Source organism: Leptosomus discolor, chromosome 3, assembly GCF_034619465.1.
Source record: "Leptosomus discolor isolate bLepDis1 chromosome 3, bLepDis1.hap2, whole genome shotgun sequence".
Classification (NCBI taxonomy): Eukaryota; Metazoa; Chordata; class Aves; order Leptosomiformes; family Leptosomidae; genus Leptosomus; species Leptosomus discolor.
Window position 1 is genome coordinate 13,922,476 of NC_141393.1, and position 245,348 is coordinate 14,167,823.

A 245,348-nucleotide genomic window follows, 5' to 3' on the forward strand; every position below is an offset into this window, starting at 1 on the left:
CTAGTTGCTCAGTACACACAGGTGCGATGTTTGTTACTGTGGAGTTAATCAGGTGTACAGGGGAGTCCTACTCCCTGGAAGGAGAAAGTGTCATCTGGCATTTTCTCTCAGTAAGACCTGAGCAACTCATGCACCAGTTGTTTATATAATCCCTGCTCTTTCTAGCTACATCTCTATACTTAGCCACTACACCTCCAAATTATGACTTCACTGCAGTAATGCAGTTCATGACAACAGAAGAAATTCCAGTTTCGATGCTAAAAAGCAAGAACTCTCTCTGACAGACCTGCACATAGAGCAGAGGATTTCTGGAAATGGCATTTTCCACATCCTGAGAACTTCATGATCAATCCAAAACCAAGGAACCAGGATATACACTTCAGCAGGGACATAAATAGTTTTAAGTCATTTCACATTTCTTCTGCCATGTATAATATACTGATGGCATCTCATTCATCACTGGAGAGCAGCATGGGAGAACAGAGTGTATAAAACACAGGTAAATTTCCTTCCTTCCTGTTTTTGACCATAAAGGTTGAAATTCAGATAAGAACAGGAGAGCAGATCTCAAAGAGCTGCTTCAACACAAAGCCATGGAGAAGCGACATGCATTCCATGCGTTTGCACCTAGGGACAGACATCAGGCTGGAAAGTAGAAAATGTGAATCCTTCACAAGGACACACTTTTCAGTGACTTTTCAAAAGCAACATACTGTTTTCCAGAAATGTTCTTATGTCAACATTTTGTTCACTTCAGTACTTCCAGACTGAAGTCAACACAGTGGTCAAGCAGAGGAAGGCTGCAGAAGAGGCTGCTCTTTTAAATCCCCACAGGGCTGCTGTTTGCCTCCAAACCAGACTGCAAGGAAGGTCCATGTGCATTATTGAGCGCTTAGGTTTTTTTCCTAAGAACACATCTATATTGGTAATAGTTTTCTGTTAACAACTTGATTCTATCAGAAATCTGCTGGCCTGCAAAACTCCTCAATAACGTTGACAGAAGCCAACAGTTCTGACAGCCAGTCTCCCTCCCTCAGTTCTCCCACACACCTGTGTACATCTGTATATACACACAGAGCAGGAGGGAGAGAAAATAAAATATGTCCTAGAGTTTCTTGTCCAGATCTTTTTGCCACTGGACAAATAGCTTTTTCCCACAAAATCTTTTACATATTCCTCCTTCTCATCAAACTTACAGAGCAATTCTGGAGAAAAATGAAATATTGAAGGGCTAATCCTTTATTTAAAAAGCCACCAGATATGAATGGTTGGCTCTGACAATTTATTAACGATTCTGGGAAGATCAGGAAAATAAATGTTTCATATCTGTTTGCAAGAGACAGATGAAAAAAAATACTCATCAGCTCTGGAGAGCTGCAACTTTTCACTTTCTCAAAGAAAATTCAAAAAATATCAGAAATTCAGGCATTTCCTTGCTTAAAGATCACTGCTGATACCTTTCCAGGAGAACTTTTGTCTATTCTTTCTGTGTTACACCCACAACAGAGCATTAAGATCTTAGATCAGCTGTTAAGTGAAAAGGTCAACATAATTACGGGTTTGTAGTTTTGGGTCTTCCGAGGTACCTAACCCCTCATTTTCTTCTATGCTTGCTGAAGTTCTTGAAAGTCTTTCTAGGCCTTGAACTACACCTTAGCCTGCTTTCCAGAATAGCTGGCTAAGTGGTGGCACCTTTTATATATATATATATATATATATATATATATTTCTAACAATTTTTCAGATATTATCCCTCATTACAGCCGCTCTTCCCCTCTCTCCTCTCTCCCTTTTTTTTCAAACAAAACTACTAGTCATGCTTAGAGAAACAAATAATATAATACTGTCCTTTGCATTTGGAGAACAATGTTCTAGCTGAACCCATGAAAAAGCATAAAAGACCCCCAAAGGAGTAAATTACACTCCTGAAAGACAGTATGATGAACTGCCTCTGCGGTATCCAAGACCAGACCTGTAGCTATACTCTTCGCATTAGAATCAGGCTAAGAGAAATAATTACCTGGTAGGGGGTATTTGGAGAAATTATTGCTGAGTGCCTGTTCTGTTAAGCTGTTCCATACTTCCTCGCTGCAGAAGGGCATCTGAAAAACGGTTGAGAAAAACCATAATTTCAGTGTCAATCAATTGCCCTGCTTGCATGGCTCTGAGTGCCTCAGCATGGAATAAACAAGGCAGAAGGTCCCCTCACAACAGCTACACATCATGTCTGAATACAAATAATATGTTGCTTCACATATGAACTCCTTCGTTGCCATTTCTATGGAACACCTGATATAAGACTTTGCTTTGTCAGAGACAAGTAATTAACTGTGACCCCACAAGTGGCATTTTGCAAAAATTATTTGGATATCATATTCATGGTTAAGGTGTGTGACTGCTACCATTTCCTCTGCCTACCTGCCTAAATGCACACATAAAGACAACGGTTTCTTAAAATCTATTATCCCTCTAGCAAGGGGTTTTAATTTGAAGACCACTGTTGGCTTTTATGCCATCATTGGTATGCAGCAGTTTGAACAGAACCAACTGTCATGATCCTGCCTTGAGGCTTATGGTACCTCTTTACAGTAAAGAGAAACAACACCCTTGTTCTATTTTTACACTTCTTACTTGTTCTGAGCCTCCTCCAGTGTTCAAATGCACATTCAAACCTGCTCAGATCTCAATGTCATTCTTTGGCAGTTGTACTGATTTTCATAGACGGGCAAGCAATTGTGTATAGATCCATACATATCCCTTTTCTGCTTCTGCTTTCCTTGTGTTATCCCAGAAGTAAAGCGATCTGAATTTGAAAGTCAAGAAAAAAAGCACAGTTCTGTTTAGAAGAGCCTATACACTGGGTGCTGCATCCTTGAGAACGGGAACCCTGAGCAGATTGACATAATGATGTCAGTGAAGTCCCACAGGAGATTGTCAACCTCTTCCCCAAACCCCAGGGGCTTTACAAGAAATGAGGTAGGCTTTTGTACTTCATTATGATTACTAAGCTAATTTCAAGGCTAGGAAGACTAGCCAGCCTTCACAGGTAGACTATTCTCAGCAATGCTCTTTTCACCATCCTCTTAGCAGCCTGAAAACCTCATTGGTAGTTTATATTTTAGACAGAAATCAGTAGGTGTTTGTGAAAGTGAATGAGCAATAAGGTGCCCAGGTCCTCAGTAAAGATGATGCAAAACAGTACTAGATCTCCTCTTGCAAAGGTATGACCCCCTTCACTCCCTGAAGCCAGAGAAGGCTTTTCCCTCAGTAACTCTGCTAGACTCATGTTTATGAAGCTTGAAGATGGAAGCCATTGTACTTCACATGGAGGTTGTTACGTTAGGCAGACTGACCTGCACTGGATGAGTTATATGACAGCTAGTCCCTAGACTTCCTATAAACAAAGCTGTCATCTACATAAACTACATCCCCGTATCGAGGAAAACACACTGTTTTTACAATGGCCCCTGCAGAGCTGGCAGGTGCTGCAGTGTGGGGACTTCATGGCTGCTCAGGTTTCCTCCTTTCCTCTTGCAGTTCTAAAGGCTGTGAGAGTCTGACATGGAGGTTTGCTGAACACACTGACTTAATTAAATGGAACTTATTCCTGTAGAGCAATGATAGATTATTTAATTCTTTCTAGTTATAGCTGAAAGGAGGTACAACAGCCAAGAGAAAATATGGGACATAGAGCTCTTTTCAGGTGAAGTTTTTAAATCATGAGTATTTGTGCACTCAATATAGGAAACAGTAAAAAACCCCATGGTTCTAGTCAAGTTACATCTAAATTGAATTCTCATTGTAACTGCACTAAGGTGAAGCGTGTTGGACTGACAATTCTGGAGTAAGAAGATGAAAGCTGGCAGCATCGTCTTTGTATACACATGTGCATTACAATTCCAGCATAGATTTCTTGCTGTTCTGATCAAGTCCAAAAATTGTTGCTTTAAAAAAGATTTACAGTGTTGCTATGCTCTGAATCCATCACAAATTGCTCTGCTCGATCTGCTGGATGCTTCTTTCAGTTCTCAGCATCAGTATCTGGAGTCAGTCTATTCACCACTGAATAATACTAGCAGGATTTTAATTCCAAAATTCATTTCCAGTCAGCACTTGCTGGGATTTTTTTTTGTGGCTTACCAACAGTCAAACCCAGGGGCTCAAACTGTGATAGAAAAATGAATACAGAAAGTGTCACGAAAGCTGCCAAAAGAAAATTCAGTCTCAAGTGACTATTGGCAGAAATATAGACTTTGTCATTATAAAGAGGTACTGTGAAAGCTGGTTTTGCCATAAAAGTTTTGTAATGTAACAAAAATAAAACTCAGAGCAAAGGCCCTTTGGTTCATCCAGCCAATGATATACATGTGACACAGATAGGAACCAAAGGCAAAAAACCCCAACATATTTCCAAGTACATTTTAAAGTCCTTATTTTATTCAAAACAGAGAGAAGAGTCAGATAATCCAGGTAGAAATGCTGCTCTGAACTACTGAAATTATGTGGAAGGAATTAATATTCTTTGGAGATAAGCAAAGGTAATATTTAGTAATTTCTGCAAATATTAATTTTATAGAGCCCTATTGGTATCATTGCTGTTAAGAAACAGAAATAGGCTTATTGGAAAGCACTTATTAAAAATATGAAAAAGGTGCAAAAAGATCTTTGTTTTTCTGCACAAACCCGGGGTGTATTATGTATAGTTTGTGCCATCAACCTGCTCAGAGTAGATAGCAAAGGTTAAATTTCTGGAAGACATTGGCAGCCTCCCCTCACCATTTTCAGCGTCAGCAATGGAAAGACAACTGGAAAGGAAATTCAAGCATACAGGAGACCTCATAGATCTGGGATACTCCTTCTGTTTTCTTCTTCAACACCATGTGCCATACCAAATCAAATGTTTATTTTGAGGAAATGGACATTGGTTTGCATCGCTTCCTCTGTTTGCCAATATGAACCTGTGGCTCTTCTGTTTTGAAGAGGGAGAGCAAACCAGCATAAATATCTAAGCACTATTCTGTTAAATCCTGTGCATTTACAGCTAAGACATGAAGACAACAAATACAAAATAAAGGTGGGGAGGGAGAAAAAAGAGAGGATGATACCTGTATTCTGTATTAAAAATCCCATTAATTGTTTTGAATTACAGATAACCCTGATTTCTAGAAACTTGAGTATGCATAAATTGCTACCCAATCAAATCAGTTAACAGGGTAAACTAGTCCTTAAGCCCATTTTTATGTACCTAGAAAGAAATTAAATTGTATTAGCAAGAACTTTGACTATGGAAGTAGACACAGGAGGCACTCTGCCACCAAACAATAAAATATTGTTCAAGTCTGTAGGGCAGCCTATAATTTCTTAACTTGAGTAATTTCACTTCATAAGATAACTCTTGATATATTAATCATTGAACTGATGTTGAAGGATACATTGGAAGCAATGTTGATAACTCTTTGGTGTAGGTTAATCTCAAAATGGTTTGTTGCACACACAAACACAGTTCATCAAGAAGGGTAATTTTGCCAAGGCTCAAGAAAGTTAATGAAAATTAGTGGGAGAAATATGTTGTGGTTTAACCTGGCAGGCACCACACAACCATTCACTCCCTCCACCCGCAGTGGGATGGGGGAGAGAATTGTAAAAAATAATAAAACTCCTGGGTTGAGATAAAGACAACCTGATAGGACAGAAAAGGAAGGGAAAATAATGATAAAAGAATATACAGAATAAGTGACGCACAATGCAACAGCTCACCACCCACTGACAGATGCCCAGCCAGTCCCCAAGCACTGGGCCACCACCCCCTGACCAACTGCCCCCAGTTTTATTGTTCAGCATGATGTTACATGGTATGGAATACCCCTTTGGCCAGTTTGGGTCAGCTGTCCTGGCTTATGCCTCTGCTGGCAGGGCAGCCTGAGAAGCTGAAAAGTGCTTGACTTACTGTAAGCGCTGCTCAGCCACAACTAAAACAATGTGTTATCAACATTATGCTCATCCTAAATCCAAAAGACAGCGCTATACCAGCTACTAGGAAGAAAATTAACTCTGTCTCAGCCAAAACCAGGACAGAATATTAAAAGAAATTGGGAATTTTTAACGAATGAATTTTATTAGAGATTGTTGAAATGCTACAACTCAGTGGATGAATGAAGGCAGCAAATTCCATTGATGGAAAATAACAGAAGGAAACGGGAAAAATAGATGCAAGTGTAAATTAGAATTTATAAAATATAGAAAACTGATGAGAAAATCTAAGGACACGAGGGAAAAATCAACACCTGGCAAGAAAAATAATGTTATGAATATTTATGGAAACATAGCTTCCAAATTTTTATATACATGTATATGATGCATTACATGATAGACATGAAAAAAATTTAAGTGTTAGTGAAAAGGCAACACAATTTGAAGATATTTATAGTCTATACTTTGGAAAAAGCAGATGTTCTACATATCCAGAGAGAACACTTTGTAGTACACTAGTAGATAAAGGGGCTGTTAAATACCCTACATCAGTGCTTAACTTTTTTTTAAAGCAAGTAGTTCTGGAGAATTTGCACCCAAGAATCCTACAAATTCTACATGGTAAGCCCTGGACACTAACTTTCCATCTTAGAAAAAAATTGTGGAGTAAGTAGGAAATACATCATACAAGAAGAATATCCATACTTGTGAGTACTTCACAAGGATAAGCAAGATGACTTATGCAACTATAGGCTAGTGAGTCTAATGTCAATCATGGCCAAAATAATGGAACATTTATTTAGCTGATAAAGGACAGCTGTACTAGACAAGTACTTAAAAACTTGTCCCAAATCAGACAGTACTGGCAAGCTCCTAAGCTAAGCTCAGCTAATTTACAAGCATCTCAAATCCAGTGAGACTTCTGATGTCTAAACAAATGGAAACAAATCTCTATATGCTTTGCTGTGAATATTTCGTCTGAAAGGAACCCGCATGTTTGCAGACCAAAATTGTCTTCTTTGTCCCCTATAACATTACTTCTTAGCTAAATAAGTGTGCTGCCATGTTGAAGAAACAGAGAACCTGTGCACATATACTGCACATGTAAATAATGATCAAGAGACCATGGGAACACACATACCTTGGAATTAATGAGAACTGAAATAGGGAGTATGAGATCAAGCTTCTTATCTAGATGCAGAGTGACCAAAAGAATTCCGTCAATATGAATCCAAGCTATACTCTCTTGAGGTTAAATATTAGGTGTATAAAAAATGGCAGCTGAGCTGGTAAGTCTGAACAGTTACCTTACTGATCCCAAACAGAAACCGTCATGGATCCACAGCACTGCCTCAGCTGCGGAGCCTATTTCACAACAGAGATCTGATCATGTACAGTGCTGGAATTTCCACAGGCAAACGCCATCTTTCCTACAGCAAACTGAAACATGATTGGAATGTGGCAGATATCTATCTCCCAGACACACAAGAAAAGCAATGGCAAGGCACAGGCAGGTTTTCTGTACAGTTATTGAATGAACTGGAAAATGAACTATGCATTAATTTCATTTTTTCATAGCTACAGTAAGCGTAGTTACACCAGGCCCTCTCTTTTTCATTTCAACACATCAGTCTTCATTTAGCTTCACAACCTTTTTCACCCGTTTAGAAAATAACTTTTATGCTTATTCTTTCATTACAGTTGGAGACAGCTTCCCAGGCACCACTATGCTCTTTAATGTAAGAGTCATATCCTGGAAGCATCAGTCAATACCGGCCTTTTCGAGAGCACCCAAATTCACTGCTGTCAAACATGTGGGATGCTCACAGTCAGCTCTTCTGTCCTTATCACCCACTCGTTCCAGTCCAGTGACCTTTCCGGCACAATAAAATCTGCCAACATACTGCAGACTGGGTAGAAGTATGCAAATGCCAAGTGCTATTAAATGTGCCCATTGTCTGTTGAAAGACGAGTTATTGCTTTCTCTCCATCACAAGAAATCTCTTAGATCCTTGTGCAAATAAAGACAACTTGAGGTTATATTGATTTACATTCCTCAAATTCAAACAAGCCTTAGGAATACGTTTAAAGGCAGTATGACTTCTTTAGAAGCTTGCAGAAGATATTTGAAGTGAGTACATGCTTTGTAGATCACATGGATATCATAGCCATTTCAAAATATTAAGGCAAGGGCTTCCTAAGGGAACTAGCTGTCCTACTCACTGTGACTTCTGATGACAGCTGGAAACCTACTCCCCTTGAGGTCTCAGAAAATCATAAAGTCCTAACAAAGAGGCAATCAAAGTCTTTTAATGAGAATTTATAGTTTATTGCCTTCTTACCATACAGCTGACATGAAAGAGTTTTAGAAAGAGAACAATGTCAGCCTTTCATGCAGCTGAAACTTGATCTCAGTTGTATCAGAGTGCTGGATAGCGTTTTAACAAGAGGAGAGGTGGAATTAAACAAGTGATTAATGCCTGCTAGTTTCACAGACAGTCTGGAGCAACATATTTTGCTAGCAGGTCGGTCAAAAAGTAAGATTAGTTTTAGCTCAGAGTTCTCTGTCTCTCCTTTTATGATAAGATTTATGAATTATTAGGATAAATGAAAATGTAGAGAAATAGGTATTTCTAGTGTAAATTTTTAATAAATGTCTGCAAATATTGCCAACTGATTCTGAAGCCAATGTCAGAGGTTCCTCCTTTCCCACATACCTCCAAAATCTGAAGAGAATTTTCCAGAGTTGAATGACAAGCCACCAAGAACAAACACAATGATAAATTAAAAAATTAAAATAAATACAAAACACTGTCTCCCACAGAAAACTTTAAGAGTATTGTGAGAAGCTGGGTCTTGAACCCAAAGATTAATGCATAAAATCCAACTTCTAGAGCATGTAAATACTTCTGTCAGTGTCACACAGCAAGAAAGATGAAACAAATCTTGGCTAAAGTGTGATGATATAATAAGTGTAGAAATTGTCCTTTTACTTACAAATCAGGCTAACTCATTTATAATTACCACATTTGGCCTGATAAATATATAGTCACAACTCAGTGCTGCAATCTATACAGACGACAGTTTTTGTGGTAATTTAACTCCACAGATCTCCAACCAGACCCATTCTGAGTGAAGAGAACTGTGTGAAGGTCCACAGGTGTAAATTATACAGTCATGGAACGGTTTGGGTCAGAAGGGACCTTAAAGATCATCCAGTTCCAACCCCCCTGCCATGGGCAGGGCCACCTTCCACTAGACCAGGTTGCTCAAAGCCTCATCCAACCTGGCCTTGAACACTGCCAGGGAGGGAGCAGCCATATCTTCTCTGGGCAACCTGTGCCAGTGTCTCACCACCCTCACAGTGAAGGATTTCATCTTAATATGTAATCTAAATCTACTCTCTTTCAGTGTGAAACCACTACCCCTTGTCCTATCACTACACTCCGTGATAAAGAGTCCTTTCCTGTAGGCCCCCTTTAAGTACTGGAAGGCCACTGTAAGGTCTTCCCAGAGCCTTCTGTTCTCCAGGCTGAACAATCCCAACTCTCTCAGCCTGCCCTCACAGGGGAGGTGCTCCAGCCTCCTGAGCATCTTTGTGTCCTCCTCTGGACCCGTTTGAGCAGGTCCGTGTCTTTCCTGTGATGGGGACACCAGAGCTGGACACAGCACTCCAGGTGGGGTCTCACCAGCACGGAGTAGAGGGAAAGAATCACCTCCCTCGACCTTCTGGCCATGCTTCTTTTGATGCAGCCCAGGATGCAGTTGGCTTTCTGGGCTGCGATCGCACACTGCTGACTCATATTCAGTTTTTCATCCACGAGCACCCCCAAGTCCTTCTCTGCAGGGCTGCTCTCGATCCACTTGATGCCCAGCCTATATCTATGCTTGGGATTGCCCTGACCCAGGTGCAGGACCTTGCACTTGGCCTTGTTGAAATTCATGAGGTTTGCACAGGCCCACCTCTCCAGCCTGTCAAGGTGCCTCTGAATGGCATCTCTTCCCTCCAGTGTGTCGACCTCACACAGCTTGATGTCATAGGCAAACGTGCTGAGGGTGCACTTGATGCCACTGTCCATGTCACCGAGAAAGACATTAAATAACACCAGTCCCAATACCAACCCTTGAGGAACGCCACGTCACTCGTCTGCACTCGGACATATAGCTGTTTACTGTGACTCTCTGAGTGCGACCATCCAGCCAATTCTTGAGTGATCCATCTATCAAATCCATGTCTCTCCAGTTTAGAGACAAGGATATCATGTGGGACAGTGTCGAATGCCTTACACAAGTCCAGGTAGATGATGTTGGTTGCTTTTCCCTTATCCATCATTGCTGTAACCACATCATAGAAGGCCACCAAATTTGTCAGGCATGATTTGCCCTTGGTAAAGAGTTTTATTTTCTTTACACCTCCTTTACTTTAGGCAGTGTTAATGGAGTCTAAAGGGGTTGTGAGTTTTTCTGAGGGAGTCAAAGTCTCCACAAGGAATCATTTAGAGAATGGAAGCTAGAACTGGTTAATTAACACCCTTTACGAGAGGACAGGAGATAGCCTTAGATAGATATCTTCTTGTAAAAATCTATTTACATTATAGAAGAGAGTAGCAACATTAAGTTATAAAACAAATATGTGTTTTCTGCTTTTTGCAATCATAATTTCTATTGGTATTCATCTTAAGGGTATTTTCTAGCCTAAATGATTCTATGATTGTCCAGGCTGAATGCATTTCCTCCATGGCCCACTAAGCTTAATTTAGGACCCCAACACACACCCACACCCCCAAAAAAAAAAATAAAAAGGGAAAAAAAAGCACAAAATTGTACAACTTTGTCCTTTGTCTTCTGTTCTAGACAGAAGGTAGTTGGGCACTTAAGCACACAAGTATGGCTTTAGCAGGATTTTCAAAAGCCATATGAATTCAATGGGAAGCACGATTGAAAATTTGGCTAGAAATCACTAAGAAAAAAAATTCTCATTGAGTTTAGTGTAGTCTGGTTCACGTACTCTGAGAAGGGCAAGTTTCTTTTCTGTGACAGGGAAAAGAAGATATACCAAAGGCTGAACTCTCTAGTGAAACTACCTCTGGAATTATTACTGCATTAATTAAAAAATCAAGCTTTAAATATTCCCTTTTAACCAGTGCTGCATATTTCATTTTCATTTAACTTTTGTAAGAGCTATATAAGAGCAGAAATATCTTCTCATCTTACCTTTTCTGACACAGGAAGTGATTTCATTTCTAAACAATCTTTTATTCTTTGGGTTTCATAAAGTAACACAGCTGTGCACACAAATTTACAAATAATAATAATATTAATAATAATGACAACAATAATAATAAACTCAAGCAGCCTTCTTTCCTGTTCATTGCACTTCACAGTTAGGCCCCAAAAGTTGTATCTCAAGCTAATGGGAATCAAAACTGCTCAAATTTTTCCTGATTGTAAAAATAATGTCATACCTTAATTATGGTTGTATATTTTAATGACATTGTCATTTTCTGATTTTGCCCAATAAAAAAGGATAAGGTAACAATGCCTTGCCAACAACCAACAGTATCTTTGCTCAGTTAAGCATAATTGTAGCAAATTTAGACAAATGTAATAAAATAACCTATGGTGCTTTGGGTATTATAGTTGAAAATCAAACAGTACCTGCCTGTATTTGTTTCAGAATTTATTTACTCCAATAAGCTTTAGATATAATCAAATTATTGAGCTAAATGAAACAGTTTGTCTAATAAAAAGATTGTAACTGTAAATCCTAAGCAGAACATTCATAGGAAATACAGAAGGCAATTAATATTAGAATTGTATCAGTCTCTTGAAAAAGCGTAGAGGACAAAAGGCAGCAGAAGAAACCTTCAGTTTTATGCTAGTGCACACTGTGTGTTTTTCTTATTAGAATTTAAATTCATTCTCCTTTTTGTAGTAAGCAAGACTATTTAAACATTGTACTTAGAAAAAAATGTTAGAAATAACTCCTGCCAAAAGGACATTTAGCAATGAAAATCCAAATCCAAACTCTGAAATAAATTGCTGGACCCCTCACAGAGCTTCATGGCAGTAGAAATAAAAATCAAAGGTCTTTGGTACAGGTGGAGCTAATCCTGAACCCAAATATTTTCTCGTATTAAGGATTTTTCTGAAATTTTCTTTGACAGTTTCTTGTACTGCTACTATTTGCCATAGTCTGGTATTTAGCAGAAGGATTAACATCTGAATCAGAAGTGTCTTTTCTTTGTCCCCTGAATTCTATTCAGATTTGGCAGACATATAAAGTTAAAAACTGTTACTTCCTAAAGAGGAAAAGGCATAAGGACATAATGAAAACAGTTTGCAGATAAATTCCTTCGCAGAAATTTTTACTTGGAAGTACAAAACATTTGAAGTTCTGTGGCAAATTTCATAGCTGAGTATGCAACACATATAATATATACTTTCATTCACATTTTAAAGTGAATTATCTATGGCAGCATTTAAATTTCATCTGAATTCACTTTTAAAAATATTTTTAGTGATGGGAATATTCAGCAAAACAGTGAATGCTGCAGAATATTTAATTGATAGAAAACTTATTTGAAATATTGCATAAGAAAGTTAATTTTGAAAGTAGTAGTTCTCTCTTCAGGGACGAAAAAAATATTCTTTTTTGTTCATCACTGAAAACCACAGTCATGAAGTCTTCAAATAATCCTCTACTCTCTTTGCCATCTGTCCTGGGTTACAGTGTAAAATGTGCCAAAAGAAAAAAAAAATATATTCTATTACCATCTTCAGGAGCTGTTGAGACCAGGTGGGGCGGTGCTCCCTGCCTCCCCCCTCTGGACTATCTCCTGTTACTGGGCACAACAATGCCTTATCGCCTGACCCATCGGTAACTCGCTCCTGGGCTATCTCCTGTTAATGGCCCATCAAGGAACTGCCTCACGACTCCCCATCCCATTGTGAGATGCTCCGCCCGGGGAGGGGGGGGAAGGAGCCAAGCAGTCCATGCCAAATAAAAACGGAGATTTTGAACACCCTAGCAGCCTTTCTTCCACTGGATTCCCAGAGGAGCTTTTCCCCCCACCTGAGTTCCAGAGGACGAGAGCTACCTGCCGACCACTGGACCTTCGGAGGAAGACCACACTCTTTTACCTGATTGCTGCTTCCACAGAACTACACCCATCACTTCAGGAGGACTGCAGCCAGCATCTTATCGGACTGCTACTGCCACCCTAACAGGGTGTCAGGTTGTATTCCTGACTCTGTCAGTGTAAACCAGTGGGTTGTTTGTTTTTTCCCTGCCTTGTGTTATATATATATATATATTAGTAAAGAACTGTTATTCCTATTCCCCATATCTTTGCCTGAAGGCCCGTTAATTTCAAAATTATAATAGTTTGGAGGGAAGGGGGTTGCACTCTCCATTTCAAGGGAGGCTCCTGCCTTCCTCCACAGACACCTGTCTTTTTCAAACCAAGACAGATTTTGGCGCCCAACGTGGGGCCCGAGGGTATCGAGAGATAAAAGGAATAACGGTTCTTGTGCGTTGGATATAGATTCCTTGTTAAGTGGCATTATGTGGGCTAGCTTATCCCGGTTCGTGTGGCATGTGGTGGTGGCTGTATTTCTCCCATTTGCAGGCCCTTATCTAAACATGGGTCCTATAACTAAGGCTACCGTGACTGTTATCCAGTTTGTTTTATGGATTAATAAGGTGAGGAATTCATGGCTTATTAACTTCCTCTGGAAGGCGGGCACATGGATTCGGAGCTATCAAACACTAAATGTATGCTTTTGGGGTTACTTTAATAATGGTACCTACTGTGAGGAAATGACACCGGGAGAAACTTTCTCCCAACCCCTAACCCAGCTCTTTGGGTCTACTCCACCAGTTTTCGAAGGATTCAGAGCTTTCCTAAGTGCTAATGATATCATACAGTGGCTGGTGTTGCTGATAATCCTGTTTTATTCAGTATTCAGAGATCAGGGGAGATTGGCTTGGATAACTACCCTGACTAGGAATGCTGCTCCAGAATCTGACCCTGCCTCACAGCTCACACCAGAAATGAACCACTCGGATTGGGTGAAGGAGATACGTGAGATGGGCCAGATGCTGAAGGAGTGCATTCTCTCAGCTGCTGGGAATCCCTCCTCCTGCCTTGAAGAGGGAGAGTCTAATGGTGCAGCAGTAGAACCCACAGACGTTACAACCGTCCAGGTTCCAGCTGAAATGCAAGGGCAGTCAGAGCCAGCAGCAGTCGCCCCTGTGGAAACGAGGAAATCTAAGATGAAATCAGACCACTCAGTTAAGAAAGGAGGGCCCTCAGAACCTGCAGGCGAGCCAGTGGTTGAGATAATCACCGAGTCCCTGACGTATGACAGTCTTCGTAATCTGCACAAAGACATCGTACGGCGGGGGCGTGAGGCTTTTACAACCTGGTTACTTCAGGTCTGGGATCTTATGGGTACGGGTGTGCAACTGGATGGCAGTGAGGCAAGGAATTTGGGACCCTTGACTCAGGACTCAGGTGTCAATCTGGTATTTGTAAGGGAGCCGGGGACCCTTTCCCTCTGGGAGCGGCTTTTAATGAGTGTGAGAGAGAGGTTTGTCCACAGAGAGAGAATGCAGGAGCACCATCACAGAATGCGCTGGAAGACCCTTGAGGAAGGGATCCAGCAGCTGAGAGAAGTGGCAGTATTGGAGGTACTCTTTGGGAGGGATGGACAGCATGGTAATGACCCTGACAAAGTCAGGTGCACAGGGCAAATGTTGTGGAATCTGGCAAATCTAGGGCCATCCGAATACTCCACCTTCATTGCAATGATTAATGCAGATAACGACCGAGAGACAGTGGGTTCTGTCACGAGCAAGCTTAGAAATTTTGAAAGCATGATCAATGGCCCAATGCAGGCTAACGTTTCTGCTGTGATTAAGAGCCTACAAGAGGAGATGAGGGAAATAAAGCAGGAGGTGAGGAGGAGCAGTTCCCATTTGGCACCGGTACAAGTCACAGGCCCCAAAGTCGGAGCCCAACGTCCCCCAGCTAGAGGGAGAGGGTACACCCCACGAGCTGAGCTATGGTACTTCCTGCGCGACCATGGGGAAGACATGGGAAGGTGGGATGGGAAACCCACTTCTGTCCTGGCAGCACGGGTGCGTCAACTCAAGGAGGGAAACACTAACCGGGGGAGTAACACTAAAGTGAAGGTAGCCTCAACCTCCCAGGACCGAGCTGCCAGATATTACAGAAGGGAGGATGATCTGACAGATCCCCTTGAAGGAACCTCTAGTATGTATGTCCAGGAAGGAAATGGTAACCAGTGCTAGAGGGGCCCTGCCTCTAGCCAGGGAGAGGCACGGGAAAACCGGATATTTTGGACGGTGTGGATCCGATGGCCTGGCACGTCAGAGCCACAAAAATACAAAGCGTTAGTTGATACTGGTGCGCAGTGTACCCTAATGCCATCGGGACATGTGGGGGCAGAACCTGTTTCCATTGCCGGGGTAACGGGGGGATCGCAGCAATTGACTCTGTTGGAAGCCGAGGTGAGCCTTACTGGGAAGGAGTGGCAGAAACATCCGATTGTGACTGGCCCGGAGGCCCCGTGTATTCTGGGCATAGACTTCCTCCGGAACGGCTATTACAAGGACCCAAAAGGTCTCAGGTGGGCATTTGGGATAGCTGCTGTGGAGGCAGAGAGCATTAGGCAATTGAACACCTTGCCCGGACTATCAGAAAACCCATCTGCAGTAGGACTCTTGAAGGTGGAAGAGCAACAAGTACCAATTGCCACCTCGACAGTGCACCGCCGGCAGTATCGGACGAATCGAGATGCCGTGATCCCCATCCACAAAATGATCCGCGAGCTGGAGAGTCAAGGGGTGGTCAGCAAGACCCACTCACCCTTCAACAGCCCCATTTGGCCTGTGCGCAAGTCTGACGGAGAATGGAGATTGACTGTGGACTATCGTGGCTTGAATGAAGTGACTCCACCGTTGAGCGCTGCCGTGCCGGACATGCTGGAACTCCAGTACGAGCTGGAGTCCAAGGCAGCAAAGTGGTATGCCACTATTGACATTGCCAATGCTTTTTTCTCCATTCCTCTGGCAGCAGAATGTAGGCCTCAGTTTGCCTTCACCTGGAGAGGCGTACAGTACACCTGGAACCGACTGCCCCAGGGGTGGAAGCACAGTCCCACCATCTGCCATGGACTGATCCAGGCTGCACTGGAAAAGGGTGAAGCTCCGGAACATCTGCAGTACATCGATGACATCATTGTGTGGGGGAACACAGCAAAGGAAGTATTTGGGAAAGGAGAGAAGATCATCCAGATTCTCCTGGAAGCTGGTTTTGCCATCAAGAAGAGCAAAGTCAAGGGACCTGCCCGAGAGATCCAGTTCCTGGGGGTAAAGTGGCAAGACGGACGGCGTCAGATCCCCACCGAGGTCATCAATAAGATCACTGCGATGTCTCCACCAACCAGCAAGAAGGAAACACAGGCTTTCCTAGGCGCCATAGGCTTTTGGAGAATGCACATTCCTGAGTACAGCCAGATTGTGAGCCCTCTGTACCTGGTTACCCGCAAGAAGAACGATTTCCACTGGGGCCCTGAACAGCAACAAGCTTTTGCCCAAATCAAGCGGGAGATCGCTCATGCGCTAGCCCTTGGCCCAGTCAGGACGGGACCAGAGGTGAGGAACGTGCTCTACTCTGCGGCCGGGAACAATGGTTTGTCCTGGAGCCTTTGGCAGAAGGTGCCTGGAGAGACTCGTGGCCGACCACTGGGATTCTGGAGTCGAAGTTATAGAGGGTCTGAGGCCAACTACACTCCCACAGAGAAGGAAATCCTAGCAGCCTATGAAGGAGTCCAAGCTGCCTCGGAAGTGATTGGCACCGAAGCACAACTCCTCCTGGCACCCCGACTACCGGTGCTGGGGTGGATGTTTAAAGGAAAGGTTCCCTCCACCCACCACGCCACTGACGCCACATGGAGCAAATGGATTGCCCTCATCACACAGCGCGCCCGTATTGGAAACCCAAATCGCCCTGGGATTTTGGAGATAATTACGAACTGGCCGGAAGGTGAAGACTTTGGCCTCACTGACGAAGAGGAGCAGGAACAAGTGACGCGGGCTGAAGAAGCTCCACCGTACAACCAACTACCAGCAGAGGAAACACGATATGCTCTTTTCACTGACGGTTCCTGTCGCATCGTAGGGATGAACCGGAATTGGAAAGCAGCCGTATGGAGCCCCACACGACAGGTCGCACAAGCTACTGAAGGAGAAGGTGGATCAAGTCAACTTGCTGAACTCAAAGCCGTTCAACTAGCCCTGGACATTGCTGAAAGAGAGAAGTGGCCAAAGCTCTACCTTTATACTGATTCGTGGATGGTAGCCAATGCTCTGTGGGGCTGGCTGGAAAGGTGGAAAAAGGCCAACTGGCAGCGTAGGGGAAAACCAGTCTGGGCTGCTGATGAGTGGAAAGATATTGCCACTCGGGTAAAGAAGCTACCTGTGAGGGTCCGTCATGTAGATGCTCATGTCCCCAGGAGTCGGGCTAACGAAGAACATCGTAACAATGAACAGGTAGATCAGGCTGCAAAAATAGAGGTGTCCCAGATAGACTTAGATTGGCAACATAAAGGAGAGTTGTTCTTAGCTCGATGGGCCCATGATGCCTCAGGCCATCAAGGCAGAGAGGCCACTTATAAATGGGCACGGGACCGAGGGGTGGATCTAACCATGAACAGTATCTCCCAGGTTATCCAAGACTGTGAGACCTGCGCTGCAATCAAGCAGGCCAAGCGGGTGAAGCCTCTGTGGTACGGTGGACGATGGTCGAAGTACAGGTATGGGGAAGCCTGGCAAATTGACTACATCACTCTTCCCCAAACCCGTCAAGGCAAGCGCTACGTGCTGACCATGGTGGAAGCAACCACTGGGTGGCTGGAGACCTACCCTGTGCCTCATGCTACTGCCCGGAACACCATCTTGGGCCTGGAAAAGCAAGTTCTTTGGAGACATGGCACCCCTGAGAGAATCGAGTCAGACAACGGGACACATTTCAAGAACAGCCTCATAAGCACTTGGGCCAGAGAACACGGAATCGAATGGATATATCATATCCCTTATCATGCACCAGCTGCCGGGAAAGTTGAACGGTGCAATGGGCTACTTAAGACTACCCTAAAAGCACTTGGAGGGGGGACTTTCAAAAATTGGGAACTGAACTTAGCAAAGGCCACCTGGATGGTCAATACCCGAGGGTCCATCAATCGAGCTGGTCCCGCCCAGTCTGGACCCTTGCACACAGTGGACGGAGATAAAGTCCCTGTGGTACACACGAGAGGTATGTTAGGAAAGACTGTCTGGATTAATCCCACATCAGGCAAAGGCACACCCCTCCGTGGGGTTGTTTTTGCTCAAGGACCTGGTTACACTTGGTGGGTAATGCAGAAAAATGGGGAAACCCGTTGTGTACCACAAGGAGACCTAATTTTAAGTGAGAACTCTGTGTAAGGTTTCATTGTGTATATATGTATATATGTATCTGTAAGGGGGCATTGGGTTGGGTATGGTGTAGATGGTAATAGAATAAGGGGTGGATTATGTCCTGGGTTACAGTGTAAAATGTGCCAAAAGAAAAAAAAATATATTCTATTACCATCTTCAGGAGCTGTTGAGACCAGGTGGGGCGGTGCTCCCTGCCTCCCCCCTCTGGACTATCTCCTGTTACTGGGCACAACAATGCCTTATCGCCTGACCCATCGGTAACTCGCTCCTGGGCTATCTCCTGTTAATGGCCCATCAAGGAACTGCCTCACGACTCCCCATCCCATTGTGAGATGCTCCGCCCGGGGAGGGGGGGGAAGGAGCCAAGCAGTCCATGCCAAATAAAAACGGAGATTTTGAACACCCTAGCAGCCTTTCTTCCACTGGATTCCCAGAGGAGCTTTTCCCCCCACCTGAGTTCCAGAGGACGAGAGCTACCTGCCGACCACTGGACCTTCGGAGGAAGACCACACTCTTTTACCTGATTGCTGCTTCCACAGAACTACACCCATCACTTCAGGAGGACTGCAGCCAGCATCTTATCGGACTGCTACTGCCACCCTAACAGGGTGTCAGGTTGTATTCCTGACTCTGTCAGTGTAAACCAGTGGGTTGTTTGTTTTTTCCCTGCCTTGTGTTATATATATATATATATTAGTAAAGAACTGTTATTCCTATTCCCCATATCTTTGCCTGAAGGCCCGTTAATTTCAAAATTATAATAGTTTGGAGGGAAGGGGGTTGCACTCTCCATTTCAAGGGAGGCTCCTGCCTTCCTCCACAGACACCTGTCTTTTTCAAACCAAGACACCATCAAAATGATAAGTTTCTGAACAGGAAGCCAGTAACCATTGTCTAACTGCAAAACTGGGTAGCAGAGAGAAAATGTCTTAAACAAGGTCACAAATTAGTATCTGTACTGGGAATAGAATTCAGATCAACTGGTCAGGTGTTCTCTCACGTCTCTGATCATGACTCCATAACAATTTGCTAATTAGCAGAACAGAAAGCAAGAGCAGCACCTGTGTCAGTTCATACGGTAAATACTGCTCTTGAAGTACTGCTGCAAAGAAGGTGCCATACTCATTGGCTAAATACTCTCTGAAAATGTCCAAACACTTCTGCTTCCTAGCACAATTTTTGTGACAATACAGCTTAATAAAGGATATGAAAAATCAGCCCACTTGGGAATTCTAAACTAGGCTTTAAATAGTGAATGAACAAAAAGTTTAGTACAAATGTGTCTTAAACTGTGATGGAATCAATTAAGAAAATCTAAGTCTACAAGTGTCCTTTATGTTCACAGACTATTTTGGATAGAATGAATGTTCGTATTTATTTATTTTTTGAACTAGAAAGGGTTGGTCTGCAGAACAGCCAGATCCTAATCAGAGGGCTAGAGGAGAAACTGCATACCCATATGTTCAAGTGATGTTTCCATGGATACAACTGACTTGATTTGCAGCTTGCAAATTTACCTTCAGTAAGTGGCAAAACACTTTCCACCTTTCCAAAGATCTGGGTGTCAGGATATAGGCATCGCTTGCCCATGCAAGGAATGTGAAGTCAAGGACTGGAACACAGAACCAGGGAGAAATGCACTTAAGTTGCATTGTTAATCTGACATACTGCTGCAGCGTGTGCTTGGGGAATCTTAATCAGGGTGGGTCATTTTCTGGTGTAGGAAACATTTAGGCAGGAATAGTCAACTGCACAAATAGAGACCAGGAAACAATTGGTTGCAACGAAGTCCTGGAAAAAGGTATCACGAGGATGCTGTTGGCCATCCACTGAACAGGAGTCAACAGTGCCATGCTGTTTCAATGAAAAGCGAATGCTTCATTAGGCTCTATTAATAGCAGCAGCTCACCAGACATGTGATACAATCCTCCCATCCAAGCACTGGCTGGGATACCGACTTCTATTCAGAGTCCCACACAGAGATGTCTACAGCCATTTCAGATGTCCATGATGGGAAGAACAAGAAGCAATGGGCATGTATTCCTGCAAGGAATATTTAAGTGTGCTATTAGGAGAACTTTTTAGGAGTAAGTATAGTCCAAGCATGTAATATGCTGCCAGGGGAAACTCTGAAATCTCCACAACCATGAGTCATCAAGAGTAAGAGGAACAAGTCTGTATCAGGAATGACAGAAGCATAGACCAACAAGACCTGGAGCTGGGACAAAGTCGAACTGGCCTCTTGAGAACCCTCAGCTTTTGGTTCTATATTTCGTTAAAATAAATTGCATTAACCACTAGGAATCACTAAATACTATAGCCAGTCTGGATTTTCATCAGACTAACAGACTATTTCACCACACCAAGTCCCAGAGTAAATCAAAATTAGCCGTCTAAACAAAGAGATAGTCTAAAGGTGACCCTTTTCCTAAATACTTTTAAAATTCATGATAGATCTACTTCAGTCTTTTTGACACATTGTTGTCAATTTTGACAAAGCCCTCAGAAACCCAGAAAATTGTTCAGGAAGTTAATTTTTTGACTTGAAGGATATGCAGAGATGTAGACTAAATGATTCATTCTGCCCTCACTTCATTCTACACAATCTATCCAATGTCAGCCAGGAAGTTCATTCAGATATGCAATGGTAAGGATGAGAAGCAAAGCCCAAGGAAGGCCCGATGATGAAGGCTTTAACAATAGAGACAGTTTTACCTGTAAAGTTTCTGTAAACAGTCAGATATTAAAAAAAAAACTTCATGCAAATTCAACAATTCCATTCATTACTCAGGTTTTTTTGGAGAAGACAGGCATAAAATGATTTACACCGCAAGCTACATCAGGGGGAACAAGAACATATGATCTTTTCTTATAATTAGAAGGAGAACCTCAAGCAGAGCATCAATTATCTGAAATTGTATCTACACTATAGAAGGGAAGTGTGGACTTCATTTAAATTAAGTCTTATTACAAAACAGGGGCATGTCACTGGGACATTACCTGATGGGACTAGGCAGCAATGTGGGGCAGAAGCCAGGGAGAAGCTTAGGATTCTCAGGTTCTCTCAGTCTTCCCCATTCTGTGCACCAAATGTCGGAAACTCAAATTAAAAAAGCTTGTGAGCTCCTAACCCATGGCAGAGGAGCAGACCTCGGAAACTAGTGGTAGGGTTTGTATTCTTTCAATTTTTTCCCCAGTAAATCTGCATCTGAGAGGGCTTCATCTGACATCTTCACTGTAAATCTAGTAAACTTCCTTGCATTCACTAAAGTCACCTCTTTCCACCAAAAGAGATTTCAAATAGAAGTAGCTACTCTACTGGTAACAATAGCAAGTTTCTGACAGTGTTATAAAGAGCTTATTTGCTGAGACAAGATTTTATTGGTTGATATGGTAGTTAGTATTTACCAGGTCATTTGAATAAAAGCAATGGTTTCTCATTATGTTAGCAGGAGCTATTGTACATGTTAGACTGAATGATGAATTTCCTTCTGAAGATTTAGAGATAATTTCTTTACTGTAATTGTCTACTGCGCTGACAATCTGAATGTCATTATCATAGTAATAACGGAAATTAAAAAGTGGAATAGTGTCATTAGCCCCCTACACCAGTACAGGTTCTGGGTTGACCCGCTTGGAGTAGCTCTACAGAGAGGGACCTGGGAGTTTTGGTGGATAACAGGATGACCATGAGCCAGCATTGTGCCCTTGTGGCCAAGAAGGCCAATGGCATCCTGGGGTGCACGGAGAAGAGTGTGGTCAGCAGGTCAAGGGAGGTCATCCTCCCACTCTACTCTGCTCTGGTAAGGCCACACCTGAAGTACTTTGTCCAGTTCTGGCCCCCCCCAGTTCAAGAAGGACAGGGAGCTACTGGAGAGAGTCCAGCAGAGGGCTACTAAGATGATTAGGGGGCTGGAGCATCTCTCATATAAAGAAAGGCTTGAGACCTGGGGCTCTTTAGCCTGGAGAAGGGAAGACTGAGAGGGAACCTTATCAACACTTATAAATATCTAAAGGGCAGGTGTCAAGAGGATGGGACCAGGCTCTTCTCAGTGGTGCCCAGTGATAGGACAAGGGGCAATGGGCACAAGCTAAAACACAAGAAGTTCTGCTTGAACATGACGAAAAACTTCTTCACACTGAGGGTGGCAGAGCACTGGAACATGCTGCCCAGGGAGGTTGCAGAGTCTCTTTCTCTGAAGATATTCAAAACCCATCTGGAGAAGTTCCTGTGTGACCTGCTCTAGGCTAACCTGCTTTGGTGGGGGAGTTGGACTAGATGATCTTTCGAGGTCCCTTCCAACTCCTACTATTCTGTGATTCTGTGATTCATTTGAAGACGAATACAAGGAACGTAGAAAGACTTGCACATTGACTCACTTGAGCTATTATTCCCTCTATCTGTTGTTCTGCATATTCATATTATTATAGTGGAATTTATTCCAATAAGAGCAGTATTTCTTCATTTAAACATTTCCTAGTGGATTTTATATCTCTAGACCAAACTAATCTCTGATATAACATTCAAGCAATTAATGGACTCTGTTACAACACATCTGGCTTGGACAGCAAACCTGAATAGTTTAAAGGAAAAAGATATCATTAACATAGGATGCAAAGACATCCCAAACTGAACCAATAATTGGAAGTGGGAACATCTGAGACATGGGCTTTAAAACCACACAAGTGCTCCAAATCAAAATGCTACTATGGACTCTGAAATTAACAGAAATCATTATATTCCTCTCTACTCAGGAGGGTGCTCAAGCCCTTAGGAATGGGTACCTGAATTAACAGACTATTGTCCCTCAATTGGAGCATCTTAGAAGCAGTTCAGGTCACCTAAATATTTAAACATTTGAATATTTAAAGGTGTTTAATGGGAGTTGAGAGCATTTTTTTAAATTCCACTTTAATGCTGAGAGTAGACCAAGCTAATTCAGGCACTTGAATGTGCCGCTTGTGACTTAGCCAAGGCAACTTAGTGTCTGGATGCTATGCACTGTGACAGGCCTATCAGTCTCCTGCAGCTCCAGGCCTGGCCGTGTGCTTCTGACTCCTTCCTGGGACTTGTCTAATCACATGCCAAGTTAGTTTATGGTGTTTGACCAGTAGAGAACCAAGCCTAAAGGAAAACAAAAAGGTAGAAGTTATTACCTTTCTTCTGGTTTAGCTTTCTTAACATAATTCTTCAGGGATTAGATGATCAGCAATGCCACCAGATAGTACAGTATTGATAACCCAATTGGAAAGAGATGGGCAAGGGCAACTGTTGATGGTAGCAACTAGCTATTAGATCATAGAATCATAGAATGCATTGGGCTGGAAGGGACACCCAAAGGTCATCTAGTCCAACCCCCCTGCAGTGAGCAGGAACATCTTTAGCTAGGTCAGGTTGCCCAGAGATGGCTTTAGTTGTACTGTAAGGCCATGCACAAAGGTAGATGATATGATGCAGTTACTTCCCACAGTGTACAAAAATGAAAGGGTAAGGGAGCTCAGAAGCAGTCACAAGTGCCGTCACTGGAGAAGGATTGTTACGAAAATTCTGGCCATCTTTCTCCCAGTGAAAGGCAATTGTCCCAGTAAAAGGTTTTACTAATATGGATGGGAAGCAGGAAAGAGGAAAGAGGGGAAGCAAATTTATCAGGGTTGCTGTCTGCATCTCTGGCCAGGCGTGTGTGTTCGAAGTGATGGGTACAAGATAATTACAACTGCACTCAAGATCAGAAATGACAACGGGAAATAAAAAATTAATTTACAAATATATTTTACAGTTCACGCACAGTTAGGTGCAACTTATTTTTTTTAAATTCCCTTCTCTATTCAGGATTCACTTTACTTGATGTAATATGTGGATTTTTGTACTTATGGGAGTTAACTTATGAATAATACAATTAGAGAGTTTGGGCTTTCAGGAAAGGTCTACACTTACTGGAATTTATTCAATTTAAGCAAGAGGTACTTTGCACTTTGCATACTCTGCAGGGTAACCATGATGTAGGCATAACTCTGTTGAAATAATTGTTTGCTTCTCCTTACCCTAAGACTGAATTAGACTCACCTCATTTAAATTCATGTTAGCGTCTGAGTATAACAGAGCAGTAGCATAAGAATCCTAGCCTGGGTTTCCTATAGCTCAGGCAAAAAACACAGAGTTCTGCTTTATCAATCAGGTATCTGAGAGAGTTAATTTTACTGTGGAGTTAAAGGACTCCTGAGTCATTATGACAACTTATCACCAACATAAGCTGCCAATGCAGGAGCCTAAATCTCTCCTTGCAAAGAAAAGGCCGCAGCAAACATAACCAATTTGCTAATACTTATGCTTGTATGCTACCAGCTGCAACAATCCCGAAGAGAAGGCAGCTTCAAACAAAGGCTAAGAACACTATCCATGTGCATGTGGGTGGTTTGGTTCTGAGGCTCTGGAACTGAAGGTCAGAATGGTTTCAATGAAACGCTGAAGATCTGCTCACAAAAAGACAGTTATGTTAGAGCCATCAATCTCAAGCTGGTCATCAAGGCTACAGGTCTTCAATGATGTTAGTCATTTCAGGTAATTAAGGAAAGACAGCATAAAGTTTTGTTTAAACTATTTTGTTTGAGGGGTTTCTTCCAGATTTTATCATAGGCATCCAAATATATTAGTCATTATTTCTGAAGATCTAGAGACAAAACAGGACAACAAACTTTTTAGGAGGGGCAGCTTGTGGCTTCAGGAGCAGTATCGCAGTCTGAACATCATAGAAGGAAAGAGTTAAAAATAGTCTTCATTCTTTGACCTGCCCCTGCATTTTGTGCACACATGAGCAGATGTGTTCATTTGTCAAGTGGTGGTTGTTGACAATGCTGTTGCACTGGCACAGGGGGATAACTTGCCCTAGAAAAGATGTCAGTTCAAAGTAGAGTTCATCGGTTAGCCTCAGTGAGTAGTCAGAAACATCTCCCCATATGTCAGCAGACATTATACACCTCTGGTCTGAGACTGAATAGGGCAGAACGAGCTGGTCCCCAAATCAGCTCAGCAAAGCCTTCTGCCCTTGGCATTGCTTCCAGCTCTGCTCTCAGGGCTTTCTTAGCAGCAAGCTACAGACTGACCTCTGGAAACAAACAAAAAGCACAAGCTCTCGCATCCTCCCCACAATTTTCCTTGGTAAAAGAGAGGGGAAAACTGCATAACATAGCAGAAAATCACAATGAAAGTGATGGTTGAATGTTGTTACCTGTCAGATCTGCTGCCTGAGCAAATCCATTGCACCTAAGCATCCTTTTAGTTTTAATAGAGCAGCAGAAGGGGATATTGTAACAGAGGAAAATCTGCAGTGCTATCTAGGCCATATATGCCTTTAAACTTCCTAACTTAAAAATGATACAAAACTGATTTAATTAATCACTTTACTTGTATGTCAGTAGAACCCCTTGATCACATAAAATCTGATACCTGTCCAAATTCAGAAGGTTTCAAGAACTCACTAAAAAAATAAAATAAAACAAAATAGCCTGCCAATTTTTTTTCTTATGTTTTTTTCCCGTTGGTTTAGGCTTCCTAAAGTATTTACATTGCTTTAAACTGGTTTGCAATGCTTTCAGCAAGTCATCTGTTTAGTATCTCTGCATTGCATGCATGACATCTCTTACTGCAGCCACACTCTTGCTTGGCTTTTCACTATATTTATTGTACTACTGGCTAATTATATTAAAACCTGCACAATTTATGCATTTATACATCTCATTTCTATGATTCTAGTAAATAATTCTAGGCAATACTTTGTCTGTCATATCACTCTTCGGGATAGACCAGGTCAGTATTTTGATTTTATGCTATTTTATCCATGGGACTCAGACACCCAAAATCTAAAGAAATTTAAAGGAACCATATGGCAAACCTCTGCCATAATTGAAATGCCATCCAATAAATATTTTAATTAGAAGGTACCTTAGCTGAAAAGTCATTCCTTCAACTGTGGTGCCAGAATACAGATTTGCAGACAATTCTAAAAAGAAATTGGTAATTAAATGTTCTCTGTATGCTCTGGGCTAACAAATTTTCCTCTCCTTTTCTCCATGAAGATTTTAAGGGCTATAGAAGGTAGAAGGCTTAAAATACGGATTTCCATTTTCAATTAAAAACAAAAAAAAAGAGAGAGAGCAAAAGATTATGAAACTTCCCAGTTGCTTTATGGGAAACACATGAGCATCCTTATGCAGAGAACTGTCTGAAACCCACACTGTTTATCTCATGCCTGAAGGGCAGACATCAGAGAATTCACAGCAGGCACAGAGAATGAAAATCTTTGGCAAAATGCACCTCATAGGTCCCTCGATACATCATTAAGATGATGGGCCAAATCTAACCACACCAACGGATTACATCTCCCTCAGGACAAAAAAAAAATAAAATACAGCCTTTGCAAAAATCAAAAGTTCATATTTTTGGTTTTAAACAATTCATTTCTGATTATAAAAACAATGTAAACTTCACAATCACTTTACAGTGGTATAACTTGGAGTGAAAAAGGGGAAAAGTCTGTTATCTCTGATTAATTTTGCTGGTTTGTGGAACCAGTATGGGTGTGGTTTAAGCTGCTGTGTAGAACAGTTTTCAAAAACTCATGTGATCTCTCTGTGTCCCAATCAAGTATTCTTACTCTCTTCATGGTCAAAAAGCAGGCAAACATCTTGCTTCTCCATTACCATTAAATACCGTTTCTGTCTTTTTTTCTCTCCAACATTTTTAGAGCAGTGAACTAGGTACTGTCTGGAAAAAGTCACCAGGAAGAGGCAAATGAGGATCCAGACTTAGATGAAATATGATGGTGGGTGCTAGTGAATGTCCCTGCAAACTTTAAAGGATCAGGCCTCCAAATCTATTCCTTAGCTGCAATCTGACCTTTTTATTATTATTATTGGTACCATATCATGAAGCAAAGACTGGATCTGTCAAGCTTTCTTCATTGATCTATATTCCTGTTTTCCTAGAACTTCAATCTTGCCTTTTTGAAAACTTGGATATCTTAACTTCCACTTAAAAAAAAAAAAAAAATCCACACTTTGTTCTCATAGTTGCAATAAAAAAACCAACACCAACCCCCCCCCCCCCCCCGCCCCCCCGTCCAAAAAAAAACCCAAACCCAAGCCTTTCAGCAAAATTGGGACAAAGGGCGGAATCTGCTCCCTGCCCTCAAAATTGTTGCCTGGGTCTAACATACTTATTACAAGGAAATAAATAAAATAAAGGTTGAGGAAATAAACAGGAAAAAAGGCTGTGGAAATAAACAAATCATGTGTTCTCCCTTCTGTGCACTCTTTCTCCATGCTCCTTCTACTCATAAACAAGCTAGAATTTCCCCAGAACCAATTAGGGCTTTTATTGGCAGAACTAGAGAGCAGAACCCTTGGTAGACCTTTCCATTTAAAATCTCTAATCTGCATGTTATCTGATTCCGAGCAACCTTTTTCTAAGTAGAATTTGTGCACTCTCCCTTTGAATGCCCTTTGGGACCAGAGACTATGTATAGCACTAATTCACTTCAATTTCTCATTTATTAAAGAAAAAAAAAAAAAGCTCATAAATTCTTTTAAGTTGGTTTCTTTGTAATGATTTCAATTGACTGCTTCAGAGCAGCATAGGAATACAGTGATAAAAAGTGGCAAAAGAGCAACATGCTCATACATGACATATTAGAAAAAGATATTATATTTTCTTGTTTGAACAAGCAATAAAATTACCAGAGTGGGAAAAAGCCCCCAAGAAATCACAATTGTACAATGTTCAAAATGAAAATCAATCAACTCATCAATCAAGTGGAAAAGAAAGACTCACTTTTTCTGCACAACAGAAGCTTCTCACCATGTTTTTCTGCAATGTAGAGAACCAGTATTTGCCTGCTTGGGTCATTTTCAGATCATCTGGCTGGCAAACACATTTTTAGATCTCTTTGTAAAAAACCCTGTGTTATAAGGATATAGTCACTATTGTAAGAAAAGAAATAAATGAATAAATGAAAAAGCTTTTGAGAAATGCAGCCATGAGTGTTGCAGGTGGAAGCCAGGGTGTGCTGAGTGTATTACATCTGGCCACAGCTTTGAGTGCCAAGCACTGGAAATCTGAACCTGTGCCATTTTGGAGCACTGGCTGTACTGGAATGGAGCCTAGAACCTTGCCTGGGAATAGTCTGCATTGGATGACCTTCATAGCTCATCTTTCCTTCCCTCTTATCCACATCTGAAGCATCTGGCAGAAAGTGGAAAGATGGGGAAAGCTGTTTGAATGGGTAGGCAGGGAATTTGTGACCGGTCAGCTTTGACAGCTGCATACAGATTTTATCATGCTAAGGGAACCTACAGTTATTGAAGAAGAACCTTTTATATGCTGAACATCCAGTCATCTCTTTGGCTTTCTATCACCTTTTCAATAAATCCAAATGCAATCCATAATATAGGCTGACTACTGAAACCAACTTACTGCACATGGTGCCTCCACCCCATAGTTTTCAGCACTGAGCACTATCAAAAATATTAACTGAATGTTTGATCAGATCCCTGGTATTTTTTGGAAAAAAAAAAAAAAAAAAAGAAACTCCACTCTGCTTTTGAGAAAAAAAAGTTGATGTGAAGTGATGTATTTCCACAAGGTCCTAGAATCTGTCAAAACCCTGAATTTCTCAAATTCTTTTGTGGAACAGTTCTTGTGCAAAACATTTACTTAGAAAACAACAATTCAGGGATTAAAAATAAGGTCTCTTTAAATTTAGTAAGAGCCATCACAAAGACAGACTACGGGAAAAGAATTTGTCAGCTGCAGCTTCAACCTTGCAGACTGAATTTAGGTCTTCTGAAGTTGGCTTGCACTCAGATCTCGTGTAAGGCTGAATTTCTGCATATGCACCTTCTGCTGGAGTTGGAAATCACACCATTTACTAATGCCAGTGCCAAACTACCATTAGCCAGAGTGAGCCAGCACTATTTGACCATTTTGTCCATTCCTTTCAGAATAAGAACGTAAGTGAGAAGTTTTGAATATCTGTTGAAAGGATTCTTCACCCTGGAAAACAGGGGTTTATGTGTGAACATGAGTACAAAAACCTGAAGATTGTGACTGAAAACATGGACTGAAAAGTTTAAAATTCTTTAAAATACATTCATAAATGCTTGTGGTTGATCTAGCAAGGAACCCGTCACTCATGCTGATGTTAGAGCAAGCGTTTTCAAACACAACATGATCATATTGTTTTGGCACTGCTCAGGCATCCAACATGGCCATCACCTGCTAGTTACGATTAAGCCCAAAGCAGTTCCCCTAATAAGCTGTCCCATGGGATAAGGAATCACCTTTCTACAGGTGAGAGAGAAAGGGTTTAAAGGAAGGCTCATGAAGAAAAAGAGACTCTGACTAGTCATGACCACATTTAGGTTAGTGATAACTTGACCTACTGCAACACCCAGCAGGATCTCCAAGCCTGACAGGAGACTTATTGTCTCTCTGAATAATGTACATCTTTGCCGATGATTTGACTCCATCATACTGACTATAACAGTCCTAAATTGGGACTAAAGTAGCAAGACCTTCAGCTGACCACTGTCATTTCATCTTCATGCTGCCTCATTCCCTCCTTTCACAACACACAGTAGCTGCCAGTACTGCTGAGAAACTGCAGAACGGGTGTCCATGTCTCCTTACAGATGGGCTACAAAGGATGCTTATTTAGCACGTTCACATAACTGCTTTTGACCTCATGTCATACGAACTGTGCTTTCATGGGTTTTGATTCTATAGATCCCTGATTATCTTCAGGGGGAAAAAGGATTTAAATGCTTTTCTTTGGTTCACAGCCAAATGCTTTTCATACAATCTAAAAAACATCTTTCAGCTTCCTTCACAGCCCTGCCCCTTCCTCCTCCCCTCTTACATCTGCTGCTATAAAACCTAGCCTGTTCCATATTTCTAAAAATTGAAAACTAGATCTCTGAATCACTTCACCTTTGGTTGCCACTTAGATTATTAAACTTTATATCATAAATAGAGGCTCAGTTGGCTCTAAGCAACTGTTATTTTAGTGTGTGACAGGCACAGGCTTCCTTCTCAGTCTGGGGACTTATTTACATTTCTGTATCCTGGCCCTCTATTGAAGCTTTCCCCAGCTCTCATTCAGACAAAATTCCCACTGAGATTTTAAAGGCTCCTCTCCAATGAATCCTTAGCATCTCTCTCATGTGTGGTACTCAGGATAATGGAACCTGAATCCAAGCTGTTTGTGCTGGTCCTTTGCTCGTGGCATTCTGCTACTGCTCCAATCAAGTGAAAATTTACCCTGATTTCTCTAAGAAGGACAGGATGTGCCAAAGTGTTCTCAACACACTGTGGGTTTTTTTGCAATGCTCTGCATTCCCTCAGTCCAAAATAACCCAGATTTGCCTCCTGGCATTCTCCAAACCAGAGGCTTTCCAGATGTCACTGTGACAAGAACTCAGTTTGACTTGAGTGGTTGGACACTCCTGCCCCTAATCAATGTCCTTCTTTATCTAACGAGATGAAAATTACAGCAGTGGCCAGCAAATGAGTCATAGAGGGTGCCTAGCTCCTTAGCGTCCAAGGCCAGTGCCTCTCTGATGGCACCGAGAAAAGATGGCAGAACTGGCCTCGCTGAGCCACAATCTGTGACCCTCAGTACCCCACACTGCTTACCTTGGCAAAGCTGCTCTGGCACACAGCACAGACAAAGTCAAAGCCTGGCAGCCACAAGAGCTTCTCTGACAGCAACTGATCTTCTGGGCAGGTGCCACCAGAGTAGTGCAAATCAACAATGAACGGTACAACAAGAAGATAGATTGCTCCTGTCAAGCAGTACCTGAGGAAAAGGCTGTGCACAGACACCATCACACAAAGGACAATGTTCTCCTTCTGAAGCACTTCTCCCTGCACTTTGTGGCACTGGGTTACAGGTCCATCCCAATGGCAGGAACAGGCTTGCTTTGTCTCTCTGAGAGATACAAGCCATCATTTCCCACCAGCAAGGCACTTACTCTGGCAACCCCTTGCCAGGATGATTTTGCTGACTGGTTTTCCACGCAGAGGGCCAATGTGTCTAACAGAAAATGTCCACATGCATCTTCAGGGAGAGAGCAATAGAGATACCTTTTATTCCTCCACAACCAAAACCGAGTCAGAGTCTCTCACATCTTGCCTTGGAGCACTAGCGTGAAAGTCCTTAACTATCCCACAGATATAAACCTTTGAATGTCATTTTGCACTAGGCACTGGAGCTAATTTTCCTATTCAGTGATTCTGTCATTTTGTAAAATGTATACAATACGCAACATCATTTATTATAAAAAACAGAGAGTGCAGGAAGATTAAAATTCTGACAGAGGCGTATTAGCTTTGCTTGGCAAAAGAAAAAACTTCATATGTTTGTGAATCATTCCTGAGATAATCATACTCCTTTAAATATCATAAAGAAAATAATTTTCATGTTTGTTCTGGAAAGCATCATGAATATTAATACAAGAGAAATGCAATTTGTCCATTTTGGGCAGTAATAAGCCTTTTTCCTTCAAAAGATTTTGTAGTGACAGCATATAGATTTTGAAAGGCTAAAGCCAGTACTAATCTGAGACAGATTTGTGTGTGAATATTTGTATCATATATCTGCTAGTTATCACACTCAGTTTTAAAAATAAAGCCCAACTGGTAGCTGTTTGAGTCAGTTTGTACTCACCCCTCCTATGTAAGAAAGGTGTGCAGTTTTGGAGACATTTAAGCTCATAGCAGCATACTGCCAATAAATACTTCGAGGAACTCTAAAGGTTTAGAATCTTATTTTGAGGGAGGACGGAAGGAAGAGCAGAAGGAGCACCTTAATTTGTATTTAAAGTTTCTTTTTTAACAGTAAGTGAGAGTCTGAGTCACATATATTCAATGGATACTGTTTGAACAAAGACAGAACCTTTCAGCTTATGGCATTCTCTGTCAGCTACCTATGACACAGTTGAAGCTTAACGTAAAACCCCAGTGCCTTTCCCACTTCACTTTTCCTGATCCCTCTTACTTGTAGCTAATGCACAGAATTGTGGAAACCAATGCTCAATTCTCATCTCCTCAACAAATTCTTATGTGTCATGGAATTTGTGATGCATTTTTCTGACATCAACAGCAAGGATGATGATATATTTACCAGCTTGACAAATGTACTGAGAGATAAAGTATTTTTTAAGGATGGACAGGGAGTGTTTCTCTGTATTCACAGCTACCTTTAACAGTATAGTTGCTGAAGAGACCTATATGACAGGACAAAAGAATGCAAAGGTAATTTGGAGATCAGGAATTGTTCCTGTCACTCACCAGAGCAGATTTTTCAGAAAACTGTAGGGAAGGGTTGCAGGGAAATGGTCAGAGGTAGTAAAGGCAAGAGCATCACAGTTATACATGACAAAACCAGACTGATGCTTAAGACATGGTTTATACACCTAACACCTTTAAAAATGTCAAACTTGATCTGTGAGGAATTAGAAACAAAGTTATGGATGCTTCCCTAGTGACACCGGAATATAGGTTTCTTCTCATGTCAGCCAGTTTTGATACAAAAATAAGTGATGTATCTTGCTGGCGGGAATTGCTGCTCCTGTTGTTAGTGTAGAAAAAGGCAAAATGAAAGTCACAAGTACTATGGTTAGTTTATTGAGATAGTTGGCAAAAAAACCCACCCAAAATAAGAAATCAAAAAATCCAAACTCTTGTTTCCCTCTTACCTTATATCATACACAACAATTTCTGAGAAAAAAAAAATATGAAAAGGAAAAATATCATTCTGGATATGGAAAGATTTCTAAACATCCTACTCTGGTGCCTACACAGAAAAGGAGGAAAGAGGGAACATGGCTGATTTTCTGACAACAGGAATTTAATACCACAACAAAAAGCTAGGGTATTTGTTGATAAACTCTGGTAAAGCAAAATCCAGATTATGGACTAGCATTAATTAAAAAGCCAAAAATGCAAAAGAAGAGGTTGAAATAAAAACCACTCTTTTTTTCTTTCTTTTTTTTTTTTTTTAATAGTGCATTGCCAAAACCACATTGAGCAAGTCTGAACCGTTTTGAACTCGTTCAGCATAGGGTATATTGATCAGCAGAGCCCAGAATAGAGAAACAAAGCTCAGACACAAATAAGTGAATTTAATCAATTGAAGTTGCCCAACAGCTAGCAAAAAAGAACACAGATAATTTGGACCATAGTATAGTTTTATGAAAGTCATGTGCATTGTTTCAGGGGGCCAGCGTAACAGAAGGAGAAGAACTAACATAAAACCAACCATTTTCTCCACTGCACTAATTGTAATGTTTAACTTGCTCACTGGGATTTTACAAATCCAAATGATAATGCTGGAGAAAATATTGGGCAAAGAATCAGGATTTCCTTTAATTATAGGAGTTTCAAAATGATAAGAGAAAGCTTGGAAAAAAGCTGCAGGTTAAAAAAATCAGTTTAATGTGACCCAGAAGTGTCAATGAGAAATCTGAGATACTGAGAAAGAAATAACTAATGTTGCAAAGGATAAACGTGGTAAAGCCTTTAGTGATTATTAGCTTCTGGAACTATGATGTTGTACTGTTCTTAGGGAAAAATAAAAATCTTATCTGTAAGAGTTTAGATAAAAAAAAGTTATTGCAAACCAAGTGGTTCAAGTGTCCTTTGGAAATGATAAAGATTGAAGTTACAGACACGGAGAACTGCAACACAGGAGTAATAAGCTGATGTTTTTATCTCGGATCAAATAATGAAAAACTATTCAAGGAGTTATGCTGCTAGAACAGGAGGTTGTGACAATATAATCCATTTAGCTTCACAGGACCCCGGCTTTGTTTTGATTTAAGCTCAAGGACTTCAGTAAGCCTGTTTCAAAAATAGAAGCACTAGCATCAAGGCTTGATTAAAGAAAGTCTCTTATCTCCTCCTCCATGCCTGTGAGAGGCTGTCAGGTTTGCCTCACCTTTGCTCAGATGGAGGGAAAATGATTCCCTTCTTGCTGGGGAGATGAGCTCTCTCATCCTGTGACTTCTGTTCATGCTAGGAGGCAATTGTGTATTTAAAGGAAGAGCCTGGCCCTTTATGTAGATATTACTGTAGAGGAGAGGCAGGCTTCCCCAGAGGCAGCTTGTGACACGAGACCCAGAATTTACCTCTTTGGCTATGTATTGTGGATATAGTCCTTTCCTAGACATTTATCAGGAAGCACAGTGGTGCTTATGCTGTAGTGGAGATTATAAGATGGCCAAGTAAATAGGTGAGGTTAATTCAAGCACAGCTCAGGAGCAATCACCATTATAAAAAAAATATTTTCGCAGTGCAGCTGTATTAGAAGGCAGATTAACTTAACCACTCTGGTTGTTAAAGGGTTCTATTGCAAGAAATAAACATACTTGTATGTGCCTACATGAACATCAAAACCACAAAGACCAGTAGAAAGTATCAGAAATTGCCTGTGCTGGCAGAACTATGTTCCTTGGTATAAATACATGTGATCATGTCATAGACTCATAGAATCATAGAACAGTTTCGGTTGGAAGAGACCTTCAAGTCCAACTTTGTCCTAGCTCTATCAACAACACCAAATCATGTCCCTAAGTACAACATCTAACTGTCTTTTAAATACCTCTGAGGATGGTGACTCCAGCACCTCCCTGGGCAGGCTGTTCCAATGCCTGACAACCCTTTCAGTAAAGAAATTCTTCCTAATATCCAGCAGCCTGAACCTCCCCTGGTGCAGCTTAAGACAATTTCCTGTTGTTCTATCGCTTGTAACTATCTACTTTCATGTAGTTGTAGAGAGCGATAAGGTCTCCCCTCAGCCTTCTCTTCTCCAGGCTAAACAGCCCCAGATCCCTCACCGTTCCTCATATGAGACATGCTCCAAATCCTTTACTAGCTTTGTAGCCCGCCTCTGTACCCTCTCCAGCGCCTCAATGTCCTTCTTGTAGAGAGGAGCCCAAAACTGGACACAGTACTCAAGGTGCAGCCTCACCAAAGCTGAGTACAGGGGAATGATCACCTCTCTACTCCTGTTGACAACACTATTAAAACCTTGTCATAGTGCAGTTGTTTCGTAGGACCTCTGTCACAGTACATGTCTCACTTTCTGAGTACCCAGCTGGACACTGCAGGGTTGGATTTACAGGTGTATTTTGAGTGCTTGCAGATGTGGCTGAAATCAATGAAAGCTAAACCTAGAGGACTTTCTAATTCTATTCTGGTATCTCAGATGGGACATAGTAGAACAAGCAGGCACGTTTTACTTTAATCTACCTTTGTCTCCTATTTACACTTGTAAAATACTCAATATTCTTTCTTCAAGATTCTCTTCCCTACATCAGCCTTCTTTTTCAAGCAGCTATGCGACCCCCCACCAGCTCCACGTGTAAACTACATTTCTTCATCTAACGTTAGCTATGTCTGTTTAAGATATCCTTAGCTATCCTTAATTCTTTATCTCTATGCAATCACTCCCTATCTGCTCCTTCATTTTTAGTTAATTTCTTCCCCACTTCAATTAATTCCCATTTCTTTTAATTTCTTCATCATCCCACTTTAAACAGGTTCCTTGTCCCCATCTTTCCATTTTGCAGTGCAGTTTTTGTTCTGTCTGCTTTTCTTCTCTTTGCTTTTGCATTAGGTATTCTTCCTCCTCCCCTTTCACCAGATGCAGGCACAGGTGTCACAGAAGATGAGAAACAGACAGACAGCTTCCCTGCTCCGAGCTTTAATGTCCGTGCTTATCCTGGTCCAGAACAGCTATTACAGATCAAGTTCACATTATTTCTGTAGCCTGAGACTGACTGTGTTCAATTGTGATGGAATATTTGGACATATCAGCCAGTAAAACTGAAGTGTCTCTTGAGATGTGCAAACTTCAATTACTTTAAGACTTGCACCTTGGCTAAATTTCTGCACTGAAACAGTATTTCAGGCACTGAAAAACACACATTCTGACACAAAAGCACTGCTACCAAATTTAAATTCACAGTTCAAGGGCTTAGAGGCACTATCGATATTTTGCAGTTTTACCAGGATTATTTTTTAATTTAAGTTTGTTCTTATGAATGTTTTCTTTCCCAGGTTTGACTCTAATAACTAGTATTTAACATTTAGCCAAACTTTTATCTCATCTTCTTATTACAAACAGTTGAAAGCTTGATTAACTTTCAGAAGAGCCAGTGAACCAGCTCTGCCCATGAAGATTTCCAGTCAAAGATTTCTAGTTTTTAAGAAGATATTATTCAGGCTACAGTACATCAGATTAAAAGCTATTGGGCTGCCACCATTTTTCTACCTTAAAATTACATATAAATAACCAGAACGTTTCTTCAAAATAAATGCCTATATGAAACACCTTCTGTTTTTCATAATGCCTCTACTAGAGTGCTGCAATCACAGTCAATTCAGATCAAAGATTCCAGACTACTAGGACTGAGGAAAGTACATGGCGCAATTTATTCTCCGATGATATTATGTAAAGGCAAACCTATCACTTGCTGCTAATGTTGAGATACATGGCCTTAAATTAATAAGGAAACACAAGTTAAACACTAGAGTGTCAAGGTTTTAATTACCCCCTCTACTGGGGAGCAGCAAATAACCGAAACCTTTAAGTAGCTGATTAGAACAACACTCATATACCAGTGATACTGTTTTAACTTTGCAGCTGGAGAAATGTTGTAAACATAAGAATTCAGAGCAATGGCTCTTTTACCTTGCTAGCCAGCAAACAATACATTGCACATACAAGTTTTATAATTGATTGTGTATAAATTCATATTTGCAGAAACTTCCACAGTTCCAGTCAGGTTACAGCATCAGCTGCCTCCTACCAGTTCTGAGCCAAGGGAAAGCAGTGGAGGACTAGCCAGCATGGAGCCCTCCAGCTGCAAACAGTGAAATGCAGACTCTCCATCCACTCTGTAAGAAAGGCTGGCAGCTCTTCTCCTCACCCAGTTAAAATGGCTGCACATCCAAGAATCCCTGACTAGAATAGTTAGCTCATCCTGATTACCTTCAAGACATCTTCTTCTTGTCTGACCCACATGCTGCATCTCCAGCTTCCATTCTGTCAGCCCTCTTTACTAAGGATGGGCTAAAGAACAGGCATTCTTCTCCTTCCAGCATCCAATTCACTGGTACAGCTTCCTCATTGCCTAGATGAACAAACGAGACTCTTCATGTCAAACATGCACTCTTGAGGAAGAGTTGATAGCACTAGGAATAGCACTATTTTCAGTCTGAGGCACTTAATGTATTCATTTATGGAAAACAGCATACTCAAGAAACAATGCAGATACCCTGGAAATATTCCAATTCAGTTTAAATTAGACACATCATCAGTTCCACTAGGAGGGCCAGCATCCCTGGAGGAAGTAACAACAACTTTCCCGATCCTCTGCAGCTCAGGTGGGGGCATGGGACACAGTCCCCTTTGGTGATATGGGGAGACAAGCCCACATCTCCTAACTACCAGCTTTCTCTAAGTAAGATGAAAATCAGCAGTTATTTGCAATCTGAAATTCTTCTTTTTGGTCTTTTTCCACTTCTAAAAAACGTTTATTTGCTTTTGTAATCAGCAACAGAAACCAAAATCTTTTGTTCCCTGGTGAAAGTCCAAACCACTAGGCTAGAGACTCATTCTTATTTTCTTAAGAAAACCTCAGCACAACACTTTGCAACCGTAAAGCCATAGATCCACAGCAGAACTGTGATACTAATAAGCATCAGCCTACATACCTCAGAAGCTGGGATTCATCGTCAACCTAGAGGACACAAGAAGAAGAGCATTAAGAGAAAAGATCAAGGACAAGTGAATTCTAAAACTCTGCTAGTACGGTTGTTAGAACACTTCTCTGAGAGAAGCCTGGACACCTCAGGTAAGAAGAAAGACTTGCCTCAAGCTCCCTCAAGTCTAAAAAGCCTAATTGCTAGAGCACTTTTTAGGGAAAAGGATTGATAGAGCACTTCCTCTTTAAGCATTCTTATAAATCTGTTTCTCCCTTTCTATTCCTATGTGCCTGTAACTAAACATTTCAGTAAAACACCTCTGTTAAATAAAATAATGTTATTTTAATTTTCTTTTTGTAAGTCTTTTCAACCAGCCTCAGAGGCTGCAGTGTTTTTAATTGGTAGTATACCAAGCTACCAGCAAGCTGCAGTGCCACTACTGTCTGACTGGGAAAAACACGGACAAGCTGTAACTCTTCAGACAAGCAGCAATAAGAGCCAGGTTCAGATTTAAAGGGCTGCAATAAAGCTTGTCCCAAGCCTCTCAATCATTCTAAGAAAGTTAAACCTGGAGTTTAATGAGTTAATTTTCATAATTTGCAAACATGAATCAATTGCCTTCACAATATCTTATTAAAGGAAGACAAGAAAGACCCAACACAGCAGATAACTAGGGGAGTGCTGCCTAGTTCTGCAACGTAACCAATGCTATATTACAATCTCTATCTCTGCCAATGCCAGCTTGTTGCTTTTAATCTCGGGCAATGTCTACTTCACAGTTGAGGGCTGTCAGTTTTTGCCTGTCAACAATGCTTGACTGAGGCTGCCACTGAGCTTGTGGTGAACTACCTTCATGCTGCTGACTGACTAGTCCCTTCTTGAGTGCTTCTCCCTTCTACACTGCCTGCTCCCGGGAGATGATCCTCATCACTTTAGCTAATAGCTGCCTCTCACTTCTTTTGCTCTGAGCCATGCACAGAAAATGGATGCCTAACGCAGTCTCCCAGCACAGAGATCTGAATAGATATCTCTTTGCAAGCCTCCTGTGTTCTGGAAACCTCTCCTATCCTTCGTTCCCTATTGCAGGACGAAATGTTTACATTTCAATAGCTCCTAATCTTTTGCGTTTCAATAGCTCCTAATCTTTTGCGTAACTTTAAGTTGACCATTCAGCACAGGCACAATAAGGCATTCATTAGTTACCCTAGACTTTCAACGTTATTAGAATTACGATTTTTCCTCACTTGAAATGTTTTCTTTCCTCTTTAAACAGGATGGCTTTCCAAAAAGAATTAAAAAAGAAAAAAAAATCGAATTCAGGCCTATGCATTGATCCTTTTTATCTATATCTTCTTTCTCCCCTGTAATTTTTGAAGCAAGAGGTTTGGGGGAGGGGGAAGGGGAAGGGGAAGAGTCTGCTTTTGCAGTAGGCTATAGCCACTGGCTTTATCCATGCAGTGCCTTTCCCATGAAAATTAGAGCTTGAAGCTGTCTGTAGCCTCAGTTATATCACTGCATAAAACATTCTCAGATGTTATTTTTGAAATTTTATTAGTAAGAATGAGGGATTAAAACTTACCTCTACAATGCAATTTTAGCTTCTTTTACAATTGCATACTAAAGAACTAGAGACCAATGTCACAAACCTACACTACCTTTGTCCAGTATAACTAAGGACCAATTAAGTCAAAGAAATGTCTTTAGGAGAACATTAAATATAGATCACTCACAGCAGTGACACAAAGCCCAACACAGAAAGTCTGTATCATCAGCGCACTTTTGTTATTTCTGTAAGCGTGTTTTTCCAGTGCCAGGATAGGTTTTAATGGAAAAATTCCTTCCTGAAAGCTACCTTTCAGCTTCTAGTAGTTATTATAGCAAAAAGTACTACAAATGCCATTCTGTGTTAATCTATGCAAAGCAGAAATAGTTCCACCCTCATGTGTACAGACTCAGGTTTTATGTTCAGGACAGAGCACAGCTTCCTTGTTATCTCTGAGTCAACAATGTGTTGCCCACAAGACAGAACTGCAAATATCTTAGTTTCAACATCAAATTCGATGTCTGAGCAGCCAGATCTACACTTATTCTGTGTAAGGTACTACTTGTATCTTGTGGTCTTACGGGTTATGTCAAAACTCAGATTACCACTCATCTATATATTACATAAAAGTAAAGCATGATGATTTGTAGATGCAAGTGGAGAGCATATTGGGCTGCTTACAGCAAAATCTTATAAAGAACTAGCAAAACCAGTCCCTGTCTAAATAATCTATTACATTAGCTCTTCCCTTGTTATCACTTAATATATATAATCCAAATACAACATTTCAGTTTAGGTTACTCTGATGTTTAAAATTAAGACCATAGCAAACAAACCCTACTCTCAAATGCCTTCTGTACTAGTAAACAAGAAAATCCCATGAGGTGTAGGGACAAAAGATACAGAAAATTATCTTTTCTTTCCATATTCATAGTTATTTCCCATACTTTACTCCTGCTAGTCATCTCAAGAAGGAAGACTTCCAGTAAAAAGACAAGCAGTCTTGCCATGCATGCATATAACATGTATGTGGAAATGTTTTCTCTGCTTTTTGATTGCTCAAGCTCCGATCCAGGCAAGTAAGATTTTTAAATGCTGCCCTAATTCCAATGAATTCCAGTTCAGAAGTCAACTTCACTATACACGGTCTCTTATCTCCTGCTGTCATTGTGTAGACATCAGCACCATGTCAGATTCTCTATCAGTGTTTGTACAAGCAGCTCAGTGGGTGAAAGAATTATCCATGTTTGAAACTAGGTGTCAGTCATCTGTTTTTCAGTATATAGCCAGTCTTACTCATCAGTGAATAATCATATTCCCAAACACACTGAAAATGTCTGCTGAGTAAATAGTGGGAGAAAGATAAGTTGTGTATTTGACAGTGATTTTAATCATGGCAGGCTCCTTTTTTTTCTTCCAAAGCCACAAAACAAAGGAGTTTTACTATACTGCTAGTATTTCATTGTCATACAAGAAGCTGTATGTAGGCCTTTCATTCTGCACCTTTATTCTGCATTGCATTTCAGAGAAAAATGACAGGATCATGCAATTCATAGGATACTCAAACTGTCTTACAGCAGCTTGCTTAGAGATCTGACATTGGTAATTGTGTTTGTTGCTGAGTATTTTGGAGCAACAGATTACAAGGCATTCGATAAAGATGAGCCAGGGACTGTGCGTTGTCTGTAAAACAGAATTAATAATGATCACATGGACAGAAAGCTGACAGGCGAAGCTTACTGGCTTAGCTTAATATGAATGAACAATCAAAATATCTCACATCTTAGAAGGAAAAAATCTTTGAGATCCAAGTAGGAAACTTCAGCCAAAATCTATGCCTTCGCAATGAATCACAACATTCAATAAAATGCACGAGTGTGTAATAATGCATTAGTGACTGAGTGTACATCTCCAAACAGTGATTAAACTATTCATTATATTCAGTCAACATGTTTGAGAGTCACTGGAAGACACCAGCTGATTGACAGAGGTGCTTTGGGGAATGAAGCCTGGGCATGTTTTAGTAATTATGTAGTCAAGTTTTTTCTGCTGCAGTTTGTTCTGAGAATACATTTGCACTCTTTCCACAGAATATATTATTGTCAGATACCATACTGCCCAGGTACATGGATGAATAAATGGCCAACTGTTCAAAACAGTGCATTTTCTTCAAATTCTCTGGAATGTTTCTTTCCAATATGCCCTCTTTAAGAAAGAAATTAAAACCCAGAAAACCTGAAAATTGGCTTTCAGATGATGGTTCAGCATTTTTAGCTCCTGATATTCCTGTTTTCTAATTTTTAAAAGAGAATCTGTTTGGGTGCATCATACCAACAAATTTGTGCAATGCACTGGTGTATAAAATGCAGCAGAGCATATACATGTGTCTGGGTTTCATTTCTCTCATACTGAACAACATCTCCCAGCATCTTCCTGGTTGTTGGCTCTCAGTGTGCCATAACTCTTCCACCTCATACCCCATGGGGTCTTACAACTCCTCTGTAGTTCTTGGACATTCCACTATCTGGCATGCTTTCATCCTTGTGAGGTAGTTACACATTTGGAAATGGATAACCAAGGTACCAAAGACTGACTGGCTCTCCCAAGCTCACACAGTAAGTAGTGGAAGGTGCATACCCCTGCTAAAGGCTACCTTATCTACCAGGCCACCTTTAATTTACAGTTGCATCCTTTATTTCCGTCTCACCATATCTTATCTCTTCCTTCTTCATTCTGCCTTCTAAGCCTTGGAAGCACATCTTACTTAACCACATCAGAAATGCCTTTTCCCTCTTTCAAATCCCTTCAATGCTTATTTTGTTGTCAAAAGCACCTCCAAATCCGTGAGCTTGCATTAGGCCAGTAATGAGCCTCAATTTTTCCCAGAATGAGGAAAGATTTTCTGCAAGAACAACATGGAAAGTAAAGTAAGTAACCACGAAGAGAGATGCTATTTTGAGACGTGCCTCCAGTGGCAACAACAAAATGAGGGCTTTTGATCAGCTGCAATGCTTTTATTCACAGATCAGTTTGGTTTCATGTCAGCAATAAAGGAAGTGATATTATTTTCTGTTTTCCAATAACACCTTTATAGCACTGTTATTTTTCATTTTCAGATGATACTCGCAATGATAAGACATAAATCAAGCCAAAGCGGGGAGAGGACTTGATTGAAAGACACTTTCCCTTGCAGTGAGTGAGTGACCTTTCTAAAAGTTCAGAAGCTGTGCTGTAAAACCATTCATTTATTTTATCAAATGACAAATTAATACCTTTGACACTGACTTGTTACCAGTTTACTCATTCAATTCCAGTATAAGGCATGAACTAACTATATTAATTGATTAGAACTGTCCTCTAAAAGTGGTCCAAAATCAAACTCCACACTTTGATGATGTCAGGATCTGGATATGAAGAAATTCATTTTGAGATACTGTGTTCTTTATCTGAATCTTGTCAGCTTTCCTCTGCACCCTGGTTTCTTGGTCACTAGCAGTGAAAGATACTGAAAAAAATCAGGAGTTTCCACAGTAAGTGAAACTGCTCTTCCACATGTCAATATATTAGATGCATGTAAACTCTACAGTTTCCCCTCCTCCACCAACTTCTTGACACCCATATGGATAAACCCCAGGATTTTGATCTTTAAGGAAGGAAGGGAAAACAGATGTCTTGGTTTGGCTGGGTTAGATTCATAGCCCAGCCAGCTGTGACAGGCAGGCTCAAGTCAGCCAGGGCAGCTGACCTGAGTTAGCTACAGGTATAGCCCATACCGTAAGGTCATGGTCATTATAAAAGGGGAAGGTTAGTGATGCCATTTAGGGAAGCCTTGACAGGCTGGAGAAATGGGGTGAGGGGAACAAAGGTCAAAAAAAAAAAAAAAAAAAAAAAAAAAAAAAAGCAAGCAAAGGAATTCCTGCACATGTAGACAAATAACCCATGCTCTTGTACGGGCAGGGTGCCAACAAGCTGGAGAAAGAAGATTTTCAGGTTCCTGGTAAACATGAATTTGAACATGAGCCAGCAATGTCTTCTGTGACAAGGAAGGCCAACAACATCTTCAGCTGCATTAGGATGAGTATTGCCAGCAGATTGATAGAAGTGGTTCTTTTGCTCTGTTCAGCCCTGGTGAAACATACCTGGGTTGCTGGGTCCAGTTCCGGGCTCCCCAGTAGAAGGAAAACTTACTGGAGTGAGTTCTGTGAAGGGTAATGAGTATGATGAAAGGTTTGGACCATCTGTCATATGACGAGAGTCTGGGTCACCTGGGATTGTTTAGCCTGGAGAACAGGCTTAGGGTGGGGATCTTACCCATGTGTATAAAAATCTGATGGAGAGGAGTAAAGAAGATAGAGCTAGAATCTTCTCAGTGATACAGTGACAGGATGGGAAGCAATGGGCACAGCCTGAAATAAAGGAAATTCCTTTTAAACATAAGGACACATCTTCTTATTGTAAGAGTGGCTGAACGCTGGAAAAACTTGTCCCTGATAAGATGTCAGGACATGGCCTGAGCTTCACACAGGCTTTGTACCATTTTAACTATTTCAGAATTTTTAAAGAAATGTGAGGCTTCCCCTTAGCATACCTAATTCATTGATGTCAATGTTTCATCTTGCTGTGTCTAATGCACCCAGCTAAATTAGAGTATTTTCTACTGGCTTGATTGTATTTTAGCTTATACCCATTGGTGCAATGGAATTTTTTTTGTTGTTAGTTTGCAAGCTTTAAACAGGTTATTTCTTTTCTGACAGTATATCCTAAGACCCACAAAATTTTACTTCTTGTAATGAATAAAAGTTCATTTCCCCCTTAAAAAAATCTGAAAAAAATGAACCCAAATGGTTTTTGGTAGGTTGGTGTCTGGCAGGTTTTGGTAGCAGGGGAGGGGGCTACAGAGGTGGCTCCTGTAAGAGGATTCTAGAAGTTCCCGCAGCTCAAATTCAGCCCACCACTGGCTGAGGGCAGGCCATTCAGCACCTCTGCAAATAACCCTATATAAGAGGGTGAAAATGCTGTTGGGCAGGTTCTTTGTTTGTGAGTGGAGGAGAGGAGGGGGATGCCGGAGAAACAGCCCTGTGGACACCCCAGTCAGTGAGGAAGGAGAGGAGGAGCTGTGCTGGTGCAAAGGTTGCCCTGCAGCCCATGATGGGGTGGCGGCTGAGTCCCTGTAGCCCCTGGAGATCAGCAGTGGCCCAGAGGTTGGCCTGCAGCCTATGGAGCACCCCAGGCCGGAGCAGGGGCCTGGCACCAACGTAGGCTGTGACTCCAAGGCAGCCCGCCCTGGGGCGGTTTGTGGGGAGCTGTGGCCCGCGGGAAGGACTCAGGTTGGAGCAGTTGGTGGAGGGCTGTCTGCCCTGAGGGGCACCATGCAGTGGGGCAGGGGAGGGCTGCGAGGGCACCTCCCCCTGAGGAGGAAGGAGTGACAGAGACACCTTGTAAGGAACTGGCTGTACATATAGAACACCAAATGTGGTTCCTGATCTTCATAAGTCTATGCAATAAAAGGTATTATTTATGGGCTATTCACTTCATTATGTAAGGTTACTATCATGGAGTACAGTGTAGCTCACAGCATACATCCTAGATCTCCTTAACTCTTAAACTACATTGTGTATAAAATAATACATTTTCAAGAGAAAATGTCAGTCAAGAAAGCATTCCTGAAATTTCAATTAAAAATAGCTTGATAAACATTATGGCAAACTTTCTTTGGAAAAATAATTATTCAGACTAAGTCTTGTGGGATTTACTTACCACCAGCAATGACAAACTTATGAATCCCAGTGCTAGCCTATTCCTAGGCATGGATTATATTTATATGTGGTGACACAATATTCAAGCTTAGGTATCTAAAGTTAGAATTCCTAACCCATAAACTAAGGAATAAAAGAAGAGCATGCTGATTTTAGACTGTACATGTTCTAAGCAATGAGCAGAACAGAGAAGTGTAAAAATACAGGTGGGGAGGTGGGGAAGAGAGGAATAGAAATCACAAAAAATGAAATTAGTGCTATTTCTGGGAAATCAGCGTCATAGAACTGATGAATTCTGGTTAGGTAAGAGAAGCAGCTACCCAGAAGGACTTTTGGCATGGAACTCAGGAAAACACTGAGTTGCACCATTATCTTGTATTGAAGTTAAGTGAAACTAGCTAGCTAGGTAAAAATAAAACCAGCCCCAAACCACAATTTGACTGTGACTCTTGAGTAGACGAAGAGCTCACTGCATTACTCAAGACCCAGATGTAATGAAAATAGGCGCAACAGCATGGTTCTGTGAAATAAAACAGCAGTAATACCAAGGCTGTTATTTTAGCTGAGTTTAGACAGCTGAAAATTGGAGAAGAAATAGAAATGTGACAGAATGGACCTCCAGTGGCTTTTTGATAAACAGTTACAAGAAATGTAACTGTTCTGGTACACCAGACCTATGTTAGTGAACAGTATAAAGAAACACTCCTTGGCAATGAAACACAACTGTCTATGCCATTATAACGGCACAGCTTTGACTCAAGATAATTAGCCTTTTCCTAAATAATTCCTGAGCACAGTCTAAGAATTAGTATGGACAAAGGAACATTCCGAGAAGGAAATCTGCAAATAACTTTCCTGGTTTGGAGGCTGAGAGAGATCAACAGTATGGACAAAGTTATTTTGTTCCAGTTAGCCCCAATTGCTAGAGATGTTAATTTACTAATTTATATACACAGCCAGTCCTACTTGCAAAAGTAGAGGCTGCAGACCCAATCCCAGGAGTAGTTTTCCTCATCACCTTTTGGACCCAAAAATTGTTGAGCTGCAGTTGTCCATAAAAAAATTTCAAAACTATTTTCTTTGGTTATGTATGAAGAATATAAGTTATTTTATGCTAAGACTAATGTATAATGCACTTTTATTTTGTGTTGGAAGAAAAGACTCAGTGATTAGTTAAATGAATTAAGTATTTCAAAATAGAGGTATCAATAGAAAAAATGTAGTGATTAAACCACATTTAACATGCGAGAGAAAAAGCTGGGCCTCAAATTGCTCCCTGAGGAACAGAACACTTTGCCTTATAAAGAGGCGTGACGAGCACAGAAGTGGGGTCTACATCGCACCATAACTGTCAGCAAAAGTTTTGTCTGAGAAGCTACTGAGTAACTCATTTTGAGCAGAGGAGTGGAACAGGCATAAATGGCAAAAGGCAGGATGCATGGCCGGTTGCTAACTCAAGTAAACATTCTCCTTTCTTTGAAACAAGGTGTATATTTGCACCATGCTAAGCACAGTTATGGCATTTAAGTAATTAATGAGTATTCATGCCATTTTATAAACTGAAATACACCTCTTCTTTTACACAGATATCATTGCATCCATCGCTGGCTGTAGACACCTCAGGGATGTCTGTGGGAACTGCTATATAGCACAATAGCACAATGCTACATAAGCAGCTCTAGCTAAGCAGCAGACAAAAGTAATCTCCTTAAACTGAAATTAAAGAGAAAGCCTTATGAAGGGAAAATTGAATTTCCCTGGATGCAGTTTGACAGTAGGTCTAGTCTAAACAATTCTTGGTCAGAGTAAAACAGGAATCTGTCTTCTTGATATCATATATTAAATATAGTATATCACTCTGATAAATAGTACTTTAGCATTTATCACTAGTCTATTTCTGTCAAAATCTAATGAGGGCTTTTCACCTACATAAAAATGCGTTAACTAAATATTCTCTACTTTTGACAAGTTCTGACTCTGCTGGTTCTGCATTTACTTATCCTGCATTAGACAGGTAACTGTAAATATACATTATTACAACAATCCAATCATAGAAAAATATTACGCAGCATTTGGGTAAACACTTCATCTCCTCGTTTGCAGCAGTTGACTTGACAAAGTACCTTATAAGTAGCCCTTATACTTTATGGTAAGGTTATTAGCATGACTGGTTACCAGGATAGAGGTTCTGAATATCTGCAACAGGAGGAAATATGCTACAGGAAGAAAGGTGCTTCGCCTTCCTCCAAAACAGCCTAATTTGATGTGGCACAAGGTTTCATGTGAGATATATAATTCCATTCATGCGGGATATATAATTTTTCCAAAGGTTTCCTGTGGGGCCTGTGTCTTTGAATAGCTCTTCATGGACTCACTAGAGTTCACTGTCTGTCATGCAGAGTCTTATGGAGCATAACGCAGATCTGCCAGACTTCAGGCATTCAGGAAATGTTCTCTCTCTTCTCCTCTCTGAACACGTATCAAAACAGCAGTATTGTTCACACGTGGAAAAGATGGTAATAGATTTTACCAGAAAACTACTGGCCAAATTAGATATGCAAGCAAAGGAATGAGATGAAGGGATCTGGGGTGATCGCAGTGTCCCAGGAGCTGTCTGACAAGCAACCCCTCATTGAAGACTGAGGTCAAGCCCAAAGACATCGCTAATGCAAGGAGATCTACTGTGGCCTAAGAAAACTGTTGATGCCTCAGGACAGCAAACATAACAAGGACGTAACAGTTATCTTGTTTTGTGTATTAGTGGGTCTCAAAAATAATCCAGTGCTGGATGCCTGGGTACTACCCCATTCAAATATCAGGGATTTGACTGAATTTTCAATTACAATAGCATTGAGCACTTTTGAAAATTATCATCCTCTAATGTCATATAACTGTCTGAAATACTTAAGTTTGCATTCAGATCAGCAAAGCAACCTTATCCAAATTGTCCTGAAAACATCAGGCTTTCTATATGGTAAGTATGGTAGATTGGGTAAGAATTTATCCATTCTTTTAATTAACCAGCTTCATGAATCCACCCTTCCTGCTTTCCTTCTTTAATACATAATTATATTCCACTTAGGTTAATCTCTCAAAGCAATTCCTCCTACCTGCTGGATTGCCTCTCTTAGCCTGTGGTCTACTATATTACTTAAGGCAAGTTTTGCAATTTTGAAGGTAGTTCATTTACAACAGACAGCCATTTCTGTTCATTCTAGGATTTGATACAGTGCTAGACCAGGTATCTACTGTGTGTTACAAGGACTGCTATATCTCAAATAACGTGCTTAGACATTCCTGGGAGCCCTGAAATGGCTGCTCTGAACTTTGTGCTTCTGTTCCTCAGCTTCCTCCCTATCTCTCTTTTTTAAACTCAAGAATCACAAAATATTCTGCAGGAATGAAAGGCCTCAAAGGTGCATATCCCACAAATTCTAAAATATTGCTTTATCCAACCTAGTAACAATAATGATAGAAGATTCATTTTACTTTTCCTAGGAGGAATGCAGGTAGAAGTTATTAGCCCTCAAAATCCTGGAGCAACATACTGCATGAAAGTGCAAATTCAACTTCCCCCATAAGCAAACTTTCTCTTCTCAGAAAGAGTTTGATTCACAATTCTATTGAGCAAAATACACAAGAATACTGAAATACAAGCCTTATGATTCACAAGAGGGAAGGTAAAAGAAAACATCCCATACAGCAAAAAAATACAGATAATGCAATAATGACAGTCGCTGTTTTGTTTGTCCACTATCTATCGCTACAACCCATCATCAGTATCTGAATACTTTTGCCAGACTGATTGTGAATTTTTATTCTGTATCTTTTAATGCAGCCTACCTCATTATAATCCTCTTGACAGCACAGAAGTAAGAGAGAGTCTTATTAGCTGCCAGAAATAAAAGGTATTTTAGCAGAAGAAAGCCTCTTTAAACAATATATTTCTTCAGGGAAATTCATTGAGGATGAGAACAGTAACAGAGTAATTCTTCAGGAGTTAAGACATGAAATACAGAGTACTGTATAAAGCACAGCTTTGCTAAAAACCATGTGGAAGACTGAAACACCACACTATGTGGCAGGCTTCTGATAAGTTGTCAGGGCTATCTGGCAGTGTTCTTATGTAACAGTCCTAAATGGGATATCTGTCAGTTCAATCACAAGTTCAGGCTAAATTTCTGAAGCTCCTTCAATTTTTGGGAAGATCAAAAATTCAAAATTAATCCAAACATTACCATGTGGATGATGAAATTTTGAGCCTCTTCATTGCCACAAACTTATTAAAAGTTTCTTAAAAGTGTCTCTAGTATGTATGCACCTACAGGGGATCACCTAGAACTTCCATTTTGGAGTTTAATCATTACTGCAGCAGACAATATTATTTTTCCTCAGTAGAATCAAATATATTCAAGAGTGATTTCGTTTAGTCTAGATCAGCACTTTCCAACACATTAAGTCTATTTGGAGCTGGGTCATGCTTTTTGAGGAGTCACGCTGTTTACATGGTGTCCTCAAACATCTTTAAACTGTAAATTGCAATGTGACCAAACCGTTATTTCCAGCCAATCAAAACTGTAGTTTTATGAGTCAGGCATGATACAAATTAATTACAGTTTAAAATAAACATTGGATCTTTGTTTTGGGGTTGTTCACTTCTGTATCTTTGCAGATGCAACATTTTGCAGGTATTCCTGCTAATGCGCAGCTTCCTCTTTTTATAAATGAAATGCAAGAATCGCAGAATTCTGTGATCTGAAATGTAAACAACTTGTGGGGCATTTAAACTACATTACATTTTATAAGACTGAGAAATGAAGAAAATGGGCTGTTTTATGTGATAGGTTGTATAAAGAGGTGAAAAATTCTTTTCCCCATTAAGAATTGCCTTAAGAATGCTGATCCTGTGTTGTTGCCATTTAGCTGCTGAGTATGGTATTCTTTGTTGACAGAAACCATCTATCAGTCCCAGAAAGAGAGACACTACATTTCAGCAAAGAAAATAGCCCACATTATTACCACCTTGTAACTGTCATACTACCTGGTAGAATGGGCTGTTGTGTCCCATTAGCTGTATGTTAATGACACCTGCCTTGAAACAGAATTTTCCATTTTCAGAGCTGATGGATATGCTTGGGTTCTGGACAAGATTAGGGTTACATGGGGATCTTCGTGAGTTACAGCACCTACAAATATCTTTGTTCTTCATAGAAGGGAAAACCAGGTTGTTCAAAGTAAGGCTCTAAAGCAATAGCCATATTATGTCCTGCACTGAAGTACGCACCCTAAAGCAATCAATACTTCCTTGGTCATTCAAGCAAGAAAACATTATTTTGGAACTTGTTGCTGATCAGCTTCTGCATACCAGGAAGTGAGATTATGTCTAAATCACAAGTAATCTTTCCTATCTGTAATGCATTATAATACTCTATACTATTTCATTTTTCTAAAGATTAGGAAAGACCAATTAGAAAAATGGTAAAAAGCCAGTTCTAAGAAGCAGCTTATATTCTCTGTCTTTAGAAACAAGACAGATGTTTATGGTTTGGAAGGCCTATTTTCTCACATTAGCTAGCATGATACAAGGCTGTAAATGTCCCTTTTCTACCTTGAAGGGTATGAAAAAGAGACTCATTTTCAAGTGAGCCAAATTTAACAACACACAACAAATATACTTAGCAAAAAGCTGGCTAAATAGAGCTTAACAGGCATATGCATTTCTGCAAATCAGTTTGGCATCTGGAGTCTGAATTTTCTATTTTCCATTCCCAACATCTTCTTGAAGCAATTTTAGGAGAAATAACCAGAGAAGCAGCATTGGTTACATATTGGAAAAATGCTGGTTACAGATGGAATAAAGAACACTGTCTTGTTGAAAATCTATAAAGACTCAAAGAAACAGAAAAAAAGAAAGGGATGCAAAAATAGTTCATAACTTTTAAAAGCGTTCTAGCTTAGTAGCTTTATTTCCATAGTTAACCAAATACACTTGAAATTTAAAGGTAGAGATTGCTAACAGGTCATGTTCTTAGCAGTGCTGACCCAAGGTTAAGTATTTTTATCTCCAAGCTATATTGGAGTCACTAGCTTCAACGGGGTGGTATTATATCCCCTACTCTTAATAATGTTCTCACTTGACCATCAAATTCCAATGTGTTTCTTTTGACAAAAGTAAAGTTTATATTCCTCAAAAGTCATTGCATATGACACTTACATGGTTGTTTTTTTTTTTAAATAAAAGAGACAAGGTTTACTGCAACACAAAATCTAACCTACCAGTGTCCAGAATGACCACCTCCCAGCAAAAGAGACGTCTCCTCACAAACACGCTCATTAACAACATCCATTTTCTGTGTATGCTACAGTTTCTGTAGAGGTGTTTAGATGCTGATACAAATGTGAAATGAATGAAGACTGTGGGAATCTGTGTGTAGGTGTGCAATAGCCAGGCTCCTGAAAGTCGAGCGTGACTGATGTGCAGATAGCAGGCTATGTGTGGAGAATGATAAACATGGTGGGAGAAAAGATTAGTGCACACGTGAAAGGGAACTTGCTATATATTGCCTGAATTTGCAGCACACCCCCTCTCTCAAGGTTATCCCCCCTCTCCTCTCCTCATAATTGATTACACTTGACAGTGGGATGAGTACTGCAGCCAGATGAGACACATTTATTTTGCTGAACAATCCCAGAGGACTTAGAAAGACAGACTAATCCCCCAGCCGAGGTACAATTTGGATCTTCAGCATACAAGCTGGGCATTTTTATTTTTTGTTTAGAAATGCAGGTTCAGAGCAGCTGAGGTTATTTCCAGACCGAGGTCAAATTCAGCAACTAGCTTTAGCCAGGTCTTCAATTTTTAAGGGATGACTTTATGTTTGTCCAAAAGTCCTGCTGCACCAGTGTAAATCATTTGCAGGGCTAATCCTTCCTAAGACTTCTGCTCCTAATGAGCCACTCCAATCATGAAGAGTTTATGACTTTCCCCAAGGCTGTCCAAGAGATGTACACAGGTACTACTGGTAAAACACAAGCCCCTGGCTGGTGAGGCCCCTGCCCTGCCGGCCCCGGAGAAGCCCTTGTGGTTCCTCGCCTCTGGGAGGGAGTCCCCAGCCCTGGCTTCACCCTGACAGTGTTCCTCTGTAAGTTTTGAGTTCTCAAAGGAATGGCAATGCCCCCTTTCTTTCTCTCTCCCTGTTAAAGACTGGGGGTTGTGAAGTATTGCACAACTGCCATTGGACTGTCACGGAAGGGTTTTGTAGGCCATCATCAAGCCCCTTCTGTTATATCATGCCTCAGCAATAGAAAATATTTCCCATACACAAGGACTGAGTAAGCTTCCTTCTCTAAACTCCCTGCTGACATCACTCCATGAAGAGAGGGTGAGCAAGACCAAATGAAGACATGAAATTCACCATAATTGTTGGTTACTTTAATGAAAAAATATCTGTATTAAAACACAAGTGGCCATTCCATTTTATTGTTTTCAGGACCTTTTTCCCATGGCATAGCAAAGAAAGATTTTTAAAAGACATATTTCCAAGCTCCGAATATAATGGGAAGCAAATAAAGTGCCTGAACACCACTGAAGCTATAAGATACCTGAAACCGTAAGATACCATTCAGATATGCTATCAGTACTCTTACTGTGACCTTGATGTGAGCAATAACTTGGTCTGAAGAAAGGAAATGAAAAAAAGGAGTTCTTAATTTTTTCCTATGGAAGCATAATTACTCAACGAAACAAAGTATGTGCATATGCATGTACATTTATATATGTACACTTACAAATTTATTAAAATTTCCAAATGCTCAAGAATTTATCACACTCTGTAGTGGTTTGTTTGAGAGAAAACTACTGTCTTTGTTTAAGAGTAATGCTTTATTTTGCATTGGATAGTTTTCTAGCTTCTAACATTTGGTTATTTTACACCTAGATTTGAGGTGATGAAAGTATTTATGACAACAGAGAGTTAAAACATGATGCTGAAAGAAGGTGACACTGAAAGAAGGTGGCACTAATAGGCATTAAACTTTCCAAAGCTTCTATTATCTTTCAAGTATTGTAATTGTTTTCACATGAATCACCTGGGATCACTTGGAGATGCAGTCCTTCTTCATAGACAAATAACACGTGAAGTTACTCAACAGTATTTCTGTGGCAATCCCTGTTATTCATTCAAGTTAAACTGGAATGAACTGGAGGAGTTAATTTTTATTCTCTTTGGTGCAATAAAAATTGCATGATGTCCTCATAAAATTACCAACAAATTAAGTTACACAACCAATGACCAACTGAACAATGGTATCAGTCTTGCCTTAGACTTTTGTTTTCACCTTTTGGAGCCCTAACTTTTAGAAATAACTTTCTGCATTGCATTTATTCCCTCAGCCGTCTAAGACCTGCTTACCTCACACTGAATGAGTATTAAAATATCCAGTTCAAATCCCATAAAAGGGCAAGATCGAAGATTCCAGTCACATTACTGCTGAAATTCAAAGTTGAGCCATGACTGTAGTTTCTTTTCCTACTGCTGCTGAGGTTATTGTTAGCAGTTATTTTACTAAGAGAAGAGGGAGGTGGAGAAAAAAAAAATGAGAAAGAATGAGTGGTTAGATAGCAGTGTTCTGCAAGATATACTTAGAATCAATCATATTACTGTTTTCTCAGCCAGGCTGGTGATCATAAATTCTGTATCTTTCCCCAAGATCAGTGGCTGTGCCAGCCATTCATTCTGAAATGCTTCATGTTTCCTGTACAGAAATTCACAACAGGATTATGGATTCAGGAGAAAGCTCTGCTCAAGGAGGGATAGGGAATGAAAGGAGATTTGTTTCGTACAGCACTGCATGGTGTGTGAAAGGAAAAGCAAGCCAAGAAGGTGGAGAAATGGAAAAGAAGGTAGAGAGTTTATTTGTAGCTCATGACAGAAGTTTTGTTCAATGAGGATTTTCTCTGCTTTGCCTCATTTTCATTTGGAAACTGGAACTGGAATTTCACTGGGCCAATTTGTAATTGACCACTAACATCTGAAAAAAACATTTTTACACCTGGAAGAGCCAAAGGAAAAAGGTGCAAACACACACCGCTGGGCAGTATTTTGTCTCTCTAACCTCCCAACTCTAAGTATGGCAGTTGCAAAATCTTCAACAGAAGTCACGTTTCCTCTCCTCCCACATCAGCTCACTGGAAAAAAAAGTGCCATTTCTTATAAGAAAAGCAATGTTCTTCCTCCTTTCCTCATACATGTCTTGGAGGTCCTGGCATATAATGACTGCTTGTTTGTATTTGGCTTGAACTTATCAGTCTGCTCCTAAGATATAATGGGGCCTGAGGGGAAGAATTTGTTAGTCAGAAAATCTTATCATGGAAAAACTAGTTACTGAGCTACACATTGGCCTTGCTGGTCTGAAAAAAACAAACATAACCAAAAAAACCCCAACAAAACAAAACAACAAAAGAACAAAGAGCAGTCCATGCCACCAGTGGTTAAAGCAAATGGGGATGAAGTTACAAGGCCATAAGGTTACAGGAACGTTCTACTACTGAAGCCACAAGGAGTCATGAGCTAGAAACCTCTGCTCTATGTCTATATCTTGTAGCTGTTAGAAGAAATGAGTGCTGGATTTCAGAACCTTCTGACGAGTTTTGAATTCCCTTTCAGTCCACAGGCATTAATCACTGCCTTTTAAGAGGCAACGTCTGTTTTTTTTCTGGTGAAAGGAAGGTGCTGCTGTCAGTTTTCCCTTGGGATGCTGGGAAGATCTGTCTCCTCAACACCCAGGTCTTCCCCATTGCTCAATGTTCAAAACTCAGTGGGAGCAATAAACTCAAATCTCCTGACACCTGATGAGGAGCAACTGTAAGGGGAAGCTCCTGAGCATGCCTGCACTGTCCAGGATACATGTAGGAACGCAACAGCAGCAATGCAATAACTTGAAGTAACCAGTTGTCCTTCCCTTTCCCCAACACCTTTTTTTTTTTTTTTTTTTCAAGTCAAGGCATGGAGGCGTGGCTAACCAGTGGCCATCTCCCCACCTCAGGGTGGCAAGTTCATTAAGCAAAGCATGGGTGATATCACAGTTCACCTCTGTCTTCACATTAGAGATGAAAGGTCCACTCTTTTGGACAAGCCAAATCAGGAAAAGCCAAAACCAGGATAACTCAGGGTAATTTCCAATTGAAAAAATACATCAGAGATCTCTCCCTATCCAAAAGCATTCTTGGGCAAAAGACAATTTAAAGTAGAATGTTTCAAAATGCAGGGCTTAATTTAAAGAAAAGTTCATTCTCTCCAGTGTAATACTGCTGATACAATTGACTACTGAATCATGACATACATATTTGTGTTGGGTTTTACACGAGCAGAATTCTAACAAAAACGTTTAGATACTTTAAATGGTGACATCACTAAAACTCCAAAAGAGTGTATGGTGTTATATATTAAATATATAGATACACGTGGAGGATTTTTATAATCGTAATTACAGGCCTTTATAATTGCAGTAGTTTGTGTACACTCAAAAATGTGATGCTTAAAATTTTTCTCCCAAAATATCAAGGGAAAACAAAATACATATTTTTTCACATTTCTGTGATCCCTTTGCAGCAGTTCCTACACTCCTTTCTCAGGGCTGGAACACTAGCAGTAGCATACAACCATCAGTGAAGGAGAGTAGCAGGTACTGACTGCATTTTGTAATCAGAGCCTCATCCCCTCTTAAGGGAATTCAGTGTTTCAGTTGAAAGATTTTTGGCTCTACCCAGTTTTCTTATATTCACAAACAGTACTGACTCAATCACTTTCAATCTCAAGTGTACATGACTAGTAATTTCCTGCATTTGTGACACACCATGATCCTTCTTGACCTGTTAAAATTTGTGACTACACAGAAAAGCACTGTCAAGTTGATAGTGAACAACCCTTGGTAAGTTGTTCTGCAATTGCTTGACTTTGCTCTTCAAGTTTATGCTCTCATAGCAACATGGACAGCATATCATTCTATGCTGGCTTCATTAAAAGAAAACGATCCTCTCTTTCAGTTAAAAAAAAAAAAGAAAAGCTTTAACTGTTGAAGCAGCATGCACCTAATAAGCTACTTCTAAATCTGGCTCCATCATTTCAGTCTGTGGACTAGCAGAACAGAGCTTGCAGAATCCTTCTCAAGTAAGTATTACTTTCTCTTAACAGCATGTTTGTTTTTTCATTTAAAATGTATAACAGGTAGTAAAGAAGTCTTCAGCATTGGATTATCGGTGCTGCAATATGACAACTGAATGCCTGCGTTAAACATGAATTAACATGCTCTGTTGTTTCATTTGGCAGACATTACTGTCTTAAAAAGGAAATATTTAATGCATTAAGGTACAAGACAGCAAATTATATGGATGAAGCTTCCCAAAGCTGCAGTGCTAGAAAGCTAATGGAATGATTTATACTTGACTGTCATGACAGGGTTTTTTTTTAAATGAGATATGTATATTTTATTTGCATAATACACATCATGGAACATGTCTATTTGATCTCATCAGAACTGGAATATGTATTCTGAATATGCTACTGGTCATTAAGTATGAAATTAACAAAATCATTGCTACCTTCAAGAAAGGAAAAAGTCAGATAGTGGCATTAATATTATTAATAAAGCTAATATGTACACATTTAATCTACCTCAGGTTTTTATTAAATGCTGAAGGAAAATTTTTGTAACGCATGACTGTATAATTATACAAAGTCTTAGTCAATCATTGTTAAACACAAAGGACTATAGATGAAATAATTGTTTGTATGAGAAACAACAAAATACCATTTGCCAAAACAAACAGCACGTACTGTAGCATGCTTTTTGCAAGAGTATTTAAACAGCTCTGATGAACATGTCTCTTTAATATAACGAAATGGGGTGGGACTATGAGAGTTGAAGGAAAAAAAATAGCAATATTGTGCTTCATGTTTAAATTGCAACTATTGTTTCAGAAAGGAGTTGGAAACAGGAGCCCACAGGGCTACTTTACATTTGGTGTGCACACACACACATACCCACATACAAACAAACAATTTTTTCTTATTTAGTCCTAGATGCTTAGCACCAACTCCCATGACATGCAACTCTGAGTGCAAACACACAGGTTTGCAGCACTCACCAAAATTATATTGTAGCTACATCTGAGATATTACAGCTTTGGTACTAATATCCTGGAAACTTTTAACACAAACATGTCCTATACCTCCAAATAATATTATTTATCATCATTTTTTACGTAGGGAAAAATATGCTGAAAAAAAATCAAATTATTTACTTAACCTCCACAGAAAACTACATAAATATACTCCTCCTGCTCAAGTTATCCTTCTCCCAACATCCCATGACAACAGAAGTCAAAAAATTATCATTTTTTTCTCCCAGTTATTTTCAAATTATTCATAACAGCAAATTTAAAAGCATACCACCAAGCCAACTCATTTATATGCAGGCAAGATTTTTTAAGAAAAATTTCCAGGACATATTGAAACATGGAACTGGAACAACCATTTCCTTATTTACTGTGTAATAGAAATAGAAAGTCTTTGGCAGATTATGCACACGGAGAGATAAAGAATGAAAGCAGAGATAATAAAATTACTCTGTTACAGTTACGGTGAACAAGAATATATACTTCCTTTTGCAAGCAACACTAAGCTTGCTAGGGCCAGCTCTGAACAGCCTGATAATTTAGAAGCCAATAACAGGCAGGTTTAACCTGACATCCCACAGCCCTTTCCAAAATCTCTGGAAAACACAGTACAGTTGTAACAGGGCCAGTAAGTAGTAAAACCTACGGTACCATCCCCACAAGTCTAAAGGAGTCATCAGTGAGTAGTAACACCACTACAAGTTTTGATCATTTCCACAGCTATTACTTTTCAACAAGAGGAAGTAATCATTGGTAACCACTTCTGAGACAGACTAGGAGGATGAGAAGGAGGAAGAGGGCTGCATTTGTGAGGCCTCCAAGGGGAAACAGTGATTTCATGATCAAGGAGACAGCACGGCCTAGATGAAAAGGCTCATTCCTTCCTTATCGTTTGTGATTTCCTAATCCTCCAAAAGACTGATCCTAATGAAGTCCCACAAACCCAGTACAGGTCAATTGTTCTTATGAAAGTCAAAACCCCCAGAGATTTGACCCTCTGTAAAGAACTATGAGTTTTTGTAATATGCTGTTGAACAACTCAGTCTAACAGAGAATTTACTAATTTGAATAAGCTCACTGGGCAGGGGGAAAAAAGTGAATATCATAGCAACATCCTATTCCTTTGTGGTTTACGCATTTGACAAAGACTTCCCTCCCAGGTTTAAACTTTCCTGTATGTTAAACATTTAATTAGTAGAATTACATATTCCTGCAGATGTAAAAATGATGACAAGAAAAATGCTGCTATACCTAAAGATCTCTTCAATACTCCTGGAAGCATCACTGGGATGGACTTTGGGTAGCCTTAATTCACCAGTAAGGTCGTATCGTATCAAAAAGGGATGTTAAATGGCTTCAGAGACAGAAAGGCCTTGCAGACTGTGGTATCCAGCATCAAACTAGGAATGGATTTAATTAAAATAAATTAAGGTGGTATAGAAAATATAATTAATTTTAAAATAAAGCAGAATTCAGTAGGTGGAAAATACTTTCTTTCCACCTGAAGAACAAGAAATTGTATTTTTATTCCAAGTCTTATTTTGCATGAGAAACTAATTCCTTTCTTCTACTCACTTTTCCTCTCTATTGTCTTAAATTTTCTTACGCCTTTTACTCCTCTTTTGCAAAATAATAATAATAATAGGATACAGAGGCTGGGAAATAGGAAGAAGGCAAAGAGAGAGTAAAATGAGGAAAATGGTACACCTAATTTGGATCACCACGTAACACTGCCATCTTACCTCAAAGAAGGACAGGTTTAAGAATAGACTCAAAGAATTTGACACTTTCCTAAAGCCACATATGTTCAAGGAGCAGTGGAAGACACTAAGACTCCTCATCCGTGTATTCTCAGAGGCATCAGTTATTTTACTGTCTTTTCACCAAGCAACTGCAGAGTGAACTGGAGACACAGAATCAAATGCTAGTGTAATGTAGATGACCTACAGCTCTACCCATCCTACAGCACGGCTACAAAGAAGGTACAGCGTGTGAAGAAGAGCTCATGGAGCAGCTGGCTAAAGCAGAAGCTGAGCAAGAAAAAGGTGATGGTGGCAGAGGACAGAAAGCATTTTGAGGACTCATTCACAGCCAAGGTACACAGCCGCGGTTGGTTACTATACACTAATTTGGCAAAGAAACTGTTGTTCACAGATGCTATTATCTTCCTCTAGCTAGGAAACTCTGCCTCTCTTGGATGAGGACAACAATCTCTCAGGCAGGTGATATCACGGACTATTAGTGCTAAGAAGTTCCAACATGGAGAAAATGCTATAGTGTATATGCTCTGAAGCTCACCCTAACTAGACCACAAATCTTTTCCCTATACTGTAGATCAGCCTCCGTATCATTTTGTATTCCTCTCTTCAAAGCAGTCCATTGTCTGAACAGTGGATAAATAAAAGATCACTTAAAACCCTTGAAAAAAGATCACAGTCTGCAGCTTCATTTCTCTGGCTTTTCTCAGCAAAGGTAAAACTTCTCTTTGTAAGAGAATGAAAGAGAAAAAGACCCTTGGGAATTAAGGGTAACCAAATGCCATTACCTAATGTCACAAGTGCCTGCTACATTTCTTTAAGCAGCTTTAAAAGTATACACAGCAACATGTGTCCACAGTGCAATTTTCTAATGCCAAGGAGCAGATGACAGAACAGTAACACCTTACAACTCATACTAATTTGGCCGCTTGCACAGTAATGGAAGGTGCTCTGACAGTATGATACTGAATGCAGTAAGGACCTGTATCTAATCAAAACACTCTTTTCTTCTGTTGTACTGACATAAAAATAATTTTAAAACTGCTATATTAAAACATTTTGTGCTTACATTTTTCTCTTCCTTAATTTTTAATTCACTTTTAAAGCTGTAAATATAGCTTGCATTTTAAATGAGTGGCTGGCTCTAGTTTTACTGCAGCTGTGGCATTTTCCAGAGAACAGTGACTCTGTTTTCAGGGTGGTGCAGGATTTATGCTAAAAAAAAAATATCTCCTCACTTCTTACACATATGCTCAACACTTCTTACAGGTTTAGCACTGCTCTGTCTAGTATACAACTATAAATTAAATGAATCGGACTTGCAACTGTTGGCAAGAAAGATGGCACTGCAATTTTTTGCATTGTGTTTGGTCACTGTGTTGCTGTAAGACAGATAAATGTTTTCCTCATCACGGTGGAGAGCTAGATTAATGAGAATTTAGAGGAATTTAGATCCTTTAGAGCTTTAGAATTAGATTCAAGTTTGGATGCATACACTGTCCACCATGCAGATTCCTGCATAGGAGCATGAGTTTCTTAAATGTCTGTGGTCTGTAAGACACTACAGAACCTTTTCACATCATTTGCATGCCAATAAAACTTACCATTTGTTAAGAATCCAGACTGATTTAATGGTGGCAGCACTGGTCCAATTTTCTTTTTGTTATTATGCAATAGAGAGCTACCAACAATTGATAGAGAAAAGAAAAGCTCTTTTTAAGATTTTTGACATGTTCCCATTGACAGTCACTCATCAAAATAAAGGAAGTGAACTTTCATTCTAATGGTCCTGAAGACAGCTGCATCTTACAGAGTTAGAGCAAAAGTCTGCTGGAATTTTCCTTAGAACTGCAAGATTTTTAGGCAGAACCTAGTGAGATAAGATGACTAAAGGCAATGCTGGCTGCATCTCCTGTCCATTAAAAATGATCTGTTTTAAAAAGAAAAAAAAAAAAAAAAGAAAAAAAAAGATTATGAAGGTAATATTTACTGAAATGGAATTTTTGCTATGTGATGCCTAGTGTCCTAGAAATAGACATTATTCCCATTAATTTGGAAATGTGATACACTTTCTGGAGAATAACCAAATAAAACAATGCTGGGAAGACTTTAAGCCAACACTGTCTTGCTGAAGAAACTGGGCTAGACAAACTTATATTAAAAGAACATTAGTATTTGGCAACCACTAGAGAAAAAAAAAAAAAAAAAGATAAAAGAAACCATCTGCTAAAAGAAACTCAGAGAGGAACGTTTGTATTATTTAAAGGGATAAACTTAATGGTAAAACAGAAAGGTCCCATAAAACACTCCAAAATGAACTGCATTAAGTGCAAAGAGTAGTGGATAAAATGTGATAAAATTTTCATTAAAGGCAGGAGGGAAGAGTATATCTGAACATGAATGGGCACTGGAAGAATTGGGGTAGTTATTTTGAGAATGGATTGTATGCTGAAGGACTTGCACATCTGTACCGCAAACTGAGAACTTTGAAATGTTCTACCCCACCAACTCTGATGGGTTTGGCTCTGGTGTTTAGGCAGTATTTCTGAACAGTTGAAAGGCTGACCAAGAACTAGGAACAAAATAACTTACAGGAAATACAACCAATTATAATGGAAAAACTTACCTATTGCTGCAACAAGAACAGCACAGAGAACAGTGTAATTATCGATCCAAAATCTTGGGAGTCTTCTCACTGACTACAAAATGCTCTGGAACAAACCTTAACTAGAATCAAAATAAACTCCAATATTGTTTCAAAGCAGATTTACACACCCTTTTTGTTAATAACTTAAAATTTTCTTATGAATCTCAAAATGTGGAAAACCTTTAGACTTGTTTGGTTTTTTTAATGTAGATAATCTGCTGAATATATTATTGTTAAGGTATCAAAAGGCATAATTTTAGATATCAAAAAACTTTGCACACTTGTTTAGTACCAGAACTGTTGAATGTTGTCTGCTTTGACCCAAAAATGATTATATATTCCAGAGCTCTACATGAAGAAACTTCCTGTTGTCATAACAACTACTGCAGGAAATACAAGATAGCTTGTATTTTCTTTTTATACTATTAGCAAAAATTAAAATCTCCTGAAGTTCCTGAAGAAGAAAAAACAGGGATACCATTTAAAAGGGAGGGGGTAATTAATATAATTTTTTTTTAATTCTCACAAAACTCAGGTTTCAATTTTAAGTCTTCAGACAGTGGTCTGTGTAGACATTACATTGCATCAATTCATGTTTGCAGGTAGATCTGTTATGTTTCAATTTTATACAAAATATGCAGGTTCCTTATAATGTCTGTGTAAAAATGACACTCAGACTATAAATAAGCCTGAATTAACATTTAGAAAAATCTTCATGTGTTTTCCTAAGTAACAAGTCTACTAGACAAGTCCCTGAATGCTTCAGTCTTGTCAAGTGAAATACTGAATCATTATGAAAGTCCCATTTAAGCTGTTATCTTAGCTATCATTCTGTTACAAATGTTTCAGATTCAGCAGCCAACTTAGCAGGAAAGGATTAGTATTGCTCTGTTTATATTCTTATATTAATACTAAAATAGAATAAAACATCTTAACCATTGCACTACACAAAATTGCAAACTGGATCTACTTCAGTCCCTAGAAATGGTTCACTTATAAACTATCACTATGCAAGTCTTGATAGTACCTAGAGATGTCACCTTGATCAGGGATTCATTATGCAAGATTGTGTACCAATGCATAGAAAAAGACAGTCCTTTCCTAATTTTTAGGGAAAGTTAATGGTGGCTACAGAAGAAAGTGCAGGTGTTCACCAAAGGTCAACTAACAAAGTAATGGCAGACCTGCTAACAAAGGACATCTTATTTACAGTGAAGTCTGTCACTTAATTCAGGCAGTTTTCAATTGAGTTGCTCAGGCATACTGTATTATTCCAAGAATTGTGCCCACAGTTTCTAAAATAGGGCAAAATTAATGCATAAGTTTTTCTCTTAAGATTATTTGAGAGTTAATATGATAGTTTTGGAAGAACTTGGAAATCAGGCAAATGTCCACATAGAAGCATGTTGGAGCAAGAAATAGCAGAAGAATTTGAGCTCTCTAAAGGTATTTGTTCCAAGAGTACAGCCCAGACTACTGCAGCAATGCATTGCTATTCATAGACATACCTGCTTGCACTGGAACGAGAAGTTCTCTTTATCAGCAGTGTCTTCAAAGAGGTTTAGCCACATAAGGCAAAATAATTTTAACACTTTAAAAAGTAAGTCACTTAACACGTAAAATAAATCATGAACATCAAATCATTATAAAAGGGTTCAAAGTCTGGAACATTCAGATTGTTAAGCATAGTTTGGTTTAATATTCATCTTTTCTATTTGTACATGTGACTAGTGGAAATACTTTCTGTGATTCAGGTAGTCTCTAGGGAATATTTCAGTGAATTTATTTAAGACAGACCACTGAATAGTATGTTGTTACTATGAACTTTGATAACAACTATTCCTGTCAAGTTTTAGAGTGACTGATGTGAAAATATCTATATCATTCAGGTAAGGAGACTTATTTGTCATTTTGCAGCTGTGGCTTAATTATTTTCTTAATAATTTGATGTGTTTATGTCCTATGTCTAAAGTCATTAGGCAGAAATCATCTGAAGAAAGAGAAGCAGCAGTATAAGCAGCATAAAAAACCCAAAAGTGTTATATACCTTACCTAGGTTACCTATAGCCTACCACCCGATATTTTTCCTATATTTTAAAAAAATTATATTCAACTGCTATACAGATGACATATTTCAGAACAAATGGGCTCATTCCCGACAATAGAAGGGAACTATATGAGCCATCTTTGTTGGCTGTACCACAGACTTCTGTCAGATTCACACCTTAAAATTTGCACATATGCAATCGATAGCTGAGTTTGTGCTTGTAGTTAACATAGCTTTATTCATGCACAAATGAGCCCAATCCCTCATGAATAAAAAAAGCTCTTCTCCAAATATGTACAAGCCATTACAGATTCTGGCTCAACAATGAGGCTTGCCCTGTTTCTGAAACACACATTAATAATGTCCATTAAAATTACAGAACTCTCACTTTGCCAAGCTCTAATGGATCCTGGAAGGCAAAAGACTGGAGATGCATCAGTATAGACCCTACCTCTTTGGGGATTCCTGTTTGCTTCAATGTGTAACCATAAGTTTTCAGAAGTCTGTGTTAGGACATTCGGAAAAAGCCCTATATTCTGGCTTTACAAGAAGACAGTAGCACTGTATTGTTCCCTGACTGCATTGAAAAGGTCATAAAAATCTTTGTGTTGGCAACAGAAAACATTCACCAGACCTTTAAACTGTCACCATTCACATTCAAGTGAGAGAGGAATAAATTAATCTAACACAAGACAGTGTGAACAGGATTTATGCATTTTAAGCCACATTGTCCTGTGATCAGGATGTTTGTAACATGCAACGGAATGGCACAGTCCCATAGAAAATATGGAAGCTTTTCAGAAAGTAATTCCAGTAAAAGCAATTGATTCCTGATGCGTTAAAAGGATCTTCTTGTCCCCATGTTATTTGCAAAATTAATGCACTTACTATGTTAATTTGAGAGATTTGCAACACTTCAGCAGTTTTTATGAACTATGGCTTAAATGAGTCCTGGAATTACCAACGAGACAATAAATTCTGTGCAGTGGGCAAAGTGACTTGTAATGAGGGGTCTAAATACAATGTCTGCTTCAAAAGCACATGGAACTACTTTGCAGCCCAAGCTGCCTCTGATCTCTTAGCTATGTATGATACTTTTAAACATGCTCTTCACTGACTTTTTTTCCCCTTCCTTGACACCTGCTCCTACTCCTCAATCCCTTCCAGGTATCCTCCTCATGTCACCCTGCCCCAGTGTTTAAGGGAGGTCAAGCGGGTTTCTGCTTGTGATTCGCTTTTCTTTCTCCACCTGTTGCATTTCATCAGTCAGAAAGCCATGGTGGTGGCAATGACCATGATGTAAGCAGAGTCTGATTCCCACCAGACAAGAAGGGTTACATGACTTTCTTTCACCCTTATGCTAAATAAAGAGATGCAGAAACCCCTTTTTATCAGTCAGTTCATTCTCTGGTCAGTTCCTGTGGCAGCACATCATTGGGACAGTCCAAACCTTCATGCTGATTATAAAGTCAGACTATAGCCCTTAACCTCATCTAAATTAGCCTTCAGATTCTCACATATACAAAGCAAAAACACAAATTCTGAACTTCACAGTTCAGACTTGCCTGTCTAGAAAGACAGTAAAGAATGAGAAGATCTTCACATACTGCAAGAACCTATCATTACTACTCCAGACTCATTTACAATGCTGAAATATTGCACCTTGCTTTGGATTTAATCTTTTAAAATTATTTTAGAATTAAAACTATGGCAAGAACAAGCAGACAGAAAGTAAGAATCATATTCTCTTTTTGTCTTTCTGGGTCTAGTAGATCTGTCACTGAGCTTTCTAATAGAATAGCAAACACTAGTAGCATTAGGAAAATCTAGCATGACCTTCTCTACTATCGGATTTTAAAAAGCCCTGAAACAGAACCACCCCAGACTTTACTTAGTGAGAATTGATCTACATCATGGTAGTTCAGTTTCCAGTTCAACAGACAGGAATATATCATATGCTGCTTTGGATCAATGAAAGCCCATGCTCATCCACTAAGCGCTCAATACCCTGGAAAATTTGCATGTCCTATAGATTCTGTTCATTAGCATGTCTAATTAAAATGATGAGAATGTACTATTGATCTAATTATGAAACATATGCATAATTTGGGATGCATATGGGATAAAATGTCGTGGCTGCACTGCTATGCCTTTCAAAGTCATGCCTGTTGTCTTAAAAGATAGAGAAGGATCTATGGGAATGAAACTTTCATTGATGCCAGCTGACATACAGACACAAAAATAGATGGAGTCACTGTCAAAGGACTCCATTACCCTTGTTAAGCCAGAGGGTGCTGTGCCTGGAAGACTGGCCAAGCAAGAGGGTGTTGGCAGGGTGACTGAAGAAAGAGCATGCAGTTCATCCACCACCACATGTGTACCAGAAGTAGGAACTGATGCGGAAAGGAAACTCTCTGGAGATTTGACAATGAACAGTTACTCAAAACGCTGCAGCTCCAGTGAGGACAGCTTTGAGTTACAGGGCAGTGCAAGGTCAGAAGCTAAAAGCTTTGTTAAAAGCAAAAATAAGGATGAAGGTTATCGACCCCATCGATCAAAGCACAGTCAGAAAGGGGGTGAAAAAATCCACAGACTGGAACACTCTTCTCTATATCCAGCAGAAGGGGGAAATGCAAGCCAAAAGCTCCAGAGGCAGAAGAAGACTCACAAGAAAAGCAGTTCCTCTGCATCCGATTTGAGCTTGGTGAGTCAAGGATCGTCAAGTTCATTGTCTGTTGTGGAAGAAAAAATAGAAGCTAAACTCAAATTCTCTCAATTTATTAATGAAGTTACTTTCAGAGTGCTTGATCCCATGAGCCTGAGGGCATACCGAGCTGCTAAACTGAAAAATACCCTTCCATCCAGTGTGAGAAGCCTAGATGATTTGCACATTAAGAGAAAGTCTCCTGAATGCTGGAAGGAGAACATTCTAGATGGGAAAACCCATGAAGAAGTAGACTTAGAAAGTCTGAGAAGTGACAACATTGCGGCTGGAGCACGAGCACGCAAATTAGAGAAATCCTTGTCCCTGGATACAAGTCCATCTCTCAGGTCATTTGATAATGGTGCGTCATGCAGAACAAGATCTGGCTTGCCTGTAGAAATTATGATTTCTCAAAGCAAAGAAATGCCAGCCACGAAATCTGCGTCTCTGCCTAGAAGTACAAGCATGGTGAGCTCTCTCTCAAATCACTTCTTTGGGTGGTATATGACAAGTACTTGTGCATTAATGTGACTGTTTGAGAAGTGTTTCTATCTTTCTGGGTGCACTCTTACTGTGTACAAAAACTTTCTCCAGAGTTGAACAAACATGGAGAGTTTATTTTTAGTAGCTAAAAAAACCTGCTGTAGGAGATGTGGGAGGAAGGAAAGGGTACAACTCTAGTCCTTTTAGTTTGGTGTCTTAAAGGAAGACATTATGAGATGAAATAAAAAAGGTATCCCTGCACTGCAACAAAGCATATCTATAACCAGGTCAACTTGATATGAACAGTCAAGGCACCCTCAGAAAAGAGTGAAGAGAGTACTGTGACAGACTACTCAGCTAGTCAAGCTCACTAGCTTAGAACATGCTCAGGTATCTCTACACTAAACAGGCATGCTTAGTGTGTTTAAGTATTAGCTAGAGCTCTGACATCCTGAAAACATTGTTAAGATTTGTGTGTCTGGAGTTAGCACATCTAGATTGATAATTTCTTTCCTGATTTTTCTGGAAAAAAAACAAACCAAAAGCCTTAAGAATTGAAAAAGAAAGAAAAAAAGGCTGAAGCTTTCTTCTATGGCCTGGTCAAAAATATTTATGTTTTTGATTTTTTCTTATGAGAGTCTTTGTTTTGTTGAGGAAGAGGTATTTATGCTTATGGATGAGGGCAAAATGTAACTGTTCCTTGCTTGCATGGTATCATCAGAAATCCTCAGCTGCCAAACCTTTAACTGATATATTATGCTATTATATCTCTAAAGCAGTAGTTGTAATCCTGCTAAAACAGTAAAGGTCCAGGAACTGTTGCTTAAGACTGTATATATATGTACACAGATATTGCTAAAATGGGAGCTGCTACAGCTGCACTTTACAAAGTCCATCCAAATCTAAAAGCAAAGAATCAAAAGGTTGTCGTTGTCTGTTTTCTCAGAGGACTGTAGCAACTGGGAGAACATCCCAATCTTAAGAATTTCATGCAACCTTCAGCAACCCAAGCTTACGATTTTATAGCATGCCCTTGGATGTTTTAGTTATCACCTATCAAAGATGACCAGAGGGAGAAGAGAAGAGGTGAAAGATAATGAAACACAGAGAGAATTTGCACACTGTGTCGTGTCACAGCTCCACAAAGGGAGCTGTCCTGCAAAGGGGTCAGGAGGCTCCAGCCTGAGCCCATGGCAGGATATGCTTTTTTCACATTTCAATTAGCCATCTGTCAGAGCATCTTTTCCAGTGGACTTGCTCATACTGTACAGATTGGAACGTCCAACCGATTGAGTACTAAAGGGCTAAACACTCCCGAGTGCTTTGTAATTCCACTCAGTTAATGCAGGCATCAGTCTACTCTAATTTAAGTGTCAGCCTGCTCTAAACCTAGTCATTTAACTTAAACACAGTAGTTACACCAAGCATTTTACCTCAACAAACAATGCCTCGGACCACAGCGCTCAAAATGAGAAAAGAAAGGAAGGGGCAGGGCAGGGCAAAAAATAAAGCAAAACATGTTCAGCCACATCTACAGATTCATGTTTCCTTCATGCAAAAACTGACTTCAAAGCAATTTATTTAGTACAAGTCCTCACCTGAAGCATGCCTAGTATAGAAGCAAAAGCATAACTGTACAGGCCATCTTGGGTGCCATTACTGTAAAGATATTTTTAAAATGTATGTTATGTAACGTTCATTTAAATACGCATATAGAACATTGCCTAAAACTGTTTCATGTTTTAGTTGCCAAGTTATTATTCATATGTAGAAGATAATCTTCGAGAGGAAGAAATGGATCCGGTTAGATTGACTTAAATATAAAAAGGGGATAGTAGATATATATCAACACATATACTGAAGAGCACGAAAGATCATGCTTGAGTTTGAGGTTAAGTAAGCTGGACCTAATAAAAAAAAAAAGTGACTTAGAAGAGGTATGCTGTGACATTACCTCCTGTCTGTTATGTTTTCTGAAGAGCCCCGAGGTGTCCACAACTGTGTCTGCACTACGTTTGATGTGTCTATATTGGATCCAGACCCACTAAAGCGATTTTCAACTTTCAGACTTGTGAGAACTGGTCAAAATGTTCAGGCACATTTCTGCAGCAAGTATTTATCGGTCTGCAAACAGCTGCCATTGAAATGAAATCTCACAAAGAAACCACCGTCACTGTAGATCTATGCTGAGGAATTTCCAGACAGCTAACAGAATCAAAAAGAATGCTCCATTTAGTGAGTGTCGTTAAAGGGAATTCTGATAGATAGAAAGCAAATACAAAATACAATGGACATGACATTATTATGGTCTAAGTATTTTAGTAACCTGGCCAGCAGTATGAAATGATTTCTCATTTCTGTGTGTTGATTTAAATTTGGAGTCACTGGATAAATAATCAGGAAAGCAAAATGATTTAAGTAGATGAAGGCAGCCCCTGAATCCAAAATAGAGGAGGGTGCACAACCCAAGACTATGTCATACTTCCAGGCTGAAATGAAGTGACCAGTTTAGTAGACTGAAAAATGCAAGAAAAGTCAGAAGAGGGTTGTACTGAAGGCAAAGTTTTTCAGAATTGGGAAAACATGTTTGTTAGAGTCTGTCAAAGAACAGATCAACACATAGAACAACGTGAATGGGTCCAAACGATTTTCTTCAGATTCAGGGTATGTCTCAAAGAAAGCCAGGCATGAGAAGACAAAAGTAACTCATGCCTTCAGGAAAGCTTTGGATAGCACTGCTATTTTCCAGGAGGAGATTATGGAGGTAAAAATTTAGCTCTTAAATAATCATACAGAAGACTGACTTCAGACCTGAGTAAGTCTGCAGTATCTTGAGATTTGAATAAACCTGAATATTACATCTCAGTTAACTTTAGTCATACATGAATGAGGATCCACTTTCCAACTAGATCTCATCTTCACATAGCTACTTTTGCCTGTACGTGGGACTGTATAACACAATATTAGACATTGATTTTTCTCAATCACAGGAAAGCAGTCCTGTTTCTTTCTTAGAAGATCTGTCTTTCCATCTTATGAGAAACTATCAGTAGTACACATTCTGTGTGCAAGAGGTCTTACAAGCACTTAATTTTTGACCTCATAATTGCAACTATATGCGTATATATCCTAAGGAATTGTGCACTTGTCAACTAAGGCCGTGACATTATCTCATCACAAAATATGCAAGGTCAAACCTGATCAATACAAATGGCTTATTACGCTGCAGTATCCCCTGTGAGTTGCTAGGAATACAATGATCCAGTTTGGTGCAGAGGATATCTCAAAAAACAAGCTTGGGCTGGGATAATGGCACTTCTACAAAACATTTCGGAATTTAAGACTTCAGATGCTATAAAATATGCCTGAACCAGGCAGGTGGTGAGAGGGCAGAAACAAGGCCTTGCTCCGTAGGAACTAACCATGTTATGGAGCCATGTCAGAGAATGATTTAGCTGCATCCATGTAAAGCTGCACCAATGAAGGTAGAGCCAACAACAATTGTTCATTGTCTAGACAGCATCATGCATGAACACAGACTCTTTCTGAACCCAGAGTGATGTATCTGCATGGCAACACATCAGGTGGGCTTTTCAGCTTGGTTGGGCACCAGCTTCAGGCTTCTTGACATACTGCAGCAACCAAACTAACTACATCCCTGCTTGTCTCGCATCTCCATCTGTCTTTCATCTCTCAAATGAATTGCACTAGCCTCATCAGACTCAGGTTGATGCTACAGCCACCTGTCAGGACAACATACCTAGAGAGTCACTGACACAGTCGTGCTACCTCCTGTGTGATTTAGTGTAACAGGCCAAACTTTGGCTCCATGTAAGCAATTCATTTCCCTCCTATAGCCTTAGCAAAACTATCTGAAAACAAAGCATTCATTCTCACTCTGATTTCAATCAATGTATGCCGTAGAGTATTCAATTTCTATAGCCCTTGAGACAGAAGGGGACAAATGCCTGTTACAAATGTTTACATCCTTATAACTGAAATTAAGCACAAGCTAGAATAACACCTCTTTTCATTCCTCTCACAGTAAATTAAAACTACAATAATTATTGTAAAGAAGGAATATGACTGGTGTAGATATTTATATAGGATATCAAGAAGTTTCAAATCCTGATGATTTATATATCTAATCCAGGCAGGCTGTTTAATTCTTACGGAACCCTATCAGTAGCCTGCTGAAGTGCCATATACATTAACTCAAACAAGGAAAGTGATACTAAGATGATTAGGGGGCTGGAGCATCTCATATGAAGAAAGGCTGAGAGACCTGGGGCTCTTTAGCCTGGAGAAGGGAAGACTGAGAGGCGACCTTATCAACACTTACAAATATCTAAAGGGCAGGTGTCAAGAGGATGGGGTCAGGCTCTTCTCAGTGGTGCCCAGTGACAGGACAAGGGGCAACAGGCACAAGCTAGAACACAAGAAGTTCCCCTTGAACATGAGGAAAAACTTCTTCACTCCAAGGGTGGCAGAGCACAGGCTGCCCAGGGAGGTTGTGGAGTCTCCTTCTCTGGAGATATTCAAGAACCTGTCTGGACACATTCCCTTGTGACCTGCTCTAGGCTAACCTGCTTTGTCAGGGGAGTTGGACTAGATGATCTTTCGAGGTCCCTTCCAACTCCTACCATTCTGTGATTCTGTGAATATCCTGAAAGAGAAATAGTAACAGATGGTGCCAGAAGCACAGAGAGACGAAGTGATTTGCCCAGGTCAGTGATCAGGCCAGCAGCAGAATACAGGCCTGAAAAACTGTCCAGTGTCCTATTTTCTGGTCTGTTCCTGCTCTTTCACGCAGGCAGAACAATGTAAAACTACCCTCAATAACAGAAATAACTCAAGATTACCAGAGGAAAGCAAGAAAAAGAACTATATCAGATAGTTCAGCTCTTTAGCACATGACAGGTCATATCATTAAGGCTTCATGAGTCTCATACAGCAATGGAAAATGCCACATGGCCACCTTTCCTGGCATCCTGGTCTCTCTTCTGCCATGCTACCCTGCTTAGAAGTTTGCACCACTCTGCCTTGCCAATTGGAGGTGAGCATCAGGCTGACAGTGGTTTAAGAATGTTTTGTCAAAATAGATATTAGCTATTAGATACCAGTTCCTTTGATTGAGAGATGTCAGTCACTTTTCTTCACCGTTCAGAGACATCAGACCAATACAGCAATTTTCAGACTTACTAGCTTTAAACTTGTTATCATACAAAGCAAGCATATCCACCAAGCTGCTAACAATATAAACCATAACAACTTTTCTCTGTTATTTTTTATTCATCTGCAGATCCCTGAAAACAGTCTTTGTGTCTGGCAAAACTGTGTAAGATTCACAAGTCAAAACAATTGAATTTGGTTGTGGAAAGCAGAGTATCACATCTTTAGTCTATTGAGGCTGCAGTTCCTTGGTACTTCCAAAGATTCCTATTGCATCACTAAAACCTCTCTCCTTCTGATACCAACACTGACTGTTTTTCTAATTCAATACATCACTGTTATGAAATTGTCATTCTGTGCACAGTAGTAATGAAGAGTATTGCAAATGTACGCAGAAGTGTACACTTGGATCTTCCAGGATAGGGAAATTAGCTTTATAACACCTCATAGGTGTTAGGCAGCCAAATACTCTAAGCTATAAAATCTGATGGCCAAAAGAAATGGTAGTGCTTTCTGACCTCACTCCATCTGAAATCAAAGAGAAACCTCATTTCCCAAAGATCAACCTATCTTAAATATCTCTTCAATCTGAGAGGATTTAGCCGTGTTAGGTTTGAAGCATGTAGTACTATTAGTCGTACCAGCAGCAGCCAAGCTGGGGCAAGACAGAGCTCAGCAAAGACTGACAGTTCAAGTATTTACCCAGCTTCATCAGTTAAATATAGTGATGAAACCTCTCTGTCATTTTGTTTGCGACATTTATGGTACAGCCACAAGATATGGGAAGCCGAGAAGGCCATGTGCAATTTCATCTATAGTTAACACCTCTTGTCCCAATAACGTGGCATTGACTCCTTTTTCCACTGCTGAGAGAAGTGCAGCAGCCACGTACTGTAGGAGAGATCAGCATAATGTTTTTAGAGCAGCAGATGTGACATCATTTTACAAGCAACAGTATGAGCAGATGGTGCTTAGAGAGTTCTCCTTGCCTGCTCTAAAACACCTCCGTTGGGTCACTAATGGATCCTTCATCTAGTCGAACGCAGTGCATAAAGCTACAACGTTCCTAAGATGATGCATATGGACATTTAAAGCTTCTCAGCTCATCAAATACAAATTAGATCAAAATCTTCTTTACAGAACATAGACAACTATAACCCAGTACTTAAAAAGAGTAAGCTATTTATTGAAGACAGGATAAAATAGAGATAGTCTGAGCTTCTTGACAATAAAAGAATTTGTTTTCAATGAAACTAGTTATCCCGCTACAAAATCTACAGTTTTTGAAGTTAGGGTTTGTACTTGGGCTGTCCTCCCTCTCTGTGCCCCTACCTTTTTTATAGAGAAGGGGTGCAACAAGTGAGTCAGGAGGGAGATGTTCAGATAAAGGAACAGACTCAGTTGTGGGCTCCCCAGTTCAAGGGACAGGGGTCTGCCAGAGGGAGTCCAGCAGAGGGCTACTAAGATGATTAGGGGACTGGAGCACCTCTCCTATGAGGAAAGGCTGAGAGACCTGGGGCTCTTTAGCGTGGAGAAGACTGAGAAGGGACCTTATCAACACCTACGAATATCTAAAGTGGGGGTGTCAAGAGGATGGGGCCAGGCTCTTTTCAATGGTGCCCAGTGACAGAACAAGGGACAACAGGCACAAACTGGAAGCACAGGAAGTTCTACCTCAACATGAGGAAAAACTTCTTCACTCTGAGGGTGACAGAGCACTAGAACAGGCTGCCCAGGGAGGTTGTGGAGTCTCCTGGCCTGGAGATATTCAAAACCCACCTGGATGCAGGACCAGCATGGGGGTTGGACTAGATGATCTCCAGAGGTCCCTTCCAACCCCTACCATTCTGTGATCCTGTGATTTTTATAACAGTGAATTTCTGCACAGGATTCAGGGCTCCAACAAGAACACAAAACCATTATCCAGCCAAATCTACTATTTGTCTTCAGAGGGGCAGCTACTCAGCCAGAGAAAAACGCTGAGCGCATGCAGTTCACATTGACTTTGATATCTCTTGGCACCAGGCACAGGAAAGCAACATTGGCAATAAAAAAGTTTAGTGTTCCTTTTCCAGTGATTTTTGTTAACATGGCTTTTCCCTTCCTTCGAATTTGAAAATCACTTCTCAATTGCACTCTCTATCTTTAGGTGCCTTTAGAAAGAAATGGTAATTTCAGAGTAATGGAAGCTACAATGGGCTTATAACAATTACCATCAGCAGAGATGCCTGAAAACTACAGAGCCAGACAAAGGAAGGCAAGAGTGCAAAGGTAGAAAGACCAATAAATCTTTGTTCTCTGGCCCAGGTTTGGGCTAAAAGCCTTTCTGCGTAATTTATGACAAAGGATTTTAAAGGTGTTTCAACCCATTTTTCATTTCTTCCTTCAGCCAGCAGCTTGTGTTTGTCATGTTTATGAAATGTTTCTTTTCACCCTCCCATAGCATGGCTTTGGTATATCACAGAAGCAGAAGACCTCAGCATGCAGTGATACTCTCCCACAGCTATATGCAATAATTACCACAACCATTATGTCCGTTCAGCATAGTGAAAAATCTCTGAATGCTACCAAGAGAAGATTCAAGTGCAGGGCACTGCCCAGATCCAGAGGTTACTCTGATTTATTTTTCACTTGTGACTGACAGATATTTTTGTCCCACTCATTCCAAGTTTTTTGGCTCTATAAAAATTCTACCCACTAACATACTGCATGCAATTAATAGAAACGTAGACATAACCTTGCTCCCCTTGCCACCGTGCTCTAACATCTAACCTGAGCAAAATAAATGTTAACTTCTTAATATGAACCTAGTACAGCATGCATTTTGGGAACAGAAGAGAGGGAATCGGTATTATATTACTCTGCCAAAGCTGCATTTGAAATACTCTGTTTTCTCTGTAGGCTTGGTGCTCCACAGGTTTTAGTGTTACATCAGAAACTGTAGCATTAAGACCAACAAGTTTCAAGAGCAGAAACTTTTATGAGTTACAGGATTGATTGTAGGGTTTTATACTAAATAAGGGCATCAGAAATGAAGCCTGCCTGCCCCAACACCATGACTCATGTCTGAGAATATCAGGAACTGCCAGCTTGGACCTCAGGTCTGATAAGGAAAACAGGACACCGTTTGTGAAGCTGTTTTATATTTATAAAATACATGTTTTTTCATAAAGATCTAAAAAATGGTATTTTCAGACATTTGTTTCAATTACTTCCTCTTTGTGAAGGGCTTAAATTTGACCTTCTCAGATGAAACTCTTCAGTGCCAGGAGTTTTAGATGACAGGAAAACACACCTTGTGGATAAGACAGAAGCAGCAGATGCCATAAATCTTGGCTTTAAAACAGTCTCCCATGATATTCTCATAAGAAAGCCAGGAAAATATGGGGAAAAAAAATAAAGGGTAGATGCAAAACTGATTGAAAAAAAATCTCATTGAGGACATAGTTCATAATATTCAGTTGTGACTGGGGTCTCAGGGGGACCAAAACTATTGGGTAGTAGCAAGCAGACGCACTTGCTTTGAGATACCACTGCTATCTACAGAGATTAAATAAACCATGCAATTCTGCTTCTTTGTCTGCTCTGGAAACTACAGTAGCACGTTTATAAGCCCGTGTAATACTCTTCAGAGGATGCTTGTGAAATTTCCATAATGCTGACTTCCCAAGAATAAGCAGGCACTTACTGAGTTTAAACAAAGCTTTCCCAATCCTGAAAATATGTCTTGATGGAAAAGCCTTCAAAAGTCTTTTTTTATTTTGTGTCTTGGAAAACTTATTCAGTATCTAGAATGGACAGAAGTTGTTTAAAAATCCTACTATGTCTCTCATCCCTTAAATCACCACTGTATCTACAACCAAATTTGTTTCCTTTTTCACTCCCAAAAGGATATTACAGAACCTGTTCAGAACTTAATGTTGAAAAAGCTCAAGCAAGCTGGATACAACAGCATTGGAGTACCTATTGGTGAACAGCTAGCTCATAGACTGTAGTCTGCAAAGCCTTCTGTTATGACGCTATTGGCCAACAGCTCTCAATTTCTGACAGTAAATTCAATACCTGCAAAGATAAACTAAAATTATTCAAATGCACATCTGTATCTGTTGAGCTTATGAGTGTTTGCATTAATATTTGATGCTAGTTGGGCAAGAATGATCAGTGATATGGCAGGCTCTGCCTCCTGCTCTCTGCTTGGATAGCGAGAGCATTTTAAACAAAAGAGAATGAAGAATAAATACTAGGCCTGTTCATATAGCAACATTTGTTATCTTGAAAATAAAGACATTTCCCTCAAAGAACAGCTATTCCCTAGATAACTGTAGTAACAAAAACCTGCTGTGTGAACATGGTTAAAATGAGCAGCTATTGAGGATTCAAAAACTGGTTCACAAGCACTTATTTCTACAGCAGCCAGCCAGACCTTCGCACCGCTTGCTACGCTGCGAGCTCACAGAAAGTACCAGACATGTCCTATTTCTGGAGACTCAGAGCTGAATCACAGTCTTACAACAAGAAAACCAGCACTGCCTGTAAGCCAACAGGATGAAACAAAACAGTAACAGCCACTGGTGAACAGTCAGGGGCCTGAGGGCACCTACTGGCTTTAATGGTTCTGACTACCTGAGGTGTCCCCCACCCTGTCCACAGCCCTGACCCCATGTCAGTCCCCTGGGGTCATCAGTCCCTTCCCCAGTGATGCTGCAGCAGGGCCCGTCTCAGCTTCCCACAGCCCTGGCCATGGGCCCTATCAAGCCAGGCCCACCCGCAGGCCTACAGCCCAGCCCAGCCCTGTCCCCAGGGAGGCACACAGTGCCCGGGGCCGCCCGCAGTGCCCCCCCACCCGGCTGCCCTGCTGCTGCCTGGGGCAGTGGGACAGGTCCTGGCTGCCAAGCCTTACCCTGACAGGCCCCAGGGGAACCCCGTGGCTGCTAGGCCCCAGGGAGTCCCTGGCCCTGCAATGGGGCCCAAAAACACAGGGTGGATGGCGGCAGTGCCACACCAGACACTCGCCTCTTGCCACTCCAGCAGGGTGGATTCCCAAACATTAGTAGAAGATAAAATATTGCCCAGTACATGAGAGGTTATTGCAGAAGAAAACAGAAACATCATATTTTAAACCGTAGAAAGCCAGAGTTACCCACTCATTGTATGGAATTTACATGGAATAACAAATCAGTAACAAAAAACTTCTAAAGTCCTCTTCATGGGTGCCCAGATTAAGCAGTAAAATGCAGGAAAGACCCTCCATTTGCCTTGGATATGCCTGTCTTCTCCACTTTTTGAAGTTTCCTCTTGCCTTCTTATTTTTTGATGTGATAGTAAACCGAAATGGATGCGAAACCAGTCAGCAAAGTTACATGAGGGAAGTGTACAGTCCATTACAATCAATACAGTTAATTAAAAATACAATTAAAACAGAAACAGTAATGAGAATTGGAACACAATAAATAATTAAAACAAAATTAGTTTGGCTCTTTTGTTGAGCCATTCAGTCCCCAGTTAAAAGTAAATGGCTTTCTACTTCATTGATAGCTACAACAGCAGACCTTATGCAGCTTTACTTCTTCCAGTGCTAGGGTGTAAGTGCAAGTCCCCCTTTCCCCCGCCCTACCCACCTTCGGCAAACAGTCTGCTGTTCAGCTCCCAGTTCTGCAGCACTGGGAGCTGGGCTGAGGACTTGCAAATACAGAGCAGGAAACAAGCATATGGTGGTAGAACATAACAAAAAAGCCTGTTAATTACTCCAACAAAATATGAAACATACCCCTACAGCAGGAGGGAAGCTGTTGGCAAATTATTATTTATCTGTTTATTTATGTTGGAAATACAGGAAAGGTCAGAAAGAAGTAAGACTGTTCCCGTCACAAGCTACTGGCAGCTTTTTTGTACCTTCCTCGTAACCATTTTGGAATGTAGGAGCTAACATTTCAGGAAGCAACCTGGGAAAGGAAGAGGCTTTGTTATTCAAACACCAGGCCTTCAGAAGAAATGCTGGGTACTAACAGCTAACTGCTAAATTTCTGAGCTCAGGTCTGCAGGAATCATTTTTACAGGTTATTCTGTCTGTCTGATATTACCACAGCAGTGTTACAGCTCTATAAATTGTACATTGATAGCCATTGTGAATTTCCTGCTTTTCTGTTATTCATTCACATCTTAAGTGGTCCTTCCTTCCTTAAAGGAAATACGTCTCTCCCCCGTGTTAGGAAATGTTAGCAATAAAGAGCAGGGTGATGAGAAGAAAGTTGCAGCTTTCACTTTCTCGTTGCATAACCTCTCCAGCTCTTTGAAAAAGAAGAAACAAATGAACCCTTATGGCTGAGTCACTATTTGATAACAATAATCAGCTAAACATCATGACAACTAGGGATTAAGTATTTTCCACTCTTATTGGACTTCTATCATCAGAAGAAAAACAGCAGCTAGCTCTTCTAGTAACCCAGTTTCTTTAGTACTACAGATTGATAACTTGATTCTTGCATTTCTCAAAACTATGAAGCCTACTATCTATAATAAATATTAGCATGGGTCCTCTAAGCTGGTAATGAAAGAAAGGGCATAATACTGGCTTTTCATACAATTGCCTTCACTGGTTTATTGTGTAACGTTGGGTAAAGGCCCATCTTGGCTCTGCCTAGGTTTCCTCAGATGTAAAATAAAAATAACCCTTGAAGTAACCAGTATTCTGTAGTGTTTCGAGATCCTGTCATAAAATGGAGGTGTTGCAACAAATAATACCTTAGAAAATTGAAGGAACTCACTCATAGAATGATGAATCAATTCCTTTACTTGCATCATTTAAGGAGTCCTTATACTAATGTATACCAGCAATTTTTCCTGTACCCCTCTATTGCTTACCAAATATAAAACAGAAGTACTTATTCTGTACTGCTTAGGAACATTTCTGTTCTTCCTATTCTTTAGTGTTTACGCCTTGCTTTGGTTTTTGTTAAAAACTTTTAAGATGTAGCCTGTTACTATGGTATCTTTTCCTGAACTACAGATTAGAAAGTTAAATTATGCTAAGTACTAAAATATCAGATAATCTTTATATCTGAGAAGAAATAACTGTAAGAATACTATGCATTCTTGTCAGCAAGGTAAAGGTATAGTGCTGCAAGATGCTTATAGGTGAAGGCATTATTTTAGTTTGGTGGGAGCACTGGATAAGTGTTCTTAAGGCACTGAGGGATAACTGAAGCTTGTGCTTAGTGTCATAATACCTCAAGACATAAGCGACTGTTTATTTCATTCCTCAGTTTCCTAAAATTATTTAAAGTGAGCAGCCCTCTTCCAGGGGGCAGCTCTGCATGACTGTCACTCTCAGGTCCTTCTTTCAGCAACTAAGTTACACAAACATTCACCAAATGAATTGTTTCCACAAACCTCTGTACACCTGTCACTTTTTTACCAGAGCAGACAGGTTGACACTGAATCATGACACTAATACCTTTTTGTTATTTTACACTTAATATAGCTTATGAGCCTCCTAGTCATAACAGACTTTTACAAAAGCATGGATATGTCCAAAGAAAAAAACCTAAGGAATGATTAGCTTCTAGATTACTTCAGTTTGTTGAAAGGAAAATTTCTTTATGGCAGTAAATTGTTATTAGCTTCAGACCAGTAAGTCCAGTTCTTTCCAAACTTACCTATACCCTACTGTCACATGAACTCATTCTTTTTCTTCCAGATCAGGGCATCATCTCTATAAGCCTTAGTAATGGCAGAAATGTTACAGTTTTTAGGAAGATTTCTTGGGTATCAAATATAACAGCAGTTTCCAATAAAGGTGTTAGATGTGCACAAGTGTATCTGCAATGCTGTCTTCATCGGTCTTTTAAGGTGTCATAGGATAGCGAGGAGAGTCAAAAAAAGAAAAAAACTTGAGGGTTGAGATAAGAACAGTTTCTAAACTAAACTAAAATATAATAATATTAATAAAAATAAGACATATAATGAAAACAAATATAACAATGTCAACACTTAGCCTGTACAGAGGGGTAAATGATAGCAGTTGCTCTATCACTTGACAAGCCCTCACGAGCCAGGGACAACAATTGGGAAGAAGGAGAGGAAACCCATGGGTAGAAGTGAAACAGATTTAGCGAAACACCACCAATACCAGCAGAAATATACAGAGTTATGCTCAGACAAATTAATACCCAGCCATCACAATTAACCAAAGAGCAGTCCTCAGAAGCCAGAAGAGCAGAAGGAACCTCAGGAGGAATCCCACAGGAGCTCTCCTCTCATTAGCAAACCTTCCCCCTTTATAATGACCAGGACATTATGGTATGGGCTACACCTGTAGTTAACTCAGGGCAGCTGCCCTGGCTGACTGGAAACTGCTACTGGCCTGCCTGGCCTAATGATTTTGTCCCAGCCAAACCAGGACAAACTAAAAGAGGGAAAAATAAAGCCCAAGAAAAGACAAGCGATGCACAATGTAATTCCTCACCACCCACTGACTGATGCCTGAGCAGAGGTTTGCCCCTTGTGGCCAACTCCCCTCAGTTCATACACTGAGAGTGATGTTCTATGGTACGGAATATCCCTTTGGCTAGTTTGGGTCAGCTGTCCCGGTGCTGCTCCCTCTCAGCTTCTTGTGCACCTGCTCGCTGGCAGATCATGGGAAACTGAAAAATCCTTAAGATAAGCGCTACTTAGCAACAACTAAAACATCAATGTGTTATCAGCATGTAAATCCAAACCACAGCATTGTACCAGCTACTAGGAAGAAAATTAACTCTATCCCAGCCAAAGCCAGGACATCTAAATCTATAACAAACCCTGTATGTGCCACCTAGATTTCTTTCCCTGAAAAAATTATTCCTTTGTACTTATGTAATTCCAGCTGGGCTGTATGTAACCAAAAATAGTAAATCAAGTCCATCTATAATGTCAGTGCACTGTCAACCCCCGAAAACTTTGATCTATACAGAATGATTGTATGGTGTGCCAAATTTAACAGTCTTGTCTAAGGTTTGTCCGGAGTCTTCCAGCAGTCGGTGTCAGTTTTGCCAGCCACAGCCCAGGGCTCACAGCCTCTCTGAAGTGCAAGGCTGATGCAGTTCAGACTTAGTTCAGTCACAGACTTTCTATATTTGCACTTTCCTTTTATAGCTCAAGTTAAAAATATCTTACATTTCTGTGTCACATGCAGTACTCAAAACCCTGTAATGCAGTTTTGCAGTTAAATTACTGTGTCTGGATTAACTGGAAACTATTAACTTCAGTAAAAGTTCAGCAGAACTTGTTACTGTCAGACATAAATCTACCTTTTTATTATCTTGCTTTCCGTTGTCATTCGTTACTTTCACGGATGATAAGTGCACCATTAAAAACTTTTCCAGTTGTCTTCTGTATTTCCAAAAATACCTGATCTAGCAGACCTTTACCAGCTCTGCTTCTCTTTATACTTTCTGTATTTTTTATTTACAACTGGTGCAATGGGGTACTGCATGTTCGCTTTGGGCCTACAGTACTTCAAATAAATTCTCTGTATTCAATGATTCATTTCCACCTGTCTCCACTTAACAGAACACATTAAAACTTAAGTGACAGCCATGTTACTACTTTATATTAACACTTTGCCTCTCAAAATATCAAAAGCATGAAACAAAAAAGAGAACTTATGGAAAAAAAGAAACAAGTGGTAAAAGAGCTATAGCTTTTCATGCACTTCTGACATAAAAGCCTGGAATTACCTATCACTCGGTTTTATTTGTTTGTGGAAAAATACTATTTGAGGATTATGACAAATACTGTAAGTGGGAAAGTCTAATGATACTTGTGCTGTGACTATCACTGTATAATACTGTGGAACTGCTCATTATTGAGATGTGAAGTCAAAGGCAAAGCAGTGGGGTTGGAAGCCTAGTCTTGCAATCACTCACTGAGTGGCATTGAGCTTTCTGATGTGTTAGGCAATGAAACAAATACAGGCAGACAAATACTTGTGTATGCTTGAAGTCACCACTCTTCCTTATTCTTTGGGCTGTACACCAAAACTGGATCAGATGCATGTGACTGATACTGCTTGGAAGTAAGAGGGGAGTAGCTTTGGGGCTGATTACCAGGAGGTAAATGCTGGTGGTTTCCCTGGGGTCTCATGACATATGAGTCGGTCAGCCTGGCAGCCTGGTAAGCTTGCAACGACCCCCACAAGGTTGTCCCTCCCATGGAGACAGATTCAGATCATCCCAAATCCCTGTTGCCAGACACCCTCCTGCTCATTTCATCAGCACAGGTGTTGCACTTGAGTTGCTTAGTCCTGAAATGCCTTGAAAACTGTCCAGTTAAAGCTCTTCTTGCGAACATGGAGAAAGTTTATATAAGAATCAGGGAGCAGGGCACATGCTGTGGAGGCCACATTTATCTGAGCCTTAATTTCTCAATGGAAAATGGTGATGTAGCTTTTCTATTCTGGAGCCATAGGAGAAAACCCGGCACTGCTAAAAACCTTTGTAGACAACATGATTTGCATAATTTCACCAAGAATTAGATGTTTTAATTTCTGAAAATAAAGAATGTTAAGAATTCCCTTTGGTTAAAAATAGCTTGCTCCTACGACTTTGGTTATTAATAGTTTACCCAGAGTTTATTTGAAACATTTTAATAAATGTTCAGAACTTTACAGCCTCATGCTTGATAATTTATTTAACTAAACTACTCAGTATAGAGGTAAGAATGTCTTCAAAGCAACAGCTTGTATAAATCTACATAAGTTATTAATGAGAAGTGACTTGTAATCTTTTGGTATAGCTGGTTTAAAAAATGCTCCCAAAGAACTCTTGCTGCATCTTTTCATTTTTTCTTTTTTTTTTTTAAAAAAAAGTCATGCTTCCATTCCTTTTCGTTCCTTTGCAAAAAGGTCTCTTTCTTTTGTAAACAGACCTTTCTTTATCTTGTTATACTTTTTAAATACTTTTTTATTTTAAGTTGGCATAACTTTCTCAAGATTTCTAAATAGGAATTTCAGTAGTTCTTTAATGGCGCTTTGCCTTCAGGCTTTTTATCTGATAACACATTTCCATTATTTATTTTTGCATTTCCTCACCAAACCCGCTTCTCTTTCTGCATTAGCCACAAACTGATGAATTTATGTCTTTTTTTTTGCCTGATGTTAATTTCAGGCAACTTTCCATGCTTCTATGCTCACATACAAGTCCCCAGGGTCCTGATTCTATGTTATGTGAGACTTCGGATTGCACTCTTTCCCCGGGGAAACCCAGCTGCCCATTCCAGAAGGAAGCAACCATGTGCTTCGGTCAGGTCCCCTATCTGAACAGAGAGAGGCCAGGACCAAAGGACATACCCAAAAGGAGTGGTTGCATAGTCCTCACAGAGCTTGAGTCTCAGTTTAAGCTGCTAAACAATTGTAAAAACTGATTTCTCAGTCTAAGTCTTGCATAATCACCACAGGTTGGAAGGAATTAAACTGGGCATTTTGAAAGTTCTGTAAAACGTCATCACTCTGACAAGTACTGTGGTATTTGTATCCCTATAGACAATGTCAGCTTCACACTCTGGCCAACATTCCCTAAAGGACTCATGAGTTTAAAAGAGCGGTTGTAACAGTCTTTAAAGATATTTGGTTTAGTATGATATTATGCTTTCCTTTAAAATATATATGGAGCTATACAATAGCAATAAAACCCTTTCTCAGTGAATACAGAAGTGACTAACAGCTCTCTAAAGTGTTATTTCAAAGGAAATCACCTTACAGGATCTCAAAAATCAAGCCTAATGATGTTAAGCCTTTTTCTTGGTGATTGCAAAGAAAACTTGAATTATGATTAACTCACGGGTAACACAAACATTCACAATGTGGTAAATAATGATGAGATCGGAGCAAGTAAGTGATCCCACTTTTAATTTTTTGTAAGAACAATAATATAGGCAATGATAAAATTATACATCTAGGTGAAAGAAGGAAAGGTCATACTTTTAGACTAGGAGACTGTAAAACAGACTCTGTTGAGAGTCAAGGAGTTATGATTACGTAGCTGAAAAGAAGCTAACAACCTTGGATTTAAAACTAGAGAGACAGGAGTGTTAAAAAGGTATTTTCATCTCTGTATCCAGAGTAGACAAGATCAGTGTTAGAAAGAATGACAAAAATTTCAAGGGTGGCGTTGAAGAGAGACCCGAGAATTATCCCGCTGCAGAATAAATTCACATGCGTAGAAATGGATTTAAAGAAGGTATGCTCCATGGTCATTCCAGGCACAGAGGCAAGGTTGACTGGTGTGTAATTCCCCAACACTTCCTTCTCAAAGGTTTCTTAGTTAGTGTTCTCCAGGTCATTCCAGAAAATTGCATATGCTACATTTGCTAGGGAGCTCTGTAGAGAAGATGGGATTCTATTAGCTGAATCAAGAAGTCAGGAAGGAGTGAGAGAGAAGTAAAGTTTTGCTGTCGCTCAAAACTAGCTAAGAAAAAGAAATTGTAAGACTAAATGGTCCAAAAGGTTACTAAAAGTTAAAGGTTAATAATAGGTTAGCAGAGTGACTAGTGAGTCATATTTTAGCAATAATGTAGGAAAAGCAGGCGGAGTGAAGGAAAAAAAACATTAAATATAGCAAAAAATTATTCAGGAAAATCAAGAGATGATAGATTTCAAGGAGAACTAACAGGACTAGATGAAGATATAGCACAAGGGAAGGCAAAATTCAATACTGACAAATCCAAGTGTGCTTGGCGGCAAGAAGTCTAAATTTATTGTGGGAGAAAAGACAGGAACAGAAAAAAATCTCTTATGGAAAACACAGTAGGAAGATTCGCTGAACAGTGCTGTAGTCAAAAAAGTAGGTAGAAAAAAATGTAAATTTTGTGACCATATAACTCCAGTCTAGAGTAGTGAAAAAATTTCTGATCTTTATCTTGCCAACACCAGGCAGAAAGATAAAGTTTTTAGGAAAGAGGAACTAAAAGTGGTTAAAAGATTCATTGGGAAGAGACAGCAAAAAGAATGGATTAAGTTCAGGAAAAACATATACAAAACCATGGGTAGAAAAATGACTGTCAGGTGCTCCAGTTTCTACCTTCATAATGCAAGAATGAAAGACTCAAATGACACAGAAAGGCAATAAATTCAAAACTGATCAAAAGAAGTGATTTTTAAACAGGGCAAGTTGCATATGGAGCTCATTGTCACAAAACAATCTGAAGGTGTAAAAGATCAATAGGAATCAGAGTGAAGTTAGACATTTGTCTGAAGGTATATAAACCCTCAGTCAGCAAGGTATAATCTAAATTCTACCTGACAGAAGTTAGAAAGTTAGTTCCTACTTATGAGTTATTCCATAATCACTCGCTATGGCACTTTTCTTGTGAAACATTAAGGATAAGACCGTTTAGATGCTATGATACCAGGAGCTATAAATTTCGAAATGCACATCTGGAGACCATTGATGTGGAAGGTTAGGAATGAGAGGAGTGTTTGGGTCATCACCAAGCTGAAGACAGCTGTATACAGTGGTAGCCAAATATAGAAGGACACACAACATTCATTCCATACATTTTTGCAGGGCTATTCTAGCTTTCAAAACATAAGGATATAAGCAGACAACACTGCAGGGCAAGGGAACGTCTGTTGGGCCAGGTGATACAGCTGGGGAAAGAAAACAACAACGCCTCTTTATGTGTTTAAATCTTTGTTTCTTCCAAATAAAGTTTCAGGAACATCATGGCTTTCCTGTTTGCTTCTCAGAATGTACCAGCTGGTGTAATAAAACTTATTAATTCTCCCTATAAAACTCGACTAGCTCATTTCATATGTGCCAGTTATTGGTCTAAAGAGAAAAAAAACTTTTTGAAAGAATGACCTGACAGCATGAAATATTTCTTTCCAAATATTCGTTTGGCTCTGTAGTCATAGCCAGGCTGCTAGACTGACCTCACTGCAGCCTAAAGAGGAGATGATCCTGACAGCACTTTCTAGTGATGTCTGAAGTATAGGCTTACAGGCAAATCCTTGCTATACCCTTTGGTTTAGGAGAGAAAAGAACGATGACATTCTCTCCCTGATAAATAGTACTATCAAACTGGAAGTTAAAGTGAATTCTCTGCCCCAGCGTAATTGCCTGTTGGATGAAACTCTGGAAACAGTCAAATCCAATAGCAAAAATCACATGGAGATCAATAGAGCCAGAATTTCAGTCTATAAATTTAGATCCTTTCCCAGCTGAAAAAGAACATCAGAGGATGGTCTTTCTCTAAATGGCTCTGGCATTTTCCTACAGTGCATGTGAAAAAAGGCTCCTGGCATGTTGATTGTAATTATGTCATTATATCAATATTATATAATAAAATTTATATTTTGACTGCTGAGCCTTTTATTTTTCACTTAGTCCTAGATTTTATAGCTATGTCCTTTTTAACCCTTTCCCTGTTTTAGTTAGTTATTTCACTCCCTTTTATTTTATGCTTCATATGAATTTTTTCGTTCAATGAATTCTTTATTTTGCCACACTGATGACAACGCTTCTTTCTCTGGTTCTCTTCCCTCAGTTCCTCATGTTTACTGTTCAAAGAAGAAATGTACAACTATATGAGATTGTAATACTCTACCTTGAGGTTCAGATTCTCACTGTGACCCTTTCTTTTTTGGACATCCAGAAAGCTGTTTTAAGAAAATACTTTTACATACTTTGTAGTTGCTTGTATGCTTTGTCGTTTATTGGTCTGCCTGTCCCCAGTTTATCAGGCTGATTAATTTCTCAAGCAGGTTTTCAGCACTAAAATCCCACCTACTTTGCTACAAAGCATTTGGCAAATGCATAGCCTCCGTTTATGTCTGCACAAAAGCATTTTACGTCTTGATATTCACAACTGTATTGTCACACCAAAGACCACTACCATTATAAATGTGCTTTCAGTTTAATTTATACCTAATTTAATGCCCCATTTCCTTACCATAGTCAGGCATAAGTGTTTTACAGATATGACACTGCCTGTGATTTTTTCACTGAGTCTGGCTCCTTTTGTCTCTGAAGATTTCACAGTCCTTGGTTCTTTTCTTCTTTCTGCATATTTGTGATCTTGGGAAGCACTGTTTACAACCTTTGTTTTACAGGTATCAATACAGAGATAGAGACACTAAGGCCCAAATCTATCTTCTGAGTAGTCCCATTGTCACACAAAAATGAGTTGAAAAGCAAGATTTGGGATGCTAGATGGGATCCTGAACCACAACATCATCTTTGCTCTTAGATACAAAAGTTCAATTTAACACATTTAACAGATACTAAATATATTCCATGTAAAGCTTAACAAGTTGAATGTTTATTAGTTGTATTTTCCTTGCCACCTTCATCAATCAGTGCGGTAATAATACAGCTCTCCTAACTGAAATAGAACTGGGATTGCAATTGTCATTGTGTGAATTGCTAAATAAATATACAGGAAGAAATATTGACATTTGCTGTGCATGTACACTGTAAGTTATAGGATAGGTGGAGGTTTAGACCCTAAACCTCCACACGTAAGTACAATTAATTAGTTTTGCAATAGAGAGTTCAAGAGGCTCACTGAAAAGGAAATGCAAAGTAGATGACAGAATTGAACCAAGATTGCTAACATCGCTCTTTGCTGTTTGAAACACTAGCTCCCTTTTCAGCTGACTTGAAAGTCGCTATGTCTTCATTTAACCTTGACTGGAAAGCATGTGGTGATGCTATTTATAAAGCACTGCTCATTAATTTATTAGGGTCCCACACAGATGTTCCTTGTTTCTCCAAACTTGTGCACTATCTTTGAGTCTCTGAAAGTGACTGTCCTTGTTCATCTCTATTCATTTGTCTTCTTGATGCCCAAACCTGCCACTGTCCTAGTAGTGATGGACATAACACAGTTCAAAAGCTGCCCAGCCCCTTTGAAATAATGACTAAAAAAACTCACCCTCAAACCTGCAGTTCTGGTGTCAGTGGAGGAAATTCCCCTTGACTCTCACTCTCTTTCCGTGTGTATCTCCCCAGAAGCTCTTTTGGGGTAATTAACAGGGACACTCTGGATGAAGTCACTTTTATGTGGCCTGCTCAGTCTCTTTCATTGCCACATGGCAAGGGAGAACCTTCCAAGGCCCATACCAAAAGCATTTCTTCTACAAGCACTCAGAGTCCAGTAACTTTCTGTTGACCTCTGGTGAAAGTGTGCGGTTCTGTAATGTCTCTGCAGCTCAGGAAAAGCCAGAACTTTTCTGTTCGTCACCTGTCTTTGCCAGGCATTCACCAGAAAACCATTAGCCTAGCAAAGCACTGGAAGGCACGTTATTAAGGCAATAATACTTCTCTTACAAATTTCATCAGTGCAACACGACATGTTTGCAGGCATAGGCTGTAAATATTTGATACCTCCCCATTCTTCTCCTCTCTATAGACTTTTGGTAGGCTCTCCTTATGTTTCAGTCCCTTTTTCTTGTCTCAGTAGCAGCCATCTGGGATGTGAACAGAAGACTGACTGACCTGGGTCAATAGCACTGCTTCACATATGGTCTGTGTCTCAGAAATCATTTGGGGTCACAAATTAGGACAGTCTGTATAAAGCCATATAACAAACAATCAAAAAACTTCCCTGACGTGGAGACAAGTTTTACTGTTATGTTAAATAATGACGCAAGCGTTGCAAAATAAATAACCTTGTTGAATAGAGAAAAAGATATTTCTTTACAGTCATGAAATTCCATCATCTTTTTTTTCCTAGTTAAACAGTAGGATAAAAATAGAGAAACATTTTAAGCCTGTTTATGGTCTTGGTTTTTCACTTATAATCTCACTTATAAATAAATAAAGTTTGTAAAAAGCTTTCATTTTGGACCATTGCACTAATCTGACTGGCTGTATCTACAGACAGCACACACTAGAGAACTCACAGAAGGAAATTTCCTTGCCTTTGCAATAACTTCTGAAAAGATGCTGGATGTCAGAGCTCCATACAAGCACACAATCATACATCTGCAATATTTCTTAGCAGTTTCAGAAATCTAGAAGATCTAGAAATACCTGTTTATTATTACTCCAAATAGACCATAGTCCTCAATTACAGAGGACTTCATTACCTGGAGGATCTCCCTCCACTTTAGTGTAGCTTTTCTTACTGATTACATGCATAGAAATTAGTGGCAGCTCTTTTCAATATGCTTCAAATAGAAGTGCTTTAAATAGAAGGAAAGTTCCCTTCCTTCTTGCACTCAAGAGCTCACGCAGCGCTGCTCTGGAGGAGACAGACATGACACTGCATCTCATACACTTCATTTCTGTTCTATCATATCTTGTTTCACTCTGAAATAAGCCAATCAGATATTCTAACACCAAAGGGTCAGTTGTCCTTTGCCTATAAAAGCAATATGAGGAAGCCTTTTTCTTCTTGATGAAGACTCTATAATAAACATAATAAAGACCAAACTAACGAGATTCCATGGCACTTAAACAATAATCAGTAGAAATGGATGAGAAATGCTACCTTTGTGTAATTATCACAACTGCCCTACAGAAACATAGCATACATGTGTTCTTTATAACACAGCTCCATATGGGAAGATCAATTTTTGCTAATTCCAAGATTCCTGAGGACTTATTTCGTACAGTTCGTTCTTTGAATTCTTTTGTCTCTTCAGAAAGGCATGGTTGAGGTGGAAAATCCTTTTTAAAAAACATTTGTGAACTCTCCTTATTTTTCAGAAATCCGGAATTTCAGTCCCTTCCAATAAGTTCTGCCTGGCACTAGGTCCTTCCTTCTTCATTCATTAAAAATAGCAGTGCAGCAGCATGAATGTATCCTCTGGGATTCTACATTAGATGCAGAGTCTTGCATCCTGGGCTGGCTTACATCTGTGCAGTCCTTTTGATGTCTCTTGGCACACCACTACAGCTGTACCTCATAGTAGGCATCTGAATTGATTAACACGCTTGCTCCTTTTTTATTTCCCTCCTGCTCTCAGGGCTGCACCCTGAAAGATTTACTGCACTTTGGAGGGGTGAGGCACTCTGTGGATGCTCTGAGGACAATATAATTGCTGAATCAAAATATCCCATGAGAATATGAGCTTTGAACTTTGCTTTCAAGATTTAAATTCTCTATTTCTCAGCATATGTATAACAGATTGTCAGAGAATAATCTCCTAATAAGATGCATGTAGATAGCCAGGGGAAGAGAGAGGAACAGTCCTTTAAAATAGTCTGCTAAAATTCAAACAGTAAATCTTTAGTCCAGCAAGTAATTAAACACATAAATAGTCACGTGAGGTTCACTGGGACTACTCATGCAAACAGTTATAAGTATTTCCACTATTGGGATTCAGTAATGAGAATCTAATTAAACAAAACAAAAATGGTTAGCAACCCAAACTGGGTTGAGTCACTGTTGGAACTGTACTACAGTTACAGAGTAGTGCATTGTTATTCTGGACTGAAGATACAAATCAAAATTCCTTATTTCATTAGTTATGGGTCCTAGTGTTTTATTTTGCAATATCTAGTGGCATTAACATATTTTAGGGACTATCAAAGAGAAGATTCTTAGAGGATCTGTGGTTGCTAGGAGACTGGTACTTCAGTCCTGCAAGTCTTCCACACTGCAAAGAGCAAACTGGCGATAATCAGGTTTTCCTGCCAGACAGCACTCAAACAACTGAAGTTTAAGGCTTATTGTTTAAAAATTGTGGTTTAAACTTAAATTTGTAGAACAGGAAAATTTAAGAGTTCTTTGATTTCTCCAAGTAGGTATTTTATCTTGTATCTATAATATGCCACCCTTAAATCCTTTTTTAATCAATAATACCTTGCGTGTCTGATATCTAGGAACCTGGTTTCAGTGCATTGGCAGGTTTCAGCCGGCGTAGAAACTGCTGAGCTCATTTAAGACAGTTCAGTGAGAGTGCTTTGCCATCCCCAGGCCTGCCATTTCCATTCCCTCACATGCACACAATCTGCACACTGAGCAGCCTCAAAGCAGCACCTTAACCACCTGCGCTTCCCTTCACCTTTGGGGCCTCCCAGCTTACAGCTACAGCAACAGCAAATTGTGTCCATGGCACCTAAACATCTCAGGATGCATACACTCAGTAACAGGGGTGCAATTGTGGAGTTGTGCCACTCTGACTGCATATCCTAATTTTAACTTAATTAAAGGAAATATTCCATATCTTCTAAATCAGGGTGGTTTTGCACAGTGTCTGAGAGGGCACAGTAAGAATCTCAGAAATCACTGAGGGCTATAATTTGGTGATCTTTAAAATTCTGTGTTCTTTATGGCCCAGGAGGTACGCTAAGCACAAGAGCACACTATTTTCAGTGAAATAACACTTGTGATCAGAACAGCATATGAGTTTTGTGTTTTTCTGGATCATTGCCTTTAGTACTGTTTAAATAGGTATATATTACAAAGGTATTGACCTATGACGAACTATGTCTGTTTTCTCATTCATGGCTTTTCAGTTGCTTTGTGTATTGTCACAATATTAAAGCCCAATCTGTAGCCCACTGGAGCCAGCCTTTTCATGGGTTTTGAGTCTGATTCTGTTTAACTGCAAATGCCCTAATTTCTTATTATGCACCAGTAGGATAGTGTTCTGATCTGATCCTTCACTGTCCTCATCTAACACCACAGGCAAACTCTTTTCTCCTTCATGTAACAGTAAAGGTATATGAAAGAAAGTGCCAATGGGAACATAAGGGGCAGGGGAGAGGGAAAAAAGGCAAAATCCTAGCTGAAGGCAAAGTGTGGGGGACCATTATTTCTTTCAGGAAAACTACAGCTTCCCCTAGAGTCTTCTGATAACCTTCTGTTTATTCTGTAATGACTCAAACCTGGTTTGCAATTGTATTTAAGCACTTTATAATTTCAATCTAAAACCTGATACTTCCATGTTGTTATGTGTCCTGAATGTGGTATTTGTCCCCCACTATGTTGAGATTATATAGTAATAGTAACAACGAACATGGCTGAATCATTGACAAATGCAACCTTAACTATCTTCTCTTGCTTGCCTTGACAACTAGACTATTGAATTCCAACAGGATAAAAATCTAAAAATAGCACTGCGTGAAGAAAGACTGCAAGCAAAGCCATCAGATAATACAGGCTCAATGCTCCTGTGAAATGTGACACGTGCAAACGCCAGATGTAATTTTAACAATACAGCTTCCTTTTCCACAAAGGAATCTCCAGAGTCTGATTTGATGTCTCCACAGTAAAGACTAACAATTCCACGTTTTGTGTAGGAGTAAGAACAGACTTCTTTAAACTCGCAGAAAAAAAAACCCTGAGAAGAATGTTAATGCACAGCATGGTGAATATAAAAAGAAAAGACCTCTTACGACCCTGTAGCAATTAAATTGCCATCGAAGTCCAGTGTAGAAGTCACCTTATACTTAAAATTATTACAATGACACAACTGGACTCACCAATGCTGTAACATCGTGGCTTTGCAGAAACCAAAATCATTGCAGCTTAGGAAATATTGCACTTTATTTACTAGACAATATTGGAGTGAGAATCTGGCTGGCTCTTATGCAGGAGAAGCAGGCTAAAGGAGCTTTTCTTGCTTTCATACCCTGCCTAAAACGAGGTGAAGAAAGAGGCAGATTAAGCAGTTAACAAATTAGCTGAAGATTTGGGAGAGTAAGGTTCAAGTCTCTTCTACCTTTTAGCATCACTGTCTGACCTGGGGACTCACTTAAGGAACTCAAGCTCTCTGTGAAACAGCTACCTCTCTAAGCCCTATCTTATTTTACAGATTAATTTGATGGTAATTAATATTCACTATCTTGAGGCTTTCATGAGTTATCCATATAAATATATCTACACGTTATACAGATAAATATTATGAATATATAATGGTCCCTCATCAACTCTTGACCTCCAGGTAGAAAGCAGAAGACACTTTATAGGTTCAACACTTTATAAATTTAACAGTGAAGGACTGAGGCATGCAAATTTTTAAACCTGTTTAACAGATGGGTATTTTGCATGTATCCTAACACCACTGAGGGCTCGAATGTACAGAGCAGGTTTTGCACTGGCGTCTTGTGGTAAAAAGAAAACCAGCATCAACCAGCACTTCTAGGAATATGATCTCTTCTTTTCTTCCCCATACTTAGATTTTCTTGACACATAAGCCAAAGTAGTGACTAGAACCAGTTTGTTTGATTCGAGTAACTTCCTAATTCCCTTCTAGTCTGCTGCTAGAGACTAGGGTTTGGAGATTTTTTTTTTTTAATCTCATCCATAATATTATTAGGAACATCCTATTCCTTTGGTGGAGAGACTGGTTTTGAAGGAGGAAGATCAAAGATGTCCTTAATATTATTCTCCGGCCTCATTCATTTATTGCTTAAGTAAAGTTCTCTTGAACAATTACAGGCACAAATCCAAATGATCTATCATAGGCCATGGCTTTTTATTCACTGGAATAACCATTGTTCCAGAAATAGATATAGCCCCACTGGTATGGCTTTGAAGCACCACACACGTTGGTCGGAAATGGGATAAAAAAATAAGGTGAGTCAATAAACAGATACTGTTTTCCACCGGTACTGTGTGACAGGAGAAGTGAAAGCTTTGAAGTTTGGCTTTCTTTTCAAGGAAATGTCTGTGACATTGTCTGGGTATATCGCTGCACCTTGTTTATTTTACTCTTCCCTGTCCACAGAGAAGTTCATAAGTGACAAAAGGCATGAACACAGAGGTCCTATTTTTAGGCAACTCACTCAGCTCCCCAGCACATTGGTCCCAGGGAAGCAATGGTGCCTTAGGAACTAACTCATGTTGAAGGCAGTAAAGCAGAGAGCAAATCCCATTTGTTGGAATAAATGTTTACGCTGGTTTGTGTTGTCCTTTCTTTGTGGGGGAGCAGTCATAGTCAGAAGAGTCAGAAAGGACCATGGATTGTGTCTAGCCTGTTCCCCCACCCCGAGACAGGAAAGTTGTGTGTAAATCCTTCCAAACTTTATGGGACATCCCACAGCTGTTATGGGAAATCTCCTTGGTACTTAGCTATCTTTGTGATTAAGATAATCCCCTTAACACTTTCTCTAAATCTTTTGGTTTCACTTTGAGCTCATTATTTCCTATTTGATCCACATTGAAGCGATGTGGATGGGCAATCCACAAAGCTAGTGACCAAGATAAGAAAAATAAAAGATGAAGCTCTAAAAGGACCACAGGTGATTACTCCTGTCACCTAGACAGGTGTAGATGTAGTTAGAGCAGAAAATGCATGTTTTTTAACAAACAGAGTTCTGCAAGTGTAGGATGTAGGAATTTTGCAGTTCTACTCCCTCTCTCACTTCTTTCTCCCACTTCCCATTGCCAAAATTCACAAACAAAACATCTCCAGTATGTGGAGACACGTGTAGAGATATAAAGATGCAAAACCAGAAATGCATAGGATCAGCTATGTTAGAATTTGTATACCATTCTGGGTCAGGACGACCCAAGCTTTGGTCCCACTCAGTAAACAGCCATCCTTTTCAACTCAGGAGTCAGCACACCAAGGTATTGCAGTTAGTCCTGGCTGTCTCAGATATCACTTTATATTATCTATTGACAAACAGGAGTTTTTTAAATGCCAACTGCTGCGGCTAAATACTTTAATGTGACGTCTGTAATTACAGTTACCAACGTCTGTAGTATAGACACCCACATAAATATGCTGGCAATATGCAGTCAGTAGTGCCCTGTGTTAGTTTAACAGTCACAGACTCCAGTTAGTCAATTAAACTGCATTTTCCTCTGGCTCCACAGTCTCCACTCACTTACAATATTTACAGTTACACTGTAGCTGGTGGGGTCACACTGGAGTGAAGCTAGCTGGAAGTGAAGTGTACAGAGGGTCAGTTGGACAAGTAGTGTGGCTTCATCTCTATTTTAACCTCTTGAAATTCCTGTGGTATCATATGATATCAAACAACTGTAAAGGAAATAGTTCGTCAATCCATTCTCACAAGACGAAAGTGCTGCTATATCTCTGCATCACAAAGGACACAAAAATACTGCACGTATCTGTCTCTATTTTAGCTGGTCAGACTATCCGGGAAAGGCTTTCCTCTGAATGTGAGAAGTTTGTACAGCTCCTAGCACCACAGATCCTCATTTCTGCTTATGGCTACAAGGATTATTTTAATACAAATAAACACTTTAATCACATTAATTACATGCACAGGTTTAAATCATCTGGTTGAGAAAGAGTACTGAACAATTCAAGTCTGAACTGTCATTTTAAAGCAGGAACCTCTTGTTTTCGATAGTCTTTGTTCAGGTTTCATTGGATGGTTTGATAAGAGACATAGAGAAGAGGTGCAGGTCCTTTTGGGACTGTTTCTTGAGACACACTGTGTCATTTCATGGTAGTTGAGAGTACTGGCTATGATAGAAATCAGCTTGACTCACTGAAACAGACATTTAAGAGCAAACCCTCTAGTGGTATAAACCAGCAAGGCTTGACTTCACTGGAGCTCTGCTAATTTACCCCTGTTGGGAATCTGGCTCTGAGACTTTACAGAGTGAAAATTAAACTAAGGAAGCAAAACAAAGATCCTAAAATATTAGGACATAAAACAGCTTGAGAATGTTATGTTATCCCAAGCATGTGAAAGAGAAGCCTGTAGGTTATAGTTTAAATTTAATTTGTGTTTATTTGATATATGTTCACACACGCCGTATGTGCTGCAGAGGACTTAAAGGTCTATCGTGAGAAAGAGCCCAAGATTTCTTTTTATCTCATTTCTATCGTGGTTATTCCCTAGTCTCTTTAAGCCAAGATTTCAGGGAGGCTGGACCTGGCTAAGGATTTTTAAAAGATTAGTGCTGGAAAGATCTTCAACCATACAGACAGAAAAAGAAAAAAAGATCTAGTATACGCTGAAGGTCAGACAGAAGTTCAGATAACTTAGATGTGGTCCAGTTATTAAAGGGATACTTTGCCGTATTTTTCAGTAAGAAAGATAGTGAACATGGGAATATTTGTAGGATATCTGATTAAGAATGAGGAAGGTTTAACAGAAAATACCATAATTAAGGCTGGATCAAACTGAACCTATTCACCCTGGTGATATCAGGAATCCTGTGGTAATCTCCAGCCCCAAATCCTGATCGATTGTCACATGAAGCGGCAAGCTCAGAAGCAAAGCTTTTCGCTGTGTGCATTGGTTCAAAAGTTCCATTCTAACTGGTAAAGTGAAAATGTAACATGAGGCTTCATGGTCAAGCAAGCTGAGCAATCAAGGATGCAGAGAAGTGGCATAGAACAGAACAGTTTTAGCAAAAGTAACTTTTTGTTAAGAGAACTGATTTCATGCTCAAGGAACGTGTCCTGATCTATCTAGATTTGCATGAGGTAGTTCATAGAGTGCTCAGCTGAGAATTACTGTCTAAAACTGATATAATGGAGAGTAATTCAAGGTTATTAACCTGAATGAAAATTATATATTTTTTTAAATTAGCATATTAATAAGGAAATCTGTCAGGTTGGGAAGAGGTTATCGGAACTTTAGAAGGTTTTGGACATATCTTGTTACAAATACTCGTGAGTCACTGAGTCAATAAAGAGGTTTACCAAAAAGATAAAGAGGTTTGGAGGTATTGACAACAGTTAGGAATCTCATATAAGGACTGTTTTATTTGTAAGCAGAATAATGGAAACAGGATGAAATTTAGCACAATGCCGTCCACGTAAGTACTTCATGTGTGTAGCTTGTCATTTGGAGGCAGCAGCAAAAATGAGATCTAGGTGTACTGTTAGACTATAAAACAGCTATGAGCCTCCAGTGTGATAGAACCACAGGAAATCTAACTCTAAAATGCACTGCAGATATATTTTCTTTAGAGTCACTGAAGCATTTTATTATTATACAAGGTACTGCCAAGGTGTTTTATACACAATTTACGGCTCTGGTCAACCACTTTCAAATCAGATTTAAGTTAATTTGGACTAGATCCAGAGAAGGGATACCAAAATGACTGAGGCAAAGGAGTATAATCTTCTGAGAGCAGTCAAAGAATCATGTCTTGTTTCCCCTCTCAAATAAGACATGTCTTCATAAATGCATATGGAGATTTAAAAACAGGGTGGAAGTAGTAAGCTTTAAACATAAAATTGGTATGAAATCAAGCAGAGATAAACTGGTCATACAAAATTTAAGATGGTTAGAATCACCCTCTGATTCCTATCAGTTTAGTAGTGTTCGGGAGCACACAGGGGAAAAGAAAAAATCTAACTCTTGCACAGTGGAGCCCAGCAGCCTCTGCATGACAGAGTACTGGTATTCTGGAGATATATATATTCAGGTGTGGTGTGAAAATTTTGGGTGTTGAACTTAGTCATCTGCTCTAAGAATTAAAAAGACAATTTATGTACTTCTTTACTGAGTTGGGTGCATTTATGCCTTATCTTTGTTGTATGCAGTTAATCCCAAACATCTGAGCTATTTATTGCCTAATTTTACTGTGGAAGATACTTTCTTTCAACCTAAGAAGTGTCAGAAGTTGGTCCCAGATAGGGAGGGAATGCTGGGAAGATGCAATGATACTCTTCGTGGCATTGGGAGATTTTGTACATCTTAATCAAAGTTACTTGTATCTAAACTGGTTGATGTTTTTCCTCAGGTCAGACAAGCAAAAACCCCACAGCTTAGTGAAACCCTCCCATTCTTTCTAGCATGTGTGTGATGTTCCTCTTTCCAGGGGAAAATGTCCAATGGTCCCAACAGGTTCCTTAGTATTGTAGGGATGTAAGGTGTTAGTCTTTACCTCTTCTGTCTTATTCCCTCAGTGTTAAGCCTCTTCACCTTTTATATATTAACTGGCTTCATATGGTCTGAGAATAGCAGAGGTGTTTTATGGCCCATTGTGTGGAGGTATGCTTGGAGGAGGTGCTTTCCGAACAAAATATTTACTACAGTGGCAACCATGGAGAACTGGACTTAATTTTCTTTGTATCTCCATGACAATTTCCAGCAAGTTTTTTTACAGAAAGATAATTCTTTCATAAACATCTATTAGATACATTCAATACATGAAGCCAAATCAAATGCAGTCAGACATTTCCTCCAGCTCTATTAAAGTTTCTGTATATTAAATTTTAGTCTTTCTTCAGGCATCGCTTCAGCGGTACTTTAAAGCCTATACAAAGAAATCTCTAAAATTTTATTCAGGGTCTAATTAAAGATTGATCCTATCAAGTGATGTAGTCTGTATATTTTAGTAAATCAAATCTTCTACTCTTGTACCCTATAGAAAAAAAAAATAAAATGGCCATAGTGTTTCCTATCAATAAAAATTTAGTACAATCGTGAGCACAAAAGAAATGCTGAAGTGAAATAGTTGTGATTGAAAACATGTGGCAGTTCACAAATAGGTCCTGCACCTGGGTTGGAACAATTCCAAACACAAATACAGGCTGGGTGATGAGTGGATTGAGAGCAGCCCTGCAGAGAAGGACCTGGTGGATGAAAAAACAAACATGAGCCGGCAATGTGCACTCACAGCCCAGAAAGTCAATTGCATCCTGGGCTGCATCAAAAGCAGTGTAGCCAGCAGGTCGAGGGAGCTGATTCTCCCCCTCTGCTCCACTCTGGTGAGACCCCACCTGCAGTGGGGTCCCCACCTGCAGCTTTGGCATCCCCAGTGTAAGAAAGACACAGACCTGCTCAAGTGGGTCCAGAGAAGGGCCATGAAGATGATCAGGGGGCTGGAGCACCTCCCCTGTGAGGACAGGCTGAGAGAGTTGGGGTTGTTCAGCCTGGAGAAGAGAAGGCTCTGGGGAGATCTTATAGCGACCTTCCAGTACTTAAAGGGGGCCTGCAGGAAAGATGGGGAGGGACTCTTGGTCAGGGAGCGTAGTGATAGGATGAGGCGTAACGTTTTCAAACTGAAAGAGGGGAGATTTAGCTTAGACATTAGGAAGAAATTCTTCACTGTGAGGGTGGTGAGATGCTGGAAGAGGTTGCCCAGAAAAGCTGTGGCTGCCCCCTCCCTGGCAGTGTTCAAGGCCAGGTTGGATGGGGCTTTGAGCAACCTGGTCTAGTGGAAGGTGTCCCTGCCCATGGCGGGGGGGTTGGAGCTAGATGATCTTCAAGGTTCCTTCCAACCCAAACGATTCTGTGACTCTATGATGAAATGTGCCAGAAGTCCAGATGACTTTGTTTGTGAGTGAACTCTCATTTACAGCTTTCCTCACCATAGAAATAACAGTAACTCCCACAATACTAAACACGTCAGAGTAATAACAGACTGAATGAGTGGTAGTAAATTCCTGCTACTTTTTCTTTCCTCATACATTTGGCAGCAGCTAACCAGCATGGCAATCCAAAGTCCACTGAACTCAATGGGAAGACTGGTGAGCACTGAGCCAGGCTCTGGGTCCTGGCTGTCCGTCTAAAATGAAACATCCCTTTCCAAGAAAACAAAAAATACTAAGGAAAAAAAAAATTCACCTCCAGGGTATTCCTCCTTTTTCACACATACATTGGGAAAATGAAGAAGGATGAAAATTGACCTCAAGATCTTAGGGGAAGGAAATTTCATTAGACATCTGGAAGATCTGAAATGTCATGATTACTTTTCCTTCAGAAAGTGATAATACAATAAAGGAAATAAATCATAAACACAGTATTTTATCAATGCAGTCACCATGTGAATTGAATAGAATGACAGATAGACCATCAGCATGACTTTTTATTTTATTTTAAAAGGTATTTGTTCAATAATCACCACTACAGACACCGAGCATGTAACAAAAAATCGAAGGTTTGGATCACTATATTAAGTTTTATGTATGTCAATGACTAAAAATGTTCTGCCATTGTCTTGAGGTTGTTTGACTCATTAATCAAACATAGGGAGATGAAAAATCAGAGAATCACAGTATTTTTTATTCGCTCTGCTGACTTGAAACAACTCAGACGTTGTCATGCTCTCTGCAAAACAGTAACCATAATCCAAAGGGAAAAAAAGCCACAGGAAAATTTCCTGGGGTTTCCATTAACAGCATCCCTGATTTCATTCAAGCCAGCAAATGACTTTGTTCTCAAAGAATATCAAAGAATATCAACTTGTGATCTAGAATAAGTGGAAGGGGTGGGGGGTGATGATTTAAAAAAAAAGACAACTGATTTGCCTTTTGAATACCTGCTCCAAAATGGACTTCTAAATGCTCAGAATGCAGAAAAGGAGTCTTGACAGTTGTTCTGTCTATTACACTTGTTTTCTTCAAATACTTGGAAACAAGTCAAGTTTCTACCAGTCCTCTTAGACATTGTCTGAAAGTGCTTCCAAGCAAAGTTGCCACACCAACTACCTCTGTAAAAAGGAAAATCTTCAAACCAGTCTCAGTATTTTAAGTAGGAGAGTGTATATGGAAATGTAGGATATTGAAATACCAAAGCCAACCTTTTTCTTAAAAGCAAAAATTGTTATTTTTAGGATTATTTAATTAATTCTTTAGTCACACTGCATCAATATTGTTTTAAAAACCACAGGTATTCAAATCACATATGATATTTCCGCAATTACTGATCTTAATTAGAAGTATTTTATTTAAAGAAAAGAATGACACAGCATCAATCAGTTCAGGCATCAAGAAGAGCCTGAAATGAATCAACCCACTAGCAAGCAGCAACTTATAAATGACATACCATAAAGGACATTCTTATATCAACCTTTACTTCAGTCTTTCTGCTCAAAATAGGTCCCACAAGACTTTCAGGACAAAATTGGCCCTAAAAGTGGCCAATTCAAAGCTGTTAAGAATATATTTTAAAATCAGTTCAGTAGGATATTTCAGATGAGAGCCTTCATAGAGAGCAGTGGGAGGATGATGTAACCTCTAAACTTCCAGAGGCTTTATCAATGGCAGAGATCTGGCTAGGAAATAGTAATTTTGCCTTAGCAAAAATGTCATGTTGTAAAAACAGAGCTGTTTCAGAAAAACACAGACATTTAAAACAGTTTTGAGTTGCTAAGGCTTTTATGGGGGAGAAAATAAATTAAGAAGAAAATCAAAAAAGGAAGAAGAAGAAAATCAAAAAAGGAAGAAGAAGAAAAAGAAAAGGGAAAAAAGGATGAAAATGGGAACTTCCTAAGGAATACAATTATCTGAAAAAAATAAATAGTTTGGAATAAAGCTACATTTCTACAGATGCTCCTATCTTGATTTGCATCATCTCAAGTTCTTATATGTTCATTTGACTCTCTAGCCTGAAAGCTAAGGCATTCCCCTGAAGAACAAGCAGACTCTAGTCCTTTCATGTGCTCCTGTTTATTTACTAGAAGTGGATCCCCATCAAAAGAAGTAACAGTGTTGCAGTGCTGCAGCCCAGAAAGGGCTCTAACCTAGGTCAGAGCCTCTTCGTTGAGGAGGATTAAGCTGAACTCGTTGCTCCCACATGAGAGAGGAGCTCTCTCTTCATTGCACAGGCTGTCAGGGAAAGGCAGAGGAGAACACCCCTGACGGTCCAAAGGAAAATTGGCCTTGTTACATTGAATGAGCAGCTTTTACTGTAAGGAGGTAAAAAAAACCCAAACCCTACCATTAAAAAATAAAAAAAAGACAAAAAAGAAGGTGAACAGTTCATATGGAAGTCATCACAGCTTAGTTTAGTTTTCTAGACTGTTTTGGTGTCAGGCATTTGCTGTGCTTTTTCTCCCCACTAATTTCCTGTCGCGATTGGCAGCCAGTGACTCACCTGCATTCACAGATGAGTATAGCCAAAAAGCCAGCCTACAGCTCCTGTTCCCCATCCTGCTCTTTAATCACACACAACAACCCCCACCCCGACTCAGTGAGTACAGCAATATTCAAAGCACTAGGCAAAAGCAAGGCCAGGCAGCTTCCCCTTATGCCTGTAGATATTGCCATAATAGAAGGACTGAAATCAGATATTCTAAGTACTCTGTCTTCATGAGTGATTCCCACAGTTCAAGGCAAAGCAATAGTGAGTGACCCTGGAGAAAACTATGTCCAGTCTCCCAAAGTGACAGGAGCATGATGATTAGGACAGTTTTTGAGACTTCATCTCTGGTAAACCAAAGTGGCAAGTCCATGGGGTTGCCAGTATCTTCCCATGTCCAGGGAGAAAGCCTCTGTGGTTCATTCTCCAGTCAGAAATATTTAAACTATTTCCTGCGTGCTACAGAATACGTGTGGATTCAATGGAGAGATATAAATTAGAGAAAGCAATTACAGGTTCCTAAGTTAGATTTTTAATCCCAAAATCTGGGATTTATCACGGGCAACCCTGTGCTTCCAACAGACATGCAGGGACCACGTAAACATGTATTACATCTGTTACTGGGAAGCTGAGGAGGGCTTTTCCTGCAGCTGGCTTCTTGCGTATCAAGTTATGGTGAATGCCTAAAATCTTTAATGTATGTCATCAGAAATTACCATGCAAACACCAGTCTGACTGACAACTTATCTAATGGGCAAACCAAAAGTAAATGAGAGGAAGGGAAGATGAGTGACCCAGTGAAGAACCAAAAATTTGTCATTTGGGATGTTTTATTAGGCAGTTTGACAAATCTGATGGCTGATTAAATTATTTCCCAATTTTTTATCTTTAATTTCTTTCATACTCAAATATGATTGTTAGCCATTAATCAGTAAGGTTTAAAGCATTCGTGATTAATGGGCAATGCCTTCAATATAAATAAGGGACTCTGTGATGCTGGGATTTATCTGACTCTAGAGACTGCAAGATTGCTCCAAGTGCTCATTCCTTAGTTACAATAAAGTGGAACAAAGAGGACTGATGAGATTCTGTGCCAGTGGTATAAAATGAAATGGGAACAGCTATTAAGGATCTGAGCAAGACAATTATGAAAAAGAAACCAAAGGGTTAACAAGACTGTGCTTTTGATATAAGTAATGTCAGACAGATTAATGAATCTCCATGCTATAGCTAAGTAGAGATTTGCAGCATCTATAAAGTAAAAAGAAATCAGACAGATTAATGAAATGACCACCTACGGCTCTGCCGGGATGTAAAGATTCAGGGCTGTAGGAGTGCCGAGCCGGTGTCAAAGGGTTAATGGGAGCCTGGCTGCAGCGGCAGGCAGAGGGACCTCAGGAGTTACCAGAGTTGCGAGCTACAGCCCGGGTAAGTAGCAGTGAAAGGGTTAACGAAAAGCCTCCATGTATTGAGATGCTAATTGTCAAGATAGTGTATTACTTGAGGAAAGTAATTTGATTACTCGAAACTCCCACTCAGGAGGCAAGCTTGTGTCCCTTCCATCTGTCGAGCTCCGTGAAAGATGACGAATTGAACTCAAAATTCACGTGTGATGAAGTCACTATCATTCCTCAGCCAGCGGAGCACTGCTGCCATGCCCACCGTGTGGAGGGGAGCACCACATTTCAACTTTTCCTCCGAAACCCGGGAGGCACAGTAACCTGTTACTTGCTGCTGCTTGCTTTTTTTTTTTTCCTCCCCATTTTCTGCCTCAGCGCTACAACTGAGTCATTCTGTTGCCCATGGCTCGTGGGTATACAGTGCTCCTGCAGCGTTCTGCGTTATTCCCCAGTTCATCTGTCAATGTTATTTTCGGCTAATGCAGATGTGGGGTTCGCTTACCGTCGCTTTGTAGACACTTGTCGAAAACCATTTGGAAAGCCTTAACTATGCATAAATCTGCAGAGTGAATGTTTTCTTTCATTCACTTGCTCCTATTATTTGATTTCTTGTAGGCCTCTGCGGCAGAGATGGAGAAAATAAGGTAAGTGAGACAGTTTATTTACATCTCATTATAGAGAAGAAATGTTCTGTTGCACAATGGATGATACAGGCTCTTGGAAAACATTTTGCTTAATACGATCAGTGTAAAAGACTGGATTGCATGATGATGCAAGGGAAGCTGTGTTTTAGAGACAAAAGAAAAGGAATGTGGTTATTCTAGTAAATCTGTTTTACAGGGATGTCAGTTCAGAAAGGATGTTTTACATGCAAACATGCTTTATTGCCAGATGCAGAGGATATTTGATTATATAAATGTTGTAGTCACTTGTCCATTTACTGCAAGAGCCTGCCATTCCATTTAATGAGGAAAGTGGATCAATAATTCATGAAAAAGCTGAACAAAATATAGGCTTGACTTCAAAGCATCTAATTACTGTGGTTTGTTTCAATATAATGCCGTAGCATTGCTGTTCGATTTTTGTTTTATATTGTATACCAGCCAGATAAATCTTGTCTCCTCTGTGTTTAAAATGTTGTCATACTGTACCAGTTTCTCAGCATATCTCTCTGCTTTAAGCAAAAGGGAGATGGCTTTTATAAACATAAGTTTTCCATCTCGTGTCTGAGTGCAAGTCTGCTTTGGGGGATATTGCTTTTGTGTATGTTGTTAAGAAAGAAAAAGAAAGAAGAAAGCATTCTAGCCCTTTTTAAAAAATAAACTTAAAACCCAATAAAATCCTGTCTATTAATAACATCCCTAGGTATTATCAAAATGATAGGTAAAAGCTGAACTTTTTACTACCCCTTAAGTACTTTATGGATCTTATTTAACAACCTAAAACACTGGCCGTGCTCTTATTTGGTTTTATTGGACAAGACCAAATTCCTTCTCTGAACCTGGTGACTCAGTTTCATTAGTGACAACTGTTGTCCAAGCACAACTTTTTAGATTCCTTGAGTTTCGAATGGCTAACCTGAGTTACTAGAAATGCAGAAAAGTTCTAAAATTCTGGAATTAACTGGGGAAGAAGTGGCAAATGTGAAGGAACACAGGTTTGACTGAGTGTTTAATGAATCCTGGGCTGGAAACAAAATCCTGTTTTTCATTTGAGAAGGAGGAGGTTAAGTATCTTACAGTGGACTTGAAGATGCATGTCTGAAAGTTTCTAATAGAATTTATGTATAAAGTGCTTCAGTTGTACATATTTCTTAGTGTCTCATGATGACGAAAGTATTATAACTTTTGAGCTAAAAGAAAAACCCTGTGCAAGGTATTATGGTTTTGCATGTATATAATCACTATAATGTTAAAGCTGTGAGTTTTTCCTGAGTAATGACTGAGAAAGCACGTTGGTATGTGATCCTGCATTTAGTAAGATTTCCAAACAAGAACACTTATGGTATACACACACTCATGTCATTAATTTCTCTCTTAGAAGACGTGAACAAATATTTGTTTACATGTTTGCTTGATAAGCGTGGGTGTACAAACGCAGTACAGTACTTCTAATACTTTCCTGAGCGTGGCTTCGCCTCTGCTTTTAGTAAACAGGCTCTTGCCACATTTGCCATAATAGGCTGCAGAGCCCAGGAGAATGAGCTCAAGAATGTATTGAAAAAAAAAAAAGAATTTTCCATGACAAGAGTAAACAACCATAAAGCTCCATTTTCCTAGCACCCTAGCTTTGCAGCTGTCAGGCAGGCAGCAGTCCGTACCTCGGTACTCCCTGAGCACTGTATAGATGGAAAAGCCCATACTGCCCTGCTGAAGGAAGTGGAAGTTTAGCTATTAAGTTCAAGAAGAGAAGGGTCAGGCTGTGTCAGGACTTTGTTAATGAAGTTTTCTGTTTACCATTCTTGTCTGTAAGAGTTGCTTCTGATGGATGTTCATCCCTATCACCCAAGCCGATGCAAGGCCAGTGCAAGGGCTCCCTGTGCTCCCGAGTGGAGCAGCGAGCCAGGCTGGGGGAGCTTTGGCAGGACCCAGTACAGAAGCTGTGCTGCTCCATCCCAAACTTTTCCAGGGTCCCTGTCTGTAGTCATTGTCTTGGACGCAAACTGACAGAACCCTCAGCAGTTTAAGGAAACAGTAATCAAATCTGGAGTCATTATTTTAAATACCCGGTGAACCCACAGACCTTAAAGAATTAGATTTTTCCTAAACCTATCCAATTCTGGCAACCAGGTAAAAAACAAATTACCTTGTCTTTTAAGCATTCAGAGAAGCCATGAAGAGAGATAGACTGAAGCCAGGGGAAAGAAAGAAACAAGAGGGAAAAGTGCTGGCCAGGAGGAAAGAGGTATTTTTTGTTACATGTAGAAACCAGTGTAACATCACAGGAAAAGCGATTCTCACATGACACTTAAATTTGTTTCGCTCTATGCCCTGGGCCCAGCTCCTTCCTCACTTTCTTTTTGCAACCAGTTGAGGATGTAGCATCCCACATCTTCTGGGACAGCATTGACCCAAGGACTGGGGTGTGCAGCTGGGATGCACAGAAGGTACGAGGATCCTGCAAGAGAGGGAGGAGAAAGGGCTCTGGAATTAGGAAAAAAGAAACAAACCAAAGCCTTGTTGGAGAAACAGGAGAAGAGCAAGGTGGATACCCATAGGACAACCTACACAGCCAGGCTGAAAACCCTCAGGATTAGAGAAATCCAGGTTTGCATTCCACAATGCACTTCAAGAAAGTCTTTTAAATACAAAGAACAGGTGCAGAGAATCACACTTTTCAGAGGAGCTGTTCCACACTGACAATACTTGGGAGACCACAGGGCCAAATATTTTAAGAAGGCAGCTCTGGAAATCTTTGGGTGAGCTTTGCACATTGTCCAGCCCAATGCATCTGAGCACCCCCAAGGACTGCAGTGGTCAGGCCCCTTCAGACAGAGGGGCAAATGCCAGAGTCCGCAAAATTGATGATGACCCATGCTTTATTCAGACTGGAATTCACTGACCCAGGGCAACACAAAAAATGGTGCAGCAAACTAATACACCTTAGTGTTACATTCCTTCACTCAGAATGTAGCTGGAAAGATGCAATTCATCTCACGTAACACAGTGACAATTCCCCTTGCAGATCAAGGAATTGCTATGATTTGCAATGTCACATCCTGTCCTTTTCAGCAGGGGCTTGCCATGACAGTATTACAGGTGGAAGGAGCAGTAGGAAGCAGAGGTAGGAGGTTATCAGTATTTCGCCTGGCACAGGGACAACTTTCTCTAGAAGTGGAAATATGATATTTTGTGCTAAAATGTTGACTAGAAGAAACAGTTACTGCAATGAAGTCTTCACACTGTGAACAACTCTTAGCAGTACATAGTGTTTATAACATCTCAAGGTACCAATATATTAGGCAGGAAGTAAGGCCAACCACTAATCACAAGCCTCTTGAGGATCTGCACTTATGTAGGTTGGCTGTGTATGGTTATACAGTCACTTTAAACATTAATTACTTCTGACTACAACCTTTTAAATACAGTTTTTTGGATCTGATTTTTTTCATGTCTATAAACAAGGACTGAAAATCTTAGTTAAAGTAATTTTCAAATATACCTATACTGTCTTGTTTTGACTCTTAGTGGTGTACTATCTTTGGTCCATATATTCAAGAGGAGCACATACCTTTCAAGTCTGAGGCCTTGAAGATCTGTGGTGGCTGGCACACAAAATTGCAAGTACTGAGGAAACTACTTCTTTAAGTCAGATTGAATCCATATCATGGCTAGACATGCAAACGAAAGACCAGTTCCAATGCAACTCCTGTACAAACTTCTGGTAGCTTTTTCTTTGCTTCCATTTAATCCTGCTTGAAATACAGGTTATAACATTCAACATTCCAAGTGAAAACACTGTAAAGTTTGGCATAAGAGACCTCCAGATACATTTTTGTACACAAATACTGACCAGATTCTCAATGTTTCTTACACTGAAGAGTGTCTCACTCCACAGGAAATGCCAGTTAAGGTGATAGATACTGTTCAATAAAAGCTTTCTCTTTTTTTTAAATACACTCCTAAAATTTCAGTGACAATTCAGAAACTCTGTAAATCAATATTCTGAGTTCTAACCTTTCAAGATGCACAATAGGTTTAACTGTGTATCTAAAAGCACATAAAATAGGACACATCATCACCACCATCAAACCCAGGCTCACATAATTAGTACTTGTAAGAAGGCTGACTTTCTAGATTGCAATGTAACCATGGTATTCACCAACTGAGGGTTAATTTGTTTTGGTAGCATCAGTAGTGGCATTTTACTAATCATCCAGGAATCTCTGATAAAAGTTATCCATGTTTTAAGGAACCTGTGAGGCAACATCTTCAGTTCATTGTAGTCCTTGTTTCAGAACATATGAAAATGAAGTGATTTGTTTTGCACACACAGCTGGTACTAAGTCAGCAGCTCAATCCAAGTCTCTTGAATTTTCAGACTTGGACTTTTCTCAAGCATGTTTGAGTTCATCCGCGGTAAGGAAGGAATATCAGTCTCTTCAAAAGGAATATCAAAGGAACATGCAGTTCTAGAGAAAAGCTTCTGCAGTATTTTAGTGAAAATGTGAATACCTTCCTAAATGCCCACTAGATCATGCTGCCTTCCTTGCACTTGGTATAAATATAGCCCTCTTCATATGCTAATGAACACACTGCAGTTTCCTGGCATCCCCACCTTGTCCTTGTTCCTTCTCTCAGCCTGTATCTACATTAATTTTACCATAGTCACTTGAACACAAGGAGAGGATTTTTTTTCCAGAAAGTTAACGAACAAACATGGTTCACTTCACCCTAAGTCTTGTCTTCGCATTCACAGTTGATACGCTGGGAGCCACTGCCTCATACAGAGGCACAATGCCACAGGACAGCAGCAGGGCTGTGAAAGCAGCAGCTCCAGCATCCGCTCAGCAGTGTCTGCAGGCTTTCACTGGTGCTAGGACTTGAAACCCCAGCAAAGGCAAAGAAATAGCACAGGGCAAGCTCAGAAAAAATAGAGCATAGGGAAGTGCTGGCATGAAAGGGCCACGAGTTTGGGGTCATTAGAGGTATGGTAGAAAAGTCACCTAGCTGGGTAAACGTTGGGCCTGTTTCGAAAGAGGAAGGAAAAAGAGGAAAAGGAAAACAGAGCTGCCTAACTTAAATTCATACAGGTAAAGTAGGTTTTCATTTTTCTCTGCTTTGCAAGGTTTTCATCTCCCAGGCAGTCCCAGCAGCAGTGACAGCCCTGCAGTGCTCTTTTCAACACATCTGGTTTGTTCATGCTGCCATCCAAGGTGTGACTGCAGCACGACTAAACCACACATCTCTCCCCCTCAAGACTGCACTCAGCTTAAGTTTGGTGGTTGTTAACCACAGCAATGGGAGCAATGGACACATAAGGATATATTCACAGCCCCCAGGGGAAGTATAGCCCTGGAGCTGGGATCAGTTGGGATGCAGAGCCATGCTGATCTACCTATACTAGCACCTCTGAGAATTTTATTACTGCTGTCAGGGACACAGTATGCTTGTGTAGCTCATACTAAAGTCCATCACACTTCATTTCCACTATTACTGTTACCTGTGCTAGTCAGTCAAATCAGGCCTGCCTCAGCTGAGGCAGGAGGGTTACTGTTATGTTGTCCTACAGCCCTGTGCCCTGAACTGCTGTCTGCTGCTTGGAAGAATCATCTAAAAGGCAGTGATACTGCTGTGGAAGGAATCATCTCCAGTCACCTAGCTGTAACAACTGTTGTGTTATAGTATCTTTTAGTTCTACATAAATAGAGTGGAGTAAAAGTGTCCAGCAAACAAGAAACATGACAAGAACAGAGGGCAGAACAGATTCAAGTTGAATGAAAACATGTATAGCTGCGTAAAGTGGCCTGCAGGGACAAGTGGGAGCTGAGCAAACATCTGAAGAGACCAAGGAAGTAAGTAGGAGGAGATGAGCCATGCCATCAACAGGGAGCTGCAGTGAGTCATGGGGAAGAGGCTGGACCTATAGGATACCAAACTCACAAATAATGCTCTGCCTACCCCTTTCTTGTAGGGCAAAGCGCGTCACTGAGCAATACTATAAGCTGCTCAGGAAAATAAGGAGGGAGCATCTTGGACAAGCATTTAAGAAAGAGAAAAGGTCCATTTCTTAGAGTGTGGTTAGTTCAGAACTTTGTAGCTTAGGGAGTAGAGTTCCCTGAACAGTTTCCTTTTTTGTTGTTTGGTTCCCCCCTGCTAAAGATGCAATTGTCTTTGATGGTGAGAAAATTCAAAGGTGGGAATATTGGATGCTCTTTGCATCACCTTTATTGCTAATAGCAACCAGGCTTCAGTTTATGTAAGCTCTCTGACCAAAGCTATCACGGGATATGCGCTGAACAGTGAAAGCAGTGACTTACAAAGCAAACAGTGGCAACAACTGCAGCAGTAACAAAACAATCTTGTAAGCCGAAAAGTATAAGAGGTTCCAAGCTGCAAACCCCAGATGGTTCAAGGACAGTATGGTTTGTGAACCACACTTGAGCGTGCTCTGTGGTGAAATCAAGTACAATTTGAATGCTGGCTGCTGCTACAGTGTACAAACTAATGAAAGGAAGGAGATAACTTGTCTGAAACACTTTATTACAGGCTTTTGCAATTGCCAGCTTTGCTGCTGCTGGCATGGCTTAGGCAATTTAATTTACCAATCAATTCCTGATTTACACACAAGTGACTTTAGAATGCTTTCAAATAAAATCTCTGTATCACCACATTTGATTCAATGCTTTTTCAAAACCAAAAGTCTGAAACATATCAAAAGTATTAAGCTTTTCACATTAAAAATAATTGAAGGGGCTGAATTGTCTTAATGTTTTAGTGGTGACCTAGAGCCAGCTTAGCATGAAGCACAATGTGCTGAAAAATAGGCAGTAGATAGTTAGCTACAATCATGCTTTTTGGGATTCATGAATATGAGGGTTGTATAGTTTACAGAGCCCTCGAGCAGGACAGCAGGATTGTAAGTTCCTGTAGCTCCTTGCTGGATTTCTCTCATGTGTGTGACCATCCTACTGCTCACGTGAACTGCAGAACTCTTGTTATTCAACTCTTTCAGGAGTAACAAGATCCATCTCATTGAACAGTGCAGAGAGTCACTGCTCATTACTTCGTTTGTAGTAAAGTTTGCACTGGGATAGAAGGGCCTTCATGTCATATGCAGTTATATTGCTTCTTAGAGCATGACTTTCTTCACATATGCGTTTGCAAAGCTCTGAAAAGCATTGAGAAACCTAGCCTTCATCCTGAACTTACTGAACTGTCACCGTGTCAGCAAAAAGATCACTGAGAAGTTGTGTGTGAGAACATACACACACCTCATGCAGTGGACTTGTGTCTGGGAGGGCAAAGGGCATTTGGGAAGAATATTGTTGGCAAGGCAGTTGTTGACTGACTTATGTGGCATCCTAAGACATTGTGACTACACATGCTATTTGAGCTGTTGAGGGCAAAATTCAAATTTTGACCACCTCCCCTTGATTTTGCCCATCTTTAAAAGAAGGAAGAGGAAGAGGAGGAGGGTGTCCTAGAAGAAAAGAAGAGCTTTACACTTTTTTCTGGAAGCCATTTTGCTCTGCAGGGAGTCTCTGCTGTGTTACAAAGACCCTCGTGTTCATAAGAAACTCTCATGACTCAACAGTGCCAAACTGCTGCCCTCTGTTCAACAAGACCAAGTTTCATACCCATGTCAGAGCAAAGGGCCTTAACTTTGAACTTATGTTTCTGCTAGTTGTAACTGCCATTTAGACAAGAGGATCAGTTTAAGAAGCTGCCCTATTTTTAAGGCCTTCCTAGAGCTATACTGGAATTCCCAGCAATGAATGGCATCTTAACCTTTTCCCTTGCCATCACTCAATAGCTCATTCTTGCAGTAGGCAGCTTGAAGAGATAAGCAATAAGCACTCCTCTTTTCTGTGCATTTCTGTTTAAAAAGTGTTAAATGTTTGTGCTGATGTTTAATTCAGGGATGCTGGCTTAACCAAAGTACTTCACAAATTAACATAGTTTTCAATGCTTCACATGTACAGAGTAGCCTACAGAAAGAAAAAGAAATTATCTGTATATCAGTGTAATTTGTCTTACTGCCAAGAAGTCCTACAGACATAGGTGATTGAAGTGATATTCAAATAGCACTAAATGCATGGCAAATAACTTTGCATAGGCATATTTAAGTTTGTAACTGCTGGGTCACTTGCACTTTGAGATATTATTTCCTCATGGTATGAATCCTATCTCTGTCCTGTAACAAGGAAGTAGTATATCCAGGAAGTTAATCAGAAACAGTCCAGACAAATTGTACCAAATATATTCCAAGACTTAATGCAGATCCATGAGTGGCTGAAAAATAAATGTTTTGCAGCTCTACCCAATATTCTTAACTCAGTGAGGAACCAGTAACAAAGTACATTCATGGAGAAAGGCACATCCTTCATGATGGGGAAAGTGCTGTTTTCTATAGGAAAATAAAGATTTTTAGACTGCATACAAACAATCTATGGGGCTGAAACTGTCGTATTTGAAATAAAAAAATAGTTTTATGCTTAGTTTTGACTCTCAGCTTGTGAATAATAATTATAATTTTATTTGTATTTGCATTCTGATTTAGATTGATGAGAGGCCAACAATTAAAGAGTGAAAGATCAAGTAAGTCAAATAGTCTGAAGGTTGGATAAAAATTAGAAACCCAGCAAACTAGCCCAAAGCAATGCAAGTAGAGTGATGAAAGACAGAGCAGCAGTGATACTAAAGTAAAATACTTGGAAAGAAATAGCATAGCTCAACACACAGGAAAATTTGATTGTCCTAGTCAAACAGAGCAAGAAGTTTTAACACAAGTCCAAACGGGCCTTCAGTCCAGTGCTAAATTCATAGATAGGCTCTTGCTAAAAGGGATGCATGACTGGCCTGGCTTATTTTTGTACAAATCAGCACAGCAGCTGGCCCTAGTACCTCTGCCCTGCCATCTCCTTGCAGCCTTGCAAGCACAGTGCCAGGCAGAGCCATGTCAGGAAGAGCCTGGTTTCTCAACCCACATCAGCAGCGCGACCCTGCCAAACCTGAGTGTCAGCAGTTCCACTCCATTTCTGACCCCTCACAAGCCTTTAGGAAGAGCAAATCTTCCTGGCTTATCCCTGTCCTTACTGTACCAATGCCACCAAGTGCAACAGCCTGAGAGGCAGGCTTCTGAGTAGATTTTCGACCCGTGCTTTGAAATGTAGTCTAGTGTAACCCAGTTAGGCCTAGTCTTTTCTCTGGAACCCCTGGATATCCGGTAAGCTTGCAGGGGTGGAGAGGCAGGGGTGAAGAGGGCTGAGAGGAATTCCCGTTATCCACTTTGCTTCCATTTTCCACTTGTGGAAGGCAAAGCAGTACCCTTGCCCTGCAGCTAGAACTGCAGTAGTAGATGCCGGAGCCCCCTTGCTAAAATGATATTCCCAGTTGTGGAGTCTCCTGAAGCATGTTTTCATGTTTCTTTGGTCCTGCTTTATTTCTTCACAAGATGCCACCAGTTTGTGTCTTGTCTTTATATCAAACGTTGTTTATTAAACTTTTTCATTACTGGAGGAACCAAAAGCAGGAAGGCTGCAGGAGATATACAGTCCTCCCCAGTCCGATGTGAAAGAAGGACCAAATTCAAGGGTCTTGGCTTTTCCATGAGGAAGGTTAATTAGCCCTTCGTATAACTCAAGGGGTAGCTGTGGCAACAGAGCACATGGTCAGGAGAGGGAAGAAATGAGTCATAGACAGAGAAGACTGACATGAGTTTCTTTGGACAAAATTTAGCTGATGTAACCTCCTTCTGAATCTACAAGAGAAATCACAACCTAAAGTAATGAAAAATAATTATTCAGAAATGAAAAGTACATGAAATTATAGCACCAAACACATAGTCTGTTAATAAATGTCAGTTTAGAGGAGTAAAGCCATCTTGTCTACTGCATATGATACAAAAAGTTCTAGATAATAGGTAACTTCCAACAACAGGAACATTTTTTTTCCTCCACCCTGAAAAAGCTGCTGATGCAGATTTTTACAGTAACTGTAGACTTCAACTTGCTTTCCTTTAACTGTGTTATGCTTTCTAATTTGACAAAGCCTCAGCAGATTCAGTTACTAGAACTGACGAGTTTCACACGCTGTGAGCTTCTGGAGAGATTTCTTTACAAATCAGGACTGAATATCATCTAAATGTAAAATAAAATACCTCTGAGAGAGATGTCCCATTAATTCCAACACACAGTGCACTTGGAGACATTTGAGAGAAACAGTGTTAATCTAGTTAGTTTTGCCTAATATACTTTGCTTTGCAGAAAATTTGTTCTTGTCTAAAAGCATTTTTTTAATGCTCCCATGGTCCACTCTGGAAAACAACTTTTATTATAAAGTAGAAACCTGTAGCAAGTAAGCAACACCAGCTACATTTTACTTGGATTCAAGGAACATGGAAGGTTTCAGTTACAGTTTTTGATAGTAAAATTCTAATGAGTGTTTTCCTGGTAATACATTGTGGACTGAACTTCTCTACTGTGGCTTTGCATTCTCATCTCCGTCCCCTGAGGAGCTCTCCAAATCCTATTGCACAATAAAATCAAAGTTCACTAGGATTTTCATCTTAAAGTTCCTATAGCACTGAACTACTAATTATCACGGCATGCAGAGCAGACAGTTCTGATTAAATTGCCAGCCTGGATTTGTAGACCATCCCATCTCCTTATTCATCATCTCTATATACACAACATTGGGAAAGCATCTTAAGATATAAATAGGCATAGATATGGTTGCATGCTGAATTCTAAGTAACTGAATGAATCCATTTCTGCATCCTTGGAGGACTCCGATTTTTCCCAGAACTACAACTCCTTTTTCAGTATTATCTACCTCATTATGCATAGATTAGTTACATTATATATCGGTTTGCACAGACCACACAGAAGCTGAAAACAGTTAACTACAGTTTTGCAGAGAGATTAATGGAATCAGAGACTCAGGAAAACAACATATTCTTTTATCTAAAAGACAATGTTATTTATACTTTTTTACAGTCATGTGAAGAATAAAACACTCACATGATACTCCTGTCACTCATATCTAGTGTTGCCTGCTACAAGTCTGCATTAATTGGAACCATAGATGGTGTATACCTGCAGCATGGATTCATGGCACAAAACTACTAAACTATTTGATGTTTTCCAAGTCCACTTAGAACTTGTTTCCTTATACCTTTGCTATGAGCCACTGAACAGGACATTAGTTAACTACAACTTTCACAATGGCAGAAGACTTTCTTATTAACAGCAGAATCAGTAAAATCAACAAAAACTGTTATCCCTTTACTATTGGTAGCTCTTTTGCAGAAAGCTGTTAGTTGCATTTTCCGTTCTTACCCTGACTACTTTCTTCAGCACTAGAAATTAGGGCATTGGCTTGCAGAGTCATGCCCTGACTGCTGAAATTAAGGGCAATTATGCAATGGGAAGAGGAAGTATAACAGGTCAGAGATTGTACATCTGCTTGAAATGCAGGTGGCGAAGGTGCTGCCTTCACTGAGTTGAAAACACGAACTGAGGTCTAAAGCTTTGAAGCATCTGACAGTCTTGCTCTACAGACATGAGTTACAGCCACAGACATTAGAATTCTCTCTGAAGCATTGTCAAAGTTCAAAGGAATTTCTTTTTCCTCTTTTTTCCTTTTTTTTTTCTTTTTTTTTTTTTTTTTTTTTTTTTGGAGAACACTGTCTAAGTCACAAACTTCAATCTCCTCAGGGGAACACTTATCACCCTTTCTAGAGTACTGAAGAGTTTCAGCTAGAAGCTGGCAATTTTTCCTGGGCAATGTGCCAGACTGTTTTTTGTTCCTAATTTAGAGCTTAAGCATGTTTGTAGGCAATATTGAGAAGCTGGGAGCCATTGCCTCTCACAGATGCTTCTATCAAGATGCTGTGGATCCCAAATCCCAGCCCTGTGCTGACCCTGTCAGACTTGCAGAAATCTCCTGATGTCTGCAAACCACTGGGAGCCCCTTAGAAGGAAAGTTTTATAAATGTGCAGAATACCACTCTTTTTTTCCCCCTCCTGACTCACTCATTCTGCATCATTTGACATTTTAACATATTGCCGTATTAACCACCAAAAGTCTGATCTGTGAGCATGACTTCAAACTTGTATTTACAAGAGTAGAGATGCAATGGCATATGGACCACCAGCTGGTGAGAAGTAGGAATGGTACTTTGTGGAGTTTGAGTCACTAAGTAAATTAAAAAAAAAAAAATAAAGACAAGAAAAGGAAAAAAGACCATCTTCTGATCTTCTATACAGTCAAAAAGTTAGAGAGAAAAGTTTGGCTTCTTAAAACTGGAGTTGTTTGAAAGGACTACTGCAACAAGGCCAGTACCCAGAAAGCTCAGAATCTGGAGGCATTAAATAAACTAGAAGCTACATTGTTTATTATAAGAGGTATATGCAAACAAGCTGTTTTCTGCTAAGACTGTAAGAAATAGTACCACAGGGGGAGTGATGTGAGACAGAAAAAAAAAAAAAAGAGTGACGACAGTCTGTTCCTCTTAAACAGGAGGAATAAAAACCGCTTTGAGAGTGAGGGTGACACTGTGGGAAGTGTCTTTTTATTGAGGTCATAACCACCTACACTCCAATGCAAAAGTCTCCAGCCTTTTCCCCCATCTCTCCCTATCCTTGTGTCTTTTCCTCAGGTGTTTGCCACCCCTTCAGCATCTGGAGGGATTCTCCTCATGCTCCATCAGCTGTTTCACCCCTTACCCTCCCCAAATGGTGACTTAGGTCTTCAGTATGTCAGCTCCAGACATTTCCTGCCCCAGCAGCTTTTGGGAGATTAATTGCTTATTTAAGCTACCAAACCTCAAGTCCTCCCAGAAAGTAGTTCAGTCTTTCTCATCCTGGTTTCTACCCTGAGACTGTTGCTTTTCACACTGTTACTCGAGGAACAGTTCAAAACTCCCTGCCTAAGGTCATGCAACTGTAACAAAGATTAATTTTCATCAAACTTCAGAGACTGAGGTTCACTATTCTCCTCAATACCTGTCCATTTCATCAATCTTTTCACTTTACCAATTTCCCTAGAAGCCCAAGTGAGGAGGAAACCAGATTTCAGAGGACAGTTCCGTGGTCTCAGTCTGCAGTGCTGCCAACTGCTGCTCTCCCCTTACCTGTGCTCCCTTGCCAGCGCTGCCTGTTCAGGAGCAGTTCCTGTGGGTTTCTCAGAGACGAGCAAGAAGAGGGAGTCTCCTGCAGCTCCATCAACGCAGCTGCTAAGCGGAAGGTGTCTTTCCATAATGGAGATCTTTTTGGAGAAAGTAGTAGACACAAAAAGAAAAAAAAAAATGACAAGGGGAAAGATTCATAGATAAACGTCTTTTGTAACGGGGGAGAAAGATACAGAAGGAAAGGCCTGTTCCTTCAAAAAACAGAATATTGTCTAGGGACTATTAAATAACAATATAACTAATTACTAAGATAATTATCTTCATGCTGGAGCACCAAACAGCTGAAATACAGAAGCTGCTGAGAGCACTTACTATAGTAAATTACTGAAATGCTTCTCATGGATTATTCAGCTGAATTAGGGTACTAAAAGTGTGTTACATTATTTCTCTATTGACTCTTCCACATGTGATTACTTATTATTAGATTCATAAGTACGAATCAGACAGGAAGGTCAAGTTACTAATGATTCTGGAGCCTTGTCAGCTGTACAGCATTATCTGCAACATAAAGGTAGATACATTGTTTACCTGCATAATGAGAATGATGCAAATAATCATTAAAGTACTTGAATATCAGTCACATTAAAAAACACTAGATCAGCATGCGAAGCATTCAAATTGTAAATGTTGTATTGGAGTTGTAATGTAAAGGAAATATAAAGCATACCTTTTTTTGCCTACCCTTCCTTGAACAAAGAGCAGAATCATAGCAGAGAGAGAGAAATCTGAAATCATTCCTTTCTGCCTCTGCACTGTGTAGGTTTGTTTGGCCAACAAAGGAGCATTTGCACTTCTGGATGTCAGCCATGTCTCAGAAACCCTCTATGGCTCCTGCAAGCATTATTGCCTTCTAAAGGCAAGAATGAGAATGGTTAAGTGACTTCTCCAAGTTCTTTGAGGGGCTTCTGTCAAAGCCGAGAAAGTATATGCAAGTTATTTGCCTTAAGATAAAGAGTGCAGAGAACATAGAGCAAGAGAACAAAGTTCTTGCTCCAAGAGCAGAATAATCATTTCTGAAATGAGTAGTTTCATTCAGCCAAGAAGCAGGGACAAGTTCCAAAGTAGAACATCACTCAGCCAAATCAAAATGTTTATATACTGCTTGCTTCTTCCCTTTTTGAGAAATGATTTCAAAACTTGTTTGTGTCTGGTTTTCTGCCCATCACTGTTTCCTCTCCACATTGCAGTAGCATAGACCCCTTATGAGGTAGGATCCAGATACACACACTTGTCCTTAACTTGTCCCCAAGTATAAATAAACCCAGAAAATCAGTGCTACTCATTGCACAGGTACAGGCTCTTAATATCGTTTAGTGATACTGCATAAGCATTCTGCATGCATTCTTGCAAGCAAAGTACTACTAGCAGTAGCTTTAAGAGCTAAATCCACCACCAGTGTGAGAGGACTCAACTGCATTCACGTCAAAATAGTTACTGTAGTTTCTACAGGTAATGTCTAATTTATTCTGATGCTTCCTGTGCATTAGAAAACATTAACAAATAAGGAATATAAAACATAGTATGAAATGAAAGCAATTAACATGACTTCAGTTTCAATAGTGGGTTTTTCCCCATCTCTTCCTGACATCTCTCAGCTTCAGAGAAAGAAGCCCAACTGTAACTACTATTTCTATGCCCTTTTCAGCTGATGGTGGTTGCTGTTATGTAGCACCACAGTATTGGGGCCTCTGCCCTGTCCTTCTCCCCATTTTGTGCAGGCAGCAGCAGGAGAATTTTCGTTTGATTCATTCTTCTAACAGCTTCAGCAATGTCAGAATATTAGAGCTGCCTATTATCTAATGATTTCTTTGCAAATTCACATTAAATGAAAATGTATCTTTTCAGTCATTAATGCGCTGAAAGAAGTTGTGGTTAAAGGAGGAGATGGATGGTTCAGAAGCTTATCCATTACATTTAAAAGCAAATTATCAGTGACAGAACCTAGGTGAAACGGGCAGCAGGAGAAATCAAAAGGCAGATTGAGATATCAATCAAAGAGCCTTTCAGATCCTTTTCTTCTTGCACGGACCACTAGAGGAGGCATTTAGATGAGTGTAACAAAGCAAAGAGAGTCAGCGGCTGTTGGCAGAAAGCTGCTGATGCAGTAGGGTACACTGCACAGACTCCATCTTACAGGTCCAGAAGGCAAAGTTTAAAGAAATCAAGAGGGCTATTTAGTAAGAGGGAACTTTGTGCCCAAGCTGGAAGCATCTTTGCAGGAATATTCTTGAAAAAGACAGATTTCAGAAATTTACCTCTCAAAAACAACCAAAATGCAAATAGATACTGCAAATGTCTCAGAGGGGTTTCAGGATTTGAGTGATTGTATGGATCTGACCTTTAACGTTTTCAGGCCTCAGTTTTCATCTGTAAAATGGGGATGATGGAGAGCTCTTTCCCAGCCTTAAAGGACAGCATGAATTAAGCATATAGAAAACTATGAGGCACCACCATAAAGTGGTTATCTAATTCAAATATAGCATGTGTGGGTAGGACATGGGAGTTTATTGATTAGTACTACACCAGAGGAAGATTCAGATCTGCAGAACAGTCATTGCATAACGAGTTAATCTTTGCTATTTGATGCTACATCAGTAAAAGCTCATGAGTTCCTTCAGTCTTCACTAGAGAAATACAGGATTGAGATACTTCCTGTGGGGTTCTTCACATTTGAAGTTATAGCCTTGCTTTGACTTGGAAAGAAGAAGTGCATTTTACTTCTTTCAATCTTTATATCTTTTGCTCCCATTCTCAGAAGTACTGTTTGGACTTGAAGTTTTGCATTATGAACTGCATTCTTGATGTGGATCTCCCATATTTAGGTGCTCTGATTGTTCAAAGGACTCTCCAGCTGGGTAGCAAGACTATTTGAGTGCTAATACAGTGATTGTAAAGAATGGGACATCAGTTCCCATTTTAGAACATAAATCTTGGCAAGTTTCAATGGAGTATATTCAAATGGGAACAAATGGACATTTTAAGCATGTAATTTAAAACAAAACATTCAGCACTTACATGAATAAGCTTAGCAACTGCAGCTCCCCTAGCCCAGCATCTAAGAGCCTATGGGTGTCAGTCCAAGCTCATAGCCATTGGGCAGCCCATGAGAGCACCCAGCCCCAGGGTACAGCAATGGGAACCTTGCACTTCAGGTCCTCTTTCTGTAGTTGCAGCTTTCAGCTCCACTTTCTAAGGCACTCACATTCCTTCCTTATCTGTGGCTCCCAGACAGACACCCTGAGCTTCCTGCCATTTCCAAGAGGGAAACCATACCAGCTCTGCATCTATTCAAGCATCAGGCTTGGGCATATTGTAAATAAGTATATGCGCTTATACACACACCTGTTTCTAACTGCCACTGGAGTCCTTCTAAAATGCACTTTTAAAAGTTCTTCCTAAAAATAATGCTAGGCCAGAGCTGCTTGCACTCTGCAATGTTAGCAGTAAGCCTTATCTTTCCAACTGAGAGAATGAAAGAAAAAAAAAATCTATGTTGCAGAAAGTGATTTGCAGATTAGGCTGCTTTTCCTTACAAGTGAGCACCTTGTCTGCTTGTGGCATTTTGCTCTAGCAGAGAAGGTGTCGTGCATCCAATTAAGATATCGAAGGAGGCAAGCCTGGAATGAGAATGAATAAATGCTGCAGCTGCACTGGGAAGAGCTGGCTAAAAAGCACACAACTGGGAGAAATACTGTCTTCTCGACCATTCCTGCAGTCACACCGGTGATGATACTAAAGCACAAGAAGAAAACTGGATCGCCTACTGCACGCTACAGATATTCCTCCTCCTTAATCCAGTGTATTTATTTTGAGTTCAGTGAAGAAACGTGACATTAACTGAAAAAGTAGGGATGTCCAGCCTTTCACTATGCAGCAGCTCTTAAAGGCGCTTTAAAAAAAAAAAAGGAGAGTACATTTAGACTGTAAGGAAGAATTTTTTACAATGAGGGTGGTGAAACACTGGAACAGGCTGCCCGAAGAGGTGGTAGATGCCCCATGCCTGGAAACATTCAAGGTCGGGTTGGATGGCGCTGTGAGCAACCTCATCTAGTTGAACAGGTCCCTGCTCATTGCAAGGGGGTTGGGCTAGATGACCTCTACAGATCCCTTCCAACCCAAACCATTCTATGATTCTATGACTATGCTCAAGGCTAAGCAAGAATTAGTCTGACTAATTTTTACCTTTCCACTAGAAATTGCAAGGCAGTCCTGACAGTTCGAAATTCTCTAACACATTCAGTGCTTTGCTATCAAATCCTCTTCTGCCTTCACCAGTTTTCACTAATGATGTTCTTAAGAGTCACAGTTTCACTAATGCTCTTCTTAGGAGTCACTGTAAAATTTTGTGGGACCACTGATTCTGGTTTAGTTTTGTTTTTCTTTAAATAGAATATATATTCTTTGTGTGAATTTTGGTCAGATTTAATTCTGCCTTTGGCAACTGCCTGAGACTAAGCCATAGGGGAGAGCAAGGGTGATGCAGACTGCTTAGAGGGATTTTGAGAACTCCACCTTTGAAGACATTTAAAATTTGACTGGAAAGTGCCCTAAGCATCCTGATCTGGACAATGTGACCGCCAGAAGCACCTTCCAGCCTAATTTATTCTGTGATTCTACATACTCCCAATCCAGGTCCTTTATACACTGGAATTCCCATTGGAAGGAATTGGAGTTTGAAGGGCAACGTCTGTATCAACCACAGATGTATTTAATTTCAGCAGTTTTTTCTTTTACACAGTTCAATTTAAGGACATAAGAATTTACTTCCCCCCACCATCCCCTAATGAAAGATGCCATCCAGAAGAGTAATTTCTGGTAAACATCAAGCTCAATCAGTTATAATTATGTGGTTTTGCAACTCTTTCATTTAAAGAAAAGTGTTTACCTAAAAGAGACAAAGTGTTTCTACACAGAAATTGCTGTGTCAAATTCCCTATTTTCCTTTAGAAATTTTAAGTTGTGGGCAGAGGTGGGCAGAGGTAGGCAGTCATGAGAACACATAGTCACTTCTTGTGTGTAGATCTAGACATCATATTTGTGCTTGTAGCCACGGACAGTTGGGTGACCGATTGCACAGCTGCACATATCGATGTTAGATCTCTGTGTGTCCTTATGCTCATGCATGAAAAGTGGTGTGCTTTACCTGATGAAGTTCCTCCTTATTGTATAGATGAAGAGTCGAAAGTCTGACATTGGCAATGTAACTACTCCCCTGTTGGATTCAAGACAATGTAAGAATATAGCTGAAAGCCAGAGCATAAACCCAATAAGTAAATACCAAAACACCTATAGAAAAGTTTTAATGACTCAAGACATGAGAATATGAGTTGCTTAACAAAAGACATTATACAATATTACAAACACAACTGAACGCAGTCTGTTTGGAGGTATTCTGGCAGGACTCCTAATACTTCTGTTGTGCTCCTCACTGAACATCACAGTGACTGAAGAGATTTGCAGGGAGAGCAGACCACTTCTTGACCAGTGGTTTGCTGGCCAAAACCACTGACTGGTTATTGTCCAGAATCAAAGCAAAAAGCAGTGGAAAGGTCAGATGAATACTTTGGGCAGCACCTTCTCACAGCAGGAGGTCTCAGCAAACAAAGAACTTGTCTGGCCCCAAAAGAGTGTTCATAATTGGGATGAATTAAATGAAGGAAAGGAATGGTCTCAGAGGACTCAGAAAAATCTTTTCCAGGACTGTGGGAAACCAAAGGGAGGTGGGCAAATGCATGTATCATTTAGGTCAGAAAAGACCCTGAGACTGAGTCCAACTGTAAACCTCACGCTGCCAAGTCCACCACTAAACCATATCCCTAAGCACCACGTCTACATATCTTTTAAATACCTTCAGGGATGTGGACTCAATCGCTTCCCTGGGCAGCCTCTTCCAATGCTTGACAACATTTTGTTTATCTTATGCTAACTAATTAAAGGGTGTTAAGTTTAGAAATATTTAGAAAAATCTTTGAATCTTTTCTTGATCTGATACCTGTGCCTCGAGGAAAAATGTCAAGAGAGTGCCCCTACAACTGCAGTTGCGGGAAAGAAGGTGTTTAAGATAACTAGATGGAGTATGGGGGTCAACATTTGTCCAGGATAATGTAATATATTATCTGACCCAATTTGAGGGCTGCTTTCTCATCTGGAGACTAGGTCTGAGGGGCTTGAGAGAAAATAGCAAGGAACAGAGTAGAAAACAGATGACGGGAACAAATTTGGAGCCTCAGAGGAAAGGCTGCTCCAGTCAGACAGTTTGGAGAACACCCTACTCTCTGTTCTTCTGTGCCAACCAAGGATGGGAAGTGGTCGCAACAGTAAATGCCCAAGAAGCTTCTGAAAATCAAAAGTTCACCTTGCTCCTGCTCACCACAGTGAGCCCTCCTGTGCCATCCCTGACACCACTGTCTCACCCAGTCCATTCCCAGCATGCTTCCCAGTCCCTAAGTACTCTTTCTCAGGATGCACTTGCATGGAGAGGAAAAAACTCCTCAATTTGAGAGACACTGCCCAGGGGGAAATGCTTTTCCAGCTGCCAGAAAAGCGCTGGTGCTGGGCACATTTGTTATATCACTGTTCCCAAAAAGCCGGGTAAGCCAGGCCCCACGTTCCCCATGAACATGCTGCAGTCCATTCTTAGACACTAAATGGAACAGACTTGTGGAAGTGTCTTGCATAAAACATATCAGGGTGTGTATCTCAGTCCATTATACACCACTATATACTCAGTGAAATGGCAGCTCGTACTGAATTGTACAGAATGGGTTTTATTGAACATAATTACTCAACAGGAAGCACAGAGCATAATCAATCTAGTGTGGAAATCCATTTTAACTTAGTTGATCTAGTACTTCAGAATAATGTGGTTACTCTTCGATTAATTTTTGCTCTTTCATTTATGAAAGTGGATAGCCTGTATTTTCTCCAATTAGTTAAATAAACATCAAACACTTCTAAACACCAAATCTGAAAATGCCGAAATGTTGCAGTAATAGCTATCCTGCAAATACATAGATTAGTTGCAGCTCAGAGCTAGGGAGAAAATTAATTGATGTGTGGCATACAGTTGTATAAAATTGGTTTTTGCTTGGAACTTAACAGTGGCATTCTTCATATTAACACAAACACCTTTTCCAATCACCCCCCCTCCAGTACTGCTAAGGCACTGCCATTACTACTATTAGATAGATGACAGTCATGTTTTATAACAGGGATATGAATGGCATGGTTCCAGGCACAGTTTTTAAGTGCCTGATGCTGCAAAACAAAATAACTATAAAAAACCTCACTACCAAGCTCTACACACCTACCCAGAACAGGTTATTACTTGTAGTACATGACGTTTCTTCAAGTTCAAGAATCCCTCAGAGCCCTTTGCTTTTATTCCATTACCCACATGTGCAGGCAAGGTCTATGCCAACTCAGGGCTATAAAGCAGCCTGCGCAAAGTAGAAAATGATTAAACATGCTGAACTGGATGCACTGCCCAATCAATAGGTCTTCCAGTATAGCGTAATCAGCTGTCCGTCACTGTGCCTTCTTAGCCTCTTCTGACTACAAGTTTTTCATGTGAATTTCAGTTTATAAGAAGAACCTATTTGGAAAGCCAGAGGCTTCAATCTCTTCCTAAAAAGAACTTACAGTAACCCATACTGATTTAGTATTATGATGAAATCTTAAAAATCCCTCCCAAGATCTCATAACCCCAGCCAGCATATTTCAGGCTGCTTTGAAGAAGGTAAGTCTTCAGGTTGAACTTTGTTTAATGAAGATTCCTGTTCACGTTATAACCTCACAAAAATGCTGTTTCCTTGACATGCAAAGCTGAACAACATTTTCAGTCTATGAACACCCCAGTACTGGATTCAGCCTAGAAGAGGAAATAAGGTTAATTGATTGCAGCACTTTAACAACACCTGCCAGAGGACTGAGTGTGTTATTAAAAACAAGTGATTATGAAAAAAAAAAGAAATTGCAAGCACCGATGGGAAGGAGAGTCGTGTCACTGAGTCCAGCAGTCAGTGGAACTTCTCAGAGCAAACAAGTACAGCCATCCACTGCCAGAATTTTGAACCTGCCCCAGAGGACTTCACTTGTCCAGCAAAGGCAGAGAACTTAACAGTAACAAAGAAGGTCACAAACCAAAAATTTGTTTGAGATTATTTTGTGCAGTTTATGAGAATATGTGAGAAGAACAAAACTTTTCCTTACAACTGGAAGGGATTAAGTGACACAAAGTATCTGCAAGGTAGAAAATAAAAAAATAAATCTCAGAGTCTCCTTATCAGCTCCCCAGCCAAGATGTATTACTTGAACGGAAAAATACTTGTAGCCTGTGCTACAAACAACACAGCAAAATACAAATTTTCCAGTTATTTGACATTCATAACACAGGTGATTCTGCCATAGAGGATGCTTCTTCCTCGGAAGCCCCTTAGCTTAAGCCAAGGGATTAATTCTTCTCTTCTGGGAGAGTATGCAGCCTTGTTATGCAGGGAACATGTTACCATTTAAGAGCAATGATTTCTGATGAAACCCTTTTCATTTCATTGCCACCTCCTCAGGCCTGCCTGCAAAGCATGGCAAAACAGCAGACCCCTGGGAAAAGGGGAATATCGGCGTTTCACAGAGAATTCAGGGGCAGGAAGATCTTAGCTCTCACCCTGATTCTGATGCTGGGCTTTGAGCCTGGGTCTTTTTGGCTCGGTGCTTTCATCTTTACTGGGAGAGACGACACATTTAAAAACCACATTGCATTGTTACAGTGGTGATAAAGGCACTCTGAAGTTTGGAACAGTAAACGAACGTTTTACCCTATTCATTTGGAGAACGTGGGAAGCAGGGTGCCAGAGGCAGTAATCAGCCATCCCTCCTTAAAAACTACCAAAATAACTGTCCCAAGTTTATGGAAATTATGAAATTGTTTTAGTGACAACAGCAAACATCCAGAGTTCAATTAGAAGACATTAGTCTCTCTAGAGCAGAAACAGAGCAGAAGTGCTCTTCACCCTCACACAACTCTTGGTCAGCCCCTTCTATCAAGCATGCTGTCTTGAGCTGTCCTGCTCAATCCCCTCTAACCTCACCCCAGGAGGCATTAGGGTGTTCTTGCAGGTTGTCCTTATATTTCTTTTAGTTGGATTTCTGCAATTCATTTTTGATGGAGCCAAATCTCACAAATCACTGATGGAGCCAAATCTCACAAGCCAACAGTAGCAGGAGGCCAAAGGAGAAGCTCAATCCCTAAATTCTCTAAACGCCTCAGCTACCTGGATATTCCTTCCTTGTTAAACCTCATTTATTCCCAAGTAATTTTTCTGTCTCCCTGCCCCCCGCCCCCCTTGTCCTTTATAAGTAGACAAAAGGTATGAATGAGCAGAGAGCAGAGAGAGAGATAAAAGCTTTAAGCTACAAGGCAGCACAGGTATAAAAACAAATGAGCATGAACTGAGCAGGATTACACTCAGTCTTGCAGTTGAAAGACTATTTGTAACCATAAAAATGGGGCTAAAGTCTAAAACTAAATTAATTTTAAGAAAAATCCTGATCAGTTGATTAAATGGACTACAGAACATGATAGTATGGAGCACATCCCTGTGGCCCAAAGTACTTATTTCAGTCTTACATTACCATAAAATTTGTGATACCTTCTTTAACTGTTTCTTTGTGCCTTGTTTTCTGTTTAGATTGTGAGATTCAATTAGGTAAGAAGCTGAAGGAAGAGAAACAGTGATATAAAGTGCAGTGGCCAAACAGCACTGGAGGGCAGATAATCTAGCACAGAGGGAGATAAACTATAGCTCACAGTCTATTCATACTACGAAATAAAATGCAGATCTGATACACCTTCAAGCATGATCTTTCTTTACCCCTGAACAGTAGGGGAGAGGGAGATAAGGGCAATAAATCATTTACCTTTAGCATTGGCAGCAGAACCCCAGTAATTCACTATCAAGCACCCATTACACATTTATTGCTGTGGCTCGTTCCTGTAAAACAACAGGTCAGAAGCTGCTCATAATTTAGGGTCCTAATATTTGCAATCCTTGTATTAGTTGTGGAATCTTAAGACCTTATGTTCACCGAGATGGTGGAGACTGGAAAAATGAAGCACCGCTCTTGCATTCTGCAAATACTGTCTGTGATATTGTATCTGGTTTGTGAAGTACAAGAATGAAGCATACTCTCCTATACTGTCATACAGAAACGGCCATAATTTGCCCTTTATGGATTATAAAATATTCCTACAGTCAAAAAATAGGTAAACACACTGTACTGCATTAATTTTTAATAGCAGCAATGTACTCATTCACTGACAAACACACCAGTGCTAATTTGGCCCAAAGACTGTTTGCTGCCTTTTCACTACAGTGCATATCTGAAAGTCTTTCTTTTAGCTCATTTAGCATTTGCTTCAGGGTCACAGGAGAGAAACACCAACACTGCACCTATCTTGTTAAATACAGAGGTTTCCTTGCTGACTGTGTGACACAAACTTAGCTTCCACAAAAAGTAAAAAAAAAGCACATAAATTGGAAAAAAAATGTCCAAAATACATTGGTTGATTAAAACCTTTCTGTCTGACATTTACCACAAGCAAGAAGTAACTTCAATCTGCCATCAACACTTCAGTATCAAAAGCAGAGATTTTACCCAAGGTTCTGCACATCACCCTAATCTTAAGCACCCAAATTCTAACACAAATTTACATCTGCATTAGCATATTGGAGTGTTTCACACCAATGATATTTCACTGTAGAGTTATTGCTCCAAGGCTGCAGATACTTAAAATATCTCTACCTCAGATTTTTCTCAGTACTCGCAGTCAAACTAAATAAACGGGGCGAGGAACAAAACCTAAAGCCATAATATAAAACTTATTTTTAAGACATCATGAAATATCATTAGCCAAAAGCTTACCTGGTACAAGTTACTGTAGGTTCAATAATACCAGTCCTGCAAGTTGAGGGTTCAGCCTAAAGTTTCTCTGGAGGGCCCTTGGGTTTCGATTTATACCGGTTGCGTCAGGCTCCACAGGGGCAGAGGTCTCTGCTTTACAAGGAATGGAGTGAATGACAGAGCTCACTCACCGCTCCTTTCCCAGGTTGCAGAGGGCAGGTGAGGCGCAGCTGCCCCAGGCAAGAAACACCTCAGCTGTGCTGTATGAGGAAGCACAAATACCTAGAAAATTGATGAAGAAAAGCGTGTGCTTTTTTCTGTCTCTGTCTCTTGTCACCCATCTTTTAACCTTCCTGCTTCAGTCCAGGCTCTCCAAACAGGGATTCCTCAGACATTTCCCTATCACTGTTCATCTGGAGCAGCACAGATGCAGGCTACTGATAGCCTCAGGAGCTGTGTGTCAGGCATCTCTTTCTGCAGCCTTCCCAAATCCTAGTGGTATCTCTCAAGAGCTTTTCAGACAGCCATCACCAATGCTAGAGGGAGCCAATGCTGGGAGTGCGTCTCCTTTCTTTGGGGTCAGTCCACATAGCCCACCTGCACCAGGTAACCTGCATGTCAAAGCCTCCCAGAAAAGCACTCTTATGGCCTGTTGCTATCACTGCAGTCTGATGGTTTGGTGGCTAGGTGAGCTGCTGGGAGCATACCCCAACGCACTTAGCCTGTGTTCTGTGTGCCCAGCACTTGTGGTGGTTCACCTTCCTGCTCCTTGTCTTTAGTGGGGGTACCTGTGTGTTTCCAGCTTCTGAATTAGCAACACTGTCCATTATAACTAAAAGCTCTTAAATTTCATATTTATGTTTAAATTCAATTTACAGAGAACAAGTCGTTCAGTATCTATTATTCTGTGCCGCAGTAGACACTAATTTTAGAGTACGTCATCTCCATTAACACATAAGAAAGGGTAGTTTCTTTATCCATTTATGTGCTGTTTGACGTACACTGGCAGGCCTGAACAGAATGAATGGTTATAAAAATAAGAAAAAAATAATTTAAACACCTTCAAGTGGGCTCTTAAATCCAGACAACTGCATTTTCTTTGCATCTACATTTCCTATTTCACTTTTATTACTCATTTACCTTGTCAGGTCCAAATGAAGAGAAAAATGTTGGCATATATATAAAAAATTGCTGCCTACCATAGAAGAATAAACCTTGCATTTATAGAAATCTAAGGAGACCTCAGCTTATTTTAAATCCTTTTTCTGACTTGTACTTCCATCATTGAACCTCATTTGAAGGAGGGAACGGAAATTGAACATATTGTTAATTGTAATCAGATTGGCATCAACTTGTTAAGAATTCCTTCAGCAAATCAGTGTCCTCTGAAGAAGTGGGGAGTTGGGAAGAGCCTGCGATTGAAGATCAGTGAGGTGAAGACAGAATAGACAGTATCTATTAATACTTTTACCCTACCCATAGGAGTTAATCAGAGAGCAAGACTTGTCTGAAATGAAAAGCCTTTTTACGTCAGGATGTAAAACTCTTACAAATGGAAATAAAATCTTTATTTTCCATATCGTTTAATGAAGCATTTAGCAAAGGTTGAAATGGTCACACAACTTTCTACAAGGTGTGTAAAATCCACATTTGTTTTAGTGAGCTATTCCCACACTTACTACTTGTACTCAATGTACTAATTCTTTTTAACTCATGCTATAAACCAGAAATATGCACATCTAACTGAATATGTCACTAGCTAATGATAAAGTTTTCATTTTTCTCCCTCAGTTTCCCATTTTTGTAGCCTTATCTCAGTCTAATTGTTCAAGACAAATGGCTTGGTTGAAATATTTCTGAAATATGTTGACAAAGAAAAAACAATTAAAAGGGGCCAAATATCAGAATCATATATGGGGTTTTTTTGCTATTTGAGATATAATATGACATGATAGAATGGACCATCTATCTGGATTAGTCTTCAGGAGTCAGAAAGTAGCAGCTCATGGCCCTGCCAGGGTATAAATACATAATCTACTAGTAGACAACCACCTAAGAGCATAAAGCTCTTATATCATGAGATAAAGGTGTTAAGTATTAACTTTGGCCACAGCTCTGGCCATAGAACTCACAAGAAGCGATCTCATAAAAGAAAATTAACCCCAAATTCCCACTGGCTCTTCAACATTAACTTCACAAGGGCAGGAATTCATCCTAAAGCACAAAAATGTGCCTTTTAGACACATCCTATGAAAAAGAAATTGTGGACTTCATTTCTAGACACCCATGGAGCTCTACCAGATTTTGGCCAATGATGCAGGCAGAGGACAGGGCTGAGCCCATATGCTTCCACCCTCTTCCTATCCAAGCAGTTTAGCATGTCTGTATCCCAGGAGTGCAGGAACAGCTGTTCCTGTTGCACTTGGACACAGCAAGGGAGAAAGAGAGTAGGATTTTGCATTCCTCTCCCATGTTCATTCAAGGGTCCACAGGGAGCAAAGGAACTCTAAGTCTTATCAGAAAAAGGCCAAGAAATACAGATGGTGAGTATGCTTTGGCCCTCCTGCAGAGATGTCTGGAGCTCTTAAAAGTAGATTACATGAATACAAGACAGAAACAAGATGCTGGGCATTAGACCGTGAAAGGATGTCACTTCTCAGCAAAGAGGTAGTTGCCACTAGGAAGTTTAGAGATGATGCTGAAATACATTTTTGCAAAGGAGGAAGAGAGTCAGTAAGAAAAAATTTTGTTGGAACAAGCTATAAAGACCTTAACTGGATAATCCTGTGAGTATTCAAGATTACTCGTCTAAAAGTATAAACTAGCTGCCAGGATCAAGCCTAAGCCTTTCAGTAGCAATGGAGGAGTGCAGCTTCTTTCCAAAAGAGGATGGATAGATTAAAGGAAAGTCACTAGCAGCTGCTGAAATAACTAACAAGATGCGCTGTACAGCTATGCTCAGAGGCAGAGAAATAGAGAAAAATATATTGTAAAAAATTCTGAATTCTAATACCAAGAGCTCGCATGTTCACTAGTTGCAATGGTGCAGCATTTAGCAGTGAGTCAGAGTAGCCTCTGGTGATAGTACAAAAGTTGTCACCCTTCCTGCAGAATGGCTACTGCTCAGACAGAAAAGAAATTTCAGTCCTTTCCGTGGTCTTGTGCTCTACATATGCAATACAAGGACATGGGAAAGTTAAACCTCTTTTAATTTTGTACTCAGTTCTCATTATACAGAGGAAATCACAGAGCAATGTATAAACAAGACCAATGAAGCTGAGTAGAGGTAGCCCTTCAGGTCCCCAAATTCTCTTTCTGTAAAGAAAAGAGAACATGTCACAGGAAAAAGAAAACCTAAACTGTTCTGAATCAACTATCTAATAGTTGAGGACCTACCATTTTCACACCTGAGCTTCCGTAAACATGGCCATAGGGTCATTCAACTTATTTAGTGCTTCTTTCTCCCACACTTTCTCTCTCACCTCGCATTCCCAGGGGTCTCTTGCAGACTATAACGCTATTAAGTAGTCAACAGCTTCTGCAAATACCACCCAGCTGACTGAGGTCAGGGAGGACTGCTTACCTGCTTATCAAGTGCTACCCAATCCTTGTAATATTCATTAGCTGAGTTGTGGTATCTATTTATCAGGCATGATGTTTTTCTCAGTTCAAAAGTCAAGAAAAACATTATTTTACCTATAGGCAACCATCTAATTTTCCCTGGTTTAATTCAGTACCTTCTACGTTTGTCGGAGCCAAGAGGCTGCAGCTCTGGTCTGGAACTGGCAGGAGCCAGAAGCTGATATTTTGCAAAGAGACAAGACCCATTACTCATCTACTAAGCAGTAGCACATTTCTGGCAAAGCAGATGATACCTTTTAGCAGGGACTGTGGGAAAGTTAGAGGATCCAGAATTACATGAGAGTGAAGAGAATACAGTCTGCTGTTAACAGGTTCACTTCACCTCTGCATCCCTAAAAGACTTGGCTATATGAGCCACATGACACCCTTACAATGCCTTCAGGGCTGGCCCAGAGCCTCAGTATATATTAGGGAGGTATTACAATACTATTTTTTTGGCTGAGGTGGGAATGTGATTCTAATCGCTTATGGCCATTAAGGCTTGTACAAGAAGGAACCAGATTTCCACATGTATTGGCCCCACTATCATACTGGAAATTCTGTCTCCCTGGCTTCCTGTACATGTTTTTTTTTTGTTTGTTTGAGGGGATTAGCTACCAGATCAGACCTTCTGGTTTCCACATTTGTACCATAACAAGTCAACGCTGTTACAAACCTCAGGCCCAATTAGCCATCAGTTGCACTTGGCAGCCAAATCCAAAGGAATTTATTAAAATTTCAATTATTTGCACAGCCTAGTTAGCATTAGTGCACTGTTCCTAAAGTCACTCGTGCTTCCTTTTCTGGTATCTGAGCCAAATCATGTTCTGGGCACAAAATACAGGCACTGCATTGCCTTAAGAAGAGACCCCTGGTCCAGAGGGGACTTTCAGAACACCTGAATAAGGACCCCTGAGTCCTTAAACAGCTGAAGAAAGAGAGAAATACCATGTAGTTAAGGAAACAGGAGTTACAGAACTGATTTTTTTTTCTTTCTTGCTGGCTTCATAGAATCATAGAATATTTTCGGTTGGAAGAGACCTTCAAGATCATAGAGTCCAACCTTTGTCCTAGCTCTACCAACACCACTAAACCATGTCCCTAATTACAACATCAACCCGTCTCTTAACACCTCCAGGGATGGTAACTCCACCACCTCCCTGGGCAGGCTGTTCCAATGCCTGACAACCCTTTCAGTAAAGAAATTCTTACTGATATCCAGCCTGAACCTCCCCTGGTGCAGCTTAAGACAATTTCACCTTCTTCCATCGCTTGTTACTAGGGAGAACAGACCGACACCCGCCTTGCTACAACCTCCTTTCAGGTAGCTGTAGAGAGCGATAAGGTTTCCCCTCAGCCTCCTCTTCTCCAGGCTAACCAGCCCCAGATCCCTCACTATTCCTCATATGAGACATGCTCCAAATCCTTTACTAGCTTGGTAGCCCGCCTCTGTACCCTCTCCAGCACCTCAATGTCCTTCTTGTGGAAAGGAGCCCAAAACTGGACACAGTACTTGAGGTGCGACCTCACCAAAGCCAAGTACAGGGGCACGATCACCTCCCTACTCCTGCTGGCCACGCCATTTCTGATACAGGCCAGAATGCTGTTGGCCTTCTTGGCCACCTAAGCACGCTGCTGGTTTATGTTCAGCCGGCTGTCGACCAACACCCCCAGGTCTCTCTCTGCCTGGCAGCTCTCCAGTCGCTCCTCCCCAAGCCTGTAGCGCTGCTGGGGGTTGTTGTGGCCGAAGTGCAGGACCTGGCACTTGGCCTTATTGAAACTCATAGAATTGGCCTTGGCCCAGTGATCCGGCCTGTCCAGATCCCTTTGTAGAGCTTTCCTACCCTGAAGCAGATCGACACTTCTACCTAGCTTGGTGTCATCTGCAAACTTACTACAGATGCACTCCATCCCCTCATCCAAATCATTGATAAAGATGTTAAACAGGAGTGGCCCCAGTACTGAGCCCTGGGGGACTTCACTCGTGACCGGCTGCCAACTGGATTTAACTCCATTGACCACAACTCTCTGCACTGAGCCATCCAACCACTTTTTCACCCAGCAAAGTATATGTCCATCCAAGGCGAGAGCAGTCAATTTCTCTAGAAGAACGCTGTGGGAAACAGTGTTAAAGGCCTTACTGAAGTCAAGGTAGATGACACCCACAGTCTTTCCCTCATGTAACAAGCAGGTCACCCTGTCATAGAAGGAGATATTTCTGGTTATCCAGTGCCAGGTTTCAATGGAAAGCATGGAAATCTGTGCCAATAGCCACCTAGCAAGGATATAACCTGACAAAAAGTAGAAACAGGACAGAGGTCTCTCAAATTGAAACAAATCAGTGCTCCCTGCTCAAATCTCCAGAAGTGTGGAATATATACCACCACTCTTGAGTTCTTAAAAAGAGAGAACACAGCTGCTGGGCTCTGTGCTGATTCTGTACTATGGTTTACATAGATTTGAAGCACTGTGAATGGGTCAAGCTCCTCCATGGACCTGTACTTCTTGCCTCGCATAGGAAGCACAATAGTGCTGGGGAGACCCGCTGCTCGGCACAATGTCTGTCCAACCTCCTAGGGCACTCCAAAATCCCAAATGTATGTGTCTGTGAGACTGGTTAGAGAAAATAACCTTTCTGTATTCCTGTCTTCAAAACAGGACCTGCACTTCAGGCAAGTATTGCTTCAGAGCCTGTGTCACCTTTAATCCTCGATGCCCTCCCTTTGAGAGGTGTATTCCATGTCATTGAATTCTCACATTTACATTCTGCATTTACAGCTCTCCATTTTTAAAAGTATCCGTTAGTTTGCTGTTATCATATTTACACATTGTCTATACTGAATAAAGGATCTTGTGCCCGTGACTCACTGATATACATCTGGATGAAGACTGAGTCTGTTTTCTGCAACACAGCCAGTTCTGGCAAAAGAAAGTATGAAGCACATGAGAGGAGTTAGCCAAGCAGCAACAAGACTCACCTGAACATATACATTTTTTAATTGCTAAATGAGACATGTTCCACAACAGCTAATTTTTTTTTAAGGCAATAATTCATTCCATTCATAATAGATTTAATTGTGCTTTGATTGCTCACACCTGGCAATTTTGTTTTGCACCATTTTTTTTTTTTTCCCCAAAACACTTCAAAGCATAAAATGGGCCTTGTGCCAGGTATAGTATGTGATTCAAGCCCTGAAATAAATGGAATGGGATTTGCAGAGCTATCTCTAGACAGACAAAGTATGCAGTTCCTGGGGCAGCTGTCTGCTTTGCCTCTGCCAGAGACCTGTCACTGATACTGCCAAAGGAAAGGGTGCTGTGAGTAGGGTAAAAACTCTTGCTCGTCCCTCGTGCAGAAGCAGCAGTCATGGCCCCTTGTTATGGCACAAGCAGGAGCACCATGCCTGCTTCTCCATCCCAGCACTACTGTCTCCCCTGGCAGCACTCATCCACGGGGTGATGAATTTCTTCATTTCCATTACCTCTGAGGCTGTTCTGGTGCCTGCTTTATTCTGCCTTTTCATTGATATTTTTCTGGTTTAAAACAGTATTCAGGTTAATGAAATACTTTTCAAATCTTCCCATTAGCTGATCTGAAATTTAACCTTAAACAAATCTGATTGATAGTATTGGGACTTTTTAATACATCTTAAAGACTGCCATCCCTTGTTCTTTCTAGCCTTTTTCTTGATTTATCAAAAGACCCTCCACTCAAGTCACCCCATCAGAATCTTCCTCTCATTTTCTCTTTTCTTAAAGTCCCATCCAGAGATAATGATTCATTATATTGCATGCTGTTCTCTCAAAATCCTAAGAGATTTCCTTTCCATCAATGAACTCATACTTTAAATGGGAAGAGGGTAGGAGAGCAAGTTGAGTGAGAGAGAAGTGAGCTGATTTTAGGTACGTTGGGAGCCATATTTTTTATTTGACATACCCGAGAGTCCAATGTAACAGTGCCTGGCATAGATAAGTGTCTTCAAAATGAATGTAATATACCCTAAGACAACAGAAAATCTGTCCTTTATAATGGAAGACATATAAAACTAGAAAGAATCAATTTCAAATAGCCCCACAGAGTGCAAGATGGACTAAGAAAGCCTGTATGGATATACAAGGGATAAACTGCATGCCAACCAGCCCAGGCAATTCCACTGAATTATTTCATCAGAGGTACAGTCAGTGATGAATAACTTCTTCACTAAAAGCAGAATTTAGCAAAATAATCTAAATCTATGTTGGCAGGCAGGAGAGGAGGACTCAACTGCTTCTGAGCAGACGGAAAAACAATATATAAATTGAAATCTAGTCTCTTTTTTTTTTTTTTTTAATTAATTCCTTCTTCTAACCTAGCAAACTACAACACAAAAATAACTCAGATTATACTCTAGGGCAGTTGTTTACATGCATATTTACCAATTCTCCAGTGCGTAGAAATCCAGCAAATCACTCGGTGCTTAATTTTCTCAGCAAAAGGAATGAGAAATCTATCTACAGTGAAAGTACCCGCAGTGTTCAGGGGTAAAAGATAAGGGTTATACAGACAAACGAGAAGCAAGATCTGAAGAGATGTAAAATACTCATAATTTCTATTGATTTTAAGCTGCCTGGAAGCATCTCTTGGACATGTTTCTCTAGATATTGTCTCGGTAATCAGAGTATTCTCAATCGAAAATACAACTGCTCTGTTGCAGTGCATTTGTATTGTAAACACGTGAAAGTGTTGGACTGATAAATACACTGCTAGCAGAGATCAAATGACAAACCCAGTAGCTGCATCAAGTTCTGAAAGGTAGAACTGCCTTTCTCAATGAGATTTCTTCTATTTCTGACTTCCACCATTGGCAGTACTGAGCTGGTGCCTGATTCTATTCTCCAAGTACCAATTTACTTGAATGTCACTGAACACTGCAGGGAGTAAGATTTGGAAGTGGCAAGATCCATCGTTATAACAAATCTACTGACAACAGTCTTTTTGTGAAAAAGACTTTGTTTTGAACCTGGATATTTTGGAACAGTTCTCTGCGGTTACAGGCAACCAGATACTTCATCTTCTAAGTGGTTTTCTATCTGCAACTCTTATTGAAAGGCTGTTCCAGAATCATGTTGTTCTGTCATTAGAAGTCTTCTAATTTGCAGAAGAAAACGTAATCATTATCAGTTCTGTTCACTTTCTTCTTAAGTTGTTGCTTTTCTTTAGAGGGAATAATTCCCCCCTGCTTCCTGTTTTGTCTAAAATGGCAGTCATATCCCCACGCAGTCTCTCTTTTCTTGGACTGATCTAGACCAACATTGTGTTTGAGTTTGTTTTCTAAGATGCCTCTTAAGTCTCAGAAAAAAAAAACCTTTTCTGTGTGTCTCTTCGAGACTGAATCCGTCTTGGAAATGGGTGATCAGTATTCTGCATAGCATTCCCAGAAAGACATCACTACCCTTTCCCCAGCATGGCAGCTCTTCCCTCTCTTGCTGAAATAACCTCACACGATAGTTTGCTGGAGCTGCTTAGAAAACAGATCTTTAGCCTATGCATTCAGTGAGTAAACGAAAGTCATTGATCTATCAGATCTAATTTAGGGTATCTCTTTGGGGTGAAAGGAGTATATTTCAGTCTTTAGTGTTAGCTTTATTCTACTTACCATGTAAAACATGTGCCATTTTAAAGGGATGTCTTGTAGTTATTAGTTCTTTCAGATTCTCTGGAGGTGCCAGGCATGGATTGCTGTAACACTGCAAGCGCAGACCAGTCTTCTCACAAAAGACCTGCTATTCTCAGTAAAGTTAATCCTACCGTATATTCAGTATGATTTTAGTCACACATTCACATGCCTACTGACAAACATCATAGCAGATTTTAGAAAAGGTATGAAATATAAATACAAGCACAGTTGATTTCTGCAGTAAATACACCAATATATTTAGAAAAGTCCTCTTATGTAGTCCATTTCTAGATGACAAAATGAGTCGGTGATTATCTAAAGCTCCCAAACCTAGAGCCTCTGAAGAAGACCCTATTAAAGCGTGAAAGAATGGGGAATTATCTTGGCAATAAAGGACTTAAAAGGTAGCTTTCAGTGTATATTCAGCTAGTTGAAGAAAAAAACCCAAGGGAAATGGAGGAAGGGACAGCCCTTAGATCAGTTTGATATTTGTTTTCCTGTGTGTGGAAAACCATTCCTCATGAAAACTGAGTTCTGCCATTATACAAAAATTCATCATCAAAATAAATGGCTCAGAGAAGCTGTTGGATGTTATCACTGACAGCATTGTAGAGCCATTATCAACACTGAAACTTCATGAGACATATAAAATATATAAGTAAGTAAATGTCTACAAGCAGGTATATTTTGGCACCTATACATTGTGTTTATGGCTATTGCTTCTCACAGGAAATAACAAAATGCATTGAAGCAGTCCACAAACTATCACCTGTCATTGAATTATATTGCAAAGATGATCTATAGCCCTGAAAAGTGTGACTGGTTTTATTCTATAACAGTAGTTTAGAAGCTTCAAGACAGTAAAGCTAGTAAATGCTTTTCACAATATGCAGCTGATCAGCTTCCCAAGTAGGAGACTCCAAATGAAATATTATTAACAATTTATGATTATTTCCATGCAGATACTGAATGACTAATTCCTATCATATTTTTCTGTAGTTGCAGGAGGGAGTGTTTCTGCACCTGTTTCTCTTCCCCCAAATCTAATCATCAGTAAAATTGTACTCAGCCAGCTGTTAAATTTCAAATCAGTTACTATATTTCATGCATTTAAAGACTGACAAAATATGAAGTCATATAGCCACAATAAAATGCCACAGTGATACCAAGAGAAGTGATTGCCAAGCTTGCAAAGCTTCACACAGTCTTGGATTTTGTTGTCATACCTAACTAGATTCAAGCCAATTGTGGATATTCATATGGAAAATAGAGTGCCCAGTTAATGCAATGAAGTTAGTAAAAGCTTGGAAAAAAGTGATGTGTTTCCACAGATTCTTTTGAGAGCTTAGTTATTAGAATTTTGTGTAAAACTGATTAGCACATGTGGTCTCCTGTACCACTATTTACAGAGGGTATGGTGTCTTAGCATTTTGAGAACAGAAAGTTCATTAATTCATTTAGTCACAGATCCTTACATTTTGTTGATACACCTGTATTGAACCAACTGCCTTGTGTCTGAATGAAACATAACTTGTGTTCTGTCTACACAAGCATTTGAAAGCATGAACAAACAAAATCAGACATTGCAAGTAGCTCCAATCCTACCACAACTGCTCTGTCAACATGCCTAACACAGAGGTAATTATTCATTTATTTATTATAGTCTGACCATGGAACTGTAAAGTCTTTATATACTCTTTATCACATATGTTTTCTGAAAATAGTGGATTTAAAGTATGTAGGTACACTTACATGTGTGTGCATATATACACACATTTACTCCACAAAAGACTGCCCGCATGGCTTGATAAATATAGATAGATAAATAGCTAGGTAAGGTAGATATGACAAGCCAGTAGCATTCTTGATCGCTGGGCTCACCCAATTTTTTCGCTGACAGGTAGCTTAATGCTTTGCAAAATTTTAACTATATCAATTGGGATGTTGCGCACCATTTTTTTTATATTAAAACACCTGTGACATTTCTGAAAATATAACTAGGGCAAAATCTGTGGTTTTACTTATAGCAAAAAAGTAGCCAATAATTTTTTTCACTTAGAAGCCCTCAACCTGCGTGCTTTGGAGCTCGGACCTAAAACTCTCCAAGGAGCCTTCCAGAGTGCCAAGAATTTGTGCTAAAAGATTTTTATAAACATTCAAATTTTCACACTTTCAAAAGCATCTGAAAAAAAAAAAAAAAAAACAGATCATAGCTGTTGAATAGAGACATATTAGTCTGGCAACGAAATCTCACATAGGTTCAATTTCAGTTAAGTGTTCTTGATCCCAGAGTTTCAAGACTGAACAAGACTTTCTCCATAACTCTTCCTGGCAGATGAAGCTTCTGGTAGTATCTGGCTTTCCAAGAGGAGACATGGAAGTGGTCTTTCACTTTCAGCACTGCAGCAGCTGATGCACAAAGAGGAGCCAGTGGCCATACCAGCAACATATTAGGTGGGGATTGCACAGAGGGGCAAAGAAGAGAAGCCACGGCAGGAGTTTGTTAGAAGAATGGGGCAAAAAAAGATGAAAAATGTGATAAGGAAAAAGAGTGGATTTTTGTGCCTGGTCAGAAAGATACTGAGAGGTCCCCAAGCCAGCAGGCCTTTTGCTAGTGAAACACCCTCTTCTAAAATGTGTTAAACTGAGCTGGCAAGCCAACATCTTTGTAATCCTATACTGTCAGAAAATAAGTATTAATTTCATTGATAACAGGTGTCTTCATTGACCTCCCTTTCTGCTCGATAGATATCCCCAGCCTCCTTATATTCCCAGGTACTCTGTTAGCATCTGTGTCTGCACTGTGGAGCTACTGTTCCAGTCCCTGCAGACTACCCCAATTGGACGGATGCACAGTTCCATAGGACCCTGGTTTTCAACTAGGGAATTATATTTAAAATATTTATTGAGATATATTGTTGCAGTCCCTGCAGCAGTTTTACATTATTTAATGCTGTGGTCATAGATAGTTCTGGGTAACTCTGGGAATAGAACTGCCACCCCCTCACAGAAAATGGATTGTTTGACATTTTTATTAGCTCCAGCCTTTGTTCCGTGGAGATGACAGCCAGTTACCTACACTGGCATGACTGGTAGGAAAGTAGGTAGCAAGCGCAGCTGACAGCATCTTGCAAGTCTGTGATGTTAAATCAGCATCACTGCCACGTGCCTCTTCAGTGAGGATGGGATGTGGAGGTAGAGTCGTGACAGTATGTTCCAAGGTGTCCCTGCAGTCCTTCCAGCTTGCTCTGTCAATGTTTCATCTGGGGTTATTAGTGTTTATAAAAGCATTCCCTTAAAATAGCTGCATGGTGTTAATAGAAGCAAAAATAGCAGTTCTTGTGTTTAGCTTCTTCATACTGGGGTAAAATAGGGCTAAATTGGGCAAGTACAGAAATCATAATAGCACAACCTAGTTTAACGGTGACTTTCAAATCCCCCTTGTTTCTATGTTTAAGCTAAAATCAGACCAGGACACATTCTTTCCTGCTTTACAGAAAATCCTTCTCCCTTTAACAGATGCAAGATTTGAGGTGGCTTTTGCTTAGGGACTACTAAAGTTGATTCACTAAGTCCTCCACTCACAAATGGAGCAACCATGAAATTCTCTAACTGCTGAAGAACACATTATTTGAGAAAAATCATTCAGATTTGCACTGGTATTTCTAAAATAGTCATGTGTATCCTACTGTGGTGGGTTGACCCTCGCTGGGAACCAGGTGCCCACAAAAGCCACTCTATCACTCGCTTCCGCAGCTGGACAGGAGAGAGAAAATGTAACAAAAGGCTCACGGGTTGAGATAAGGACGGGGAGATCACTCATCAATTATCACAGGAAAAACACTTGACTTGGGGAAATTAGTTTAATTTATTACCAATCAAATCAGAGTAGGTAATGAGAAATAAAACTAGTTCTTAACACACCTTCCCCCAACCCTTCCCTTCTCACCAGGCTCAACTTTACTTTCGATTTTCTCTACCTCCTCTGCCCCAGCGGAACTGACCTAATGGGGGCTTTGGTCAGTTAATCACACATTGTTTCTGCCACTCCTTCCTCCTCGGGGGGAGGACTCTTCATGCTCTTCCCCCCATGCTCCATCGTGGGTTCCCTCCCATGGGAGACAGTTCTCCACGAACTTCTCCAACGTGCCGCAGCATGGGTCCCTTCCACAGGATGCAGTCCTTTAGGAGCAGACTGCTCCAATGTGGGTCCCCCGCGGGGTTACGAGTCCTACCAGAAAACCGGCTCCAATGTGGGCTCCTATTTCCATGGGTCCGCTTGTCCTGGCAGCATCCTGCTCCAGTGTGGGCTTCCCACAAGGTCACAGCCTCCTTTGAGCATCCACCTGCTCTGGTGTGGGGTGCTCCACAGAATGCAGGTGGATATCTGCTCCACCATGGACCTCTATGGGCTGCAGGGGGACAGCCTGCCTCATCATGTGTTACAGGGGAATCGCTGCTCCAGCACCTGGGGCACCTCCTCCTCCCCCGTTCTTCACTGGCCTTGGTGTCTGCAGAGTTGTTTCTCTTACATATTCTCACTGCTCTCTCTTCTGACTGCTGCTGGTGCAGATTTTTTCCCCTTCTTAGATATATTATCACAGTGGTGCGCACTCTACCACCATTGTTGATGGGCTCTGCCTTGGCCAGCAGCGGGTCTGTCTTGGAGTCAGATGATGTTGGCTCCATCAAACACAGGGGAAGCTTCTAGCAGCTTCTCACATAAGCCAGCCCTGTAGCCCTGCAACTACCAAAACCTTGTCACACAAACCCTGTATATCTACCATTTAAAAAGCAGTGGTTTTGAGGAGTAGTACACAAACCAGGGGTCTTTATATGTATCAGATGCTATAAATTTTACTCACCTATGAAATATGGAGAGGGGAACATAAAGTACATTGCATTTACTTTTCTCGTAACAGTATTTCTTAAACAGACAAAGCAATCTGTATAAGTCTACTTCAGGCATAGTGGATCGATCATCATCTGCCTCCAAAACTGATAAATTCTTAGTTGTTCTTCTCTAGACAGTGAAATAAAGTGTTGATCATGTTTCACTGAGAAATTCACTTTTTTTTTCTGGTCCAAATTGGCTATAAGTCTGTAAGTATCCTCTGTGATTATTGTCAGATGAGCCACAGACAATATTTGAAGTAGCATGCTGCATGTTCTAGGACAAGACAAGCAAACACAGGCTATTACAACAGCATGCCCAAATTCGAACCTCAGTTGTCACTGGAGTCGGTCTCAATCACATCAGTGAAGGATAAGGGAAGCTCTGTAGAAAGAAGAGTAAAATTAGGTACTTTATCATGCTACGGCATAATAAAAAATAATTTTAAAAATTTATAATCTGAAATACTTTATCATTAGGGTTTTGGGACTGATATTTTTCCTGTAGAAAATTACTATTTGTGTACCATGCCTATACAATATTATTTTTAAATAGACTTGTCTATTATTTTCAATACTTCCGAGTTTCTTACAACTGTTGTTTCTGAGAGGAAAAAACACAGTAACAGAACCGGGAGCTTTTTCCATTTTGTTTCCTTTAAAATTTACAGTTGCTTTAAACAAAAATATATGTATGCTTTCCTGATTTTTGATTTGCCGATAATAAAACAATATCCCATTGCAGAAGCTGACAAATTAATTTTGGTGTTTGTATGTCAGGCAAATAAATAAATCTTACAGTTACTAATTATTTTTCAACCTTGCACATGAGAATGTGATTAGACTGACTACAACTGACACTGATTATCTGAGACAGGATGTTATTAAATCCCTTTGGGGAGCTTTTGAAAGACCCACCACATTTAGAGCAGAGAGCTTTTCTCTGCATTAGATCATTTATAGAGCAATTACACGGGACTTACTACTGAAAAGATGTCAGGAAGAACACTGAGCAAACAGCTAAAGTGGAATTCACACCCCTCCCCTCTCTGCCAAAGCATCTCAAAACCTCATAGCCTTAAAATATTTTGTCAAGATTATCTATAGCAAAGCTATTTCTATATATCGGTAAAAGGTATGAGATAGGTTAGATTAAGGCTACATGGAAGAGAGCTGGTAACAGATCTGAAGACAGCAGAGATTTCGCCCTGCTCCAAGAGCCCAAATTTAATTACTTTTGTGGGCTTTAAAAGCCCAATGTTTTCATTTCATCCATCTCACAATTTGCAAGTTTTGTTACTTCATTAGAAAACTACTATGGAGGATTTCTCTGCGAAGTGCTGAGAAATATGCAAAATGCACTGGGCTGAAAAATCTCCGCTGGTTCTGTGGCTGAATTCACTGATATTTTTTTTTTAATTAAAATTTAAAAGACCTGATTTTATGAGCAGTTTGCAATTTTGTGCCTGAAAACATGCAGATACAAAATGGAGATCCAGGTAGAGACCATTTTCAAATCTGTATTCCTACAATGGACTGTTTTCCTGACACCCATAGTTGAGAATGAAAATACATAGTGAAGTACTGCAGAACTGGTATGTATTAAATAGGTAAACATGAATTGATTATGAGATTTGCAGTTTGAGAACATCAGAAAAGCTGAGATGCATAATCCAAAGTAATACTGAGAGTTCACTGAAGAACTGATAATACTGAGGTATTAGAGATTGCAGAGATTTATTCTCACCTCCACTATGATTTTAAAGCTCATATTGCTGTAGATTCATGTGATGACAACACCTAAACCTCAGGCCATCTCATTTTTCCTGTTGTCCCTGGGTGTCTTCACATACAATCCAAGTCCAGAGTAGAAGAATCTAAAAGATACTTAAATGTTCCTTCCTTATTCAATGAATAACTCAGTTGTACAACTAGAGTAACGTGCTGGAATTCACTTAGTGCTTTTCCTCAGAGTGCCTTAAAGAGCATCATATTGCTGCCAGTACACTGTTCTTGACGTGAAGCCAATCCCAGGGTGGACTTACAGCAGTGGCAAGAGACTCAGCAGAGTTCTCCTTTTCCATAAACATTGAGATTCTCTGCTGCTCTCTGTAGCGCAGTTATTGCTCCTGAAATGTGTCCTGTATGTAAAGATGTGTTAGCTGTCCAGAAGGTTCCTGCTTTGCAGTACTCACTGCTAATTGGTGGTGAATACTGGAAGGTAGGATTTTCTGCGTGTGTAGTGATCAATCACCAGAGGGAAGGCTTATGCAAAAATTCTGGTTCATAAATATGAATATGCTTCAGTGAGGAAAAACTGAGTTTATTGAGTTTATCCTTCAAGGCATGTTACGTTGCATTTCTGATACTGCAAAGCAACACAGCAATACTCTATGAGGTATTCTGCATGCCAAATGTTGTAGTCCTTACTCAGATTTTACTCAGGAAAAAACATCTTTGACTTGAGTGAGAATTTGCTTGACTAAAGACAGTACAGAGTGTTTTGAACCTTACTAGCATTGCCTGATGCTAATGTTGGGCAACAGTTCTCATTGCTAATTTGCCTGCCTCGTTGGCCTTCTCCTGGGCTCTGGATCTGCTTTTGCTGTGTGTTATTCATAGCTTATATTGCTAGTTCAGATTGCTTCTCTTTATGCTTTTCATTTCCAGCAAATATTTTGCAGCTATTGTTCTGCTGCTGGTAGATGTGCATGGAACCTGGTATGTGGAACTTGAACCTCAGCCCAGATTTAATTAACGCTGTTAAACATGTTCTCACTATGGTGCTCAGAAGGAATTTTGCTGACCCTCTTTCTATGAAACACAAAGTTGTTTAATCTGATGTTTTTGCAATGAAAAAATATAAGGGCTTGTTTCACAAATCTTAAAACCAAATGCTTCTCCAGTAAAATAGATGGAGTAGCACCCATATACAACCATCATAAGGTCAATTATAAACGCTTATTCTGACCTACAATAGTCAGACAATAAAATCACTAAATGTGTGCGCTATAACATCATCTTGTTTTTAGTTTTAATACTGCTTTAAAGTAAGATATCCTGAATAATTGGTACCAAATTATGCCATAGCCTACTAATACGCAGCAAATCTAGCTAGGTTATCACTCGTATGTCTTATGAGCCATACCTAGCCATGGTTTATCCTCTATTCATGCTGCAGGGTACGAAATTCCTGGGTGCCAACCTGCCTATGGCAACCTAGAATACTCCAGGGCAGGCTCGCAAAATCTTCACCTACTCTCTGGGACAGGTAACTAATAAGCGATGTTTTGTGAAGTTATGCTTTCTTTCTAACTTTCTGATGTCCGTAAAAATGTTTCATTTCTTCACATCAGTCTGTAGTCTCTCATCATTCAGTTGTGCTATGTTTTCTGAACTAGACAAATAACAGCAGATCTGTTTATTATAGTACTCTGGATGCTTGCTTCAGTCAAGCCTGTAATAATTGTTATTAATGTGTATAAAAACTGAAAGTTGTTTAAGAAGCTGCAAAATCCACAGCTGCCTACTACCAGTTAATATTTTTTTCTGATGGAGTAGTTCTTATAATACAGATGCATTGTATTTCATTGTTGATGCCACGGTCACCTGGGCAGTTCACCCACCTTTCTTAATTGCTGGTATGTATATATTCTCTCTCCTTTATCAGGTTTACATTAATCTCTGGTCTCCTGAAGTAAGGATTTTTTCAATGCTATAGGTACAGAAATTTTGAAAGGATGGAGAAGTTATGACTGATTCTAGTTTACATTCCTATGCAGCACATAGTAGAAACTTAAGTAATGATTCATTTTTCCGTATTTTGCTTAGATTCTCTTCTACTTTTCTCCTGAATATACTCTTTCTTCTTTGTTGCTTGACTTTATTTCAAGAGGCAGGTATGTAGAAGGAATGTCATTCACTGATCCTATAGTTTTCAATGACATATGAAATATTGAAATATATTTCAAAGTAAGAAATTAATTAGATTAAAAAAATAGACAGGCTGAGCTTTAGATTACCTGTTTGAAGTCTATTGATTTTCTTTTAATAATGTGTGTGAATATTCCTCTTAAGAGTGCTGCTAATGTAGGAAAGACATAAGTGAGATTCTTGTGGTATTTTTTGGTATGATCTACACTTTGTAGAGTGAAAACAACAACAGTAGAAAAGTGGTTTAAATTCTTGGTTTTCGGTTCCTTGGGGGACTGCACATGCACTCTGCTCTTACCTGGATTTAGATGAGCATGATGCAAAAATAGCTTTGCTCTGTTGTTTCTCCTTGTTAAAACCAGGAGATGACCAGTGAAGAGAAATATGATCAGGGCATATAAAACTATTTTTCAAAATGTTTAACCCTGATTCCAATTAGTTTGAATATTTGGAAGTCTTTTAAAATTGGAACAAATTCACATAGCCACAGTGTAATCACTGAGTATGATCTTATGTGACATTTTTAAATGAATGCCCCTGGGGAAGTTCAGAGTCTTGGGATGGCATTTAGTAGCCTTTCTGTAGAGCCCTGTAAAAAAGAAAAAAAAAAAAAATCTCTTCTACTACCATCACTGTCCACTCATACTTCCTATTTTCGAAAGAAAATAAGCTTACTCTTATAGAGGACAACACCACAGTTTAACTCTAAGTATACCAAAGCTTAAAATGCACAAATCCAGGATTTTAGCTCAGGCTATTTAGCCATTTCATAAAAAAACCAAACTCAGTCATTGAAAGAATATTTTCATTTCCCTTCCTGCTTTTTAAAAAGCTCGCAAGGTTCTAAATTTTTAGAGAGATTCTGGTATTCTCTGAAAGCCTTCTTGTTTCTTCCCTGTTGATTAACTCAAATCTTAATCATACTGTTTCAACACATCTAAACTAAAAATTTATCTGGAAACTTGCTTTCCAATTATATTGAAAAACATCAGCTTGATGAAGGAAGTAAAAAAATTCAAAACCATTTGTTTGTGAAAATGAAAGATAGTAAGCATGACAACTGTCAGCACTCATAAAATGAGGATAAAGTCTATTTCATCCAGCTTGATGCACCTTAACCTTTAAAAAGCTAATGAGAAAGCAACAAAAATTTCAGCAAAGGAGTTAAAAAAATTGAGTCTCAATTCACCCAGAATACAAAAGTTCAGTTATAAGGAAAAGAAAAAGTGCCCTGTGTTTAGGTAATGCACATCTCAGAGCACAAGAGGAATTTTTGGGAAAATCTGTAGTAATGAAGCTGCTTCCTCACTCTGCATGGGTCTTTGGGGTGCTACATCTGCAGGGCAGGTGGAAGCAGAGGGCTCCCAGGTCCCCTTTGAAGCAGCATATTCTGTATTGCTTTTCACATGAATAATGCAAGCATATTTACAGATTAATACCTGCTGCCTGATTTGGTCCCTTCACACTTGCAGAGAGCTCCTCCATTTACTGGCTCACTCCAAAAATTGCAGAAGAGCTTATGCCAAGGTGCTGGACTGCTAACGGGAGTTTGGAGGAACTCAGTCCTGTTCCCTCTCCTTCCCCCTACACCCACAAAAAAGGTGACAAAAGAGAATCTCACACTGAAAAGCCAGTTCAGCTGAGGGCAAAAGATAAAATAGACTTGACTGAACTAATAAATCATGACATTAGGTTGGGAGGAAGGTTGTATGAAATGACGGCACAACATGCTGAGCAGTGGGGAACTTGCTAGAGGTGAACTCATTTATACTCTTGCAGAGTAGACTTCTCAGTTAACAAGTCCTAAAATAGTGTGCTGCAGTGTATAAAACAAGGTAGGGCTCAAAATAATTAGCCAAAGATGACAGATGGCAATTCCTTCCTCTTTTTTTTCTTCTCTTCTTTTGCTGCAATATCAAATTGATCAAAGAGCTGAGGATCATTTGTTATTGTAGAAAAACTAAAAATAACATTAAATATTCAGGTAAAATAAGCTCATTCAGATAACAGCCAGTAGCTCTCATTGTTCCTGTTCAACACCTTATATCTGAGTCTGTGTGTAGTAATAGTTTCCCTCAGAATCTGAATTACATGTGCACAGCTGAGAATTTGGGTGTGTCCAGGCTAAGGGATACTATTTAATCAATTTATTAAATCAATTTATGAATTTAATTTGTTTACTTGTGTTAACAAACCAGTGATCTATTCTACTGCCAGAAAACCTTCCAAAAATCCCCTAGAGCTCATCTCTATGCATGTCTCTTTAATAATGTGACACAACTGTGTGTGATGGGGGAACTAAACAATAAAGAACAGAGATTGCAGTAGAACTGACTGCACCAATGAGTACTGAAAGTGTCTGAGGGGTCAGTGCTGTGTCCCACTGTAACCAATGGCAGCATTATCTCCTATACTCTTCAGCAATAACGTCTGGCAAGCATTGGCATTTTTTTAAAGGCAAGCACCTGTGGATTCAAGCTAGAGATACAACAGGAGCTCTGCCTTGTGACAGGAATTCTGTCACAAAAGAGCATCAGAACACAACTGTGACCAGATATAATTAAAAATTCAGTAATTCACTCAAAGAAGGTAATATACACTGCTTATAAAGGAAAAAAGCAGTGGCATTGACAGTTGTTCCTCCTCCCAGTTCCAGTCCAAGTAGTAATTCTGTGTGACTAGTCCTGGAGCCAAAAAAGTACATTTAATTTTTCCAACTGCTTAGCATAACCTTTCTGATGGGAGGTGCCAAGCCAGCCCACCAAAATGAGTCCCTTGAGCCAGACAAAGATGAATTTTGAAGCAGAGAAAAGAGAAAAGATTTGGGAAAGGAAGGGAATAATGAAGGTGAGAACAGAGATGATAACCTCTGTCCATCAACATATGTCTGTATGCTTTATACCAAATGAAACGTGAAAAAAATTATTTCACTGCTGCTAAAGCATATTTCTACAGTACTCCCCTACCCCACCTCCAACCTCCGTCCTTTAATAGAAAGATTAAGATAAATTTCAGCTTGCTTCTGGGCAGTAGGTTTCACCCATTCTCATTACATGTCCTACTACAAAAAAATAAACCACAATTCAGGAGGCACCACATTCCCGTTCCAGCACAGCTTGATCCAGATGGATCAGGAAGGTAAACAGACAAAAGCAAAAGTGAGAAAGGTTCAATAACACAATTAAAATATAACTTTATAAGCCTGTGAGATGATGTGGCAGGCTGCTTTCAGTGATTTCCAGAGGGAGTGCTTATCCATGACTACAAACAAAAGCAATCTAGAAGCTGGCCTACTCAAAGCTGTAAGGAGAGCTGGTGCAACTGAAGGCAGCTTGCTCAATAGCCTGGAGAGCTCTCTTTGGCTTCCAAATCGTAAATTGAAGTCTACCTCTAATTTTGCTACCTCAGTTTCTCAATACCTCACTCTTCTTTTTTTTTTTTTTCTCCTTTCTCACTACTGCTTAGTAGTCTGGATTCCCTAGTGAGCTGCAGTGCAGACTGCTAGGACTCTGCCAGACATTAAAAAGCAGCAATGTCTGTTCAACAACTTCAAATCACCTTCTGTGTAGAGGCAGCCCCCTCAATAGCCTTTGTTACGGCAAGAAGTATTTGTTGCAGTCAGCCTTTTCTGCTGCTTTTCTTACCCTTTCATACCCTGCAACTTCACATTGTAACTCACCATTTCTTCTAGCCATTTCTTCTTTATGCAAACATGAACACAAGCAGTGTCCTTCATTATCATGAGAAAATAAACATACTCTTCCTAGCTCTATAGATTGAGTCAGAAAATATGTATTCCTCCTTTATTTGCATGGTTTCTGTTTTCTTTTGCAACTTTATTTTTCACCTATTCATCCCTTTGTTTTCTAGCAACACAGAGAAACCAGCTGAACAGGGACAGTATTTATTCAAACTTCTGTAGGATCACTTACTGGGCCTAATGGTTTGCATTCAAGGCATTGACTCTAAGAGTCTACCTGTTGGAGCTGAAATCAGTCGGTCCACATAGGCTTTAGGGAAAGCCTAACAGAGGCACTAGTAAGCAGCTTGGAAGAAGGTAGAGATCGTAACAGCTTCTGTTGCTGCCACTGTTTCACTGCTTTAGTCATCTTTGAATTTGGGCCCAAGGCTTCTGCTTTTTCGCTGTGCACTGCATTTATTTCTCACGTGCAGCCAGCCTGACTACACTCAGGTATTTAACCTCAAAAGTGTCTTGTAAGCAAAAGTTGTCACCTAGTTAATAGGAAGCAGAAGCGTATTTTGAAGACTTCAGATCCAAATCAAGTTAGCAGAAGTATTAAATAAGTCCTCAGAGACTTGACTCAGTCCATGCAGCCCTGTGCCAAGTTGGCTAGCAAGCGCAGCTGCTCATGGTGGACAAGGCACATCCCAGTTTGTTAGTCCACACTCTTCCCTCTTCATGAGCTGCTCTGCACCTTTGATTTCTTAGTGTTCTGCACAGTAACACGGTCCCTAGATGCAGGTCTGGATTCTCACTATTCATTTTCATTTGCCTTTTGCAGTTTTCATCAGACTGGGGAAATCACAATTGCCTGCTGAAGAAACTTCACTTAAAATAATCAAAACACCTTTAGTGTCTATTTCTGAAAGCTATAGTTTTATTCATGGTATTTCTATTCAATTCAATCAGAGCCTTAGGTTATGGATAGTACCTTTAAATAAAGGACAATTTGTATGTCTTTATTATGAGCGTATTTCAAAAAATCTTCCCACGTTCCACTGGCAATAATAACATTCACTTAAGACATCTCAGTGCTGACAGCTAGTCCTCTAAGGGTTTTTTGTATGTCAACATGTAACTGAATTTGTATCTTAATCGTCTCATATTACAGTTAATATTGAATGTTCTTGTTGGATAGACGTGTCTGTGGGCTTCGGATACTTGTAGAAGTCACCTCTTCTGCAGTGAAAGACTGTCAGGTCAATGTAATCAAAACATAATTCAGTTTTAGTTTTAACAGAGATCTCTGTTTTCGACCTCTTATGAATAAGCCCAGCACAGTTTAAACACATTTACTATATAACATCCCTTGCCTGATCTGAATTTTTAATTTTGCAAATTATGCAAGAGTCAAGTACTCACATCCTAAGTGAAGAAAAACCATCTTCCAAAATCCAGTGATACTTCTATTTTAAGGTAGCTGTATCAGCTCTTCAGGTGCTGTAAATAGGCTGTCATGCTAAGGACCTGTCCAACAGCACTTCGGACTTCAACTGCTAAACATCTCTTTTTCCCCACCTCCCTTCCTTATGACTCTCTTTAATGTTTCTGATAAAACATCCCTCTTCTCCAGTTTAAATTCTACCAGAACGCCTGGAACCTAAGAAAAGGATTGTGTTACTTGTTTTATGCATCCATCAGTCGTCCTGAAACTGTCTAAGCTCCAGATTTGGATCACCTACGCATTTGTTCCAAAACATATGTACAGGCCTTCCCTCTCACAATCCAAAACCAGCTTCAGGTTGTTTATTTTGAAAATGAGTACTGGAAAGAAAATTCGAATGGTTTAATACTTGAAAAAAAAAAACCTCCAAAAGCTATCTATCTGTATACGTGTGTGTATATGTGTGCATATATATCTATAGGAAGGAAAGATCTGCATGCAATTCGACAGGCAAACTGTTTGTACTCCAAAGTTTCAAATTTTTAACAAACTTCTTTGAAAGCGATGGACAAATTTGGTGGATGTGCTGTAGTGAAAAGAAACCTGATAGACTTCGGTGAAAATTCAAATAAAAATAGGTGAGCTGAACATAGTGTGTGTGAGCCTGAATCTATAGGCAATGCCTATTATAGAACTTGGATACAGATTTGCCAAGTCATTTGTTTGGGTACAAATGGAGCTGCTGATAAAGAACACAAGAGCATTGGGATTTGTGGACTGGGCTCTGTGTCTGAGCTGCAGCAAAGTAATCTATTTCCCCAATAAAACTAATTTCAAGTCTGTAGTTGGATTCTTAGAATCTGAATCTAGATTTTTTAATTTGATCCCATCCCCCTCCTAATCAGATGGATCAAGCGCAAGGTTAGCCACAAAAACTGCAGACAAGGAAGATAGTATTGGCATCACCCTTTTGAAATGGTGACCCTGAACATGTAACGCATAATCAAAACTTGATTAACATGGAAATCAAATTACTGCTTCATTAAAGATCTTTCATTAATCCAGAAAACACTTGTAAAATGCTTGAACTTCATTTCCCAACAACCACAAATCTAAAAAACATTGTTGAGGGGTCAGATTCAATGACACAACTATCATCTCAAAGCCAAGGTTTGGGCACCTTTCTTGCAGTGTATCCACCCTGGGCAGCATGCAGATCTGGTGTGACTCATGCTAGAGCCATGCCACGTGACCAGCAGCAGAGCTATGCTGGAATGCAAGGGTCCTGGGTAATCCAGACCAGCAGCCATGGATCAGCAGGAGCTGCTGAATTCAAAACTCCCTGGCAGCCCCAAGATCAAGTTGGCAATGCAGTCCAGCTCCATCAAGTAGCAACACAGTGGCACTGAGGACCTGTTGGCACCTCTGCTAGCTGCAAACATCCCCAGAGCTCTCTGTGCCCAGCTTGCTGCTCTGTGATGTGTGAGCTACATGTCAGCAAGAGGTCACTCAGGGCCTTGTCTCTGCCTGGCTCACTGCCCTCCTCTCTCTGATGATAGGCTCTATTCAAAGATCAGAAACAAAACCAAGTCTCTACTTGAGCCAAACAGGCCATCTCTTTGCAGAGGTCCACAGCAGCCTCACAGTCTTGGGAGAGCACTTCCAGAAAAGCAAGTGCACAAACCTGGCCCCAGGCTCTCTGGCTGCCCACCATGTCACTGCTCCTGGCTGTCATCAGTGGTCTAAGTCGACATGGCATGTCTGGGCTCACAAGCAGTCCCTTGGCCCTTCCCAGAGACCCTCTCCTGCTCTTTAGACTCCTTCACAGCAAGCGCCTGTGCAGGGCTGACTGTTTTTGACTTCTCCCTAGTTAAAAATCCACAGGGTGGGAGAAGAAAAGATGGGTTTAAAATTCTGTTCCAGAATATATTTTTTAGAATTCTCTCAGTGCTCCCAAATTCCTGATCCTGTGAAGCCCTTTCTTAGAATGTAATACATTGCAGACACAAAACAGATCGGATAAACACTTTAAAAGTATTTAATGGTTCGTTTTTGTGGGCTTCCATGTAATCTAAGCAAACAAGAAAGTGAATACTATTACCTCATCTCATACACACAGTACTGAGTCAGGAAGAGGGGGAGTTATCTGATGAAATGCAGTTGTCTACGTCTGAGCTACTTGACTAGATTCCCTTTGTAATTAATGGAAATGGGTACTTCCAGATTTGCATCACCTCACCTAAAAGTAGTTTTCTAAAATAGGTCAGGTTAATTTCATCCTGATAGTGCCTGCTCATCACAACTGATTAAGAACAGGAGCCAGAGCTGACCAGCAGTATTGAAATTTTCTTCTGGTCAGGTCAGTCTTGCCTTAACTCACTTGACCCATAGAACACCAGGCACATTTGGCAAAGCCAGGTACAAGACTCAGAGCCCCAAACCCCAGACCAGGTTAGTTCCTACTTATACATTCCTTTTCCCAAGGCAGGATGTTTACCCACAAAATACAATTAGTTTGACTTAGGATTTCACAGCTGGATTAAAATTTCTGTTTCACTACCTGGAAATGAGAACATTTGGTATGTTTTTTCAGCATATGTGTCATGGGAATCTATCTTGCCCTCATTTTGCATCCCTTTCACTTCTAATTTCCCTCCTAATATCATTAATCATATTTTGTTTTACTCGCTTCTAGAGTTTTGTGAAGAAATGTAATCAGTCCATTCAGGTAGAATTTCAACGGTTCATAAAGTGAGTTTGGTCCAGTTTTAAACAACATTACAGAACCATCTAAAACCAAAGCCCTGGGCCAGACATGAAAGTAATGCTGAAGCATTTTGACCCTCCAGGTAGAGATGTCGGGTTTCCAGGACACCTCACCAATGGCACAGCCCCATAGATGTTGATTTTCAGGGAGTAACTGCTCAGGGAGCACCCTCTTTGTGGGCTGTCCAAGGGTAACAAGCTCTAGAAAACCTCCAGCCTCCAGGCAGTGGAACAGCCCAAATTTGTCACGCCAGCTCTCCTCTGTCATCAGGCCATGTGCCAGGCAGATGAGCTGGCAGAAGATTGGACAGGTACAATGAAAACCTGCTTGTTTTCTAGCACACCTTCCTCAGAACAGAGCCATCACCACACAACATCTTAGCTCTGCCTGAAATGCTCTGGTGGAAATATGTTCACCTGGAGCTTCTCCAGCCAGCACTACAGATGAATCCTGACTGACGGCTGCAGGCTAAGATAGGCACATGTTGTCTATCTCCTTTCTGCTCGTCAGCGTGTGCACTCTACCCTGGGGCTGAAGCTGTGCAGAGCAGCACCAATGCTCAGCTTAATGTACAGGCTGACAGGAACATCTAGAAAAAAAAAAATTGATTTTGAGCACTCACCACCCTTTGTGGACAGAGTTCCATTGGAGATGGAGAGGTGACACCAGGAATGCAAACTTGAACTCTTGTGCAAGCTGGGATGGCAAAGTTTTAACGCCAGGAAAACACCAGGAGTATTTGGTGGTACTTGAACTTGTCGCCACAGCCTTCTCATCTTTCTCATGTAAAATAGACCTCTTTTCACTAAACGTAGAACCTGAGTAGTGCTAACTCCCACCTGGTAATATCTACCCTGAATGGCCTCTGAATTGCTGCTGAGGATCAGCTCCAGCAACAGGATTCAACAGTGAGGCCTGGCATCTCTCTGTAGAAGCACCAGCGGAGGGAAGAGACCTCCAAAGTCAGCAGCAAGGAGCAACTCCAGAATTCAACCTTGGCAATTACTGGCAACACTACAACATTTGTGGGCACAAAATTTCTGTGCCAATATATGTTTTCATATCTATATTATATTTTCAACAATTATAAACAGAGCTAATTGGTGAATATAACACTTTGGAAAGTCTTAAGACCTGTTTTTAATAACCTTTCCCTTGAGACCTTTTTTTTCACTGGTCTAAATATTTAATATTGTACTTACTGTCCTTGCTTTTAGAGAAATAATTTAATGAAGCAAAATGGGTAATGACTTGCAAACCACTGGTTGTCACAGGAGCAGGACTTTAGAGATCATTAGAAGAAATAGAGAACAGTTATGCAAAAGGTCCTACTCTAGAGGATTTTGGATACCATCCTGCAATTCCTCCCAGCTGTCAGAGGTTCAGGAAACCCATGGAGTATAGGATTGGTGTTTTCTAAGACATACTACTACCAGATTACCCAAGACTATTTTTTATTTGCAAATAAGTCCTCTCCTTTCTCCTGGCTGTACTTTTTCCATTGAATTATTTTCTTAGTTTTTAACTAAAAACCAAACATATATATATAAAAAAGTATTTGTTGAATATATATATATATATTCTTTATTATATACATAATAGGCCAACTAGCCACAGAAGATAAATTATGCAATAAAATATATTGATTTACCAATACCAAAAAAAATTGTGCGGTGAACTTTTGTAATAAACTGGTATGTGACAAACAGAAATAAAATGCAGCTATTGTGTGGACTTGGTTGTTTTGGAGAAAAGAGAAAATGCTAAATGCTTGACTTCATGTCTCCAAATTTTGACTCTTTGTTTTTTCCCTCTTTTCAACCTTGTCTAAGTTACCACTACCACAAGAAAATTAAGCATTCCTTATGAAAAGCCTTCTAGGACAAGACTTCTAGAACAAGTATACCACAGAGCATAAGGAAAAAGAATTCAGGCATGGTATGATGTGATACCACTGGAAGCTAACAGTAAGAAGGTTTTTCAGAGGAAGAATATCTGATTCGTGAGAAATGCAAAGAAATAAAAAGCTCATGAAATACCTCAGATTTGTATAAAACAAACACTGAGGCTGTGATCCTGCTATTAGAGATACTATATTTGACACATTGCATGTTCTTTCTACTGTTTCACCTGCCTTGTCTTTGCTTCTTAGGTGTTTGTTCATATATAACCATAAGAAAGAGAAAATAAGAGGCTTTACCTTAAACCAGTAATGTATCTAGATAAGTCTCAAGTCATGCAGAAATTGACATTGCCCTGGGAATCCTGGGAAATCTGCTCTGTTACAGCTGTTAGTACCATTCAATGGTTTCAGTCCCAGATTCAGGAAACTTTCCCTATTTGTGCCAATCATAAGCATGATTTTCATTGTGTCATTGCTTAAAGTTAGCTATCTTTTCAGAACTTGCTTGGCTCAATAAGGATATCAAAGTAGATAGCTAAGTATTTTCCAACTTGGGGTCTTTTCTTTCTTTCTCTCTTTTTATTTATTTTTTTCCCATAAAATTGGCTGTAAGTTTCCTACCATTCAGCATATTCTTGTCAGAACATGATTTCTTTCTTTCTAAAATTTTCACTCTTCTGTCTAATAATTTGTATTTTAATAGTGACTCACTGTTATGCACCTACTACTACATCTTAAATAATCCCATCATAAACCAGGTGTTATTGTTCCTGTCTAAAAATCATAAGTCCTCTTAAAAACAGCCAGCCCATTTTGAGTGTATCAGATGAATCAAAGTATACTCTGAGCAGGAGGTCTGCTATGTTTAGGAGGATTTCAGGATCTTTCAGCTTGAGTGGAAAGGAGTGGAGCTTTTTCAGAATTATGGTTTGCTGAACGAGAATAACTTTGGTATTTAAAGTTGCCTAACTTATGCCTTAACCACCTTTTTTTTTTTTCTTATTTTTTACGAAGTTAGAGCTATGCTTTACTACCTAAAGTGTTACGTGAAAAAATGCATGTTTGTAGACTGTTTTGGTAAGGCTCGTTAGAATAGGCTTGATTTTAACGAAATGAATAATCCCATTCTGAAAGCAAAGAATTCAAGAATACAAGTACTTCAAATTGAACTTGAAAGGAAAAAAAAAAACCCTGAGCGACAAAGTTATTGAAGGCCATTGACTTTCCTCTTTTTCCTGTTTTGTTAAGCAATCTCCCACTATTACTGACTTAAACATCCCTGTCATTCCCACTATATTTGTAGACCTACAGCCCCTCCCTCCCAGAGGTTAAACTTTGCCATTGGCCAAAACTCCCCAGTGCAGCCAGGTGTTGTAACCTCCTCTGATCTGGCTTAACTTGCATTAACTGCACTTTCCCAACATAAAGCAGCAGTGTGGGTGTTTTTATCCAACACCATAGCTGGAGGACCTCCTGTCTACTTTTTGTACAATTCCTTGTGGTTAGATTTGTAGAGGAGCAGACGACTTGAGATCAAATCTCTGTTCACTCCAAGTTGCTGGGCTGCAGGAAGGAAAACTGACCACTCTCCTTTCCCAAGATGAGCAGATGAGTAGCAAGAACACAGGCCAGGAGCAAGTGAAAGGCAGTATGATGTGGTAACATCATGAATGAGGACATGCAGAAATAAGCAGCATGGGTCCAGCTTCTCATTTCCCTAGATAATCTGGGGGTTTTAGTCACCAAATGAAATATAAAAACTAAGTGATTGCATTAACTGGAGCTGCATTAAATGTCTGAATTAGAATATATTATTTTAAGAGAATGTAGCTACAAGTGGTAATCTAAGTATAACTGTAACCACGCAATATGTGTAATTGAAATAGAGCACAATGTTGGCAAAACATTAGACTGTTTCCTAGTTCTAAGCTGCATGGATCAAGAAGCCGCAATTGCAAAGCTTTTACATTAGCTCACTGAAGCTCCTATCGCAGCTTGCAGAGGAGAAGGCAGTCACACTGAAGCCAGCTCAGATAAGTGTTGAAGAATGGCATGTTGTTCCCAACTCTCTTGTCTAATTAAAGACCCAAAACATTATCCTACTGAAGCTGATGGTAGTACTTACTTGACATCAAAGGGAATCAAGATCTGCCATTCTTGTATGAAGAAGTATTTTTATTGTATTTTTGAAAACAAGCAAGGCAATTCACAACACATAACATGGTAGCGCTTTTGTCTCTAGGTGAATGCAGACTCCAGTTCTGTAGTGCCTCAGAGCTCCTGCCTGAAGCCAAGAGATCAGCTCAATACTGAGGCTGCAGTATCTGAACCAAGTTACAGCCACCTCCAGAGACACCAGCTTTGACTGGAACCCCATCCTTCTGTGCAACTGGCAAACATGCTAGAAGACTGAGGAGCTTACAAACTAAATAGACAAAGATAAAAGATCTCAACTGTGCAGATAAAAATTGAAGCAGGAGCAGACTGGCTCACCTGAAGTTACATGCTAGAGCTCCAGTAAAGCCAGGGAAGAGTCCCCAGGTTCATCACTGCAAATCCAGATGGACTATTTGGGTGCAGATGGCTCTTGGGCCTTCATGATAAAAATTTTGCTTGGATCTTCTGGTTTTATGCTCTCTTATGTCATCTCTAAAATAAAGAGGATACGACAAAGCTAAAAACTTCCTGTCTCCAAATTCTGTGCCTAGTGCTATGTTTTGTCAAAGAGAGTAACTGAAGCTAGCTTACAAGCAGGGAGTTAAGTTCTTTATTAGTGAAAGAACTGTGAAAAATTAGGGGGTCATACCTAAGTCTGTGAAGTTTTGTTCCCAAATAAGTGGGAAAATGGAGAAAGAACCATAACTTTAAAATTCCTATACCATTAATTGATTATCATTCTCTGGATTAAGTGCTGCACAGTGATATCTCTATCAGCTCTATGGCCACAGATTGGGTGGAAATTGAATCAAATAACACAAAATTTTCTTTCTCCACAAAATGTATTGTAGCTTGGATCATTGAAAAGGAAATATTTTTGCACAGTTTATTTAGAGTTGCCGCTCTATTGATATATGCTACTTCAGCTATAGTATGTTAAGATAACTCTAAAAGAAATGTCCTGTGTGAAACCAAACTCCAGACTGTATTTTGTATTTAATGAGGTTCTTTTCACAAAATATTCCATTATAACTAATCAGATATTAGCAACAAATGTGCTAGAAAGGACAGATGGGAAAATTGTTAACCGTCTAAATCAGAAGATTTTCAATGTGCAGTAAACAAATTTTTAAGCACACTTCTCTGGCTTAATGCCAACCTATACTTTAGGGAATTGGTCAAAGGGTGGATCATGAAAAGCTTTTTGGGAGCAGCTAAATTCTACAGCTGTGGTCTTTGTTTTTCTAGTACTTTGCAAGAACAGAAGGGGGAATTACGAAAGCGTCTATCTTACACTACCCATAAGCTGGAAATGCTTGAAACGGAATTTGATTCTACACGTCAGTATCTTGAAATAGAATTAAGACGTGCTCAGGAGGAACTTGAAAAAGTAACTGAAAAACTGAGAAGGTTAGTAACTAACTTTTTTAAATAAGCAGAGTTATTAGGAATTTACAAGTGGCTGTGTTAAAGACACATGTAAGTAAAAATATAAGCATATAGCCACAAATATATAACATTCATTATGTATTGATTACATAGTGTGTTTTCACATTGAATATATATATTTAATATATCTGAATATATATTACATACCACATGAAGTTATTTACCTGTGATATGCAAGATGTCTCTACTGAAAGTAAATATGAAAATAGAAATAAACCTATGTAGGTGCATATAAGACATTGTTTATGTGTGTAAATATACATGTGGATTAGTGCCACATTGTGTTATACATACAAAGGTTATAAACATGCTACATATATGTACTTATAGTGTATATATACAGATAAATTATTTTTTAATTAGTTTGGCTGTATATTTTCTGTTGTTACTCTCCATAGCACTGATACAAGAGAATGGAATTTGGCCCTCCATCACTCAAAGCTGAGGCTGTGTTCAACTCATATAATAGTATGACATTTCACATTGTGCTATAGCAAATGTTTTGCTTTTTAGTCCCAAGTAGAATGGAATGTACTGAAAACCTATTATTTAAAATTTTTGAAGCTGTGGTACAGTGCTATGGCAAATCCAGGGCCCAGTTAATGTTAATGACAAATTATAATAAGCATTCATTCCTGACATTCCTGGCACTGATTAAAATGGTCTCTAATCTAGCTTTAAATTTATCAGTGATTCTTAATATCCATTTTTTCATTTGTTTACAAAACTTCTGAACCTACAATTATCCATTTATGCAGGAATGTATTTGCATTTCTTATGAGGACTTTCCTAAAATGATGTGGATAATTGAACTGTTTGATTTAGTTCACTGGATGAGTCAAAACTAAATTCAGAATGAATCATTCCAGGGCTATACCCAAAGAAATAGTTTTCATTCGTTGCAGAAGGCAAAAACTAAAAAAAAAAAAAAAAACACCAAAAAACAAACAAACCCAGAAACAACCAACAAACAGAGACAATGAAACCATTTTATGCAAATTTTAAACAGAATGAGGCTGTGAGACCTTGCATTAGGAAACATCCTAGTGTGGTTTTATAACTTAGATGTTTCCCTAACTGGGGAGGCTTCTTAAAACAAGGCCAAAATAAGCAGGTATCATGATGATATTGAAATCTACACACATCTACCAGGATCAGTCTGAAAGTTCTCCTTGTTGTTTTCTGGTCAACAACATTTTTCCCATCAATCGCTTCACTTAGAGCAGAGCTATTGAAAGTAACTTTGCTCTTGATGTAGTTTTGTTGCAGTATATTTCAGCTTTAAAGACAGGGAACATTGCTACAATTTTCTTCTGAAACATTATTTCAGGCACGGCTGCCATAAATCCTGCATCACATTTAGCAGAGGGTGTGACCATCCCACTTCTGTTAAAACAGAGAATCTTCCTGGTCCATAGGAAGCCTCTGATCAACTTCATTGGGCACTGATATGTTAAGCACCCTTCAAAACTAGGCCAGAAAGTCTTATTTTGCTCATGGCAAAGTCTACCACTTGTACAAAACATCAGATGAGCAGAATTGACTTTCCAATATTCTAATGGAACATTGTACCATATTACGGAGAAAATTTATATTCAAAATTATGTTTCAGGCAGGTGATTACTCCCCTGAAGACATATCATATTGGAAGCCCAAAATATTTTACGAGGTGAGCTTCAAAAATGTTTCTATTGAGAATAGCAAGGCATACCACAAGTTGAGCAACTAGATTTCTCAGCCCGGAGAAGGATAATGTTGGAAACAAAACTGTCATCCAAAAGCGTGTCAGCAACATGTCACAGAGGAAAATCAGTATGAGAAAAAGAAAGAACCAGAATTAGTTTCAATAATGTGTCTGTTGCTTTATTCACTACGCAGGGAAAGAAATTCAATCCCCTTAATAAATAAGCCCTGTGTAACAAGATCCCACTGGCATACTAGAGAATATTTCTGTTATTAAACTTCCATTACTGTTAAGTGTAGAATTTTTCCAAGAGGCTGAACGGCCATTCTTTTCTACTCCTTTCTGAAAGCCTTTATTGTCTTCATTTATCCAGAATCACCTGTGTTGGTGCTAGGCCTCCCCTCCCTTATCCAAGCAGGGAGGTCATTTACATGGCTTGACGGTCAAGTTTTTGACTTCCCTACAAGCCTTTAGAGGTGGCCTTTTTACTTGGGCCCAGTGGGAGGAAGATCAGGGCAGTGCTGAATGGGTTTGGAAATATTAACTGTAAAACATGGATTTGGCTTTGAAAAGTGACTGAAGAGAGACTGGGGATTTCATGTAGCTCACAATGATCCCCTATCTGACAAGATCAGCATGACTTTTTCAAGTGAAATTTTAAAAATATTCAAATACAAATCTTGGAACCAAAACTGATCTCCAAAGGTCATGCTGAGTTTCCTGCTTTAGACCCTACCCTGGGTAACAACTTGGCAAGGTCCCCCATTCTAGATTTTGTCAGAGAGTAGAGTTATTTTAAGATAAAAGAAATAAATCCATGCAAGCATATATTTAGCACTGAGATTAGCCCCCACACACAATTATTTCACCAAAATCAAGACATTTCATGGACTGAAGGGGTGTTCTGAACAGGAACCCTGTAGCTCTATTATTTTTGGAATAAAATAGGGGGGAAACTCTCTTGTTTTCGTGCAAAAGTCCGTGTACATTGTGATAACAAAGAAGCAAAAGCTTTTTTGAATAAGAAGTTACTATTTTAACAGTCACCTTTCAAAGCTAAACTGCAGTCTGGGTGAAACTGTCTTCTTTAGAGAAAGTCAGCCCAAGGCTGTGTTTTACTTTAAATATATTTCATGGCCTTAAGAGGGCTTGAGACTCAGTGGAAGCAGAGAAACAGAGGCTTTTGCAGACTTCCTCTTTAGCGGTGATTTGCAGTTTTAGAGAGGAGTGCGTTGTCTGCTGGGTTAGAGCACAGATATGTAACGTTCAATTTGGCCAGAATACTTTTAATCAAGACCTAATTTAGTTGAGAATCTAAACATGCATTTAATGCATGCACATATAGCCACCTGGAGGTACATGAGTATGACCTAATAACACGAACAACATGAAAAGCTATCAAAAATTATAATAAGTTATTGATTCACAGGAGTTTATTCTTAAAACCGTCTCACAGGGTAGTGAAGCTGACTTACTGTTCATTTTATTTACAAAGAAGCTAGATTTACAACATTAAAAGTTTCATACTTTACAAGGTTCAGGCTATCTGGGTGTAGTTTTTCTGCAAACAGGGCTAAGTTACCATTTGCTCATCTGATCACTTTCAAATTGGAATAATTTTCCCTACTCCTCCTTTATTTTACAGTGTTGTCCAAAGACTGACTTGATTACCCTGTTCCTCTTTTATCCCTTTAACACTTTCTTCCATATATTTCTGGGTCCACTTCTCTCCTTGCCACCCACATTTGCTGACACTTCTTTTGGCACAGTGGATTTCCAATTTGGATTTTATGCGTATATGTGCATGTGTGTGTGCTTGTGTATGTGTGTACATGTTTGTGCTTATTTTGACTAGCTTTGCATAATGTTCTCAATAGAAACACTTTTAGAAGCTCAGCTTCCTATTTACTGTGAATTTCTTTGTTTAGATTGGATTTGGTTTTACTGGTCAATTTTTTTCAGTGCAAACAATGTGTTTGAGAACTAGAGTTCTGGACTACTTTCACCTAAACATACAACAGAGGAAAATTTGATGGACAAAGACAAAAGAAGTTACAAGCAGAGAAGCAGACTGTAACGGGCTCATGCAAAACCCCTCTAACATCTATGGTATGAGGCATCAGCCAAGAACAATTATATTAATGGTAACCAATCTTCCAATCATTCATATCAAGAGAAAAACTGTGTCAACAGAAGCTGAGGAGCAAACCCAGTGACGCATTGCCACCATCATAAGCCAGATGTCCAAGTAACAATTACTGCTGGTAATTCATGATCTTAAAGATATGGAAAGAGAACATTCAGTGTCTCGCTCGAGCTCTCCACCTAGGTCTATACTGCAGAACAGACTAGGGTATAGAGAGGCCTGAGCCAGAAAAGTCCTGAACCAATATTTTTTTTTCCCCTTTTCTTTCAAGAATTCACGCAGATGCTTTTGAACCTGTGCAAACTTTTAGGAGGCAGCAGGTGATAAAAGTTTACATCAGTTTTACGCCATCTCTACTTGAGCCACAAGCTGCCTTGGTGCAAAATGTGTTTAACCTGTCCTATTTTGCCTTACCACAGAAAAACTGAAGACCATGACAGACAAGATACTGGGGCAGCTCTGGTCTCAGCCAGCAGGCCCTACCTTATTTTTATAGGTCCTTGTTCCCTGTACCACAACACACAGCTTTACCAGCGAAACAGAACTATGTTACTGCTGAGTAGCTGTTTGCAGGCAAGGCCAGTTTAAGCCTCCTTGCTTCCACTGATTTACCAAGATCATCTGTGCCTTCTCCTTTGCCATGAAAAGCTGGGTACAGGCTACCCTAAGATTTCTCTCTGTTGTGTTGACTCTGGCTAAATAACTGTGAAATGCCAAGTATACCTAGAGCTGCACAAATAAGTGTCTATACAGAGGCTTAGTAGCAAATGTTGCATCTAACAGGAGCATGGACAATGCAGAGATCTATAAACTTCAGTCAATCCTTTAAGTTACCTTTACCATTTACACAACGGCACTGTGAGAACTGGTGAGTAATGACCAAGCTGTAGGTTAGTACGTTTCACAGATTTTTCAGCCCATTTAGCAAACACTGTTTACCAGAGATCCTCCTTACTGGGAGGAAATCTCTGCTCAGCAGCTCTGCAAAACATACTGACACTGAACCTTCCCCCAGGCTCGCAATCCACATCTGAAATGGCTGTCCTAGGTCTGGGCTGACCCTCGGTACCCCAGGGAGTTTCACCCATGGGGATGTCATTATTTATGCCCACAGAGCAGCTGTCCTTGGCACAGACCACTCCTCCTAGGTCTGTGTGGCATGTGTTATGGTATTACTGGGCTCCCCAGCCAGAGCTCTGCATGCCTCATGAGGGGCACCGCAAGCTGCTGGCTTGCCCCTCAAATGGAGAATTTTGATCATTTAACTGGAAAGAAAATCTCTATGGCAACAGAAGCAGGGAGAGTCATTTCACTGCCAGGAAGGGGTGGGCTGAACCCCTCGATTCACAGCCGTGGCATGGTTTGAATGCAGCTCTTCATTTTGATTTCAACAGCCACTCCTAACCATACAATAAGCCAGAGACTTCTTTAACCCCAGAACCTTCCTGATCATCATAGACATTATATCCAGATCAGGCTTCTCAGAGGAAATGGCTTTCTGTCGAATGAATGTGTATTACATCTGACTTCACTCTTACAGCGAACACACTTGCCCACTACCTAAAATCAACTCACCACTGAAAATATTTCGCCCTATTGTCCTAAGATTCCCAGTACAAATATATTACCAAAATAGTGATGTTTTTCCCACAGGCTGCACAGCATGTTCATTACAATACCAAGGTTACCATCTAAGCAGCCTAAAGATGTACAGACTGAAACTTTTCTTTGGTGTATTGCCCTGGAATAAGCAGGGAAGTCTCATTTTGCGAGTCCATTCAATCCCTCTGCTGATAAAAATAAATACCCACCTTTTCCAGGCTAAGCTATCTAAATGCATGTCCTGAAGAAAAAAGGTGTATTTAGCTCTTGAGAACAGGCAATTCCTTGAACATTTGTCAAGAGAAGGAATATTCTCTTCTAAGTCATGTGGTGATGCCCATGTGTTGCTGCTGTTACAGTCATTAAGTTTCTGCTGCAATTCTCTTTATTGAGAGCTCCATAAACCTTTTTCTGTACTTCTAAGAATACAACTCAAGCATCCTCTCTGACATAGAATTCCTGAGCCTGATGTAAAGCTAAAATCTTTTTTTGCAAGTTCCCATGCCGCGATGCATGTCTGCACACAAGTGCAGAATGGCAAACATATTTTCACTTCCCGACAGAATTTGCCACTAAATACAGTAAGCAACCATGTTAAAGAAGTTTTGCTGAGGAAGTAGGTGGTAATTACATTTCAAAGGCAAGCACTGACCAGCAACAGGAGTGATAAGAAAATAGATTTCAAGTAGTGCAAGGCAAGGTTTTGTACTGATGTGTAAATTACACGTAAAAAAACAACACAAAAACCAATGTATTCAATTGCATGGTATCATCTTTGTTTTAGGATACAAAACAATTACCTAGCCTTACAAAGAATTAATCAGGATCTGGAGGATAAACTTTACAGAATGGTAAGTTATCATGTGAACTTTTATATATACATTAAAAATGTGGGTTTATTGTTCTTAAGTCATAGGACAAATGTATATGTAACTGCAACAAAAAAAATCTTATGGTCGAAATGCAGTATGCTTAAAAAAGATATATAATTTTATCAGTATCATGAACTAGAGCGCAAGCTGTGTACGATGGCATAGCTCCATGAATTTAAATGGAGACTGCATTGGCTGATGATCTAGCTGAGTAAATTTTACCTTTAAAATAATTCTGGTTAATTTAGTTAATAACTTCATGGGTTTTTAACATTTATGTTTTCATTGAGTAACAAATTTAAACAAGGTAATCCAAGGTTTTCTCATGCTGATCCAGTGGAAGGTGTCCCTGCCCATGCAGGGGGTTAGAACTAGATCATAGAATCATAGAATCACAGAATGGTTTGGGTTGGAAGGGACCTTATAAGATCATCTGGTTCCAACACCCCTGCCACGGGACACCTTCCACTACACCAGGTTGCTCAGAGCCCCATCTAAACTGGCCTCAAACACTTCCAAGGAGGGGGCAGCCACAACTTCTCTGGGCAACCTCTTCCAGATGATCCTTAATGTCCCTTCCAACCCAAACTATTCTATGATTCTTAGATACTTTCACTCAACTTCTATTAAGTGATTTAACAGAGCTTGGATGGTCTGACTTTTATATGCTGTCATAGCTACCAATCTCAGTGTATTAATTTCCAGTCTGCATGTGTCAGCAACCGGAATGTCAATGCCACTGTCCCAGGCCAATTAGTAAGTGAGTGAGGAAATCACTGCACCGTTTATCTGCTCCGCATCTAGGACGGATATTACAAGATCCAGCACCACTCATTCAAAATAATGTGATGTTAAAAAGAAATGACAACACCTTTAGTGCCCTGGCTCACTGCTAATGCTGATGGATATCATACTCACTGTTAGGAGACAACTTACAGAGAAATGTGAGGGTAATGTTTAAAGAGGAAAGAGTGACAACTTTGAACTTTCAGAGGTATTCAGGTCATGAGCACAGCCTGAACTGCTTCCTCCTCTCCTGGCTCAGTACGATCAGTTGTTCCCTACTCCTTTTCTGCCCAGCCCCATACTCAGCATGGCCCTAGCAAGCACGTTGCACACACATAAACACACAGTTTATAGGTCCAGACAGACTCCTGATGTACAGCTATATGGATGCTAGGATAAGCCCATATTTTACACAAGTCTCATATGTAACATTTGTATGGGTGGGCAGCTTGGAATAAGGAGAACAGATTATTGTTCTTTGAGAGTCAGTAGGGACTATGGCAACATATTGGATAGACACCAGCCTTCACTAAAAAACAGGAAACAAATTTTTGAAAATGTCATCGTTCTTATCTCGGGAGTCTGCTTAAATAGCTGACAATGAACAGACTACAGATGCTTTTGTAACTGGCTAAGAACAGGGCAAAGTTACAGCTGGGTTATAGCTGATGTTTGTTCATAAATATATGTATAAACACTGTACAAGCATAAATAACATTTGATCTCATGTTATTGGTTTTTTCCTCCACTCTTCCTTTGTTCTATTCTTTTTCTTTTTACCCAAATCACTTCAAGATTCTGTCTTAGTCTGTGGCCTAATATTTATTACATATGCACTACAAAAGATAAATAAAGTAGAGGCATTCTGACTGGTAAATGAAATAAAAATATTAGGAACATAGAAAGAAGGACTCCAGAAAAATCCATGCTTTTTAATCAGGTATTCCAGATCAAAGCAAAGAATTTTTAAACTGCTGTTTCAGCATCCACTTAAAACCAGAGAAATTATTTCAGGGCACAACACATAGAGAAGGAAGACTGGTTCCATGGAGCACTGTACCTTTCTTTATCCTGCCAATGTGATAGTCATTGAAGGTAGCTTTAGAGGTTAGAAGAAGATCAACCAGGCTCTGCACACCACTTAACTCCAGACTGCTTTGCCTTCTGAAACATTGAAGCTGAACAAAACCAAACCAATGTCAAATGGAAACTCTATTAAAAGTAAAAAGATGAGGAAAATAGTACATTTGATTTAAACAAGCCAAACCATTTGATTTTCAGGGCAAACCCAAACCCCCAAAAACCTCAATTAAAAGAAAACCCTCAATTAAAAAAACCCACACCTCAATTAAAAGAAACTTGGATTAAATAACAGCTGGTCTGGTTAATCAACAGCTTATCGTGGACTGGGCTCTTACACACCTTTCTGTCCCTTTCCTGCTTAGGAGGAACAGCTGCATTTATTTTTTTATCTATTAAAGTCAGTTTGTCATTCCAAAATCAAAAGCCTTTGATTTCTCTACCTTTATAGAAATCCAAATATATAAACCATGTGTTTAATTTCTCCCTTTCTCCCCCTCTCCTCTACCCCATCTGTCTATACACACACATACATACATTCAGGTTTGACCATTTAATCCGTCCAAATGCAACAAGTAGGGAAAAGAGCACCCCTGGGACAGTGGTCCCTTGCTCTCCCTGACTGCAGGTGAGCTGGGATGCTCCCAGGAGATCATTTTCTCCCTGCCCTTACAGATGACCCACAACTACCCCTCTCCCAGCAAGTGGCCCTGGCTCATCACAACTAATATAGGACTCCACTTTGGCCTCCCTCTGCTAATGTTTTTGGGTATCCTGAATGTTAGAGCCTTTCATGCCTGCTATTGGTATAAGGGATGTAAAAAATAATCATTAATTCATCAGCAGTCACAGAAAAGAAGCTGAAGTAGCAGTTATTTTTCTTCTAGGTTCTGCTTCCTTTCGAGTGCTAGTTTATAAAATATTTAAAAATATTTGAAAGCATGCTTCTGATCACAGCAAATGGTATCCAATTGAAACCTCTGTCACATCAGTACTCAAAATGAAAACATAAAATATAAACCACAGTGTTTGTGTTGGCTAAGAGCTAAAAAATGCAATCCTGAAATCAGGGAAGAGTTTGCTGTATTAAACTGGGCAAGACTAAACACATGGCACAGTAGAGGCAGATCTAACAGTGAAGTCAAATTCTGCTGTCACTACTCATAAAACTCCCGTTCTTAACACTGTCAGGGTCTTTAACTGGAGAAGATTTGTTCCAATTTGTAAGCACTGGTTAAGCAGGGGAATATACAGGCTGTCATCTTAAATAATAAGCTTTATAACTCTTTTTTTTCCATTAAGATGTGGGAAAAGACTAAGCAGAGTCCTCAAATTTTGCACTGTGATGCCATCACAGGACTGTTCAATTAAAGAACTTTTTTATATCTGTTTCGAATTGTCACCGGTAGTTTTCACTTTCCTTTATGCTTGTCTGAGTTTCCCAAGAATGCTCTAACACGCTCTGGTTGCTCACAAACAGCAATCCATATGCAAGTCATCCCAACCATGTTAAGAAATCCTTTATATGATCTCAATCCAACTGTATCCCCCATATGAACCTCACTGGAATTAAGCAATGTATTTCAGAAAGCTTCTGAATTTTTAAGGCTTTCAGTTGCAGTTAGTTCTTTAATTTTACTTTTAAAGCTTAAAGCTAGATTTTTAATGGTATCTACAATTGAGAAGAACTGCTACCTAATAATAGTTGCATAATAATAAACGTAACTGGTAATGAAAATCGCACCCATTTCTCCTCCTCCATCTTGAAAACTTGATCACAGAAACACAGGTGCAAAGAGCTCAGGAGACCTAATTCTCCAGAAACACCCTAAATTATGTCTTTTGTAACTAAAAAGCAACAATTTGACAGACACGGTATAAGTACACTTGTATCATGCAAAGTCCTTCAAGAGGCCAGAATGTAAACCTCTACTCTGTCTAAAATGCATGCTATCTGCATCTAATACAAAAATACACAGGCAGCATCGGAGGTGGATATGGGATGTGACAGCCCTCTGACAACCAGTGGTACCAGTAGATAAATCATTGCACTCACTTCATAAACCCTTACTCCCACATACCCCTTCGTCTGCCAACCCGTCTCCCTCAAGCCTGCTGCCAAACCGAAAGCTCTGGTTCTTCAAAGTGTCAGCCCCAGTTAAGGAAGTAAATTGCTTTCTTCTCCCTCAGTGCCAGTTCAGGACCTTTCAGGTGCACAGGGAATACTGCATGCTGTCAGACATCAGGGACGTGACTGGACGCTTACTCTCTGCAGTTTAGTAGATGCTGGACACCAGCTCCACCAGCCTTGCCAGGCTTTCCAGCACAGACCCAGCCTCTGGGGCTTTGGTTCCCTTCTCTACAAATCCAGCATCATCCAATAGCACACAGTGCATTATATATTTTATCATCTCCCAAGATGAAAACTGTTACATCACATTAATGCCTGATGTTTCATTTACATTAAGGCAGGCTGGGGGCTGTGACTCAGCCATAAAATTGGAAGAAATTATTATATAAACCAGCAGTAAAGAGGGATTTGTGTTAAGGATGATCAGATCTAAAACACTGCACTATCTGAGCACTGCACTGATTTTTATCCTGTTTCTTCCTCTGCCTATGAGCTGAAGGAGGACTAAGAGGTATAGCAAATACTTTATGTTCTATGTTATTAAGAGGTATTTATCCAGCTCTTGAATATCTGGGGCTTTCCAGTCTGCTGGCCATAATATATACCTAAGCATCTCCAGCTGGAAATCCAAAGATTAATTAAGTATAAGCTGGAAAATTTTAAGTGGTGCTCTGAGACTTTGTGTCAAGGGAATGTTATTTTAAAGGAAGTGGCTTGCTGAGTGTCCAGGCCACGAAGATAAGTGGTGAGAAATTTGATGAACAATTTAAGTCAGTCATTAAAAGCATCTAACTACCAGGGCAAGCCCAACGCTTTGGCTTTGGATATAAAATGGTCACTAGTTTGCACCCGAGTCTCCCATGACAGCTCCCAGTCACCCCTCAATATGGTTTAAATCATAAATGAAAGACAAAGGCAATGGAGAAAAAGCCTATTTCTGACCTAAACCTAAGGAAAGCAGAAGCCCGGCATGTTTAGGTTCCTCCATGGAACATGAGGACTCTGGCAGTGACTTTGAACAAAGTCACTTAAAGCCTTTTTCATTTTCTTTCCTTTATGAAGAATAACTTGCTTCCCCCCGCAACTGTATGTCCCATGAAAATCAAATAGAGATGACCTAAATATACTTAAAAGGATTTGCATCCCAAAGACAAGAAAAGTTTAGAGTCAGCTCAACCTGACAGGCTCATTTGCTCACATTCAGTGAAGACAGCTGTGAATTTCAAGAGAAATTTATACTGGTTGGTTAGTTAAGGCAGAAGCCAGAGAAGGTCTGTGCTTTGTGGACTGAAACAACCACGAAACAACATTTCTAAGGAAGGAAATGACCATAAACGCCACAGAAGCAAGTCATTTATAAAAATAGCAGTTGAAAAAAACACATATTTCTAAGAGGACCTTAGGTTTCATCTTTTTATGCTTACAGTCATTTTGTGCTGAAGATCTCCATTTCTCACTAACTCTTCTCAAACTCATTTTCCAGGTAAAAAAATATTGCCAAATAGGTGATAGGCCCAGCCTTTTAAATCTACACATGTTAACGCCTGTAGCAACTACACAGGTCAGACTGAATAGATCCATTAGTTTTGCAGTCAAATAAATGAATCCTTGCTGCCTAAGCTGGGAATGTGACTCCACCTCACACGAGCACACAGGCTGTCAGACATCTTCAGTCCTTTCTTTCTCTCTGAATAGATATTAATTTCCCATTGTTAGTGGCTGGCAGGGTGATCCTTCTTCCCAAGAGACTCATAATGCAGTTCAGCCTCTTCCTAATTGCTGTAGACAAATATGACATTGTGAGACTGGAAACTACTGGAGTTCTGGAAACTACTTTCCACTTTTTTCCGAAGCCATGGGATTATTCTACTCTGTCTATCCCTCTTAGTAGGACACCTTCCACAAGTATGAGCAGCCTAAGGAAGATGTAAAGTGACAATGGACACTTGTTCACTTCCAAAATCTTCTCTGTTGCATGATGACAGCTCTTTCCTTCTCAACGTGTGTCTTATCTCTTGGCCACCGGTATGCATTTCTGATACCTGAGGTTTTCGATCATTTTCTTCATCTCCATGCTTGGTCTCTGTCTCTCAGGACACCCTCTGGATCTACCACCTTGACCAGCTGGGAATAGAAAAAGCTGAAAATAATATATATATTTGTGGAATGTGGGTACTTTTGACCTGTGCCTTCCTTGTAAGTGCCTTGGTTATTTGTGTTTATCTTCCAATTCACCATAAAGGAAGAGGAAGAAAGAAGTAAGAATAAGCCTGAAAAGGTGTTCTGTAGCAGGCATTTCACAGCTCAAAGTCCTTCAAAAAGCTGGTGTCATCTATGAATGTGGAAAACAAGGCACTGAAGAATGAAATGTCTAGACCAAGGTCATCAAGAAGCAAGCAGCAAATTTCCAAATAAGTTCTAGGTCTTCTCTATACAAATCCAGTGCCTACAAAAAAGATTGAAGAACTTCCTATCTTCTCTTAGATCTAATTTATGATGCCAGTTACCTATCACCTGTTTAAAACATAAATAGAGAATGGCAAAGACAGGGTTTACCACAATTTTTTTTAAAAAAAGGGGGGGGGGGGGGGAGGAAGCATATACAAGTATTGGTCTATTTAGTCCAAGTCCCGACAGAAGGTTTCTGTCATCTGTTTTTATAATTAGTTTTATTACTAAATAAAGAAAATTGCTTTTTGGAAATAGTATAGCAGCTACAGAACTCAAACCCATGTACTTTTGTCTGTACAGGAGGGAATGTGGAATTAATTGAGATAAGAAGACAATGACTCTTGTGAAGAGAAAATGAAAAGAGGGATGGAGAAAGACTGATTTGTGTATTGACTTGTACTAACTGTATCCCTTATGCTCATGGAACAGTACCACAGGTGTGTGGGATCACCAACATCATAGGATCTTTTGACAATTTTGTTATCACAATTGGCCTGTACTTCCAGAAGAGTCCTCTTCGCTCACTAGAGATGTAATATGTAATCTTTCACTCTCTTTCTTTTTTCCTCCAGAAACACACATTTCTTTCAAGCTACTGTCACTAACACAGCCTTAGAATATACTATTAAATTGACTTCAGGGAATTAGCATCAATCAACACCATCTCTATTCCTTCCAGCTATAATTTATTTAGCATTTTATGATCCAGCAGGGCTTTATCCTGGCAATGCCTGCCACTGATGTGAAATGTGGGAGACGATAGATACATAGAAAGACTATCAGCACATTTTGTCAACTTCATCTAAATTGGTAGTAGAAAGAGCACAGGCTGTGAAGATGACTAGCCCACTTAGAAAGACTTTTAATAAACTGATAGGCAAGATTTTTTTTTCAAGAATAATTGCGATGCTGTAGGAGACCAAAGAAGATGATGGCAAGTAAAACCACACCTCTGGCTTCCAACAAGTTGGTCCTGCTGTTAGTGGGGTTAGGAGATGAACTGATTATGTTCATTTATAAACAGCAGATCCTCAGTGCTGCTGGTTTCCTAAAGAACTGGTCCTAAGCCAACAGGAAAAAACAGTTATAAACTGGGAAGAAACTTTTTGCCAGAGAAGATATCTAGTGCCCGGAATAAAGTCCTGAGCACTTGAAAAAAAGATGAGCAGCCAGCTAATTCTAGCTTAGAGAAGCAATCAGCATGTGCAGTGATATCCTGTTCATCCATATTTTATATCAAAGAGTATATCTAAGCAGAACCCAGGCCAGGAATGACAGGAGCCTTTCCCCAGCCTAGGGCCAGGTATTTTTTGCACTCATTGAATTTAGATAAAGTATCCCTGTTTGTAACTTGAATTTGCTATTCCGGTTTCCATTCCAAAAAAAAGCTGATAAGAGGTGGCAGGTGCCTTTACCCTGAGCTCATGTTAGACACAGGGTATTCATTGAACTGAAAACCTCAGGAATATTTCCAGATGACACTGTGACAAGAAGACCTTTAGCAGGAGGTGCAGATGTAAGCAGTTTTTGTTATAATGTCCTTACAGTGTATGTTGTGGAGGTTGGCCTTATTTCAAATACGGAGCCAACCCCTGCAGCCACCAGTGGGAAGTTGTATGAACTGACATACACTGCTCAGACAGGCAATATTCCTATTGACCTCAGTCAAGGCATGCTTGCCCCCGTGAAGAAACATTAAAGACCAACACTAGTACTTTTTTATACTGGGAAGAAAAATAATCATACTGCATATGTTTTACAAAACACTTGCAAACAGAAGCATGTCTTTACTTCACAAGCAGCACCTTGACAGCACTTTGTTAACTAGATTTCTTTCTATGATATGTTTTTAATTATACACCAGTGTCTAGTTGTTTGGGTTTTTTTCTTTTACAGCTATGGAATTATATTTCAAGCCTGTGACATAGAGTAGTCAAGGAAACAAATCTTTATAAGACCTTTACTAGTACAAGGTTGAATATGATATTAAGAGGAAATCATTCTTCAAGTGAAATGCCATAGAGCACGAGATCAAAATCCTCATACAAAACACTATCACCCCACAATGTTATCTTTAATAACATTATACTGTTTGGAAATCAAGAAGAAAAAATAGATTCTACTGCAGGTCATTTTTTAATCAGAAACCAGTGTTGTATATTAAAAAGGATAAATTATGTAATTTAGCTCAAACAAATTAGATCAGGTCAGTAATTTAGACTTGAGGCAAGATATCATTTCTCAGAGAAAAAGATGCTGTTTATTTCAATAGCTCTATTTTGCAGAATAAATCTTTTAAATTGTTATGGACACAGAACATGTGTTGGTATCACATCCATATATCCAGTTCCTCCTATCTATCATAAAAAGAAGAAAATGCCAAGCTTGAACATTCCAGTATGAATTATATTCCTGTATTTTTCTTCTGTCAAAAGGTCCACAGCAATATTCCTGTATTTTCTTTTATCAAAAGGTCCACAGCAATGAGGAAAAGGTGTTAAAAAAGTAAACTGTATGTCTAAACTCTCTCCTCCTCCTCTCACAACGCTTTTAATAGAGGGGCAAAGTGGATTATAACAATTTCAGCTGACAGATAAATCTCTTTCTTGACAAATACCTTTCTTGTTTTGTCTTTCCCTTGGTATGTCTTCCTGAAATCCATCCCCAACTCTAAATGACTGTTCCCTCACATTCAAGCCAGGGGTTTTTATCCTTTGTATCTTAGAATACCCTTAGTCCTGGACTTGCATCTTGGAAACAACTGACCAGGTATACACAAGCACATCAGAGTGTCTCAGTAAAGTATTTTCTTATTCTTCTCTTCTGTGATTTCTTAGCTACGTCTTGGTTTTGTTTTCTGTGTCTTCTCTCTGACAGCTTTGTTCTCCATAAAGGCATTTGAGAGCAATTGTCTGAAGTAGCTTGCTGGTTATGTGGTACGCGGATTTCACTATCTGCTCTATAAATTTGCTGGATTTTGTAAAAACTATTTCCTCCCGAGCTATAATTTCAGTCTTGCTGCCTCTACACACTTCTTAATTATTGCAGAAGATATGTATGGAAAAATACATCTCTCTCTTTATTTTGGAAAATGATGAATATCCCAAACATTCACAATGTGACTATGTATTTTTTCAATGAGCTTAAATTAACTAAATTCATACTTTGACTGCTCTTCCCCAATGTACCATAGAATAATCTGGCATGAGAAGGATTAGAAAAGACTTGATTTAATTATATGCTCTGTCTGAGCAAATACAATTCAATTAAGAAAGATGTGATTATTAAATCTAAAACTCATTAGCATGCATCAATCAGCTGTATGAGCTTTAAATTAATAAACAGTTCTTTTACAGTTACCCAACTACTAGACTGAGAATCAGAATTAAAACCACTAATAAAATTAGCCCAAGTCTCTCAATGCAGTTTTTAAAGCATAATTTACTGAATGGATCTTTATGCACCAGATGTAGTAAGCTCAAAGTTTGTTCCAATGTTGGATGATGTTAAACTAGTAACTGATTCTGTTTTGTCATGAAATATAGTTTTCTGTGTTGCAGGACTAACTGAAGAGAGCGCGGCACAATACATTCAGATGTTTCTGTCTCAAATTATCAGATACTTTAAGGTTTCTTTCAAAACTTCTACACTTTCCTGTTTAAATATTTTAGCAACTTTTCTTTCAAATATCTAGTGTGGATACAGAAAGAAATCAAAGAATGCAGTGCATACATAGACAAAGGACATCAAGTAAAGTAAAACTTGAATTTCTATACAAGATGCCAGGAAAGGAGATTAAAGGCTATCAAAGATGTCTGAGTTGCCAATTATTAAATCTGGTTTATCAGTACAGATTTAATTCCTTTTAATGAGGTGCAGCCATTCAATGCCCAACTCAAGGTGCTAATGGAGGTGTATCAATGACGAATTTGGTTTTGTTAGATCTCCAAAAACAGCCTAGTAAGAAACTGTAAGGAATGCAAAACATGGCTGTGGCAACTTGGTATGCTAAGATTTCCTACATGTAAAGCCCAAGCCATCTAACTTTATGGGGTTGACATGAGGAGGAAGATGAGTGAGTAAAACCCTCCCCTGGAGCCACCCCAAGAGTGACAATACCCTTCCGTCCTTCACTGGAGCCCTGTGACAAGCCTACCCCATGAGCAGGAGAGACCCTTGCGCTGGGCACTGCCAGCAGGTCACAGAAAGCAGAGCTTTTTCTCCTCAGGCTGAATGTCTCTGTTTAATTACTCCTTTTTTTCTTTTCATTTACATATGTCTTCCTAGAGAGCACTGGGGAGGGAAATAGTCTGTAGGCAGAAGAGATGCTGACAACCCTGTGCAACACTCTGTGCCAAGGAAAGCAGCTATCTCCCCTTCCCAGGGTGACTGGAGAATTATCTCCCTGTTAGATGCCTCCCCAGTACCTGCTCTGCTCCTCTGTGATTTTTCATACTGTTATATTAATGTATCTATATCTCAGGGTTCCCAGTTACTGTGATGCAGGAGCTCAGTAAATACAATATCACCAGGAGAAAATTCATTTGAACAAGGCTTATTTTACTCCATGGTGACACATGTAATTGGCTTTATCTGCTGCAATGAGATTTTGATAAACACTCACTACGCAGTCTTGCCTAGCTTTCCTTTGCTCAGCTTCCAGGAACTTTTCTTCTGAGTAAATAGCCAGAGATGAAAAATAAAGAGTGAGAATATAGTCCATGAGTAAGCAGGAATATAGGCCAGAAGCCCTTTTGGAAGGGAGTGCTAAAGGAGCATGGATCTGCCTGCTTCTTCCAACATTTCAACTACATATACTCTTCCTTAAGCTGATTTAACACAATTCTGAAGGCTCAGAGATTGACAAGAAATTTCATTGGCAATTTCCCCATGGGGGCTAATGCCAGCTGGCTTTATTATCTCCAACAGAAGACTTCTCAGTAGACTGCTGAAAGACAGGAACCATCCATATAATTCCTGGTCAGAGAGCCTTCCTATCCTACAAGGAAAACAGGATAGAAAGAAGGATGCCCAGGAAGAGAGTTGCTAACTAGGCATGTGACTTTAGGTGGCAAATTTGGGCTCTGTGGAATCCTGATCCGTTTGCTATGAGGAAAAGAAGCTGTTTGGTTTAGCTGTACTCTGCTAAAGCGAATAGGAAAGTACTGTCGGTGGAATTGGTGAGCTCTACCAGCCAGGCATCAACCCAAATAACAAAAAGGGGATTGAAAGGAAAAAATAGCGTTCTCATTTGCCATAAAATCAAAGTGTCAAGCATAAAACCAATCCCGTCACCAAGAGGTATGAAAAGAGACTCCCTAGCTGCCTATATGCCAGCACTAAGAATCTAGTAATACACTAGAAAAATTGGAAACAATGCTTGTGAAGCTCATGGACAAGACTTGTGCAACTAAAATGGTTAAATTAACTTGTTTGGGTTAGATCAAGTAGGTTGCAGAGCCTGGGAATGGCACTCTGTATTGTGCCCAGCAACTCTAAAATAGTAGTCTTGAATATTCCTCAATTATTAATAGAAGGCAGAGGCAGATCACATGCTGGTCTGTGCCTGCTACAGACCATAACACTGCAACGAGGTGTGCAGTATCTCTATAAACAGCTATTTGAAGCACATAGGAGGAAAAAATGCTGTTATCTTTACCTTTAATGACCTGTGCTGATGGTCACTTACAGCCAGTACAGAGCTATTTACAAGTGGTTAAAAAAAATTATATTAACAATTCCCTGATTACAAAAATTCTGCAATAATCATAAAGGAATTCTCTCTTTGGCTTCATTATGATAAATACAGGGACTCATCTTTGAAACAAAATGAGTTGTAGCTTAAGAATGAGAGATGATGAATTTATTAAATTTGATATCCATACACAGAGTAAAATCCAATTATATATGTATGTAATGCAAAAAGAGTGAATCTTGCAAAACTGATAATTATTTTGAGCTGAACCATCTGGGATGAAAGATTTTAAACACTTATCAACCACCATTCACATTGTTTTGCTAAAAACAGATTTCACATTTAGGAATAAAAGAGAAGAAAGCTATGATTAAAAAACTCTAAGAGAAGAAGTAAAAATTGCTACGTAAAATGGAAACTGTACGAGTAGCAAGTGGAAAGAAGAAATGATAGCAGCCAATACCAATTACAAGCCCTGAAATATGGAGAATAGATAAAGGAAGCAAAAAGATACAGGGAAAGAATTAGTAAAATATTAGATATAATAATGCAGCTGAAGTTCATGTAACTAGAAGAAATTTATACAATGATGTCAAGGGCCGAGGCTGGCCTGGCCACTTACAAATGACAGACGCTCTCTAGTAACCCCCTTCCCTTCCCAGAAGGGGAAGGGAGAGAGAACAAGGGAAAGAGAGACTTTATGGTTTGGAAAACTAAAACAGCTGTAATAAAACAATAACAATAAAAGAAAAGATAATAAAAATAAGAAAATAATGAAATACATACAAATATTTACAAAACCATTCCAGAATCAATACCGAACCCAACTCCCCCCACCCTGATGACGATACGTCACCACCACGCTGCAGGGCTGGCACTGGGGCAGTCCCAGGCTGGACTTTGCAGCAGACAGGGACGGGATGCAGGAGCTGGACTCAGGCACTGGATTCAGGGATGCGAGGATCAGGATCAAAGACAGAAGAACAGACAGAGTCCTCCTCAGATGCTGGCCATCAACGAAGAGAGATTGACCCTCATGATCCCTCAGCTTTATACTGAATATGACATATATGGGATGGAATACTCTGTTGGTCAGGTTTGGGTCACTGGTCCGGTTCGCTCCTCCCTGCAGGTGCGACCTTTTATGTGCTTGTGACCATTTTCACTCCCGGCATTCCAACACGGAGTACAAGATTCAGCAGTGACCTTGGTCACTACAAGAACAAGTATAAGCAAGAGCCTCTCTGCATCCCATTCCTTGGTATTAACTATAAACATCCAGTGCTACCACTGCTAGAAGCACTCACTGTCTGGAAAAACATGCTGCTGATTTCAGAAAGCGCAGTTACTTAGAAGACACTTAAATGAAAAGTAAAATCACTAAAACAGAATTAGTTTTGGTTTAGCCCAAACCAGGACAAATGACATCTTAGGTATTATACCTACTAGGCATGGTGGGGTGTGCATTGGCTTTAGTACTGTAATGGAGGAGAAGTCAATGAGCTTTTTGTGTTCAGGAAAATAAGGCACAAGTTATATATCATGAGATGACAAAATATTTTGTATTTTGACAGTAACTGAGGATGATAGGAAACATAGATAACAAAAGATCTATGGGTCTAAGTTAGCAACTCTTTATAAACACAATTTCAGGTTTTGAAATGACCATATTAAACATGCATTTGAGGTTTTAAGATGTATTACTAAGAAATCTGAGAACCATGGAGAATTTCCAGAAGGTTGAAAGAAAACTAATATGCTGCTATATGAAACATGGAAATGCAATGAGCGGTGAACTAGAGGTCTTTTGTTGTTTTCCTAAAAGCTTCACTCTAGGCCACCTACTAGATTTTTAACAAAGTTCATACAAGGAAGTACTAGTTGAAACTTAAGGAAAAATGTGTGCTTCGTGTCATCTACTTCTAGCTTATTAATTAAGTATAGGGGCTCAGCTAGGCCTCTCTAGGCGAGTAAGAGACAGAAACACCTCCACAGCATGACTGTCATCTGTGTTGTGCACACGGGCATAAACACACTTTGGACACACCTCTTCCACTGACTAGAGACTAGAAAAGCAGCTTTATCCAGTGCTTTACTTGTAGATGGTGAGATGAGGTTAAGTTATGAGAGATGAACACCAGGCTCCTGTGACTGCGATAATACTCTGACATTCAAAGTCATGAATCCCTTCCTATGTCCACCCTGGATATCTATGTTGCCTCTTCTGTGTCTGAAAAGAGAAATACACTTAAAATGATCCTTCATGAGAAGAAAAAACACTGAAGACTTCAGAAATTTGAGTAGAGCAGAAAAGAAAGATATTCCAATCCATTAGAAAGATGTGTCATGAAATTTGATTTTCTTGAAAACAATGTATCAGACTGGGAAGAACAGCAAAACAACTATTAAAATCAAGTTGGGAATCATTACTTAAGTACGCAGAGCTTTCCTCAAGGGCCTGAAGCATACTTCCTTTTCTAAATATGCTTTTCATGTTTACTGTGCTCTATTAAGCCAAGAACACTGCAGAATTAGCAGATAGCTACTCAGTGCTAGGGCATTTATAACGAGAGTTTCAGATTGTTTTCTTTTAACATACATTATCTAAACATTATGCTTATATTCCAGGCATGATTCTCTAAGTTTAATGTCAATAACTGTTTGGTAGTATGCTGGGATGGGAGGATATGGTCTTGTACAGATGACTGTACAAGTAGCACCCTTAAATACTGTTCTATGTTTAGCAGGGTACAAAATCTATATTTTGTTCTTTCCTGGCTTAGCTGCTCCTGTTGTTCCAACAGTGCTTTTTTAAAACAAAACAGTTCCTTTACCAAGGCCTAGGGTTATAAAAGCTTTGATTCATTATAAAGGGGAGATCAGATTTAACCTGAAGTGAACAAAGGCTTTACACCGCCTGAAGTGTGTTCCTGTAGCTTAAAGACTGTGGGATTTTAGATCGAAATCTGATGAGCTCTAAGGGCTTAGATTATCCTCTCCTAATGTCTCAATGGTTGGAGAAAGCCTCAGAGGAAGGTCATTTCCAGAAAGACCCTCTTACAAATTTTCTGAGCCTCTCCACCTGTTCTCATCTTTGCTTTCAATCCTCTTTCTGCCAAACACACTAAAGCTAGTTCAGCTTTGTAGCCTCATATTGGGTTTTGAAGAGAGTTGCTGTAGTTCTATCCTGTGTGATGAGTTTGCAGATGTCCACACATCTTTTCCCATCCTGCTCAAGCTCTGTTCCCTCCTTCTGCATCAACAGATGCCCTAAGTAATTCTGCAGAGATTTCCGATATTGCAGAATGGGAAGTTCTTGCTCATGATGTCAAAATTTGCTAACACAGTTAGGAGAGACCAAGATTCCTGACTGTCTTTTACATTATTTACTTTCTTAGGACTTTCTATTTGTGCCATTACACTATATCAAGTGAGCTTCAAGCAAACATTCGGCTCGAGAGGAAGAGTAACAAGATCAGATTTAATAGTGTCAGTGTAGGTTTCATGCTATAAGTGCAATAGTTATTTTTAAAGATAACCTTGTATCCATAGAATTCAATAGCAAAACTCTGGGGGACAGATATAGGTACCAAAGTCAGCTCTTAGCTACAACTTGTTCATGTTGAAGATGACTCAGTAACTGGATGAATACTTCCTTTTAATGAGATCCATGATTTTCTATTCAAAACAAAAAGCTCCACTCCACACCTCTCCTTCTGGAGTATGAAAAGCTTTTATCAGCATATAGCTGTTTGAGGAAATAGTACATTGGGGGGCTCTTGGCAGGGGCTTGTTGCTTTTTGCTGTTGGTGGGGTTCTTTTGACAGTATTCTTTTGACAGTACAGTTCATTTGTATAGGCTAAAAAAATCTGTAAATCCTTATAAAGTTACACCACTTCTTATGGAGTAGAAAACACTGTGTTTTCACATTCCCCCTTGATTAGAAATATATGTTGTGTATTTCTCCTGGTAACACATAAAGAGTCACCTGTGTAGGAGAAAGCTGAAGCTAGAGCATGAGATGCACAAGAACAGTGGCCTCAGTAGGTGCCCAGTTACAGAATAGAACCAGCTACTGTCCTAGAGAGGACAGTGTGGGTACAAGAGTAAAGAAATCACGCTTACAGTGGGCTGAGGAGAGAGTAGGGCATCACTGACCAGGGAGAAAGCTTTCAGTCCTGACGGGGGGGTTGAATCCAAGAAGTCTTCAGAAGATTGACAGCTTTAATGGGGGCAGGCTGTTGGTTGGAAAACGATGGGTAGAGAGACAAGAGGAATGGTTTCTCCATGACCATGGTTTGTCAGTGGGAGGTCTGGTCTCACATGGGAAGAGTGCAATAAATTGTGAAGTGGAAAGAAGTAACAGGAATTGACAGCAGAAATTAAGAAGGAGTAGCATGGTGGTATAAACTGCTGTCTTTATAGTAAAATGGGACCCTGGAGAGAAACCTGTTTTCGCGGATTTTCTACTAGAACTCCTGAAATACAATCAAACACCTGCACCAAATGAAAGGTGCCAGGAGGAAGGGAAAATGCTTTTTGTTGATATCTTCTACTTTAATGTGTTTAATAACTGTGTAGCTGACTTCTGCGCAGCTTGGGTCTGGCAGCCAAGGTTATTTAATACTGTAATAGACAAGTTAACTGACAATTTTACAGAAAAGATTAACATTGCAAATATAGAGATTAGCAACTTTGGCAACTTTGATAGAGTCTATATCAATCATTCATATTACTGTTGCACTCAAACTTTTCTGCCCTGAATCTCTGGGTACAGTACAAAGTATTAAAATTCAGCAGTACAAATATTTAAGCATAAGACAAGTTGAACAGAGGGAGGTCTCCTTCTCGGCAGGACGTAGTTGTATGAGGAGAGAGTTTTTAAACTCAAAGTAAAAGCTTTTAACCTCAGTGACTTTATACAAGAAATCAAGGATAACAAAACGGCAGCATCAAGAGATATTAAGGCATAGCTTATTACAGTATACAGTGCATAAGCCATTCTGAATTACGTTAAATTGGGATGCCAGAATTTTAGAGGAACACAGATTGTTTCACAGGGAAAGGATATGAAAAGTCAGTACAAGCAAGGACTGGAGATGTATTTTGGACATGGCACGTAAAGGAACTTTGAAGGCAAAGTTTTATACACGATCTAGCTGGGATTTCAACAATTCTATAAAGCTATGCAAATAATAATAAGTCCCTGAAGTGGTCAGAACCGGAATATGTTTTTAGCACCCAACTGAGGCAGGCAGACCAGAAAGTCTAGAAACATGGCTGTTAAAATACCACAAGCATCTGTCAATCCTGTCTTGTCTGCTGTGTCCATCGACAACAGAATTGCTTTTCCTCTCTCTGCTAAGGTACCTTACAGCTAGCACTAATTATATTTATGGTAGGAAGACAGATGGTCTGACTTTTAAAAAATATATATTTCCCTTATTATATCACAGTAGGGGAATCTGCTGGTGGAAGGAAGAGTTTGTATGCAAAACAGTCTGCATGAGATTCATTCCTAAATAAAATCTCTTCTGACAATAATAACACAAAAGCAGACCTTACACTTCTGAGCTAGGAAAAACCTTGAACACACTTTGAAACTTGCCAGGGCCCTCCCCGTTAATCTCAACATAAGCTCTTCCAGTTAATCAGCAGATACTGCCATCCATTCTCATTAGATTAAATCAGTTCCCTGGGTGATAGCACAATAAACTGGTGATCCCAATTAAACTTTTTGCAATTAATTTGCACTTCATGGGAGTTTTAGTGTTATTTCACTTAAATCCAGCCTGAGACTTCTGTGACCCTGTGTGTGACTTCAGCAGCACATTTCCTTTACATAGGGGCTAAAGAGTGCATTCCAGAGAAGGGATAAGTCTTATGGAGATGCTAGTTTTCAAAGCATTTCCTGATATTTCGAAGTGTGGGTGTTGAATGGCAAAGGTCTTAACTGGAGCTGAAGAACCAGAGCCTCACTCACCAGTTCCCATTCATGGCTGTCCTATAGCCTCTATGGACTCCAGGTTTATTTCTCCCAGTCACCTTCTACCTTTCCCCATGTCCACCAAATTTTCTTCCCAGAGCAGACCTCTCCAGCTGCTGAACGCTCACAAAGAAAAATTACAACTTATTCAGTACTTTTCAACTAGACAGTGCTGTTAAAATGTGTTGTACACAAAGCCTTCACCCTTTTCTTAAGTATAACAGTGGTTACTCATAAGAGATTGGCTGTAAGCTTGCGGCAATCATTTAGGGCTGAAACTCAGACACCTGTTGTGCCATAATGGAGAACAAAACATGTCCAAGATAGAAAAAGACAAGTTCATGCATTTGCCAGCCCCCCAAATCACAGAATTGTTTTTCAGCTACATCTGCCCTCAAAAAAATAGCTACATAAATATTTTTATGTATCAAAAATATTTAATGCATAATTTTTTACTTTTTAACAAACAAGTGTAGAAGTCAAAGAATTCAAAAAACTAAGCAGCCAGGTGTCTACAAGATTAATTTCTTCATGATAATTGAAAAAAACACCCTACATTTATGCTATGAAAAGGAGGATAATTTAAACGTATTTGTACAAAACCCAAAGTAAAGAGCAAGTAAATCTTAATTTCAGTTGTCAGGTTAACATGAACATGTAACTGGGAAAATGTACGAATGCATTGAGCAGAGACCAACCAACACTCTCAGGCTTATGAATTAAGCCAGTAGTTACTATGCTTCACATCTTTTAGTAAACGCCGTCTGTATCTCTTCAAGCAAGTGTTGAAGGATTCACACAATAGCATGGCCTGAATGTAAAACCAGCTACCAATGAGGTGCTCTTACTAGTGTTCCTTATACCTGGATCCTGTTAAATTCAGCTATACCCACAAATATATATTTCATTCTGCTATCATGTATGTAGACCAACCCAGACAATGCTGAGTAACTCTAGTCATAGAAGCAGAACTAGTGAATTTGCAGAAAAGAGTAACAGTTAATTCAGTGAAGAACAGCAAGAATTACAACAGAGATATGTCTGAGATACACATGGCTTTCAGGTGTATGATGTACCATTTCCCCATGAAAAGAACAGAATGGGTTTGTGGAGTGATAGATTTGGAATAGGACATATTTGGGCAGGTTTGGAATTGGATAGACTTGGAAGAGTAGATACAGAAGTCGTTGAAAAAAGAAATGATTGCATGACATACAAACAAGAAGTTAAAACTGACTTAAGAGACAGTGCCAGATACGTTCTGCACAGGGAATAGAAGGAGGTTACATATATGTACTACTGAAATAAGAAGGAAAAAGAAAATAGACACAGTAAAAGTGAATAGTCAAAACTGCTATTTTCTTAGGGTTCAGTCATGGCTCCTGCAAAATTAGCAAACCTGGAGTCTTGGTGTCTAGAAAAAGTTTGAAGTTTGCTGACTTAGAAGGGGAGGCACAAGCACAGCAAACAGAAGAAGACAGGGAGGGCATATGTTTATGGTATGGCCTGAGGAGGACATGGGACAGTAGTCAATATATCTCTCAAGTAGCCATATATCCCTGCTACCCCAGTATTAGAAAGTACCAGTATTAGAAAGCCTTACTCACCAATGCTCTCCACAGCTTCCTTTCTCCTCACCTTCCTGGCCTTGGACTCATTTCCCTCACAGTAGACCCTGGCCTTCACCTCCTCCATCTTTCTTATCCTCTCCCAGGAGTTTGGAAAGAAAGGAGGGAGACCAAGGCAGTTCTTGTAGGAAATGGTAGGGACAGTCGGCTACAGAGCAGTGAGGAGAGATGAAGTCCCATACACCAGAGGAGTGTGTGAAAGAGGCTAGGAGCCCCAGACTCTTGTGTGGAATCCCCTGAAAACCTCCTTGCCTGTTTCTACACCATCCTCTACAGTTCTTTCAAAATCCTAATATGACCTACCTCAGTGAGATGCTTGGACCAGTTTTGCCACTTAGATATGAGGGTTGCCTCCAATTCCCAAAAGGAAAAGGTGAATAAAAAGACTATCTTGGTGGTGGCTCTTCTCTCTTATTCCTCCAGCTCCCTTTTTAACAGTATTTTCCTCTCTCATCCCCATAATAACCTGGCTGGGAGAAAAAAAAAAATGTTATTCCATTGGTCTCTGAGGAGAAGACACTAATGGGAAAACATACACAGAGACTTTTACAGGAGAAAAAAACTGATGAGTGATGTGGTAGCAGATGGGGGGCAAAGATTGATAACTGGTCAGGGATGATGATAAATGCCCAAAATTTTCAGCTACCTTTAAGTTCATGTGTTGGGGGAACAACACACACACAAACATCAGCTCCCCCCCCCCCCCCAAAAAAAAAAAAATACACAGGAAAAAAAAAAGAGAAACACACACACAAGAACTCAAGGATTATTTTGACAGGAGGTACAACACCACATTTGAGTATGTTATAGGTGTTCTTCAGCCAACAGATATTATTAGTTTTAGTGCAAGACTGGAATTCAATGAACTAATTCACTGATGACATATATTAGCTGATTTAATATTAACTTTAAACCCTAAAATCTATGACTCAGTCAATTTGACACATCCTTCATCCAAAACTAAAGTACACATTGCTCTTTTGGTATAGTTTAACAGAGAATAGAAGCATCAGTTCAACAGCGTTGTGGATTTTCTGCCCTTAAAGGAAGATCTTTGCTGCAGAAAATATTACAAAATTCCTGCCTGAAATTACCCCCTCAGGCCACCGCTAATATAAACCTAATACATAAATCACTCACTTTTTAGGATGCACCACAAGAGAAAGAAATAAGCAGTTATTGTGAATTTCAGTAAAATGAGTAAAGCTTTTTTGGGAAATCCTTGCAACACAGTTTTAACAGCTCAGTTTTAAAGCAGCAGTAGGGCAAGCAAACAAAAGAAGATTACCAGAGAAAAAAGAATTATAAAAAGTATTAAATTACAGAAAAGACAATCTCACTGGTATATTGATTTCCATAGGGGTTTACGCTATGTGCAGATAATTACCAAGGTAGTGCAAATGTTTTTCAGAAGCCTTTGATTCCCATCATTTTACATTTGCTGCTTTTATCTATTGTTTATAGAGTTACACAAATCAGCATTATTATTATTTTTTACAGTGCTAGTAAGCACTACTATAAACCTTTGAATGACCTTGGAGACCCTAGAGCTTGCCCACTCATTACTGAAGTGGCTTATTCCGTCAAGAACTGAGAAGATGCTCAAAGCTATTTTGATACCAGATATGTCTCTAGGGCTGAGGATTTCTATAGTGAAATAGAAACACTCAAATACTCTATGTGGGAAATGCACCACACAAAACCCTCATGTACAACTTAAGCTCTGCAATGACGATTAAAGAGGCTTGAAGGCAAGAGTAAAGAGAGCTTTGTGCAATATCTTTGCACCTGCATGAACATTACTCTAATTGCTTAGGCTTATTTACTCTTCCTCTCACAGCCAGAACCTAGAGATAAGCTTCCACTGCAAATCATCCTGAATAAAGCAGTCTGCACCAACAGCAGAAGGAAGTGAGCCCTTGAATGTGTTCCTTTCACTTTGCAGGCATGAACAGTCCATTATTACAGTCATTTATTCCTACTTCTGAACCAAACACTAACCAAAACATGAAAATTAAGGCCTTCAAGTTGCCGGTGCACATATACTTAATCAGAATGGGATACTAAGCAGATGACTGGTGGATCCAGGAGCAATGTCATAGCCTTTGTTTTCCAAGTTGTCTTCAACAGCTAAAGACAAAACTTCTCCAAAATAAAAAAGAATGAGGGGGGTGTGGTGTGTGTGGAACAACACAGACATGACACAATTATATGAGTAACGAAACTGGCTAACTCCAGATTCCTATCTTCATACTCATTATTTCTAATTGTCTACATCAGAAATAGGCAATATGGAAGCCACAATATGTCCCTTGTAGTGCTTACTGGCAAATAGAATAAAGGCATTGAAGTTATTATTGTTATAAACTTGTTGTACCTTAAACTTATGTTCCACATGTAAAAGGTACAGAAGACATGGGTTGTTAAATTTAAATTATGGTATAACTGATAATGCTGGTTATAAATTAGTATTTTTCTCTTGTTAAGAGATATTAAAAGGTGAGAAATTAAATGTAAATATACGTGGTTCATTTTGTCAAGGAACAAAAATGAGGGTTAGATCTGATCTCAGGCCTGCACGTGTTTAGAGATGACCTGTAACAGGCAGATAAGCATTGCCATAAGAGCATTCCCTGACAGCAGTGAGCTACTTAGGGCCATGGGGGTAAAAAGAGATTGCAACAATCTGCAGAAGGATTTCCAGGCAGTGACTGACAGCAAGTCAGAAACCCAGCTCTAACCTCACACATGCCCTGAGAGATACAGAACTGGCTATTACCACTCAGGGTTTTGAGTGATAATAAATACTTCTACTAAAACACAAGCTTAACACTATTCTGCATATTATCATAGAATTGTAGAACAGCTTGGGTTGGAAGGGACCTTTAAAGGCCACCTAGTCCAACCCCCTGCAATGAGCAGGGACATTTTCAAATAGATCAGATTGTTCAGAGCCCCATCCAACCCGACCTTGAATGTTTCCAGGGATGGGGCATCTACCACCTCTCTGGGCAGCCTGTTCTGGTGTTTCACCACCCTCATCATAAAAACTGTCTTCTTTGTCTCTAGTCTGAATCTACCCTCTTTTATTTTAAAGCCATTACCCCATGGCCTATCACAACAAGCTTTACTAAAAAGTCTGTCCCCATCGTTCTTAAAGACCCCCTTTAAGTACTGGAAGGCCACTGTAAATTCTCCCCAGAGCCTTCTCTTTTCCAGGCTGAACAACCCCAACTCTCTCAGCCTGACCTCACAAGGAAGGTGCTCCATCCCTCTGATCATCTTTGTGGCCTCCTCTGGATCCACTCCAACAGGTCCACGTCCTTCCTGTGCTGAGAACTCCAGATCTGGATGCAGTACTGCAGGCAAGGTCTCACCAGAGCAGAGTATCACCTCCCTTGTCCTGCTGGCCACACTTCTTTTGGTGCAGCCCAGGATACAGTGGGCTTTCTGGGCTGTGAGCATACACTGTTGGCTCATGTCCAGCTTTTCATCCACCAGTGCCCCCCAAGAACAGAATAGGAACATCATTATGCCATAGTAAACGTCAATGGCACATCCATAAGGTGACTATTGTATGCAGCTTAAGTTTCTCTATCTCAAAAATTATAATGGACAAATAGAAAAAGTACAGCAAAGAGCAACAGGATGAGAACTGTGGAGCATGGTCCGTGCAAAGTGCAAGTACACAAACATGACTCTTCAGCTTATATAAGAAATGTCAGAGAGAGGAAAATCACAGGAAAGACATCTGAAAAGTCATGGCAAAACAAGGAAGAAGTAAACAGGAGTGATTTCTTATCCGAGACAATAATAGAACCAGAGGGCAACAAATGACAGGAACAAGTGAGAGATTCAAAAGAAAAAAGGGGAGGCACTTATCCACACAGCAACTGGTTAATGATCTTCCTGCCACAGGATATTATGGATGCTAAAATCACATCTGGATTAAGTAGTGATAAGAATATAGTATTTTGTTATAGTATCACCTATAAGTAAGGAAGTCCTTAAAATGAAAATTCCCAGAGGCTGTGAGGATGTTCTGGGAAATTATAACTCTGTGCTAGCTCTGTTCTTATACGTCACTCTGGGCACCTCTGCTCTCAAACAGGTAGTAGGTTAAATGCACCTCTGGCCCTTTATTGACCTTTCATTACTTCCAGTAAGATGCTTAGTTTGGAAAATGTAAGCTGATGCAACCTATAGGCCAGAAGGGTAAATCATGAAAAGAAAATAAATCTGAGAGAGGAACAGCTTGTATTTCATTCCTTCTTGGCTAGATACCTTTACGAGGATATTTTTATATCCACCAGGATATTTTTATATCCACCTCCCACAGCCTTTCCTGCTCCATTTTTTTTTCTACGTAGACCATTAGCAAATTGCTACTCCATTTATACTGAAGGGCTCAGAAGTGAGTTAGGAGCTATCGCCAGCTATTCGCAAGGGGGAAATATATGAGTAAAAGTGTTAGTAAAGATTAAAGAGTTTGGATATGATTTAGAAACATCCAAGACAGACAGACATCCACATTGCTCCCTGCAGGAGTGGTTAACTTTAACTCAGTAGAAACAGAGGAAAAAAGTTGGAAAGGTCTTCTATATGACTGGTAGAAAAGTTTGTTTTAACTCTTTTTCAGTGGAAAATTACCCAGTCTGATACTTGATCTCCAAAATGATGATGTTGGATTTTTTTTTTTCTCAGACAGTGTCAGATTTTTATGGGGAAACTCCAGCTTTCTATTTAGAAAGTAATTGAAAGGTGTTCAGTTCATAACTGCAAACTCAACTGAACACTCTGTGTCAGAAATGGCACCAAAGTGTCTCAGGGATTTGTCATTTGGGTCCCTGTCTCACTGACTACTCTGCACCATCTGCCCTGAATGAACAACAGTACCCATGAGGTACAGCAGTGTTTCAGAGCAAAAATAGACTACAGAATATATCAGCAGCCCAGGAATCCCATTTCACAAAGCAGAAGCATGTAGGAGCTATCTACACTGCAGCTCTCTGGAAGGAAGATTTCTGAAATGACATTTTTGGCCAAAACCAGGGAGTTCACCTCTCTCCCTCATCCCGAATTTTTGCAGCATGCATCCTGAATCTGTGGGAGCCTAAATGATTTGTCAATGCTGATAGGCTTTTCTTCAAAACTTTGGATGCAGAGACTGAGTGAAAATCAGTCTTAGGAGTTAGAAGTATATCTAGCAAGATTTCTCCACAGTGACTGAAAGTCGCACTACGTAAGTTTTTAGAGCAGAAGTTGTGTTTTGATGAAGCTTTAATCTTATTACATCTTGCTGTTTTAATGTAACATGAAGTTGTAAAAGTCAACAGACCTGAATCTCGAAACATCTAACATCTTAACACGCTGAGCCAAATGTTTTTGTCTAAGGTACTACTCTCCTCTCTACCACCAGGTTTTAAATATTGCAATTGCTGTTTCCAAACATTGCCCTTCCACTTTGCTTTATTAGTTAGCACTTAGGTGCTAAGTAGTAAATAGAATTCATTCCACTGGGGTTTGTCACACTCTGCAGTTTAGAGCAGAAGTAGCTGAAGCATCATTCTTTAATAGTGGCATAAGTCCTTGTATGAGCAATAAAAGCTGCCACTTTCTTTATGAGGCAAGCTAAATGCTATTAAAATGATGAATGAACTAGTTCCATTTTATTTGTTCAGCCTTTCCCAGTGCTATTCCCACAATCCAATCTAAATCACCAGCTTGTATTCTACATAAGTTCCTGTATGCTTGAAATGCACAGATGCCTGCATAAAAGCCCTTCAGAATGGCAGTAAAGTTTTATTTTCTTTTCCAGGGAGCAAACAGTTAAAGAATTGAAATGGAGCTGAAATACACAGTCAAGATTAATCCCCCCGTTTCTGAGGTAGCTCTTAGAATTTTCCAGGTAGTTTAAGAGATCATCCTACTTCGCAGCCAAGTGCTGCTGCTTTTCCATAGGAAGTTGAATCTCAGATTGATCAGTCCCTCTAGACTTCAATACAGAACAATAATGTTCAGATCAAAAGCATCTTGATTAAATAACCTAATTAAAAGGTACATAGAACTGGTGTTGTAGCAGATTTTTTTCCTCCTACGAGGGTGAAAAATTCTCCAAATTTACCTTCTTCTCAAAATTAAGGGTAAACATTTTCTTCCAGTGACACGTTTATGACCTATTAATTAGTTCCTACAAGGATAGCTGAAATCCCAGCCCTGCTTTAACATGGTTCAAGGAGCTAAAATTACCTTCAGCCAAACATCCCAAGATGTAAACTGTGAAAGAGATCAAACATGTCTCACTGAAGTTTGGCTGGGTGATCCAATACAGATCTCTAAGGTGCTAGCTTTAACGCCAGTGGAACGGAGGAGGGGGAGGAGGGGAAGGAGGGAGAAAAGGAGAGAAAGAGCACGCAAGTAAGCACACCAGAGCAATTAAACTGTCAACCAAATAAGCTGTCAGCCAAAGTACATAACCCATGGTTTACTTTAAATGAGCACCTGAAAGCCAGTGGTCAGCATGTACTGTACGTTACCAGTTTGCTCCAGGCCTTAACGGTACAGGAGGATTTTTAGCTCAAGTCTTGAGTTCTAAAGATCCTCTGCTCAGTCTCTGGTGTATTAGGGCAGACACATATGCCCAAGGAATGGGCTTAATTGGGTAAGAAAAGGTAAGAAAAGACAGATCTGAGATAGTCATTTGCAGTGGATAGCACTGTAAACTTAAAAAGCAAATCCATAAATTTTCTGAGTTCTTTTGCTCTTACGCGCCTCGTCATTTCAATGCCATTAGTTTAATCTAGTTGAAAGTCATCTAGTTAGGTAACTGAGGTCTGGGTAAAAAATACTTTCTTTTTATTTCATTCCCTCCCCACCAAGCCAAAATATATAACTTTGTCTGAGCTGTATGTGTAAACTTAGAGGAAGAGCTGAGAAATTCTTCATCTCATAGTGGTATGAACTGCCTGGAAGAATAGTTCCTATACTATAAGTTTTCTTAAGTAATTCTCCCAATAAAATTCTAAAAGTGAGTAAAATCTAGTAAAGAGAAATATGGGGTACTGCATAGGTTGGAAAAGTTCACTGATTGTCACAGGAACAACTACAGCCACAGAAGTATAACAGAACACGAGTTGATTTCTTTTCTTCCTTATCTGTTACTAATTTTTATCAGAATATCTGTTGAAGATGTTTTCCACACAGAACACAGAGGGCAATTAAAGGAGATTACTTAGTCACTACAACAGCACCATGAGATCTGTGCATGGAAAATACCTGTGCAGTTGCAAATGGGAAGGAAAAGCAGTTTGAGAAGCTCCACTAGTACTAACTTGCAGAAACACTCAAATGGTTGTCATTAAAGAATTAAATTAACGTTTAGAAAAACACTCTGTTGAGAGATACATTAGAGTCAGAGTAACGTCAGAGATGTATGTGCAACTCTGGCTTTGGATTTTACAGCAGAATTCAGAGAAATTAAGAGGAACATCTATCTAGACTGACAGAATTCAGAGGAATTAAGAGGACTGTTTAACTGAACTAAAGAATTTGAGAACTTGGAATGTAAAAAAGGCCTGAAAGCTCTTGAAATCGAAGATAGAGGATTATGCACTGCAAATTACAGGGGGAAATGTGTAGAGTATTCTGGGATTAACTGAATGAGGAACTGCCTCCCAGGCAATATTTTGAATAAACAGGGCATCTGAAGGAGATGGAAGGAGAAGCCTGTATGTCATAAAGTGTAGAAATTAAGTTAAAATTGCCAAAACTCAAGATGAGCTAGGCTTCACAAGGGAAAGTAAAACATATAGCAAAAGAAACTTTGTCTATGTAAACAGTAGAACAAGAAAAAAAAAGAAGTCACTAAAAGGAGAGTGGAGAAATTGGTGTTCAGGATATCCCAAAAAGAAATCAAGCAGACATTCATGTGGAACAAAGCAAAAAGAATCATTCATACAAATGAAGATACAAAACAGAAAATTACTATGTGGAAGCAGGACATGACCATGCTATGTGAAAAGGCAGCTGAACCATCAACATTCTAGGGAACAAGCATGCAGTTTTATGGTCAGAGAAAGCCAATATAAGGCCTTTCTACAACCAGTGATCACTTGTCCTACATCAGTTCAGCAACTGTGCTGCCATGGTGGGAACTGGGAAACATACCAGAGAATGGATGCCCCTGGGTCTTAGGAAGATGAAATTTCACAGCACACACTACAAGGTGCATACTGCATATCTTTGGCCAGGCTTTGGTGTGCCTATCCAAGTAACCTGATTCAGTAACATGAAATTCTCGTGTTCCTTCTATGGCCAACAAGGAAAGATGTGTACTTCAGCATCAGTTAGAACATGAATCTTGGAGCTCCCTTGGAGCAATTGGCTGTGTTACTTGACTGCACAAGAAGCAAGGACCCTATGCTTCAACATTTTTAGAATCACAGAATCATAGAATAGTTTGGGTTGGAAGGGACCTTTAACAGTCATCCAGCCTAAACCCTTGCAGTGAGCAGGGACATCTTCAAGTAGATCAGGTTGCTCAGAGCCCCATCCAGCCTAACCTTGAATGTTTCCAGGGATCGGGCTTCTACCACCTCTCTGGGCAGCCTGTTCCAGTGTTTCACCACCCTCATCATAAAAAATTTCTTCCTTATCTCTAGTCTAAATCTACCCTCCTTTAGTTTAAAACCATTGCTCCTTGTCCTATTGCAACAGACGCTGCTAAAAAGATTGCCCTGATCTTTCTTATAGGCCTCCTTTAAGTACTGAAAGGCTGCAATGAGGTCTCCCTGGAGCCTTCTCTTCTGCAGGCTGAACAACCCCAACTCTCAACCTGTCCGCACAGAAGAGGTGCTCTAGCCCCCTGATCTTGGCCCTTAGATATGTATGCACCCATAGGCAGGACAAAGCTATGCCCTCAATCTAACAAAAAAAAATCTGTTATAAATGAAGTGTCGCCCACTGGAGGTTCCAGAAAGGAAGAATATTCTGGCTTGATTAGTCAATCATAGCTGGAAAAGTGATTTGTTTTCAGATGTCCCTTGTGAAGCATTTTTAGAGAACAAGGCCATGATGAGGCCATCTGGAATACAATATGCAGTCCTGGATGGGGGACTGCAGATGCAAGGAAGATTAATTCAGTCTGTAACAGAACCACAATAATCAAGGAAATGAAGAATTTATCTACTGAAATGAGATTAAAAGATGCTGGCTTGTTTAGCCTAAGAGAATAAAGGTTGTGGGGATTCTGACTGCTTTCTATAAACTCATCAAAGTTTCTATAAACTTAGCAGAGGTTAAGAGCTATTTAGACACTGCTGCTACAATAACAAATGGGTAGACACTAGCAATTAATAAATTTAGCCTGGATATTAGGCAAAGGTTGCAAATCCCCAGAGGACCAGAACAACTTTTATTAGGGGCAGCTCCACTGCTTAGTTACATTGATGCTGCAGTGTAATCAGTTTATGGTTAGGATTTACAGCACAGCCGCCTGAAATAGCACGAAGTGGGACTCTAACTCACAGGGCCCTTTCCAGTCCAACGCACCTTTGGCCTTGAGCATTTCTCTTTGTGAACTGAACATTTTCTGAGCATTGTTCTGCATCCAATGCATTTATACATGCAGTGCCAGGTTTTCAAAGGCCTTCGTGGCTCACAAGACAAAGGCCAAATTTTCACAAGTGGTCTGTGGTCATAGGGCTACTCTCCTTGGATAAGCCTACATGAGTGTGTTGACTCTTCAGCAGACGGTGACTTTTATTTCTTATCATATACTCTTTCAGGGTCCATGTTCTGTGCCAGAAATGAAAATAAAGGCCTGCTGAGGGCTTACAATGAAAATAACCTCAGCCAGAGGAAAGAGGTCCCTGTTTCCTTGATATTTCACAGAAGTCAGGGAGTCGGCTGAAAGCCAGCTGGCTGCAGGCTGAGTCTGGCTAAGGCAAAAGTGACACAGGCTAGTTGTTTGCAAAGAGGAGGCGGGAGGGAGAGAAAGCAAAGCAATGACAAAGGCTGAGAGAAGATACTATGAGTAACCAACATACTCAGTTTTGATACAGAATTATTATATACAAAGACATAGAAATAATGACTAAAATAGAACATAAAAGGTAATTTTTCCTCTTCTGAATACCACCATGTAACCCCTTTTTTAGATAAGCATAAGCATCTCTGACAGTGTCTCCTGTGCAAGGCAGCAGCCCCCAGCCATCACTCTTTGAGCGTTGTTTATAGAAAATGTGCATATCTTTGGTGACATGTTAGAAACCTGCCAGATTTTCCACCAGCTGAAAAGGTCTGAGAATTGTGCAGTTTTGTCAAGAATCATCTTTTAAGGCTGAATCCAAAGGGACGATGCAGATGTAACAACATGAGTCCTAAAGTGTTCTCTCAACAAACTAAACCAGGCTCCTTTATACAAGAACATACCATCTGGCTCAAGTGTGTTTAGGCGGTTGAGGCCTACAACGATCCCCACTGATGCTGAGATCTCTTCATTTTTCTTCGCTGCATGGCACTTTGCTCTTGATGGGGTCCTGGTCCATGAATAAGGCTAGCAGGCACTACTGTAATACTGGGGAATGCAGTAACATCTCAGCGGTAAATTTCTATTCATTTCAGTGAGTGATCATCCTTGCAGCGGTTGTATATGCCATAATACCATATGGCACCTGCATTTTTAGTTCTAGTATTAGTGTCATATTTGAGACTATTTTTAATTTTTCCTAAAGGGCAAAATACATTTTACTTGTCCTGATCTCAAGAGGTATTTGAGAGAGTAGACTCATTAAGTAGCTCCTCAGCACTCTCAGGCCATTCATTTTCCAAATTTAACCACTAACATTCTTTTGTACTCAAGCTGAGGGAACAGAAGCATATTCACTACTTGTTAACCCTTGTTTTTTTCATAGTTAGAAATGCCAGAACAGCGGGGCTTTCACAGTCCTGCGCAAGTTAATATACAGAGTAACTTAGCATAACTTTGCGAATGGGTCCTGATAGTAAATATCATCGAGAAGTACTGTTGCACGTAGTTGAGGTGCTGAAAAATGAACAGACTTTCTATTCTGACTCGATTTTCAGTTGACTCTTATACAGCAGTTCCTCCCAGTAGTCAGGAGGTGGCAGTCTCTGCAATCACTATGGAAAGAGCCAATCATTTTTTTCCCCACCTTCAGGAGAATTGAAAAGACCCTTTAAAAATGAGATTTGGGAGAGGAGAGAAATTAACATCAGTGTTATAAAAAGGTTCAGGCTGGAGGGGTTTTACTCACACACACACACACTTGGCACTTTAATTTGGAAATTACTGTTCATCCTCACAACAAGTCGTATAATAATAAAATGGTCCTTTCATCAACTCTGTTTTGACACCATAATATTTCCCAAAGAGATTATTGGATTTTAATCCTCTTTTAAAGGAAACGTTGTCCATCTCATTCATGTTATGATCACAGAGCAATGCTTTTCATTTTTAAGCCTGGAAAGCAAATTCTATTTTAAAGCTCTGCTTTGTCCATTGTGTTTTGAAATACAGAAAAGAGTTTTTACAGTGATAATTTGAAGAAGATCTTTTAGCAACACATGAATAATGGAAAATGAACCTTAGAGTGAATCCCTTAGTATTTTTAAAAGTTCAGGCCACTTATTTAAGCAACACTTCAGCAACAATTAAAGAAATACACATCTTCCAGACAGGTAGTTGTTGAAGTGGTATGAGATGTGTGGTTTCTGGTAGTGATTTTCTGATTGAAGCTTGAAGACAAGCCGTAACTCAAGCTTTTTTCCTACATCTGTGTCACATTAACACTAAAACACCAACTTGAGTCAGGGTATAGAGCTCTATCCTGGCAGATAGTTTAGCCACTTGCAAGGTGCTGCTTCCACCTCTTCCTTCCTATTCACAGAACACTTGAGCATCTTAACCTGCTGTTCTGATGCTGCTCCACATCTTCCAGACAATCCCCTAGCATAAAGACTAGAAATGCAAATAGGATTCCAGCTTTCATTCTCCAAAATTAGAAAGGAGTCACCATCAGTTCTACTATATATTTAAAATACTGCTGGAGACAGACACAAAGCTAGATGAATATTAATGCATACTGCAGAAGTCCATTAGGAGGACTGTTTCTGATGGTTGCAATTAGAATTAGAGATCTGTAAAAACACACCAGTGAAAATGGGTGGTATAGACTGCAGTTACATAGCAGCAGACTGATATCATAGGATTCCTTAAATAATGCATAGGGAAGCTGAGTCACCTGTAGTAGGAATATTTGAGGCTGCTGCATAATTCAGGAGCTTTTGTTGCTATAAAATATATGTTAAGGTTTTCAATTCTAAACTTCTATCAGGTTCATGGTCACTTGACAGTGATAAATAGTGACAATTAACATGTTGTGCAGTTTAAAGATCTCACTGTTTGACTTTCATTTTTCATTTCCTTTTCTCCTACAGCCGTCACATTCCTATTCACCCTCATGTCAATAACCTGACTCTAGGCCACATTCAGTCGCAGCCTTTCTTCTCACTGATGTTGGTGTGGGGTGACCCTTGCCTAGGCTTTCCCAGGGAAGACAGACAGACTTATATGGCCAATCAGAGCAGCGCACCACAGCTCAAAGCTTTCATAAAATGGAAAACCCAAGGAGTAGATAGGCTGCTCTGGTAATGACCCTCAGCTACATGGAGCGGTGAGACACCTCTACGGTGGTTCTTACTGTACCGGGACATGCGGGGGACATCTACACAATCAGCCTTCTTCAACTAGGCAACAAGCATCTCATGAGATGTTAGCCAGCTACTTCAGGGATCTTCAGGCAGTTACTCACAAATAGAAAAAATATGGATTCTTCAAACACAGGAATTGCTGATTGAAATGTTTATGGCATGAGCTAGATTGATCAGATGAGTTGATCACAGTGGTCTTCTTGCTGGCATAGAAAACCTATTAAAAAAAAACTTGTTGTTTTGACTGGGTTGGCTAAATCATTTATGAATGCCTGGATTTTCACACAAGACAGATCTAGAGAATCTGACATGGTAACTCATGCCAGCTCTTAAATTGTATTTTTCTTAGCTATCAACTAGCAATTAAGACATTGCTTAGAATCAACCTCCTGTATCTAATCTGCTGGAAATATGGACCTTGAAAACATGCCAGAGTGGTAGGAAGTATTTCTGTACCTTCCAATAGGACCTAGTTTTATCACCGCAAGCAGTTAGCACAGGCTGTGATGTGGTTTATATAGTATAGATCCCCCGTTGCCTGCAATGAGGATTTTTTTTTCCTCCTAATTACCTGTATTTAATTATACTTTAATATATTTTTAAAAATCTATATCAGGTTATTTTTTCCCACAGATATAAGCGGAAAATTGAGAGACAACCAAGCTGCAGTTTTGCTGATGACTTTTAGCCTTTTACCGGAGCTAGATTATGGAGCACACCAAGATTATCACTATCACAGCAGGTTACAGGAGGGGATTTTTAAAAGTTTTCATTCAGAACATATTTGACCTCCTTACCTCTAAGGACAACTCCTATGACTTCTGCTGAAACATTAGACTAGTGCAGAGGAATCCAACATTACTTTTTTTGCTGTCAGGTTGCCTCAAATATACTTGCTTGCCTCAAATATACTCATGAGTAGGGACAGTATTCATTCTCTTATTTTGGAGTCGCAGATCAGAAAGGAAGTTTTCTAAGATTCAAAGCTAGAGCTAAAAATTAGGATAAAAGAGTCCTTTTAACAATCAGAGATTTTGTCTAAAGCCTTGACACAAATTTCTTATCACTAATGAGAATCAACACAGCTCTTCATTGTCCTTCCACATTAGCATGTTTCTCTCAATAAACAGACCTCAGTATCTGAAAAGCAATTATATCTCTACTCTTAAAGCATAAAACATTATGACAGGAAGCCTTAGAAAAGGACCACTAAATTAGAAGCCAATTCTGAAGACAAATAGTACATACAATGTACTACATTGTGTGGAGGATACAAACAGAACAACGTGGAAATACAAGGAAAACAGAAGTCAATAAATTAAGTCACAAATAAAAGTAATAAACCAAAATTTGAGGACAAAGTGAGACTAATTGGATGAAAAGCTTCCCTGAACTCAAACCTAGGTTCCTACATATACTTTTGAACAACAGTGAGATGGAGGGTGGAAGGAATCAGAAGGCAAGTAACAGGAGGAGAAGGATACAGACTTTTTTAGGGTGATGCCTTTGAGTCTAGCCTCTAAACATTAATTTTTGGGGGTTATTCTATGACAAGTATTTGCCATTCCTTCCCAAACTGTATGATTAAAAAGAGTCCCCCTTAAGTTCCTTCTAAGATCAAAGCCATAAGCATCAACGAGCACTGTTCTCAAGCACGAGTCTATTTTTTTTCCTTCCTTTTCTGGCAGGTTCAGGGGCCTAACATCCTGCCCTATACTTAGATTTCACATAAGGCAATAAAGTCTTGCTTTTCACAGTGAAAGAGGATTTGGTTATGGCATCTAAATCTCATTTGCTGAATAAGAACAGTTTACCTATTAGCCAGAGAACAGCTTACCTACCAGGCTTCCAAGGCTTTTCATATTCCCTTCACAGAAAGGAAGTAGTTGTCAAACGATTTCATCATCCATGCTTGAAGGACCATCCCTTAGAGAAAGGAAAAAGCCAAATTGCCAACAAAGTAAACTAAAAATAATTCATTTTAACATTGTGTGTTTACCAGGAAGTGTGTTTTGGTTTAGTTTTGGGGTCTGGGTTTTGTTTCTTCTTTTTCACAGAGATCTGGGTCTGAAAGTAAATGAACTAGTTATAAGCAGTAGTTAACTTTCAGAGCAATGCCACTTGACACCACAGTTAAAAAATGAATCAAGCTCGTTAAGGTTAGACTGAAAAGCTCATTACAGACAGAGTTTCGATCTCTGATGCTTTGCAGAAGAATTTTTCAAAATCACTAGGTGTAGCACCCAGAGTTATACTAAATGCTTCTGCTGCTAAATGCTTCCCCTCAAACTCGGGGACAACAACACTAGGCAAAGACCCCCTCATCTTGTCTGTGTGGTCCTGTGTTGTCCAAATGTAAATCAGGTCCCTCCTGACTATATATAACTGCCATGTGCTTCTTACACCAACTTTGCAAAGCCACTATCACAGGCTGCCTGTGCTGGAAAATGTCTCCTTTTGACCTAACTGGGGCATTTCATGCCACTTTGAGTCCTTGCCTTGCCACATGGGCCGGAAACCAGATGGGCATCTTTCCCTCTTCACTCAGCTGCTCTTAGCAGGAGGCAGAGCTCTTGTGCCACACTTTGCTTTGAGACAGAATATGTTTTTAGTACTGATTGCAATCCAACTCCAAATTCAATGGAAACTACAGACAATGTTGAGTAATACATCTTAGGGAACACTTGCAAAAAACATTTTTTTAAAAAAGAGCAGCCTACATAAGCTTCCACCTAAGAGTCTTAAAAGAACCGGTTGAGCAGATTCACAGCTTCCTACTCCAAGATAAATTAAAACTACATACTTATGTGTTAAGCTGATGTGTATTTTAAATAAGTCTCTGAATGCTGGGATAATTTTGAAAGGTTGAAAAAAATGCTCCTCTGTGCCAACATCCAAGAGGTCAAGTGTAGAACAGTGTAAATAGAGGTTGTACAAAACACAAAGGGATTGTTTATGATGTTCAGCTACTGGAAAACTAAATCACAGGAGTATAAATAATGGAAGTTAACATATTTTTATGAAAAATTGTTAAATAAAACACAATTTCTTTAGCAAAGGCAATCAAGTAGATATATTTGGATAGTAAGACATGATGAGTACCACTCCATAGGACTGTGATTACGAAACTACCATGATACAGTATTAAAAGCAGGCAGTAGATGGGTTGCAAAATTACTAAAAGTCACCTCAAAAAGTAGCAGTCATTGGGTTATTTCCATTTTAAAAGAGTCTTTTCAGAGGACTGGATTATTGAAAGCCCAGTTATTGGTACAGTTGTCAGTATTAACCAATGTTTTCAATAGTGTCCTAAAAGTAAATGTAAAATTATTTCTGAAAAAAAAAAAAAAGATAAAAAGGATTAGCAGCATTGTTAAGTGCTGATAAGTAAATTATTCAGAATGACCAGCACCTTTCATAAGCTGTGCCCATTCAGTCAAAATGTTTTCCCACAGACACCTAGAAACATAAAATCTATGAAGAAGTTCTGCAGAACATATCAGAAAAAAAAAAAAAAAAAAGAAAAAAAAACGGGAAGGGGAAGTGGAGGGAGGGGGTTGTATTCTGGAAAGCAGAAACTCAGGAAAGGTCAGTGACTCTGAAAGTCAGACTGGATGAACAATTCAACATGAACTCCCAGCAGCATGCCATGAAAAAGATGACAAAAGGAGTATTTGCATAACCCTGGAAAAAAAGAATTATGATTTTGCCACAGACAAGGAACTATCCAGTTTGAAGACACTGGCTGAAGTTGTGATACTCACATTTTTTAAAAGGGTGTGGGAAACGACTCAAGCTGCCTGACAACTGAAAAATAAGACTGAGAAATAAAGTAGCTGCCTCAGCAAGCGACTCACTTATTTGATGTAGCAAAGAAAGATAACTGACTTGTACAAGTGCCTTCACAGGGAGAAAACGCTAAATATCAGACAGTTTTTTAATCAGACAAAACAAGAACAATGACTACACTCAGGATCCAGACCTGTTCAAATTGACATTAGTTGCAAAATCCCTTCATGCTGCACTCGCTGGGGACAGTTACAGACCCAGAAAAATGAGCTTTCCATGAACTGCAAGACTTATGTCTTGGGAGGTAGGGATCCAGTCCTTGTGTCTGCCAAAAATGGTTTATATATCATTGAGCCAGTTACTTTAATTAAGCTTCATTTTACGTAGTTTTAGGTATCTAAAAGCTAGATATCTATTTAGCATTTTCATCCTCAGCATCTCCGTCAGCCAGTGGAGAGAAGCAGGCACTATTTGAGAGCTGTTCCTCTGACAATTCTCAAAAAAAACCACTGTACAATAAGGAATTTCATGCTTTGAAGAACTCTCTGTGCTGATTGAAGGAAGGCAAGAAGGTGACTGGCTTGGATTTGAACAATGACGTTCTAGACATATAAATAAGGGAAGCTTTGCCTTAGCCTCTGCTGAAGAGGATATTAATATTTATAAGCTGCTGTGAAAATAATACGTCAGAGACTTGATATTATTAGGAAATATATTAATAGCTATGATAAACGGTATCAAGAAATCACAGTGTTAAAATTTTTATAAAGCTCTAGGGTGAAAGCAAACTGAATCCTGAGATAGTACAGGACAATATTCAGGCTGTGAGCTCAATCTCTGAATGCCATGAAGGAATACTGAAGGTATTGAATCCATGTACACTTTCCTGAATGGCAAAGATAGCTTAAAAGACCTTTTTCCCAAACAAAGGGTTTTTCCATTTAAAATAGTTATTTTTCACAAGCCTGGATTTCAGGATGGCACCAAATTTGTACCAGCACAGCTAATGGGGCCATGTATTGCTGCATGGCAGCAAAGACCATTTAAACCAGATTCACAACTGAGAAAAGGGGCTGTGGAGTTACAGTATAATGCAGAATAGTTAAGGAGGCAAACGAAATTCCAGCATAGCTCTGAAATGGCACAGAGAAGACTAGAGCTGATTCAAGTAAGACAGTTGACGTTATGACGTGGAGAAAGGTTATGACATTTCTCTTGGCCAAAGGGCAGAGCCTCTCTCATCTATACAACTCTGAAGGCAACAGTTCAAGTGATCACCCTGAAGAGCAACGTAAGGAACATACAGCAGTGAGTTTCTTATCTGCTTGTAGAAGCAAATCCTTTCATAAAAATATATCCATGCTTTATTTTCTTTGGATTTGTTCCCAGCAGTCAGATGGGAAGGAAGTGTTGCACTTCCTTTATAGTAAAGCTTAATTAGTACATCAAAAGATCCATTCTGCAGCCTTTCCTTATACCAGGAGAGTTTACTCCTCAAACACCAGTCAGCAGAAACAGTGGCCCTGATATAAGAATCAAGTGTGACTATATCTAGCAAAGCCTCAGGTGACCACAAGCACGCAGGAAACATCACTCCAGACTATAGCACGCTCCTGCCTGTCTCTCCGCCCAGGGTTTCTCAGCAGTTCCAAAGAGCTGCAATTAAACTCATATAAAAAAGCACTACAACAGCAACCACCAAAACAGCTTTGCAGAGAGCTGCATTAGGAGGCAGAGGAGACTTGAGTAACATATTAGCAGGATTGGAAGCAGAATTCTCTCTTTGTTCAAGCAATTTACATAATTACCCTTTTTTAGACTTTTTTCACACTAGTTACTTAATATAGTCATTATACTTGGTTATGGCAGTTTGAATTGGGATGCTGCCAAAAAGACACTATTTAGCAGGGTCTGAGGGGCTGGATATTTGAACAGAGAATTTTACTTTAATGAACCTCCCCTGCGCTGCCTTGAAAAGAGCTTGTAGGGATTTTCTTTACAATGTTCTTAAGGAGCTGGGGTTGATTGAAGGGGGGGGGAGGGTGGGAATCAAACCTTAAATAGCTTTACTCAACATGAGATTTTGCAAAGTAAACAGCAGAGATATTTTTTAATTAAAAAGGAGGGACTAATTCACACAGAAAAGACACAAGTGCATTATGCTTATTCCCTGTACTATGCTTGCAATTTTTCAGCCAGCTTAACGAATCTTTCCAACCAATATCCTAGCTGGTGTTTCAAAGTATATTAAATAGATTTAAGAGATCAGAAGAGTAGAATATAAAAGCGTACACACATTGGACATGGACATGTTTATAAAGATCAAATTCAACAAGAGGAAGAGCCCTAGATGTGGACTGGGGTAGTCAGGAGCCAGAAGCCTACAGGATAACAATAATACAGTCATAAGACTAATAGCAGGATTACTATCATGACAAGTGCTGCAGGGAGACCAGACCTGCTGGGGCTGGGTCTGAGCTGGCCAGGCACCACCAAGCAGGGCTTGAACACATATCTGTCTCAGCACAAGTCTTCACTGCAAGAACAGATCTTGTGCACTCGAGTGCAAGTATAAACCTCGAGAGGAAAAGTCAGCCTTGCCACAGGAGTGTGATAAATCAGAGCAAATTTTTCTGAGAAAGAAGTATCTTAACTCCCAAGAGAGACTATTTAGCTAAACAGTTATTTTAATACAGCAATTACAAGAGGAAGGGGGAGGGGAGTTTAATTTTTCTTCTACCCAAATAATTATTAAGAAAAAATGTCAAAAAGTGACAGGAAATGTGAATTTAAAAATTCCTTGAGCAGAACAAAATATTAAAGAGCAAAGTACTGTAAATAGTCTAGCCTTAGTTTTGTTATTTGATTGGGAAATTGCCCTTGCTTAGGCAGTCAAATCTAATTAGAATTCACTTGCATATTAAAATGATCTGCAATTTATATGAATGAATATAAGACTCCAAAGTTCAGAATGCCACATTTTCCTTCCTAGGCCATTTTACTTCTTCATTCAGAAAAATTAATGCCACTTTCTCTTCACAGTCCATTTAAGTAGAGTCTAGGCAATATTCTGTCTCCAATAGTTTCTCCATTTACACAGATGAACCTGTGTGGCTAGAAAGTTTGAGCATCAAACAATCAGTCAGACAATCAGAGTGACAGCTTCAAGCTGCAAGCTTGATGAGCCTACCTTGTGTGGCCTGCAGTAATGGTACTTCTATTCTACCCATTCACATACCTTCTTTTCCTCTTTGCAAAATGTTTCACTCCACACCAGGAGCTCAGCTGAAGCCTGTATTCCTTTCATTTCACTATGACCATATAATTCTTTTAATTATTTTGATAAACTCCTAGGTAAAATTATAAAGTCAAAAAAACTTAAGTTACAGCAAATGCAGACAATCTAGTCTCTTCCTGAGCCAACCCAAAGCTCATGGAGCTATCACTTCCTTTTATCCTTATGTGTTCGTCATAAAAAAAGCCTGTCACATTGGGGTAATGTTCTTGCCACTATCTCCTTTAAGTGGAAGAACTCTAACATGACATAGATTTTAGCAGTAGGTAAGGCCCCAGGCACAAAACACATCAACAACATATCTTCTCCTGACCCTCCCAGAAAAGTAAGCATTTTAAAATCCTTAATGTCATACTTTTGCCTCTGAAGAATGCAGCCTTGCCTGCACCCTTGGCAGCTTGGAAACAGAAAATCACTTTAAATAAATATCTAAGATACCACAGAATAAATATAATGAATTAGTCATTACTCCTTTTTGTAATGTAACGGCATTCCTGAAAGCCAGGCTCTATTATCATTATGAAGAGGTGTGGAGACAAGGATGGGTGTCCTGGGGATTACTGCAGTGGGAAGCAAAGATGAAACCATGGTACATCCTGAAGTGCAATCAGGATGCTGCCACAGCCTCTGCACACATCCCTGTGCATTCCTGCAATTTTGTTTGTAACGTGACAAAGACTTGCCTAATAAATTAGCTAAATGTTTGGCTCTTTTTCTCTAGCTGCTTGTAAAGATGCACATTCTTAAACAGACTTATGGGTTCAGTGAGTCTGTAAGTGAACAGCTCCTTCAGATACTCATTTTACTGTTAAACCAAAATAATATTGCTATACAAAGAAGCAAAACCAGACATGCAATATATATTAAATGGTGCTCTCAAGCAATGGTCAGCACCAAATCTGCACTCCAAGGGTCATGTCATGAACTGGTATTAGCTGATACAGTTTCATCATTTATTGAAAAGTCTTTCATTATTCTCACTTGTTGTTCTCATCTTGTCAGTTCTCTGTTTTTCTTACAGTTTCTGCCCAGGAGTGCAAGTGAGTGAGTAGCGGATATCCATAGCTAGGCTCTTAACTGGCAGATAAATTCACATAGCTCCAAAGCATCCATAAGCATGCACACACACAAACACACAATCTGTCATAACACGAAGATCTGTTAGAGCGGAAACTAACATGCATTAATGCTTAAAATCATAAATTACTGCAGAGAACACCCAGTGATATCTGCAAATCTAAACTGTATTTTGCCTTTTTATGAACCAATTGATAAAACATATGTTATGCATATGGTCTATGGGGAAGTACTGGAAATAGAACAGCTGTTACAAGTTACAACAGAAAAAAGGTTTTATTTCCACCACAAGTGTTCTCATTACCGCTTTCTTTACATTGTCAGGTATGCCCCTGGTCTAATCAGCCTCCCCATCACATCAGTTTCTATTTAAGACTCTGCCAACAAGTTAAGAGGTCACTTGGTTCAAACACCTATTTCAAAACTGTGCCTTGCTCAGCGGAGACCATGACACACCTGGGTGGGAAGAGAGTGCACATAAGCCTGAACTAAGCTTGAACTCTCTTCAACACTGAAGAGTTTCCACACCTTCTGGGAGAGACTGTTGCATACTCTTCCAACCTTCAGTTCCACAGAGGATGACTATTTTCATTTATTTCTCATGAGGAAATCAGATATGCACTGACAGATGCCACAAAACAAATTCATCCTCACTCATCATTGAAGTACTGTCATTGAACAATCACTGAGAATGCATGGAGCATCTGGGTGCACTTTCTTCATGATAGATAACATACTCTCATCCTCCATTATTAGTGTCATTAACAGTAATAATTAGATGATGCTTCACTGACTCCAGAAGACATGTATTCACATACACCAAGTCTAACCTGAAGTCTGTTTGAAGTCTTGATGGAATACCAGGGAGAAACATAAGTGAACTTTTACCATATTCAATGTATACTTGTTGCCTAGGAACTAGAGAAGTATTAATTATATAGTAAATCATCTTCGCATAACAATAGAAGCATTTACTTTGATGGCAGATGTCAGTATTTGCTAATATTTGGATTTTAAAATACCATATATAATAACGACCCCAGATGTGCATACCAGTTATCACAGCAGTCAAGTGCGGTATGGTAATTGTTACAGAACTCACAGAATCTCAGAATGGTTGAAGTTCAAAGGGGCCTTTCGAGGTCATCTGGTCCAACCTCCCCGCTCAAGCACCTACAGCAGGTTGCCCAGGACTGTGTCCAAATGGCTTTTGAATATCTCCAAGGATGGAAACTCCACGTCTCTGGGCAACCTTTTCCAGTGCCCAGCCACCCTCACAGTAAAAGTGTTTCCTGATGTTCAGATGGAAAGTCTCATGTTTCAGTTTGTGCCCATTGCCTCTTTTGTTGTCATTGGGCACTGCTGAAAAAAGCCTTTTTCTGTCTTCTCTGCACCCTCCCTTCAGATATTTGTACATGTTGATGAGACCCTACCTGAGTCTTGTCTTGTTCTCCAGGCTAAACAGTCCCGGCTCTCTCAGCCTTTCCTCATAAGAGAGATTCTCCGATCCCTTAATCATCTTCCTGGCCATTTCTTGGACTCTTTCTCCAGTATGTCCATATCCATCTTGTGACGAGGAGCCTGAACTGGACACAGTGCTCCAGGTCTGGCCACATCAGTGATGAGTAGAGGGCAAGGATCACCTCCCTCGACCTGCTGGCAACACTCCTAATGCAGCCCTGATTACCTTTGGCCTTCTTTGAAGCAAGGGCACACATTGCTGGCTCATGTTCAACTAGATGTCCACCAGGACCTCCAGGTCCTTTTCTGCAAAGCTTCTTTCTAGCTGGGTGGCTCCCAGCATACATTGGTGCATGGGTTGGTTCCCCCCCACATGCAGGACTTTGCACTTCCCCTTGGTGAACTTAGTGAAGCTCCTGCCAGCCCATTTCTCCAGCCTGTCGAGGTCCCTCTGGATTGCAGTACAACCTTCTGGTATACCAGCCACTCCTCCCAGTTTTGTGTTATCTGCAGCTGCTTTGTTTTATCCTTCATAAGATGATTTCAATGAGATTATAAAATACCACCATAAAATATAAAGACCTTATTTTTAATATTATACCACCACAAGTACCTGTTCACCAACTACGATCGATCCACAGAACAACAGTAAATACATTGTGGTTGCTTAGCAGATACTTTATAGCAGCTATTAATACTTGCAATGAAAACATCATGACTGGTGCTCTGTGAGGAAAGTACTGAGCTAACAGTGTTACACTGTTCCAAAAAAAGAGGGGAATTTCTCCTGTGGAAGTGCTGTCTTCCTCCTGGACAAGCACAGTTATAAAGAAAAAAGGGAACAAAGTACTGCCTGTGTTCCACATCCAAAAACATTGCAGTAAACCTCTGCCCAGGCATTCAGGACAGGATATCAGTGCCACTTTGGTGGTATTTGTAACAGAACAAGTCTCTCTCTCTTTCTGACTGTCATTCAAGCATTACTTACCAAGACATATTTCCAAAGGAATGCTGCAGGTCACTGATGATACGTTGATGGTCACTACTACAATTATATTATTCTCATGGTAGTATTGAAATGCTATCCATTGAAATGTTCCTTGCAGGATCATCAAGAACAGATTTACTTTGCCATGTTTGAAAATGCTGACATTTCCACAGACCAGCACTGCTCATTTGCAAAATTGAGACTGATTTCAAAAGGTCTATACACATTTCAAAGCTCTCGCGGGACAGCAGAGATGACAGTAAGCAGCCTAGCCTTGACTAATAGGCCGATGCTGCTTTACGGTAGGACACTCTCCAGCTGCTGGAAAGCATTGAAGGGAGACTGAAACATTATGAGAGAGATAGCCAACTTTTAGGCTGCTCCATTTCTACCGAAGGACTATAGTAGGAACCCTTGTGGATCCACTAATATGCAAGAAAAGCAGATATTTTCATCCAGCTTTTGTTACTTTCCAAAATACACTTATCTATTAATTGTTTCATGCTATATCAATCTACCAAAACTGTTTTCACCCCACTTATATCACATATAACAAATGCAGGGCCTAGATGATACCAAACACTTTTGAAAGTGACACCTTATATTTTTAGGGATCTGTAAATATATGAGGAATGTTGTCACTGTGATTGATAGATACAAATTAGAAGAAAAATGAAGTTCCAGGCAGAGATGGTATCTTTTATTATATCATTTGATCCCTTTGTGAAGAGCAGATACCAAATTCCTTCATCAGATCTCAGTGAGGCTCATGCTAAATCCAGGCTAGGAGCAAGGGCTCCGAGCACTTGGTTTCCCCAAGATTAATATCAGCACTGTGCACTGCTGGAGTCACCCAGCAGTACAAATTTGATCTGACTCAGATGTCGGCACATGACTGCAGTTCTCTCACGTTAGTAAGACACCATGGAACTGTATTCTTTTATGCTGGCTCTGTGCCGGGGGAGGAGGCAGGGGCAAGATGCACTGAGCTGACTCAACAAAGATTTCTGAACAAAGATCCACCAGAAGCTCAGCCTGTTGCAGCCTATAGACAGGGCATTTGGGAGTGGACTTCAGGAACACTCAGCCCAGCTGCAAGCTGTTGGCATGTTAGTAACATCTTTACTTGATCAGTTACTGAGGTTCGAGAGATAGGTTGTTAGCACCTGCAGAGCAGAAAGTGCGGCCAAAAGGAGAGAAAAGAGGTCACCAGCCTTGTGGGAGAGCAGGAGGACCAAGCATCTAAAAGCTACCAGAAGTAGAGGGATCTGCTAAAAGTGGTGAAAAGTAAAATAAGCATTTCTATTTGTAACTTACAATCATAGCACCGATATTATGATTCCTGTCCTCCTTTCATCCCTCTCTGACATCTACACCTAATGCTGAAATTTGATTGTCTGACTGCAACTGGAGAGCTCAAAGTTGCAGTCCCAAGTAAGCAGAAATCCTCCTAATGCAGATCCAGTACTGCCACACCATCTCTTCCCAGTACACCATCTTCCCCAGGGTGGTGTCAGGATTAAGCCTCTGTCCTTTGTTACCACCACTGGACCACAATAACATCTCACTGAAGCCCTGAACTTTCAAAGATGGACACACAGTATGTGGTCAATATGACAAAGCCTTTCAGAGTCCTGTCCACCTTCAGGCTACCTCATTTTGCCACAGTGAGACATACTGTTTGTTCATGTCAACAACATTGATTTCAAGAGAAAGATGCAAACATATACTGGTGGAGAAGACTGGGACAGGCCTTCCTTTCTCATTCCTCCTCCTCCTCCACAGCACTGATGAGGTGTTTATTACTTTGGTGTCTATCTGCTGACCTGTATAGTATAGATTTGAACTGAGATTAAACAAATAAATTTTACTGTTCAACAAATATAAAATATTTTTTGAAGTCACACTTGGTCAGATGCAAAGTCTGGAAAACATCAACCCAAAAGTTACCACAAAATAAAATGAAACCATAATTCAGTCAGATTCAGCATTACTCAATGCAATGGTAAGCACTGCTTCCAAAGCCTGAACCTACTGCCCTTTTATGAGTTTCTCTCTGCTGAAGACTATAAAACCTCAATCTTTCCTGAACTGTAAAATGTATTGAGTCAAGTTCGGTTTGGTTAAGCAAGAGCAACACTTACTGAAATCAGAGAGACCTAGAGCAAATGGGGGTCCTACAAATCAGTTGCCCTGACATTCACAACTTGTCATACAAGGACTGATAAAATCTTCAATACGGAGTTATTTGGAAGATTAATTTGTACTCAGTGGACCTGGATCCTTCAAAAGCGTGAAATGGCTTGGAAAATTGAGGGGACACATTTTTCCCAGATACTTAGGTAGTCACCTGTCTACCTGATCATGCAGCTAGATAGCTTTGAAAGTGTAATCTTCAGTCATATTCTCAAAGGAGACAAATTTCTAGAGATCTGCACAGACATCCAGGAGTTTTATAAAGTGCCTAGTTGTTTAGTTCACGATAAAATCAATGAGAGTTAAAGGCCTCATATAAAACCACGTCAATCAGCCTAATTAAAAAACAGCTGCTAAGATCATGTGCCTTGTTAAAATGAGTGAGGGTGGAGCTCTTGCAAGCTCTCAAAGCTACGCTTTGGCTTTCCATGATACAGTCCCCAGGCAGCTAGCAGGAGCACCTGATCAATAAGAAGAGGACAGAAGAGGCGTCAAGCCTGGATCAGCCTCCAAGCACAACTGGGCTGTCAGGACAGAAATCTGGCAACAGCAGGGAACAGACAGCCTGTAGAAAAGCTGACACTAAAACAGGCCAGTCCAGACCTTCACAAAGACACTTCAATCATATCTGCACTGCTTAAAGAAAGCCGTGGGTTTGCTTAGACCATTTGAGAAGGTGTTTCTTTAAATAGCGACTTAGAATGAAAGTTGCCACTTCCAATTTAATCGCCCTTCTTTAACATAACCTGGTGCTTTGCAGCTGGATAATTAACCTTGATATTCATTCGGACTTCAGAACACACAATTCCCACCGCTGTCAATTAGCTGACGATGTACACAGTGTGTTGATGTAAGATTTTTGTGTGACCCTGGCAATATGGCATTTGGGAAATTTCAGTAGCTAACAATCCTCCTGGAGAAAGTCCTTCACAAATTACTCTAACAATTTTAGAATGGGAAGTGAGGTTGTGAATTTGTCACTGGATTGAGTTCACTAAACAAAACAGATATACATTAAAGTTTACCCTACTTTCTATTCTTACTGCAATGCTGTTTTCTAAAAGATTGTTCCAGATAATTGGCAAACCTTCTTGTTATCATGGTCTTGTACAGATCTGAGTGCAAAACGCCTTGATCTCAGCTAGAGCATTCAGAAGTTACCATACTTTTTAATATGAGCGTGAGGCTGCAGGCAGGGTTATAAATGATTTTTACAAAATAATTTTTTATATATGAGGCAGTGCAATAAAATGGGACACGGTATGGGATGGGCCAGTGGCACGTTACTTTTCCTGCTGATTTCTTTGCATTTATAATAAAGAGTTACAGCCTACTGGTAACAAGATTAAATTAGTGGGCAGCAAGAAGTTTGCATCAGACTATTTCCCTGTTATCCCACAGTGGGTCACATTCTGCTAACGAATGTTAACCCTGCAATCAGGCAAACATTCATCTTGCGAAATGAACAACCTCATTCAGCGCTTTTAAAGCAGCCAGCACAGTCAACAACAGCTAAAAAGAAATTGGCTCAAACATAGCTACTTTCCTTTTTAAATATTGTTCTTCCTCCCTGATAAGAATGGGAGCTAATGGCATAAGTGAAACATTCTTGTAGCAAAAGCTAAGAGCAGCCCAAGCCCCTTCCAGGTTAGAAACCCTGCCTTGTGACAAAGAAGGAATAGCTGATGCTCAATAGAATGCTTTTACACAGGGTAGCCAGAGCCTTTTGTGAAGGTTCCTAATGTGAGCTCAGTTTGACCTCCATATTTTCAAAGCACTTTTCTTCATCTGCTGAGTGAAAATAGCAAAAAATAATAATAAAAAAATTTGGTCTGTTGTGCTTTTCCCTGAATTTGAAAATTACATCAACCTTTGGGTCTTTTTTGTGAAATATTCTGACAGTAGAAAAAATACTGACTACTCCGTTTTTTACACAGGGTCAACATTACGAAGAGGAAAAACGGGCTTTGAGCCATGAAATAATTGCACTCAATAATCACTTAATAGAGGCCAAAGTGACAATAGATAAGTTGTCAGAAGACAATGTAAGTATTTAATTATGGATACATCTTGAGATTATATTTGAAAGTAAATTAGGTCATGCACTTCCCATGAAATTATAGAACAGTTTCTTATTGTTTATGTAAAAATTCATGTTTGTTTATTCCCATAATTTTGTAAATTCAGCTATTCTTATGCTATGGGGTTGTGGTGAGACTCCTCACTGATATTTTTTTCCTTATGTCTAACCCAAAACAGATGAGAAAATTATTCTAAGAAATGGCAATATTCCCACTTTGATTTTGCTATCAGCTTCTGTCTTGTACAGCAAACTGATGGAAGTACATGCTCAGAGCTGTTGCACAGACACACGTATGGAGTGAGCATACACCATAAGGACTTTAGGCACAGTGTAGAGCCCTACATTTCCTGCAGTTCCTCTGATCTTTCAGTCTTTGCTCACTGAAAGGGGATGCCCAGCACAAGCGAGCTCTACTAGCAGAAGGTAGGATTGACCCAACTTGGTCGCTCAGATTATTGCAGGGAGCAGGAGCCAGGTTTTCCCCAGCTGTGGTTCATGTGTAAAAATTTACCTATCTCTGTGTGGAACAAAACAGGGAACATCTCTGGCAATTGTCACCCTGCATCTCATTAAACACTGCCGAAATACGGCATACGTACTGCAGCTGGCAACGAAGCTCGTTAAATCCTTCGAGGGACAAACCTAAAAAGGCAGCAAAAAAAAGGAAGATTGCAGGCATTCAGTTCATTATTGTGCCATTCCTTAAACACAATAAACAATTCATCTACAGAAGACATGTTTCTGTTAGCACATATTTTTCAATATCTTACATTCAATCTTCCTATATTTCATATGAACTCTTAATCATAGCAGGGAGCATTTGATCCCATTAATATGTCTGTTGATGTGAATTGTGCCTATGTAATTAATAGCTTTCCAACGGAAACAAAGAGTTCACAATCTGAACCTTTACTTTGATAGAAATTGCGTTGAAATAACAGTTACTTCATAACTCTAATAGTTTAAACTAATGAAATGTGGTAAATGCAATGGGCTACATTTAAGTTTTAGAAGCACAGGTATACATGCAGACTAATTCAGCTGAAATCAGTGGAGTTATTTCATACTGAAAATGGAGGGGAAAAAATTGTAAGATTCTCCCAATAAGTATGCATGCATTTATACTACTTTGTGGGTCAGGTTTGAGCCCATGTCTGAAGAAGTGTTTTCAATATTTATAGTTTTTAAAAGGCAGCTTAGACTGGACTGAAGTTCAGAGTACTCGTCTTCCAATAAATTTTCCGAACTACTCCGAACATTAAAGTATGGCCCAGAAGCCTCAAGTAACAATATCACTTCTTCATACCTGAGGTCAACCCACAGGCAAAATTCTGCTCTTACTTACGTAGCATCACTAAAGAAAAAGATTAAATTCCAAATTTTAAAATAAAGAACTATGAAACAAACCATAAATATTATACCTAACATGTAGACACAGCGTTAAACTGAAGAATCCTACATGGGGAGAACACAGTTTTGTCTGGCCAGTATTTCTTCCTTCAATTATATTTACTGTTACTTGGCCAATACTTTTTCATTCAATTATATTTCCCCTTATTCTTCTGATAGATAGATAAAATGATGCTTTTGATGCAAAAACATGTTTTAGATTGTGGGAAACACGTCTGGCAATAATTGCCGATTATTGTTCTAGTTGCCACAGATGTGGCTAGTGTCCATTCAGATAAACATTAGACAACAGAAAAATCACTCCAATCACATGGTATGTCCCAGAATGTTGAGAACAAAGCACACGTTGCACATTTAACTCACATGTAATTTTTCTGTAGTAATTTTTAAACTGCTAAAAATAAAATGTCAGAAACGCTTTTTGTACTCTCCATGACAACCGCTTCACAGAAACAGAGGCACACAGCTTTTGAAGAAAGGATTAGATTTTGGAGTGATTTCATATTTGTGTGCCTAGTAATGCCATATGGGACTTGGAGTTCTTATCCGTGCTACACATTGTGCAGAAATGTATTATGTGTTTAATGGGCATGTAACATGTCAAAATCACAAGCACATGCAATAGACTTTGCTTCTAAGTTGAATTCTTGGATTCTTACTCTTTGCCTCCATTTTCAAGAATAAAAATAGTGTGTACTAACATGAAATTTAAGATCTATATAAATGAAATTAAATTTACAATCTATATATATCTCCCCAGTACATTTAAGTCAGAAATTACATGTATAAAAGTTCATGCAGACACAAAAAGCCCCACAAACCATGAATATCTAAAGGCCCTTGAATAAGAAGATATAACAAGCTAATGATCACAGGAAAGCTACATTTACTACCCCGATGCCTCACAGACTCCCAGGAACATCTTGTTGTGCCTGCTATTACAGAATAACTTTAAAATGGTATTTCAAAACAGGGGGAATTTCCACCTTTCCTTTTCATAGAAAAAGAACAACTAGACCGGTAAAAATCTGCATGCAATAAAGTTTTAACGTTAACACCAGAGAAAATCAAACTCATTTCAGTATTCAACACCTTTTCTCTATAAACATTTTCTAATTTTTACAGATTAACACAGCCCAGTGTCCATTGTATCTTTATGCTTTGTCTATCATCTCATCTGTGCCCATCTATAAAGTCAAATTCTGAAGTCATCTTTGTTTTTAATGGCGTCTAGATCAGCAAAAGCAACATACAACTCTTACTTCCAGGGACCCAAAGATACTGGTTGAAGGATACAGTTACACAGTCATGTGTGCTAAATTAAATTTTGATGAAGGGCAAATCTATGTACTGAATTTTCCCATTAAATAGGCTGTGGGACCTATTCAATACAAAAATAGTATAAGCTGCTTGTTTAAATTCTCTTTTTCCCTGTGCAGAATTCTCATGGTAATTTCTTATGCAGCAAAAATATCCCATTCTGCAGCATCAAATATTTGCAGTGAGATTTAATATATTTGTATAGCTGCATTCTGCAAGATATGAAAGGAGCCAGGAACCAGCAAGAAAGTTTCATAAGGAGACAAAGGCTTTCTTTTTAAAAAACGACACACTGTGTATTGTTGCAATGAATTTCTCCCACAGTCTCACAGGATTATTTAAGCATTTTCTAAAGTAGTATCTTAGTGCTGATCTGGATAATACTCAGTAAAAATTGTCTGTTCTTAAATTTTCTTTTTGCTTAAAAGAATGTGTTTATTTTAGCCTTCATAGAGCCATGCATGTTAATAGTATAAAGTCCAGTTCCTAACGGTAAGTATCCATCTCTTGAAATGCAGATTATTGTGCTGCAGTAACAGTTCTCAAAATTTTCTTTTCTAACTTTATCAGCCCTCATGGAGCAAAAGGGGCCAACATCTCAGCACCACACAGGAAACATGGAATCTCAATGCATTTAAAAGTTAAAGCGTGCTCCAAATTTCCCAAAAGATTGCTCAGGCATGGGAGAAAGGCCGAAAGCCAAAAGCTAGTTGCAAACTTTAAAAAACAGGCTGTTTTTTGTTTTTCTAGGAGCTCTATAGGAAGGACTGCAATTTAGCTGCTCAGTTGCTCCAGTGCAGCAAGAATTACGACAGGGCACATAAACTTTCGGAGGTAATGTGACCAAACTTGGTGAATATTCAAAGAACTAAATACTTACGGAAAACAGATTATTTTACGTGTTTCAGTTCCAGGATTTGCTTGCCCTTAGGGCTTTGATCTTCCCCCTCCTTGCCCCACTTTAAGCAATAGGATGGCTTTTGCACCTCCTGGTATTCTGTGCAGCTGAGGAAGATGCTAACAAAATCACAGCCAGTGATGGAACTTGGAGGTACTCTCTTCCCCGGAACCTCTGCTAACCGGCAGAAAGAGGCCTGCACTGATCACATGAAAAATAAAGGTTTTAGTAAAACCAAAGTGCTGATGACTCTAGACTGCAAAATGCTAGGGGGGAATGGTGCAGGGGTGACAGCAGCGAAATGACAAGCTGCAGGCATCAGAGATTCTGATAAAATCAATTTTCCTCCTGAAGCTATTTTCCAGTCCAGCTAATTTCTAAACCTGAATTTTAAACTGGACTGACAGAACAAATATCTTTTTCTAAAGCAACCAGAGCACTGAATCATTGATTTCCAAGGTGTAAACTTTCATTAATAATCCTTGCTTCCAAGGAAACTAGGCTTGAGAAACAGACTCCTTAAAAGTGAGACAACTATTATCTTAGTAAACAAAACTGTCTTTAGGGATGCAGGCCTTACACAAAGCAGTAGCACCTTCCTCATGTCTGCTGCTTTGGTGAAGGTCACAGAGAAAAGCCTTCGCTTCATCAGTCCCATCAGGTTAGTGTCCACCCAGATGGTCTCTCTTGTGCAATTCTGCAACAGAATAATGCAAAATTGAATGTGGAATGTATAAACCATTTCTAAGCCAGCAGACTGCTTCAGAGCACTAAACCACCCTGGTAAATAACTATAGAGCAAGACTTCTGTTAAATGGGGTGATGATTTTCTGGAACAGAGACAGAACATCGAAATTAACCATTATCTCAGTCCTGTTATCTTTTCCTAGTAACTGACTTCCGTTAACAGTTTATATCCAGGAGTTACCATGACATTACTCACACTTGAAAGCACCCTACCTGTTAGCAAGAATGAGGACGTTAAAAGTTCTTAGTTGTTTACTGCAGAAACTATTACAAATGTGGGATCTTCGCACAATTTTTTAAACTGTCATACACTCAAGTAAATAGGCAAAGTCTCCACTCATAAGGCCAAATATTTATTAGTTTAGCAAGTGTGAATGTGCTGTCACTGTCAATAACTTCCTTGCAAATGCAAATATTGCCTGACAAAGTATTGTATATTATCCAGAAGCCTAAACTATAATACAATATAGTAATCTAACAGCAGCATCATTTTAGTAATTCCAGTTTCCAGTGCAATGGCCAGAAGATAATGTTCTTTTTCTTAACTGATTTCATAATCTAAATAATGTGTATAGAATAGATCAAACAGTGGTGTTACAGGATACTAAAATAATAACTGCCCCACACAGCAGTTTCCTGTTTAATGAACTGTATTTCTTTTCCTCATCTCTGTGGCAATTTACAGCACCCCTATTTTACAACCTGTTTATTCAATCTTTGTTGCATCTGTACTTATGAAGACTAATATTGCTGTCTGCTGGCAGATTGGCAATATCATACTCTTTATTTCCAATGGAAGACATGTGAGCGAATTAACAACGTAATGATTAATCCAAAATATCCTGGAAGGTCTGTTGGTTGAAAAAGACTCACATTAACAAGAATGCCATTTCACAATATGCCGTATTTTGAATACTTTGAGTTTTGGGGATTAAAACAACTTTTAAAACTTCTCTGTGAAGCTAAAACAGAAGCCCCATATCTTATACGATCTGAGATCACTACAAGGAGCAGGCACCTTAAATTTATCCTGCCTAAAATAGAGAGTGGGGCACTTCAGTATTTGTAGGGTTCTCTTCTCTAGAGAAACAAAGTTAATGAGGAAGTGATATTGTCAGGGCTATAAGGGTAACCACTGATTATAGGGTAAAGAGGGACTTGATTTTTAGTTATAAAAAGTAATGAGAAAATCAGAGTTCAGCCAAGCATTCAGGGGATAAATTCCTGAGTGGCATAAATCATCAAAGGAGCGATCAGTCACAAACTCAAAACTTAGTCTGAACATGAGTTCTTCTGATTTCCAGCAAGAAATACTGAGAGAGAGCCATAACACAGCTCTCTCTTATACCCCTGTCTGATCATTGATAGAGATCTGAAATGAGCAAGGCAAATGATAGAATTTGACTGGTAAGCATACTTGGCGATACCTGCATAGGCATTTTCTACCAGACTTCCAAGCCGCACCAAGGAATGTGGTCTGGTCCACAAGACAGAATGGCAGGTGGAATCACTGTCCACAGAGCTGCTCCTGATTTTCTCCAAAAACTATGTGATTTCTGATGCATAACAGACTTATTGATTAATTCTGACTAGTCTGTCACAGGAATCATAATGTAAATTCAGGTGTTAGCTCTTATTTCTGTCAATGTAGTAAGAAACTAGAAAAGCAGTCAGCTAGCAGCTGCTGGAAGAGGTGAACATGTTGAGGCTTATGTGGATGGTTTATCTGACAAGTAGTGTCTTACTGCTGGGGTGAGGAAGCCAGTTTGATTTGCTTCCTCCCAGCACAACTGGAACACTTCTTCCCAGCTCCTATGACAGGAACACTCCTGTCATAGCAGAAGTGCTTTAAGTGTCAGTGAAACCAACTTTCCTGCCTCTTCAAACAGCATTGTTTATCAAATGTGATGCTGGAGGGCAGGAGCCAGTTTGGCACCAGGTTGGAGGCAAGATGAGCTCAAAAAAAGGCAAAAGAACAACGGAATAGATCTGATCTCTTCCTCCTCTTTCCTCACCCCAGCAGAGAGCTCTGCATCCCCACACTCCAACTGTAAATCATGCCCCTGCACAGTCTGGAAAGTGCTGCTGTAATTCCCTACCTGTCTTTTTAAGATCGTTGTTTACTGCATTTTTTCATCATTCCTATACAACCCGAATTAACTTGGATGGAAACCTTTCAGTTTCATGGTGTTTTTCATGAGGGGAAGTAGATGAAGGTTTCCAAATATTAAGTAAATAAATGAAAGTAATTTCATTATGTTTGTTTTCAGAAATGCACAAAGATTACGGCCATCACGTTAGTCAAAGAACCATAGTGAGCTATGTAATGTCATAAACAGCACTCATCTATCCATGTTGTATAAGCCCAAGCAGACACCAAGATTGATGTGTACCCTTTTCTCCTGTCCCCTTTGCCATCTCTTTATATTACAGTTGCCATCTGACTTTCAGGAAAGAGTCAGCATCCATCTGGAAAAACACGGGTGCAGCCTTTCTGTCCCCTTGTGCCACACATCTTACGCTGATACCATACCCACTTGCGTCATTGCCAAAGTACTGGAAAAACCAGATCCAAACAGCTTGTCTTCACACTTGTCAAGCCCATCTACAAGGGATCTCAATTTTCAGGACTCTGCTGGAAAACTCGGGCAAAGGCCCCAGTACAAGACAGACATCTACTGCAGTGACACTGCCCTTTACTGCCCTGAGGAGAGGAGGAGGGAGAGGAGGCAGAGTGTGGACACACAAGTGAAAGATGTGGGGTTCCTGCGGTCCCAGAACTCCACAGACAGCACTGTCGAAGAAGACGGTTTCCATTCCAGCTTCTCTCACGAAGCCTTCCCAGAGTACATTACCTCTCTGCCGACCTCCAGCTCCTATTCCAGCTTCAGTGTCACATCCGAGGAAAAGGAGAATGCCCAAGCCAACACTCTGACAGCCTCTCAGCAAGCGATCTACATGAGCAACCGAGACGAACTGTTTGAAAGAAAGTCACCTGCAGGTTACGAGCATCAGGGAAGTCCTAGGTTTGCCAAGTCCAAACCTGCACAGCACATGGAGCTTGCCGATGACAATGAGAACTCACCCACTTTTACTAGGACTCTCCCTCCATATGCAAATGAACCTTTTCATTTCTCAGCCATAACACCGCAGCAGGCTTTAGCGAATCAGAAAATGAGGAATGAGTGCAGGAGCACTCATCTTTCGGAAGAAGACTTGCCTGGGCGATGGAGGCAATTGAGCGTGGAGGACATTGGTGCGTACTCTTACAGAAACACTGGCAGGCTGTCACCTTGTAGTTTTTCAGAGCAGTACTACAACAGCCCTGGTAAGAAGGGAGACAGTCGAACAAGCCCCATCTATGCTAGTTACAAAGCAGATAGCTGCTCAGAGGGAGATGATATCTGCCAAAGTAGACTTGTGGATTCTTGCTTCCTGAGAACAGATAGTGGCCTGAATATTGACATCAGCACTAGCTGTAAACAGGACAAATTGCCCACTTACAAAACAAAAGAATCAAGAGACCAAAAAAATGAAAGGATCACTGTCCAGTTATGCAGTAGCAAAAACATCGAAAATAGCCCGGTATTGAAAAGAGAATACGTGGACGTAAGCCCCAACAGCTCAGCAGAGTCACTCAATCACAGTTCAATGGAGGCTTCAGAAATCCACCAGTCTTCCATGGAGCCAGGAAGCCATTCGGGCATTCACAGCAAACAGCAACAGTTTCAGCGGACTGGGAGTACTGGTTTGAGTCGGAAGGACAGCCTTACAAAAGCACAATTATACGGAACCCTTCTGAACTAGGCATCTTCCAAAATGGCAATAAGCAAACAAACAAAAGGAAGCAAAGAGCATTTGATACTTCTAGTGAACAATGAGGTTATAAGAAATAGGATTATTATAAAATATATATTCATATGGTACTATATGTTTAAAACAAAATCTCTTCAAAAATGTTATACAGCACTTTTCACTTAACATCCTTTCCACATGGGAGACTGTCCCCTCCCCTCTTTTATAAACCTGAAATATTTTTATAAACAAAATGGTATTTATTAGACTATCCTAAGCTATTTGAGCAGAATTCTTTTCCCTTCAAGCAGGTTTCTTATTTATTTTTGTGCATGAGGCCATCTGTGCCTAAACTCTTGGAGGCAAAGGGTAAAATCATGACGGCTGTGATAAAAAATAAATCCACCTGATAAAATACCATAAAATGTCATGTGAAGACAAAAAACCAAGAATGGTGAATTTGAAGAAGTATATTTTTTAACAAGAATGGAACTGTATCTTAAGTTATTTCATACAAATGTATTTATGAGTGACTAATGTATGCACAAAGTGATATAATATTTTGTTCTTTTAATCCACTGTGTTTCTGCTTTCCTATTTTTCCTTGTATACTACCTCAAAAGTAATTGAGGGTTTCTTTGTCACGTTTTCTGTAGGCTTGCATTTATATTGTCTAAAATGCATGCAGTGTCATAATTAATACTGTATTTTGCATTACTTAATAAAAGACACGAGTGGAGATGTTTTGGGGTTGTTTTTTTCCTTCATTAAAACATACCCTGGACAATAGGACATGGGATTGCTCTGGGTGGAATCAGTCCAGCAAGTTAATGAGTAAAGCTGCCTGTTTAGATATTGCTTTCTAAAGGAGTCTCTTCCTCTCTGACCGCCAGAGCACTGGTTCTCAGTCCATGGCCCCTGGGTGTGGAAGGACATTTTCTCATCATTACTTTACTGTGAAAAGTAAACAAGGAACACAAACTGTTTATCAACAGGCTTGAATGCACTAGGCAGGGCACTGCACACTGAAAAGAATATTGAAAACTACTTGAAAACTTGTGATACACATACTTGACACAATCTTTTAGGACTTACTTTCCACAGTTACATTTTTTCATATGTAGCTTGGTATTTCTAACAAAGATATTTTTCTAAAGCTTAAGGAAAGTCTTCTGTAGCCTATGGGAATTTCACCCCTGTCTCTGAGAAGCCATAATTTTAACTGTACTTTTTGCAATTCCTCCATTGAGTTTTCTCTTTCTCACCATTTCACCATTAAGGAGTGTACAACTTGGACAGCGGCAGAAGGGAAAGAGCAAAAGTAGAAGAGGAGAAAAACAAAAAGGGAGAAAGGAAAATCCTGTGGTGTTCCTTCTTGGCTTCAGTATTGCTGCTTGGTAAGAGGCAGAATACAGCAAAAAATATTTAATAATTCTTTTAAGTTGTGTTAATGGAACACATATCCTGTGCTTGAAATACTGACTCTTACCAGCTCATGTATGAGCAAACACCTTACTTAGTCACCTTAGTCACCTATTTGTGATAGTACTCAGTGAGATCACCGTGGAAGTCTAAACTAGTTCCTTATAAAGCTAAAATAATGACCTACCATTCAATACCTATTAGGAAAATATATATTTTCTGCTGATTCTCTGAAAGCGGCCACCTGGTAAGTTAACTATGAACCAGGACTACAGAACTGCTCGTTTCCTACCTAAGTGTCTTAAATCATGAGGCCACAGATTCAATGCATTTGGCATCAACAATTCCCACTGCTCTCTGTGTTCTTCATGGAGAGTATAAAAATTTGACCATCATTGATGTGTGCAAATACTTGCTGTGTTGTTTGGAAGATCTGGCATTAAGGCCTGGCAGTTCCTGCGAGACCTGTAGCAGCACCGTGGAAAGCAATGGTAACTAATAACATCACACAGGTAAGGCACAACATAACTCTAAAATGAGGCTTATTTCAGTACAAAAGCTGGAACACACCTTATGGTTTTATGCTCCCATACTTGCTCACAGTGAGTGTGAGTGGCAGATCATGCCACAAATAATTCCATGAAGTCCATAAAAAACACATAGGATAAAGTTTCCAAAGGCCAACTGCTTCTTATGGCAGAATTTGACCTGCAGTAAATAGACCTGGAGATCCAGAAAACATGTTATTTCCCCTTCAAAACACTAAGACAAAAAACAGATGCAAAAAAACCTCACTGTTGACTCATTCAGGTATATAAACTTTAGACAATCTCTAATTCAAGACATTAATTTCTCTGGTCAATGAATATAAGGATTTATAAGTAAAAGGTGAAAATTAACTGTTATCTCACCTAAGAAAATATGTAAGTTATGGAACAATAAATCATGATATTTAAGAACTAGAACACAGTATCAGACTAATACTTTTATAATATCATTCATTATTTGACACTAAACTGATATTTTGGCTATTACACAAAATTAAGTTTCTGCTAGATACTTATTTAACATTCTATTCTATCATATTCTTTCATACTACTGCAGTTTCAAAATCTGCTTCTATGCTTCACTTGAGTATTTCCCAGTTTATGTGCACTAATACGTAGATTGAAACCAGTCTTTTCAGCCTATTAGTACTGGGGTTTCCTTGTGAAACAGCTTATAACCTTGTGACGTTTTTCTGTAACGAATTCTGTTACACAACAATGTGTAACCCCGTAACAAATTTCAACTGAATCAATCAAAATAGCTGGAAAAGTTCTGCAGCTTTAACGTGTTGAATTTAATTTCTTCTTAATCAGAAAAACTGACAGTAAGTTTGCAAATTTTCTATGAACTTGAGAAAAGATGTTTAAATAATTCACCTAAATTTTCTCAGATTTATGAATTTAACTATGGTTTGGTTTAATTTTTCCAAACTGTCCTGGTTTTGGCTGGGATACAGTTAATTTTCTTTCTAGTAGCTGGATGTTCTAGTTGTTGCTAAGTAGCGCTTATCCTAGTTAAGAATATAAACAAGAACTTTGAAAGAAACAAAATAACTTTGAAGGATTATAATGAAGAATTTCCTTTCTTTTTTTTTTTTTTGGTGCATTCAGTTTGTATTTCTTGAAACAACCACAGAGAGATCTGAGGCATAAGGCCAGAAAGATACTAGGTGCTTTCAGAATAGCTTTAAATTTTCTTTGTGACGGTGTCTTATTATTTTGCTTACCTTCAGTTTTCACACGGAAAGAAAATCATACAAAAACTCCTGTCATGGAGAAAATTTTTGGAGTATGTCATTGGAGATATTTAATATTAACTATCCACTTTTCTTCACTTGGTCTCTCCAGACTCATCGTGGTGCACTGTGACTTTGGGAGGGCTCTGTTGTGCCACCAGACAACCTATTTGGCCCAAGTACAGATTTAATAGTCACTGAGGCTTTAGGAGATTGAACCTGATTAATAATAGACAAAGTATTATAGAGTGGGAGAGAAACCAGTAATACCTTGTTCAGAAGGAGAAGATACACTTTGATCCAGTTAAAAGGTGTTGTAGACATGTCTGCCATGGCGTTCCTCAGAACACTTACCTTCTGTAGGACATTTCTGATGGAGAGCATCATCTAAAACATTGTCCTCAGAACACCTTACTTCCATTTTTCATTCAAGCAGTTTTGATTTGATGTTCAGTTAATGGCAAGTGACTCCAGAAATGCAAAACAACAGTTCTTCAGACAAAGAAAAGTGCTGCAGACCACCCCCCGCCCCCCGTTCCAGTGGGTGAGAATTTGCCTCAAAACACCATTTCCCATATGGGTGACATATGGGAAGATGTCGTATATGTCATACAAAAAGACATATATGCCCTTTTTCTCTTAAGCATTATAAAAACGCCAAGATGTCTCCATGTTGCCACAAAACCTCACTTTTTTAAGTAACGTCTGAAGTAGTCAAATTCTATATGCAGGGTTTGTAGGTACCTATAGTAGGATTTTTTCTTTGATTAATTATTTCGTTTGCCATGAGTAAGAACAGAAAGGGTGAGGAAAAGAAGTGGCAAGTCCTCAACAGTGCAATGAAGCAGAAGATGAGAAATGTCGTTTTAATGAATGAAAACTGAAAGCAAAAGGTACATGACACAGAACACTGATCAGCAAAAAACAAAGGGGGTGGAAAGAGATCAGAGTGAGGCATATCAAATCATGTATTAAAACAGATAAGAATACAAAAAAGATACCAGGGAAATAAGATGCAATTCACTAGGAACAACGGCGCATAAGTATTATGAAGTCATGAAAAGCAAATGCATTTTTGAGATGTGAAAATAGTTTTCTCGCTTCAAATTAAGGCTAAAAAAAAGTGCAAAATCTCAATAAATTTGAATAACAAATATCACTTTCTTTTAAACATTTTGAAGTCTAGAAATAGCTAAAATTTCTAAGTTTAAATCATGGCAGGCCACAAAACAGGTAGTTTTCAACTCAACAATTTCTAACTTCTCCCAAACTAGAAAATTTATCAAATTAATCCTTTCCCCTTCCAGCACTTTTAATTAAAAAGAATTTCCACTCCAACATCTATCACAGAGAATGATTATACAGCTACTTAGATTAATTTCCCCTTGTTTAATTTTAAAACACTAATTGACATATTTTGAACTTTTGTAAAAAATTCTAATCCCCCATTCATGTTTACAACCTTGTAATTCTTAGAGACTATTATGATATCTCTCCTTAAACATTGCTTAAATTGTGCAGATGTAGTCCTCTCAGTTTTTCCTTGGAAGACACTCACTCCAGGACTCTAGCTCCTTCTAATTCTTTTCAAGGAACACCCTCCTCACCTTTATACTGCTGAACACCAGAATATTTTAACACGAGCACTGAGTTGTTCAAATCCACTAGACAAAAAAGCAGTAGAAGGAGGTGACCACACAGATTAGAGCAATCGCATGTGTGATGCTCCCAGCACTGAAATTCTCAATAAGGTAGTTAGTTGGTCAGAGACATCCATAAGAAAAGCCTTACTCAAACAAAATGCATTTTTATTTAGCCAAATTTAAAGGTTTGCATTTTGATGCAAAGAATGCCAGGCCATATTTCTCGCATGGGAGCTTGTCTCCCGGAAATCAGTGCATTTGAAAAGCAAGTATTTTTCATATACTTCCCTTTCATGTTGTCTGGAATTTCTTCAGCACTTGCACAGTAGCATCTGGATGTTCTCAAAGAGCTTTGGGTTTGCTCATGATGGAGTTGAGCCCTGCAGGGTTGATTTGTATTCTTCTTCCATCACTGGAAAGTTTGAGGGATTTGTTTTCAGCTATGCTGTTTTCAAGTCCTGCACAGAGTTTCAATTGCAGGTTTGATTAGGCTCTAATGTCTCTCCCAAAATCAATAGATCTGAGGCTCCTTAGTAGCAGGTTTTCTAAGCCTGTAACTCCCATAGAGCTGTTCCATTTCCAGCCTTAGATATATATTTTATTTTTTAGAAAAGGACTAAGGTAGCTTTTCAAAAGCACCTTGGGTCTAACACCAGCCCTCAATGTAAGCAGCAGCTTCTAATGACCATCAGCCAAACATGCTGATCTGTATGGATTAAAACTTGGCATGCTGCTGTCTGCATGGTCTTATATCAACATTATCAGAAGATTTTCATTGTTTTTCCAATTTTTCCTCCATGTCTTTTTTAAAAACCTCATTGTTACAAAACAACTTTAGCAATTCAGTCATTCTTTAACAGCCTGTCATTCATTCCAGCTCCTCTCTCACATTCTTTTCTCTTTGGTGTTTTCTTTTGACTGTATTAGCAAAGTTATTTTAGTCATTGAGAGTTTTTGTTTAGCTGAAGCTAAAAAGAATAACTTGAAATCCCATGCAACGAAAGGTTTTGCTGCTTGTGCAGTGACTGCACTTCCACTGGCATTCAATCTTACCCTTTTCACTTGCTGGTTTTATACTCTTATTCTCTGGGAAAATATGTCTTTTTTTTTTCTCCCCTCCCCTTGAGGCAGCTTCTACTGCAATTCTCCACTTTCAGTGCGGGATCTTTTATAACACTTGGATCCAAGGGCTGTCTCCCTTACAAAGCCACAATTGTCACTTCTCAGTCTATCTTAATTCCTCCATACTTCTAAATGAAGTAATAAGTGCTTGAGGAGAAGCTTGACCTCAAGAGTGTGTACTTAAGTACTCTGCTGAACAAAGTCCTATACAATGTGGCTGGAGAGGATGTACCATTATCTATAGATCCACTATGTGCCATGAGACTTTGCCGAAGTGTGAGAAATATACTCTAATCCTTTACAACAGTAAAGTGTATATATATTCTGTTGCTAATGAACAGCTACTGAAAATTTTCACGCCAAGGTACACTGATACTGAGCTTTAACTACAAAAGCCCATAACCTCCTAATTGCCTCGAAAGAGTTAAAATGACATGACCCCACAGCAGAGCAATTTTAACAAACAAGTCTTCAATTTAGGTTTCAAAGTGCAAATAGATTTATTAAGATTTTACCTTATAATGTCTTACTTTCTAAAGTAACTTGTCTTGCAGAACACCTTCAAATACCCACAAAGGCAAATCCCCACCAACCTGATTACTAAGACAGATAAGAAATCCACCTTTTCTAGGAATCACAAGAGAAACAGGATCCTAATGTCATCATCACTGCCGTGTAACACCAAGTCAAAGGTTCCTAAGGCCTTGAAAAGTGTGACTTAAATTGCAGCTAGCTATACAGGTCAGAGTTGCAGAGAGATCCAGAAAATGTCCATCTGCAACAGAGGTGGGCAGAAGGCTCAGTTGGTGACCATCCATCAGTGGTCCCCAGACAGCTTTTTACCCCACAAAACACTTGATGTCTAAGGCACTGCTGTGAAGAGCCTGGCTCTGTCTTCCTGATAACCTCCTCGCAGGTTCTGGAAGGCTGCTGTTCAGAGCCCCCTGACCTTTCTCTTCTTCAGGCTTCTGCAGCACCTATGCTGCAGAGAAGTATGCTCTGCTTTCTGCCAGATGGGATCTCCTCAAGGCTGTCAATGGCCACATCCTACACCTGTGAGAAGTGACAAGGTCCCTCCCACCAGCACTTCTCCTTTGCTGAGGCAAGAATCATCCCTTTAGACAGTTACTATGTCCCAGAGTAGGGAGAACGTCTTTACCTGCAAGGGCCAAAACTGTGATTGACACAAGATGCAACCATTGGAAAAGATCCCTGATGGGAGTTAAATGTCTTCTCAGCAGCACGCCAATCACTGATATATACACATTAATACTCTAACTATGATTATTCAGAAAAATTCTTATTTTTGAAGGCAGCTTTAATAAATTTATATTTAAATTTATCCACCCATCTAGGTCTTTCCTTTGTAATTTATGAATCAGAACAGACACACATATGAGCTGCAGAGCCACAGCAATATTTATTATACCTAGCTGAGCAATGACAGCTCTATGATTTAGAAGAAAAGAAACAGCAGCAAGTCCCAGATTAATTAAATTTGTAATGTCAATGTCAGTCAGCATCCCTTCCCATTCCAGGTCTTCACACGTGACATCGTAAAACAGATCACAAGGAATAAAAGGTATTCTCAGCACATAAGGGTTATGAATTTCCGTGGGCTCCCAGTCAAGCACTCATTTAGCTTTTTTCCTACAGCAGAAAGCCTCTTAGTCTGGACATCAGTTGTGTAGGGTGTGATGAGGAGGAAGCCCTACACTAAATGTCCAGACAGTATGCAATGTCGCACCTCAAGGAGGTTGTCCTCACCTCACTTACTATGCCACCAACCTGAGGAGGCAAGGACAACAGTAGCAGCAATTCTAACTGAGAAATTACAAGTGCTTACTCTGGTGGGATTGTTTTTGACAGGGAGATAAATCAAGGTTTATGTCTGAGCACTGGAACAGGCTGCCCAGAGAGCTTGTGGAGTCTCCTTCTCTGGAGTTGTTCAAAATCCACCTGGACGTGATCCCATGCGACCTGCTGTAGGTGAACCTGCTTTGGCAGGGGGGTTGGACTAGACAATCTCTGGAGGTCCCTTCCAACCCCTACCACGCTGTGATTCTGTGTGATTCACTTGACTGTAATTTTACAATTTCTTTCAATGGATGTTCAGCACGTGAGTCTTTATCCTCCACAAGTGAGTGGATTGTTCTTATCCCCAAAGCCCAGAGAGTTACGTTAAAATGAGATACCTAATCCCAGGGAGATAGCAAGGGGTTAGCTATTCTAGTTTTAGCAGATTTGAAGGATCTTGGCCTTGTGTTTATGTTATAACTTGAGAAATAGATAAAGAAGGAAAGCTTGAGTTCTCAAGACCAGAGTTAACACAGGAATTGAATCATCTCTTTCTGATTCATGTCTACTAACATGTGTTTTCAGAGTCTCCACAATAGCCTGAAGGTGAAGAAGGCAAGACCTAAAACTGGAAGAAAAACATTTCAAAAAATTAATCTGTACATTTAAACTATTAAAATGCCAAATCATTTCTAATACTTTAGTGCTCACATACAATAAAACACGTTTTTTTCATATTTTGGCCAGAGAACACACACAATGGAGCTGCCCAGAGAAAATATGTAAATGAGCTCAGAACTTGCATCTTGCTGTTTTGGACTAGCTTGTACTTTCCTGACACACTGCAGGATATATAAGGGAATGGAGGCAGAGCACAGATGATGGCTGTATGAGCACAAAATGCAGCAAAATGTTCCAGTCACATTTACTGTGTTCGCCTGATCTTTAGGGTACATTATGAGAAAGTCCCAGCAAAAGGCTTTTAGCAACACGCACTATTTTCTTTCATTCTCATTTTGGCTTTCCACCCCCTGTCTTTTTAAATCATAGAACCACAGAATCATAGAATCACAGAATGGTTTGCGTTGGAAGGGACCTCAAAGATCATCCAGTTCCAACCCCCCTGCCATGGCAGGGACACCTTCCACCAGACCAGGTTGCTCAAGGCTCCGCCTAACCTGGCCTCGAAGACTTCCAGGGAAGGGGCAGCCACAACTTCCTTGGGCAACCTGTGCCAGTGTCTCACCACCCTCAGGGTGAAGAACTTCTTCTTTGTATCTAGTCTAAATCTGCCCTCTCCCAGCTTCCAACCATTGCCCCTCGTCCTATCACTGCAGGCCCTTGTAAAAAGTCCCTCCCCAGCTTTCTTGTAGGCCCCCTTCAGGTACTGGAAGGCCGCTATAAGGTCTCCCTGGAGCCTTCCCTTTTCCAGGCTGAACAAGCCCAACTCTCTCAGCCTGTCCTCACAGGAGAGGTGTTCCAACCCTCTGACCATCTTGGTAGCCCTCCTCTGGACTTGCTCCAACAGTTCCGTCTTTCTTGTTTTGGGGGCTCCAGAGCTGGATGCAATACTCCAGGTGGGTGTCTCACAAGGGCAGAGTAGAGGGGCAGAATCTCCTCCCTCCACCTGCTGGGGACACATCTTTTGATGCAGCCCAGGATACAGTTGTCTTTTTGGGCTGCGAGTGCACACTGTTGGCTCATGTTCATCCTGTCATCCACCAGCATTCCCAAGTCCTTCTGCCCAGGACTGCTCTCAATCCACTCATCTCCCAACCTGCATCTGTGCTTGGGATTGCCTCAACCCAGGGAAAGGACACTTGGCCTTGTTAAACTTCGTGAGGTTGGCCTGGGCCCACCTCTCCAGCCTGTCAAGGTCCTTCTGGATGGCATCCCTTCCCTGCAGCGTGTTGACCTACCACACAGCTCAGTGTCATCAGCAAATGTGCTGAGGGTGCACTCAATGCCACAGTCCATGTCCCTGGCAAAGATGTTAAATAGCACCAGTCCCAGTACCAAACCCTGAGGAACACTGCTTGTCACTGGTCTCTACTTGGACATAGAGCCATTGATCGCAACTCTTTGAGTGTGACCTTCCAGTCAATTTCTTATCCACCAAGTTGTCCATCCATCAAATCCATGTCTTTCCAAGAAGAAAAAAGAAATCGTGTTTTGCAAGCTACTGTGATATGGGGATTTTTTGCTAAAGCTGTCAGTCCTGTCTACAATGACCTGACTTGTCTCAGTAGGGAAAAACAATCCTGAGACTAAATCAGTTTAACAGAAGAACAAGGAGAAATGATCTAATTGAAAAGAACGTCAGTAAACAGCTCATTACTGAGATCTCAGAGCCCAGAAAGCCAAGGTGTGGAAATACAAGAAATCCAGTGAAGTCACACTTTGCCAAGACCCTGAACAACTATTTCATTTAAAATAAGTTCAGACTGCCTTTTTCTTTTCTTTCATTCTCGATTGATGACAAAGATGAAATGCACTTTTTGGCACTGTAGACAGGACCAATTAAACTTGATTTCTTGCTTGAGCTCCTCATAACTCCACTTGTCTCTCACTTCTAAGACTATTTTGTTTTGAGCTTTAAATTTCTGCTTTGTTTAGAAAGAAAGTGTTGCTCCCACTCAAACAACATGACATGTAACTCATGAAAATACACACATAATTCCCAAGCCCTGCCAAATAGTTAATTTGTCCAACATTTGTATTTTATCCTTATGAAAAGTTAGGATAATTTTTCTGTCTTTTTTTCCTGTAAGCTATGAAGGATGGATTGTCTCTTATTACTTGATTATACAGTACTTGACATAATAGTCTCTTGATTGTAATTGCATAGGCCATGCATATTGCATTACCTGCCTAGCTTTACCAAATATCATGGTTTCTTATCCTTAGCTTTCTTTCCCTTCGGATGTGAAATCTAAAATTTCCTATTCATAGACCAGTCTTGGGCTACAATACCTCACCGCACAGTTAAACATACTTTACATGTTGGATCAAGTTCAAATAGTCTCCTTCCTTTGTCTAAGATTAACAGTGAATATGGCGGACTTTCAGCTTTCTGAGGCCAAGTATATTGTTTAAGTCTGAAAACAGCAATTAATCAGCCACGTGCACGTTCACCTCTCTCACAGACCTACCTCAGATAAAATGATTTCTTTTGATGTGCCTGTGGCTGCCTACACTCCAGTCTCCCCAGGAAAATCCCCCTGCCTCTAGAGAGCCTTTGTGGAAACTGCTTCAGCCCCCATGACCCCAACTGCAGTCCTTCCAGTCCTCTAGGCTTAGCTGAAGATGAAAGCCAGAGCTCCTCAGAGTCAGGGGATCTGGCATTCACTTTTGACTGCCCTCCAGTATTTGCAGAAAGTCCATTACTGTTGGCCCTCCCTTTCTCTTACCAGACCTTTCTCCTTGCAAAACCCTCTTAAACTGAGACAGAGCAAATGTCTCAGCGTACAGTATTCAGAAAATACTACAGAGCAGCTGGGCTCCACCTCATGTTTCTGCAGGCACTGACATCACATGTATCACAATTCTTAACACTCTTCAGTTTATATTTATACTTGCTTGCAAGCCAAAGCTATTTATCAATCCACACAAAACATCTGTTCAAAAAAGGCACCACCCTTGCCACAAACAACCTTGACACATCTGCACCATCTTCCATTAGTGCCAGCCATGCTAGCTAGACATTGATACTTATGGATTACTTTGAATCGCTTCATAGTCTCCTGCTGAGTAGATAATGCTTCACACAACTGTTGAAAGAAATAGATCTTCCTGGGAAAAAAACAGAGAAGACTTCAAAGAGGCAGGACTGCTCAGAGAGTTCATTGGACCGATACAGATATTAGCAAGGCAACACGGAAGCACCTACCATCTGAGAAAGACTTTCCAGAGGCACCCACTTCATTGCAGAGCACGCTCACTCTCTTCAGCAGGTGGCTAACTAGCAAGAGTCTAGAAGAAGCCTCATGAATGTAATATTGCTGACAGATGGCAACAAGCAAATCTCTTTTTCAGTAGCTCTTTCAGAGGCTGGTGACAGATTTTAATCACATTTACACCAGGACAAATCTAGGATGATTCCTTTAAGGCTTTCTTTTTCTATACAGATGCTGTAGCATTAGTTGTACTCCACACAGCAGTATTTCCTCATTACATCAGTGATAAAGGTTTCATGGGCTGTCTGGGCAGGTTTTGACATTTGTGGCATGCATAATGTAAGGGATTGCATAGCTGTGAATATTGGGGGCGGGGGGGGACGACGAACGACAAAAGCACAAGAGGGAAAGAGCCATGTTTACATTTCATGTCTTAGGGTATACAATCCTAGTCTAGGAATATAGAGCGACAAACAGGCAACAGAATGAAGTGAGACACATCAGAGAACAAGGGAGAAAACAGCAACCAAACTCGGGGACCTCCCAGACCCTCAGGATCCAGGCTACAGTTTTACCATTATTATTGCTGAAGCTGCTGCCTGTTGTCCAGGCAATAGAGCCTGGAAATCAGGAGAGGATCAATTCTGAGTTTTCCTACAGGCTCACAGGGCAGAACTGAGAAAACCATCATGTTTCCTCATGTCATAGCCCCACATCTGCAGAGCAGGCACCGGGGCAGCAGCTCCTCATAAATGTAGAACAAAGATGAAAAAAACATATAGCATAACTTGACTCACCTCTCAAAATTTTTCCTAATTAATGGTGGTGTCAGAGTCAGGCTTCTTCCTCACTGTGCTGGCTGAATTAATCAATCTTTGTCTGCTCCAGCCCTATGCATGTCCGGCAGGAGTTACCCACTGCATTCAAATGTTATCATTTTGACATTCACAGTATTTTCTCTCCTCTCTGGGCACTCGTGAAAGTTTTCATGCTATAGTTTATTTACAGTACATTCAATTCATGCCTCTAGCAATCCTAGGGACACCTCAGACACCAAACCTCATAAAGGCTTTAGGACTAATGTTAAACCTATTGATGATACACAGACTGTGCTATCTGGCTGTGGAACATCACATTTAATTGCCTTACACATCTGAATCACATTAGAATTATTCAAGAATTTAGACAAATTAGAATACAAACTGCAGATAAACTACCCATCTTGATCCTTGTCAGCATAAGCCCCCCAGCAGCTACAGCAACCTGCTCTAAATTCTATTTAACAAACAGATTTCCATTTGATTGCTTTATTGTATTGCTTACCTAGAAAAGCAGCAGAGATTTTTGCTGGGCCCCTCATTTATCTTTGCGTGTATACTCACATTCTTACTAGGAGGAAGGTATTTTCTACAATAAAGCTTGCAAGTTTACAAGAGTTATTCCTGATACTTCAATTATGATAATTTCCTTACTGTTAAAAACTTTCTATTAATAATTTAGATGAGTTTCAGCCCTGCAGCAAGAGGATCTGATTTGAAACCTGAGAAGGAAAGTGGCTGCATTATAAAAGCTAGAACTACATTTCTTACCCCAGCCACAGAAGAGACATTAAATGCAGGCCACTAACACACAAATAAAAGCCTAATTTAAAGACAGAAAATAATCAATATGGAAAGCTGTACAACAACATTACAGTGAGGAACAAATGTGTCAGCTAAGCAGTGTAATTTCTTGAAAGATGAGGAACTCATTCCCCTGTAATGCTCTCCTTGCTGAGACGGTTGCCAGTTACAAAGTGGTTCTGCCCACAGCAGAGGTTTCATTATGTCAGGCTGACATCTGATGTGTTCAGCCTCCTGGAGTATGGGATCTACTGACTATTTCTCTCTTCATAATAAAGGTACAAGGCAACCTATTAGCTCTACTTCTTTTATTTATTACACTAAAGTGTTGAAAAACCTTCCTGAAAATGGCACTATGATACAACAGTGCCTTTCCTTCCCCAAATACTAGGTGTCTTCACTTTCCCAGCATTTCTGCAAAGGGGCAGTTTTGTCACAGGCTTAAATGGGCCAAAGATCAACCTCTCAGTTACAGATGTTGTAAGTAAATACCTCACTGCATGCTGACGCTTTGTGACCCTGTAAACTACATGACTAGCAGGGATTACCAATGCCGGCAAGACTTCTCTCTGCTGTTGCACATGAATATGTGCCCAATATTTAGTCCAGGGCCTGCACATAATTTGAAAACATCTGCTACCAAATCCTCCAAAACACTATAAGAGCTATTTCCAAAATATAGCTTGAAAAATCCTATACAAATACAGCAGAGAGACTTTCAATTCAAAACACCTTCGACCAGCCCAGTGGAGGTTGTCTCCCTTGTTTCAGCCACAAGGGTATTTCAGCTGCCTGAGGATGCAGAGGAGTGCCGAGCAGTCACAGGTGTCAGCCTTTCTGAAGCAAGTCATGTCTACTGCACATTCCAGAATCTTCTGGTTCCCCCTTCCCTCCACAGGGCTTTGCACAATGGTGAGGAGCCGTGCAAGAGCTGTCTGTTCCAGGGACAACGCATTGCTCAGACAGAGCTGGATCTCCACTGTTAAGAGTACACTGCTCTGGCACACAGCCTTCCAGCACAATGGGCCTAAAATGAAATCCCACAGTTGGGGCTTTCCTAGGGAGTTACAGAGAGAAGAGGCAAGTGCATTATATATTTCTCATCCTGACATCTTCTGCTGTGAAGGGGTCCTCTGCAAGCAAGACTTCGGGACCTCCTGTTCTATAACCAATCTAATAAAAAGAACATATGTTTTTTTACCTTTGTAGCATGTTACAGGGAGAAAGCAGAAGAGGTTCAAGCCTGTCATGTATGTCCTAGATGCATCAATAAGTCAAAGAGGTGTTAAAGAGAAACCAAGCTTTATCATCTCACTGGTTGCACATGTCATAACACTAGAAAAAGTTCCTGAGCAGATGCCTGGATGACAGGCTGCTCTGATGACAGTTTTTGGAAAACTAGACACCACACTTAGATGAACAGAAAAGAATTTGTTTCATGTATGCCTTTTTCACAAATCATCATATTATTTGGTTGATGTAAGATGGCATTCAAAATAGAGAGATCAACGATGCCGCTGTTGTGTTGATACACACTTAAAAACTTCCCAGACACAGCTACTACCACCTCACTTTAGCATGTTCTCTACAAGCCAGATAAAACTAATGGCTGAAAGCCTTCCTACATCAGGTTTCTTTGTGGTTGTGCCCATGATGGGAAGGGTGCATTACAGACATTCAATGATGCAGTAGTCCTTGGCCTGAGGAGCCGTTAAGGATCGACAAGCAGAGAAATAGTAGAAGCAGAGGGGGAAAATAACAAGAAAACATGGGGCAATTTAAAACAATCCTTGAGATATGTGGCAGAAGTCATATTTAAAAGTGGAAAGAAAAGGCTTGTGCAGGAGCTTGAGGATTAGACTTGTGCAGTGACGTTGCGTGGGAGCCTTTATTGGAATCCCTGCGTCATTTATGTCTGACAGCGACTTCAGCATGGATGGGACTGTGCCCCACATGAACGTAAAAATAAATCACCCAGATAATGTAGTAACACTTCAAATATACTTAATCGCCATGAATTTTTCTCACAGAGATTTAGAGCAGTACTTGCTCAAAAGGGAATGATTGCAGAATTTGAAATGTAAGCATTCAGAGAGCAAATTAATGTCTAATTATGAATGCTAAAAATAAAAACAGAGCTATTAATTTCAGGAGCAAATGATGAGCTCTTATGTTATGAAGAAAAATAACATCCCTCTATAAAATATCTGAAGAGTCCATTGATATTTTTGCCATAATTTACTCAAATTACTGCCAAAATTTTCCTCTGCGAAGTTCTCTTATGAAACTATTTTGTATTCCCTCATATAGCTGCCACCTTATAAGATCTCAGGATCAGGAATAATTAATGCAAAAGTAACAGGAATTTATCAAAGTAGAGGAGTTTGGTTAGTTAAGTACAGATAGGCTCCCTAACTTGAATAAAAATGCTACTGTCGGATCTCAGTGCAGATTGTGAAGAACATGGTTTCTCTCAAAGGTCTCCCTCGGCAGACACCTAAGCAAAAGCCAGTTTGAAACACACTGAAAAGGTCAATAACCTCTTTTTTTTAGGACTGCAGTCCTCAATGGAATGATTCAGCATTAAAATAGGTGGGAAAAGGGAGGGTAGAGAAAAGGGGGAGGAAAGGAAATCATCTCAAGGCTACCCGTGTTCCTGAAACAACATAACCTGAATAGAAGAGCAGTATCTCCAGTGCCAAGTGCCAGACTCACCAAACATTCATATTGCAACAGGAATGTAGGAGTTTTCATTTGGTCGAACACCAATTCCAAAGTCCACTTTGCATGTTGAGTATTTGTATGAGAACATCCAAATATGAACACAGGGTTTTTGTATTAAGGACCCATAAGTAATGGCCAAAATGCAAGACTTTAAGCCAAGGATTGTGTTTTGCCCAGGTCCTGGTAATATTTTTATTTTGTAAAAAAGGACACATTTTCTGTTATTCCAGTGGCATTTAGTTCATTTGCATCAAAGAGAGCGTTAGGCTTACTATAAGCAATTGTAAAAGTAAGAGGAGAAATTGCCAGTTCCTTCAGAGAAACTTTGTCAGATCACACTTGCAAACCTCCTGCTCTCTAAAGGGCATTCAAAATGCATAAAATAGCAAAAATCTCTAAAGGTGTGTAATTAATGTGGTAGTTCAGCTAGTATGAGAAACAGGGAAAACATTCTATACCTCATTAATGAAAGGATTACTAAAAATCGCACTTCTGAAGCAGAGATCAGAGGTCTAAATGTAAATTATATCAGATGTGGAATCCCAAAAGCATTGTCTTTATTTTAATAAGGATACAATGTCTCCGTTGTCTTGTCTGTAAAACCCTCAAAATTGCCAGTTACCCAAGGAGGTACATAGCTCCTCAGGTGATTTTTGCAACTCACCTGTCTTTGAAGCAGCCATGACCAGACTACTATAGCAATGCCAGAGTTTACTAATTGAAAACTAAAGTTCTGCAGGGTTGTCCTGCAAGCACAACCACAAACTTATGGCAAATTTATGTTGTCTTTTATAGATAGGTGCAGTATGGGCCAAAGAAAAGCTCTCAGCTCTGGCTAGCACAGCAATGTAGCCTGAGCAAGCAACGCCAGCTGAGAGGCAGACTTATTAGCTAGAGGCCGTTGGCAGTCTACTGCAGCTCCACAGCCCTAGCAACGTCACAGGACAAGCACAGCAAGGTCTGTCCACCTGAAAAGGACCATGGAGTTACTCCTAGCTTGAGACTTCGACAAGAACGGAAGGTCTGCTCAGGGCGCTCCTTACTCCAGCCAGCCTGCTGCCGGGAGGCAGAGCTCATCTGGCACATACTTTCCCAGCTTCACTGACTTCAGCTTGCACAGCCTCAGCCTGCTCAAACATCCTGAACAGCCACCCTCTTGACCAAGGGCACAACAGGTCCTTCAGTAGCAGACATTGCTTGCCTGAAATCTAAAGGTCTTCCCAGAACTAGATCCTCCAGCTTCTTTCATTCATATCTCATATTTGCCCTCACTTTCACAGCCAGGCCCGTTCCTTTCCCTGACACAGCCATGATGTGTACTCTTCTGTGAACAGTGCTAAGCTCCTTACATGTCCCTCTCATGTTCTGTCATTAGCTGCATCCACTCTGCTCTGCTCTCATCTTGTCTTTCTCTTATCTTCTCTTACGCTATTTTTAACCTGACAGTCCACTCACCCTCCAAGCACATTCACCTTTTTCCTTCTAATCTCCTACTATTCTACAAAGCTTTCACAGATTGTGCTTCTTACTGCGTGCTGCCACCTTCCCTCCCACTCCAGTGTGTATCTCTGAAGAAAGTCATGCACATGTTTAATGCAAGCGCTACATAAAAGTATTGTAGAATTAAGTCTTGAACTATAGAATTTTGGGGGCTTGCTATTACTCTGTGTTTTATGATCTGTGATATACAAAGGGTGCCTGATGAAAAAAAAAAAAAAAAAAAAAGGAATTTCTCTGTATGTTCAGATCTGTGCAATACCACACATCCTATGGAGAGTACACAATGACTCAGATATCTCTTTACATTAGGGTGTGAGTCACCTGAGTACTCACCAACAGCCATTTAGTTTCTGAGGCGTTAAAAATTAGGAAAGAACCCAAACTGAAGAGAGTTTGTACCAGTGAACTGAACAGAGATGTTACTTCCTCTGCACTTGTGGAAGTAAGCCCCTGTCTTTTTCCCTCACCAGTATTACAGTCTCCTAGGAAATTTGGTTTTTTAAATCTCTCATGTTTCATGTTTGAGAAAAGTAAAAAACTGTAGGCTGGATTTTTAATATGATTAAGATTTCATTTAATTGCTTTTGCCTAGATTCCAAAGACACATATCTGGTCAAAATATTATCTGTTTGAGGTTGCAATAAAGAAAAATTAGTCCATTCATGTCTACAGTTCACAGATTGCATGTCTCATATTAATGGCATAACAAGCATTTTCATTTCTGTACTAAAAGCAGTACATGATTTGAAATGGTTTCTGCATTTCGAGTAATTGTATGTATTAAGACAAATAGCAAAGATGTGCAAATTAACCATCCAGACTGGCTGGGGCTAATGGATCTTTTATATTTACTTATAAGAAGTTCTCTTTGCAAAGAAGACCTTGCCTTAGCAAGGATAAACAAAGCAAGGGAAGAGAAGGAATCTAAATAATTAATTTGCTTTATAAGGTATGACTTTACCTAATATTCAACTTAAATAATTTTCTATGCACCATGACGTGGAAGGGCTCTGGAATTTACTAACATCATTTAATGAGAAGGTAAGTAAGGAGGTGGTTATGCAGTAAAACATGAAAAATAGCATAGTTCATGGGTAAAGATACATCTAAATGATATTCTGAGGCAATTCTTTGCTATTTGCTTATAAGAGAGTGGTAACAATCTTGAACACAAGAAAATTGCTTTCTCAAGGTAACCAGGTCTGTACCAGGGATGTGACACTTAAACTCAAGTTGTTACATAAATTGCTCTTCTAAGGACACACTTCAAACAACCTGTTAGTATAAATCTCACTCAGAGGTAGGAATGATAACTGAGTTTTGTGGCCTTGCTGATGGAAATTGGAGACAAATGGATCTAGCTGAAGCTATCTGGACTGTAACTTCAGGCATTTTCAACCTTGGTGAACTTCAACCTTCTCCAAAGAGCTCCTGCAAGAGTTTTCAGATTCATTTTAAGAGGCATTTATTCAAAATGGTGGAAAACGTAGTAAGAACTACATTTGGATGAAGTTTATCATTTCTGTGCAGTACCTAGGTACTTTCTAGCAGGCTTCTAAATAAGCTTGTGTAGAAGGATATCAAAGTACTGGGAAAGGGAGGTGAATAAGCTTAATTTCTTTAAACCTCCACCTAAAGCCAGTGAAGGGAGCCCTACTCCCATCTAGAGACCCACCATTCCCATTATAGACTATTGGAACAGGCTGCCCAGGGAGGTGGCAAGAGTCACCATCCCTGAAGGTGTTCAAAAGACATATAGATGTGGTGCTTAGGGACATGGTTTAGTGGTGGGCTTGGTACTGTTAGGATAATGGTTGGACCTGATGATCTTAAAGATCTTTTCCAGCCAAAACGATTCTGTGATGACTATGCTGCTCTGTCCCAACTCGCAGCTGTTCTGCACACATGGCAGAATTCGTCAAGCTCTGGGCGGGGGCCAGCTTGTCTTACTACCATTGGAGATCAACTGTTTCTAAACTGCTTTCTTTTCTCTTTGTAGATCAATCTAATTTCCTGCATTTCCACTCTCTGAAGTGAGAGAACATCAGATCTATGACCACTGCACAGTGATGAGCCATGAAGAGACAGGTGAGAGATTTACCAAAGAAAGAGGAAAGTGTCAAAGGTTTTTTGAAATTCCTGAGGCTACGTTTACGTTAGCAAGTAGTAAGGCCCAACAAGAGTAAATGTGTAGAGTTTGTCTCACTTCTGAAAATACAGCATCTAACCTACATGCATTTGTGGGGCAGGGGGGTAGGGGATACTCTGAACTATCTCCAGTCTAGTCCCACCAGCTGGGACATGTTAAATACAGTCTTGGAGCACAACTCCTCATTTAGGTTCATTTGAAAGAAGTGCCGATTGTGTACTTTGTGAACCAAAGCACTGTAAGTGGCAATAACTGGGAGATTATTTTTTTATTATTATTTTTTCCCAAAAAGGGCACTCCTGACAAACTAAAACATTGAGGCAGGTACACCTTATAGGAGCAGCTGTAACAGAAAGGATCTGCATGGCAGCAAGTAGTAACCAAAGGCAGAAATAGAAGCAGACAGAAGAGAGCCTAAGAAAGAGGAGAGAATCTCCAAAAGTCATAAGCCTCATTAAAACTGGAAAACAGAAAGGCAAGAATGGAGTGCAAAGTGGTCTGGGATTTCTGTCTACCTTTCTAATGACAGCTGTAATGAAAGCCTGAAAGCCACAAGTCAGAGCACAGCAAAACGAAATTTATTGAAGAGAAGATGAACGTAGTGTAAGCATATAGACTACCACACATTTAAATGGAGAAGACAAGGTGCTGAAATAAGGACAGAAAAACTGAAAATTAAATGGTGAGGATGTGAGCAGTGGCTAAGAGGAATTAGGATTAAGAGAATAAGATCAAGGTTAGCTGAAGAAAGCAGAGCAAATATTTTCAGTTGAATGCAGTCCAAACCCATATATAGGAATAATGGGAAATTTAAGATCCCATGATTTTTTGATCTTTCTGTTCTGCCATAGTCTTTTAGTTTTACGTTATCCTGTCCCCTATGGAAAGAGTCATCCCATGGTAATGCCATACCTTATTTTCATGGTTAGGCCTATAGTTGAAATACAGAGTGACTCACCAACAGCATTTCAGCTGAGTGAACACGATGATTCTAATAACTGTCTGCTAATTAGCAGGTTTTTGAGATAAAGACAGTTGAATAGCTTGCATCGTCTGACACCCCAAATTAATAACACTCCAGTAGCAAATAATAAAGTGGTAGAGATCGGCATTATTACTTTTTGGTACAGTACAAAATAGATTAAAATTAATCTGGCTTGTTTATCTACACAGCCTAGACCATTTCAAAATGCTGAAGATCTCTGCCTTGGCTCTAATATAGATGTCCTAGAGAGCTCTATATAAAGCTAGAAGAACTGCTCCTAAAGCAAGATTCAAAAATTTCTAGATTACAATTTTATGAATAAAAATAATTAACCAACAATTCATTACATTGTAAAAGCTTCATCTGACCATAACAATCCTTGTTTGCAGCCCAAACAGTATTTAGTAACTGCTGAATGATGGACCAATGTCGATATACTTTGATTACAGTTCATTACATAAGATTACAAGGAAGAATTTGTCTTTGCATCATAATGAAAACTTAATTTACACTACTATTCTAAAATATTTCCAATGATTAAATTTCAGTCTGTGTCTTAATCAGTTTTATATTAGAAAGAGATTTTAATAAGATAATGCTGTGAACCTAATTTCATTGCATAATAAAACTTTTGGCTGGATCTCATGAGTAATTAAAACTTCAGCCATCTTGGAAATCTGACACAAATGCAATTCTAATTTCAATATTCTTTAAGACTATACAGTTTCAGGTTTCTTTTCTTTTTCTCTACATCTGTTAATCAAATTTAAGCTTTTCCCTCCTCCTGCCCATAAATAGTCTAAAATTTATACTTGCAAGATAATTTCAGGAGGGGTAAATGCCAGACACCAGAATCGTGCCTCAGGACAGAAGCTGAACTTAAGCAACAACATGGGTAATGTTACAAAATGCAGTTACTTTTCCACACAATATGTGCAATGATTCCCAAAGCCTGCTCTCTCAGATCTTTCAGTCTACCCAGAGCTCTCAGCTGAAACTGAATGTGCTGAGAGCTCATCCAGATATAGAGCAGTCTTCACATAAGCTGGGGCCTCATCCAACAAGACATCTCTACCGTGACCTTACATTTATTTCAGAGACCTTTCTCAACACTGTCTTTAATAAAATGACAGATAATCTCTTGTGGAAATAACAGGATGCATCGCATGACTAGTGCTGCCCATTCTTCATATAGACAAAGCTGATTGCCAGAAGTTTTAGTGGCAATAGCCCATTTTGAACTAAAATACCTGGAGGGAAGGACACAGAGCCACCCTCTTAGAAAATGCTGTGCAGTTGTGATTCAGCCTGCCTAGCGATAAGCAACTACTACTTCACTTTCAGATGAACTCCTTCTGACATTTATGAAGATCCCACAGCTTGAATTAGCAGTAACTCATCAAATCACTGAACCAGTTACCATTTAAAGGGTCCAGCTGGCTTGTGTGCTAGAGGCACAGTCAAGAGAAGAGCAAAATTCAGACTCCTGTTGAACAGTTAATTGAACAAGGAAGCAAGAAATTAAGAACAGTCTAGGGGGAGAAAAAAAAAAAAAAAATGTTATTTGTGCTACATTGGATGGTTCACCAAAATTTAACGCCCTGTGCTAAAACCTGCCATAACAGTTAATAGATGATTAAAACCACTCAGACACAATATTTTGCTCCAGACTTCAAACAATATAACTGTGGATCCATAGTCTCGGTACAGGCTTATTTCCTACTACAAGTTACAAGGAACAAAAACTACAAACCATTGGAGTACATTTTGCTCGTTACTTAATTAAAATCTGCCATTTGCAAGAGCATTCCGAAAATTTTTCTCTGAAAAAGCTGTTTTAACTGAGTATGTGAAAAATGGATAAAACCCCCTTGTATTTGAAGAATAAAAGATGCTACGGCGGAAAACTCGCTATTATACGTGACTTCTGGAGTCCACAACAGAGACAATTTAGTCAACGCCATTTTCCTGTGTATGTTAAAATACCTTTATAGACTAATCAGACCAAATACAAACCAAGCTTATAGCACTCACTCCAAGGTAGCACACATTTATACGGATTCAAGGTTGGGAATACATGTGGCTTAGGTGATGCACAGACATATTTTTTTCAGTGATACATATATGTATACACATACACACATATAAAACGGATAATAATTTATAGAACCAAGCAATACAAGTGCAGGGAATGCAAATTTAAAATACATTTACAAGCAATCTATACATATGTAAATACACAGTTATGGCCTAATGAATTTCCTATTTGCTGCAAAATAGCCCAGCTCCTCTCTGAATGTCAGAGAACATACCTGCACTGAATAGCATGATGACAATTTTCTGTGTCTAAGTGACATCAAGAAGTATGGAGAAATGTATGTGTATTCATAATAAATTCGGGTAGCATAATAATTCGTTTCCCCTCGAAGTATCCGTTCCATGATCGTGCTGAGTACTAACTTGTCAAAAATAACAGAAGTAAAACAGAAAAATATGGACACCATGTATATTAAAAAAAAAAAGTTTATTTTTTCATTAAAAATATTTACATGTAGTTTTGCTTTGTTTATGTACAGTTATAAATGTAACTTTAAACATCGGGATTTCAAGAACATGAACTTATTGACTTCAAAATTAACTTTGAGTTATCTGGCACATCTTTCCCTGGAACACTCAGAAGGCATTTTACAATAAGGTGAGCTAGTAACAGCTACCCATTTCCAAAAGAAGTAGTCTCACCTGCCCTGCGATCTTCCCCCTTCTTGTGTGTAGAAGTAGTTTTCCCTTGAACTACACTATCGCTTGCCTAACCCTTCAGTGAGCAGGTCAGGGAGCTACACTAGTGAAAAACAGTTAAAATTAGTGAAGAAAAAAAAAATCCCAGAAAGATCAAATAGGCATTGATGTCTGAACATCATCCTCTGTTAAATAATATGTAACCACCAACTTTTGGTGAGGACGAGAGGAAACAGACTCAAGCTGTGCGATGGG

At 39.8% G+C, this 245,348-nt stretch overlaps 1 protein-coding gene across 1 annotated transcript; it reads left to right on the top strand.

The window, feature by feature from the left end:
- Positions 1–66,413: 66,413 nt before the first annotated feature.
- On the top strand, positions 66,414–221,726 carry BEGAIN (brain enriched guanylate kinase associated). Its single transcript, XM_086463104.1, has 9 exons — positions 66,414–67,340; positions 104,218–104,246; positions 145,708–145,797; positions 159,661–159,822; positions 161,474–161,530; positions 166,078–166,144; positions 213,399–213,506; positions 217,025–217,108; positions 220,353–221,726. Exons 1-9 carry the CDS (start codon positions 66,414–66,416, stop codon positions 221,724–221,726), a joined length of 2,898 nt encoding a protein of 965 aa, XP_086319230.1.
- Positions 221,727–245,348: the final 23,622 nt, after the last annotated feature.

Bases quoted from the DNA above. Each gene is read 5' to 3' on its own strand.
- BEGAIN (XM_086463104.1), top strand. From the start codon at position 66,414: ATGGAGTCACTGTCAAAGGACTCCATTACCCTTGTTAAGCCAGAGGGT. The intron at 104,247-145,707 runs GTAAGTGAGACA...TTCATGCTGCAG, and splicing joins GCAGAGATGGAGAAAATAAG to GGTACGAAATTCCTGGGTGC. The intron at 217,109-220,352 runs GTAATGTGACCA...TTTATATTACAG, and splicing joins GGGCACATAAACTTTCGGAG to TTGCCATCTGACTTTCAGGA.